Source organism: Monodelphis domestica, chromosome 6 (assembly GCF_027887165.1).
Source record: "Monodelphis domestica isolate mMonDom1 chromosome 6, mMonDom1.pri, whole genome shotgun sequence".
Taxonomy (NCBI): Eukaryota; Metazoa; Chordata; class Mammalia; order Didelphimorphia; family Didelphidae; genus Monodelphis; species Monodelphis domestica.
In genome coordinates, this window is record NC_077232.1 from 68,164,865 (window position 1) to 68,425,970 (window position 261,106).

Here is a 261,106-nt window from a genome sequence, read left to right on the forward strand (position 1 = left end):
AAGCTAATATACTTGGGAGTGAATCTTGATCAGGCTGGGATTTTATTTAGGTTCTGAAGGAGCTCAGGGAGGAGAAGAGGGTTACAAAGAAGGAAGAAGGGAAGTACATATATTAAACTATGGTACAATAGTACTGAAATCAGAAGTCCTAGTTTCAAATCCTATCTCTGACACTGCCTGGGTGGCCTTGGGAAAGTCACTTTACCTCCAGAAGCCTGAGTTTCTTTATCTGTAAGATAAGAGGCTGTCAGATTCATTCTAGCTTGAAATCCCTGAGCCTATAACCTGACCTTGCCCCTACTTGGGCTTTAAGCACAGACACTATAAGAAAATCCAATCTAAAGTCCTACTTTATGCAAAAAATCGATTCCAGTCTTCATTAACCATTCCCTCTAAGACTACCATCAACTTAATACTGTATTCCATATAAATGTACTTAGTTGTTTGTGTGTTGTCTTCCCTTTCAACCATGAGCCCCTTGAGAGCAAGGACAGGTTTTCACCTTCCTCGTATCCCCAGTGCTTAGTTCAGTTCTTGGAACATCATGGATGCCCAATAAATACCAGGTGACTAGTTGACTTGACAATCAGGTAAACAGTTTATTGGCCAGTTTAGAGGAGGGTACTTTGCCCCCAACCCCCAAATAATTGCATCCTGAGCAAAACAATTTCAGAGAGCACTGGAGAGGGTCCTACAAAGTTTAGTGGCATTATCCTCTAAATTCTTATTCTGAGCAGTGTTGGGGTAGGTAAGATAGAGGGAGGGACTGGAAGCCCTAATTTCTAATACTTCTCTGTGGAATTCTGGGAGTTATGGAGAAACCAAATTCATAGGTGAAGAGATGGCGTCAGAAATAGTAAAATGCTGAGATGATAAAGGGCTCTCCTCAGTCTCATCAAAGTCATTCTCCCCTACCCCTCCTGAGAGTTTCCTCCCACCTCTACTGGGCCTTAGCCTGGAGAGGAGGTAGGCAGGATTGAGCTGCTTCTGTTTCAGGTCTGGCTCAAGAAAGCATTAGTGTTGGATGATAGATGGGAAGACGTCCTGCAGACTGCTTGTGAAGCCTTCCAGAAAAGGACCCCATGATTTGTGGGGACCAAAATCAGAGCTGTAGATGACCAGTCATAGGTTCAGATAGAAGAATCAAAGAGTAGATGTCAGCTAGGCATGGATTTGGTGTCTCCTGGACTTCAGAAAAATGTCCTGCAACACAAAGAAAGGGAGAAAGATGAAACTGGACTCCAGGCAAAGCTTGCTTCACAACCAACCAAAGCTCATGCATATCTTTTTTTAGCAGAAAGCCTCCTTCTCTCTGCCTGTGGGCACACTAGCCAACTATGGGCTCTGGCCCACAGGACTGTAACGTTTTTCTTGTGAGATCAGGAAGGAGAGGAGAAAAGGATGGAAAACAGGCCAAGAAAACCCCTTGGGAAACCAGAGATTATAAATGACAGAAAACTTAGGGCCAGACCCACTCCCTGGGCATAGGGAGGCCCCCAGAGGCCACCAGGGTGTCAGAGCAACAACAGTGGGAGTGCATAGTCTTAACATTTTGTGAAATGGTAATGACAAACTAAATTCAATGGCAGAAAGCCAAGTTTTCCAAGCAGACTCAGCCCGGGGTCAAGTCATTGCTCATTTCCAGAAACAAGGTTTCAAGCTACTCCAAACAGTGGTGACACACCCATCTGCTTGCTGGTTCTGCCCATGGGAACCCCTTGACATGGGGTGGGGGAGCACAAGTCACACTACAGGTCTGAGATGGGTCTCCTGGAACAGGAGAAGAAATGGAGGGAGAAGAAACAAGAAAAATGATTATTTTTTGTATGACCCAAGGCAGAAAAGTACATAAGGAACACTAGTTCCGGTTCTTTGGACCAGCCTTAAAAAACTCTCAAATTTGATCCAGTTCTAGATGGCATTTAGTGGCCAGAATGGAGACAGGATGCTTGGAATAAAACCTTCTTTAGAGTAGGGATTGTTTCCTTCTTTGTGTTTACATCACCAGCGCTTGGCATATAGTAGGCACTTAATAAATACATGTTGACTGAATGATGGATTTCACTCTAAGAGCAAGGACTGATTGATCATTCCCCATGTGCCAGTCCTATCAGGATTTGATAAAAGTATGGCTATGACATTTTTAATTGGGGGAGGATTACAGGCAGCATTTTTCTCTGCAGTGCCAATGTTGACTTTACCTTGTTTTAGGGCACTATTCATATCCAACAAGAATGGCAAAGGCCAGAATTCCAGGTTTGATTCCAGCTCAGATTGGTGCCACTTGGGCTCACATGGCAGAGATAAGCATGGCGCTGACCAGGAGTTGGAAGATGGCCTTTAGATAGGACTCTCAGGTCTCTGGCACATGGAATCAACTGGCAAAGTGGTACTGTTCTCCCTGGTTACCATGGCCACGTCAGAGATGAACCAGGGCTTCTCCTCAGGCAAACATCGATCCTCATCAATGAAATGACAACAACCCCAATGGCATGTTTGGGGGATGATGCCTGGTAGTACTGAGACCGAGAATGCCTGGTGACTCAGGCAGTAGTCCAAAGAACACTCTGACGACCTGTGCAAGATGACGACAGGTCGGCAGCAGAATGACTAGCCTTGGAAAGACTGTCTATTCACCATGAGGGAATGCTGCAGGGACTACAGCTGCAGGAGGAACCCGTGTCTGTGCACAGGGGCGCTGCCTTCAAGGCTCTTTCTGAGTGGCTGGGGGCTGCTGTCTGCAGAGGAGGGAAGAGAAGAACTACATACGAAGAGCAGGAAAACACACAAAATGGTGACTCGGGTTATTTCCTTGGGGCTGGTTGGTCTCTTTGTAGGTGCAGTCTCTTCCTTCCCCAACCCCTGCCCTGGTCATCTTCCCAGAAGTCTAAAAGGACAGAGGGGCCTGAGTGCTGCTGCTCTCCCTACAGTTTACTCGGGTGCCTAGTCTCTGCTCACCAGGGACACAGAGCTCAAAGATGCATTAGGATATCATTTGGTCCAACTTGACCTTCTCTGTTCCCACCATTTTATAAGGCCAGAGTCAGGAAATGAACTTGCCTAAGGTCACATAGCTGTATTGGAACCCAGACATCAACTCCAGAGCTCTTTCCATGATAAGAGATTATTTTTGTTAGAATGTCAGCTTTGGGGCTAATAATGGATGTTGAATGGCTGGAGTATAATGTGATTATGGTGGATCTATATTGCAGTGGTGTCTCCATGTAGGGGACAGAGACAGAACATAAAATGTCAAAGGAGAGAGTGGCAGACAAATGTAATGAGGAGAAAGGGGAGGAGAGGAGAATGGGAAGAGGAATTAAGAAGCAGAAGGGGGGGAAGAAGAAATGGAGAGAAGAAGAGAGAAGGAAATGAAGAAGGGGTAAAAGGTGAGATAGGAAGGGGTAAAGGGTGAGACAGGGATGGGAGAGGAGCTGGGAGAAATAAAAATGGAGAATATAAGTAAAGAAAGGAAAGAAAGTTAGAGGGGGAAGATGGAGAAGAGGAGAGAAGAGAGAAAGGGAGAATGAGAGTCTGGAGAGAAGGAGAAAGGGGAGGGAGAGGCTTGAATGAACAAGTGAGGGATAGGAATATTCTTGTGTGCATGTGCTTGTGCCATGGCCCCTCTGACCTTTGGACAGATATGGTGGAATTGCAGACGGTCTTTTGCAAAGTTCAAGACAAATCTTTAAGCTGGAAGACTTCATGGAGACGATGGGACCTTAAGATATCCCCAAGAGGTAACAAATCTGAGGAAGCCTGAATTGAGGGGGCATATTTTTCCCCTCCTACTTGTAGGTTTATGTGAAGGCTGCCTGGATTGCATGAGGTGGCAAGACTCCAACAAGGACTTACAGCTCATCGTCGTACTCCTTCGGTGGAGACACTGCAATGACCAGATCTATCCAATCCTGTAGGGAGAGACGGGCATTACTCTGGGCATACAGTTCCTGCTGCCCTGATGATATGGACAAGATAAGGTATCTACCAAGCAACCAAGCAACAGCAGGGAACTTTCTATACAGCTTTTAATCATCATTAATCATCATTCACAACTCAACATATCAATCACCCCAAATGACCAATTTCTAAGATCCCAGGATCTGTATTTGGGGGGCCCTTTTGAAGTCATCTGATTGAACCATTTGATTTTTACAGATGTGGAAACTGAGGCCAAGAGCGATTGATTGAGTGGCTTGCTCAAAATCATAGAGGTAGGAAGAGGAAGCTAACCCAGGTCTTTGACCTCTCTCTCACTTGGGGTTCTTCTTACTGATCTTTGCTACCCCTGGCAGAGACCTGGGTGACCCCTTTGTCTCCATAGCATGTCAGAACCAGGAACTCAAAACTCATGGGCAAAATAGCCTATGATCTCAGATAGAGCATTCCTGGGTAAAAGGAGGTAGGTTCCTATTGATGAATAACTAATTGCTGCCTCTGGGAAAAGCCTGCTTAGAGAATCAGCAGGCAGGGTATTCCCTCTGTGTTTTCTCCTTGGGAGGAAGAGAGGAAATTACTCTCTGTGGAGGCTGATGGGTCTTGGATAGCATCTCCCTTGAGGAAAACATTTGAATATTTTGAGAGATGTATTTGGTGGGGGTGCTGGTGTCTACTGGTATACCAATGATGCTGTGATGCCTGGGACCCAGAGAACCTCCTTGGGCCACGGGGGTTTCACACAAAAAAGCCCGTGATGTATGTGAGTGGGTACATAGCTGAGTGGGCAATCTGCATGTGCCAAGCATTAGGGATTCAAAACCAAAGCAAAAGCCAAAACAATCCTTGCTATCGAGGAACTTGCTAGCTAGGCGGTCCAGGGGATGTGCTGGTCTTGGAGTCAGGAAGACCTGAGGTCAAAGCCAGCCTCAGATACTTTCTTTGTGATTCTGGGCAAGATATTTAATCTGTCAGTAGTCTCAGTTTTCTCATTTGTAAAATGGGGATAATAAAAGTACCTATCTTCTAGGGAGGATCAGATGGAGTAACATGTGTAAAATGCTTAGCAAACTTTAAATCACTAAGTAAATACTCGCTGTTATTACTTTTAAACTCAAATATAAGTATAGGGACTATTCTTACCGCGCCATGGTGCCAGGCGTTCTGTAGAGTTGCCTGGGCCTCTGCCAAGGTGAAGCCTGTCACAATCTTACCATTAATTGCCATGATCTCATCGCCTTTCACAATTCCACCTGGGGGGGGGGTAGACATGGGGATAAGAGATGACTTTTTAGGCAATAGGGTCTTCCCTCTTTTCCTCCCTCCCTCCCTCCCCTTGCCCACATGAGAAGGAGCCACCTGGTCCTTGCCCCTGACTACCCAGGCACAGGCGAGGGCTCTGAGCAAGGAATCTTGTTCCTACTTTCTGTGCCCTGAAAGGCTTCTATAGTGAAGTAGACACAGAAAGGAAATGAGACCAGACCACATAGGATACTTCCTAGCTGTGTGACTATGGGTAGATCACCACTGCGTGCCTCAGTTGGACAGAAGGTGGTGGAAACGTGCAAAGCTGAGAAAGAGAGAGAGAGACAGAGAGAGAGAGAGAGAGAGAGAGAGAGAGAGAGAGAGAGAGAGAGACAGACAGACAGACAGACAGACAGACAGACAGAGACAGAGAGACAGAGACAGAGAGACAGAGAGAGAGACAGAGAGACAGAGAGAGAGAGACAGAGACAGACAGAGAGACAGACAGAGACAGAGAGACAGAGACAGAGAGACAGAGAGAGACAGAGAGACAGAGAGAGAGAGAGACAGAGAGAGAGAGACAGAGACAGAGACAAAGAGACAGGGAGAGAGACAGAGAGACAGAGAGAGAGAGAGAGAGAGAGAGAGAGAGACAGAGAGAGAGAGAGAGAGAGAGAGACAGAGAGAGAGAGAGAGACAGAGAGAGACAGAGAGAGAGACAGAGAGAGAAAAGAGAGACAGAGGGAAAGGGAGGGAGAGATAAAGAGAGGGAGGAAGAGAAACAGAAAGAGAGGTAGAGAGAGTGAGCACTGGACTCTAAGTCAGGAAGACCTAGGTTCAAATTCCACTTCTGACATGCCTCAGCTATGGGACACCAAATGTGTCATTTAATCTCAATGAGCTCCAGTTTCCTGCTCATCTGGAAAATAAGGATAATAATCCCAGCAGGGTCAACCTCCTAGAGTTACATGGGGCTCTGATGAGATCATTTATGTGATGGGCTATGCAGGCTTTAAAGCACCATATAAACGGTAGATTTTTTTTTACTGGAATAACTCTTAGAACTCATTATGCTGCTTACAGTCTCCTGGGGGAGGAAGGAAAACAATAAGCACCATAACTGAGGTAGAAGCAAAAGGGAGGGAGAGGCTGCATCCTGTTATGGGGTTATGGGTAAAGATGCTCAGGGAAGGTTTCATGGAGGAGGTGATATTTGGACCATGTCTTAAAAGGTTAGGCAAGGAAAAAAAAAAGGAAAAAATGGGTAGAATTTTGACATCTGGAGATGGGGAAAGGCATTTCCATGAGGAATCATCTCCCCAGGCTACTTTATATGGTAGCTACATACAAAACTAGCCCTCAACAAACATTCCATGATAGTGGTTTCCCTCCTCACCCCCCCCCAACATAGTGACCATGATGCTTACCATGACGATCAGCAGCCCCATCTTCGTATACGGCAGACACCACGATTTTTCCAATTGGGGAGTCTACACCACCTTCGACTGCTAGATCTAATGACCCTTCCTGAAAAGAGACAGAGAAAGAGGATGGGAGCCCTGGAGAGAGCAGCAGCCCAGGAGTGCTGGGTATCTGTTGATGCAGCAGAGATCCAGAGACCCTTGAGGCTATCTGGCTCAACTCTTTTTTTTAAACCCTTACCTTTCATCTTAGAATCAATACTGTGTATTGGTTCTCTCTCTCTCTCTCTCTCTCTCTCCCTCCCACCCTCCCTCCCTCTTCTGTCTTAGTTTCAATTCTAAGTAAGAAAAATGGTAAGGTTCAGGTGGTTGGAGTTTGGTGACTTATCTAGGGTCACATAACTAGGAAGCATCTGAGGCCAGATTTGAACTCAGGATCTCTTATCTTTAGGCCTGGCTCTCTATCCACTGAGGCACATAGCTGCCTCTAAGGTCAACTCCTTAAAGGATGTCATGAAGCAAAATGGATAGAGTTCTGGGAATACCTGAATTTAAATCTAGCCTCAGATACTCAATGGCTGTAGGATCTTGAGAAGTCACTAAGCCATTGCCCGCCTCAGTTTCCTCAACTGTAAAATGGGGGTATTAATAGCACTTATCTCCCAGGGTTTTATGAAGATAAAATGAGAGATTTATAAAGCACTTAGTACTGTATTTGGCACATAGTAGGTGCTTAATAAATACTTCCCCCCCACATTCATTTTTACAGATGAGGAAACTGAAGCCCATCAAAGTTGTGGCCTGCCTAATGTTGCATATATATAGTATGCATTGGAGGCAGAATTTGAACCCAAGTCTTTTTTCTCTTTATTTTTAAAAATTTATTTATTTAATTAATTTAGGATATTTTCCCATGGTTACATGATTCATATTCTTCCCCTCCTCCCATAGCCAATGCGCAATATCACTGGGTTTTACATATGTCATTGATCCAGACCTATTTCCATATTATTACTATTTGCAATAGAGTGATTGTTTAGAGACTACATCCCCAGTCCTATCCCCATTGAACCATGTGATCAAGCAAATGTTTTTTTTTTTCTGTTGAACCCAAGTCTTGACAGTAGTCAGTCAACAAACATTTGTAAGCACCTGCTATGTGCCAGACACCTGGGGATATAAAGGCAAAAACAATTCCTGCCCTCAAGAAAGTTGCATTCTAAGGGGAGAGAGGACCTATAAGGGATGCACACTAAAAGATGAATAAAGAGAAGCAGCTGGGTTTGGCTCAGTGGGTAGAGATCCAGGAGGGCCTGGGTTCAAATCCAAACATGGACACTTCCTAGCTGTATGACCCTGACTAGTCCTCCAATTGTCCAAACCCCAATCGTCTAGTCCTTCTCACTCTTCAGGCTTAGAAATGATGCTTTAAAGAGCTAAAAAAGATACCTAGAGAACCTATGAAGGTAATCAGAAAAGGGAAGTCATTAGCAGCTGGGGAGGAGACACAGAGGGACACCAGGGAAGCCCCTGTCCAAAAGGAGGGCTCTTGAAGGAAGCCAGGGACATGAGGACTTTTGGCACTGTTCTGTGTAAGACTCGGAGACCCTCCCTCCACTGGGGCTGGAGCGTTGGGTCCAGGTGACCATGGAGGGCAGTGCCTAAAGCAGCCATGGCCCTGGGTGGGGGGAACCACACTGAAATAATCCTCCAGACTCTTCCATTGGAGGGCTGGTGGGAATGTGGACCAAATTCAGTACCATGACAGAGACCAGTTACTGCCAATTTCCTAATCATCCAAGGCTTTGTGGGGGCTTTTGGCATCACGCTGGGAGAGAATCGGGCTGAAATTCTTCTATTTTCTCTTACAGAACAATAACAGAACCAGAGGGAGTACAATTATAGACTCACAAAATCTCTCCGCTGAAAGGGATTTTAAAGATCATCCACACTAATGTCGCCCTTTTATAAAGGAGGAAACTGGGGACAGGAGAGAGGAAGGGACCTCTGGGTTCTGGCTCTACCCCTGAAGCTAACTTCATTTGTAACCTTGAACAAATCAGTTTACTATTTTTTTGGCCTTTGTTTTTTCATCTGTAAAATGACCAGATCATACTAGGAGTCTTGAAGGTCTGTTGTAGTTCCAACAGCTCACTATTACCTGGTGCAATGCTTTGCATGCAGTTGGTATCTAATTAATGTGTGTTGAATTACATGCAATTGACCCAATGACTTTTTTGTGGTCCACATAATGGTGGAGATGGGACTTGAACCTAAGACCGCTCATCTATCTACTCTGTATATATAATTTGTTACCTAGTTATATGCATGTTGCCTCCCACATTAGAATGTAACCTCCTTAAGGGCAAGACTTTTAGTACTTAGCATGATACTGGGTATATACTAAGTATTTAATAGATGCTTGTTGACTGACTATATGACTAATGGAAGTGTTAATAATGGTTTCATCTCATCATAGATTTAGATTTGAGAGGATACTTGAGGTCATCAAACACAACCATTTTTTTTCTTTTTAAACCTTTACCCTTCATCTTAGAACCACCTGGTTCTAAGGCAGAAGAGCAGTAAGGGCTAGGCAATGGGGGTTAAGTGACTTGGCCAGGGTCACACAGCTAGGAAGTGTCTGAGGCCAAATTTGAACCCAGGACTTCACATCTCCAGACCTGGTTTTCAGGTCAGTTTTCTCCTCTACCTCCAACATTTTCTTTGAACATTAACTTTGAAAAACATTAAATGATTTGTCCAAGCTCCCACAGTTAGGGACAACTTTGAGGGACTCAGCTTCTGGATCGGTCTCTTTCCACCCAATCATACTGTTCTATGAGTTTTAGGTTTTTTTTTCCTTTTCTTTTCATGGGAAAAAGTAATGGTGAAATGAGTGAATTGCTACTAAAAAGCAGTCTTATAGTTTAAGGTTCAAAGATCTCTGTAGATCCCAACTCTCTAAGGATCTTAAAATAGAAACAATTTGCATCAGAAGCGTTCCAGGAGCCCAAGGAAAGCTAAGGCTGGATTTTCACCTTGCAGATCTCATCTGGACCAAAGACAACAAAAGGGGCTTCACCATTGCATTATTAAACTATAGGATCCTAGAACCAATAGGATGGCAGAATTCATCAAATCTATCCTCTTCATGAAGCATTAATATCTCTCACCATACATATGGTATAATTCTAATGAGTGGCTAATTAGCTTCTATTTCTATTACTTAAGCCAGGAAGAACAGGGGATAGCACACTAGACCTGGAGTCAGGAAGACCCGAGTTCAAATCCAGATCTAGACACTTAATAGGTGCATAATCTTGGGTAAATCACTTAGTCTATGTTTGCCTCAGTTTCCCCAGCTGTAAGGTGGGCATGATAATAATAGAACCTACTTCAAAGGATTGTGATGAAATTAGTAAAGTACTTAGCCCAGTGCTTGGCACAAAGTAGGTGCTCTATAAATACTGGTATTCCTTTTCCTCCTCCTCCTCCTCCTTGTTATTTGCAGAGGTCCAGGATAAACTTTGGTGGTCATCTATACCCTTACCAGCAAATGAAAAAGAAACCAAAGGGAGAAGAGGGAATGGAGCTCAGTGAGGTTGCTGTCCTATTCTAAGCACTTACTAAATGTTTTCTGAAAAACAAAATAATGAGAAGACAGAGAGAATGAAGGTGATCTAACCCAGCCCAAATCTGGGAACCCCAGAAAGACTTTTAATCTGCTTCTTTATGCATTTGTACCAGAAAAGAGGGGAGGAGTTTAGAGCTTGGCCAAATCCTTCCTATCTCAACCCCAATGAAAGGAATTCATCTTATATCTTTAAATGGTTTCTACTACAATTAATAAGGATTAAACCTGCACCTTAATAATGGGAATTTTGGATGGCTCAAGGATTGGTTTGAGAGGATTCTTGGAGTGGCTTCAGCTTTTGCTGCTACTAAGCCACCATCTTGTTTCCACCTGGGGCTCAAGGATTGGAAGGAAAGACTTTTCCAAAGCATGTTATGAGACACTTAAGGAAACACACCCATGGCAGGAAAGGGAGTCATCTTTCCAAGGATGACATCATTAGACATGACCTTGCTTGGATGACAGAGTGGAGGTACTGATTTGTAGACACTGAAGAGGGCCAGTCTGAGAGGTCACTCATCTCTTCTATTTATAAGAAAAGTTTATGGGTAAGAGAAAGAGGAAGGTAGATGTTTTTCTCTGCTCCTGGGGCAGCCTTGCAACTACAAGGTGGTTGACTTCAGACATGGTAGAGAAGACTCCTACCCAAGTAGCTGTGTTACCTTTTTAATTCGTAGAAGCCGGACATCTTTCCCGATGATTTGCTCTCGGAGGAACTGGAAAGAGAGACAGTATGGGACCTTTGAACATTCATGGAATAATTAGATGGAGGAAAAGAAAATTTCAGGGAAGAAAATATAGGGTTTCTTGAATAAAGAAACACCAGCCTCTCAAAGACTCATGCATATAGGTCAACCAACTCCATCTTCCTCCAGTCAGGATCTTGGATCCTTGCTCCAGGATCATGCTACATGCATTATGAACTCCTTTGACCCCTCCCCAGACACTTACACATCTGGGATAATTCAAATGACAAATTGCACATCCACACACACACACCAAGTGGATTGTGTGAGTACTGAGTAAAGGATATGAATGCTTCAAGGTTCAGGGCTCTTTCTGGCAGGCAGGAAGTTAACACAGACCTTACCTTCACATTCCTACCTGGTCTTGCCAGGGAGCATATGTATCACTCTGGCTCCAATTCAGCAACCCTTGTGGATCACCCCAAATCTGGGCTTATTCATCTCTCTCTTCTCCCTCCCTCCCAACTCCCTAGGAAGCCAAGGGCATCTGTTTCTTACCATGGAATAGGGGTTAAAGTCTTCCTCATATTTTCTGAAATCCTGGAGATAAAGAAAGGAATTTAGGAGGGAGGATGTTATTTCTCACAGGGCATGGAATTCAGAGTAGACTGAGTTTTAAGGGCAGTGAAGCTAATTCAGTAATGGAAGGAGGATGAGGAAAGGGTGTGCATTCATGGAGGGGGAAGAAGCGAGGCAGAGCCAAGCAAAGAGCACAGAAGCCTGGACCCAAGAGGAAGGGAGAAGGCAGGTTTCATCTTCCACACAGGTAGAGCAGCACTAACTGGACCAAGAGTTGGGTGCGGAGGAGGTAGGACAGGAAAATAACATATCCTAGTGAGGAAAATGATAAAAACAGTAATGTCAAATTCATATAGAAAAGGGGGCTATTAATCCATAAATAAGGATCCCTGGCTGGCTGCAAAGTGGCTTGGTTTTAAAATTTATCATTATATCAGTTTTATTTGTATATGGATTTTATTTTATTTTAATATTTTAAAAATATTTTCTAATTCTAATTACATTAATCACAAGGTAGAAGAGAAGGACTAGACAATGGGTATTAAGTGATTTGCCCAGGATCACACAGCTAGGAAGAGTTTGAGGCCACATTCAAACCCAGGACCTCCTGTTTCCAGGTCTGGCTCTTAATCTTCTGAGCCTCCAATTACATTTTAATCTGGTTGTGATTGAATTGGAGAATGTTGTAAGTCATGTGTGATCCCAGAGCCTCATGTTGGGCAACTCTGATGTAAAGGATAACAGGAAGGCCCCCTTGCCTAAAGATACTTTACCCAAAGTCTGATTCAAAGTCTTAAAACTCACTATTTGAGACTTGTTTCTTTGGCTGGAAGGTTTTTCCATCTTGGAGAGTTCTGAGAACAGAACTCAGGTTACTATGAAAGGTTTAAGGTTTTTACCATAGGAGCAGAATGGACTATTAGCTTCTATTGCAGTCATCTCACCACCCACTAGATTATAGCTCCCTGAGGACAGATACCCTATCTTATTCATAAGGATTCCTCACCAGGCTGGGCACATTATAGCCACTCAGCAAATGTCTGTTGATTGCATAAAGAGTGAAACATCCTGGAGGCTATTAGTTATTTATTAGATTTTTTTCTGATAAATAAACCACTTCCTATAAGAGGCATTCCTAGGGACTGATCCCTCAAAGGAAACCCTCTCTGGGAAAGAGAAAAGGAAGGAAGGACCCAATCTGAAGATGGCATGGATTCAAGTGAATTCAATTGAACAAACATTTATTAAGAACAATATGTTTGGAGCAGAAGGTAGAGCATTAAGATAAGGGGCCATCTCTGCTCTCATGGAGCTTAGCCTAAGGATGGAGAGGATAAATGCAATATGTACACAGGTCAGTAAAATCTAAAGACATAAGTCTACTTTAGGAGGTTATAAATGGTATGAAATGAATGACTGAAAAAAAGATGAACTGGCCACTTGGTAGGAGAGATGGATAACTAATGAATAGCCCGTGGACATCATTATTATCTTAGTGATGCCAAGAAAACTTGAGATCCCTACTACCTCATCCCCCCCCAGACATTGGGTGGTCCACCTAAGGTGAACTTATGGGAAGACACAGATGAGAATTGTGTAAGATGGGCAGACCTGGATGGATAGCGATCTGCATTGTTGGAAGAAACTCCACATCAGAGACTACTGGAGTAAATCACAAGTAATTTGAAGCAGGCTGTAGCATTTTACCAGTGATGCTTATAGAAGAGAGTGGGAGCCATCATGAAAAGGCATGAATTGCCAGAAGAGGTGGGGTCCAGTTATGTATTGAGGAGGCAAGAGATGAATAGCGTAAATCAGGTCCTGGTACCTCTAGGTCATTAAAAGAAGCAGAGGAGGTCCATCAGCATCTTTTTAGCAGGAATTATGGAAGGACACCCATAAGACTTGTGTAGAATAAGAAACCATGGAGAGGTTGCTTTCTGCATCATGGAAGGTGTACTGGCTTCTGTTGAAAATGCAGAATGTCTAAAGCATCAAAGTATAAGTGCATTAGAAAAGAACAAGGACTATGAAGGACTGGAGGTAAGAGGAAGGCATCCAAATGGGAAGGGCCTCAAAACTAACTGGATTTAGGAGATGAGAGAGAGGGGAATGTTAAAAGTAACCTCAAAGTTTCAAATATAGGGGACAGGATGACTGGTGGTGCTATAGGTAGAATGGCATAAGAAGAAAAAACAAAGTTTGAGGGGAAAGGAGAAACTTTTGGCCAGAGAGCTTGGCACACAATAGGTGCTTAATAAATGCTTATCCTGGCAGACCTATCTTGCCCAAAGAAGCTTTCTCCAAATTCTGTCACCATGGCTTAAATCTCACTATTAAGAGATACATTCCTTTGGATTTTGAAGGTTTTCCAGCCTTGGAGAGTCATGAAAACACAAGCCACTAGGAAAAGTTAACACTTTAAGGGATGGTGTGGACTACTAGATCCTATGGTAGTTGTTTGTCCATCTACTAAACTGTAGATCCCTATGGAGAACATAGATGTGGAAGGCTGCATCGAATATTTTTTACAGTTTTTAAATGCATTGCTTAGTGTTCCTGAACACCTTTTCTTTTTTATTACAAGGGATGTTTTTTTTTGGGGGGGGGAAGGTCAGAAGGGGACAGATATAGTGAGGAATGTAGATAACATAAAAACAAAACATCTAGATGATTAAAAAATGAATGCTTATTGAGCTGAGTTGAGTGTTGAATTTTAAATACTTATCGGTCATCCAGTTGGGGATGTTTGGTAGACAATTGGCAATGCAGGTCTAGAACTTGGAGGAAGTTTAGAAAAGAACCATAGGCTTGGGAGTCAATTGCATTAACATGGCAACCCAGTAGAAAAAAGACCAATTTTGCAGTTGGAGGACCTGGATTCAAATCCTGGCCCACCCATTTACTACCTCTGTGACCTTAGGCTAGTCACAGCCTCCTTGGGCCTCAGTTTCCTTCTTTGTAGATTAAGGGAATTGGACTAAGTGACCTATGAGAACCCTCCAAAATATGGGGCTAGAATTGTGCACGCTTATATAGGGGGTAATCGTGGAAGCCCTGGGAGCAGATGAAATCACCAAAGGAGGGAATATAAATGGAGGCGGATCTTGGAGAACATATTTCTCTTTTCTCCCCACACCAAGGGCATAATAAAAGAAGCAAAGATGGATTATCTATATTTACTAAATGTGAAAATTTCTTATTGGTTCCAAGCCTCATTTGTTTCAATTTCTGCCAATCCACTGGATGTTTTCAGCAGTCCTCATTTGGCTGATTTCAGATGAGATCATGGTTGAGACTAGAGTGGTTGGGGTGGGAGAAGTACACAGATAGCCAGGAGATAAGGAGGTCACACTCTCTCGTCTCTACTCTTTGTCTAATCTGGGAGAAGGGCTTGGTTTCCTGGGGTACTGCCAGTGGATGGTAAAGTGGCCTTGTAGAAAACAGGTCTGAAACTTTTGAGGGAAAATAAATCACAAGCTCCAATGAAAATTCTCTCTCTCTCTCTCTCTCTCTCTCTCTCTCTCTCTCTCTCTCTCTCTCTCTCTCTCTCTCTCTCTCTCTCTCCTCTTCCCTCCCCTCCCCCTCACACACACACACACAAATACACAAATCCAAATCCCATTCCTCTTACATAGAAAAGGAGAGAAATTGTTTTAGCCCATTTCTTAATGGAATGAAACCTATCACTATTGAAGACTCTAGGAGGAGTTGAGGCTGAATTAATGGGAAGAAGTAAGGATCCAGAAGGAGGAGATAAACACTCCCTAGAGAACAAAAGAGCCTATGGTGGGGAATCATTGGCCACCAACAATTAGGAATGGCAACAAAATAGGCAGCAAAGTGCCCAGTTTCAAAAACAGATGAGTCCAGAGGAAGAACTGATGCATAGACATCCAGGAGAAAGCATAATTTGATTCAACGAAAGAACTGTCCTATTTATTAGGAATCAACAAAACCTTCCTAAATTGAGCTGAGTCAGTGACAATGGAGACTGATGGGTACTCCAGTTTTAGTGTGTGGATGGGTGAACACACATATACATATGTTCTAGTCTCTGAAAAGAAGTTTTTTTCAGGGGGACACAGAGAACTACTGAAAGAGCCTCCCTTCCTTCCAAAAAACTGATGCTCTTTAGTTGAAGGGTCAGACAATCTATGCCATCAAGATTTGTCTATTCATCTTCTTGGTCAGTTTGATGATGGGGCCTGGGCCAGTTCTGGATGGTTACAGAAGCAGCCCCTTCACTGTACTTCCCTCATCCCCTTCACATAGTAGTCAATCAATAATTGACTGCAGAATTTCTTTTCCTCATATTACTCATCCTTGCCCATGACCCATTTTTAAACAACCCATTTCCTTCTGCCTCACTATCGCCAAGAGGGGAAGCCATGCCCCTAAGATTGGTTTTCTGGTTTCAGGATAATGGCAATGAGTGCCTAATTCTGAGAGCTGGATCACACTGGTACAACACATACTGGGCTAGGAAGGGTAGATGATCAAGTTACAAACAATAGCAAAACCCTAACCTTCCTCCAGTCACAGCAAGGAATTATGGTAATGCCTCTTGAGAAGAAGTCATGGATGAAGGAAACAACCAAGAAGCTAACTATCTTCCAAAGAGAAATGCAATAGATAAATGTAAAACTCTCCAGTTGGGTTAGAAAAATCCCCAGCACGAGGTCACAATTCTTGTGAAAAAGATCTGGGCATTCTGGTGGAGTGCAAGCTCAACAAGACTCAACAAACCATTCCTTTCTCCCCCAGTGTAATAGTAGGATGCATTGAACTGGTAAACTATTGGTGCCAGTTCACTTACCAAGCTGGAGGGGGATGCCACATACCCAGGAGATAGCCTGACTTTGGGCAGAGCCAGGAGGGAGGCCCTGAGTAGGGCTATGACTGCAGCTTCATCCCCCAGATCCAGACAGAGTGTCCAGAACAAAGGAGGTGAAGGCCTTGCTGCTTTGCTTTGTCTGGCCTTGTCTGGGATATTGTATTCAGTTGACTGAGTATTTTAGAAAAGACATTGACAAATGGGATAGCATTCAGAGAAGGGCTTCCAAGATGGCTAAGAAATGAGAAACCATAAAAAATGAAAATCACTTGAAGGAATCGAGATTGTCTAGGCTAAAAAGATTAAGGGGGAAGATCATGATTTTCAAGGATTCAAGGACCTGTCATGTGGAAGAGAGATTAGACTTGTTAGATTTGACCCCAGAGGACAGAACTTCAGCAAGAGTGGACAGTGTAGGGAGGCAGGTCAGAGTTCAGATTAAAGAAGAATTTCTTAACCATTAGATTTCTTCCAAGATGGATTAGGTTTCCCCACCAGGTAGTGAGTTTCTCAAGTGGAGTTTGGGGAATCTAGGGGTATTATTGAAGGAATTTTTGTTCAGGTACAGGTTGGTCTATAATCTCAGGGATTCTACAAGTCTTCCTCCTGTTTGACAGAAGCCACAGGCCAACTTCCTTTTTTCCTATCTCTATATAATGCATTCCCTCCTTGCTGCCATGTTGTTTGTTGCTTTGGGTCTCCCAACAAACAAATGGGTATTGGAGTCTCTAGCCTTTGCTAAGAGGCTCCAGCACACCTTGGCTGCCAGACCATGATGATTTGAGTATCCCTATTGATGGGCATTTAGGATAGCTCAGGACCATCGCGTCCAGACAGAAACAAGATAGATAACACCAGAGAAAAGAATAGGAAAATGTATAGCTTTTTTACTTTTCTGAATGGCGACTGGTAAACGACCATCCTCTTCAGCATCTCTTGTGGCTGCCAAAGACAGAACATTTCCAAACTGGATGTTAACCACTTGGTCATCTCCCTATGTGTATGTGAGTGGCTGCCCCCTAGTGTCAGATGCCCACTCCCCAACCCTTCTGGGTCTTGTCCAGTACAGGAGTGGCCCCTCATTCTCCCAACAGTCATTGCTGAGGTCTCTGGGTCCTGGCCAAGGGCAGAACCACTTCTAACAGCAGTTTTCTTACTTTGATCATAGCCTGATTTCTCTTGTGGTTAAACTAATTTTCTCAAGGGTCTGGCTTGTGTTAATTCATGAAGTTGCCCAAAGTTATATAAGAGAAGACTATTTCACCAGATTATTTGCCAAATATGAGGCATATGCAAAAAAAAAAAAAAGCTTTCACATACTGAATGAACTTTACTCCTCTGGAAGCTGATACTACAGTTAAAACCAAAAATAAATCTAAGTGATGATATATAACCTTTCCTGACATTTGGGTAGGATTTCTTTGGGAGTTAAATAGAAAAAAGCTTTTGCTGATCTTATTAGACTGTGGGTGGGCAAGTACCCAGTCGATACATGATACACACAGGGTTGGATGATTCTAGATATATGATACACAGGGGGTGGGGTGATTCTATATGTAGATCAACCATTTATGACTGGTGGGGTATGAATATTGCAGGGACAGAAAGACATGTGGGACACCAATTCCCTGCTCGCCATTGATGGGGCAGGGAAGGAAGGTAATTTTCCGTAATTCTCTGGAGCTCCTCCCTTTTGTATGTCTTTCGTCATTCAACAAGCATTTCTAAGATTTTACTATGGGCCAGGCACTATGCTAGGCACTGGAGATACAAAGACAAAAGCCAAATACTCCCTGCCCTCAAGGAGTTTAGATTCTTCATGGGGCCCCCAGTACTAGTGAAGTTAAATTGAACAGAAGAAGTAAATTTGCTAAAAATCATTCCTCTGGACCTCCACTAAAGGTCCAAGTTGATGCACCATTGAGGGGGTGGAGATGGGTTAAGTTCCTTGATGGCTACGCCAGCAGAACATGGGATGTAGTGGATTGCACCAGGATGGAAAGACTTTGATTGTGGTCCTGGTCATGGATTATATGTCTACTCTCCAAGGACTGGTCTAGAAAAGTTCAGAGAAGCCATCACCAAAGGGTTGGCTATCTGGTGGTAAGGGAAATTTGTTGGATTTTTTTTTTTGGCTGTAGTAGCTCATAAAAACTGTCTATCTCAAGTGGATGCGTCATGACTTGTATCAGTCGGAGGGACTCATACCAACAAAATCCTGGATCCTTTAATTACTAAGATAAGAATTTCCCTGACTAAGTCAGGATTCTGACTTTAGGGATCACCAATTGCTAACGGAGAAGACTGTTCTAACTGGAAGCTTAGAGGATTGACCTTCAAACACATGAAACATGCTGTGGGTCTCATCACACCAACACATCCTCACACACAGATCTTGGACTTGATGGCTCATGGCCAGTGAACATGGTAGGTGATATTGGCATTGGGTTTTAACTTTCCCACTCTAAAAACAGAACCTTCTTTTTTCCTTGCAGGACAGTGGCCTGCATCTCAGGACCTGGATCAGAGGATGCAGCCCACACAGGGCACCAAAGGGGCTTACCAAGACCTCGGATCTGACCACTGGCCTGCCAACGAAGTTGAAGTCATAAGGAATCATGACGGGTTTGGAGATGGTGGACACACCAGGGCCTCGCGGAGGCATCGGACTCGGACAAAGTGGCTAGGAGGGGTCAATTCAAGAGAGAGTCTCATTTGATGGCCTCAGGGGCAGCCTGGCCCATTCACAGCACTGATGGCATCCTTTCTGTATCCATGCACACTCACAGCTCCTGCTTACTCTTGGAGGCTGAACTCTTGCTGCACAAGGAGAGGGACAAAGGTAGCCTCAAAGGGGCCACCTTTAGCACGTCCTAGATTAAAACTCAAATCTACTGGGAGGAACTTAGGATCAAAATGTTCTAGACTAGAACCTCTTCAGTGACTATTCTTTGTTGAGGTCCAGCCTGACTCTATTGGTGAAGAGGGTACCCTTAGGGGCTCCTCTGCTCCAATCTGGCAAAGATAACCCCTTCTCCAGAGGGCTCTTTTCCTGGGAAAGTGATTAGCTTTGTTGGCATCAGGTATCAGAATTTAAAGCCAGAAGGGGCATCAGCGAATATGTTATCGTTAGTAAGCGCATTATATTTATAATGTTACTAATTATTTATTAATAGTATATTATACTTATGTTGTTACTCATTAATAAGTATATTATACTTACAATTTTAATAAGACTATAATAATAAAGTATATTATACTTATAATTATAATAAGCCTATAATAATTATTAAGTATATTATACTTATAATCTTAATAAGTCTATAATAAATATATTATACTTAATAATATATTATACCTATAATATTAACACATTATTAATACACATATATGTATATTATGCTTGTAACATCACTTGTTAATTAGCATATTATACGTATAACACTGTTAATTACTTATTAATAAGTTTATCATACTGATTTCTTATTAATAAGCATATTATATTCATAACAGCATTGCTTACTTATTAATAATTATAGTTATAGTGCTAATTACTTCTTAATGAATATATTATGTTTATATCATTACTTGTTAATAATCTTATTATACTTATAATATTAATTAATTACTGACAATTCACCTTACATTTGCAAATAAGGGAAATGAGAGTACATAGTGTTAGAGCTGGAAGAAACCTTAGAAACCATCAAGTCCAAGCTCCTCATTTTAAGGATGAGGAAACTGAGGCACAAATAAATTAAGTGTTTTGCGCAGGGTGAGAAGCTGGTAAATATTTTGGGCAGGACTTGAACCCAGGTCTTCCTGATTCCAAGTCCAGTGCTGATATGATTTGTTCAAGATCACAGGACTCATCAATGGCAGAGCCAGTATTTGAACCCAGGTTTTCCAACTCCAAATCTAGGGCAGTAGTCACTTTATTGTATTTTCTTAGTACTTTAAAGTTTACATAGGGCTTTCCTTTACACCTTTCTTATGAGTTAGATAGCACAAGTATTATTATTCCCATTTTATAGGTGAGGAAACTGAAGCTCTGAGTCTCAGAGTATTAAAGCGGGAATCTGAATCCAGGTCTCCTGACTCTAGGTCTAGTCTACTTCCCTTTAGTAGTATTCTAGTTACTCTCCTTTGCTCAGAGGAGGACACCAAGGCTCAGAACATTGAAGTGACATTCCCAATATCACATGGGCCACGTGGGTCGAACTGGAAGACTGATCTATCAATGGGCTTTTAGCTCCCAGGGTGAGAATATAAAGAGAGGAAATGGGTCTGTTCCTGAGTAGTCCACCCTTCTCTACTCAGATAACCTTTTGAATACTTCACCAATGCAGTCACTACTTGGCTGAAGATGGGACCTAGAAGAACTGGGGAGCATGATGAGTCCTAAGACATCCCTGGACCATTTCAGGGCTTTGAATGGAGGAACCCTCTCTGGGGGGAGATGCCAGTCACGGATGGGGCGGAGGACAAAACATGAGGTCAGGCTCTGGCAAAAATGTCTGAGCTCTGGAAGGCAGAAAAAATTGGGCAGATGTCCATGTGCTGATAGCACTGAAGGGGATACCTGGCTGGGCCACCCATAGCCCATCCACTACACCCTGACCCTGAGGACATAATGACTACAGCTAGGACCCATTAGGCTTGGCAGATGGCTTTGCTCTTGGCCAAAGCGAAGATACGCAGGGAGCATAACTCCCCAATCCTTCCATGTTCTTAATCGATAGAACAATCCTCCCTCCCAAATAATTCCCAGCTACCTCAAAAACAAGTCAGGCTAGTTATCAGCCTTTCAAAAATTGGTTTCTTTGCCTCTGAATGGGAATCACCAAAGGCATGACTCAGCCTTTGGAAGGAGGGTTTCATGTTGCTCAGTAACATTTCTTTGGGGACTTGAAGCCCTGCCCAGTGAGATTCCCTGAAGACTCCCTACCACATAGTAGCAGGCTAACCTATTAAAACCACAATCTAGAGGTCATGTTGGCTGCCCAAGAACAGGAATTGTTTCATTTTTGTCTTTGTATCTCCAGTGCCCAGCATGGTGCCTTGGACACCTTACTTTTGCCTCTTTCTTTTTTTCTGGACTTGAGATTTCATCATTGTGAAGAATTCCAGGTGAGGAAATTCCCTCTACCATCACAGATGAACAAGCATCAATCAGCTTGTAACTTTACAGAGTTGCCTGGGACACTGACTTGTCCAAGGTTTCACAGTCAATATATGTTAGAGGTAGAGGCTTGAACCCATGCCCTTCTGACTCTCCAGCTCTCTATCCTCTGTGCCAAGTAGCTTGCATTGGGTTTTGCATGTGTGAGGGTCTGGGTTCTATCCCTGGCATCTCCATTTGCTCTTGGTGCTTGAGGACTTAGAATCAACAGAGTCATCCTGGCATGGTGCTTAAAAAGGCTACTTGGCTCATGGGATAGAGGACCTTGCATTTAGTACATGCTTGCCGAATGAACGAATGAATCTAGTCCAACCTTTTCATTTAACAGTGGGGGAAACTGAGGCTTGGAAAAGAGAGGGGACTTGCTCAAGGTCATACAAATTAATGGGAGAACCAGGATGGAACCCATATCTCTTGACTCCCCACTTATCATGGTAGAATGGACTCAATTTGGAGCCTTAGGACCTGGGTCAGAGTCCTGACTCTGTTTTCCTGCCCCTTTGGCAAAATGATCTCAACTCTCTGGGCCTCAGTTTCCTCATCAGTAAAATGAGGATTGGACTAGAAGACTTCTAAGGTCAAATCCAAGGTCCCTTCTGGATCTCCGTTCTTTGACTACATTCAATCTGGCTGCACACACTCCTAATGACACTGGATAAATGCATCACTTCCATTCACTCTTGCCATATAAACATTGCCATTCATGGTGGCGCCGCTGCCTCAGACAGGCAGAAGCTCTTGACAGCATTTAAGTATAAGGATAATTCTCAAGGGGGACTCTGTTTCTCCATGCCCCACTCTTATCCAATCTCCTAGCAAATTCCACCTGGCCACGGGTCCAGAGTCCAGGGTTGTGACATTGAAGCTCACATTCTTACTCACCAGGATGGGAGCTGTGCAGGGGAGGTCTAGAGCCATTTACTTGAGAGCAGTGTTGTTTTCATCAGCTCCTCATTGTCCCCCATGCAGTATTCCCACAAACCCTCATCCTTCCCTCCAGCCATCACTCTCATGCCAGATCATGCAGGGACCCAAATTCACACAGGGAAGGAAGGGTCAATAAAAACTGCCCCTAAACTGCAGCTACAGATCATCAAAAGAAGCTCCTTCCCTTAGCTGGTAAGGGCAGGTCTGATATCTGGCCACAGAGACTCCCTCAGAGAGCCATTTTATTTATTCTAGGAGGGGTTGAAAGATGATTTTTGCCTTTTCTCCTGGGATCTGGCTTGTCTACCAGTGGTTCAGGTATGAATAAAAGAATCAGATTAGCTATCTCTTCTTTCTAACAAAATGCCACCTATTCACCACCCTCAATCCTCCAGCCAAGACTGAAAAAAGAAATCTTTGGATTTGTGATAACCTGAGACTTTTGTTACTTTTTAGTCTAGTGACATCAAGCTCACTGGCCAATGGACTTGAATCAGACTGAAAAGTATTTCGGAAATGTTTAAGAAAATCTTAAAAAATACAATACAACATTGATAATGCTAATTTATGCTTTTCTAAATCATACACAGTCTATAGGGCACTCTCTCTATCTGAGATTAAATGCCATTGGTCTAGTCCCATGTTGGCAAACCTATGGCATGCATGCTGGAGGGGGCTGTTCCCCTTCCCCTCTCCATGCGTGTCTGAGGACATTTCTCTCATCACTAGCCCCTCTACCCAGCAGCCCAATGGGAGTGTTTACTCCCTCACTTGCCTGGTTAAGGCATGCGGAGTGAGGTTTGCAGTTTGGGCACTTAGTCTCTAAAAGGTTCACCATCACTGGTCTAGTCCATGCTTCCCAACCTGCAGTTCATCTTATTGTTAGGGCTCCTAACCTGGGGTCCATAGGCTTTTTAAAAACTCTTACTTTCTGTCTCAGAAGCAAATTTAAGAAGCAAAAATTAATTGGTTCCATGGCAGAAGAGTGGTAAGGACTGGGTAATTTGGGGTTACATGACTTGCCCAGGGCCAGTTTGGACCCCAGACTTCCTGTCTCCGGGCCTGGCTCTCTATCCACTAAATCACCCAGCTGCTCCCATAAACTTTTTTTGAATGCTATATTTCAATATAACTGGTTTCCTCTATAATGTTACATATTTTATCTTATGCATTTTAAAATTATTCTGAGAAAGGGTTCATAAGCTACCAGTGGAATCTAAAAGGCAAATAAGGTTAAGAATCTCTGGTCTATTAAGTTATTGCAAAGTGTCTATTATCCTAGATTTTGTTGTCATGAATTTTCTCAGATGCTAATAATATAATGTGTGGGGCTTGAGGAATCTAGCCTTAAAAGAGGGTGCTGGTATTTGAAAATGCTGAGAACCACTGAGATAATCGAATCCCTTCATTTTACAGATGCAGGTACTCTGAAGCTCCCAGAGGTAAGTGACTTGCCTGAAATCATATATGTGAAGTTTTTAAAAAAATTCTAAAGCTGAAAATTAACCAGAAGCTTTTGGGGAATATATTTCTAGCTATGGAAATACAGTACAAATACTGGAATATAGCCATCACATCCTTTAAAAGATTAAAACTTGTTTTTACATGCTTTGTTTTTGTTGGGGAATGGTTAATCATAATTACAGCCTGCTGGACTGTGACAAATAATAATTGACATTGGCCAAAAATATTTTGGTCCTAACAAATCCTAACAAATATGGTCTTGCAATTAACTGCCAAAAATTAGTGGCCCACACCAGCCTGCCCCTTCCAAGAATACTTAAAGGGAGAGGAACGAATCACAAGGATGAACTAGCCCATCACACACAGTAGTTACTATTTACACGTAACATGCACACAGCAACATACGGATACGGGAGGTGCTTTTAGAAAATAAAAGGTAGTATCTTCTTTTCTTGATCTTTCAGAGACACTCTAAAGGAGAGATGCCAAGAGACAGTCTCTCAGGCATGCCATGCTGAGTGCAGTGTGTACCTTTGGAGTTGGAGGGAAGCTTCGTTCAGGGAGGGGGGAGCTTGCGGGTCTCCCGGTATAATTCTTGAGCTCCCAGTCCTCCACAGGTTCGGTTGCGTCTCCAGAATGGAGACCATGGTTAACCAAGGCCTCTTCAAGGGCAGAAGGGAGTGATCGGGACAAGTTGAGGTCCAGAGTGGGAACTGATGGAGGGGGAGGGAGTGGGGGTGGTGGGCGCCGTACCCAAGTGGAAGAGGAAGACCCCTGGCCAGCTGGTACAATGATGGGAGGTGCTGAGACCTTGGTCGGTAGGTTAGGGGTTGGGGGATGGGGCATCACAGGCAGCGCAGAAGGTGGTGGTAGAGGGGCTGGGCGCTTGGGAGGGTAATAGAACATGTCCAAGGGGATGTCATCAAGGTCAGTGGTGTGAAGGTGCAGGCCACCGAAGCGTCGCAGGGGTGGGGCCAGGAGAGTCACGGAAGATGGGGGACTGGTGGTCATCTGGGAAACGAAAAATCATGGAGGGGATTTCTCAGTCCCAGTGTGGGCAAACAGGTAGACTACCAGGGACCTGCCCTGTCCAGAATTGATGATGATACCTGGCTCTAATAGCAGTGGTTTTGGGGACAAAAAACTCGATTCAGCATCATGGGGATCATACAGTTGACCTTGCCATGGAGGGACTTAGCTACTACAGAACAGTCTTCATTAACCCAACCCAAGCATTGCACATTCTTTTTGAGAGTAGAGGCCAGTTCCAGATTCCAGTGATTACTGAGTGATACCATATAGCTGTCATTGGTGGGAAATGACAGTAGCTGGACCTGAGCATGGCTAAATCCCGCTTAGGCTATGACCAACACCAGGATGATTTCCAAAGGCAATCAGGATGAATGGCATGTGGTTGTGTAACAACTGATGCCTACAATGCTCCTTGTCCTCATTGGTTTATTGACTCATTATCCTCATTGCCCAGGCAATAAAGACTCCCCCCCCCCTGGAAATGATGTATCCTACAGCTTACAAACCACTGCTATAGCACCAGGGAGGCAGCACCAATCTTGTAATGGAGGAGGGACTATGCATTCATGGAACCGATGTTGTTTAGGTCATATTCAATGCCTCAATGGCCCTAGAACTTCCACTGCTCCTGGGACACTTAGGCAGGGCAGCCGTTGTGCTTAAGTGGTGGCTGAAATGAAACTGCTACTTGAGAGACTAGGGTGTATATGGGGTAGGGGTGGGGAAGAGTGCATCACAAAAGAGCCATCTAGAACCTGGCTACAGAATTATCAGCAGGAGAAAGAAGCTCACTTCTAAGAAGGGAATTTAATAGAGTTGGGATACCAGAGCCAACCCACCATCAACACAAGACTTTGGAGCTTTGGGCATCTAGTGCCTAATTTAATTTGGCACTAATTTAATACTCATTTGAGTTTTCAAAAGGAACCCTTGCCTGGGACCATGAGCCACTGGACTTCCAGAAGAATGGCATGAGAATTATTTCTCATGAGAAAAGCGCTTGGCCCAACCTAAATCTATTGACTAGCATCATGGGATTTTAGAGCTAGAGGGACCCTTAGGGAATATCCAATCCAATTAAACAGCTGCCAATGTATGACAATCAGATGGGTTTTAGGAAGTCTTTTCTTCTAATTGCCTTTGCTTCATCTCAGTCTGCTGCCCATGCCTAAAATTCCTCCATTATAGCTTTAATCCTTCAGAATGAGGCAGTGGCCCCTGTAGAAAATGCCATTAGCCTCAGGAGGGAATAATAAAATGATGTCATTCATTGTCACCTTAGCTTGAACTGGTCTACTCCTTTGTGCTGCATCAGTAAGCAGAGATCGGGTGATGGCAAGGGACTATGGATAGCTGAGGGTGGGAAAGAATGGATTTGGGCACAAAGAACCAAAATTCCAACATACCGGGGCCAGAGAAAGGTAAGCTATTTGGTTGAGTGCAAGGTCAGAAAGGGCAAAAAAAGCGGTCCAGCCTGCACCTGGGACCGAGTGGATGATTACCTCTGAAAGCTCGTTCTCTGCAGAGGAGATCTGCTCTAAGCGGGTCTGGCAAAGCCTTTCCACCCAGTATTGAATCTTTTCCGACTCCTCTAGGTCTTCTCGCTCAGTTTCCGACACCTGGGCCACAGGACCACCACACAAGAGAACATAAAACACGACTCTTCCAATCATATGTAGCTTTAAGTCGAAAAGAAGTGGCTTCTCAAAAGGCCTCTGGGGGATGGAGACTACCCAGAGCTGTATTCTCTCCTGGGATCATGGGAGCACAGGTTTAGAGTTGAAAGGGCTCCTAGAGGGCATTTGGTCCAAACCATTCATTTTACAGAAGAGGACCCGAGAAATGATTTGCCCAAGAGTCAGGATTTGCATTTTCTCATGGCATATCCTCTATTTAACAGTTTGGGCATTTTGGTTCCCAGAAATATGAACAAGAGGCAGACTGGGATTATATTCAGCAGCCAGGAAAATGAGTTAAGATCATGCAACTCCATCTAGAAAAGAGTTATTTGCTATGGAATTCTACTCTGGCACGCCTTGGTGGCTGGGGGAGCAAGGGGATGTTGGATCAACTCAGATCTCTCTTCTAGTTAGAAGGGGAAGGGATAAAGTCTGGCACCTAGACTTATATTCTCAGAACAGTTTGGGAGAGCCAATCTCAGACTAACTATGAGGAGGGAGAGCCTAAGACTTAGATCCTGGGGGACAGGCGAGAAGCTCAGCACCTGAAAGCAAGTCATGTACCTCCTGGGCTAGCCGGTTGATCTTCAGTTGTTTTTCCTTTTCCAGCATCTCTTCCTTCTCCTTATAAAGCTTTTGCTCAAATTCAATTTCCTTCTTGTGCTTCCTCAGTTCCTGCAGGCTGTCGTGCTTAGATTTCTTCTTATCTTTCCCTTTCTGGGAGGGTGCAGTATGGTTTGTACAATAGCACACTGAGGCACACGGGAGGGAGATGTCCACTCCATCACTACAAACACGACAGCCAAACCCTCAAGCATAGGCTCTCCTATCCACTCAGGGCCTGGCTTTTGATCTGCTTTAGGGAAGCAAGGTCAAGGGGTACCATGTACATCCTAGCTCTAGCCACTATCTCTGCTTCTTGTCTATTTTTTTTAACTCTTACCTTCTGTCTTATAAGCAATACTGCATATTGGTTCCAAGGCAGAAGAGAGGTAAGGGCTAGGCAATGGGGGTTAAGTGACTTGCTCAGGGTCACACAGTTAGGAAGTGTCTGAGGCCATATTTGAATCCAAGACCAATCCACTGAGCCATCTAACTATCCCTTGCTCCTTGTCTTATCAAGTGACAATACTTAATGCATGGGAGTCAGTCAGAGGGGTTATGGGCCATAGAAATCAGGGACAGCGAGCTGGAAGGGACCTTGGAGATCAACCCTTCTATTTGGCAGATGAAGAAACTAAAAGATGTTGAGAGACTTGGCCAGGGTTGCACCTCTGGTAAATATCTGAGGCAATAGCATAAATCCATAAAATGCCAGGAAATTTGGGAGAGTTGGCAAAGCCTGGCTAAGAGGAACTTCTGACCTCAGTATGAGGAAGGTTGAGATGGCCAAAGGTTCATATTGACTTTGGTGCAACAGAATTGCCTTCAATTCATCTCTCCTGGTTTCAAGTGAAAAGCTTAAGGCATTTTCTACTTGAAGCATCAGTGGTTGACAATTTGGAAAAAAAAAAGCAGCAACAAGGCTAGGTTAGAGTTGAGAGCTCTTGGCTTTTTTTTACCCAGAAAGGTTGTGGCTTTTTTTGGTTTTGTTTTGTTTTTCTAGTGGGAGATCAGGGACCAGTAAAAATTCCCTATTCCTGCTCACTTAAGTCAGTAATGGTGGACACCAGCTTTTGTCTCCTGGGAGTAGGTGATGCTACTTACAGTGGGAGGAAGGGTTTGATGGGGAGGGGAAAGAGAGGGTCAATCCAGGATCATTCCACGGCACACAGATGATAGAAACGGCTCATAAGTGGTGTACAGATGGCAGCCTGGACCAAACTGAGGAAAGTGCTGGGGGGAAAATGATAGAATCCTGATTGGAAGGGACCTCAGAGGTCAGCTACTCCAACCACCTGCCTGATAACAATATCCCTGATGGGGGCTCCTGCAGTCTGTGTTTGACAAATTCTGACTCATTTTGCAAATGAGAATCTTCCTTGTACCTGCTTAGGTTCAGAGCCCAGGATATGCAATTGGTTAGAAATCCCACTCTTAGTCAGACAGAGGGATAGGCGATCTGTCCCCAAAGATGTCTGAATGAGTCTCAGTTGTTCCTCCTCACTGAAATGGGTTACAGAAATTTCTAGAGCTTCCTTATTAGCTTTTGCATGGGGCTCATAATCTGGCTCCCACTCTCATTGCCTTATAGGCTTCCTTTGTTTTGTACCCCCAAAAGGATCACCCCTCTTGATTTTCTTGACTGCCCATCCTAAAGCATTTCTGTTGCCACCGGGACCTCCAACGCTCTCTCTAAATGTTCCATTTTGGGTAGCCAGACTTGGCTGGCTCTGAATGACTTGACTATTTTCAAAAGTCAAATTCACCCAAAAAAGGAGTCCTATTTGTTACCAATAGGGACATTTAAAAGAATGTTCCACAAGCCCTGATGGCAATTCCAGAAGAGTCCAGAAATAGTTTGAATAATGTTGACATTGATGGAATATGGGCATTGCCCCCAAGGAGACTACTTTGAAGGGGCCATTACTCTCTTGGATGGTTTAATTTTGGTGTACACATCTGAAAATGCAGTGACATTAATAATTTATAGTTATACTCCATCTGTCAGGCCAAGGGGAAGGTGGTGAATTTCCACATACCTTAGGACAGGGTTTCTCACATTTGTCCATAGCTGTAGAATTATCAAGCCTTTTAGGTCTATAATCTAGAATCAGGGATGATGCTTTCAATGATCCCTTTTTTCCCCCCTAGTTATTCCTGACTTGGGAAAAATCTCATTTTAAATGTAAATTGTCTTTTTCCCCTCTTCCCCTTGTCCTTCCACAAAGAGTGGGGAAAATGATTGAAGAGAATGAGATAGTTCCATTTTGCAGATGTGGAAACTGAGGTGTGGGGAGAGGGGAGAAGGAGGGATATTCTTTGCCTTACTCAGGGTCATTCAGATACCAGAGCTTCTGATTTTGGAAGGCAGCTTTCTTGAGGCAATAAGCCCTAATTTTTACTGGTGTACAATTTCCCCTGGGATACGATTTTCAGATACCAAATTAAGTTGACTCAATTTTACTGATATTAGCAGAAATATTTCCTTAATCTGATGTCAAAAGAATTAAGAAAAAGGACAACAGAATCATAGGAGCCAGACATTTCAGTCATAACACTGGGAGATAAAATTAAAGGCCTTAACTAATGCCAGGAGAGATGATTTAAGGGGGGCCCTTTAAGACGATATTATCAAATGTTTATAGCCTAAGATGTCTCCAGTGGCATCGACTTTGGCACAGAAATTCCCTGGGTTTCCATAATCTGGCTGACTGCCGTAGCTCTGATCCCACTACAGCCTGTCATTTAGTATTTATTTCTCTTTATGTGATTCTAGTCTGGTCTCTAGCTCTATCTCTGCCTTACTGAGAAAAAAATTCAGTGTCTCACATGGCACCCTGGTCCCTGTTCTTATCAAGATACAGATCTGGTAAATATTAGGGACTTAAGGGAGTCCTATAATAATTATTATATAATAATAATATGCTATGCGATAATGATGTCAACAATAATAAACCAATGGACATTTAACTCTTTAAGCAAAGCATTTTGGCTATATTAATTCAGTTATTTCTCATGATTACTGCATGAACTGCTATTATATCCCAGTTTTACAGATGAGGAAATTGAGGCTGAGAGCAGTTAAGTGACTTGTCCAAGGTCTTATAGCTTATAAATGTTTAAAGCAGGACTGAATTCTGGCTCTAAGCCCAGGACTCTTTCTACTCTGCCACCTAGATCCTCATAAGTAATACTGATGTTGACTTAATATAATGAATACTTTTGCAATATCAGTTATTACTTGTAACATATGAACCTCTCACATGCCTCAGGGACATTCCCAGCCATCATCAGCAAACCAGTCAGAGGAAGGAGGTTCTGGAGAATGCTCAAAGTGAGCCCCCCAGAGAGTGTTGCCATTTATAGGAGAGAGAAAAGAAAGAAGTTTGGAAGCCCCAAAGTCCACAGCAAACTTCCCAGTGAGCAGCCCTGACTCTCAGTTTCTCTCCTACCTTTCTGATGGTTGGGAATTTGCCTTCATACCGATAAAACCACCCAAAAGCTAGAAACAAAGAACAAGGCAGTAAGAAAAATTTTGTCCTGGGAGGGGGGTGTCAGAATGCATCCATCATTGACTGCTGGAAATTCCTTTCCAAGGAGACAGCAAGCAGAGGGTTAGCAGATCAAACAGAAGCATGGCCTCTGACTCTTGGCCTTGAACTTACCTAAAAATATCTGATTTGCAAACCAGGCCCAATATAACCCCTTGAAGAGTCCTCAGTCATGGGCCAAGGCCCATCTCAGTTTTCTCTGGCTGGTATTAGACGTCTAAGTATTGGAAGATTATTTCTTTGACTTCCCCTAAACCAGAGTCAACCAGCAAAGACAAAGGATGATTAAAAGAAAAAACATCTCTCACCGGCGGGGCCACTGATTCCAGAGAGGGCTCTAGGTTACACTATCAGTGAAGGCATTTGAGAATAACCAGGGTCCTGAATACCATGGGGCAATGTTTCTCTATTTTTCCCACATTCATTTCCTTCCTTCCTTCCTTCCTTCCTTCCTTCCTTCCTTCCTTCCTTCCTTCCTTCCTTCCTTCCTTCCTTCCTTCCTTCCTTCCTTCCTTCCTTCCTTCCTTCCTTCCTTCCTTCCTTTCTTCCTTCCTCTTTCTTCCTTTCTCTTTCTCCCTTCCTTCCTTCCTTTCTCTTTCTCCCTTTTCTTTTTTTCTCTTCTTCCTTCCTTCCTTTCTCATTCTTTCTTCCTTTCTCTCTTTCTTTTTTTCTCTTTCTCCCTTCCTTCTTTCCTTCCTTCCTTTCTCTCTTTCTTTCTTTTCTTTCTCTCTCTCTTTCTTTCTTCCTTCCTTTCTCTCTTTCTTTTCTTTCTTTCTCTCTCTCTCTCTCTCTCTCTTTCTTTCTTTCTTTCTTTTCTCTCTCTCTCTCTTTCTTTCTTCCTTTCTCTCTTTCTTTTCTTTCTCTCTCTCTTTCTTTCTTTCTTTCTTCCTTTCTCTCTTTCTTTTCTTTCTCTCTTTCTTTCTTTCTTCCTTTCTCTCTTTCTTTTCTCTTTCTTTCTTTCTTTCTTTCTTTCTTTCTTTCTTTCTTTCTTTCTTTCTTTCTTTCTTTCTTTCTTTCTTTCTTTCTTTCTTTCTTTCTTTCTTTCTTTCTTTCTTTCTTTCTTTCTTTCTTTCTTTCTTTTTCTCTCTCTTCCCTTACCTTCTGTCCTAGAATCAATACTAAGTATTGGTTCCAAGAGTTTCCCAGAAGAGCCATAAGGTCTAGGTAATGAGGGTTTATACAGGCAGGAAGTGTTTGAGGCCAGATTTGAACCTAGGAGCCTCCTGCCTCCAGGCCTGGATCACTATCCCCTGAACTAACTGGCTGCCCTTTATATTAATTTTCAACATTTAAAGAAAGGACAATGTTTAGTTTACAAATTGGTCAAATGAGTCTGAGATGCTGCTGCCAACAAGAACTGGAACTAGGGAGGAGGGAAGGGGTCTTGGCAAAGGGTGTAAGGACACTTTCCTGAGGTGGTTTGAGGACCAACTAGTCACCATTGGCATCTCAGAGGAGGGGGATTCCAAAGGGAGGCCATCCAGACCCCTTGTTGTGGAAGGTAGGATGACAATAACCCTAACTCAGCAAAAGCTTTGAGCTTCTTCCTGGCAGAGGCCACGTCACCTCCTCTGCCTGCCTCTCCCTCCCAGGACTGGGCAGTCACTGAACTGAATGACCAGTTAGCATGTGCTGTCTGCCCTGAAGGCCCAGGGTCCAAGCTGACTGTCAAGAGGAAACAAGATGCAGTAAGCATTAGCGTCAGGCTGACGGGGAGCTAAGCGGGGACTGCCAACCTGCACTTGCTGATTCTTGGTCTCTCCATTCAGGCCATCGTCAGCATGTGGTGGAGACTCCATTCCCTTTTTGTCTACTAGGGAAACAGAGGAGGAAGGATATGAGGAAGAATAGACATGAGAGATCATTCAGGGCAGCTTAGAGGGGGGTAGAAAAGAGAACCTACTTCAAAGACCAAAGAGCAACTGGAAATAGGCTTCCAGAAGAACCTCGGGGTTAGAATTATGGCTTAGGGATCTGGAGCTGAGAATTCAGGTTTCTAGTTTTAGGTGGGGCTGTTCCTTCAGTATGGGGTCACCAAAGTTCTTTTGATCATTCACAGATTGTTTCCCCATTTGTTAAAAAAAAGATTCTAATTTTACCAGCCTTTTGAGGGTTAAAACTCCAGATGCATGAGAAATATATGAGTGCTCTGTGTCATAATTTGGAAGGTGGAGGGTAGGAGAGGGAAGCTGAATAGCATGGATATAATTAATACAGAATCACAGACCTAGAGCTAGAAGGGACTCTGTCAGAGGCAATTGGATCCAAATTCCTCATTTTATAGGTAAGGAAATGAAGGTCTGGGGAGTTTAAATGACTTGTCCAAGGTCTCCAGAAATTTTTCTTCTCCCTTTCCCTGGGGAGGCATTCTGAGTTATTTCCTACAGGTAGAGAATGGGTGACCTCAGGGGCTGAAGGAGAAGGGAGGATAGCAAGGGGAGGTCATTTGGGAATGCAAATGAGGAGGGATAAATAATGGGAGAGCAACCTTAGCAACCAAGCTATAGGTTTTTATGTATATATGTATATGTATGTATATATGTATGTATGTATGTTTATTTTTTAAAAACCCTTACCTTCTGTCTTGGAGTCAATACTGTGTATTGGCTCCAAGGCAGAAGAGTAGTAAGGGCAAGGCAATGGGGGTTAAGTGACTTGCCCAGGGTCACATAGCTAGGAAGTGTCTGAGGTCACATTTGAACTCAGGACCTCCTGTCTCTAGGTCTGACTTTCAATACACTAAGTCACCTTGCTACCCCCCCAAACTACAGGTTTTTAAATTGATGTTTAAATGAATGAATCTCTTCCATGCTGAGAGCTCTTTAAGAAGAGTATAGTTTCCTAGTTGGGTGACACCCTGGGCAAGTCATTTAACTGCCGTTGCATGGCCCTTACCAGTCTTCTACCTCGGAACCAATATACAGTATTGATTCTAAGACAGAAGGTAAGGGTTAAAAAGAAAAGCATCTAGCCACCATCCATTTCAGATGGCTTGGATAGTCACCTCTCTGGAGGCAGGAAGTGGGATTCCAGGCTCTCTTATTATGTCTCCCTTAGGGAAGGGAAAAACTTCCTGAAGGAGGAACTGGAGCCCAGCTTTCCCCAGAAATGTCCTTGTTCCTGCTGAGTCAGACAAGGAGCAATTGGACACTGGGCAAAGAAGATAGGAAAACCTCAGGGGGGTCCCTTTTCCAGCTCTATGTTATTTCCTGTTTGCCTGTAAAATGGCACATACATCCTTGACTCCTAAACTGGAGTCAGCTTATTATTATCATTCATTCAGTCATATTATGCACCTACTATGTACTAGACACCTTACTAGATGATGAGAACACAACTAGAAACAAGGAATAGTCGCCCTCTTCCCAGAGCTTAAATTCTATGCTTAAAGGATAGGACATTGAGGTTTCAAAGTTCTTACAACCCTTGCTTTCCCTAGAACACACTCTCAGTGTGTCTCTGTTTATTTCTTTCTCTGTTTGTCTGTCTCTGTCTCTTTCTCTATTTCCTTCTCCATCTCCCTCTGTCTTCCTCCATCTCTGTCTCTCTCTGCCTGTCTCTCTGTCATTCTCTCTCTCTCTGTCATTCTCTCTCTCTCTCTCTCTCTCTCTCTCTCTCTCTCTCTCTCTCTCTCTCTCTCTCTCTCTCTCTCTCTCTCTCTCCATCTCTGTTTCTATCTCTTTGACTCTCTCCATCTCTATCTCTGTCTCTGTCTGTTTCTGTCTCTTTGTCTCTGTGTCTCTGTCTCTCTGTGTCTGACTCTCTGTCTCTGTTTGTCTGCCTGGCTCTGTCTCTGTCTCAATTACAGAGCCTGGACCAAAGCCAACGATTCTGATTGAGGCTGGGAATGTTGTGGCCTTATCAGAATGCATTGGAAAGGAGTTACTGTCACTGGAGTTAAGCGGGTGATACTCTTGAAGATGGATGGCTGGCTCTGGTATCTTAGCTCCTATCAGCAATCTGCAGGAAGCAGCTGCTGTAAGTCCTGTTTTCAGCCCTAGGAAACATTTATCCGGAATAAAAAATCCCTACTTTGCTTTCTCTTCCTCTCCCCAGAAAAGCTTGATTTGGTTAAAATCAAAACAAACAAATGGCCACTGAATGGGTTTTCATTTTATTCCTGACAGAGTACGTCTGCATGGGAGGCCTGCCTGTCTCTAAGAAGAAGGCACTGAATCAACCTGGGATTACTTTCCTGGGAAGCAATTAAAATCGATTTCTCCTCTATTAAAGCTCCCGTTTCACTCGTGAAAGTAAATGAGTTGCAAATCTCAAGAACAAGTTATTATTCATGGAGAACTTAGCTTTGGCCCCCATGCCCAGCTAAGATCAAACACCCCTGAGCGTGAGGCTAAGTGAATAGTTTTTGTTGTGCCATGGGCCATCTACAGCTCAGCAGGAGGGATGGATGCCCTCCTCAGGTCTCTGTCATGCACCTGTAAGAGGGCTTGGGCTGACCCTGAGAGGCTGGGGTGTACTTCAGGGTCAGGGAAGAGCTCAATGGAGCAGACCATGGGGGTGGCAGCTGCCCCATGGCTTGCCCTGTCCAACCCTAGCCCTTGGGGCCAGGTTCACCCCAGGCCCTGAGGAGGGCACAGTTTCTGCAGAAGGCTGGGATTTTCCCATGCCAACTAAAAATAACATTCTTCACAGCTGCAGGATAAGAATCAAACCGTAGCTACCAGTCTCGGAAGATTCCGACGAAGTGGACATTAGTTAAAGCTGCCCAGATGAGCTTTCCTGTTTTCTCATTCTGAAACCTTCGAGAAGCCCTTTGGAGCTGGGAATGCCATGAAATGATTTTTCTCAATGGCTGCAGGGAGAGAAGGATACTCCAACTCTCTCCTGAGGCAGATGTGGGGGGCTCCAGGTATCCTTGGAGGTAGGGTTGAGGTCAGTTCAGAGTGGATAGGATGGAGCTAAAGCCAAGATGAAGGCTAAGGGCAGAGGGAAGACCACAAATGTGAAGGGGAAGCTGGAAGGACATTTAAGAACAAAGGTTTCCTAAGATATTAGGCACAGCCTCCATCATGAAAGAGCTGTACTGTGGATAGTCATGAACCCAAGAGAGAGAAATATATCATTTTGCAGATGAGGAAACTGACGCCCAGGGACATTCAGTGACTTGCCCAAGACAGCTCACTCAAGCTGTCTGAGTTCAGATTTGAATTCCAGTCCTCTGACTCCAGGACCAAAGCCTTTTCTAGATTGCTAGTAGGTGCAATGGATATGAGTGCTGACCCTGACATCCAGAAGACCCGAGTTCAAATTTGACTTTAGACATTTTCTAGCTGTGTGCACCCAGGCAAGGCATTCAACCTCTGTTTGCCTCAGTTTCCTCAACTGTAAAATGGAGATAACAACTTCTACCTTTTATAGTTATTCTCATACCAAGTCAAACGAGATAATGTTTTTAAAACACTTCTCACATTGCCTGGCACATAGTAGGTGTGATATAAATGTTTGCTCCTCTATTTCTTCCATAGCATCCTCAGATCTTTTCTGACATTTTCTTGCTTTCCCATCTGGATTGCCCCACCCTACTCCTTGGGTTCTGAAGTTCTTCAGTTCTACTTCTAGGTTAAGTTGCACAAAAGAAGATGCAATAACTAACCAATAAAGCCTTAAAGCCCAGTGGCACCATCTTGTGGCACCATTCATGGGGGGGCAGGGGAGAATTTGGAACCTTTGCCTACAATTATGACTTCCTATCACCTCACCTTTACTCCTCTCCATAGCTTTTACCAGTGGGCAAATGACTAGAGAAGGTTTGTGCTTTAAAATGTTTTAAAAGTAGGTTAGGCAGATGCCATCCTTGTCTAGGACACATCAGAGGCTTATGACTTCTTGTCTATCCATCCACCCACTAGTTTGCTCTAGTACGTGGGAGTTGAAGTCTGGAGAACAACTTAGAAGTATCCCTGGAAATCAGTGAGTGAAGCTAAACCATGACTGTTCCCAGGGACTCTTTTAGTCCTTCCTTGGGAACATTTGAGACAGAATGAATTCTCCTCCTCCTTTCCCACATTCTCCCCACGCTGCCTTCCCAAGCTTCCCTGGTTACTTACACTTTGGCTTGCGTGGAGGTGGTGGATGCACCTCAGCTGTGATGGTCTTGGGCATTAGCAGCTGGCCCTTGGTGCCCCATTCTTCTTCCCATTGCTTCTTAAACCTTTCTTCATCTTCGGTGATCCTAAAAGACCAACAAGACCACCCTGAGTGATGTGGACAGACTGGCAAGACTCCCATCCTCATCCCCTACCATCTGTGCATTGCTAACAGGCTTTGCTTTTTTGGGAATTGTTGGGACCCGAATTCCACCACAACTAAGTTGACTGTATTGGGGTTAGATACACCATGACTTCAAGGATTCAGTCTGACATTTATTGAACACTAGGGTCAGCTAGGTGGCACAGTGGATAGAGGAGCAGACCTGGAGTCAGGAAGACTCAATTCTGTGGGTTCAAATCTGGCCTTGGACATTTACTGGTTCTGTGACCCTGGGAAAATCACTTGAATATGTTTGCCTCAGTTTCTTCATCTATAAAATTAACTGGAAAAGGAAATGGCAAACCACTCCAGTATTTTTGCCAACCCGCCCTAAAAACCCAAGTCAGGTCACAAAGAGTCAGACAGGATGGAAATGGCAGAATAACAGCAAATGTTCCCATTAGAGGCAGTGGATAGAGGGCAATCCTGAGAGCCAGGAAGGTCTGGGTTCAAATGCTACCTCTGACATATATTCTGGGCCTCTAGACAAGTTACCCAACCTCTAAGATCTCTCCAAGGCAACCCTTTAAGACTGCAAGTTTCGCACATGAAGAAGTGCTCCACATCTCTTATAATCAGAGAGATGCAAATCAAAACAACTCTGAGGTATCACCTCACACCTAGCAGATTGGCTAACATGACAGTTATGGAAAGTAATGAATGCTGGAGGGGATGTGGCAAAGTAGGGACATTAATTCATTGCTGGTGGAGTTGTGAACTGATCCAGCCATTCTGGAGGGCAATTTGGAACTATGCCCAAAGGGCGATAAAAGAATGTCTACCCTTTGATCCAGCCATAGCACTGCTGGGTTTGTACCCCAAAGAGATAATGGACAAAAAGACTTGTACAAAAATATTCATAGCTGCGCTCTTTGTGGTGGCCAAAAATTGGAAAATGAGGGGATGCCCATCAATCGGGGAATGGCTGAACAAATTGTGGTATATGTTGGTGATGGAATACTATTGTGCTCAAAGGAATAATAAAGTGGAGGATTTCCATGTGAACTGGAACAACCTCCAAGAAGTGATGCAGAGCGAGAGGAGCAGAACCAGGAGAACATTGTACACAGAGACAGATACACTGTGGTACAATCGAACGTAATGGACTTCTCCATTAGTGGCGGTGTAATGTCCCTGCACAATCTGCAGGGATCAAGGAGAAAAAAACACTATCCAAAAGCAGAGGACAAACTGAGGGAATAGAAACACCAAGGAAAAGCAACTGCCTGACTACAATGGCTGAGGGGACATGACAGAGGAAAGACTCGGAGCGAACACTCTGATGCAAATACTAACAACATGGCAATGGGTTCAAGTCAAGAACACATATGATACCAGTGGAATCACACGTCGGCCACGGGGGGTGGGAGGGAGGAAAAGAAAATGATCTTTGTCTTTAATGAAAAATGCATGGAAATGATCAAATAAAATACTATTTAAAAAAAAATAAATAAATAAAAAAAAGACTGCAAGTTTCAAATAAATTGCTATCCCTTATTGTTAGATGGAGTTCCCTAGTTTGTTAACTCTCATAGCAATGAAATCAAAACTCTACTATCTATCTCTAACTTCTTCTGTTAGGCACTCTCAGATACTATGCGAGGCAAAGAGGAATACAAAGACAAGTACTATTACTACCAATAATAAAAGCTAACATTTCTATAGCACTTTAAGGTTTGCAAAGCACTTTACAAATATTATCCAATTTTATTCTTGCAGCAACCTTGAGAAGTAGGTACTGTTATTATTCCCATTTCATAGATGAGGTCAAATTTGAACTCAGCTTCTCTGAATCCAGAGCCAGTGATCTTTCCATTGAACCATGCTACCCTTAAAGTTTTTTTTTTTCCTGAGATTTTCTGAAACTGAGATGGATTAAGTGACTTGTCCAGGATCATACAGACATTAAGTATCTGAGGTGAAATTTGAACTTGGATCTTCTTGACTTCATGCCTAGTCCTTTATTCCCTATTCTTTTTTTTAAACAATGAATTAGTTTTTTATTACAATTCGCAGATATCTCCCTTCTTCCCTGTCCTCACCAGAGAAGGCATCCAACATTAGGCAAAAATATGTGTATATATGAAATGATGCCTTGTTTGTTACTGTTTATCAGTTCTTTCTCTGGAGGTGGAAATTCTCAAGTCATTCTTTTTTCTGATGCTGTATATAATATTCTGTTGGTTCTGCTCATTTTGCTTTTTTATAGTTTCGAAGAAGGTCTTTCATGTTTTTAGAAATTAACCTGCTTGTGTCTTATGGCATAATAGTATCCCATCGCAATCTATTGATGATTCTTACTAGCTCACATTCTACTGGGAGAGAAGTTACATTCTATACAAGAAGGCATGTCTCACAAGCACCTCGCCCTGGGATTTACTTATCTGTATCCATGTTGTATCCACTCAGGAGAAGGGAAGCTCTCTGAGGGCTGGGACTATTTCATTTTCATATTTGCAGTCCTAGCACCTACCACAGTGTCTGGCACATAGTGGGTACTTTGAATAAGTCTGTTGAGTTGGATTCCATTGGTTACCCCTATTTATGTATCACTCTAGACATTCTTTGAGTGACTTTTGTGAACAATTAAGAAGGCATGGGGTGGTGGGAAGGGCATTGGACTAAGAATTGAGAGAGACTAGGATTGTAGTTCCAGTTTTGTTTCTCATTGCATGACTTTGGGCATTTCCCCTATCTGATCCTCACTTTCCCCATTTGTAAAATGAAAGCATTATCCTAAGATATCTTTAGGTTTTATTTCAGCTCTGAATTTAGGACACATGCTAATGAGAGATCTGGGGTTTAAACACAAAGAAGTTGGGCTACTGAATGAGATATGTGGTAATGAGATACAACATCTGGGAGAATTGCAAAGTGACAACTTCACATAAGCAGTCCTTAGTAAGTGGCACATTTTTTGGGGGAAAGGGGAAGTAACTCTAACTCTTCCATCTCTAATTTAAATCAGAGGCTTAATACCCCTGGGAACTAGCACCTTTCCAAGTTAGTAAGAGTGAGTGGGAGGAAGAATCTTTTGTCCAATCAAGGTGATGATTATTAGTGCATCTGTGACTCTTAGAAAAAGTCATCTGCTTTTTGGGAATCTCTCATTCTAACCTGAAGACACTTCCTGCACCCCCCAGTGCCTAGATCAGAGGTACTATCAGACCAGGACATGATAGAGATAGTCTAAGATCCCAATGCCCTGAAAACTCAGAGGATAGCATGGACCACACTCCCAGTTCTAATTATGATTGGCAGATTGTGCACACAGTGGAACTAGGTGAATAGTAGTGCTTAAATTGAGTACTGATCCCTTTGCCCACCATGATTTCTTGTCCATAGCCAAGTGACAAGCACATAGGACAGTCAGGACAGAGGTGTCAGTGTGTCTAGCCCTAGTATTCAGTTACTTCCCACTCCCATTCTGGAAGGTTCAACTCTCAGGTATTTTCCTTCATTCTCCAGGTAGGGTCAGCAATTCTGTCTCAATTGCCCCAGAAATGACAGGAAGTAGCAGTTTTCTTGAATATCCTTTTTTTGGGCATCAGGTAAGCCTGACTGCCTCCTGACCACTGTTAGTACAATCTATATTAGATCTCTCATGATTGTTGAAAATGCAACCAACGGAATGTTGGGCTAATGTCTTGATTGGATATTTTATATAAATAGGTGGTTTCATCTTCCCTCATCAAGGATATTCTGAATCAAGCAAATTTTCTACACCTTGGCCCATTATCTAGCCAGTGGGAACTCTGTAGGCAAATCACATCCCCAAATAGCTTCTTTAGACTAACCCAAAGAGGTTCCCCCACTCGAGGATGGACAGAGCTGAAAAGGACCTGACTGGTCGTCCAGTCAAATTTCTTCATTTTTTAGATTAGGAAAATGAGGCTCAGCATGGGCAGGTGACTTGTCTAGTTAACATAGGGCAGATCTAGGATTTAAACTCATATCCCATGAATCTAATCCAATCTAATTAAGGGTCTCAGTGAATCAGCTTTAAATGTGGGGCTTTCAGAGAGCATCATTAACTCCAAAATGAAACCAGGCACCTGTAGGATGATTTATGCCTCCAAACCAGATGCTTATTCCTTAAGACACTTGGATGAGGCCATTTTCTGTCCATCATACTGGGTCACATACATACATGTGTACAAAGAGCCAAAAGAACTCACTGCTCTATCTCTTTCCGATATCGTTCATTCTCTTCTGCAGCCTTCTGAGCAATCTCTTTCTTCCTCCTGAAAATCAAACAAAGGTTGGCATTTCTAGAATGTCTTATGTTGATCTAATGACTAACATGAGAAGAGTGGAAAGCTCTCTTTGTTCAATATTTTCCTTTGGGGATCCTCTAGACCAGTGATGGCAAGCCTTTTAGAGACAGAGTGCCCAAATTACAACCCTCACACTGCATATGAGCCTACCACTTTATACCAGACAGGGGAAGGAGGAAGCACTTCCATTGGGTTATTGGGAAGAGGGACAGGTGATGTGAGAAATGTCCACAGTTGCTTGTGGAGAGGGAGAAGGGAACAACCCCCTCCAGCATGCTCTGGCATGCATGCCATAGTTTTGCCAACACATCTCTAGACGGATTCAGGCTTTAAGGTTGCTGATAGATGGTCAATATTCAAGTTAGTAAAGTAAATGAATTGTTACAGCAGAACATTGAGTGGACTTTTGTCCTATCACCTGGGACCCAAGGGGGAAGGGTTGTGGGTTGGGGACAGGAGAGTGGCTTGAGGTTCATTCAAGGAAGCTAGAATCTCCTTCTAGAACATTTTCATAAGTTGGATTTTTCTCTGCATAGCCTGGGATAGTAATGTCCCCTGGAGGCAGGGAGACTTGATGAGCACTATCTCCCATGATCATTGAGGATCCAGCAACATTAACCAAGGAAGGTATTTGGCTAATGTCTGGATATTCCTCACTGCCAGTCCCTCTAGCCATTCGAACCTAAGAGACTGATACTTCCAGGTTCAGTTTCTAACAGCTGGAAGAAGGGAGAACATTTTGTTTTTCTTCTCATATTCTCAGATTTTGCCCAGTGCTTAGCACACTATAGATGCTTAACAAATGCTTAAATGATTGACTGTTGTTTGAATAAGGCAGATCTACTCTTAAATATGCATAGGATGGTACCACAATCTGGGGGGCTTAAGTTAGTGTAGAAAAGGAATTCAGATAACTCGGGGAAAATAAATTTTAGCTAATGGTTGTAAGTGAAAGAACTGCTTGAAAAGGGAGGATAGGCTAGTTTCTAAATGGTCAAAGGGTATGAACAGGCAGTTACTTCTCAAGGGAAAAAAATCTAAGTAATCAATAGCCATATTAAAAAATGTTCCAAATCACAAATAGTTCAAGAAATGCACATTAAAAACACCTCTTAGGCCATGTCTTATACTCATCATATTGTTGACAAAAAAGGAAAACAACAGATGTTGGTGAGGATGTAGGAAAACAGACACAGAGATGCACTGCTGATGGTGCTGTGCCTTGATCTAGCCATTCTGGAAAGTGAACTATACATACCTTTTCACCTAGAAATATTATTACTAGGTTTATGTGCCAAAGAGATCAAAGAAAAAGGAAAGAGATTCATATGTACAAACATATTTTTAACATCTTTTTTGGTGGTGGCAAAGAACTAGAAACTAAAAAGGATGCTGATCAACTGGGGAATGGTTGAACAGATGAATCTGATGGGATGCAGTGGTGTTCTAAGAAAAGATGAAGCAAATGGTTTCAGAAAAAAGCAAACAAACCTGAGGACTTGTATGAAATGATTTAAAGTGAAGGAAGTAGAACCAGGAGAAAAATTTATACAATAAAAACCGCATTATAGAAATGAACAATTTTGGAAGAATATTGATCAATACGATGATATAAAGTGATTACAGAGAACTGATGATGAAGAATGCTGGGCATATCTTGACAGATGTAATGGGTTAAATATGCAGGTTGAGACATCAACCTTAGTAGGGGAATTTATTTTGTTTAAATCTGCATATTTATTACCAAGATGGGGGGCAGGGGTGGTGATGAGGGAGATAAAGAAAAGACAAGAATAGTGTAGCATAGACCCTATCCCCAGCCCTTGACCCTATTCTCACTGTCTCTCTTTCTCCTGCTGCTCCTGGAGGATTTTATTGGACTCCATTGCCAGACGTTTCTGTAGCATTAACTCTTGTCGATCCAGCTCTCGCTGCCGTATTTCTGCCTGCCGCTCTCTCTCTGTCATGAAGAGCTCTCGACCCTTTCAGTATAGGGAGAAATTTGTTTAGTTCCATAGATGATCAGCTTGCTGTGGAATGCCTTCCCAGATGTCCAGTTCCAATGAACATTCATGCTACTCTATTCTTCCCTACTTCAAAATCTTATCATTGGTCCAACCCAGGGGACAGGAAGGGACAGGAGGATAGACTTAAGCCTTCAGACCAGAGCTATCACTGGTTTTATCCCTGATCCATCATCACCTTTCTACTAAAACCTGATCCTCTAACTTCACCATTTCTCTTGTGTGTATTGTCATCCTTCCAGTTACCCAGACAGATACTGTCGTATCTGATGATGATGACTCTTCTATCCTCCTCCATTCTCTACCCTTTATCCAATCAGTTTCTAAACTCCTGCATATCTTGACTCACATCCATTCTCTTTCCTCTCCACTCCTACCAGTTACACCATGATCTCACTTTTTCTAGCTGTGACCATTTTAATAGTCTCTTAATTGGTCTCTAAGCTCTAAGCTCTTCACTTCAATCCATCTAAAAGATGGCAGAACTTTTGTTGTGTTCTGAGCAGTAAGATTTACAAGGTATCAGGTTTGATCATTTGATATAACAAACTTCTTGAAAGATGTTCATTTCTATAGCATCCTTATCATCTTACGTATAGTGCTTGATAAATGCTTGTTGATTGATTCAAATTCAACAAATATTTATTCATTGAGAGACAACACTGGGCCTCTGTCACCTCTCAACCCAGACTATATTTAGCTATGAGATGGAAGTGCAAAGGGAAAGGTGTCTTTTCCAGACTTCAGGTAAGTCTTGTAGGGAATCAGACAATGAGCAACCCTTTTATGTCAGACCAATTCCCCATTGATACACCCTGAGTGATGTGGGGCTCCAGATAGGGGCAGAGCATGAGGACTTTCAAGCCATTTATGACTTACAGCTCCAGCTACAATGGAGATGGTCAGGCTTCGACTGCTTTTTAGCACATTCACAGCCTGCAAAGACAGAAGAATGGTCAGCTAAAGACTAAGAAAGCAGCTTTCCCTGCTAAAGTCAGGGAATGGGGAAGGAAGGAGCAAGAATAGAGATCTGGAGACAACTTCAGAGACAAAGATTCCTCCAGGATATGTATCTCACCTCTTTGTGATCCATGTGGGTGAAGTCAATGCCATTTACTTCAACAATCTGATCTCCTGTCTTGGGAAGTAATGAAGCATAATCACTATGAGAATCAGTGATATATGTATATAAGAAAGAACACTGGACTTAGCATCAGAGGACCTGGATCTAAGTGAGTCAGTGTAAATCTCTGCATTCTCTTATTTATAAAATGAGGGGGTTGGGCAAGATGGTCTCTGAAGTCTTTATTAATTCTGAATCCTAGGTCGTTTTTAAACTTAATATTTTTCTCTCTATGTTATCAATTTCAAATGCTCAGGAAATGGGTTTGGAAGTGACAATAGAAGGGCTAATTCTCCCTTTTATGTCTAGACCGTCAGGAAGTTCTCTTGGGAACTTAGGGCTTCAGTTCAACATTCTTCAGTTCCTCCTTGCTTCCAGAGCTAAGTGGAATTAGCCTCCATAATACCTTTCCCAGCAGAACCAGGAGAACATTGTACAGAGAGACTGATACACTGTGGCACAATCAAATGTAATGGACTTCTCTACTAGCAGCAATGCAATGATCCAGGACAATTTGAAGGGGCTTATGCAGAGAAGGCTATCCACATCCAGAGAAAGAACTGTGGGAATGGAAGCCCAGAAGAAAAACAAATGCTTGATCACATGGGTTGGTGGGGATATGATTGGGGATGTAGACTCTAAGTGACCACCCCAATGCAAATATCAATAATAGAGAAATAGGTTTTGAACAATGACACATGTAAAACCTAGTGGAATTTCTCATTGGCTACGGGAGGGGGGTGAGAGGAGGAGAGAGAAAGAACATGAACCATGTAACCATGGAAAAATATTCTAAATTGATTAAATACAATTGGGGGGCAGCTGGGTAGCTCAGTGGATTGAGAGGCAGTCCTAGAGACGGGAGGTCCTAGGTTTAAATCTGGCCTCAGCCACTTCCTAGCTGTGTGACCTTGGGCAAGTCACTTGACCCCCATTGCCTAGCCCTTACCACTCTTCTGCCTTGGAGCCAATACACAGTATTGACTCCACGACAGAAGGTAAGGATTTAAAAAAATATATTCTAAATTGATGAAATACAATTCTTCAATTCTAAAAAAAATACCTCTCCCAAAGACTCGTGTCTGGAATTAAGCAATTAGAGACTAATTAATTTGGAATAAGATTTTCCTTCTTGTGCCATTTGCTATAGTTCATTCCTATGTTAAGTGTCAGAGTTCAACTTCAAAGATAACTGGCATCACTGGAAACATGCAAACCTGTAATTGAGAGATGTGCCACTAGGTGGTGCTGATGCCCATGCCAAGGCTATCAGGATTCTAGAACCAATTTTCAAAACTTTCCTATTAATAATGAAAATGCCCTTTGGTAGGGTAGCTGTATTTGGTCCTTGTCAAATTCAAAAGGATCCACTGGAGAAGGAAATGGCAAACCACTATAGCATCCTTACCAAGAAAACTCATGGAAAGCTATGGTCCATGGTATTGCCAAGAGTCGGACATGGCCGAATGAAAGAACCACAACAAGAAACTCAGACACTTTAGGGTGACTGAGATGTTCACATTCTTCCCTGAGGACAAGCTGTGACCTGGTGAAGGGTGAAAAGTTGGCTGTATTGGGTACGTAATGGGGGCAGAAAAGGAGAAAGGGGAGCTGCAGAACTAAGAAGAGGTTGGAGAACGATTTTGCATATTCAGTTTTATGGGGCTCAACAATACAGATGGACCTTAGTACAGAGAGCAGAGCTGAAGATGATGGGGGAGGTGAACTCACTTACCTCCAGCCCAACCTCTGCAGACAGAGAACCTGGTTTCACGTTGCTGATAAAGATGCCTGGTTTTTGGGTGGGACCACTTGAAATGCTGGTAAACAGATCAGAAGGGCAGGATGAGGGGGCTGGTTCCTTTGCTTCTTGCAGATAGTTTTCCCTTCACCTTCCCCCTTCGTCATTTGCCAGGCTTATCCCTTAATATTGCCAGGAATGACAACATCAGCTACCTCTTGCATAGTGACTTGATTGCTAGCCTGCCTACTCTGTGTATGTAGTCTCATATATATCGGTATTTCTACCATGGTATTTAGTACAATACTCTGTACAGAGTAAATTGTGCATGCCTGTGTATGTATGTGTAAGAGACAAAGAGAGAGAGATACAGAGAGAGACAGAGAGAGATAAAGGGAGAGAGGGAGGGAGGGAGAGAGAGGGAGAGAGGGAGAGAGAGAGGGAGAGAGAGAGAGAGAGAGAGAGAGAGAGAGAGAGACAGAGACAGAGACAGAGACAGAGAGACAGAGACAGAGACAGAGGGAGAGGGAGAGATAAAGGGAGGGAGGGATGGAGGGAGGGATGGAGGGAGAGAGAGGGGGAGAGAGAGGGAGAGAGAGAGAGAGAGACAGAGACAGAGACAGAGACAGAGAGACAGACAGAGAGACAGAGAGAGAGAGAGAGAGAGAGAGAGAGAGAGAGAGAGAGAGAGAGAGAGAACGAACAGTTATAGGTTGCATATTGCCACCCTCTTTTATTTAGAAAGCAGAGTTACTAGAATGTGGCCAGGCTGAATGGAAGAATGGAAGACTTATATTCTTATCTTGAACTTGAAGTTTTGAAAGCCCTGTGACCTTTGGCAAATATTCTACCTTTCTAGGCCTTAGTTTATTTATGTATAATGCAATAATATTTGTGCCACTCACATCACAGGACCAATGCAAGGAAAGCCCTGATGAGCTTGAACAGTTATATAAATGTGCCACTATTATTAATAGAAAGCTCTGTATAGATTTGGATTGCTCATCATGGTGTTTAGGCAAAAGAGTACAAGCTAATGAGAGAGGAGAATTGTGTGGGGGACAGGGTGATAAAACAGAATCTTCACCTAAAAATATAGTCCATGCGACCACTACCCACCTGCACCCCAGGCCTCGAGAACCAATCAGACTGATGAAGACTTTCTTTTCTCTGTTTTCCCGACTCCCAAGAAAGGGAAGAACACCCCTACCAGCCTATAACATTAGAAAGAAATGAGTTGTATGGCGCTGGAACTGTCCATGAATACAATGTCACAGGGGAAAGACAGTCAATTCAAGAAGCTAGGAGGGGTTCCCATAAGTTGCAGAAAATAATACGTGCTTTCCCATCCATCCATCCATCCATCTATCCATCCATCCATCCATCCGTCCATCCATCTATCTCTAAATTATCCATCCACTCCCAAGCCTATGGCTGAACCATATTGACTATTGCAAGCCTCATCATCTCTGGAGGGACATTAATTTGTTTAAGGACCAAGTAGATGTATATATCTCAGTCTGAAAAAAGGGCCACCCATAGTGGAGCTACTTTATCTGTGCTGGTATGCACAGAGAATAAATAATTCTCAGCCTCAGTTAGCTCTTGGTCCCTAGGGCTCATGACCAACAAATATAGTGTTTAGTCCAACTGGATAAAGGAGCCTTCTGGTCAAGCATGACCTATTTTAGGAGACTTCTGCCTTATTCCTATCCTAAGGTGAAGCATCATACTTCTTACCCCTGTCTCTGCCACAAACTGGTCCACAAACTGCCACTTGAGAGACTCATCAGGAGAGCTAAAGGAGAGAACAAGTATAGTGATTAGTCAGCTTCTGATGGCATGTGCCCACTGCTGGGTCAGTTTTACCCTGCTTCTAGAGATCCCATAGTACAAGGGCTATCCTTGAGGGAGTGAGGGGAGACATGATTGCACACCTATCAAGCCAATTCAGAATAGAAGTTCCTCCCATAATTTCATAGAGGACAGTGTTAAAAAACTAAAAGAACAGAGTAAATTCAAGAACTGGGGGTTGAAAGAGTGTCCCTCATCATTTCAGAGTAGGGGCTGGAAGCCCGAGGCAGATCGTATAGGGGAGGCAGGAGACAGAACAAAGGAAGGCTGGTCCTCCACTCACTTTTTCACAGGGATCATGCCAATGTCTGTAGGGAGAAAGAGATGAGTAAGGAAAACCGTCATCCTCCTAAACTCCCTCCCCGCCTCCTTGCTGCTCAGCCACTGAGATGAAGCCTCCATCCCCAATTCCATCACTGGCTGTACTCACGCCTCACTTTGATAGACACTGTCTTCTTGGTCCGGATGAGATTAATGATCTCCTCATGGGTGCAGGAAGATATAGAGTATCCATTGATCCGTACAATCTCATCACCAAGCTTGGCAGGAGAAAAAGGGAAGGCTATAGTTTTGGGGAGATATTTTAATAGGTGGCCAAAGAAAAATGATTGGTTGGGAAAGTCAGGGGATGTGCCTCAGTGGGTCTCACAGGGGCTTTTTGAGGAAGAGACACAGCTATGACATAACATCCTGATTTTGTAGAAGTGGATGCATGATGCCAAATGAACCAAATTACACTGAATAGTGCCTTTGTGCTGTAAGGAAGGCTGATAATTCAGGGACCTTTTGTCATCAATTTGACAAAGCCTGGGCCTGGAAGAGACCTTGAAACATCATCACATGATCCCAATTCACTGCATTTTGGAAGGATGATCCCCAAACCACTCCAGATGGACGCTTTAGACTTGTTTTTAAAAACTTTTTCTACCTCTCCTACTTTTCCTAAACAAGAAATTGCCTTAGTTTCTACCCATAGTTCAATATGATTTATTTATTAAGCATCTTCCATATTCCAGACATTATACCAGATTCTGGGAGCACGAAGGCAAGAATAAAACAATCCCCATTCTCAAGAGGTTTACATTCTATCAATTATAATCAATGGTTGTTCCAGTGGTTGTATTGTGTGTACAAGCAATGGCTATATCTTGGTAACATGGGTTGGGAAACTTCTACTCATTGCTCCTCAAAAATACATCAGGGATAATATATCAACAAGCATGGTTTTTTAAATTAAAAAAATTTAAATCAACTTTTCTGATATCTTTTTTTATTGAACAACACTTGTATTTCCCAATTTAACAATTAACTACCAACTTTGCCAAGCATTGGTCCTAAGCATTGATAATACACAGACAAAATGAAACCACTTCTGTTATATTTGATATGAGGAGATACATATGTGATCACTTTGCCCCCTACTGTAAGGAGATAATTATCAATTATGACTCAGGTCTAAACCAGATGTAAAGAGAGATTGGAATTCCTTCCACAAATCCCCCTGAACATACCCTCACAAGTTTAGGGAAGGGGCTTAAGGCAATGCTGACTTAACAGAATCATGGAGTTTCACAGTTAGAAGGCATAGAAAGGTTGTTGACTCCAGATTAATGAAAAGGCTTGGACACTAGGTCACTGGGAATATTTAGCCTAATAAAGAAAGATTTGGAGGAAAAATGATTAGTCTTCAAGTATGTAAAGGGAAGTCCTGTGGAAGAAAGATTGAACTTGTTCTACTTGAGATCAGAGATCAGAAATAAGGGTAATAGAAGGGAGTCACAGGGAGCTGTATTTTGGCTCAGATTAAAGGGAAACTTCTTAATAATCAATTATCTAGAACCAGAAAGGGCTCCTCTAGGAAGTAGTGAGATCCCCAGCACTGGGAATTGTCAAGTCTGGGCTACCTATTAGAAGTTTCTTCCACATTATTCCTAAAATACAGGTCCACCATCTACTTTCTTGATGTAGACCATTTTATTCCTTCTTCTTGTTCACAGGATCTTTCTAGTGGTCTTAGACTGTGATCTCCAGCTTCTCTGATCCCTGATTGAGGGTTCTGGGTTCAGAAAATGCAGTCAGAGGTTTCAAATACACCCAAGTTTCTCCATGGGTAACGAGTGGGGTAGGGATGAGGGACTACAGGTCAAATCTGATACTCTCTCCACTCAAGGTACCTACTATGCTAGAGCTTCTATATGGCCCAGATAAAGGATTATTTTACCCATTTTATAGTTGGTGAGTCATAAAGAAATTAAATTACCAGTCCTAGATCACTCAACAAATTAGAGTTGTTTTTGACAGGGATACTTGAACACTAGTGAGAGCAGTGTGGTCAGAAAGAGGGCTGACTCTGGAGCCAGAAGACCTGTGTTCAAATCCCATGAAAGCTTACTCCTATGTGACCTTGTGTAAAGCACTTAATCTTTCTAGGTCTTAGTTCTTTCACCTGGAAAATGAAAGGATTGGGTTAGATGCTTCAGTCTCCTATGGTTGATGCCTAGGTTAATAAATGGTGATGTCCTTTTTGTGGTGGCAAAAAATTGGAAAATGAGGGGGTGTCCCTGGATGGGGGAATGGCTAAACAAATTGTGGTATATGATGGTGATGGAATAATATTGTGCTATAAAGAATGATGAACTGGAGGATTTCTATAAGAACTGGAAAGACCTACATGAACTGATACGGAGTGAAATGAGCAGAACCAGGAGAACATTATACATAGTAACTGAAACATTGTGGGATGATCAAATGTAATCAACTTTGCTACTAAAAGCAATGCAATGACTCAGGATGACACTGAGGGACTTATGAGAAAGAACGTTATCCACATCTAGAGAAAGAACTGTGGGGATTGAAATGCAGAAGAAAAACAAATAATTTATCACTTGTTTATATGGATATTGGATTTGGGGTTTTGGTTTTAAAAGATGATTCTATTACAAAATTGAATAATAGGGAAATAGGTTTTGAGTGATAATACATGTATAACCCAGTGAAATTGCATGTTGGCTCCGGGAGAGAGGGGAGAAGAAGGGAAGGAGACAAAAATCATGTAACCATGGAAAAAAAGAAAAAATAATTTAAAAAATGAAAAAAATGGTGATGTCCTGAAAATACCCATGGAGAAATTATGTCATACTCTAATGAGCCTATGGGGAACAGGGAACAGAAAGGCTGGGCCCAGCAAGCTTGCCTAACTGCAGCCTCCCGGGAAGAGTTGGACTAAACTCACTATCATGGAAAGGGGGTGAGCTTGTTGCTTCTCTGCCTCCTGAGAAGCCTTTACCACAGCCCTCCTGCTGAGGATTGAGTTTACTGACTCCCCTATGCTTGACCCAGAAACATGAACACTCTGCAGACTGAAACTCATTTTTTCCAAACTCCCATTGAATCCTCTTCTCCCCTTTCCCAAAGGAAACTTATTCCACGATCCCAGGCCTGAGTGGCTCTCACGCTATCTTCCCACTTGTCCTGGCTTGGGTTTCTCGTTTCCTTTTCTCTTGTGCTCACTCTCATACACCCTGGGAAAAGCCCTCTGCTGAAATGCCACAGATATGAATATCTGAGAGAGGAGCACAAAGAGAGAGGGAACACACTAGTCTATGAAAGGCCTCGAGCTTGCCAATTAATAAGCAGACAGACATCAAGGACAGTCGAAACTCAGAGTTTCAGTCCTCTGTCCCTCTCAATGCCTTGAATGTCTGAGTAATTATCCTGGGGAGGGAGCATAGGACGGAAATCAAGGGGCCCTGGGTGATGTTACGATAGCAAGTCATTATGTCCTTTCTCGGACCATATTTCTGGTCTAGAAAATGTGCCGGGATGTAGGGAAATAATGCAGAGGCTGAAATTTCAGAAGCTGTTGGCTTTATCATGAGACAGCGATTTAGAACAAAGCGCCGTCTGTCAGCTCCTCGCCCTCACTCTGGGCTACACGGTATCTTGTGCCATCTGGCTTCTGAGACACATGAAGCCCCTGCTTTGGCAGTCTTGTAGGGGCTTTCAGATATTACTCAAAAACTCTCCTGGGAGCCAAGGGAGGAAGTCTAAGGGTCTCCTTTGTTTGCAGGCACAAGGTAGGGCTCAGTGAGGGACTGAACTCAGAGCTCTACTCATTCCTGGGAGGGCTCCATTTAGGGCAGCCACAAAGGGCTGGCCAGCCCCCCAGTAATTCTGTGGCCACTGCCTCCAGCCTTCAGCCATACCATCCAGCCTTGTGGCACTGGAGCAATAAAGCAGCAGCAGGGCTCACTCACTATTAGGGGTGGAGGGAGATTTTTCAGCCAGTCAGCATTTATTAAGCATCTACAGCATGCCAAACCCCAGGGACATAAGACAAAGGCAAAAAAGAAGACAGACTCTGCCTTAGAGAACTTATTTCTATCATGGGAGACAAAAGGGTACATATATAGGCACATACAAAATAGACAATGATAGTAATAATAGCTAGTATTTATATAGCCTTTTCAGGCTTACAAAGCACTTGGCAAATATTATCTCATTTGATTTGCACCACAACCCTGTCAGGGAGATGCTATTAATATCCTATTTTAATAATGAAGAAACTGTGCCTGAGAAAAGTTAAATGATTTTCCCAGAGCTATAAAGATATGCGTTTCCATTTTAATGGAGGAAGATGACATACTTGGGGAGTCATGGCCAATAGGGAGCGTTTTAGTAGAGTGGATGTGATCGCTATTCTGGAGGTGGAGAATAAGAACAAGAATAGAAATAGATTTCTACCCCTCGCCTTCAAGTTTTCTAATCCTACAGCACCTTTGGGAGGAAGACACACTTTGGCTAAGCTTGGACTGGCTCTGGGCATAGATTTACCTCCTAGAGAAGCTAAGTTGGATAACAATAGATTTAGACTTGGATCAACATTGATCCAAGGTGATTTGAGGAAAGAAAGAACAAGTAGTTGGGGGTGGGGTGGGGTGGGGTGGGGTAGGCATACTGGATGTGGTGCTTGAGCTGGGTCTTGAGGGAGGATAGGGATTCTGAGACACAGAGATGGGAAAGAAGTGCATTTTGGGCACGAGGAACGGCCAAGGCAAAGACAAATAGTGGGACCGAAGTGTTGTTATATGAACAATAGCCTGACTTCTATGAGCCTGGACTAACCAGTTGAAGTATTTCAGAAGTAATTAATGACACTGCCAGAAGATGGGCCAACTCTTTCCCAGAAAGGGCAAAAGACCAGCTCAAAGCCATATACAATGACCCAGTTGGAAGCTGGATTCAAACTCAAGACTTATTGACCCTTTCCATGACTTTTTAAAAAATTAACTTAAAATTGATACTAAGTATTGACTCTAAGGCAGATGAGTGGCCAGGGTGAGGCAATTGGGGTTAAATGACTTGCCCAGGGTCACACAGCTAGAAAGTGTCTGGGACCAGATTTGGACCAAGGTCCTTCTGACTCTAGGCCTGATGCTCTATCCACTGTGCTACCTAGCTGCCTCTACCTACTAGATTTTAGTAGTCTCTAAAAGCTAGATAACTAGAAGTTCTAGGTCTCACCACTTACCAGGGTCTCTCCTCACTTACCTGCAGCCCGACATTGTCTGCTTGTCCTCCTTTGATGAGGTGAGATATGAAAAGACCACAGCCAAATTCCAGGCCCCCACGCACACTAATGCCCAGACCTTCAGGATGCGTTCGGTCCAAACGCACCTCTTTGAGTTTCCTGTTACAGAAGACAAAGGGTCCAACCTGTTACTCTCGAAATGGAGGTCTTGAACATAGCCTTATCGTGATCCTCCTCATCTAGCTAATGTAGCTACTTCTTCTGTCTGTGCATCAAGAAGGCCCCTTGACTTCAAGGACTAAGTCCTTGCCTAACACTGGGCTCTAAAAGCATCCCTCCTCACCCTGCACTTCCTTGGTTCTGTCCCTACCTGGAACGTCTGGGTGTCAGCTGGTCATATTCCACTTGATGCTTCAGTGGGATCAGGGGTCGGACAGCATCAAACAAAGGCAGGCGATTGGGTTCGTTGATCACCAGCTTCAGGTCACCCACCAGCACAGAGACATCCATGGCCCTTATAGGAAATAAAATGGAAGAGCGTTTGGTGCTTGGCATCTTGCAGATACTGGGCTAAACATTGGGAAACACGAATGTGAAAAGTTAACAATCTAATATGGGAAGACAATGCTTCTTGGGAAGGAGTGGCCAGGGAAGAGTGTTTTAGTAATGTCGGTTGTGTTGTTGTTTTGGGATATAGGGACAAAGAAAAAAAATAGGATACCTAAAGTGTCCTTTTATTGAGGATGAGGAATACTGACAAGACAGATTAATGTTGTACAAAAGAGATGGGAAGGGGCCAGAAGGGATCTGCTAAGTAACTTGTTTCTGTGAGCTCACCATAATAGCGTTTTGGGGTATGGTTGGGGAGAGGGGAGGAAATTATAGAGACAGTCAGGAATCCAGGTAAATAAAAGCAGTCAGCCTGTGACCCCAAGGCAAGATCTTGCTCCCCAAGACGATCCATGCTCTCCTGATACCTTTGTCCCCTTGGTCTTCCTGATCTGTCCTCCCTACTTCCAACCCTAACACTTATCAAGGGGAAAGTCTGAATGCCTACCAGCCCTTGATTCTCTTGGGGCCATCCCAGCAGGTTTTGTGAATGTGGGAACAGTTATAGAGATGGAAACTGGGTCATGAGATAGGCTAGTCTTGCCCATTCCCCTCATTACAGAGGCCCATGGAGACTGGTTGCCAGGACCTACAGCCCTTGAAACAATAAGAGGGCTCAGCTCAGGCAACAAATAGCCCAGTGGGGAAGATAGGGGAGGTGAAGGAGAGAGGAAAAAGGGAGAGAATGGAGAAGGGGACATAGAAAGGGGAGAGAGGCTGGATAGAAGGAGGAAGGAGATGACAAGGAGGATCCTTGAGTCACTTTCATACTCACTCATGATACATCCGTAGCACATCATACAGGTAATCCTTCTCAGCATCATTTTCAATCAGGAAATCCACCTAGAATGGAAGAGCCATATCCCAGCTGAATCTTCCCATCCAGAGGGAACCCTGGGACCAGAGGGGTCACTGGAAAGCACAGTCAGCTCCTTTTCCTCCTTCTAATCTGCCAGATCATCAACATGTCCCTATCCCCCAAAGCCAAGCAAATATGGCCATGCCAATTCCCTTCATCTTCTCCAGATGAATGCTAGCTTCAACTCACCCCATAGAGAAATGGTGATATCATCCTCCCCAACTAGCAGCTAATGAGCCAACCAATATGTATTTTATTAAGTACCTACTACATGTTGGGCACTATGTTAGTTGCTGGAAATATAAAGACAAAGATGGACCAATTTCTGCCCCCAAAGAGCTTACATTCTATTGCTGGAACATCACATCTTCAGACGAGGAAACACAGGACAAATTTATTAGAGTAATATGCCAGATGTGGGGATGTCACCCTCCTGCCACTGCCTCCTACTCCAACAGGTCCCAGTGCTTTTACAAGGGAGAGTTTCAGATTATATTGTTTTCACTTTGGTGACGATAGTCATCTCCTAGGTCAGATTTGGGTGCTGCGCCATAGTTACCTCATTCTCAGGGAAGCTGCTGCCAATTCTGAAGGCAATGAGACTCCTTGATATCAGTACAGAGTAATGCTCTTCTAAGTACATCTTGGGTCTGTCTCTTCAGGCCCCTGGCCCAAAGCATGAGGTTTGGGGGAATCAAGGTCACCTTGGACATCTTCCTACCTCTGGCACAATCGCATCATGTAGATGAAGGTCCCTTATTGGCAAAGTTCTCAGGAGCCTGAAAACCAATAGCTTCCCTTTCCCTCAGATGCTCATTTTATGGTAACACACAGACACACACACTATTTATCTATGTACATATGTGCATATATGTACATGTACATGTAAAGACACATACATACACAAAATATATGTAATATTATATCCATATCTCAAGCTTATTAACTTTCAGGGTCCTTATAAAGAAACACAGCTATTCCTCATGGGAGGAGAGAACACAACCATAAGGAATAATACATATTTATATTATATTTAATATTGTAACATATTTAATACTATATTTCTCATAAGGAATATATTTAATATTATATCAACATATTCAATAATATTTTATGCATTAATAACATATTATTAAATGTATAATATTATATGTTAATAACATAATATCTCTTATTTATGTCTGTGTTGTCTTTCTTTATAAAGAATTTATATTTTATTTATATTTATTTATATTATTTATATAATTTATAAATATATTTATATTTATATTATTTATATAATTTATATTATATAATATGAATATTAATAATCTTGATATAACTATTTTCACAGACTGTTAAAGGTCAAAGTATTCTTTGATTACAGAGATGCTGTGGTGATCTTTGAAGATTCATGGAGGATAGGAATGATGCTACAGGAGAGAGGCAGATGTTCCCATGTTTCTGAAAAGGGAAGGAGTTGATTCTTTAGGCTGGGGACCAGTAAGCTGGACTTCTTATACTGGCAATACTATCAGAAGGATGCTATATGAGCACTTAGAAATAAAAGCGGTGATCACTAGGACCCAGCATACATTCAACAAAAATCAGGCTAAGGTAACTTCCCATTTTGAGAAGGTTTTATGAGGCAGCATTAGTGTGTGTAGTGGCCAGAAAAGCTGTCAGCTTTGGAGCCAAGAGGATCTGTCACAACCTGACAAATATATCTTGGCTATGTTTCCATAGCATCTCTCTTGATTCAACTCTAAAGTGTAGATTTGGATTGGTAGAGAAAGCTTATGTACCCCACCCTCCAAGCAGTTAGGTTGCACAGTGGAGAGAGCATCTGAATCCAGCCTCAGTCACTTAACTAGCTTGTGTGATCTTGGGCAAGTCACATAACCCTGTTTTCCTCAGTTTACTCATCTGTAAAAGAAACTGGGGAAGGAAATGGTAAACTACTCCAGTATCTCTGCCAAGAAAGATTCAAATGGGGTCACAAAAAGTCAAACATGACTGAAAATGACTCAACAACAACTGGGAGAGCTTGAGGCTGGTGGATTTTGACATTTCAAGCTGTGTAGGCACTAGATCCAGAATTAATATGGTGAATTCCAGGAGGGAAGGCTACTAGGCTGCCTAAGTTGGGCAAACCAGTCCGGGTCAGAAGAATGGAGCAGATCAAAGTTTTTAAAATCAAGCTTGAGAGCATTCACTGCCCTTTCAGCCTGGGTAAGATAGATTCAGATTCAATAATTAATAACAATAACAATAATATCTGCATTGCCTGTGTCATAGTCACAAAGTCACTGTGAGACATTCATTTTGCAAACTTGCAATGCTGTATAAATGTGAGATATTACTAAGATATAATTTAAAATGGATAAACAAAGTCTTATACCTGGGTAAAAACAAAAACAATTTGAGTTTACAAATACAGTTTGGGGTAGCTCTAGCTAGACAACAGTTTATGCCCCAAATGATCTCAGTGCTTTTAATGTGCTGCAAGTATAATAATAGTTAACAGTGTGACATGGCAGCCACAAAAAGCTAACATGATCTCATGCCACATTAATAGAAGTGTCCAGAAGAAAGGAGGTGAGATCTGTGATATGCCCAGCTCATCTTAGACCATATTTCCCTCTGGACAGACTCTGCCCAGAGAGTGTTTCAAGGAAGTATACCTGGGACTGGAAGTAAATGCTGGGAATGACCTCTCCGCTTGCCTCTGACTCCTAGAATATTTTCTCTTCCTTTAAGATTTCATTCAAGCACTACCTTGGTCTATAGAATGCTTTTCCTGATGCCTCCCTGCTGCTAGCATCCTCCCTCCTTAATTATTTTGTGCATGTGTGACCATGTACGTGTTCCGTACCCTCCCACCCCCCCAGATGCTACTTGGGAGTAGAGGTTGTCTCATTTTTTTTGTCTTTGTATCTCCAGCACATAGGACTGGGCTTGGCACACAGTAGATGCTTAATAAATACTTGTCTGTTGGTTGATTGCTCCACACCATTCCCTTCCCCCAGACTTCTCAATCAATGCATCTCATAATTTTGGGTAAAGGACAAATTCTCGTCTTAGTTTGGTCAAATTCACCTAGTCATTTGGAATATAAGAAACTACTTTATAATAGCATGAAGAATCCCAAGACACTAGATATACAATGGTCAACAAACAACAGCTATACAGCAAAATCAATCAATCAACCAATGAATATTTGTTAATCATTTATCATGTGCCAAGCACATTTGGGAGAGAAAGCCCTAGTAGCTGGAGATGGGAGGGAGAAGGGAGATCAGGATAGAAGTCATGTAGAAGACTGCATTCTAATAGCACCTTGGAGAAAATGAGAGCTAGGCAGTTAGGAGGAGCTGTAGGATACCAGTCGTAGAGTCTGGAAGATGAGTTTGAATTGTACCTCAGACATTTACCAACTGAATGACTATGCAATTCATTTAACCTGATCCTCAGTTTTCTCCTCTTCAGACCTTAAAGTGCTATATAAATGCTAGCTATTATTATTATTTTTAAAACCCTTACCTTGGGGCAGTTGGGTAGCTCAGGGGATTGAGAGTCTGGGTTCAATTATGACCTTAGACACTTCCTAGCTGTGTCTCTGGACAAGTCACTTAACTCCCATTGCCTAATTCTTACTGCTCATCTGCCTTAGAACTAATACACAGTATTGATTCTAAGACAGAAGGCAAGGGTTTAAATACCCCCCCCCAAATCCTTCCATTTTGTCTTAGAATCAATACCAGGTACAGGTTCAGTTCTAAGGCAGAAGACCAGAGTGGGCTAGGCAATCATTGCTATTATTGTATAACAAGGAAGAAGAAGATGATGATTATAATTTCAGAGCTGCAGAATCCATCTTGGCCCAGCTAGAAAGAATAAATGTTCCCTTGCTTCAATTATTATTAATTTCCTAGCGTGTTTTCAGGCAGAATCTGGATGGCCTCTTGTTTGGAATGTGGAAGAATACTGGAATAGAAATTCCATGACCCAGTTAGATTCTCTCTCTGGAAGAGATATAATAATGAGTAAGACAAAGTTTTAATTCCCCTATTTATTAAAAGGAGTCCAACTCTAACTCAAATAACCATCATATAAAACATCAAAATGGGAAGAAGATTGGAATGGAAAAACTCTAAGGCCAATTCCTACTTTAAGATTCCATGACTCTATGATTTTCAACCTTCTCCTTCGACCAGTTAGATTCTTTCTCGGCAAAAGATTTTAATGGTAAGACAGGATTCCTATCCCTCTAGAGCTGATGATCTGTTAAGGGGATTCATCTCCAACTCAAATAGCCATCATGCAAAAAAGAACATGAGTTCATAAGAGAAGTGCAAACTCCATGTTGGTTCAGAGAATGTACAAATTCATGAACCATTCTCTATTTTTGTGGCTTTCCCCCTCAAACCTCATATAGGTCTTTATATCTCTAGAATGCACTTATTTGATATTAGTGTGTTATAGTTAGTATATTCATGTGCTATAATTATAGTAATTGGGACTACTATAGATTGATGCCAATTATTGATGCCAACTAATCTGAATTGGGTTTCCTTTGTTGCACAGTAATCTTTTGTTTGACATGTTTGTACTTCACAGTAGCTATTTAAAATTTTTTTTCCTTCCAGTCCCTTATATTATTTCTCCCTCTTCCTCTTAGGAAAGGATTTTGTCTCCTGTTTATCAGAGAAAACAGAGAACATCTGCCATAAACTTCCTCTTCTTTTCTGTTCCACATCTCAAAACCCCACTACATCATCACCATTTTTTCTTACCAGTTATCCCCTCTACTTGGGTACTTGATTTCATTTCTTTTAAGAGTTTGTTGTCCCCTTAATCATGTGTTCTCTGGTTCTGTCTGTCTGTCTGTCTTTCTGTCTCTGTCCATGTCTCCCTGTCTGTTGCTCTGTCTCTTTCTTCCTCCCTTATTATGGGCTTCAAAAATCAACTTCTTAAGTATAAGGGAAGCAAAGTGTGGCTAGGCAAATTTATCTTGAAAATGTATGGAACTTTGATGAACTTCAGACTCAGTGTGAGTCAACACTGTGGAAGGCAGTCAAAAAAGCTAGCGCCATATTGGGCTGTATTGATAGGTTTGGTGTCTAGGATGAAGGAGGTAACAGGTTCACTGTGCTTTGTTTTCACACAACATCTAGAGTGTTATGGTTAGTTCTGGACAATGGATTTTAGGAAAGGCACTACTACACTGGAGATCCTCTGCAGGAAGGCAGCCAGAATGACAAAGGGCTTAGAGATTATGCCATACAAGGATTGGCTGAAAGAACTAAAGATGGTCAGCTTAGAGAAGAGGAGGCTGAGGAATGACAGGAAAACTGTCTTAAGTATACAAAACGCTGTCATATGGGAAAGTGATTCAAATGGTTCTGCCTAGCTCCAAAAGGATATAAATTTAGGCTTGACCTAAGCAAAAACATCCTTACTATAAGACCTATTAAAAAACTGAATTAGCTGTCAAGGGAGGTAGTGGGTTTCCCCCCATTGCAACTCTTCAAATAGGCTCGATCACACTTTTTAAAAGAGATTATTTGGGGAAGGGGAGATACTACTTCGGGTATGAATTGGATTAGATGGCCTCTGAGGTCTCTCCCAATTTTTAGAGTACAATTTATACCTTCTTTAACCACTGATTACACACAATCTGTGATAACAGTGCTATTGGCCTCCTTGCTATTCCTTGAACAAAACCTTCCATCTCTCAGCAATGGGTATTTTCACCTGCTGTCACCAATGCCTGGAATTATTTTGTTCATCATCTCCATCTCCTGTCTTCCTTCAAGTCCTAGTTCAAATCCTGTTTCTTATAGAAAGTCTTTTCTAATTTTAATTCCAATGCCTTCCCTCTTCTAATTATTTCCTACTTATCCTATACCTAGTGGAAGCTAGGTGGTACAGTAGATATGCACTGGGCCAGGAGTTAGAAAGTTGTTGTTGCTGTCCAGCCATTTCAGTTGTGTCTGACTCTTTGTGACATCATTTGGGGTTTCCTTGGCACAGATACTCTACTGGAGTGGTTGGCCATTTCCTTCTCCAGTTCATTTTACTTATGAGGAAACTGAGGCAAAACAGTCAAGTGACTTACCCAGGGTCACATAGCTTCTAAGTATCTGAGGCTGGTTTTGAACACAGAAAGATGTCCTTCCTGACTCCAGGCCCAGCAACTCTATCCACTGAGCCAGTTCAAATATGGCCTTAGACACTTTCTAACTGTGTGACCCTGGGCAAGTCACTTAGCCTCTGCTTACATAAAACTGGAGAAGGAAATGACAAACCACTCCAGCATCCTTGCCAAGAAAACCCCATGGACAGTTGGTCCACAGAATCAAGAAAGATCAGACACAACTGAACAAGTTTGTTTCTACATAGTTATTTGCTATTGTGAGCTCCTCAAGGGAAGGGATTGTCTTTTGCTTTGTTTGTATCCCCAGAGCTCAGCACTGAGTAAGCACTTAATATAATGCTTAATTATTTAGTGAGTATATCCAGTAAGATAATATTGAGAGGCAGCTAGGTGGCTTATTGGATAGATCATCACACATGGAGATGGGAGGTACTGTGTTCAAATTTGACCACAGATATTTATTTTCTAGCTGTGTGATCCTGGGCAAGTCACTTAAATCCAATTTATTCAATTCTGAATAGGTTTAATTGTAAGGAAGTTTTTACTTGGGCCAAGTCACTTAACCCCAATTGTCTAGCCCTTAGGCTCTTCTGCCTTGGAACTGATACTTAATATTAATTCTAAGACAGAAGGTAAGGATTTTTTTTAAAGCTGACATTGAATAGGGATGAATAAGGTCCTCTATTTGGGTTCAATAAATGAACTTTACAAGAAGGCAGGGAGGAGGAAGCCATGGTAAGTGACCCGCCCTTCTGGAAAAGGATCTGGTTGGGGGGGGGTTACATTTTTGTCTGTAAAAGAGGGCATTGGATTACATGTGGTCTAAAGTTGGTTCCCATTTGAGGTCCCATGATCCTCTGAGAAGTCTGAAAAGTTCTAAGGGCAAACTTAGAAGAGGAAATTGGAAAAAGCAGTCAAACCTGACCAAACCCACATGCAGAGGAGAAATCGATTCTGGAAATGGCTGTTTTAAAGACCCTCAGAGGTCAATGTTGCAGATATCAAAGAGAGAAAGACTTCAAAAAGGGTAAAAAAGATCAGTTATCTGTGATTAAAAAAAAGACAAGGGAGATTCCTGACAATTTCAGAACCATTGACCTACTTCCTCATTTCTATAAAATCTTTATGAGAACCATTCATGATAACCTTCATTTATTAGCATTTGAACATTTCGGACCGGCTTTCCTCTATGAGGAAAGTAGCATAAATATTAGTGTCCTCATTTCACACCTCCTTCTGACAGAATGAGTGATACATCTAACAAACAACAGTGACAGAATATGAACTCAGGTCTCTGACCCCAAATGCCTTGTCTGACTCTTTTTTTAAAAGACCCTTATCTTCTGTATTAGAATCAACACCGTGTATGAGTTCCAAGTAGAAAAGCAGTAAGAGCTAGGCAATTGGGGTTAATTGACTGGCTCAGTATCATACAGCTAGGAAGTATCTGAGGCCAAGTTTGAACCCAGGACCTCCCATCTCTAAGCTTGGTGCTCTCTCCACTGAGCCACCTGACTGCCTCATTGCCTGGCTATTCATGACCCCATGGACCATAACTATTCATGGGATTTTCTTGGCAAGGATACTAGAATGGTTTATCATTTCCTTCTCCAGTATATACTTTGGTCAGGCAATCAGAGGTTAAATGATTTGCCCAAGGCCACACAGCTAGGAAGTACCTGAGGCTAGGTTTAAACTCAGACTTCTGGACTTGAGGCCAGATTCTCTAAGCACTGAGCCACACACAGCTGCCTCTTAAATAACTGGTGGATGGTTCAAATTCAGCACAAAATACATTTTCTCCTCATACTGCTCCTAGGGATACTCTCCCTCCAAACTCTGAACTCATTCCTGAACCTCAGACATGTAGGATGTGTGTGTGTATGTGTGTGAGTGTGTGTGTGTGTGTGTGAGAGAGAGAGAGAGAGAGAGAGAGAGAGAGAGAGAGAGAGAGAGAGAGAGAGAGAGAGAGAGAGAGAAAGAGAGAAAGAGAGAAAGAGAGAGAGAGAGAAAGAGAAAGAGAGAGAAAAAGAGAGAGAGAAAGAGACAGAGACAGAGAGACAGAGACAGAGACAAGAGAGAGAGAGAGAGAGAGAGAGAGAGAGAGAGAGAGAGAGAGAGAGGAGAGAGAGAGAGAGAGAGAGAGAGAGAGAGAGGAGAGGGAGAGAGAGAGAGAGAGAGAGAGAGAGAGAGAGAGAGAGGAGAGAGAGAGAGAGAGAGGGGAGAGAGAGAGAGAGAGTGAGGAGAGAGAGAGAGAGAGAGAGAGAGGGAGAGAGGGAGAGAGAGAAGGGGGGTAGGGAGCTTAGGAAAGCCTCCTTGTCGAGGGCTTACCACTCCCTCAGACAGCTGGATGGTACAAAGTCCAGACCTTGCCATCCTACCAGCCCACATGTCTCTTGGGAGCATAAAGCCATAAAGATGAGTATTATGAGGAAATATAGGCAGGGAAGCACAATAGTACTTAATGAGTGACTCAAGGGCATTGGAAGGTACTGTGTGTGTAACTCAACAGGTCCCAGAGCAGCTCCCCCCCCCCCCACTTCAGAGTCTCCTTTCTTAAAGAAAAGCACAAAGGACCCCTAAACAGAGCACACACACATACACACTCATTAGACTCTTCTTAAAGAGGAGAAGCCCATGAACAAAGATATTAACAAGTTCAGCCCCTTGGACTTTGCCTTTCACAGCCCAGTGGCACAAGTGAAACTGGAGTCTGCAAACCAGACACAAGAGATCCTGGGGGTGGGGGGTGGGGTGTTTGAAAGGGAGGAGGCTGGGCTTCTTCAAAATGGGTTGCTTGAAATCCACACTCACCCAACACTCATCAGCTGAAATTTCTTCCTTTATGTCCTTTTAGAGCACCCAACTGTCCTATCTCACCCTACTCTCACTGTGAGACCTGCAAGGGGAAGCTGTATTTTTTAAGGAAGAGTTTTGCTGGCCAGTTCATCAACTGCTTCTGCTATATGACACCACTCATCCCCTATTACAGGCTCCACAATTAAGTGAGTGCCAGTTATACAGTGGAGTGGGGAAAAAAATGCTCAGCTAGAAGTCAGAGAACAGGAATTCTAGCATTCTTGGCTCTATCATCTTGTAGGAGGTTGGGTAAGATGATCTCCACTGGACCATTATAATAACCTCCTAATTGGTCTCCTTGTCTCCATTCTCTCTCATCTCCAATTCATCCTCCACATAGCTGCCAAGGTGATTTTCCATAAGCAGAAGTCTCTCTGCTCCAGAAACTCCAATGGCTCCCAATTACCTCTAGGAAAAATCCCTTCATAATTTGACTGAGCCTTTCCAGACTGATTACCTCCCTTCATACCCTCTAATGGTGACTTGTTCAAAGTCACCCCAAAAGTAAGCAATTAAGATGGCATTTGGAAACCTTGTCTTTCAATGGACTATGTCCCATGTCTAGAGTGAACTCCTTCCTCATCTCTGTGCCCCAGAATCCCTTACTTCCTTCAAAACTGAGCTCAAGAACTGCTTCCTACAAGACAGCCTTCCTGACCTTCCTAGCTGTACTCCCCACCCCCAAATTACTCTGTATTTATTTTGTGGGTATTTTGTATCTTTTTAGAATGCCAGCTTCTGGAGGACAGACAGTTTTGCTTTTTGTAAATGGGTCCAGCCCAGTTCTTGGCACCTAAACGATAGGTGCTTTCAAAATGCTTGTCCATTAATGGATCAATGATCTCCATTGTCTTTCCTAGCTTTGACATTCTATAAGAGTCTGAGCCCAGATGAGAAGCATGAATGATCATAATTCTAACCCTGTTAGGATGTGGGTGCCTCCCCAGCTGGCCTATATGCTAACCCAACAGCCCCCAGCTGCTCTCAAAGGCCCTGGGCAGACAGCACCCTGACATCCCTCAGAGTCGGAAGCATCCTAACAAACGCCCTGGTCTTGCCTCCCAATCCCCTCTCATAAAATGGCAACATCTGCCTTTGAGCTGTTCTGGCCCCCAACTCCTAGGCCTTAAACTGGGTGTCTGGGACCACAGGAGCCCTCCTTTTGAACATCATATAATTCTGAGCTACGATGTGGGTAGAAAGCCATCTGTTAGGTGGAAAGGGGAAAACTGAACTTCAGGGGAATCCACAACTTATTTCCCACCCACAGGAATCCTTCCTGCAGTGTGTGTGCAAAGGGAGAAGGAAGAAGGCTCAGTTTGGGCTCCAATTTGGAAGGGAAGGAACAGGGTGAGGGTCCCCAGTCAGGTGCCAAGTGAATATAAGTGTCTGGTGGGGGTGAGGAAGAAAGAAAAGGACAGGAGGTACGGCGCTCCAAAAGGAGGGGGGCGGGGCAGGTAGTGGCGGTAGTGGGTAACTGAGGCCAGCAGGGCTTGCTTTTGCCCCCTCCTCTCTCCCTAAGAGGGAGCTTCGCCTAGAGGCCCTTGGCGGGACAAGGTTTTCGAGTGGCCCAAGTTTATGAGAACTGCCCCGCGATCATCCACTGGGGCTATTGAGGGTATACAGTCTGAGGTCGGCCTGGTGGGAAGCGGACGTGGGCCGGAGCTACCCTAACTTGTCGGGTCCTTCCTTCCCTTCCCTCCCTCTGCCGTCCCGCGCTAGCACCATCCGCCCGGCCGCAATGGCTCTGACCTTGTGCCGGAATTCCCGAGCCACCTTCCTGTCCATGTTCCGGCCTGGTAGTGTCGGCCCCGAAGCCGGCGACTTCTTTAGGTATGGACTGGAGGCAGCAAAACCGGGACTACGCCGCGGGAGGGATAGAGACAGGACAGATAGAAAGAGCGGCGGCAGAATCGGTCTCAGCTGGGAAGCCGGTGGGGGGCGGATCCTGAGCCCAGAGAGGCTGAGCTGCAGCGAGGGGGTGGGGGAAAGACCGCAGGTAGGGGCGGGGCTCGGGGTGCGCAGGTTGGGGCGGGGCCAGGGCTCCTAGAGTGGTTGGAGGAGGGGACAGAGTTAGGGGGTGAGACAGAAGGTATGGGAGGGTTTAGGGGAAGGAGCCCTGCATTGAGAGGACTAATGCAAATAATCACATTGGACCCACACCCCCAGAAGTGAATCTGACCTCCTCAGAGGCACTCTTGTCTCACCTCAGATTTACTCTGAGTCAGTTGGGATCTGGAACGGAGAATTAGCCAGGGGTAGCCAAGAGCTGGATCTCAGGGAGGTTTACAGAGCGACTGCAGAGATCATTTGGGGGCCAGTCTGTGGCTTGGAGATGGAGGGACGACCTTCCAGGCCAGAACTTGTTTCTTTCACCTGGCTACCCTCACCACAAAAACCCTGATGGTTCAGAAGGGAAGTAGCCGGCCCAAGGAAAGGAGAGTGGCCCATCCCATCTCCCCTCACTCCATCCCCCTGGACCCATTCCATCCCATCCCACCTCAATCTGGCCCATCTCACCCACTACCACTTCAGACTGAGAAGGGAAGAGGAATCGTTAGAAGTGTACAATGCAAGCAACTTACTCATTTATGAATGACTCTTACATGGGAAAGGGAAATCATATGAAAAGGGAAGTTGGAGTGGAGAGGATGGTTGGGAATATTGTTTGTCCTTTGTTTTTGAAAAGGATCTGTGCCATCTTGTTGATGTTTTGACTTGTGCACGAATTCAATTTGAGTGAGGCAGAGTTGAGCAAAGTCTTACTCTCTCTTCCCGAATCACTGAAGTTTAGGGATGAGACAAAAGTCAGGATGACTGAAGATGGTGTGGGATGTAGTGGATGACCTTGGTGTTTTCAACGTCTGACTGAGTTCTAAGCATTCCACCATGTCTGCTTCTGCTGCCTCCATGGCCATTGAAACAAATTTGTTTTCATTCAGCAAGGGGTCTTCCGGGTTGGATTGAATTCTACCCTGCTCCCCACTGTCAGACTTGAGGTTCATTACCCACCCTTAGCTTGGTTTAGCCCTCTGCTGAAATGGCTTACCAGGGTATGGCCACTCTGAATGTGCTAGCTTCTTGGAGCCACGAGAGTTGAATGCCAGGTGGGCCACCAAAGGTGGATAAGCAGCTCTGGAAAGGGTTCAGTAATCCCTTTCACCAAAGGTGTGAGTCCTCCTTAAACACCCATACACCCAAAGGTGGGTGAATTTGCCTTGTAGGCTTTCCTGGGATCCAGACCTGGTCTTTTTGCTACTTTTCAGAGTAGTGGAAGCATGATTGATTGCTTCAAGTGGCTTTTCAACTATAATTGATTCATTCCTGCCTTACTATCTTATATTCTATGTATTCAGGGCAGTTCTTTGAATATTAGAGATATATTCCTCTGGGTAAACTTCTCATTTATTGTATTCTAACATGAAAAAAAAAACCCAGGGAGAGGCAACAGGTCAGCTTTATCATACGTTTTCTCATGGTGAATTAGTTGTGTTGGGGTTAGGGGAGAGGGAGCATACTATGAGGAGGTATGCTTTGTCTTATGGCATTCTTGAAGGAAGGGGTGGAGGGAGGTGCAAAACCTTTTTTTTTTCCCCAGTGAAGTCAATTTGAAAATAAATCCTGGGGATTTCAATTTATATTCCCTTAGTGGCAGACCTGAGATCTTTTCCTGAAGTGAGGTTTTGAAGGAGAGGTGAATGGAACAAAGGAGGGGGAACCTGGAGAAAAAAGGAGGTAGGCTGGATTCCTGCAAAGCTCGAATCCACTCTTTTAACACTCTTTAGCTGCACTTTTCTTTCATTTTGCAGCATAGGCAAGCAAGAGTGGTGTCTAGACCCAGACAGCAGACAGGGGCAGGACACAGCAGAGGATGGGGAGCCAACTTGTCTTTCTAGGTTTTAGGGGGAAAGGGAGTGGGTAGGAGCTTGGTAGGAGGCCAGAGTTGGGAACATTGCCCATGAGACTGGAAGGGTCTGAAGAAATGAGCTGGGATCAAGCGGGGTGCCAGAGTGCAAAGCTAGTCTGGAGGAGGGGTGGGCCCTGGAGAAGGGAGAAGAGAAAAGGGCCACAGTGGCTCTTTTACACTTCTAAGATGGATAGTGCGGGGGCCAAGACGTTGCTAACCTAACTGCTTGAAAGGAATTGAATTAAATAGGCCCCTCAGACCCAGCCCACAGCGAAAGGATACGTAGCCCTGCCCCTCCCCCCCGCCCCAGGGCAGGGCGGGGAAAGGCAGGTCTCACCTAAATTAGAGTAATGAGCTGGGCTGTCCTAGCGCGCCCTCCCAGGCTCCCTGAAGCAGTGAGTCGTGGGGACTGAGATTAGGACTGGACAGGACGGGCTAGGGCAGGTCAGGATAGACGAAGGCCAAAGGGAGAGACTTGGCGCTTCCCTAGGCCTTGCCTGCAGTTTGCGGGAGATGCTCCCTCTTGTCGTCTAGGGCATCCCACGTCCCGTGGCCAACCAGGACCAGCTTACTGGCCGCGGTGTCCAATGGGGGTCCTGGTCTCGCACCCCCCTACGTCTGGGGTTTGGCTGCTGGTTTTTTGCCTTTGGGTTCCTGGAGGTGAGCGGGGAGTTAGGAACGAAAGCCAGAGCTGGGACCAGGGATATAGAGGGCTAGGCCTCAAGCGAGAGGCCATTTAATTTACTACCCTCCTTCTCCTTTCAGCCACCACATCGACTACCCCTAGAAGCCGGGCGGAGTCTCCGCCTGCTGGGACTTCAGAGCGCAGGTGAGTGGGTGGGAGATTGGGACCCTCACACGCCACCCTTCTGCGGGCACTCTTGCTCTCCAAAGGCTTTTTGGGACGTTTATCTGGCCCAGGGTACCTGCCGGAATGAGAAGGAAGAGCGGGGCTAAGGGAGGAGGGATGATCTGGGCCTGGAGAGCTGCTTAGTTCCTCTAAACTAAGCTCAGCTTTCCTTAGACCCGAATTTGTTCCCTCCCCAGCCTGGAAGAGGCCAAGCTTCGTCTTGGAGATGCCACTGCCAGCCAGGAAGACCAGGTAGGGGGGTAGCAGGACACTGGTGTGGGGCTTCTGGATGGGGATGAGAGAAATTCTCTGGGGAAGAAAGAGGGTTGGTTGTTGGAGCCCCTTCTACACATACTGGACTAAGCAGTGTACTTAGTAGAAGTTGAGCGAATGGGTGATTTGGACCAAAGAAACTCTTGGCACTGCTGTGATGTGGAGGGTGCTCCAAGGAGGCAAGGTAGTCTGGAGAGGCCATAGAACTAGGGCTCCTCAGCTGGGAAGGAGCTGGATTACATGAAGCACCAAGTTCCCTTTGAGTCCTGAGATTTTGTAAATCAGGTCAATGGGTAGTGCCATCTTAGACTCAAAAGATGAGACCTTTCTGCCAACTGGCATGCAGGTTGGCCCATGAGCCAGACAACCAGAAACAGTTCCCCTGAGCCTAGCAGTGGTTTTGTGTGTGTGTGTGTGTGTGTGTGTGTGTGTGTGTGTGTGTGTGTGTGTGTGTGTGAGAGAGAGAGAGAGAGAGAGAGAGAGAGAGTAACCCACCCAATGCGTGACAGACAATAGCTTTGGGGTATTGTCTGATGAAGGGCTGGTGGGAGGGAGAGGGGAATGAAAATTCTTCCTTCCCTCCATCTTTCTTTCTTTCCTTCTTCCAGGCAGGAGCACTACCCTGAATCTGAGGCTGAGCCTCTCTGTCCCACACTACACTTCCCAGGCTGCCTGGGATCATTGCCCAAAATGCATGATAGAAAACTAGGGCAATCTGGGGTGGGGGGCGACTGGGTGGCAGGTACTGGTAGACTGTATGTGTGTGTGTGTCTACATGGGTGAAGCAGACAGTGGAGCAATTATCGGAGTGATCCAACACCTCTTCTCTGTTTGCTGAGTTTGGGGCGTGGCTTTCTTTTTTCTTTCTTTTAAGAATTTTGGTTGGGATGTAATGGTGGTCAGAGAGCCAGGTGGCAGACTTATTTTCTACCACTGCCTTCTTTTGTCTGTTTCCTCTTCAAAGTCCCTATTTCTGCTCCTAACTTATACTTTTTCCCAAGTGAGTAACTAAATCAGTCCTGTACCTAGGCAGAACCCCAATTGCTCAAAGGGGAATGAAAATACTAGATAGGAGCTTTCATTTTCTGACTGCCTAGACAGACTCAATTAAATCTGCAGAGACATCTCCAGTGTTCTGTGCCTGATTTTCTGTATAGGTTGAGAATGGGGAAACAACTATTACTATAATTCACTATTTTATTTTATTTTTTTAAACCCTCATCTTTCGTCTTAGAATCAGTACAAGACAGAAGAGTGGTTAGAGCTAGGCAATAGGGGTTAAGTGACTTGACTAGGGTCACAGAGCTGGGAAGTGTCTGAGGCCAGGTTTACTATTAAAAAAAAAATCCTAACAGCCTACAAGAAAAGAAATACTTTTAGAATATGAAGCTTTGTACCAACTGTTAGTAGAACCCAGTGTCAATTTTCCAACTGATGACTATTGGGTATTTTCTCTCTTTACTCTAAGAGCTTAGTCTGTCTTTTCACTATCCTCTGCTTCTGACAAAAGGACAGAAAAAGCATTTTAGCTTCTGCAGACAGGTGGGGAAAGGTGTATGGGAAGAAGATGAAATTTTGGACTAAGATCAGAAGATTTTAGATCTGAAGTTGGAAGGGACCTCAGAAGTTATTTAGTCCAAGCTTTTCATTTTTACAGCTGATGAAAGTACAGCCATTAAGTTCCAAAGGCAGAACTTAGGGCTTCCCAGCTTCAAAGCTAACTATCCCGTGCTACTCTGCCTCTTGATAATCTCTTTTTAAAAATCGCCTTTTCATTAACTCATTGGCTCATTCAACATGAGCCATTACATTCATCATGTAATAATCTTTATCTAAGTACCCCTGTCTACACAGTATTACCTTTCTTTGCACTTAGGAAGATTACTGGGTAAGTTTCCCTCCCACTTCTCTCCTTAGGGAGGTGTCTATGTACCTGTAATAACTGGCCATCAGACTCCTAAGAATGTGGCCTCTGACAGATTTCTCAGGTTACTGTTTTTGGAACAGTGGAATGTCATTATTGTGAGGGCTTTTGCCTGGGGAGCACAGCTGAGATTGGAGGGTGCAGGGGCTGAGACTGGGGCTTTTTCTGAAAATGAGGGCAATGATGCTTGACATTAGTACCCAAGTTGTTGGTTCTTTCTTTTTAAAGGATGCCTACCCATTGTATGTTAGAACATAGAATCATAGATGTAGAGTCAGAAAAAGTGTCAGAGGTCATTTAGGCAACCCCTTCATTTTAGAGATGAAGAAACTGAGGTCTGAGATCACATAGGTTTTAAGTGGCACAGCTTGGATTCAAACTCAGATCCTCTGACTCCAAACCCAGTCTCAAAATTTTGATTCCTCCAAAGAAGGAAATTGACAACTATGAGTTTGAAGCCTGAAACCCAAACAATTGAGGGTCAATTCAGAGATTGTTGGTCATTCCAATGGGGCTCCTACCTGAAGGAAGAGTCCCTTGCTTGGAATTTTTTGGGTGAAGGGTATGGTAATGATCTGGACCAGTGATTTCAGGGTTTAAGGAAACTCACTGAGGAAACTTCCTCTACCAACATGGAAACTGTTCTGAAATTTATAGCCATTGATAGTTGTCTGAGGGGTTAAATGATTGCCCAAAGTCATACAGCCAGTATATATCAAAAGATAGATTTGAACTCAGATCTTCCTGATTCAAGGCTGGGTATTTGCTATGCTTGATTATCTCCATTACTAGGATTTAAAGGATCTTCCTGGAAAATTTAGACAAAATCAGACAATATTGAAACAATAGGGCTTTCACTGTGGTGTGTTTAAAGGAAGGATATTCCCCTTAACTGGAAATGCTCCAAAGAAGATTGGAGAGTGTACCTGGGGCCATAAGGAAGGGGTGCCAGGTCAGCACCCACTGTCTCCAGGCCTGACCCCAGACATATGTATGCTGGAGTAGCCACTGACATTTTCCAAACTAGGGAAGTCTGCTTACCCAAGGGTCTCCAAAACAGAATGGTGAGGAGTAAGGAAGGGATGCAACCAGGGATGCCTCAAGGGGCTCTTAGGCATGGTGGTCTTTAGGCCAGAGCAAGAGGAGAAAGAACAAAATGAATGGTACTGAGAAAGACTCTTCTCAGAACCTGGTACATTTGGTTACACCAAGTTCTCACTGAAGATTCCAGTCTTCATCATTATTTCACGCTTCAGAGCAACTCAGGTGTGTGATAGCTATTGGTGGATTCATTTAGGGAGATATGATTGGTTTCCCAACTCTCAGTTACCTGGTCAGGGAGGGGATGCCAATTACCTCAGCAACTAGAAGTTCTGGGGCTTAGAAGATTCTAGATATGGGAGATCTCAAAGAAGGAGCAATGAAACATTTCAGGCAGAAGAAGAGGGCAACTCTAGAACAAAGACAGGCTTTTGAATACAGTAGTACCTCCAAATGGAGACAATGTGATGTAATGGGAAGAACACTAAATTCACAGCCATGGGAGCTGAGTTCTAGTTCTGATTCTGGCCTTTTCTGTATGTGTGACCTTGGTTAAGTCACTTCATGTTTCTGAGCTTTCATTTCATCCTTTCTAAAAGGAGGGGGCTGGAGTAGAGAACCTCTGAGAGCTTTTCTAGCTCAAGATTTATGATCCTGTGAATGAAGTTCTTATGGACTCCCAACGAATTTTCTGGGGGAGCCTGTGATTGGTCTTTACTTTTTGTATTTATTTTGTGGACTTATATTTAACTAAACTCTGGTGGAAGTGTGATGTTATTAATGTGGTTACTTCTTAATCGGACTACATCTGGAAAACTGGGTTCAGTTCTGAATATAGTATTGCATTTTAGGAATGATGTTGATAAAGTATTTAGAGGTGAGGAGTCCATTTCATATGAATACAGATTGTAGGAACTGGGGACCATATGAGATTCTGCATTAAAACATTCTGCAATTTTTTAAAAATTTCATTTCATTTTAAAAAATTTTATTTTTTATTGTCATGCAAAACACATTTCCATATTGGTCATTGTTGCAAGAGCAAAGTTACGCATAACCAAAACCAATAAAACCATAAATACACTGATGTGAAAGATGACTCCAACAGCTCTTTCTTTGGAGGTGGAGAGCATTCCCCATCATGTCTTGCAGGATTGTCCCAGATTCGCATTAATGAGACTGGCCAAGTTTTTCAAAGCTGTTCATTGTCTAATATTGCTGTTACTGTGTACAGTGTTCTCCCAGTTCTGCTATTTTTGCTCTGCAACAGGTCCTGCAGATCTTTCTAGCTTTTTCTGAAAGCATCTTGTTTATCATTTCTTATAGCACAATAGCATTCCATTACTAACGTGTACCACATGTACCACGATTTGTTCAGCCATTCCCCAATCGAAGGGCATCCCCTCATTTTCCAACTTTTTGCCACTACAAAAAGAGCTGCTATAAATATTTTTGTAAAAGTAGGTCCTTTACCCCTTTTTATTATCTCTTTGGAATATAGACCCAGTATCGGTATTACCAGATCAAAGGATATTCACAGTTTTATGGCCCTTTGGTTATAATTCCTAATTGCCTTCCAGAATGTTGGATCAGTTCACAACTCTACCAACAATGCATTAGTGAGTGTCCCAATTTTGCCATACCCCCTCCAACATGTACCACATTCCTTTACTGCCATATTGACCAATTTGATAGGTATGAAATGGTGCCTCAATGTTGTTTTAATTTGCATTTCTCTGATCAAGAGTGATTTAGAATATTTTTTCATATGATTATTGATGGCTTTGATTTCTTCATCTGAAAAATGTTTGTTCATATTCTTTGACCATTTTTCAATTGGGGAATGGCTTATATTCTGATAAATATGAGAAATTAGACCTTTATAAGAGACATTTGTTATAAAAAGTTTTTTCCCCCAGTTTGTTTCCTTTCTATTCTTGGTTACATTAGTTTTTTTTGCAGAAAAAAGCTTTTTAATTTAATATAATCAAAATTATTCATTTTACATCTCTATCTCTTGTTTGGTCATAAATTCTTCCCTTCTCCAAAGATCTGCCAAGTAAACTATTGTGTTCCCCTAATTTAGTTGTGGTATCATTAAATCTAAATCATGTATCTATTTTGACCTAATCTTGGTATAGGGTGTGAGATACTGGTTTATTCCCAGTTTCTGCCATACTGTTTTATAATTTTCCCAGTAGTTTTTGTTAAAGAGTGAGTTCTTATTCTAAAAGCTGGGATCTTTGGGGTTTATAAACACTAGATTGCCAAGGCCATTTCCCCCTGTATATTGTATATCTAATCTACTACATTGATCTACCATTCTATTTCTTAGCCAGTACCAGATTGTTATGATGATTGTTACTTTATAGTATAGTTTGAGATCTGGTACTGCTAGGTCACCTTCCTTCACATTTTGTAAATTAGTTCCTTTATATTCTTAACTTTTTATTCTTTCAGATGAATTTTGTTATTTTTTATTTTGTTTGTTATTTGTTATTTTTTGTTAAATTTTTTGCTAAAATTTGTTATTTTTTTCTAGTTCTATAAAATAATTATTTGGTACTTTGGTATGGCACTGAATAAAAAATAATTTCAATAGAATTGACATTTTCATTATATTAGCTTGGCCTACCCATGAGTAATTAATATTTTTCCAATTATTTAGCTCTGACTTTATGTGTGTGAAAAGTATTTTGTAATTGTATTCATATAATTCCTGGGTTTGTCCTGGCAAGTGATATCATATATTTTATATTGTTTAGAGTGATTTTAAATTGAATTTTGCTTTCCAACTCTTGCTGCTGGACTTTGTTGGTTATATATAGAAATGCTGATAATTTATGTGGGTTTATTTTGTATCCTGAAACTTTCCTAAAGTTATTGCTTCATCTAGTTTTTTAATTTATTCTCTAGGATTTTCCAAATATACCATCATATTGTCTGCAAAGAGTGAAAGTTTAGTTTCCTCATTGCCTACTTTAATTCCTTCAATGTCTTTTTCTTTACTTATTGCTAAAGCTAGCATTTCTAGTACAATATTAAAAAATAGTGGTGATAATGAGTAGCCTTGCTTCATCTTTGATCTTATTCGGAAGGCTATTAACTTCTTCCCTTTGAAGATATTACTTGCTGAAGATTTTAGATAGATATTACTTATCATTTTAAGGAATGACCCATTTATTCCTATGCTTTCTAGTGTTTTTAATAAGAATGGGCCTTGTATTTTGTTGAAGCCTTTTTCTGTACCTATTGAGATAATCATGCAATTTTTGTTAGTTTGGCCATTGATAGGGTCAATTATGCTTATAGTTTTCCTAATATTAAACCATCTCTGCATTCCTGGTATAAATCCCACTTGGTCATAGTGAATAATCCTTATGATATATTGCTGTAGTCTCCTTGCTAATATCTTATTTAAAAATTTTTCATCTATATATTCATTAATGAAATTGGCTTATAATTCTCTTTCTCTGTTTTTGTTCTTCCTGGCTTAAGTAGAGTACCATATTCATTTCATAAAAAGAATTTGGTAGGATTTCTGCTCTGCCTATTTCCCCAAATAGTTTATGTAGTATTGGGATTAATTGTTCTTTAAATGTTTGATAGAATTCCTTGTGAATCCATCTGGTCTTGGAGATATTTTTCTTTGAGAGTTCACTGATGATTTGTTCAATTTCTTTTTCTGAGATGGGATTAGTTAAGGATTCTATTTTCTCTTTTGCTAATATTGGCCATTTGTATTTTTGTAAATATTCATCCATTTTCAATTAGATTGTCAGCTTTATTGGCATGTAATTGGGCAAAATGCTCCTAAAGATTGCTTTAATTTCCTCTTCATTTGTGGTGACTTCAACCTTTTAATTTTTGATACTGATTATTTGGTTTTCTTCCTTTTTAAGTCAAATTAGCCAACGTTGTCTGTTTTATTCATTTATTTTTCATAAAAACAACTCCTTGTTTTATTTGTTAATTCAATGATTCTCTTACTTTCAACTTGAATATTTTTCCTTTAATTTGTAGGATTTCCAATTTGGTCTTTAAATGAGGGCTTTAAACTTGATCTTTTTGTAGTTTTTTAGTTGCATGCCCAATTTATTGATCTTCATTTTCTCTATTTTATTGATGTAAACATTTAGAAATATAAAATTTCCCCTAAGTACTGCTTTAACCGTATCTCAAATTTTCATATGTTGTTTACTCATTGTCATTCTCATTAATAAAATTGATTGCATCTATATTGTTCTTTGACTTACCCTTATTTAGCATTAGATTATGTAATCTTTAATTAATTCTTATTTATGTTTCCATTGAACTTTATTGATTATAATTTTTATTGCATTATGATCTGAAAAGAATGCATTTATTATTTCTGCTTTTCTGCATTTGGTTGTGAAGTTTTTATACCCTAACACATGGTCAATTTTTGTGTCAGAGACATGTAATACTGAAAAGAAGGTATATTTCTTTCTATTGGCATTCAGTTCTCTCCAGAGATCTATTTTTAACTTATCTAAGATTTCATTAACTTTATTTATCTCTTTTTTGCTAGTTTTTGGTTTGATTTCTCTAGATCTAAATGGGGAGGGAGGATTGAGGTTCCCTACTCAAGTAGTTTTACTATCTATTTCTTCCTGAGGTTCAATTAATTTCTCCTTTAAAAATTTAGAGGTCATGTAATTTGGAACATATGTATTTAATACTGATATGACTTCATTGTTTATAGTATCTTTTAGCATGACACAATTTCCTTCTTTATCTCTTTTAATCAGATCAATTTTTGCTTTAACTTTCTCTGAGGATCATGATTGCTACTCCTACTTTTTTTTACTTTAGATGATGCACAATAAATTTTGCTCCAGCCCCTTTCCTTTACTCTGTGTGTGTCATGCTGCCTCAAATGTGTTTCCTGTAAGCAATATAGAGTAGGATTCGGGTTTTTAATTCACTTTGATATCTGCTTCCATTTTATGGGTGATTTCATCCCATTTACATTCACAATTATTATTACCAACTCTGTATTCCTTTCCATCTTATTTTCCCTTTTTGATCCTGCTCTTTTTACTTTCATTCTGTCCTTCCTCACCAGTATTTTGCCTTTTATCACCCCCAACATCTCCCTCCTATTACCACCCCCCTTCCTTTGTCTGATTCCCCTCCTACTTATCCTTATGATAAGTTAGGATTCTGTACCCCAGTGAGTATGATTATTATTCTCTGTCTGAGCCAGTTACAATGAAAGTAAAGTTTAAGCATTGCCTATCATCACCCTCTATCCTACCCTCCACTGTAAGAGTTTTTCATGCCTCTTTAGGCAAGGTAATTTATCTCATTCCAGCTACCCCTTACCCTTTCTCTCAGTTGAATCTTTTTTTTGCCCCTTCATTTTTTTCATATCATACCATATCATCCTATTCAGCTTACTTCCCTACCCTTTGTCTATGTATACTCCTCCTAACTACTCTACTACTATTAAGAATTTTTAAGAATTACAGATATCCTCTTTGCATGTAGGAGTACTACTATTTAGCCTTATTGAGTCCCTTAAATTATCTCTTTCTTATTTGCCTTTTTACCTTTGTCTTGGGTCTTGTGTTTGGACTTCAGATTTTCTATTTAGTTCTGGTCTTTTCATCAGGAATACTTAGAAATCTTCTATTTTATTGAATGACCATTCCCCTTCACCCCCCAAAATACTCAGTTTTGTTTGATAGCTGACTCTAGGTTGTAAACCTACATCTTTTGCCTTCTGGAATATCATATTCCATGCCTTACAATCCTTCAATGTAGAGGCTGCTAAATCCTGTATAATCCTGACTGTAGCTCCATGGTATTTGAATTGTTTATTTCTGCCTACTTGAAGTATTTTCTCCTTGGATTGGAGGCTCTTGAATTTAGCTATTATATTCCTGGTAGTTGTCATTTGAGAATTTCTTTCTGGAGGTGATCTGTGGATTCTTTCAATTTCCATTTTACTCTCTTATTCAAAAATATCTGGGCAGTTTTCTTTGATAATTTCTTTTGTTATTATGTCTAGGCTTTTTTTTTTAAATCATGGCTTTAAAGTAGTCCAATAATTCTTAAATAGTGTCTCTTGGTTCTAGTTTCCAGGTCAGTTTTTTTTTAAAACCCTTACTTTCCATCTTGGAGTCAATACTGTGTATTGGCTCCAAGGCAGAAGAGCGGTAAGGGCTAGGCAATGGGGGTCAAGTTCCCAGGGTCACACAGCTAGGAAGTGGCTGAGGCCGGATTTGAACCTAGGACCTCCCGTCTCTAGGCCTGGTTCTCAATCCGCTGAGCTACCCAGAGGTCAGTTGTTTTTACAATGAGATATTTCATATTTTCTTCTGTTTTTCCCCCCATTCTTTTTATTTTGTTTTGTTGTTTGTTGATGTCTCATGGAGTCATTAGCTTCCAGTAGCCCAGTTCTAATTTTTAAGGAATGATTTTCTTCCATCAGCTTTTGAGCCTCAATGATCACTCTATTGCAAATATATGGAAATAGGTCTTGATCAGTGATCAAGTGGACTCAGTGGAATTGCTCATTGGCTATAGGAGAGGTAAGGAGGAGAGGAGGGAAAGAACATGAATCATGTAACCATGGAAAAATAATCTAAATTAACTAACTAACTAAATAAATAAAAAAGCTTTTGAGCCTCCTTTTTCATTTGGTGCATTTCTTTTATTTCTTTTCCTAATTTTTTCAATGCCTCTCTTATAATTGATTTTTGAAATCCTTTTTGAGCTCTTCCAGAATCTGAACCCAATTCATATTTTTCTTTGGGACTTTGTGGGCATTTGCTTTGCTTTCTCTGTCCCCTTCTGTGTCTGTGCCTTGTTCTTTGTCTCCATAAATTTTTTCTATGGTTAGGTGGGGTTTTTTGATGTTTGCTTATTTCCCAGTCTTATTCTTGACTTTCATTTTTATTTTAAAGGTAGGCTTTGTTCTTTAGAAGTATAGGGCACTCTCTTAAGCTTCAGTACTTCTTTGATGCTACCCTTAGCCTTATTTCTGGGTTTCTGTAAGTTTCAGTTCTTCCAAGATGGTGTGATGGCTTATTCAATGGGATCTCTGAAAGCTATCTCCCACTGCTGATTCAGTCATCCCCTGAATCTGTTGATGGCTCATATTCTAGCCTCCAGCTTGGGCATAGGTTTTGGTCTCACTCTGGACTTGATCAGGTCAGGCACACAGTACACACTAAACTGTCCTGCCCTGGGACTCTGTTTTAAGTTTTGGCAAGGGCTCTCCAAGCTCCATCAAGCCAGTACCTTGGGGACTACCCCTGCCTTGAATGGAGGTGGGGGCTCCAGATTTGGTCTACTGGCTGCCCCAAACTGGGATTTGAGTCCTTACCACAAGCCTGAGCTGGGACTCCTCACCTCAGCCTGGGCTCACACAGATCAGACTGTGCAGCACAGACTGCCCCAGGCAGGAATTCTGAACCCCTCGGCAGGTTTTCTTGGAACTTTACGGGGTGTGCATTGGGTTGGACCACTGTTGGCCCAGGCAGGGTCTCAGAGTCTGGATGTTGGTTTGGATCCAGGTTCAGAACAGTAGATGTAGGTTGGTGTCCTCCTTACTCCTTACTGTAGAAGCCTCCTGTTGGCTGTGCTCCCTTCTCACCACAGTGCCCCAAATGTTTTCTGCCTACCTTTCAAGATGTTCTCTTCATGAAAGTTGCTTTACTGTCTCCTTGTTGGTTCTTTCACTCCTGTATTTGTTTTGTGGATTATTTTAAGATTGGTTGGGGAGGATTCTTATGGTGATTTCAACCTTCCCTGTTTCTACTCCACCATCTTGGCTCTGCCTCCTCAGTTATATTGCATTCTACAAATCTTGAAGAGATACACTAATATTTTTGGGTCATTTTGTATAAGTGCACTCTATTATTATTGTTACTTAATACCCTGAAGAAAAGACTGGGGAAAACATGAGAGCTCTATTTGAGGATTATCACCTAAAAGAGGAATTAGACACTTTAGTCTCATAAGGTAAAACTAAGAGTAATGGGTGAAAGTTTTAAATTTTAAATTAAAACATTTGAAAAAATTCACAAGAGCCATTCAAAAGTTAAATGGGCAGCCTTTAGAGATAATATTTTCATTAAGAATCTGAATATGGGTTGGATAACCATTTGTTTGGTATTTTTGAAGAGAGTATGGGTTGGTTCAGGTGACCACTAAGATCTCTTCCAACTCTGAAATTCTGATTTCCTCCATTGATATAAGTTGTAGCCTTTTCACTTAATTCTGGGCATTTCCCCCTATATTTTCCCCACAAATCCTCCATAGATCATCTTCCTAGTACCTGAGAGATCTTTCTCTTATTTATTTTTAGTTTCTTTGAGGTACCTACATATCTTAAGTATCTTAGAATATGTTGATACTTCATGGTTTATTTTTTTCCATAAAAGTTTATAGGATCATTGTAAAGATGAGGAAATTGAGGTTCAGAGAAATAAAATACTCTTTCCATCACCATACAGCTAAGAAGAATCTGATACAGGTTACCCAGACTCCAGGTCTAGAATTCTCTCTATTTTTGTCATGCTACTTCTGTGGTCATTAATTCTTGCCACATAACCAGCCCACTTACTTTTCTGGTCATTAATGGCTTTAATCATGTCTTTTGTGCTTTTTGCTTAAACCTTTTGGGTAGCCCACTACAGCATATCAATTCTTTAGTTTTACATCCTCCTTTAGATTCTTTTATATTAGCCTATTTCTTCTAAAATCATGGTGATTGAGAACTTGGAAGAGAATATTGGTGCAAATTTGGCCCAACAGCTTAGGTTCTAATTTGCATCTTTTCCCTCTACTGAGCACAGAACCTTACATGGAACAAGGGTGTAATCACTAGCTTCTAGATTAGAAGTTTGCCAAATGGGGCACTGGGCTGGTAAAGACTGAATCATCCAGATTAGTTAGATACGATTAGAGTTATGCTAGTTTAACACCTGGCTCTGGAAATGAACTATACCCACAACAAATTTTAAGCTTAACTCCATTATTAACACCTTATAAAGTGTACCAATCAACACAATAATAAATCAAATTAAAATGTAAAGCATTTGAGAATTCCTAAGGTGTAAATGTTTACATTGAGCAAACCAAAGGGTTTTGGTTATAAACTTTCAAAGTTGCTATTACTATAACTGAGGAAACTTGGCAGAGGGAAGGAATAGGAAGGGATGGGTTTTAGCTGATTATTCACCTGCACATCTCTGGTGAAACCTTCTAGAAGAGCAGTAGCCTCTGTTAGAGTCTGTTTTTCCTCCAGTTTTATTCTTTCCCAATAATGTGGAAAGTACCTTTGGATGGACTATTTGGAATAGGGAACTCTGGTTAGGGTTAGGGTTAGGGTTAGCAATGTGACTGGAGTCTGTCTCGTGTGTGTGTGTGTGTGTGTGTGTGTGTGTGTGTGTGTATCCATGTGCTGGGCTTACATCCTGTATGTATGTGTCATACATACACACACATATACCCATGCCAAAGATAGAGGAAGCAAAGTCAAGTGAGTGAAGAAAAACCATGACTCCTAAGAGCCTGAAGGAAGAGGCTTTAGGTCTTTTGCAGGAGCAATAGCCAAGAGCTTGCGGAGAACCCAACACTGGAATGGCCCTGCGTAGATAAAGTGTGAAATGTGGAGTCAGGAAGTTCTGATCTTGCCTATTTGATCCCTGTTCTGATCTCTTGACTTCTCTGAATCTGTAAAATGGGAGTAATTATAGCTCCTGCATGATAAAGTGGATATAAGAACAGATGAGATCATAAAGCACTTTGTAAGCCCTAACACACTATAGAAATATCAGCTATTATCAGCAGGTGTCAATGCATATCCAATCCTTCCTTGGGAGAGCTAGATCTCAAAAACTGTTAAGGAGGAAAGAATTCAAGGAATAGTTGTTTGGAGTTAGAAGATTTTATATAGGGAAGGACTGTATGGAGGTTCTGAGGTTGGAGTGAAAAAGAAAGTGGTCCAAGGCCTTGCCACAGGGAGGAGAGAAGGCGCATGGAGGTTGCTGGGGCCATTATGGCACCCTGTTGTTGTTGTTTAGTCATTTCAGTTGTGTCTGACTCTGTGCCATTACTTTGGATTTTCTTGGCAAAGATCCTAGAGTGGTTTGCCATTTCCTTCTCCAACTCATTTTATAGATGAGGAAACTGAGGCAAACAAGGTTAAATGACTTGTCCAGAGTCACATAGCTAGTAAGTGTCTGAGGCTAGATTTGAACACAGAAAGCTAAATCTGTCAGGTCTGTCTCTCTGTCCTCTGCACCGCCCAGCTGCCCTTAACATAAGACCTTACAAATCCATTATCATTCAAAACTAGAGAAAACAAAGACTCATAAATCCCCAGAATAGATGCTGTTGTCCTCAAGGCATTTGTCTTGGATGAACTCAGTATTTTTTGAATAAAATTTAGCCATTACATTGACCTACTAATGAGATCTCCATTTGCAGAGTGAATAGACTGGATATTATTATAATGCACTTTGGGGAATTCAAATTTTAACAAGAGCTAGGTAGAGCATATCCAAAAGTAAAAATCAATATCTTTCTTTACAACATCACAGGTAGGAAGATTTAGATGTCTAAAAAGATGAAAGGGAAAACCTAGTATAAGTGGAAAGGGTGCCTGATTTGTAATCAGAAGACCTTGGTTCAAAGCCTAGTTCTGCCATTTCCTAGCTATAAAGAAATATGCAAGTTCCTTCCTCCCCATGGGCCTCAATTTCCCCATATGTAAAATCAAAGAGTTGTACTAAGTGAGCAATTTATACCCAGATTTGGAATTCCATCACTCTGTGAGCCTTTTTTTCTTAACTGAGTCTTGCCAGATGCTCTAAAGGATGAGATGAGGGAAGATTTTCTTCTCTCAATCAAGAGTTGGGCAGTGAACACAACTGTTGAGGATGAGAGGGAGGGAGAATCTAGAAAGACTATATCTGGGAAAGACACAGCATGGTGTAGTGGATAGAGTTTTAATCTTGAAGACAGAATGTTTCAAATCTCTCCTTATGGGTGTGTGACCCTCTATGAATGCTGGCTATCCATTAGAGCTTTCAGCTCTAAATATATGATTCAATGATCATAGATAGCTAGGAAATGTCTGAAGCCAAATTTGAACTCAGATCTTCCAAATTCCACATCTGATGCTCTGTCCACTATACCATATAGTTGCCTAGCATAAATATCATTAGAGTTAAGGATAACATGGTGAGCAGTGTTTTTCACCTTCATTGAAGTAAAAACAGGAGAAAATGGTCTCAAGATGAACTATGGGAAGGACAATGAGTTTAGATATTAGGACACTTGTCCTTGTAAGTTTGTTAAATTATAAAAGGAATTATGAAGGGTAGATGTAGAATCTTCAGTCCTTTGATATGGTGAACCTATTCAAATTTATTACAATAACTCCATAGTGGTGCCATTAGAGATTTGGGGGGATAGTTTCATAGTTCTGGAGCCCATGAAAAGACTACCCCTACCCTCTGAAACACACACACACATAGACCTGAGTATAGGAATGGGTCAGGAACAATCTGAGAATAAGGATGAAACTTTTCCCCCATGTAAGCCCCTCCCCCCCCAAGAATGGGATTTAAGAAATATATTTGGCCCTTGATTCTCTGCTTCAAGTAATTCTTTTCTTGTCATTCTGAAGGAGTCTGAACCCTTGGGGTCTTCAGCCATGTTTTCTCTCTGGGAAAGACGACTCCATCGTACCAAGTGTGCAACTCCCTGTAAGTTGTCTTAAGCATTGGATGGGAACTGATGGGAACATAAAATTGGAGAGCCCCATGGTCTTCCTTGTTACTTGCATGCTATTTCCAGTCTTGGAGAACTGCTAACAGCCCTCTCTTCTCCCAAATGTCTTATTCATGTATTTGGATATGCCTGGACAGGAAATTTATGTGACAGGATGTGTCTATGTGAGTTTTCCCTCATCTCAGAGTATCTTCCCATTTTTCTATGTACCCCAAAGGGTCACATGGTATCTAACACACAAAAGGTACTTAACCCTTGTTGATTGATTCATGCTTTTCTACCTCCTGCAACCAAGTCCTGATCTATTTCTTTCTCTAAATCTTGTGGTTTCTTCCCCCTTTCCACTCAAATGGCTTCTTCTTGCTCATGGCCTTCCATTCTTACCATATTCTTTTCCCCAGCCAGGGTATGTTTGGAACTTCCCTTTTGAGAATTGTTGAGAAGAAGTGGAGTATTGATTGAAATCTTTAATATGTTCATAGCCACCAGCTAACTGGCAAACATAAAATTAGAGACAGAGTTTGTCAATCAATGAGTTAAAATGACATCTGCTCAGTGTGTAGTTGGCTTTCTCCATGGTCTAGTGTAGTGATTTCCAGAGTGGGGAACATGGCATGAACTCAAGGGTTGATGGGTTGACCAACAAGGGGGGGTTGGGCAAAAATATTAGTCACACAGCACCCTCCTTTCAGAAGCCAATGATAGGCTTATCCCCATAACAAGTACCCAACTCTCACCAATTATAACCTAATAACTTTCCCATTCTTCTCATATATATATATATATATATATATATATATATATATATATATAATCTGACTAGATCTCAACATTTCTCCTTCTAAGCTGAGCATCAGCTTCCTTAAGGCAGTTACAACCTAATTCCACCCCACAATAGTCACACAGGTGCTATTAGGAAAATCTTACACTCCACAGAAAAATTATTGATAGGGGTAGGTGATCAAAATGTTTGGAGACTGCTAGTCTTCTCTAGAGTTAGAACCCCAAATCTAGAACCTCAGAAAGCTAATTGCTTTTATCTTGCAGACTTATTCTCCTGTTTTAATGGTGGAGAATGTATACACCAAACATTCTGTGACTGCAGGCGTTTTAATGCCACAGGTCCCCGCTGCCAGACAGGTATGACTGGGACTATAAAGAGATGCCTTGGAGGATAATGGGACCAACTTTGGTGGAGAAAGCATGGCTTGGAGACACTTTCCAGTTTGCTATTTTCCAGAGGGGAGGGAACAGCAGTACCCTGAGCCCTAGAATAGGTGGCCAGTGAATGGGAGGGACTTTGACTCCTTCCTGGAAGTGTGCCCAACCTATCCTTTTACTTGTGCTCAGTGTATAACACAGGCCCAGAGAGAGACAACATTTGCCGTACTTGGGGACAGCACCATGTTGAAACGTTTGATGGCCTCTATTACTATTTCTCTGGGAGAGCCAGCTACACTTTGGTGGGACAGTATGAGCCTGGTGAACAGAGCTTCTCCATCCAGGTAAGGAGGTACATGGCTTCAATCCTGTCTCACTGTCCCAGATGTGTATGCTCAGGGGAGGGGGTTGGGAAACTTGGTATCTGCTCATGTGTAGGATACAGTGCTTCAGGATATAGTTTAGATGACTTATAAAGAGACTGGTTTGTTAACTCATATTGGGAAAAGGGATTCTGGATCTTGGTAAGGTCTGGGATGTAGCTCTTCACCTTGGCCTTAGGAACCTTAAATGATTAACTTACTAATGGGACTGGGGGATGGATTTAAACCAATCAATCGCATAAGGCACTGACAGGTCCTCCCCAAGTGAGATTTAGGGATCAAATTTACCATCTAGTTCAGTTCACACCTGAGCTGGAAGAATCCCAGAATTTCATAGGTGAAAAGGTCATAGGAACATAGATCTATATGTAGAAGGGAACTCAGATGCCTTCCAGAGCAAATTCTTTATTTTACACATGAGAAAACTGAGGCCAACAGAGATAAAATGGCTTTCCCAAGGTTCTACAGGTACAGAAAGGCAGAGGCAGGAATTGAATCCAGGTTCTCTGACACAGAATCTCCATTATACTATACTTGAAAATGAGAAGGAGCCCACCATCTCTGAAGGAAACCCATTCTGCTTTTCATCGACTTTAATTGTGGGAAGGTTTTCCTGCCATCAAACCTGAATTTGCTTCTTTGTAGTTCTCACCCATCATTCCTGGCTCAGCTTTCTGGGACCAAGTACAAACAATCTGATACCTTCTTTAGCATCATCAATAGGAAGATGTTCAAATTTTCTTTGAAAACATCCAGTATGGGCAACTCAGTGAGGTTTCCTATTCCTTAAATAAAAACCCCTCACCTGTCATTTTAGAATCAACACTGTGTGTTGGTTCCAAGGCAGAAGAGCAATAAGGGTAGACAGCAAGTGTGTGTATGTGTGTGTGTGGGGATTAAGTGACTTGCCCAGGGGCACACAGTTAGGAATTGTCTGAAGACAAATTTGAACCCCAGACCTCCTGTCTTCAGGCCTAGCTTTATCCGCTGAGCCACCTAGCTGCTTCTCCTATTCCATTTTTAAACAACTGTGCTTATTAGGAAGTTGTTCCTTAACGTGCCAAAATCTCTCTCTGCATCTTCCCCAAATCACTTCTAGGTCTTCCCAAATCTAATCCTTCTTCCATATCAATCTTTTAAATTCTTAAACCCAATTATGATGTGACTCTAAATTTTCTCTTCTCCAGTTCCTTGTTCATCCTTGAACAGCATGATGTTTAGTCCCTCCTCTTCACCTTGATTGCTGTGTTTGGACGTCCTCCAGGTTATCATTGTCCTTTCCAGGGCATCTAGCACAGAACACAATAGGCTCTGACTAGAGTGGAGAAAAGCAAGATTCTCATCTCCTAAATTCTAGACATTATCTCTTTCCTACCCCAGTTTAGGATGGCATAGTTTTGATGGGTATTTTGTCCTGATGTTGTTGCCTTATAGTGAGTTTCAGTCCACAGAACCACCATATCTTCTTCACTTGAACTGTTTTCCAACTACCTCCTCCTTTATGAAGGTGATTTTTTGAGCCCAAGCAAGAACTTTGCATTTAACTCTATTTAATTTGATCAATTTTGCCCATTGTTCTAACCTAGCAATTCTCAATCCTATTGGTCTCAGGACTCTTTTACACTCTTAAAAATTATTGAGATTCCCCTCTCTTCCAAGAGTTTTTATGTTGGTTACATCTTACCATATTAGAAATTAAAATGCCATATCATTAGATGGAAATAGTTTTGACCTTAAAGATTCTCTGAAAGAACCTTAGGGACCTCAAGACTACCCAAACCACACTTTGAGAACTGATATTCTAACCAGTTGAGATATTTTTGGATTCTGATACAGTCATCTAAAATGTTATCTATCTCTCCCAATTTCTTATCTTTTGAAAATCTGACAAGTATGCCTTCAACTTCTTCATCTAAGGCTTGATAAAAATATTGAGTAGCACGAGGCCAATTCAGGACAGATCCTTTGAGGCCTCTACTGAGGATACCCTCTCAGTTGACACCAACCCATTAATGACTATTGTGTCTTAGCTTCATTCATCCAATTGGGTTCCAAATACATCTGACTTAATTACCCTCTAGTCCACATGGATTCTTCTTGTCTATAAGGAACATGAAAGATTTTATCAAATGTTTAAACCAGATGCAGCTTATTAAGTTTCACTAAAAAATGTTATTGCTGATTGGACCAGATTCTCATGTTGGTAGTTAAGCTTATTATGCCACAGTAATATCATCAGGCAAAATAAGAAAATATCTGTAAAGTCCTTTGCAAACCTTATAGCACGGCATACATGCTATTTAAGAGGCTTAGTGGTTAGAGTACTGGGTCTGAAAAACCCAAGTTCAAATCCAAGCCCTGGAACATTGGCTTTCATCTTAGAGTTGAGATTTCACTTTGTCATTTAAAAGAGTCAATTCAATTACATTTTGTAGCAATTGACAAAAATCTCTTTTCTCTCCCTCTCACTAAACCCCACTGGGGAGAAATAAAAGGAAAAATAAAAGCTTTGTAACAAATATGCATAGTCAAGAAAAATAAAATCTCCTATTGCTTGTGCCCAGTGTCTCAGTCTTGCATTCCCTTCCCTTTGTCAGTAGGTTTCACCTATTCTAGTCCAATTAATCGTCATTTGACCCTGACCACTGCTCCCCTTTTATATGTTGTCTTCTCCTCTGGAAGTGGAAGCTCCTTGAGGGAAGGAACTGTGTCTCTTGCTTTTATTTGTATCTCCATTGTTTAGATTAGGACTTGGCACCAAGTAAATATTTAATAAATGCTCTCATGAACTAATGCAGAATTAGGCAAACAGAGCCAAGAAAACAATACACACAATGATCGTGTAAATGGAAATAATCTAAATGGAAAGAGCCATCACCACAAAACAATGAAAATGAATGCTGAAAATTATAACAATGTCATAAAGAACAAGCATGGTCAATGAAGAGATGGGAGAAAATCTATTCCTTGTCTTCTTTGATGAGGTAGGAAATCCATGGATTGGGAGCATTCTGGAATAGCTTTTCATTCATTCATTCATTCATTCATTCATTCATTCATTCAAATCTTGCTTCCTTTACATTTAATTAGCTGTGATTCTTTGTGAGAATCAAGTGAGATTTCATATCTATTATAGTGGTAGTAGTAGTGGTAGTCTCTCGGTAACCGAGGATGACGATTGTCTTTGTGCGTTTTCATCTATCGATAGATGAGTATGCACAAAGACACTTGTACGTGAATGAGATTTAAGTGGAAAAGTCGATGCACAGAGACAGTCCCACTCTCTCGGCATTGGAAGCCTGGGTCCAGTGGCACGAAAAGACTTTACACCTGGAGACTTCCTGAGCTGCATTGGATGGCCTTGTTGTCCTTTGTGCTCCAACACGCCCTAAGCACTCCACAGTGCTTTGCTGCGTCGCCATCTCAGCCGTTGAACCTTCTTGTTGGTTTCTTCCATCTGTTCAGCCGAAGCAGTCTTCACATGCTGAATGAGCAAAGCCCTGGTTCACCAGGGGTCGACGACCCAATGGCTACCCTCACAAGGTTTAGCAGACCTGTCGAAGCCATTGCCTGGGGTGTGGCCGCTGCCTCATGCTAGCAGCTACTAGGAGCCACAAGTGAGGGCTGGGTGTCAGGTGAGGGTCAGAGGCTGGAGAGCTGCCCTAGGAGGGCACGACAAGCCCTCCATACCAGAGATACTACCCCTCCCTGAGCACTGAGATTTTATATATGTGCATGTGTATGTACACATGATTTTATATATATATATATATTTTATACACACAAATTTATACACAGGTATAGGAAATATACATACATGTATATATCTATATATGACACATAATGCACATATATGTTTGCTTACTTTAAAGAAATACAGAAATGTTAGCTGTTATTAGCCTGGAACTCCCTAACATTGTTGTATTAAGTTGTAGTTGAGTAAGAGATGTGTTGGTAGAGGGAGTTCCCACACTAATGTTTTCCCACCCTGATGCAATTGCAGACCCCACGTGTAATTTCCTTTAAATGAATGCAGTTCTTATTGCTGTTCTTATTATTTTAAAGCTACGGAAACGTAGGATCCCCTTTCCATTGCAGTGTGAGATCTGCCAAGCTGCATATCTGTAGGATAGTCAGAGCACTTCATAAGTTCTTTCCCTTTCACTCTTTATTTCCCTTCACGGTTCCTTATTACTCGTGCAAAACTTTTGCCATTGTCGCCCTTCCTCTTGCCAAGCAAGACATGTAGAGGCAGCTAGGCGGCATGGTGGATATAAGACTTTGAGACAGGAAGTCCTGAGTTTAGATCTTGATTCTGACACTCACTGTGTGAGTCTGAGCAAGTTCCTTCACCTTGTTATGCTTCAGTTTCCTTATCTGTAAAATGGGGATAATAAAAGCCTTTGCCTTACAGTTATGAGGATCAGTTGAGATAACATGTCGTCAAGTGCTCTACAAACATTAAGGTGTTAATATAAATGCTAGTTATTAATTATTATTTGAATTAAGCTTTTCCAAGAACTTTCTGACATTAGTTCCTAAATGTCTAAATGGAAGTTGGTGCACAACTTCTACAGTACCAATAAAGCATTAAATAGGGCAATGCTGGAGTGTTTGTCCCTGGCTCAGACATCTCACCCCTCTTGTTGCAGGTTCACAACTACCCAGAATGCAGCTCTTTCCCCTACAGCTGCCCACGGTCTGTCAGCCTCTTCTTTGCAGGAGAAGATGAGATTCGCCTGAGCAGGAATGTCACCCATGGGGGTTTGGGGTAATGAACTAATTTCATAACACCTTGTCCTACTGTCCGTGGAATATGGGGTCTTGGGCAGAAGTAACACCATGCATTCTTTTCTAAGAGAAAAGTACAATGAAAAGGAAACTTTTTGTATCTTCTTTTTAAATCCTCTGGCTCTGGGTGATCTCATATTTATCCCTCAGATCTTCAGGTTTTCTAGGGGGCGCAAGTAGGTGGACTATATAAATAATATGTGCACACAGTGCCCTATCACCAAAGTTTGTCTTTGCCTTCCACTTCCCTCTCACTTCTCTTCTCTCTCTTTCTCCCTTCCCTCTTTCTTTCTTGGTGTCTCAGGTTTCTCCTTAATTGGAGCAACTCATGTGCTAAACTTAACTGTTAAACACATTCATTCTGAGGTTTTAGACTTCATGTGTCATCCCACCCAGAGTGCCCTTTTAAAAGAACTTTAATTCATCCAAAGGAATGAATTATAAATGGTGGAATTTGGTAGTGTGGTTGACCAAAAGGGGTGATAAAAAGAATTTATTTATGTTTATTTAGATTACATAATAATATTTAATAAAGAATAATAAATATTTGTATGATAATATATAATATTTTACAGTTTTCAAAGTATATTCCTCATAATAATAGTATTATAAGTATTATTACTCCTACTTTAGCAAGGCATAAATGGAGACTTGGAGAGAGAAAATGATTTACTCATAATCTCATAGCTAGTTGACTAAACTCACACCCAGGTCTCTTGTCTCTAAACCCAGCAGTCTTTCCCCTTTTATGATTTATTATAGTTGGGGAGTCGAGGAACCTTTCCCCATATCCCTCCAATTCCTATGAGCATGTCTTCGATCTCTTATTTAGTGTCTTTGTGCCTGATCTTTTAGTCAGCAGATTCAGGTTCAAGTCTTGACTCTGAGGACTGTTTGATCTTGGGGAAACTTTACCCTTCTGACTCTTAATATCCTCATCTCCTCATCTGTAAAATGGAGCTATGCACTTTTTGCAGCCATTAAATGAGATCTGAATTTTATACTTCAGGGCTTTAAGAAAAGACTATAAACTAGAATATACTATGCAAATATTATTTACCTCGAGTACTTTTGTAATAAGGGCTAAGAACCATACCTACAGTTACTGTTGTAATGCTTTAGTTTGTAAATTATAGTTTACCAAAAAGTCTTTATAAGCTACAAAGTATTATATACATTATTATAATAGTTAATTGTATATGGTTTCTATTGAAAAGACTTTGTGAATAGTGAGTTGTATAAAGATCAAATTAATATTCAATAACTATTGTATTTTAAAAGTTTTGTTAATAATATCTAAAGTAAAAGAACAACTTAAATCCAGCCTGGTGGAGAGAGAAGAGAGTGATAGGGAGGAGCTACAGAAAACTTATACAAACGTGACCATGCAGTGTGGTGAAGAGAGGAGAGGAATTCTGGGAAATACTGAAGGATTTCTGGGGCATGAAATCCAAAGGTTCAAAATTCTAATTAATACAGTTGTCATAATCATTCTAATTGAGGTATGTTTCATGGGCTTGTAGCTGGTGTTGGGTCAGATGGAATGCTTTTTAATAAACAATGCTTCTCAGGGCATCTCAGTGAGTAGGAGGTTTGGGAGCTCTGAGTGCTCTGTGTTGCTTCCCCACTCTGCCATGACAGGGTCCAGCTGCCTCACATTACAGGGAACCTGCGACTCCAGCAGATGGCTGGCTATATCATTGTGCGGCACCAGTCTGCTTTTACACTGGCTTGGGATGGTGAGTCAGCTGTCTACATCAAGATGAGTCCCGAATACCTAGGCAAGACTCATGGATTGTGTGGGAACAACAATGCTGACCCCCAGGATGACCTGAAGACCAGTTTTGGTGAGTCTCTTTGGACAGTAGTCTCAGACCTTCTATTTCCTTCCCTTTCCCAACTGGAACATCAAGCGGGAGATCCAGGATTGGAGAGATCAAGTGGTGGGGTTGTGTGAAAGTTAATCTTTTCATTAATTGAGTCAGCACTGTGTATATATTGTGTACCCAGCCCTGTGCAGATGTTGTAAAGGACTATAGACCTGGGTACTATGCTGGATGGCTTCAGAGATCAGATATTTTGTATGAATATAATTGTTTGCATGTTCTTTTCTTCATTTGAACAGTTCATTCTGATTTTAGCATTAGGGCCTTCTTTGGCCTTCTTTGTGCATTTTCAGTGGTTAGGACAGTGCCTGGCACATGATAGATACTTTATAAGTGCTTATTGATTTTTATGATGTTCTAGAGTGGTCTAGAACAGCTAGTATGAGCTGACTGTGAAGTTTTCAATGTGAGCATTTTCACCTTGAAAATCAACAAATGCTACAAATCAGGGCTTGATTTATTGTTTTGCTGATTGTCTATACTTAAGAAAAGGACTAAGAAAATGTTAATAATGCAGGTTAAATTTAAAAGTATGTTGTGTGTTTTTTGAAGAGCTGGTTGTTAAATATTTACCACACCCCTTATGATGAAATTGATAATTTTACCATAGTAATAGTAATGGAGAACCTGAGACTTCTAGACTAGAAAGAACCTCAGAGGTTCCCTAGTCCAATTATTACCTGAAATTCTTTCTGCTTCTGTGGCTTCTTATGGTTTTGGGGTAGAGAAGCCCTTCCCAGAACCTTTCAAAACACTCTACTGGGGTGACGGCTTATGTGTATTTGATTTTATATTAGTGCTGTATAATTAGAAAAATTGGTCTCCATCTCCCAGAATTCTTTTCTTGTCCCATGAATCCTTTCCCCTTCCTTTACGTTTGTGATTGTTACATTTATATGTAAGTTTTGGTGACTCCTCCTTCTTGCTGTTCTTTCTCCATGTGCAAGGCTGGATGAGCTCTCCCTGTTTCCCCAGCTTTGAGTTTCCTTTTGCTTCAAGTAAAATGTTAATAAATCTTATTAAATATAATACTTGAAGTATTGGACATTAATTTTTAAAATCCACAGTGCCTTTATTCCTTATCTTATAGTTAGGTACTTTAGGTTCAAGTCCTGATGCCTAATGACCATGTGACCTTGGGCAAGTCTCTTTCCTTCTTTGACCATCAATTTCTTCATTTGCAAAATGAGGCTAGTAACACTTGGACAATGTACTTCCAGTTGTGACAAGGTGGCCATCCAGAGAGTGCTGCGATCATGATAATGGATCACAGAGAAGGCACTAGTAATTGAGGAGTCTGGGAAAGACCTCCTAGAAGGTGGAATTTGAACTTAGTCCTGAAGAAATCCAAGGAATCTAGGAGGTGGAAGCGAGGAAGGAGAGCACCCCAGACATGGAAGAGAGCCAGTAAAAAGACATGCACTTGGCAGATGGCATATTTGTGTGAGGAACAACAAAGAGGCCAGTGTAGTGAGATCAAAAAACACTTGGAGGGTAGTCAAGTGTAAGAAGAATGGCAAGATAGAGGAGCCAGGTTGTTAAAGGCTTTAAATGCCAGCAGAGGATTTTATATTGCTCCTGGAAATAACAGCGAGCCACTGGAGCTTATTGGGGGGTGGAGTGTTGCTTTAGGAAAGCCATAACAATGATAATAAATACCAAATGATATAGTACAGAATTCATACCTGACAGGGGAGGAGAGCATCTAGAGGATAGTGAGGGAACTGGCTCAGATGGTACCAGATGAGGGTTCATTTTTAAAAATGAATTTCTATTCATGTCTTTATATTACCTACATTTCCCTCTGATCTCAGGTAGCAAAACAAATTAAAAAAGAGACAAGAGAAAACATAATCCCCAAAACTAATTAGTATAGTAAAAAAAAACCCTGAAAATAAATATACTGTTCCCTACCCAAAGATTTTGTGCCTCCTCAAAGGAGAAGGGGAAAATGTTTTCTCCCACCTCTTCATGGGTCATGCTTGTTCTTTGCAACATTGTTAGAATTTTTCAGCATTTATTTTTTTGTTGTTTTGTGTGGTGGCAGCTCTTTCCATTTACATTGTTTCTATTTACATAATCATTGTGTATATTGTGTTCTTGTCTCTGCTTGCCTCATTCTGCATCAAATGGGAGCCTTTCCATGATTCTCTATATTCATTATACTCATTGATGTGGGCTTATCAGGGAGGATTTTTGGGAAAGATGTAGGACTTGAGCTGGCCCTTGAATTGGACTCTGACCTGGGCCTAATGAAAAGGATAGAAGATATTTCTGTTGGAAGAAGCAATGTCAATGAAAATACAAATGTTAAATGATTGTGAGGTATCTATTATAGGAAAAGAAATGATTGTCTTCAATGGAAAAAGAGTGAGGAATACTGGAGAGGAGCAGATTATGGAGGGCCTAGAATGCCAAGCAGGAACATTTGGACTTGATATTTGTAGGAAACTGTTACGGATTCTTAAGTAGGAGAATGAAATGGTGGAAGCTGTGGCTTAAAAATGAAATATTTGCACATTTTGTTTTTCGTTCCAATGCCTGGCACATAGTAAATGCTTAATAAATGTTTGTTGAATTGTATTTTTTAATTTTTAGGTTTTTTCTTTATTTTATTTTAGTAATAAGTTTTCCAAGGTTACATGATTCGTGTTGTCTCCCTCCCCTCTTCCCTCCTCCCTTGTGGAGTTGACAAGCAATTCCACTGGGCTATACATATAATATCATTCAAAACCTATTTCCATACTGCTCATTTTTATAATAGAGTAATCTTTTAAAACCCAAACCCCAAATCATATACCCAATTAAACAAGTGATAAATCATATATTTTCTTCTGCATTTTTACTCCCACAATTCTTTCTCTGGATGTGGATAGTGTTCTTTCTCTTAAGTCCCTCAGGATTGTCCTGGATCATTGCATTGCTGCTAGTAGCAGTCTATTACATAAAATTACGTTTCTAAAAAATCCCTTCCCTCCTCCATTATATAGTTATCTGTCTTTTATAACAACAACAATAAAATATTTTTTTAAGAGCGGGAAAAAAGTCACTCAACAAAATTAATCAATATGCCAATAGTCTGACAACATTCAGTATTCTACATCCTTAGACTCCTATTTCTTCAAAGGAGGGAAAATGGTACATTTTTTTATCCCTTCTTTAGTTATGCACTTGGAAATAATAATTGCCCAGGATTCACTTTTGTTTCCTTGGTTTCAGTTTACATTATTGTAGTCCTTGTGTATGCTGTTTTCCTATTTCTGCTTACCTTACTCGGTATCAGTTTATGTAAATCTTCTCATGATTCTTTGATTTTCCATATTCATAATTTCTTTCACTACTGCAATAGCTGATTATAGTCAAGAATTATAAGTTTTTTTTTTACCATTTTCCAACTGATGGATATCTATTTTGTAGGTTTTTTCCACCTCAAAAATGTTGCTAGAAATATTTTTGTTATAAATGGGAATTTGCCTTTTTCTTTGATATTGGAATTTAGGCTTAGCAGGTAGTTCTCTGAGTCAAAGGGTATGAATATATTAGGTGACTTATTAGCATAATTCCTAATTGGGGAGCTGCATTTTAAGATTAATTTCTCATTCCATGAAGGAAGGATTCAGGGAGGAGTGGAAAAAATGCTTAATCACTAGTATTTACAAAGTACTTCAGAGTTTGCAAAACACTTTACTTGTTATCTTATTTAATTCCTACACAGCTCTGAGAGCTAACTACCATTATTATCTGAATTTTACAAGTAAGGAAGTCAAGGTGGAGGTAGGTTAAGTGACTTGTGCAAGGACAAACAGCTCTTTGGGTATATCTATGGTAGGATTTGAATTCATGTTTTCCTGGCTCCAAGTCCAGCTCTCTAGCCCTTGTATCATTCAGGGAAGACTTGGTAGAAGAGACTATCCAACTAAAAGACCATTGCAAGAATCCACTTGTTCCAAAACTCCTACCTGCTCACTTTCTTTTAAGAGTAAAAAAAAAAAAGTATTATTTGACTTCTCTGCTCTCTTGCTATCTTTTGTTCTTATTACTTCATTTTCCTTTGGTGGCCATCCCTGGGATGATCTTTTCCCCAACAGGAAAACTGACAGAGGATGTGGCCGAATTTGTGAATAGCTGGCAGGAAGATCCCCCGGATGAAACTCCTGGACCAAATGTCTCATTCCCATCCCGTCCTCCATGCTTTCATCAGAGCCCAGCTGCCATGCAGGTCGGAGTCTCCCAAAAGTCCATACTTATTAATTTCTCTCTCAATGTCTAGCTTTGGTTTCCCTTCGTATAGAGAAAAAATAAAAATTTCTTAGCTAAGCCATGGACCCCATTCATGAGATCCCACTTTGGGATGAGGGAGGAGATACTTGTGGTGGTTGTGCACTTTGTGTAGAAGAAAACCATTCTCCAGTTGTTAGAAATTTCATGATGCTAAAGGGGAAGGGTGAAGGAGAAATATGTCTTCTTTCATTCTTTCTCCCTATTCCTTTTCCTCTCCTTTTCTAGCCTTCTTCTTTTTCCTACTTCTCTCTTTTTATCTCTTTCTCTTTCCTATTATTCCTCCTTTCTTTAGTCTCCAGACTATTCTCTCTGTCTCCCTCCCTCTTATTTTCTTCTTTCTATCCATCTTGAATGAACATATTCCACTGTGGTCTTGTTAAGGAATAGACCTGCACACAGACATGTGGTGGGATAACGTGGTCCCTCCAAGGCTTCTGTGTTCTCCCTTACCTCACTTGTCCATGTTTGTGCCGCTTTGTTTCGTAGGGAGTGTATGAGATGTGTGAGGCATTGACGAAGCACCCATTTGACTCCTGCCATGACTATGTCAGCCCTTTGCCCTTCATGGCCAGCTGCACTAGTGACCTTTGCCTGTGAGTGAATGGTGGTGCATCTTGCTGGATGGGAATAGAAAGGGGAGCTCCTCCTTTGGGTTTAAGGCAGAGCTATCCTCCCCCACAGGATTTGGTCTAAGTCCTATGGCAGCTTAAACCTGATTAATCCCAAGCATTTGAATTTATGTCCTTCTTATTTTGAAAATGTTCTCTTGTATTTTATCTTAGTCATCATCTTGTGGGGTTGGAATTGTGCTAGAAGGGAAACAGGGCTTAATTGCCCCATTTTTTAGATGGGGAAACAAACCTACAGAGGAAAAGTAACTTGACCAAAGTCTCACAGAGTCAGTGGTAGAGGCAGGACTAGAACCTGTGTCCTGATTTTCAGTTCAGAGCTCTTTATACTAAGCTTGACTTTGCCCCCAATTTGTTTTTACCCTTGGATATAAATAAATAAGTTAGAAGGTTAGCCAGGTAATGACTTTCATGGTTCTATATTGGTGAGGGTCTCAGGTATAGAGCTTATGGTGGAGAGATGAGCCCTGTTGATCCTGACCTTGACCCTTGATCTTTCTGATGCAGGTCAACATCTGAGGATGCCACATGGTGTCGGGCATTGACAGAATATGCCCGGGCATGTGCCCATGCTGGGCGCCCCTTGCAGGACTGGAGAGTCAAGTTTCCACTGTGTGGTATGCTGGATGAGCTAGCAAAACTCTATTGGGGTAAATTAGCATGGGGCAAAGTTATCTGTATGGTACAAACCCCCAAAGCCTAAGGACACATCCTTGCTATATGCTCTGAAGAAAGAGCCTAACATTGGGAGCCTCAAGTCAGAGAAACCTGACTTTATCAATAGCTCTTTTACCCAGGCCAACATAGTTGGTTTCATCATGACACAATGGATAGTATACCACCTTTGGAACTAAAGGTTCTGGTTTCACATTCTATTTCTAATAATACCTGTATGACCTCAAACCCTCCGTGGACTTCAGTTTCCTCAACTCTAAAATGAGGGTGCTTGTTGGGATAGCCTCTGACATTCCTTCCAGTTCTAGACCTATAACAGTAACAAGCTAATATTTGTATAGAACTTTATATATAGAAATGGTAGGTAGATACTACTATTATCCCTATTTTACCAATGAGGAAACCGAGGCAGGCAGAAGTTAAGTGACTTGCCCAGGATCACATAGCTAGAAAGTGTTTGAGATCAGATTTGGACTCTAATCCTGAGGAAAGGAGCTGGGGATGGGTGGGACTTGGGACTTTAGGATGAGGAGCTCAAGAGTTAGTATGGGCACACGTCAGATGGGTGGGGAAGAGTTGACACTGCTTCATGGCTTGTTTTCCTGTACCCCCCGCTTCCAGCTGTGACCTGCAAGGAGGAGGCCTTCACTTACAATGAATGTATTAACTGCTGTCCTGTATCTTGCCAGCCCAGAACCCCTTGCATTGACAGTGAGATTGCCTGTGTGGATGGCTGCTACTGCCCGGAGGGTAATGTGGGGGTGGCGGGAGGAAGAAGTTACCCTGGGAAAGCTAATCCCAGTGCTGCTGAGCTGAGAGGTGTCCCTAAGACCATGTTGGGAGATTCACTAAGATTTATACTTTGACTAAGATTGGAATTCTGATGGGGGAAAGAAGCCAGAAACTGAACATTTCCTCACTTAATCACAATCTTACTCATTCAGGTTTTTCACTTATTTATTCACTCACTTGCTAATTCATAAATTCACTTACTTATTCATAATACATGAATTCATTTACTAAATAATTCATTCACTTACTCATTAATTTGTTTATTCACTCACGAATCCACTTCTTTTATGCCTTACACTGAGTGTGTATGCGTGTGCGCACACACATGCACAGTTTAATAAGACAAGGTCTTTGCTTTCATGGAACCGATGTTTGGTTAGGGAACTAAGATGTAGCCACCTGAAAAGATAATTGGCAGCACAAGGCACAGCATATGCTAAATGCCTAATGAGAGGTATAGACTGCTGCACACCTTTTGATTTCAAGAGAAGAAGAGATCAAGAGAAGAAGAGTTTTGGGAAAGGTCAGGCTTCCTAGAGGGATCAATTAAGGCTGTGGAAGGGTGGGAGGGCAGTCACATTGTGGAGGAATTAAAGTGCCATTTCTGAAGAGTTTGATTCCTCATGTAGACAGTGGGGAACCATTAAACATTTTTGAACAAAGCAATGTGATCAGAACTGGATTGTTCTTGCATTCTCAGGTCTAATCTTTGAAGATGGAGGTTGCATGGAACCTGCAGAGTGTCCCTGTGAATTCCATGGGAATCTGTACCCAACAGGCTCTGTGGTGAATGATGATTGCAACACATGGTTGGTACCCATTTGTGGGAAAGGGTTAAGAGGAGCTGGGCTTCCCCCACACCCAGGTCCTTCGGAGGCAACTCAAGATAGTTCTCCAGACATGGGTGGTCGGGGGTGGTGGCTTATTTCTAATTAGATATGATTAGATAGATTATAGAAAAGATAGAATATAGTCCATGGAGGGATTTCTTATTTCCTGGTAGGTAGGCTTATGGGAGATGAACAAAACCCTTCATCCTAATATATAGAAAGTCAGAACTTCAAGGGACCCTAGAGGACATCTAGTCCAACCCTCTTGTTTTGCAGATAGGTGAACTGAGGACCAGAGAAAGAAAATACTTGCTCAAAGTCACACACTGAATTAGTTCCTGTCCTGAAGTTAGAACCCAGGTCTCCTGATTCACTTTCTACTGTATCTTCCTAGGAAAGCCTTCTTTCTTTTCCTCGTAATCATCAGCTCTCCTCTGAACCTCTTCTTCCTTTCTGGCCCTAGGGCTCTTCCCAAGGTTTCTTCCAGCCTCATTTCTGAAGCATGTGGGCCCTATGCAGACTTGGACCAAGCATCTTTTATTCTCTTCCTGGGTTGGGTTCTGAGCTGCTTGGGATCAGCTCTGCCCTTAGGCCCTCCTCTTCTCCCCAAGCCTTGGAAATGCTTTGGTTAGGGGCACTGGGCAAATAAGTGCTTAGCAAAACCAGAAAGGGTGCCAAAGAGGAAAATATACACAAAAAAGTAAACCATAAAAAGATACTAAGAGAAAAGGATTAAATGGAATGGAAGGTGTTTTGACCTCCCCCCAACTCCAGGCCTCCATTAGTTGGAAGAAGAGGACATGAATGAGAAGAGAGAGGCGGCTATGGGGGAGTTCTGGGTCTGGAAGAAGAGCATTGTGTTCTTAGGGTCATTCCTAGTCTCCTTCCCTCATATGAGATATTCTTTACTGGTGTGGTAGGGGGTTGGGAGGATGAGGGATTGGGGAGTAATGTCTCTGTCCTAGTTACACTGAAAAGATCACTGGCTATGGAGTCAGAGGATCTAGATTCAAATCCTACCTCTGACACTCACTATTGGAAGGACCTTGGGTATATATAACCTTTATGACTCTCCCTTTCATCATTTTGAAAGGACAAGGATTAGATTAACTGACCCCCAGAATCTGTAAGGTTGTGATACCACAAAGGCAAAGGCAGAGGTAGATCTAGTCTGGGGACATTAGCTAAGTTTGGGAATAGAATATAGAGTACCAATTCCTTCTTTGGTCATTGGAAGCTTGATCTGGGGGTGGGATTGTATCTGGACCTGGTATAACATGTCCTCTGAAATGTCATCTTTCTCTTTTAGCACATGCAGAGGGGGCAAATGGATGTGCAATGCTTCAGCCTGCCCAGGTATCTTGTGGCCTGGGGGACCTTGGCTTTATGATCCCAGACTAGGGGGAGGTTGAGCTCATAGGGAGAGTTTTCTAGGGTCCTTGTAGAAGAAGGGAAATCAGTAATCCAAATATTTCAGATAACGAGCTCTTCTCTCTGAATTCAGTGTTCTTACTTGAATGATACTGAGAAAAACTTCTACCCTGGAGGAGAGAGCCTCAGTCTGAATTATTTTTAAGGTGGGGGTTTCCCAAGCTTTAAGCAATATGGGGAGCCCTCCATCAGAGCAAGTCTGGATGATGTGTCCCCTCCCTTAGATGGAGGACTTGTTGAGGATAGACCTATGTCTTGCATCAATTTAAGAATTCCCCAGGATGGGCTCCCATCAGCCTCATCCTGCAAAGCTAGAGCTGCATCTCCTTTCTCACATCTTGGCTCCCAGCATGCCAGGAGCCCTAGCCTGGGGAGTATTCCCTACCTCCAGTGTAACAGGCTCCTTGCTTTTTCAGCGGAATGCTCTGTGACCGGAGACATCCATTTCACAACTTTTGATGGCCGCCGATACACGTTTCCTGCCACATGCCAGTACATCTTAGCCAAGAGCCGCTCTTCAGGCACCTTTACAGTGACAATACAGAATGCCCCATGTGGCCTGGTAAGATTTCTGCTACCATCAGCAGTACTAGTCAATGGAGGTGGCAGTTGGGAAGAGAAGATTGCATGCAAGCGAGCCACAGGTCGATCAATAGAAAGAATCCCTAGGGGAGTGATGGCACACCTGTTAGAGATGGATTGCTTGGCTGTTTTACCCCCAGGCCATGTGTTGTGCCCCTCCCCTCCCAGTGCTGGGTGTACCCTGCTCCCCCACACCCCACATAGGGGAGGGAGGGAGGGCTCCCCATCAGGTTGCTGGTTGGAGGGGTGGGTGAAGTGAGGAGTGTCCTCAGCCAGTATAGAGAGGGGGAGGGGAGTGGCCAGAGCACTTTGCTCTCCTCCAGCTCTGCTGCCTGTGAGCTGCCCACCTTGTCCCCTGTCTTTTTCCATTGGGCTGTTAGGCAGAGGGACAGGAGATGAGAAAAAATGTTGTCAGGCAAGGTGGAGATGGGGAGGGGAGCAACTCCATCAGAGTCCTTCTGCCTTTCAAGTAACGAACTCTGGAGGGGGGAAGGGCAGTCGAGTGCCTACAGAAAGCCCTCTTCATGCCATCTTTGGCACCCCTGCCATAGGTTCACCATCACTGTCTTAGGGCAAAAGATACACCCTTCCCCCACAAAAGGCTCTTCTCACAGTCTTGGAGTAGGGGAAGAAAACATTCACAAACTTGAAACAATTAGAGAATAATTCAGTGTAAGATAATATGCCTTTAATTACAGGTACTCAGTGAAGGTTGAAGTAGGAAGTGCAGTCAGGTAATCAGGGTAGGCTTAATGGAAGAGGTGAGACTTAAGCTGTGCCTTACAGAATATGTACATAAGATTTATATGTATGTACAAGAGGATTGCCAGGCATGGTAACCAGAAATAACTAAAGGAATAGAAATAGGAATCAACAAGATGTGTTCAGGGAACACTGATACAGGGAAGACCCTATTGGCTAGAGTGGAGGGTGGCAATGGGAGCTGTATCTGTTTAGGAACCCCTCTACCACATCCTTAACAAATAATCACTGAGTCTCCATTGGAAGACCTTTCTTTACTGATGAGGACCTCACGTCCTTCTGAGGCAGCTCATTTTATTTTTGGCAGTTGGCAAGATAAAGTATGGGACCTGATTGGAGTTAGGAAGATCCAAGCATGATTTCAAAGTGATGATTACTAGGTGTGTGACCCACGGAAAGTTATATAATCTCTATTTCCCTTAGTTTCCTCATCTGTAAAAAAAATGGGATAATAAGAGGACCTACCTCTCAGCATTGTTATGAGGATAAAATGATCATTGTTAAGTGCTTTACAAACTTTCATTAAAGCATCATATAAATGCTAGCTATTAAATATATATATATATATATATATATATATATATATTTACATCAAACTGAAATCTTCCCCTTTCCAGCTTTTCACTAGTGCTCTTAGTTCTTCCTTTTGGGGCTAAGAAGAACATGTTTAATCCCTCTTCCTTCCCTTATTCAAAGACATGAATCAGTGTCCCCTTCCTAAATTTTCTCTTCTTTAGGCTAAGCATTCCCTTCAATTAATGCAGCTATGGAATAACTTCAAGTCCCCTACTTATCTTGGTTCCCCTCTTCTGGATTTTTTCCTTTTATTTTTAAAATTAAAAATTAAAAAAATTTTAATTTTAAAAAATTAAAAAATTATTTCAATAGCAAATTTCCACGTTTCCCAAAATTATCTGATTCATGTTGTTTCCCTCGCCTCTTTCCTCCTTGCTTCTGGAGTTAACAAACAATTCAATCTGGGTTATTCATGTATTATCACATGAAACTTATTTCCATATCATAGTGGTACCTCTACACATGAGTTTAATTTGTTCCATGGCCATGCTTGTAATTCATTTTGCTCGTGTCCTAAATCAAATTTCCCCATTTAAATTAATGGAAATGCAATTAATCCATTCTGACCCCCCAAAATCACATGGCATTTTTGTTTTATATGCTTTTAAATATGAAAATGTCCTTTATAAATAATAAATAAATATATTTATAGATAATTCAAAAAAATGTAAAGAAATAAATGCTCATGAAATGTTATTTACCTCCAAGGTCAGGTGAAGATGCTGGCAGAGAAGGTTTTCATTTTGTGCACTATTGCTTAACATAACTTACTCTCTATACATGTAATGCTACATTTAAATGCAAAATTGACCTTATGCATTACTTATGATATGTAACTTTATTGCTAAATTTAATTGCTATTTTTTTTACTTTACTTAATTATCATCATTTTCTTCATGGTATTTTGACTGTTTTGCCAAACTTTCCTCGATTTCATTTAGAGGCCATTTCAACAAAAACCTTTCCAAGGAAATTTATTTTTTCCTCCCTTTCAGAACATTTCAATAATATGTGAAACAAGTGTCATTACACAGCTCCAACACACAACCTGTTGCAACTTTTTCTGAGTGTGTTTTTTTTTAATCACCAAACTTTATTTGGGTTGTAACTGTGCACAAGCCCACAACCTAAACCACTGTGTGACAACTCTCCATCCCCCACTTTCTTTTCAGCCCCCTGAGAGGAGACAGCACTCTCTCCCTTCTGGCCTCACTTCTTGTCTTCCTCTTTCTTCTCCTTTTTGCCATCCTTAGCAGCCTGTGATGGCCTCATTTTGGGGGTCCACACCTGGAAGATATAACCTTTAACGACTCCTTATGCTTAAAAATCATCCATATTGTTGATGTACTACAACCATATTCCTTCGCCAAGTCAGAAACGCGCATACCTCACTCATGTTTTTCAGTTATTTCTTGCTTTAATTCCATGGACATCATTCTTCTCTTCTTCTCAGCCCGGCCCTTGGCACTCATGGTTAAAAGTTAAGAAATTTGCCCAAAATACTGATAATAAAGACAAAAATAAAGAAGAAAGCAAAAGCAATTCAATACAGCCATATAAACACTGAACTAAATGAGACAGTCTTGTGTAACTTGTGAAACCTAATGTTTGGCAGGCTATCTAGTGGAGGGTGGTAGAAGCTTGTGATTCAAATATCTGCTTGTGACTTAAAGCAAAAAGTCTCGATTGTGACTGCTTGTATCTCAAACTGCTCATGACTTTAGGTGCTTGTGTATCAAGTGTAAGTGAATTATCTAATAAAACAAAAACCTCAAATCATATACCCAAATAAACAAGTGATAAATCATATGTTTTCTTCTGCATTTCTACTCCCAAATTCTTTCTCTAGATGTGGAGAGCATTCTTTCTCATAAGCCCACAGAATTGTCCTGGATTCTTGTATTGCTCTTAGTAGCAAAGTCATTTGATCATTCCACAATATTGCAGCTACTGTGTACTGTGTTCTCCTTCCTGGTTCTGCTTGTTTCACTCTGCATCAGTTCTTGTAGGTCTTTCCACTCTTTCTGAAATCATCCTGCTCATCATTCCTTATAGCACAATAGTATTCCATCACCAACATATACTACAATTTGTTCAGCCATTCACCAACTGAAGGACATCCCTTTAGTTTCTAGTTCTTTGCCACCACAGAAAACTCCATGCTACAGATTATAAATGCCTTTCCCCAAATGTGGTACCCAGGAGTGAGTTTGACATATGTGCTGACCAGGGCAGAAGAGAGTAGCGCTATTACCTCCCTCCTTCAGGATGCCAGGTCTTAGTTAATGAAGCTTAAGATGGAGAGTCATTCCATCATGTATTCCTTAGCAGCACACAGGTCCCTGGGCAGTTATTGGGCATGGAAATGATAGAGTAGATGCTGTCAGCTCGTCACTAGAAAAGAGACCTGCCTACACGCTCAGGTTACTAGGCAGGCTAAGATTAATTGGAATGTCAGCATTCTGGTCCAGAGCTGTCAGAATGAGTGGAGAACAATGGGGTTCTGAGGCTTTTTAATTGAGTATCTAAGGGAGCTGGGTGCTTGAGTCCTGTCAGAAGGGGCAGACCAGTTACAATGAGCTTGGGGCAGTACTTTAAGAGCTCCCATACAGGGAGCTTTTCATTGTTGTTGTTATTATTGATGTTTGATGATGCCTATTTGTTGCAAGGATTTTTCTTTTGGTGGGATAAGTGAGGAGAGTAAATGAATTTTTATTCATTGAAAAAATTGAATTTAAAATTAAAGTATGGGGTTGATGGTGACAGTGTATGATTGGCAGGGATGGGGAGGAGGATTCCCAAGGAGGGAGCTCAGCAGGGTAGAGGGGAATTGATGGCTTTTCCAAGATTCAGGGATTCAGATTTTGTCTGGAGGATTGAACTGTGTATACTGTGAGTACTATTTAAGTTAATGGTTCTGGGAATTCCCATGGTTGTGCTTTTCTGCCTATCCTAAGTGTCTGGTTAGAAAGTAGCCCCTTAGATGTTACTATGGGTCACTTTCCCAAACATTTCAGCAGAAACAGAGACTTCTCTCTTGAAGATACATTTGAGCCTACCTTCCAATTGGGGAATAATATGTGTATACATGCAAGTAATATAGGGCTCTACTATACCCCGTACAGGCCAATGCCCTGAGGGATGTTGGTGGATTTTAGATGTGCAGACCAAAGCAGACCAATATTCTGGGATTGATAATCACTCCTTTGGGGTGTATAAGTAGTAATATCCATTGAATGAGGTCTGGAGCCAATCACAATATGGTATAGTGCAGAGAGTACTAATTCTGTACCCAGAAGACTTAGGTTCAAGTCTCCCCTTTGATACTCAGTACCCAAGTACCTGGGTAAGTCACAAGGTTTCTCTGAGCCTTGCTTTTTTTTTTCATCCGCAAAATGAGGGGGATAGATTAGTTGGCTTCCAAGCTCCCTAATATCTAAAAAAACAATGATCCTATGATTTTGATATTGGGTATCCATCTAATGGATATTTGATCTCATTATTTTCAGAGTCCCAAAAAATCACTGGGGCCCTGAGCAAAGATCCTCTTCCTTCTTTTGAAGAGCCCCTTCTTCTACTTGCATATTTTATTCTTTTATCCTTGGGGAGATGAGACGAGGGATGGATGCCCACTAGATGTGAGAACACGGGATGATCCTGCCACTGACTTTCCCAATGGGGAGGATCCTGGAAGGGTCAGCAGTGCAAGGGAATCATTTCAGGGGCCATTTTCTCAATGTTCCAAAGAAGCCAAGAGATGTCTCTTCTGGAGATTTAGCTTCATCCCCATTGTCCAATGGGAAAATCCTCTTTCCTTGGAGGAGGTGGGAGCAGATCAGAGCCAACCATGGTGGAAAGATCTCTGGACTTGAAGTCAGGAAGATCTGGGTTCTGACAGATACTAGCTGTATGACTGGGCAAGTCTCCTAACCTCTCTGGACCTTAGTTTCCTCATCTTTAAAAGAGAAAGTTGTAGTCAATGACTCCTAATATCTCTTTTGTCTTTTAAGTTATGATCCTGATTTCCATAGGAAATATTCCTATGATTTCCCCTTAACTATTTCCCCTTCCCTACTGTAGCTGAGCAAGGAAGAAGGATCAGAAAGGCTGCTGGCCTAAGTGTGAATAGATGAAAAAATGTGGCTTCCATTGCTGTTTAGTGTTGGCCAATAGGTACTCATTAAGTGCCTACTGTGTACCAGGCACTGTGTTAAGTGCTGGGGATACAAATAAAGACAAAGACAGTCCCTGCCCTCAAAGAATTCCTAGGCTAATGGATCTTGAAAAGCATAAAGTACTTTCACTTGTGAATATGCTACTTTTCACTGCATCTTAGTTGAATGGAAAAGAGGAGAGAAATGTCTGCTTATTCTACCCATTTTATAAATGGCAATGCCGAATTCATGAGTGTACTTTGTTCGTGTTCCCACAGGAAATAGCCAACCAAAGTGGAATGGGAACCCAGGCATTCTGTCTCTTGGTCTTGTGTTCTGTTTATTGGGTTATTTTACATCTCTGCAGGCTTTTTTATTCCATATCATTTCAGCATCTCTAACTGAGCCCCTTGAGAGGCAGTGAGGGCTAGTGGAGAGAGCGCTGGTCTTAGAGTTAGGAGATCTGAACCTGACATTTCTTGGTTGTTCATTTGTAAACAAGTCACTATCTCTGAGTTTCCTTTTCTGCAGTAGAAAATGGGGATGACACTTTGTAAATCTTAAAGCAATATGGGAGAAATGTGAGCTAGTAATAGCCATTCATAAGAAAACTGTCATATATGTGATACTATGCCAGATGGGGCCAGAGATGAAAGAACTATTTGTCAGGGGAGATGCTTTGATTTGATTAAAGGGATCAGAGGCAGCAAGGCTGGTGAAATGTCATTGTGACCTTTCAGCGAGGTATTTTGAAAATGACCTCAAATGTAATAAGCAATTCTTAGGCCCGGGCTTTAGGGTGAAGGAGGGGGTTTTCTTTTATCAATAATTTACAGTGCTATCCCTCCCTGCCTTTAGCCCAAGATGCAGGATCTGAGGGTGCTCTGGAAGGCTCTGGTTCCAAAGGATACCTGAAGAAATCACTATGCAACCCCCTCCTTCACCCTAAAGCCCTAAAGTCGATAAAGAGGGCAGAACTGCACTTTTTGCTGATAGAAAATGATTCTCTAGCACTTAGTCTGTCAAAAAAGATTTATTAGTTACTCACTATGGACCAGGCATTGGACTAAACATTGGGGTACAAAGACAGGGAAAAAAGTTCCTGTCCTCAAGGAACTTATGTTCTAATGGGGAAGATGACACATAAATGAAAAGGTAAATACGAGATTCATATAGAGAAGATATAAATGTTAGAAAGCAATTGCCAAATATTGTTTCTACATGTAATTAAAAAACAGAGTACATATGAGGTACCCTTAGAGGGGAAGGCCTCCTGCTGAAAATGGCACTTGAAGGAAGACAGGGATCTAAGAGTGGAGAGAGAGCATTCCAGGCTGCAGGGAAAGCCATAAAGGCTGGAGATGGAGTGTCCTATTTGAGGAACACAAAGTAGGCCAGTATAAATGGATTGGAGAATGTGTAAAGAGTAGAAAGCATAATGATTGGAAAATTAGGAAGGGACTCATGACAAAGAGCTTTCAGTGCCAAAGAAAGGACATTATATTTGATTTTGGAGGTAAATTGGAGCTTATTTAGTAGGAGGGATTTATTGAGTGTAGTAAGACCTAGATTTTAGGAAAATTATTTTGGTAGCAGAGTGGAAAGAGGGGTTGTAGTGGGGAGACACTTGAATTTGGGAGATTGATTAGAAGACTGGCAAAAGCCCCTGTGAGAAATGGTGAGCGATGGGCATGGGCTGCATAGAATCATCTGCACTAATTTGCCCAGTGCCATATCCCCAGGGCATGGGACAGGATTCCTCTTTCTATACTCTCAGTTAGTAGAACATAGAATATGGCTGCAGCTAGCACATCTTACTCTGGAGTAAGGATGCTGCTTACCCTATGAATCAGTTCTCAGATCATCACTGTCCCCTCCAAACATGTGTGTGTGTGTGTGTGTGGTTTTTTAAAAGTCAATCTATGGCTGGCAGGGATGCTTATGTGCAGTGAAGTAGACTCTATTTCAATTCGAAATTGACACCACTGAGCACGAATTAGTGCCATGAAAGAATAAACAATTTTATAGCCAGTATGTGTCAAAGGTGGGACATAAACCCAAGTCATTCTGGCTCCAAGGTTTGTTCTCTATCTATTATGCTACACTGCCTCTCTGAGCTGACTCTTAGAGCCAAGGAACTTTGCTCTTGCTCTCTGTATCTGAATACACACACACACACATGTCCTAGAAAAGGCTCTCTTGGATACTTTGAGATTTATCTTAAGTGAATCAGATAGGACAGCTCACACCTGGGTTGATGCCAAGCCCAGGCTAGAGGTTGATTCTTAGGAAGGGGCCGGGAGAAGCAGCTCATTGAAAATCCAAACTGGGAGTCATGAGATTGGGTTTTGCTCCTACCTGAACTATTTGATAATCAGGTGACTTTGGGAAGTCTTTCTTCTCTCTTTGAGCCTCAGTTTCCTCATGGGCCCAGAGTAGATGGTTTCTAAGATCCCTTCTTTGTAATGATCTTTCCTCTATCTATCTAATTTTTGAAGGAGACTAGCCTTCTCTTATCTTTCCAGTCTTCTTATACCTGACTCCTCAACACAGACTCTTCCATACAGTGAGTCTAGTCTCCTGACTGTTCCACATACAATGTACTATATTTCTTGGCTCCAGGCATTTTCTTTATCTCCTCTACCTGGAATGTTTTCCACCCCTGCTGCAATTTTTGACCTCTCTAGCTTCCTTTAAGTCCCAATATAAAATTGCACCTTCTGAAATTATAAGTAAATTAGGTGAACACAGAATAGTATACTTGTCTGATCTTTGGGAAAGCAAAGATTTTAAGACTAAGCAAGAGTTAGAAAAAATCACAAAATGTAAAATAAATAATTTTGATTACATTAAATTAAAAAGTTTTTATACAAACAAAACCAATGCAACCAAAATTAGAAGGGAAGCAACAAATTGGGAAACAATCTTCATAACAAAAACCTCTGACAAAGGTCTAATTACTCAAATTTATAAAGAGCTAAATCAATTGTACAAAAAATCAAGCCATTCTCCAATTGACAAAAGGACAAGGGACATGAATAGGCAATTTTCAGATAAAGAAATCAAAACTATTAATAAGCACATTAAAAAGTGTTCTAAATCTCTTATAATCAGAGAGATGCGAATCAAAACAACTCTGAGGTATCACCTCACACTTAGCAGATTGGCTAACATGACAGCAAAGCAAAGTAATGAATGTTGGAAGGGATGTGGCAAACTTGGGACATTCATGCATTGCTGGTGGAGTTGTGAATTAATCCAAGCATTCTGGAGGGCAATTTGGAACTATGCTCAAAGGGCACTAAAAGACTGTCTGCCTTTTACCCCAAAGAGATAATAAGGAAAAAGACCTGTACAAGAATATTCATAGCCGTGCTCTTTGTGGTGGCAAAAAATTGGAAAATGAGAGGATGCCCTTCGATTGGGGAATGGCTGAACAAATTGTGGTATATGTTGGTGATGGAATACTGTTGTGCTCAAAGAAATAATGAACTGGAGGAATTCCATGGGAATTGGAATGACCTCTAGGAAGTGATGCAGAGTGAAAGGAGCAGAACCAGGAGAATATTGTACACAGAAACTGATACACTGTGGTCCAATCAAAGGTAATGGACTTCTCCATTAGTAGCAATGCAGTGATCCTGAACAACTTGGAGGGATCTATGAGAAAGAACACTATCCACATTCAGAGGAAAACTGTGGGAGTAGAAACCCAGAAGAAAAACAACTGCTTGAAGACATGGGTGGAGGGGATGCAATTGGGGATGTAGACTCTAAATGATCATTCTAGTGCAAACATCAACAACATGGAAATAGGTTCTGATTAAGGACACATGTTAAATCCCATGAAATTGCATGTCAGTCACAGGAAGAGGTGGGGGGAAGGGAGGGAGGGAAAGAATATGATTCTTGTAACCAAGGAATAATGTTCTAAATTGACTAAATAAAATTAAAAAAAATAAAAATAAATTTGGGAAGAACATTAAAAAATTCCACTTTCTATAGGAAGCCTTTCCCAGCTTTTCCTAATTCTAGTGTCTTTTCTCTGCAAATCAACTCATATTTATCTGGTACTTGGCTTGCTTTGTATATATTTGTTTACATGCCATTTCCTCCATTAGCTTGTGAGCTCATCGAAGGCAGAGACAATCTTTTTTTTTTGCTTCTTTTTGTGTCTCCAGCACTTAGCACAGTGTCTGGCATATAGGAGATGTTTAATAAATGCTTTCTGATTCATTGTCACATGAGTTCATCTGTGTAGAGAAATCTGCCTTGAGAAATTTCCCTCCACTGATGCAGATTGCCATGTGCTCCACAACTTAAAATTTTAGGGTGGCCTGGAGTATTGAGAAATCATGACTTGTCTTGGGTCATATAGCCAGTGGTTGTCTGAGGTAGAATTTGAACTCAGATCTGCTTGAGTTTAAGGCCAGATAATGATGTATCCATCATTATCATTACTGCCCTTCCTTGATACCTTAAAACTTCACCATCCTATTTCTGGCTAGTGGGGTATGAGATCCTCCTTTAGCTGATGCCTCCTGGGACCTTGTGAAGAAATGACTCAATGGTAGAATTTGTGTGTTCATGACTTCATATGTCATATGTATGATGATATGAGGTAGAAGGACCATTAAGGGAATACCCAATCCCTGCCTTGTGTGCACTGAAGGGGAAGGCACGATGAGAATGGATGTGAATGAGAGGATAGAAAAGAGGGGCTCCCATCTGCAACACCTTGAGGTGGGGAAGGTAGAAGGAGAAAACCTAGGTGGGAGTGAGATCCATTGAGCGAATGCATTCCCTTTCTTCCTGTCATCATCCTTCCTTGTCCTTGCTTCCAGAACCAGGATGGAGCCTGCATCCAGTCAGTGACTGTAATTCTGAACCAGACACCTCGGAGACAGGTGACCTTGACTCAGGCAGGAGATGTCCTCATGTCTGGTCAGTACAAGGTCACCCTGCCTTACACAGATGGTAAGATGGGGAAGGGCAGGTGCTAAGTGCTGGGCACCTTAGATTTTTTAGGCTCCATCAGAGCCTTTAGTCAACATCGTTACAGCCTTCAGACCTGGGAGTTAGAACCATGCCAGTGAGAACATAATATGTCCCAGGATGTGGTGTGTTTTTTGCTCTGTTCCATGGAATTGTATTAGGAAGGGACCTTGTAGCCCCTCTAGCCCAACCTATCCCTGACCAAGAATATCTTCTATTACATCTTAGATGATTGCTGGTCATTTAACTTCTCCGTAATGACCTCCAGGAAGACAGGGACTCTCCAGATAACAATCCTGTTACCTATTGCTATTTTGATTCCCCAAACACTTTTAGGGTGGGGCTAGCCCCATGAGAGTAGAAGTGAGGACTGAATTTGGAATAGGAGCATTTGGATTCATATCTCAGCTCTGTCCCTCACTGACTGTGTGACTGTGGAAATGCCCCTCACTCCTCTGAGCTTTCATTTCCTGCTTTATAAAATGAGGACAATAATATGTGTACTAGGCAAATAAAAGCATGCATTTAAAGTACTTTGCAGCTGTATACTGAAATATGTAGGTACTGACAATATCAGTAGAAGTGTTATTAGGGGGTTGTTTTCTGTCGTTGCTATAAGGTTAATTGATCCCCTAATAGCTTGGCAGTGCTTATATTCCCCAGGATGAGAAATTGGGGCACAGAACAATTCTAATAGCAGATTCTTTGGTAAGATGATCCCCACTATCAGCGTTAAAATGGAGCGATGCTTACCACCTTTGTAATGGAGTTATTGGCATACCCTAAAATTGGTACTGGAATGGGTTGATCTCTATCTTCCACAGACCTAGCATTTGGGACTTAGCATTTGGAATGAGTCTTGAGGGTGCTAGCTATGCACCCTGAAGCCTTCTTTCCACCACTGTCTACCTCTGCTTCTCCCAGATGCCTTTGAGATCCGGAAGCTGTCATCTGTGTTTCTGCGTGTGCGGACTTCTGTTGGGGTGCGGGTGCTGTATGACCGGGAGGGGCTACGTCTCTATCTCCAGGTGGATCAGCGATGGAAGGATGACACCGTGGGGCTCTGTGGGACCTTCAATGGGAACATGCAGGATGACTTCTTGTAGGCAGTGATCCCGTCTGGTTGGGGAAGGGAGTGGGGAGGGGGAAGACAGTAGATACAATTTATGGGGAAGGGACAGGGCATTCAGAGCTGCCCAGTGCTTGCCCAAGAGGCTATGATTTAAGACTCTCCCTATCCCCAAATATTTCCTTCTGGCCCAACATGGTGTGTGAGATGCCTCCATTAGAACTTCATTCTTTTGCAATTATACAGGCAAAAGCTTTTCAGTCTCTGAATATTCTGTTCTGTTACCTTTAAATATTTAAATATTTTTAAGTTTGATAGTTTAATAATCAGCAATCACTGTCTCCTCAGTGGGATTGGTTGACAGGCAACTGAGAATCAGGTTCTAGGAATGAACTGAAGGTAGAGAGTATCTTGGGGGGTGGGGTGGGGTGATATAGTATTTGTAACTGAAAGGATGTCCAGAAGCTAGACGTTAAAAGATTTGGCTGGGACTGTATTTCCCTGCCCTGCTCTTGGTCATTTGGGAGCTCAAGATCCAGTTTTCTGCTCCTCTTTCTCCTCTTTACTCCTCCCCTCCTCCTCTCCAGTGCTCCCCTCTCTGGGACAGAAAGGGAAATTTTTAACAGTGATCTTTCTTCTTCATTAGAAAGTCAGAGCTTATTATGTTCTAGTTCAAATGTGGTGACTCATTATTGATAGAGAAAAGAGTTTATTATAAAAATTATTATAGATATTTTCTGTTTGGGAAAGAAAAGGAATAGAAGTTTCCTCAACCAGCCCATGTAAGTCAGGAGAAAATGAGGGCTTTTAGCTATAATGAGATGTGGGTTTGGCCACAGGATTTCCTAGTTAGGGGGGATCTTCCATGTAGATGGTGAACTCCTGGTTCTGCTTTTCTCATTCTTCATCCATTAATCTACCTGTACATGAATAACTGGGTGTTACAGTGGGCTTGGAATCAGGAATATTTGTCTTCATGAGTTCAAATCTGGCCTCACTAGCTAGGCAACCCTGGGCAAATCACTTAACTGTGTTTGCCTCAGTCTTCTCATCTGTAAAATGAGCCCTCTCCTTCTGGATGCCCTTGCTTTTAATTCAATTTGTGATCATATTAACCTAAGACCAAAGTTTGTTGGGTTCTTCTCCTCCCCATTGAGAATCAGGAGAATTATGAGTAGGAGGAGTTGTGAACTCAAGCTTTTTCATGTAGAATGCTTGTGTATGACTAGGCAAGTGTGAAACGTGTGCTTTGGCTCTCCACAGGTCCCCTGTAGGTGTTCCAGAGAGCACTCCACAGCTCTTTGGCAATTCCTGGAAAACACTATCAACCTGTTCCCCAGGCATCTTCAGTGCCCCTCTGGACCCCTGTGATGTACACCTGCAGGCTGGTGAGTGGGGTCCTTTGGGGCTCAGACTGGGCTGAGGTTCAGCTGGAGCAGCAGGTTTGGGATTGGGACAAGGGTGTAGAGATCAGCTGAGGGAAATTATAGCTTGAAGGAGGTAGGGGAAGACAGAATCCTGGCAAAGATAAGGGTGAGGAGTAGAGGGAAAGAGAGAAGCTTAAGGTGGAGGGCAGAAGATAAAGATAAAAGTTAGGCAGAGGACCAGACACAACCATCCCATGAACAGTGAGGGACAGCTCAGGGATTAGGGAGAAAAAATGACTTGACCTATGGTCATTGGCAGCTTGGAATTGAGTGTAATGGATATGGGCAAGTGATGGACATGGTTCAAATCCTTCTCCTCTCTGACTTTCCTCTTAGTCCTTTGCAAAATGAAGGAGTAAGAGGTAGAAGCATCATGGCCTCTGAAGTTCCTCCAGGGTCTAACGTGCTTTGGCTCTTAGATGATGTCAGACTCCAGAATCTCTCTCCATTGTGTCCCCCCTAGCATCATATGCAGCAGAGGCATGCAGTGTCCTCGCCAAGGATCTTTTTGCCCCCTGTGCCCTTTATCTGAGTCCGGTCCCCTACTATGAGCAGTGTAGAAGGGATGCCTGCAGGTGTGGACACATGTGCATGTGCTCCACGCTGGCCCATTACACTCACCTGTGTCGACGCCATGGAGTTACCATTGACTTTCGTACCCAACTCCCAGACTGTGGTGAGTAAGCATGTTTATGACCTGACTTTGTGTCCACAGGCGTGGGGCTGGGAATGTGTTTGTATTCGTGACCAGTCATCCCAGGGCTCCTAGGGAAGGATACCCCTTCCCCCCAAATCCTGGCAACCATCTCAATCATTATCTCAATGAAATCATTATAAAATGATTACTGAAGGAAGCTTTGAAGGGAAAAAGATGTTCCACACTGGCAACCTGAGCAGGGGATGAAGAATGAAGCCTGTCAAATAATCCACATGGAAATGATTGATACTCATTCCATCCCAGATCCCACAACTCCTCTTTCTTGTTTTGATGTTAGTGTTACTTCCTAAGAAAGGGAAAGAGAAGCCCATGTACTTGACTACTCTTACCCCCTTCCACAATATCTCTGTATGTTCCTGGGTTGGACAACTAATCTTCATCTGCCTCAGTTTCCTCATCTGTAAAATAGAGATGATAATGGGTTGTTGTGAAGATAAAGTAAGAAAAAAGATGTTAGACACTTTCTAAAAGTAGTATATAAATATTTATCATTACAACAGCAGCTACTCCTACTGCTACAACAACATCTACAACAACAACAACAACTACAACTACAACATGGGGTTAAGGTGGGAAAGAAAGATGAGTTTCCAGTGACCCAAGTTGGACCTCTGAGCCCATTTTCTTTCTTCTTAAAGTTTTGTTAGTGCATTTTATTTTTTGCTGTTGATGTTTTGAATGCTATAATATTTTACAATATATCCTATCTTTCATAGGAAACTCCCTCATAATACAGAAAAAATATCACTTGTAAGCATATGTGATATTAAATACCCGTATTCTCTTCCTGTCCCCACACCCCTACCACTTTGAACATGTACATTATCCCAGAAAAGGAGCCAGATGTGTTTTGTTATCTGTCTTCTAGATCTGATATTGGGTTTCGCTTTTTTTTTCCCTGAGTTGAGCTGCACTTTAGTGCCGTCATTTACATTATTGTAATTATTTCTAGCATTTTCTTGGTTCTGCTTTCATAACGCTTCATCTATTCATATTAGTCCTCTTGTGTTTCTCTAAATTTTTTCATTCATTCATTTCATTCATTGTTTTTTATTTTTTTAAACCCTTTTCTTCTGTCTTGGAATCAATACTGTGGATTGGTTCCAAGGCAGAAGAGTGGTAAGGGCTAGGCAATGGGGGTCAAGTGACTTGCCCAGGGTCACACAGCTGGGAATTGTCTGAGGCCAGATTTGAACCTAGGATCTCTTGTCTCTAGGCCTGGCTCTCAATCCACTGAGCTACCCAGCTTCCCCCCATTGTTTCTTAATATGAAGGTAATAGATATATGCATAAATACATACAATACCATTTTTTCTGCCATTCCCCAATAGATATCTCAGCTCATTTCCCCACAAAAATATTGTTACTCATGGTGGTCCCTCTTTAATTAACCTCAGGGTTCTGTGCAGCAGGGCATTGTGGGTCGTAAAGGCTTTTAAAAAACCCCTTATCTTCTGTCTTAGCATTAATATCAATTCCAAGGCAGAGGAGTAGTAAGGGCTAGGCAATTAGGGTCAAGTGATTTTTCTAAAGTCGCACATCTAGGAAGTGCCTAAGGCAAAATCTGAACCCAGGACCTCCTGATTCCAGTCCTGGTTTTTTATCTACTGAGTCACATAGCTGCCCTCATATAGGTTTTTATGGGCTAGTTTGCAGATCTACCTCCACCTTCCTCCCTATTTATATATTTTTTTTAATTATGGGAAAAGTGCTTTCAAAATTCTTTCATTTTCTTCCATACAAACTTTTGTAATGTGGGTAAAATTGTTGGTGCTAGAACAAACCAGAACCACCAATGAGAGTTCTCCAGCAAGGGACCCCACCCACATGGGCAGAGACTCCACAAAAGAACAAAAGGGCAAGAATTATATAGATTTCAATTAGGTAGGAGGTAAATTGGGCTCGGGGACACCTCTTGATTGGACAAAGTGTGTTGTTGGGGCTTTGGGGTTAAGACTAGGGGTGTGTAGCAGGAAAGATGGTGGTTGGGTTAGTCATTTCTCCTAATATTGCTTTGATAGATAGGACTGTTCTGGATACTTGCTGCTTCAGTAGAATAGAAGGTCTTGGCCAAGGATCAGACTGTGGTCTCAGAACACATTCAATTCAATTAGATTCAGCACTCTACTACGTATTAAGCACTTTGCTTGGTGCTAGAAATGGAAAGACAAAATGAGCTAGTTCTTGCCCTCAAGGAGCTGACATTTGACTGAGGAATACAGAGGCAGAGATAAGATAAGATAGAGGAATTGCAGACAAAATGTAGCTGCTTTAGTTTTCTCAGTTACCTAGAATTGAGGAGGCAAGACCAGTTGTCCTAGATATCTGCTTGAGTCACTGTCCCTCCAGTTGATCCTTGTTAGCAGTGGGCCAAGCAATCACAGAACTGGGGACTAGTAGGTGTGGGACCAGTTTGGAGAGATGATGTGTTCCTCATGAAGTTCACCTTGGCTTTAGACAAGATGAGTGTGAGGGGATGGGGATGGTAAGTTCCTTGGGAGCCTGTGTTTGGACTAGGATGGGAGAACTTCCAGATGTGTTCTTTGGTCATTCAGTCATGTCTGACTCTTCATGACCCCATTTGGGGTTTTGTTGGCAAAGATACTGGATTCGTTTGCCATGTCCTTCTCCAACTTATTTAGCAGATGAGGAAACTGAAACAAACAGGGTTAAATGACTTGTCCAGGCTCACAGAGCTAGAAAGTGTTGGAGGCTATATTTGAAATCAAGTCCTCCTGATTCCAGGCTTGACCCTCTATCCACTGAGCACCTAGCTCCTTACCAAAATTATTTTGTATTTATTTTGTTCATTCCATGGTATAGTGTATAGAAAGCTGGCCTCAGAGTTAGTGAGACCTGGTTTCAAGTCCCACCTCTTACACATCATGGTTTGAGGACTCTGGACAGCTCACTAAATCTCTATACTTTTGGAAATTCCAATACTCTGTTTCAGAGAAGTGGCATTGGTAAAGAGAATTCCTTCATCTGGGAATTCCCTATACTTCAGAAATCACGGATTGACTGTCCCTCCTTAGCCTGGATATCAGGTATATTTTTATCACAGGTCTAGACTGAATATTTTTTATTTACTTGTCTGTGTACATAATGTTTTTCCCCAGTAGAATGTAAGCTCCTTGTGAGCAGGAATTATTTCATTTTGTCTTTCAATTTCTAGCAAATAAATTGCCAAATTGAATCGAATTGAATGTGTTCTGAGACCCCAGCCTGATGCTAGGGATCTTTCAGATAGGAGTGGAAAGGATATAGATGTGTGTGTGTGTGTGTGTGTGTGTGTGTGTGTGTGTTATGAGCTGAACTGATGCATGGAACAAAGAGAATTTGAAACCACCTGAATGTGGGAAGACTATACTGGACTATGGGAACTCAATGACCTAAAAAAGCAGAGGACTGAGGATCTCATTGCCTCAGCTCAAAGGGGAACCATGTATGCCATCTGGGATGTGGGCACTTTGGGACTACCCTTTCTGATCTGTAACTTGACTGCCTCTCTTCACCCTAGCTCTGTCCTGTGAGGCCACTAAGGAATATAGTCCCTGTGTGGCAACCTGTGGGCAGACCTGCCAAGCCTTGGCAATGTCAGAAAGCTGTAGTGATGAAGAGGACCACTGTGTAGAAGGCTGTGCCTGCCCCGTTGATACCTACCTGGACAGCAAGGCAGAGAGATGTGTCCCCAGGTAGGAAGACCCTCAAACTCCAGCAGAGCCACTTACTCCTGAACAAACCTGAGATCTATTTGGCCCTCACATTTGGCCATTTGTTTCTTAGAAGGAAGTCTTTCCTGGATCCTTTCTTTCCCATTTTCAGGCTATGAGTAAAGACCCTCATCACTAAGAGGGGAGGGGAAGGAGTTAGGTTGACTTCATCTCTGGATATCTTTCCATGATAATCATAGTAATATCTAGCATTTATGTTGAACCTTAAGGTTTACATAACATTTTACCTCTATTATTTCTGATGCTCACAGACAATTATGTAAGGTCTGATGTTATTCTCCTTGTTTTACAGAAGAGGAAACTGAGATTGAGTTTAAATGACTGGCTCAAGGTTACACATTTAGCAAACGAGGCAGGAATAGAACCCAGGACTTCTTGACTCTGGTCCTGACATCCTGTGGATTGTACCACCTAGATGTCTATGTATAACTTCAGCAGATGTCTGCTGTCACCACTGTCTCTATTATTTTCATACTACATAGGGTTTCAAATGCCTATTATATTGAGTTTGCCTCTACTGAAAATGCTGCTTCTAAGGTCATCATTGACCTATTAATAGCCAAATTCGATGGCCCATTCTTAACCATCTTCTTTGACTTATTGGTCTCATTTGGCATGATTCTTCACCCCTTTGGATTCAATTGAAAAGAGTTTTAATAAATGCCCAAATGAAATCAATCAACAGTTAATTAAGAAATGCTTATCAAACTTGTGCCAGACCCTGTGTGAGGCTTCAAAGAATGAAGCAATCTCTTCTTTTAAGGAAGTACTGTATCTTCTTCTTTACTTGTCTGTGTACATAATGTTTTTCCCCAGTGGTTATAGTTTATGGTATGTAGGTAAAGGCTTAACAACCAGCTCTCTAAAAATGCATGGCGTATTTTTAAGTTTAATCTGCCTTATTGAAAGTTTTACCATCACTTTGGAACTTTAGTTGGAACTTTAGACAAGATAATAAATCAAACCCTGATTTGTACCATTTGCCAATTTCTTAGGTGCAAATATTTGCACTAAAAATTTCATAACAGGCTCTTGGGAGCCAGAATGAGCTGGCTCCAGCATGCTTGCCTGTGATCCACTAAAATCTTCAGATCTTTCTCCTATGGATTAGTGTCTATCTATGTTTCTCTATGCCTTAACTTCTTCTTTTTTTTTAAACCTTACCTTCTGTCTTAGAATCAATATTGATTCTAAGGCAAAAGAGTGGTAAGAGCTGGCCAATTGGATTAAGTAGTTTTCCTAGTCACACAGCTAGGAAGTATCTGAAACAATATTTGAACCCAAATCCTTTTGGCTCCAGGCCACTGTGCTACCTAGCTGCCCCTCTTTCTTTAACTTCTTCAGTTGTATATTTAAAAAGAAATGAAAGGGCCCTTGTCTTCAAGTAGCAAAGGCTCTACTGGAAGGACAATATACACACAGATAAGTAAGCACAAGTGACTTGTGGAGGAATAGAACGACAAATGGATTGGGGAAAACTTCACAGAGAAGATGATCTCTGAGGAAATGCATTCTGGGCATAGGAGACAGCTTGTGCAAGGAGGTATGGGAGACTGAATACAAAGTTTGGGGAAGAGCTGGTGGTTCAATTTGGCTGATACACAGCATGTATGTAGGAAAAGAGCAGTAAAATAATAATATAAGTAATATAATAATATTGGAAAGGAAAGTTGGAGTCAGATTGCAGAGGACCTTAAAAAGACAGCTGAGGAGTTTGTATTATATACCAGAGGCAATAGGGAATCTTTGTGATGACTCATTAGCTGAGTAGTTACATGGTCAGTACTTTGATTTAGCAAGATGATTTCAAGTTATATGATAAGAGGGGCCCCCAAGACCATGAACTAGCTAAAGAGACTAAGTGGGAGAATCAAAAGACAGTAGAATCACAAAAGTTAAGGAAGGAAGGTTTATCCCCATTAAACGTAATCGTTCATGAACATTCAACAGGCTGAATTTTGCATTGTCCCTGCCTGTAAAGATCTTTTGGGATCCTTTTCTTATTTCTCTTCTTCATCATCACAGGAGCAAGTGCCCCTGCTATTTCCAAGGAGTTGATTATCCCCCTGGAGAAAACAACATTCCATCTCTGGGCCATTGGTAAGTTTGCTGAGGGGCTATGTTAGCAAATATGAGTATGCACCTGGTCCTCATTGGCATCCTCCTATTGACAAGTCAGGTTGTCCATATACTTCCCATTTGGGGCCACCTGGGCTCAGTTGTAAAAATTAGTTCCTTTAAGATGTTTACAGGGACCCTCGGGAGCCTTAAGAAAATCAAAATGCTTGGTATTTCCAGAGCTATGGCCATACTATGCATTTTTTATACTATCTTCTATGAGTATGTTTGTGGTTCAGCTTTCCTGTGTGCCTTGTCACAAGCTGGCTGGACTGTCATTCATTTTTCAATTAGTTGTGGGCTACTAACTGATTTAAACTATCAATGACCACCCAGATGTTCACTGAGAACTTGGCCAACCAATGGGTGGAAAGGAAGAATGAGCTCTACCTCCTACATTTTATAAGAATTTCCTAGAACAAAATCTCCACCCATGCTTCTTTGAAGAGAACTATTTTCCTTCCCATAACAGTTTGACTGAGAGACAATTTGGGTAGTAGGTAGAAACCTCAACTGAAAGTTCAGAAGAATTCGGTACAAGTCCCACTTCTAAGCCACACTGGCTGGGTGACTTCAAGGCTTTGAACATCTCGGTGCTTCAAGTAACTCTCTAAGAATACACATGAATATACATGATATACAAGAATATACTGATTAACCACAAGGAATGAAGCCACAAGGAATGGATGATGGGAATTGGGAGGGTGGGAATTTCTTCACTAGGAATTCCTTCCAGAATGAGGTCACGGGTCCAGCTTCTGTTATCCCCTTTCTCCCCAGCAAAAACCAACCAAACAAAAATACTTACAAGCATCTTGATTAGCAAGAACTCAGTCAACTAAAACCTTCTTGCTCTTGGGGCTCATACTCTCTTGAACCTAAGGTCTCATTCTCTCTTATTCTTTTACACTCTTACATGTACTCACACACTCTCCTATTTCAGTGGAGGATGAGTTCAAAGACAATAAGACAAAGTCAAGGTCACATCTATCCAATTTACTGCCCTTTTTTCTACCTCTCCCCATGGTCCTGAAAGAAGACAATGGAAATGCAAAATAGCTGCCCCCAAACTCTATGGGATCCTCAATGATTAAACAGTAATGAAACTCAAAGGCAGGAAAGTGGACCCAGACATTTCAGGAAAACTTGCAGCCATAAGCTCCTAGAGCCCAAAGAATTTCCTTTGTAATCTCTAATAGTTATTAATAATAATAAATTCTCTAATTTCCCTCCCCTCTTTCTTCCTGCATTGTGCTGATTAGGATTTGTCAGTATGTCCCAACATTCAGTTTGTGGACCATGTTTACTCTGCTTGGCCTATAGGAAGCCTAGCCTGGTTCCTGAAAGGGCCAACTGTCCTGATGCATGTGTGTGTGTGTGTGTGTGCATGCACACATGTGTGTGATAACAGGAGAATCAGAAGGGAAAGGTCTTTCTCATTGCCTAACTCCTACACGGTATCTCTTTCTTTGAAGTCACTGCATAGATGGAGTCATGAGCTGTGACAGCAGGGCACCAGGTAAGATTGGGGGACTGGGGAGAAGGGGGTCAGCCTGGATCATAGTCTAAAAACTAGAAGGCACTTCCAAGGTCATCCAGTCCATTAGAACAGATGATCCCTCATTTTGAGACTTAGAGAATTGAAAGGACTCGCCCATTGTCAGACATGTAGTTAGGGGCAGAACTTAGTACTTTGTACTGGGAGCCTCATCTGCAGGGCAGACGTTGTCCTCCTCCCCATCTTGTGAAGCAAATTTAAGGTGTGTTTGTGTTATCTTTTATTGTCTAGCGTCTCCCATCACCTAGTATCCCCCTTGTCTTTCAGTGTCTGCCTGCCCTCTGGGTCAGGTCTTTGTGAACTGTACTGATCCCCATGCTGACCTAGCACTGAACAGAGAGAGGACATGTGAGCACCAGCTGTTGAACCTGACTGTGCCTGCCCATGGACCATGTGTCTCAGGCTGTACTTGCCCCCAAGGGTATGTAGCCAGCCCTTCAGTCTCCGTTCTAGCTGGGGCAAGTAGGAAAAGCTTCAGCTAGGATGGTGCATTTGAACTGAGTCTTGGAGGAAATTAGGGATTCTGAAAGTCACACCAGTCACTCAACCAATCAGCAAACAATGATTAAATGCCTACTTTTGGCCAAACATTTTGCTAGGCAAGGGGGATACAAAGACAGTGAAGACAACCCTGTCCCCAAGGAGCTTCACAGTCTAGGTAGGGAATGTAACATTCCTATCTGTCTGCCTATAAAAAATAAGAGCATGAGAAGGGAATGTATTTCAGGCACAGGAGAAATGCAAAGATAGGGAGGCAGGAGATGGAATATTATGTAAAGGGAATGGATCATTTGAATGAAATAAAGAGTGCTCAAAGGGAAGTAATATGAACTAAGACTTGAAAGATGGTGGAGGGCTCTGAATGCCAGGCTCAAGATTCTGTAACATATCGTCGAAGCAATAGGGAGCTATTAACGATTGTTGAGCAGAAGAATCAATCACATGGTCAGATCTGTTTTTTAGGTATGCAGATTTGTCAGGAAGGAGTGTGGTTCAAATGCCTCCAGAGACAATTCACACAAAGATGGTATTGGTCGATATCTGATTGATATTAGGCTTAATCTTCTTGGGTTCATTTATATTTTTAATAGGAGTTGCTGATTAACCACAAGGAATGAAGCTGTGCTGATGGAATCTCAGGCTCTTGTGGGGGTGGAGATTTTGGGATGGATGGGGTTTTCTGATGGCCATGGAGCCCCATTGCTTGTCCAGGCTGGAAGTGATTTTGGAGGGCATGGAATCTAAACTTACTCGAATATAATTCTCATTCCAGAAGAAGAGAGCATTCTGCCTTTACTTATATACCTCTTTAGTTTTTGTTTTTAATTTAATATTTTATTTTTATTTTCATGCCAAACATACTTATATACCTTTTTAGATGGAGAATTCATTAATGGGGCAGCTAGGTGGTACAATAGATAGAGCACTGGACCTGGAGTTAGGATGACCCAAGTTCAAATCTGGCCTCAGACTTAATAGCTGTGTGAACCTGGGGAAGTCACTTAATCCAGTTCACCTCAATCTCCTCACCTGTAAAATGAGCTGGAGAAGGAAGTGGCAAAACACTTTAGTATCTCTGATAAGAAAACCCCAAATGGGATCACAAAGAGTTGGAAATGACTGAGACACAAGAGGGAGAACTCACCAACTCAACAACTGCCCACTTGAGTTTGAAACAGCTCTAATTATTAGGAAGTTTTCCCCTTTTTTCAAGCAAGCTGAAATTGCCTTCCTATAATTTGTCTCCTCAAGGAGAGCAAGTTTAATTCTTATATAGAGAATAGTGATGAGGTCTTCTCTCTATTTGCTTTCTGATTCTTTCCTTTTTCTCCCCCAAGTCAAGCTCTTCAGTTTTAGTCAGGATTCCAGATAACTTCTGGACTTCCCTCCCCTTTTCTGTGTTTAGAGCTAAGGAACCAGCTGCCCTGTGTGCATGGACAAGGGTAGATAGTATATATTATATCTATTCATCATTACCACCAACATCATAGACAGCATTTGTACAGATCTTAAAGGTTTGCAAAGCATGTAACATATAGTAGCTCATTTGATTCTTACCTCCCTTATGACTTCACAAACCAAAACCTCATGAGCAACTAGGTGGCCCAGTGGATCACTTGGCCTGGAGTCAGGAAGACTTGAGTTCAAATCCAGCATTAGATGCTTACTGGTTCTGTGACTCTGGGCAAGTCACTTAACCCTTTTTGCTTCCATTTCCTCATCTTTAAAAGGAGCAGGAGAAGAAAATGGCAAACCACTCTAGTATCCCAAGAAAACCCAAATGGGGTCATGAAGAATCAGATGGAGATGACTCAAATAAAAAAAAATATGATGCCAATTTTACAGATGAGGAAACTGAGGCTGAGAAGGGTAAGGGACTTATGCAGGGTCATATTGCTACCAGATGTCTGAATCAGGATTGGAACTCAGTTCTTCCTGTCTCCAAGTCTGGCACTCTATCCAATGAATCAATCAGCTAGTTACCTAGTGTTTTCTATTTGTCATGCTCTGGGGCATCCTATGTGTCTGCTCACTGTATCCTGAGATCTCCACAGAACCTTGGGTTGTTCTTCTGGTACTCACATAAAGAAGAAATGCTATGACCTGTCCCTGGGATGAGATGTCTGATGAGAGATTTTATTATTTACTAAAATTCAGTCTGTCTAACTTGGCAAGTCCCAGCCCTGATTTACAGTCTTTAAACTGTGTCCTTTAGCCTATTCTAATGTCATCTGTCACCATGATGAGTGTTATGGCCTGGCTCAGGCAGTGGAACAGAAATAAAAGAAGAAACTCTTCAGGCTTGAGGCCAGAAGCCTGGGCATTTGCTTCCTAGCAGTTCATCTGGAACAATATGGATGGATGAATGAATGGAAAGGCCTTTATGGAACCTTTACTATGGGCCAAGCACAGTGCTAAGTCATAAGGAGACAAATTAAAAAGCAAATAAGACCTTGCTTTCAAGAAGGTTATATTCTTTTCTTAAAAATAAAATCCCTCATCGTCTATCTTAGAATCAATCTTATTAAGTGTTGGTTCCAAGGCAGAAGAGAAATAAGAGCTAGGAAATGGGGATTAAGTGACTTGTTCAGGGTCACACAGTTAAGAAGTGTCTGAGGCCAGATTTGAACCCAGATCCTCCTGACTCCAGGTCTGGATTTTTATACACTGTCACCTAGCTGCCCCTGAGGAGTCTTGTATTCTAAAAGGAGGAAATAGAAGAGTGACTGGGAAGAGGTGTTTTGGTTTGTGAAGTCAAAGGGGAGGTTAATGGAACAATTAGGGAGTTGGTTGACATGCTCTTGGTAGTAACAATGGTGGCATTCCAGAAAGCACTTGTTTATTCTCTGATATTTCTTAAACCTCCTTTGGTGACACAGATAACCCCCTACCCACCAGATCAGCAGCAGCTTGTACAAATGAGACCTGGGGCTTCAGGCTCAGAACCACTAACTTTCCCTTGGCTTGAACTGCCCTGGCACCATTTTCTGAGAGCACTGGAGATCTGGCAGGTTGTCCTTGGGTATAATCATGCCCTAGTGAGTAAATAATACAGTCTCTCTTGCTTACTTAAGGGAGGTCCTGGACGAATGGAAAGTGACCAGATTAGGTGGCTTCTTGAAGGAAGATATCAAGTTTGTGAAAGAGGCAGCATAGTGGAGGAATGGAAAGAAGGGGCTAGAGTCAGAAGAGTTTGGAAATATAGTAGAGGGTCTCAGGCAATCATACGCCCTCCTTGGGCCTCAGTTTATTTATTTGTAAGATGAGAAGAGTAATACTTGCTCTGCTTATCCTTCAGAAAGTTCCTAAAACAAATATCCCTTTCACATTATGATTTCCCCCATTGCAGTTTTGTTATATCATGAATCAACATAAGAAGTTAAATGGAATTTTAGGGGAGTTTTGTGGAAGCAGTAGATGATACACAAAGGCCATCTGATGACATAGAAAAAGTTTAGAAACTCAGAAATGCATACGTAAAATATATATAATATTGTATAATAGCAGCAATTTTATCTTTTAATATTACACACATACAATTTCTTTTTAAAAGTTAAACACTTAAAAGTTAAATTTTATGAAAAGAATGCAAAAGCCAGCAGATGATGCAGAAAAGCTCAAAAGGTAGAGCTATCTTAACATTAACCCACATGTAGCCTACGACCAAATACTTAACCCAAATTCTACAAGAAAGTACTATAAACACCCCATAAAAGAAAAAAGGAAAAATTTAGACTTCTCCAATATGATGGGAGGGTCAGAGATTTTTAGGCAGATTTTCCAGATCTTGGGGGTGCCTCAACCCCTAATTCCTGTGATGTGGAAGGGATACCTGAACTTTGAAAACCCAGTTATAATATAGGATTATGTATCCTTTGTATTCTTCAACCCCTAGAAGAGCCCAGCTTGAAGTGAATTACATTGCTGGGCAGAGAGGATAGTGGGTGCTGGGGGAGAGGGCAAAGATACTAAGGGTGTGCCTGGACCGGGAATACCCCTTGGGTATCAGCCAGAAACTGGGCTTGTTGCTGAGGTTTCATATGGGGAGTGGGGCTTAGGGGGAGTTGGGAGAAGTGTGTTGGTGGGGTACAGCCTATTTAGTCAGTCACCTATGTCTGTGGAGAGGCTCCTGGGAACCGGAAGTTCCAGATGCTGGAGATCCTGGGACCTGGCTAGGGCTATAGCCAGAGACCTGCAGTCTCTGCACCAAATGCACCAAGAATTATGTGGGGGTGGGGAGTTATGGACCCAAATTAAATGAGAACTCTTTGCAGTGGGAGTTGGGTTGCCCTACTTCACCTCTTTGGAGATGTGGATGTGTGATCTCCAGTGTGTGTCCACAGGCTGGTGAAACATGGGGATGAGTGCTTTGTGCCAGATGAGTGCCCATGCTCCTGGAAGGGGAAGGAATATTTCCCTGGAGACATGGTCAATTCTTCCTGCCATACCTGGTAAGCTGACCGCAGAAACTCTTCTGATAGCCCATCCCTCGGGGTACTTGCTGGGGGACCTGGGACTCTTTGGGCTGCTTGGCATATCTTTTCTTCTCATTGGCCTTTCATATGGATGGACATGTATATGTGCATATCTCTGCACATGTGTGTGTGTGTGTGTGTGTGTGTGTGTATGTGTGTGTGAGACAGAGACAGAGAGGGAGGGAAGGAGAGAGACAGAGAGACAGAGAGAAAGACAGAGACAGAGACTGTGTGAACAACTTGGATCCTATAACATGAGTCCTGAAGGATCAGACTTGAGTGACCCTTCTGGAGGTGAATGAGCAACCTTGAGAAGGCAAATAGTTGGTGGATTAGTCACTTGGGTTCACATTAGTTGACTTTCTCCACATTCACTCCTGGGATTAAAAAAAATAACACTTTTACCTTCCATCTCAGAATCAAGACAGTGTATTGGCTCCAAGACAGAAGAGTGGTAAGGGCTTGGCAATTGGGGTTAGGTGATTTGCCCAGAGTCACACAGCTAGAAAATGTCTGAGGACAGATTTGAACCCAGGACATCCTAATTCTCAATCCACTGAGCCACCTAGTTGCCCCCCACTACTGGGATTTTAAAAAGGTCTTTGAAAATTGCTTAGGTCATAACTTTGGCATCCTTAAGAAACTTGAGAAATCTTCCTGTGAAAGGTTCAAATTCTCTTTTTGCTGCATAGTATTTAAGTGGCCTTGGGCAGGTCCCCTAGACTTTCTTTCTGTCTTTCTTTGTTTTGGTTTCATCATCTATAAAGTGGAAAGGATGAACTACTTGATCTTTAAGGTTACTTTCCTCTAAATCTATGAACAAAACCTTTAAATGCCTATTGGGTCTAGTCTACTTGGTGTATGTCCTGGATTTGTCATCAACTCCTTTGTCTTGAAGATATAGAAATGGTGACGTCTTTTCCTCTGCAATTGCCTTGGACCCCAAAGAGAGGGGGCTGTTGGCATTGCCTTCCTTGGGCCTCTTCTAGAAGGGGTACCTCAAACTCTAGGGCTTTTTAGGATTCCTCAAAGTTTCTGACCTATTTCTGGATGCTCACCCTCACTGTCTAATCCCTACACAAATCCCCTCCATGCTCACTCTCATCAGCTCTTTGCCCCAGTTCTGACTGCCTCCCTCTACCTCTCTTCAGGTCCCCAGCTTCCAATTCCTTCATCTATCCTGACCCTGGTGGATGCTCAGCCACTCCATCTCTACTTGGAGGGCAGGTAAAACAAACTCATGTTCTGCTGCTGCCCTTGAATCACACCCCACCTTGGGGTTCTCGAGAGATGGTTGTTGGCTGTGCCTGAAGGCAGGGGCAACATCAGGAGACCTGATACTCTCATACTGCCTCCTTCCCCACCTGCCTCCCTCAGATGTGAGGGACTGAGTTAATTCCTTTTTTCTTGTCAGAGGTTAGGCCAAAGGCACAAGGCCCACATAGAGGGGCTGGGAGAGCCTATTACTTTTGTGAGGAGTCTGGGCTTGCTTGGGTCAGGCTAGTACAACTTCAACCTGCTTGAGATTCAATTAATTTATTAAATACTTTCTATGTAAAATGAATGTCTAGTGGTTGTGGCAGGAGATGAGCACAAAACAATTAGCGTAGTAATGCCAGTTAAGAAAAATGTCTCCTAGGTATCCCCCCTTGCCTCCCCTCCTCTCCCTGCAGAAGACCCCTCCTCATGTGACCGTGTTTCAGAAAAAATCATGTTAAGCAAAGAATTGTCCTGTGTGCCTGGTGTGTCTGTGACCTGTAGAGCAGCCCTTTCTTCTCCTTCCATTAATCAACTCGCTTTGCATAATTAATCTGCCTCTGTTGAACTAATAAATTTCTTTTTCAAGTGGCCAATTTCTGTCTTATTTTGGAGAGAGAGATGAGGGGAGGGAGGCATGGAAGGAGGGAGGGAGAAAGGAAGAGGGGAGAGAGAGAGAGAGAGAGAGAGAGAGAGAGAGAGAGAGAGAGAGAGAGAGAGAGAGAGAGAGAGAGACAGAGAGAGAGAGAGAGAGAGAGAGAGAGAGAGGAGGGAGTAAGGAAGGGGAGAGAGATAGATATGAGGGGAAGGAGGCAGGGAGGGAGGGAGAGAGGGGAGGGAGGGAGGGATAGAGAGAGGGAGAAAAAGAGAGAGGAGAGAGAGAGAGAGAGAGAGAGAGAGAGAGAGAGAGAGAGAGAGAGAGAATGATAGGGTCATATATATAAGAGGAGACAGGAAAGATGAATAGCAAAGATGGGCATGATTATTAGTCTAACAGAAGCATCAGGATGATGTAGATATAGCTGAACTGTGTGGCCAATGAGCTTACTTTCTATTCTAGTGTGTGTCAACATGGCTCCTTTCAATGTACTTTCCACCCCTGCCCTGCCACCTGTACCGCTTATGGTGATCGACACTATCGGACATTTGATGGGCTCCCATTTGACTTTGTGGGGACCTGTAAAGTACATCTGGTGAAGGTAAGTGCATATGGAGCCTCCATCCTGCATGGGTCTTCTGTGACTCTCTTGGGATGTCTGAGGGCAGAGTGGAGGAGTCTGGTATTGACCATCTCTGCCTGAGCCCAGTCCTAAGCATGGAGTATAGTGCTCAAAAGAGTGGGCATGAGTTTCACGAGCTTTATGTGTAGGCAGAATGGGTGACTACTTGTGTGATGATCTAAGGTGGACCCTCTGAACCAAAGTGTCAGCATTCCTGCTTATTCTTTTGCCATTATAGCTTAATTCCTTTTTGCATCTTCCAGTGAGCCCTATCAAAACACAGGGATACTTAGGAGGACTCACACAGATATTCTGGAGAGAGATCTGACCTTAATTCAGGGCTCCATAATAACTTCATCAGCTAGCACTTTGGCACGGGTGAACAGACCCAGAAGACTCTATGACAACATGACAGTGTCAGGGAGGGAGGGAGGGCCCTTTCCAGGAGGGAGGGAAGATGTAGCAATCTCCATCTACCTGAAGAAGTAGAAGCCCCAAACTGGCTTAGTTGGGACTAGCCTGGACCCTCAATGAGCCCTCTGTGCTTCTGTTGGAATTGTGTTTTTTTCTCATTTCTCTTAGAGTACATCAAATTTTAGTTTTTCTGTCATTATGGAAAACATCAACTGCTATAACAGTGGAATCACCTGCAGGAAATTTATTTCCATCAACGTTGGGAACTCTCTCCTCGTGTTTGATGATGACACAGGCTTTCCTGTAAGGTTACACCTTGGTGATGCTATGATGGAGGGATGGGGGAACAGATAGACCAGGTGTCCTCTGGAGGGTTCTCAGGTCTTTACCTCATGCAATGAACTGAAATTTAGAAGCAGGTCAAACTAGAGTCAGGAGCATGGAAGTCAAGGTCAAAATGGCAGGTCAGCTCAGCAGCACAAGAGTCAGCAGACCCGTGTGTTGGGATTACAGTGTGACACAATAGATTAGGGATGAGGAGACCTGAATTCTGGCCCTGACTCTGTCATTCATTGTTCTGCAATTTTAATTGAATCACTTCCTCTCTAGTTTCATATTACATCTTTTAGAGGAGAAAGTTGGGCTCAGGGAAGGTTTCCTTCATGTGCCATTTGAAAGGCAGCATGATGTAGTGAATAAGACCCTGGGCTTAGAGTCAGGAATACCTGAGTTCAAAACCTGCCTCAGATCTTTATTAGTTACATGACTTTGAGCAAGTCAGTTTACCTCAGTTTCTTAATCTGTGAAATGAGAAGTTCAGAGGTGGTGGCCAATATAACCTGTTTCCTCTCCAAATATATGCTCCCATAATCTTTGACCTTCTGGGAATCGGTCAGGTTACAATATAGAGAGCAGAGCCCTAGAAGTGAAGGGATGACAAGAGTAGAGTCAATGGAAAGGAAGGCTAGATGATAAGTGCAAGGACCTGTGCCTGCCATGAACCTCTTTGCCCAATCAGTTGGGACCTCACCCCAAGGCTCCAAAAGACAGCCATTTAATGAAAACTTAACTGTGCTTTCCATTTACCTTCCTGGTCCCCTGATCACATTTGTTTTATGGCTTGGGAAATGGAATCCCCTGGGTAACCTGGGACCTCATTGGTCTTACAGTTGTTTAGAGCTTGGTGAGAAGGTTTTTTTTTTTGGGGACGATAGACAATGGCACCTACCAGAAGCATGTTAAAGACTGCTTTGGATTCTGTAGCCCTGTTTGATTTTGGCTGTGGTCAGGCTTGGGGTAAGGGTAGGAGGGTAGAGAAAACTAGGTCTTCAGCTCTACATGACCCCTCTCTCTGTCACAGTAGAGGCCATTAGCTTTCCTTATTTCTTATCTAATTGATCTTGTCCAGTGCTAATGGCACAGGAAGGGAGTGAAATCTAGTCTAAAGATCATGGAGAGGACTGACCAGGACATTCAAATCAGGAGGCCAGGGGTCTGACTAAGGATAAGTGCTGACAAATGGACGTGAGATCTGTGTAACTGAGCAGAGGACCAGGATCCTGACAGAAGAGGGGAAGTTCTGCTAAGGAGGAAGAGGTATAGCCAGAGGTCAGGGACTTGTCTAAGGGATGCCAGAGGCTTGATGGGGGCTCCTGAAGTACCTTTGTAGGGTTGGGGTGCTAAGAAATGGTTCATAGTCTTAGTATTATCAGTTGAGAACAAACGCACAACTGAAAAGTTTTAGAATGAAGTTGTCTGGCAGAGGGGAGAGCCAAAAAAGTAGCCACCTGATGCTCTTGATCCTGAGATCATGGAAACTGAGATTAGTATCCATGGTCCAGGTGAACCTCTGGGTTCCTTGTGTCAACCTTCAGAGATCCCACTTCTGACACCAAATTGTTGGTTGATATTAAATCCAGATGTGAAAAAAAAGTTTTGGAAGAAATTTACTAAGTCATCAGGAAGAGAGGGTGCCATAAAAGAGGTGGCTGGCTCCCCCAAATCTCTTTGAGTTATACATTATATAGAGTTCAAACAAAGGAACCAGGAAACACCATCTGACTGGTCAGCATGGAGGTAATTTTCAGATAAGGCACATAGGTTGCATAAGATGTATAATGAGAGGAAATTCCTTATATTCTTTGCAGCAATCTCCATCTCCCCTAGCAGGTTTCTAGGATCAGCATAACTGGACATCCTTTGTTAAGCATTAAACATATGGTGTCTAAGCAACAAATCATAGGGATGGGATAAACAGTGCAATAAAGTTAAACCACAGTACTGATTGGTTATTCCAAACAGAGTCCTGTGAGCTTCCTAGATGAAAATCAGGAGATACACATGTGGCAAGTGGGATTTTTCACACTGGTGCATTTTCCTCATGAACACATCACTCTCCTCTGGGATCAACGGACCACGGTGCACGTGCAGATGGGACCTCAGTGGCAGGTATACAAGACGGTGGAGTTGCTGAACCATGACCATGGGTCTCTGGGTCAACAGTAGAGCAATAGAACTTGATTCAACTAAATTCAAAGAGCATTTATTTATTGGAAGGCAATCTTCCAGGCACTAAAAATATGAAGACAAACATAAAAAGATCTCTGCCCTTAATTCTCTGATTCACTCAGAAGTTCCCTCCTTTAGCTGATCAGCTGGGCATAGGAACTTGATAAAAATGCTTTTCTTCTTTTCCCTTTCCCTTATCCTCATATACTTCTCTCCCACCCTCATTCCAACGTCCTGAATTTCTTTCTCTTTCTTAGATTCTACCCCTTCTTCATCTCCCCTTCCTTATAGAAGAGTAGTGCCAGAAGGGATCTTAGAAATCATTTTGACTCTTAACTGGGAGTGAAGAGATTTTGTTCCAACATCAGTCCTGCTACTAACTCTTTGGAGACTTAAGTAAATATGGGTATCTCTTTTATTTTGTGAGGGTTAGGGGTGTGGCATCTCCATGATTTGGGAAATATACTTAAAATTCTTTTTGTCCTCCCTTTATAGCAGTCTAAAAATCTTCTTTTTCTTTTATGGGTCTTTACGATACCTCATTGTAAAATTTGGGTTAAATTTGTGGTGAAGAAATAACTAATTTGACACTTATAGGTTCAAGGGTGGTATTATAGGGCCAATAATCTGGTTTGGGAAAGGAATACCAGCCCAGGGCAGGCAGAGCCAGACCCTGAGCTAATAAACACAGACACAGTATAATCACAGGACACTGCGGGAAACTAAGGGAAAGGTGAAAAGGGGCTTGAGATATCTAATCTAAAGAACATAAATAAACCCCCCCAAAACAAGCTGATAACCTCAGAAAGATGGTATCACTACTGTCAGTTATTTCCTTACCTAAAGGTCCCATATAATACAATATACTTCTCTAACCCCAATTTCCCCCTTGGATGGTGATAGAGGTAGGAAGTTAAGCAAGAACAGGGTTCAAGGGGATGGTCTCACTGACAGATGACTTTTGGTGTCTTCAGCAGCTCTGTAGGAATATCTCAGCATCAACAGGTTCCACAGGAACAGGTTGGATCACAAGGAAAGCCACAGGAGATAGAATATCTAGTTCTCTAGGTCAACCCTAGAAGACTAGACAGAAACTCAACGTCCTGCCTGCTTAAGTGTCTCTCTGAGAAGAAGCAACAGCCCTGTCACTTCTCCAGAGTTCTGGAACCTTGTTGCTTCTGTCTTGAAGGATCTCTTGCTCCTTCCTTTCTTTATAACAGTTGTCATAACCTCTACAGTTTCTAAACTTTTTCTATGTTGTCTACTGACCTTTGCATTTCATTTGGAACTTCTACCAAACTCCCCTCAAATTTCCATTTAATTTCTATGCCAACTGATGATATATCAAAACTATAGTGGCACAAGTCATGAGGAGGAAAGGATACCTGTAATTTCCTTTCTTGAGACCTCAGTTTCCTCAACCATAAAATGGAATTGAATCAGATAATCTCTGAAGTCCTTTCCAGCTCTAACATTGTAAAATTGTAGATCCCTGGAACCCTTTTCTCTTTTCCTACCTTCTCCTCTTCCTACACACTCTTCCTCCCATTCTTCATTCCAGTCACCCTGTGTTTGCCATAGGTTGCTGGTGGATTTGGGGGTTATTGCATAACATAAGCTCAATTCCTTTTACTGAGTTACCAAATATTTGAAGATGTTTCAGAGCTCCTAAGTAGAGAGGCACAGGCTTATGCTTGGTCCTTGAATCTATTAAGGATCCCTGGATCAGTTAGTGGTGAGTGATCTCTGCTTTTTCTTCAGGGGATGCTGACTGGACTCTGTGGGAACTTTGACTTGAAAACAGTCAATGAGATGAGGACGCCAGAGAACTTGGAGTTAACAAATCCACAGGAGTTTGGCAGCAGTTGGGCTGCAATGGAGGTAAATCCCCTCTGAGTTCGCTTTTGCTCCATTGAGAACCTGTGACAAAAAATGACAGTTTTCACCCCAGGGCCACATACAGGTTCCCCAAACTAGTTCAAGGCTATCATCCATTCAAACCACTGCTCATGAGCCAAAGAGAGTTAGTAAGTGACCACAGGGGAAAGTCATGTGCTATTACAGTAATATTTCAAAAGGACTTTTACTTACACTAAAATGCAAGGTATGCAACAAGAAACATGAATCAGTCATCCAATACCCTCATCACTCATTTCCCAAGCTAAGTCTTCACAAGCAACCATCTCTCTCAGACTTCACAAACCACTTTGTTTTATTAGAATAGCTATATGGGGATAGTGGATAGAATGAAGCACTTGGACTTAGACCTGAGTTCAAATTCTGCCTCAGGTACTTACTGTGTGGCTCTGGACAACCCATTTCATCTCTCTGTTTCTGTTTCCTCATCTGTAAAATGGGGATAATATTAGCACTTACCATACAAGACTATTGTGAAGATTATATATATTTGCAAATGAGATGACAAAAATACTATATAATTAATGTGCCTTTCTAATACACTTATTGTATGGGGTGTCCTAAAATCTTAGTGCATCTTTTAAACTTAAACATTTTAGTTTAAAAGATGCACTAAGACTTTTGGGACCTCTTGTATCATGATGTTTGTTCCTTCTCCTAGACTGAATTCCATGAGGGGAAGGTTCTATAACTTTCTTAACTTTATGCCTTCTCCATTCCTCAGTACATGGTAGATGCTTAATAAGTGTTTGTTGAAGATGAAGATCCCTGGACTGGAAACCAGGAGACCAGGTTTTAGTCCTTACTGTTACTTCTTTACAAACTTACTGTGACCTTGGCTAAGCTCTTGATGAACCTCACTTTCTTCCTCTGTAAAATGAGGGAACTGAACTAGCTGCTATCTAAGATCACTTTTAGAACTTAGAATCTATATAATGAAATAGTCCTAGTTAACTTGGATTTGCTTTGAAATCTAGTAAGAGGCAGTGTGGTGTAATGGGTAGAGAAATATCCTCAGAGTTAGGAATATCTGTGTTTCAAGTCCTGATTTATGCTAGCAGTATGACCCTAGGCAAGTCATTCAGTCCCTTAGTGCCCCTAGACAAACTCCAAGATTCTAAGTTACAGTGAATTTTTTTTTGTTCTACTTGTATTGGGAGAGGAAACTTTTCATCTGAGATTTCTCTCTGGGTGACATCATAGGTCCAATCCATATCCCTACATTTGAAAGTTAACTAAGAACTCTCACCTGGAAATGCCCTCCCTGATGACTGCCCTGATTCAAGGCATAAGTTGAGTATCTACAATTTGCACACTCCACATCCCTCTCATCATTAGTTTTGAAGAAATAATAATGAGGAACTAATTATTGGCCAGAATGATCTTTGAGACTTTCCATTTGGTCTCTATACCATTGGAACATCGTGATCAAATCTAAGACTGGATATAACCTGTGCCATTAGCACCCTGTCAGTATCGTAAGGTATTGTGCTTTACCCAGCAGCAGCTGATGTCTTGTGCTGAGATCAGTGGTTTCTATTACCCTTTCCCCTGAAGTCCCTTATTGGTTGGAGGGTGGGAATCACTGCTCTTGCTTTTTTATTTTCAGTGCTCAGACAGCTCTGATCCTCGCGACCCATGTAGCTTGAACCCACTGAGGGAGCCATTTGCTAAGAAGGAGTGTAGCATTCTGCTGAGTGAAGTGTTTGAAAACTGCCACCCTGTGGTGAGTAAGGCTAGTGTCCAAGGTACCATTCTTAGCTCCCTGCTTGACCCTAGAGAAGGCTCTACTCTCTCTCCAGTATCCTGCATGCTATAACATAAATCCGTCGTTTCCTTCCCATTTCACATGATTGGTTATCCTGTTCAGTGAATACTCTTTACAGCCTTGAGGTCAATATTAGGCCATTCCTTAGCCTTCTATGAGCACCCTGTTGGATTCCCCTGTCTCCTGGTGTCAGTCTCTGACACCCTGGAAACAATAGGGTATTTATCAGGGAAGAGAGATGAATTTACTGGATTAATTTTTCTCGGAGGATGCTATGATTAAAATTCTCTGGAGACTGTAAATTAATTTATAATTATTAATCAGTAAAAGTTAAAGTAATGGAGAACTCATTGGCTGCCAAATCCTGGACAGCTCCTCTTTTGACTCTCAGAGCAACCTTGATCCTTTCTTTTGGTGGTCCTTAAACCTGTCCCCTTATGCTCAGTCTGCCCTACGCATTTGATTGCCTCAAGATGGTGGCAGGGCTCTCCCACTTATCCATCATCCCCTTCCTGCTGTCCATGGTAGCTGTTCCAAAGGATCAAACTTGATGGTTTCTACTTTGGTCCTTTTTGTGTCCCTCAGGTGGATGTCACCTGGTTTTATTCCAATTGCTTGACAGACACATGTGGCTGTAGTCGAGGGGGAGACTGCGAATGCCTGTGTACAAGCTTATCTGCCTATGCCCACCAGTGCTGCCAGCATGGAGTTGCCATTGATTGGCGCTCTCCCCGCCTTTGCCGTGAGTATCTGTGCTGGGCAAGTCCCGGACAGCAGAACTCTGCTTTCTGTGTTTTTGAGCCTTCTGTGTAGAGTGACTCCAAAGGCAACAAGAATCCTGAATCCTAGTGATGCCAGAAACTTATCCATGCCAAGGATGGGGAGAGGGGTGTGTTTGGTGATTATAGAAACCATAAACTAAACTGAGAAGATCTATGGAGATTAGCTAGTGTTCCTGACAGTATATAGATGGGAAAAATGAGATCTATAGAGAGTGTAACTTACCCAAGCTCATATGGCCATGTGCATACAGGTAGATGCAGCATTACAACCCAGGACTTTGAGAATGCCACCAAAAGGCATTATCTAACCTTCACAAATGGGTTGCTAATGATTGACTTTCAGGAATATCTGGAGACATATTTAGGATCTGGGAAGACCCTTCAAAGTTCTCCTCTTTGGTCAGGGCTGCATTGCCACCAGTGATGTCTTCTGCATTCCATTTTGCTAAGCCTCATGACCATTGGTCTGTCAAGAGTGGGCCACCCCATGTGGGCTCTACTAGAACTGGTGATTGCTCCCTTGAATGGCTGTGGTGCCCCATTGTAGCCACTAGAGGGTACCCAGAACTCAAGTATTCTCTTTTAGGCTCTGGACTTTGAGTAAGGCTGAGTAGGAGACTCTTGTGCTGAATGAGCCTCAAGAATCATAGATTTTTAGATTTTCTTACTTCAGTTAAGAAACCCCTCTTTCTACAGCATTTCTGACCATCACCGTTGGAGTCTGTCAAATGATGGGAAGTTCACCCCCTAACTAGGGCAGCCACAGAACCACCCAGTTGCCCCTATGTCACTTTTGCATAGCTGTGATGTATTTATACCGAACTAAAAATCTGGCCACTCTCTCTGACTCTTGGCAACTTAATCAATAAACATTCATTAAATACCTGCTGTATGCTAAGTGCTAAGCTAAGAAATTGAGTCATAAAGAGATAAAATAGTGCCTGTTCTCCAGGAGCTTATATTCTAATGGAGAAGACAACTTGTACATAAATTGATTCTTTCCTATTTAAAGAACAGGTAGTGGGTAGCTAAATGGCTCAGTGGATAGAGCACCCAGGACTAGAGTTGGGAGGACCTGGGTTCAAATCTGGACTTAGACACTTCCTAGTCTGATCCTGGGCAAGTCACTTAATCCCACTTGTTTAACCCTTACTGTTCTTCTGTGTTCGAGTTGTTACTAAGAAAGTAAGAGTTTTTTAAAAAGAAAAAAAAACATGTATAGCAATTCTAATCTCTCTTCAACATTACAATCCTTCAAACATAAAATTTGAATGATGGTTACCATCTTCTTTCTTTGCTCCTCATCCCCATGGCCAGCCTTCCTTCCCCTTGCCAAGCATCCCCATTTTCTTGCAGAGTTAAAAGAGGTAGATTGTCAGACTTTATTTCATGACACCTGGGGTACAGACAGAAGGGGAACCAGGATTTAGGGGAGTGCTCCCTTTGCCTAGTTTGAGACTCTATCCTATAACCCATTCCCTTGGAACAGTTTCTGGAGACACGTCTTTCTCTTTTTTCTTTTTCAGCTTACGACTGTGACTATTTTAACAAAGGTAAGATGGATGGAGTTTGAAGAATGGAGAGAATAGCTGGTGACTTGAGTGGACAGCTCTCTCAGACTGTCCTCTTAAAATAAAATTGGGGTACTCAAGGGTGGCAGTAGAACCTTTGAGGATTTGGGAGCTCCAGTCCTGTTTCATACCCTTATCAATCTCCTGGTCCAGGTAGGAGTGACTGGGTGAGGGCATGTCTGGGTCTTTAATTCTATTAGGACATGTGCTCATGCTAAATGCCCAAGGCTCCCTAGGACCGCTGCCAGCCTCTCTGGATCCATTCTGCATGATATCCTGCTCCATACTGGCCTGTACCAACCTGATGAGCTCCTCTAGCCTCTTTCCAGATTAGGGAGAGGAGGGCAGACTTATCTATGCTTTGCTCCCCATACCCATGTCCTGTTTCCCCACTCCTGATGGTGGAAGCTCGCCCAGAAGCAGCATCGATCAAAAACAATAACAACAAAGTTGGATTTGTGAAAAACACCCTAAAATGCTTCAGCACATTGGGCCTGGGGTGTGTGGCTTCATGCCATGAGCATTCCTCAGGGACAATCTTTTATGAATGGGAATCTAGACCTATGGGGATGCCTGGAGGAAGCCTGGACCACAGCTTATACTGACTGCCACTTTTTGGATATTAAATGGATTCACACTAAATTAAACGTGTAGATGCCTGTCAGTGCAGGTGTTTGAATGTGTATGGACTTGAGGATGTCTATAGATTTATATTGTTATGGTCGAGTATCTATAAACCATCATAGATATGTATATATGTTCAAACACATGTATGTGTGTGAGTGAGAAAATACCACCTTTGGCTGAAGAGCCAACAAAAGTTAATACCCTACATGATGACTAGCAAATTCATTAATCAGGGGCTTCTGTAGCTGGCAGCTCTGATCATTTGCTCCTTTGAATCAGAGCCAGCATCAAAACCTCAGCCACAGTTGTGCGTGGTCCTTCCCTACATTTTCTGTAGTGCTTTCTTCTTTGATCTCTAGCCAACCTTCCCAGGATTCTCATTGTTTTCTCTAAAAATATTCTACTAACCTGATAGGAGATGGAAGGTGAGGAGATCATTTATTTAATTAATGGATCAACTAATTTAAAGTATTATTTAATACATTAAATATAATAATTAGTTAATATAGTTAACTTAGGGCCCATAAATTAAATATATATATATATATATATAGATGATTTTGTTTCATTAGAATTTCCTAAGTAATACTGTGTGCTTTATTTTATATATTGTAAAATATTTTTCTGAGAAGGGGTCTAAAGATTCACCCAGTTGCCAAAGGGACCCCTGATATAAAGAAAGTGGAGTCCCTGTTTTAATTCTTTTTTAAAAAATGTATTTATTTAATTAATTAATTTAGAATATTTTTCCATGATTACAAGATTCATGTTCTTTCTCTCCCTTCCTCACCCCACTCCCATAGTCAATGTGCAATTCCACTGGGTTTTACTTGTGTCACTGATCAAGACCTATGTCCATATTATTGATATTTGCACTAGGGTGATTGTTTAGAGTCTACATCTCCAATCCTATCCCCATGGACCCATGTGATCACCTGCTTTAATTCTTAATAATGAACAGAAGGCTTTTTTGACCTTGCAAAGCCTTAAAACCTCTACTCCCTTACCTGGAGGATCATTCTTTATAAATAAATAATATTTTGGGGGGGGCAGCTGGGTGCCTCAGTGGATGGAGAGCCAGGCTTAGAGAGGGGACGTCCTGGGTTCAAATCTGGCCTCAGACACTTTCTAACTGGGTGACTCCATTGCCTAGCCCTTGCTGCTCTTTTGCCTTGGAACCAATACACAGTATTGATCCTAAGGCGAAAGGTAAGACCTTAAAACAAGTATGGCCAGAGCAGAAGCAGAAGAGAGGAGGAAGAATACAAGGTGATGAGTGGGTGGGTGACCCAACCATCTCTCTTCAGCTTTAGGCAAGGGACCCTATCAACTGGTCAGCTATGTGGCTGGTGGCTCCAGAGTGACGGTGAGGCAGGCGAATGGCGCTGTAGTCCTGGCACTCCATGAGAACGTGGGCTCCGAAGACACCATCAACTTCTTGCTCACCCCTTCAGTGTACAAGCCGAAGGCTCGGGGTAAGATTCCTCTCTCCTAGGAGGTTGGGGGGGGGTGATGGAGAAAGGATTGATCTGCCAAAAATATTCTATTCAGGTTTTGTGTTTCTACAACACAATCATTTCTAGGCAGGGAAACTCCCCACTTCCCTCTGGACTGAACACTTTCTCTTGATGAGAGTATCATAGCTAGTCAACAGACCTGTCAAGGGTCTGAAATTTCTTCCAAAGCTCTGTACTATGAGTCCAGAGTTCTGGGTTCTAGTCCCATCTTTGCCACTAATTGGGTGGATGACTTTGGGTCTCAGTTTCCTCTTCTATAAAATGGACTAAGAATATGAAAAGCTTCCTGGCAACTCTGAATTTGTAGCCACATCCCCATCCATAATTGGTTCCTATTTGAACCCCTAAACCTCCCATCAGATGGGAGTCATCCGATCAGGTGCTGGTTCTTAATTGAGAAGTTGATACGAGGGCTCTGGACCACATCTAGTCCTGGTTCTGTTGCTAACAAATGCTTTGCAAATATTATCTTATTTAATTCTCACAACAATCAAACGTAGTAGGTGCTATTATTATCCCCAGTTTACAGATGAAAAGATGAGTCAGAAGGTAGTTAAGTTGCTCAGTGGGTAGAGCACCAGACCTGGAGTCAGGAGGTCCTGGGTTCAAATCTGGCCTCAGACACTTCCCAGCTGTGTGACCCTGGACAAGTCCCTTACCCCCCATTGCCTAGCCCTTACCACTCTTCTATCTTGGAACCAATACACAGTACTGATTCTAAGATGGAAGGTAAAGGTTAAAAAGAAAACTGAGATAATAGTTAAGTGATTGTTCAGGGCCACACAGCTAGTAAGTCTCTAAGACTGGATTTGAATTTAGGTCTTCTTGACTTCAGGTCTAAACTCTAACTGCAACATCATCATTTCAATATTTTTATGCCTCAGTCAATTAATTAACAAGCAATTACTAATTAGATTATAATTAATTTTAAAAGTAAGTTAACCAGTAGAAATGCACATTGGCTATGGGAGGGGGCTGGGAGGAGGGGAGGGAAAGAACAGGAATCTTGTAACCATGGAAAATTTTTCTTAATTAATCAATAAAATTAAATTAAAAAAAATTAAAAAGCAAGTTAATTCCAATTTCCTTGCTGCTCTTCTTAGTACTAATACTAAGACAGGAGGTAAGGTTTTTTAAAAAAAGAATCCTCAAAGTGGAATGGGAGGTAATGAATCCCCTGTCACTTGAAGTCTTCAAGCAAAGACTACATGATCATTTGTCAGGGATTGCTGCTGACATGTGGCTGAGGCTAGGAGTCTTCTCAATGTTCTTCCCATTCTGCACGATCGTAGGACTGTAGATTATCTGAGGTCAGGGAAGCTAGAGAAAGCAGAGAAGCTGAAATCCAATGGAGTCACAAGCTGTTTCATCCATTAATTTGATGTCCTCCTCCATGTTCTATGTAGAGCTCATTTTCGTTTTCACTTTCCTGTCTCCTCTCCCTTGGATGGAGGGAACGCGTGAAAAGTGAACATGAAATAAGAGACAAAGAGGAAAAGATGCAAAGGTCAAGTCACTGATTCTTGGATAATAGAGTTAATTGACCAGACTTCCATGGCTCTGCAGTCAATCCCCTGTTGCCCCTGACCCAGATAGTGTCCAATCAGCTCAGTATCCCGCTTGCCCCACACCTGACCTGAAGCCCTAAGGGCTGTGGTTCTTTGTAGACTCTGACTTGGTGTCTTTCGAGTCTGCCGACAGACCCAATTACTTCCTCCATGTGTCTGCCAATGGGTCTCTGTCCCTGGCCAAGTGGGAGCAGAGTGAAGGGTTCCAGAAGCGAGCCACATTCGTCATCCATCGCAGCACCTGGCTCCCTGGCTACGATGCCCTGGAGTCCTTCGGAGAGCCTGGCTCCTTCGTCAGGCTCTCCGGCCCGGCGCCCCTCCTGCAGAGGTACCAGCACACAGAGGAGTTCCGGCTTGCCACTCTGCTGAAGCTCGTAGGTAAGAGTCATTCCACTCAAGTCCACAAATATTGATGAAGAGTTTATGAAACGTGTCCTGTGGGTCAGGCACTGTGAGTAGTGCTAGAGGTATGAATACAAACACAATAGTCCCTGCTCTCAAAGAACTGAAGACAACATGTAGAGGGGCGCTAGAAAGTGGGGATGGGGAAGACCCTTGATGGGTCTTGAGGAAGAGACAAAGGGGAAGTAGCCTAGAGATTTGGACACCAGCAAGCTGGGAAAAAAGCTGACCCATCAGGATTGGGAGACTCTGAGATAAAGTCTAATGTTCTAATGGGAACCATGAGGATGATGGCAGAAGAGTGAGCGCCATGTTGGAGGGAGAGTTGGGAAAGGTAATGATGGCCCTGTGGGTCCTTGCAAGAAGAAGCAGAAGTTCCTCTTTCAGTAAGAGGAGGAAGAAGGCCATGGAAGATTTCAGTAGGAGTTAGCATCTGGGTTAGTCCATGAAAGAAGGGAGAGATGGGAGCAACTGGACATATGGAAGATCCCTTCACGTGGGGAGGGGGGACTGCTAGAGAAGGGATTGGAGGTGGGAGAAGGCAGGACAAGAATGAGAAAAGAGAAAAGAGTTCAGTTTGATTGAAGGGAAGGACTGATGAATGAAATATATTGGAGATATATGGTTGGCTTTAAATGCCTGGATTTGGATTTTTTTTTTAGTAAATAGGGGACTCCTTAAGACTTTGGAGACTAAGGAGTGACAATTATCAGTAGGCTTTAGGAAGATCATTTGGGTAGAAATATGGAAAAAGGAAGAGAGTAGAGACAGGAAGACTGCTAAGTACTGAAAGAGTCCAAGCAAAGAAATGGATGAAAGGGGATAGCTAGGAGGCTCAATGGATTGAGAGCCAGGCTCAGAGATGGAAGGTCCTGGGTTCAAATCTGGTGTCAGACATTTCCTAACTGCATGACCCTGGGCAAGTCACTTAACCACCATTGCCTAGCCCTGACAGCTCTTCTGCCTTGTGACCAATATAAAGTATTGATTCTAAGATGGAAGGTAAGTGTTAAAAACAAAAAAAGGGATGGGAGCCTGAGGTATGATAAAGAGTTTGTCTATGGCAGCAGAAATCTCCCACCCTGTTGAGTGGGGGCAGGTGAGTTGACTATTGGCCTTAATGCTTGCTGATTGGGATCTTGTTGTTTGGTTAGGTAGGAAATTGAGGGGCTCAGCTTGATCTCGGGGCTGCCTTTGCATAGGAAGGCATGGCATGTGGATACAACTACACTATCTAAAAATAAACAGCTTCTGGGGGAGGTGAAGGGAAAGTGATACGAGGCCATACCAGGTTGGGTTTCTTGCTGACGGGTGCACATGCCAGACCTGTTAGCTCAGAAAGTTCTACTTAGGAACTCTATCCCTGAGGAGCCAAGGCAAAAGAGAATCTGGGAGAATAAGGTGTCCCACCCATTCCCCGTCCCTATCTCTAAGCTATTCCCTTTCTTTCCCTCTTCCTCATGGGTTTATTTTTCTTAGCACCTTCACCATCACCATCTAAAAGGAAGATTTCCTGATCAATTCTTTTGTCCACACCCCTACTTCCTGCTGCCTTCATAAAGACCTTTAGTGAAAGAGACATAGTTCCATTCATTAGCTATGTATTATTTATCACTATGCTAGGCATGAATGGAAATCAAAAGTTTAAATAGATCCTTACTCTCATGGAGTCTAGTTTGCCAATATCCATATAACAGTAATACAGGACATTTTCTCATAAATACTTTGTTGTTCAGCCATTTTTCAGTTGTATCTGACTCTTCTTAACCCAGTTAGGGTTTTCTTGGCAAAGATACTAGACTAGGTTTGCTACTTCCTCCTCTAGCTCATTTTATTTTTTTTTATTTTTAATTTTTAAATTCCTTAAGTTAATTAATTAATTTAGAATATTTCCCCATGGTTTCATGATTCATGTTCTTTCCCTCCCCTCCTCCCGTTCCCTCTCCCCCCCCCCATAGCTGACACACAATTCCACTGGATTTTACATGTGTTGTTGATCAAGAACTATTTCCATATTATTAATATTTGCTCTAGGGTGATCATTTAGTCTATATCCCCAATCATATCCCCATTGACCCATGTGATCAAACAGTTGTTTTTCTTCTGTGCTTTCTAGCTCATTTTATAATGAGGAAATTAAAGCTGATCGGGTTAATTGATTTGCTCAGGGTCACCCAGCTGGTAAATGTCTGAAATCAGATTTGAACTCAGGTCTTCCCGACTCCAGGTCGGGAGCTCTGTCCACCCTCCTGCCCCTGATAAGTGCTTTAGAAAGATACAGAAGTACCCAAAGAGGTCATGACTAGACTTCATCCTGATTATTGGCTTTATTCTGGGCACTACATTTTAGAAAGGACATCGAAAGGAGGGCATCCAAGAGGGGAAAGAACTTTGCGATTGTGACATATGGTTGACCAGTTGAAGAGTCAGGATCAGTCCCCTGAAAGAGCAGAATGAAGCATCATTGAAGAAAAGAAGACTTAATGGGGGAATGTGATAACTTTTTTTATATATGTGAAGTTTTTCTCCATGGAATGCTCATCTTCCCAAGGATTCAATGCTTCTGTTTTCTGTAGACATTGTCTGTTCCCTGGAGGGGGCTGGAGAAATCCTACTTGATTTTCCCATTTTTTCTAGCCCAGTTGAGTGCCTTTTATTCTTTTGTTAGCAGGCATTACCAGGAGTAATATCATAGGATTTAGAGTGAGCAGGAGTCTCAGAAATAATTTGTTGCAACCCCCTCATTTTATTTTATTTTTTTTAAATCTTTTACTTTCCATCTTAGAATCAAAACCAAGTATTGGTAACAATGCAGAAGAGTGGTAAGGGCTAGGCAATGGAGGTTAAGTGATTTGCCCAGGGTCACACAGCTAGGAAGGTTCTGAGGACAGATTTAAACCCAGGACCTGAGCCTGACTCTCAATCCACTGAGCTACTCAGCTGCCCTCTTCCTGCCATCTTTATAACTGAACATATCTGAGATTAGAGAGGCTATTGTTCTGTGTATTGAATTTCTTGGTGGTGTGAGTGAGACTTTAATGAAGGTCCAGTACAGAAAGGGGCCTGAGTCCTAAGGAGTGACCAAGGAATATAGCCTACCTTATCTTGATATCCTCTGTGAATCTTTCTGCTGCCCTTTATGAGGGGTCAAGCAGCCCATAGATAAGCACTAAGCATCTACTATGATCTAGTAATATGCTGTGCCCAGATTTTTAGATTGGGCTCCCCAACCAGTCTGGGCTGTTGAAGACAGGATTTAAGTCTCTCTTCCCCAATGGCACCTTTCCCAAGGCCCTGTATATGGTGGGCATGTGATACAGGGTCACGAACATGATTCGTTTTCTCAGATACCAGGTCACTAGGCACTGCCTACCCCACCTGTGAGTGGCGCTATGATGCCTGTGCCAGCCCATGCTTCCGAACATGCCGGGATCCCCAAGGAGCCAAATGCTGGGAGGTCCCCAGGTAAGGCTCTTTCCCCAGGGCACAGGAATGAGCCACACTGGGGAGGGAGCATGGATGTCTCTGTAGGCTCACACGTACCTGAATGTGCACCTGTGTATGTCCATTTAAAGTGTTGTACATGCAAAAAACATGCATAGATGGATTGGGTTGCAAAGAAAAATAAATCGGGCTTGAGTTGGGGAATAAGCCATCACCGAATGCAGCATCTCTGTTGTTTCTGCAGGGTTGAAGGCTGTGTCCCTGTTTGTCCCATCCCCATGGTCCTTGACGAAGTCACCCAGAAGTGTGTCTACTTGGAGGATTGTACGTGGCCAGGTTTCTTGACCCTCTCATGTGCTTTATAGACTTCTATGTGCACTTTATGATGAGTGATGGGCACAAGGAGCTATGAGCTCCCAAGACCAAAGCCTGATCCCCTAGGAGCAGACGTGGAGAGTTTGGGGATCTTCTTTTACTCTCTAAGATGAGTCTGGAAAGTCCTCAGAAAAGGTCAGAAAGGCAGGCCCATGATCATATAGCATGCTGAAAGCTGCAAAATCAAGCTGAAGAGAAGATGATATTTCAGAGGTGATGAGGTTGCCACTCAGCCTGAAATGGTACCATGCCCTCAGACTACAGAGGGAAGAATAGGCATAGCCCGTACACATGGGGAATTCCTGGCCTGAAGAGACCACTTTGGCCATGGCCTGTAAGAGTCTCTAGTCCTAGGGAAGAGAGACCAGACTGACCAGTTATAGAAACATATCCAACCAAATTCGAATTCTTGAGGGCATGGTGGCTCCCAGGTTGTGCTGACCAGATGATGGATCCCTGGATCTCCACCTGAGCTTCTTTTCTCGTATGTGTTTTAGGCACTGAGTCTGCATCTGCTCTTCCCAGCATGAGGACCCAGGCTCCTGACCAAGACCTGATCTCCCCAGAGGAATCTCGAACCCCTATCATATCTCCAGCCATGGCGGGGCCCAGGGCACCTACCAGCCCACCAGCTCTGAACATGACTACTTTATCCATGGCCCACCCATCACCCCTGGACACAGTTGTTACCCCCATTACAACCTCAAGCTTACAGGCAACCACCAAGGAAGAAGAAGAACCAAGACTTGGGTCTACATTGGGAGGTACCAGACAGCCTCCCCCAAAGAGGCCCACAATTGTAGACTTATCTACAGTAGTTCCAGCTGAAGTATGGCAGCCCTCTGGCTCTACTGGCTCCCTCCCAACTCCAGAAGCTCCCTCTTCTTCCATTCCCCCACCCAGGTTGCCAGTGCCTACTGTTGGGACAGCCACCATGAAAACTGCTCAAGCATCCGTGACCTTCACAGGGCACCCAAATACTACGATGTTCATGTTGTCTCCCACAATTCCCAGTTTCCATCTAATGACCAAAGCTGTGAGCATTTCTACATCAAGCCCCTCACTGATAAGGACAACACTGCTGCAAGCAGGTTCAAGGCCTTCCCCCAGTCTGGTGGTCTCTGAGAGCCTCCCTTCCACAACTATAACAACTGAGGTTCCGCCAGTGGGGCTCCCACCCTCTGCAGGGTTCCAGGAACCATTGCTGATAACCCTGACAACAGGGGAAGGGAACAGGACAGAGCTCCCTAGAGTCCCCTTGGCTGAGGGTACAACAAGTTCCAGCAGTTCTCCTCCATCTATAGGCAAGACCTCTGCAGGCCAGGTTGATATCAGCACCTTTGTGACCACAAAAACAGAAGTGGCACAAGCCACAGGGCAAGTGGAGACTAGCCACGCCACAGCTACAACCCTTTCCACTTCCCCAGTCAGGAGCCGGTTTTCCACCACCCACATCATCCATCCGCCTTTGGGTGCAGCTCTCTCGGTGACTGAAGCCACCAGTCCCATGACCCTGACTCCCTCTCCCCTGGCTACATCAAGGACACCTGCTACACACTCACCAGCATCTGTGCCTTCTCTGGTTTCTAAATCAACTCTGTCATCCCTGCTGTCAGATACCAGCATGCCTGTGGTCCAGGCAGGGACACCACTGAGCACCCAGGAAATTAGCCATCTTTCATCAGTTTCATCCCACCCTCCTTCATGGACCTTGGTCTCCAGTCGCCCTGCCCCCAAAGGATCTGGGGTTTTCACCCTGTCCCCAGGGAAGGACACACAGTTGTCCGTGTCTGTAGCTACTTCCCTGTCCCCTGTGACTTTCCACCCTACCCTTCCTCCAACCTCAGTGGGCTTGGCGCAAGTTCACACAACCAGGCAAGATGTCCCTCTGACTATGGTCACAGCCCCAGCTTTACTGGGGCTCACCACCTCTCCCCTGCAGTCAGAAGCCACAGCCTTGTCTTCAGCCCATGAGGCATTTGTGCAAGGGGCATCAGGGCCACCGGGCAAGAGCACCACTGAAAAGGGAGCCATCCTGTCCAAGCAAGTGCCCCTCCCTACCACTGTAGACAGCACCTCCTCTCGGGCTGTCACTGAGCTGTCCACAGCACCTCTTTACCCAGTGACTCCAAAGACGAAGGCAAAAGGTGCTGGGGCCACAGCCATGCCACGTTTGTCCACATCCTTTCCCTTTGGCCCTCTAGCTACCAACATGACGCGGATATCTTCTTCAGCACAAACCACTGTGACCTCATACTTCCCATCTTCTATGGCCCAGACTAGTGCCTCTGGGATGACCCTAGGGCTCCAGCTTCCAGAAGAGTCTGCCGAGGAGGACACGACAGGACAGCCTGGGCGGTCAGCTCCAGTTGGAGGCGTCTCCGTGTTACCTACCTCAGTCTTGATGTCAATGAGAGAATCTTCTACATTCCCAGCATGTGTGGTGAGTAATTCATCACGCTTTTTTGGCTGCCTGTAGAGTGACCTCTCCAAACCCTCTTATCTCTGTCAAGCTTTTCTCTTGAACACTGGACCCTGCCTTCAAGGGATCCTTCTAGCCAGTGTCCAGGACCCCCCACATACTGGTCGCTCATGAGAGGAAAACTTGCCTTGATTTGCCTTATTTCTTTGGGGGTCACTGCCTGAATCTGTCAGGCTGACTGGCATGAAGGAACTAAAGCTGACACTCTTCACTTCTGCCCAGACTCTGTGGCCTGGGCTTTCACCATCATGTCTGGCACGTAGGGCATTTTCCTAGGCACAGTGCCACTCAGACATAGACACATTTTGCCCCCATTTAACCCTGTTCCACTCTCTCCTGAGCTCCTAGATCAGGGCATTATGTGTGAAACCACATGAGTGTGCCTGTGTGCCCATGTGGGTAAACTTTTCCATGATCTCTCAAGAGCCTGTTCTTACTGGCACCTGCCAACCTAGGACCCAACTCCCTGTCCCCCTCCCCATTTTTCTTGCTTTTTCATTTGTATACTCAGCATTTAACACAATGTTTGGTATACAAAACACTTAATAAATGCTTTTTCATCCATCTATTTATTTTAGTTTTTTTTTCCAGAGTGTGAATGGAACACAATGCACCCAGCAATAAATCATATATCATGTGTGCCTGCCTCCATCACCTCAGTCCCAAAGCCTGATGAAGGGTTGGTGTTTGTGGGGCTGGGGCAAGGTGGGAGCTATCTGCATTTGTATCTCCTCTCTGCTATCCCAATCCTCCACATACTTGGGTAGAGATTGTCCCTACTCTAGCAAGAGAGTGACTGCATTCATCTCTCTTCCTGCTTATCCTAGCCCGTCATAGAAAGTGAGTGTGTCAGACATATCTGTGTAGAGGGAGAACTGATCCGAGTTAACCAGACCCAGCAGTGCCCGTACAGTGCTTCACCCCCTCCTTGTGGGGTTCTGGGTCTTTCTGTGCGTGCCAACGGAGACCAATGCTGCACCCGCTGGGAATGTGCCTGTGAGTAGCCACTGTGACCTGATGCCAAGGCTCTACCCACTTGACTATGGGTAGGGAATGAGGGGAGCAAGGGGGACTTGGGTAGCAGAGATACTTCCCCATCTTGGGTGATCCCATGTCCATGGGGATCCCTGTCCAGAGTATGGCAAACCTTACTTCCATGAGCACAAGTAAGGTGACCTGTGTCCCTGAATCTGCCCATCATGCTCTTCTGCACCAAAGTAGAAGATTCTAAGATCATAGAACTACAGTTAGAAGGGACTTCAGAGGTCATTTAGTCAAACCAGTTCATTTCACAGATTAAGAAACCAAGGACCAGGGAAGGGAAGTGGCTTACCCCAAGTCATATATTTAGTGTCAGGGGCAAGATTTAAACTTACATTCTCTGATCTAGGGTCAACCCTCTTTCTACTTGAGCTCCCTTAAAAAACAACTAATGACTTTCTCTGATTGTGACATGTAGAGAAACACAATCAGATGAACAAATTAAAAAAACAAAAACAAAAGAGAGATAAGGAAATGAAATGAGAGGGAAAAGAATGAAAGAAGAGAGGAGAGGAAAAGAGAAGAGAGGAGAGAAGAGCAGAGAAGAAGAGAGGAGAGGAATAAAAACCAATTAGTGTCTTCAGTGTGGAGTCTTAGTGGTAGGAGCTGGTTGCATCATGCCTCATCCAGATGTGAAAAAGCTGTACCCCGGTGAGATCCCTTTGTCCAGGAGCGAATTGACTCCTTCTCTGAAAGAAACTTGGGATAAAGGTTTCAAAGCTGTCAGGCTTTGGGCATGTGAGGGTTTCTTTTAGTGTTTCAACCTTTCCCCGGCTTCTCTAGGAAGGGAACACTGACTTTCTTTCCTTGGGCAAGCCAGCACTATCTCTTGAACCAGTATCTCTTCTCTGTCTGCATGTTAGGTCGATGTTCCATATTTCCTGACTTGAGCTTGGTGACCTTTGATGGGAGCTACGTGGCCCTTTTTAAAGAAGCCTCCTACATTGTCAGTCAGCGCCCAGAGGAGATGGTCACTGTTCTTGTCCTTGACTGCAAAAGTGCAAACCTGGTAATTGCTCCATGCCCCTCTGCCATCATGGTTCCCAGGGAATTTTGGCTGAATTTGTGGAGGGGGAAGATAAAGAAGTAGAGAGAGTGGGGAAAGCACCCAACTGGAAAATATATTCTCAGCTCATCTGTCAGATCAATTTCTCTTGAGACACTTGGCCAGTCATTCCATTCTCTGAGCTTCAGAGAATCTATCTACAAAATGATAGTCTTCTTTTCTTCTTAATCTGCCTTTCTTCCAAACCCTACTCTTTCTTTGGAGGGTGACACCACTGTCGCAATCACCCAGACTTGGAATTTTACAGCTGTCTTCCCCCTTCCCTTCCTGTCCAATTGGTTGTCATTCTTGTCATTTCTACCTCTGTATCTCCCCCATCTATCCATCCCCTTCTGTATACTCTCACAGCTTCCCCCTCCCCAAGTTTGGGTCCTCATCACCTCTCTCTTGGACTACTGCAGCAACCTCCTAATGGATCTCCTTGTCTCCTCCCCTCTTCAATCCATCCTTTACAGAGTTGCCAAAATCATATTTCCAGAGTTTGCCTGATCTCACCACTCCCATACATGGGACACTTTAGGGATTTCCTGTCACTTCCAGGATAAAAAACAGACAACTCCATCTGACATTCATTTAAGCCCTCCATCATCTAGTTACTTTCTACCTTTCCTGATTTATATTTCACATGATTCTCCTTTTCAAATTTTATGTTGAAGCCAAATTGGTTGGAGAACTAGGTTCGAGAGGCAGAGGTATTGCTTCTGAGCAACTCTGGGGGTAGCAAGTGTGTGTCATGGGTTGAACTGGTAGACTCTTGAGTAGGAAGGCAGTAGAGTATGATAGCAAAATGCTAATATGAGATACGGGAGACATAAGTTCTAGGCTCAGCTTTCCATTTAACTATGTGGTCTTGAGCAAGTCATTTCTCCTTGTTAGGTTATAGTTTTTTTGACCATGAAATGAAGGTATTTGACAGCTTACAGCTCTGACAGACCTTCATTCTATAAAATATTTGTTGGAAGAATGAATGAATATTCAAATGTGGCTTCCCCATTACTCTGAACAAAGCACTGGGGATACCCAGATAAAAAGTATTCTCTACCCTCAGGGAGCTTGCCTTCTGGTATTTGAAGGAGATATATAACATATACATGGGTAAATATAATACAAAGTGTTGGAGGATGGGTTAGAGGGAGTATAGGCTATTTTAAGAAAATTTGAGAATACAGAAAACACTGTATTTTTGGGACCATCAAGGAAGTCTTTGTAGAGGAGCTGAACTGAACTTTGAAGCAAGAGAAAGATTCTAAAAGATGGCAGTAAGGAAAGAGTGTATTCCAAGCCTAGAAGATTGCTTTGGGACATGCATAGAGGTGAAAATAGCATATTAGATGCTACAAATTTAGCTGATTTTGACTGACACAGGTAGATCGTGCCCAGATTATAGAGGACCTGGAATGTCAGAGAAAGGCCTATAGATAGGTTTTATTCTAGAGGTAATAGGGAGCCACTGAGTATTTTTAAGTAAGGGAGTCACAGTCAAGCTTCTGACATAAGGAGATTCTTTTATCAACTGTGTAGAGAATGGATTGAAAATGGAAGAAACTGAAAGAAGTAAGACTAATTAGGGAGCCAGAACTGTTGACTATTAAGTTCTCTTTTATCTCTAAATCTGTGGTTCAGTGATCCCTTTTGCAGAGGTCCCTAGAAGAGAGAAGATAGAGCTACTCCACATCTAGCCCTGGTTCCAAGCCTGAGTTGGGCTCCTGACCACGGTACAACCATAGACCATCAGTCAGAAGAGTCCAGATAGATCAGTTAGTCAATTGCCTTAGTTTATAGAAGAGGAAATTGGGGACTAGGAAAAGGACTTACCCAAGCCCACAATGCCATGACAGAAACTCAGATCACAGGATTCTAGACCAACATATTTTCCCTTATGCCTCTTTGTATATGACACACCAGTTCCCACAGAAATGTCATTGAGACAGTGCTTTGGTCTCTGTATGGAAATTATGTATATTTTGTATTATCTGTGACTACTTTTAACCTTACTGTGGCTACCCCATAATTCTGTTGGGCCCCAAAGCTGAGGTACCCATGGAATTCTAAGCCTTTTCCATAATGTACAGGACAAAGTAGAACTTGGAAGATAAATCTGTTACATAAAGAAGAGCACAAAGGATTCTGTGGACAAACAAATATTTTGGGACTAGCAGATTATTGGTCCTTTGTAAAACTTAAAGCATTATATAATTGTTAGCTATTATTGTTGTTTCTATCTGTGTCTCATCTTTATTAATGTGGATAACTGAGGAGCAGCTGTGTACGTTTTTTCCCCTGTCTGTTCTACTCTAAACTACTCTGTCCCCAAATGATCTGAGAAAGCTTTCTGGAGGAGGGCTGAGGGCAGAAGGAGTCATCTGAGTCCTTACAAGAAGAAGGGCCCTATGGATTGTGGTAGTGGGAGAGACTGAGGGATGAACCCCAGGTTCAAATCCTGGGTCAAATCACTTATAACCTGCAATATCAGGGCCATATTACTTAGTCTTTTAAAGCCTCAGTTTCCGAATCGGTAAAAGAGGGATAATGTACAATATCTAGCACAATAATCAATGTTTGTTAACTATATATTCACTGGCTCTTACCCATCTTATATGATAATTGTAAGGCTCAAATAAGTTAGGTTTTATAAAGTGTCATATGACAAATGATGATGAATGCATATTTATGTCACACTTTGTAGTTTACAAAGTGTTTTTTTTTACTTACAACAACTCTAAGAGGTTGTATAAGTAGTATACTGTTATAAACAGGAGGAGATAGAGGTTAAGCAACTTTCTTCAGGATCCAATCACTATTAGGGTTGAAGGAAACTAGGTGGCACCATTTTGGATAGAGTGCTGGTCTAAAAGTTGGGAAGATTCATCTTCCCAAGTTCAAATCTGACCTGACACTTAACTAGCTATGTGATCCTAGGCAAGTCACTTAAGCTCATTTGCCTTAATTTCTTCATTTGTTAAATGAGCTGGAGAAAGAAATGGCAAACCGTTCCAGAATCTTTGCCAAGAAAATCCCAAATAGACATCAGAAAGAAAAACGACTGAACAACAAATTAGGGCTAGTGTTTAAACCAGATTTTTCTTGTATGCATCGGTAGATATTAATAATATTGTTTTTCTGTAGGGTCACTTGAACTGGCCTCCTTTCTGCCCAGTGATGCTGAATGTGACCAATCTAGCCCACCAAATGACGATTGATCGACTCAATAGGACGGTATGAACTTTCAGAATATTTCTGTTCTCAGAGCAATCCTGTCTTAGAATTATCAGGGCCATCCCCCAGGGCCAAATGATCCTCACTACTGACATTTTTTTCATTGCTTTAACAGGGACCAAGTGTAGATGGATCATTTACAAACTTCATATTGATCCATTGATCAGATTGTAGAATGGATTATTAAAGAGATGGTTTGTGAACATTTAGAAATGGAAGCAATAATCACTAAGAGCTGCTATGACTTCATCAAGAATAATTCATGCCATATTAGCCTTGTTTCCTTTGTTGATAATTTCAAATATTTGAAAGAAGGGAATGGCAGAGGATGAGATGGATAGATGAGATACTCTGTCTAATGTTTTCCAGAAATCTAGAGGACACAAGGTCATGTTGGTTACCTGGAAGCTAATGCTACTAGAATATCTGTGGAATTTAATGTTGCAATTTTGAGTGATAAAACTACTTTTTTATAAAGTAGTTAGAATTATGGTTTCATCCATTTTTTTCCTTTAAAATTTACTCTTTTGCCTTCAGTTTATCCTATATAATTGAAATGAAAGAAACAACTCTGGTTTTCAGGGGCTCAGTTTGCAGCCTGGATTAGATTCAGGTTTTAATGGTAGCTGATATTTTTATAGTGCCTTAAGGTTTGCAAAGCCCTTTACATGTTATTTCATTTAATTCTCACAGCAACAATCCTGTGAACTCAGTACTCTTATTATCCTCACCATTTTACAGATGAATAAACCGAGGCTAAGGTTAAATGATTTGCTTACATCACACAGATTGTGAGTGCTAGAGGCGGACTCTTAACTCAGATCTTCCTGACTCCAGGCTCAGCACTCTACATGCTGAGCTACAAGCTGCCTACCAAATCAAGGAGAGCTATTCTGATGACTCATACTTAATTTCTTGAAATGGAAGTGGACCTAAGAGGTTATTCTATCCAATCTTATGTTCTGTGCAGGCATTCCAGGAGTAAAGCAGCTACTGGAGAATTTTCTTCTCCATTTTCCCTAGACTTGATTCCTCTGTCCCCACCTAACCCCCTATCCTTAGGAAGCTTTCCAAGGAGGCACCCATAATGAGATAAATATACTTGAATGCAACAAAGATATGTGATTTTGTTAAAACAGGGAGCTTTGAGCATGGGTTCTCTCTCCACCAAAGTAGATTGCCTATCTATGAATTATTGATTAGTCCTAGGGAGTTGCCTGGGATACTAAGAAGTTGTCTTTCTATCCCATGATACTTTTATAATTTTGAACTTTATTACAAAAGAAATTCACTTCCATGCCAACACTGGGGCTAGGAATCTCCTGGGATCAACTTGTTCGATCTCCTCTCTCTCCATAGCCCAGAGTCTTCTGTCTTCTATTTTCCCAAACCTCCAAAGGAGAATATTTGGACTCTTGGATCTCCTGGGCTTTTCTGAAGGAGCTTCCATTTTAGGAAAGAATGTTATAAAGAAAATTCAAGTGTACCCATCTCTGAAGATGAATTAATTTCTTGATGGTGAGTTGTTTTGTTCCCTCTTTTCCATCTCTTATAGGTAACTCTCAACTCGAGACCCATCTGGCCACCAATAAGCCAACATGGTTTTAAGATTGAGGACACAGGGAACATGTATGTGATCCGTACCCCCTCACAAATCCAAATCCAGTGGTTCCACAGCTCAGGGCTTATGATTGTGGAGTCCAGAAAAACTGAAGAATCTGTTGGTGGGGGTCTATGTGGTAAGTCCTGGACCTTTGCAAGAGGGTATGGGAATACAGCTGCTCTGGTACTCATTGGTGCTTGGGAAGGGATGTAAAGGTAGGGGCTCACAGAAGCGGGAATGGAGTGCTATCTCTCTGATCCTTAGATTGATATAGGGAAAAGCAGATCATGGTAATCAAAAACCCAGGGCTCAATCCATCAGGAGGGTTACTGGCACAGCAGAAGTCAAAGAAAACAGCTAGGACTGAAAGGCAACATCCAGAGGCAGAGAGTGGTCAGCCACCCAGCAGGAAGCAGAATCCCAGATTAGATGTCCGAGAGTCTGAGGGAATCCAAGATCAGGGATTTATTTCCCAAATCCGATTTGAACCATATTAATTAGAGGGGTTTTCTTATCTTAGTATAACCTCTTTTTTATTTTAAAGCTCTATTTTTGCCATTTTTAATACCATAGACAATACCCCTCAATTCCCATAGAACCATGCTTGTTTAAAAAACAAAACCCTGAAACAAAATTAACCAACTCAGTGGCCACATTTGACAAGTGACCACAATCCCTGTGATTGAAATTTTGATTGTTCTGGCTTTCTTCAGGTCCCCTCTAACATCTCACCATCTGCAAGAAGTCTTTTCCGATTGCCCTTAACACTAGTGCCTTCCCTCAAAGATTCTCTATATTTATCTTACTTGCCCATAACTGCTTGCATGTTATTTCCCTCCTTAGACTGTGAATTCTTTGAGGGAGAGACTGTTCCTCCCTCTTTCTTTGGGTTCCCCATACTTAGCCTCATGCCTCCACATAGAAGATGCTTAATAAATGTTTTTTGGTGTGACATTTGGCATCTGTAAACCCTTATCCCACCCCCTACCCCAGTGTACCAAGAGGAGGAAGATGTATTTCATCATGTATTTTCTGGAACTAATAATTATCATTGCCTTTAATCAGAGTTCAGTTGCCTTTTAATATATTTCTCAGCAATGTTAATGTGTGCATAAAGATATGTGTACATATATATATATATATATATATAACTTTCATCCATGCTTTTACCCCCCTCTCTCATTCTCTCTCTCTCTCTCTCTCTCTCTCTCTCTCTCTCTCTCTCTCTCTCTCTCTCTCTCTCTCTCTCTCTCTCTCTCTCTCTGTCTCTGTCTCTCTCTCTCTCTCTGTCTCTCTCTCTCTCTCTCTGTCTCTGTCTCTGTCTCTCTCTCTCTCTCTATCTCTCTCTGTCTCTCTCTCTCGATTTTGGTTCTGTTGTCTTCACTTTGTATCAGTTCGTACAAGTCTTTTCACCCTTCTCTAAATCTCCTCTCTGACTTACTTCTCAGGTAGCATTAAAATTCTGTGTACTCAAAAAATAATTTATTTCAGCTGTTTCCAGCTCTTTAAAAAACAGTTAAGCACAACTTCTTCCCTAGCATCACTGCCAATCCCTTTAATTGGGGAGTTGGTTCTCCATGGAAGGAAGCCATTCAGGAAAAGCCTAGACATGGAAATGTAGTACATAGAATATAAAAGATAGAGTATCTGTGTGGAGTGGAATTTGTGGGGGCTCTTACCCCCAGAAATCACTCTAATGAGCAAACAGGAGAGTTGATAAGATGCCAGCAGAGAAAAGTGGCTTTATTCAGAGAAAACAGCAGATAGTGGGGGTAGTAGGGGACAGAGAGGGGAAGGGAAATAAAAGGGATTCTACCCATATAAGTGGCTTGCTCAGGGCAAAAATGTCCTCTATTCTTCTAGGTACAATCACAGATTTTTATAATAATCCTGACACAAGATCCTCTTCCTCCCCTCTGTCCAATCCCACAGAAAGAGGTGCTGTGATGTTTACAGTCTTGAGTGTGTGATTTTCAACATTATGTACCCCCATGATCAAGAAAAACCTGTGACTATCATGGGATTCCCATCCTGGGACAATAAAGATACTTTTGAAACTTCCTGTTCTTTCTTATCTTACTCCTCTTCCTAGAGTTGACAAGTTTCCCAGCCTTCAGACAAACTCTTCTCAAGGCTTCTCAAGGAGGGGAGGGTTTAGTCTAAGAAATGTTAGATATTAGGTGGTTTTAGTCTAAGGAATAGTAATACTAAGGAGTCTTGAAAATTGGGGTTACAAGCCAAAAACTACTCTGAGATTATATACTGAATCTCATCCCACATACATCTTTTCTCAGATATGGAGACTTCTTAAGTCACAGATGGAGTTCAGGTAGTAGGTATGTCTCTTAGTGGACCTTGTCTGGCTTGTGAGTGGGAAAGTTTCTCCTGCAGAAGAAATACCTTTTGCCTTGACCCTCAACATTGGAATGTGGGTCTCTGACTCTCCAGGAATAGGTTTAGAGTGTGGCAATCAGCCTACCTAGAGAAGCCTATAATTTTCCCAATTTACAATGGCCCTCAGAATTAGTAGTTTGAGGTGTTATTCAAGGTTAGTCTTTCTAGAAGGGACCAGAACACATCTGTGGGAACGCTTCAGGCCTGGGGTCAGTGAGCATGGAAAATCTGTACCTTGGAGTAGAAGAGGGGCTGGCAAAGGAAACTAGAATTTAGAGTTGGAACATCCATGTTTTCATCTGTGATGCTTACCACCCCCTCCTTGGCTGATAAATGCTCTCCAAGGTGCTACTTGTCAGATCATTCCACTCTGCCTGTAGGTATCTGTGATGGTGATGTGGCCAACGATCTCACCCTACCTGATGGCACTGTGGTGGAGGAAAATGAAGACCCTACTCCCTTTCTGGATAGTTGGCAGTTGCCCAGCACCCTGACATCGGTGGGCCAATTCCGCTTCCGTGAGGACACGTGTGCCACTGCGGATTGCTCTCCTTGTATTCGCATGGTCTCCAACCGCACATTTAGTAGCTGCCATGCCTTTGTATGTTCTTCCTACCTTGGAGGATAAGAATGGGAGGATCAAAAGGGAAGGGTCCATCAGAATGGGATGGGACAGGAAATGATCAGGGATCTAAGAGGGCTTGAGCCTTTCTCCCTCAATCCATTGCCCAACCTTAGCACTGTGCCCAGGTGACCCCTGGGTGTCCCATTATGCCCCCATAACCTATATGGTTCCAGTTGGGAGATACCATAAGACAGAGTAGTTCTGGCTATCTATCCAGTTGCAGAACACATGCTGAGAGTTATATATAGTTCTCTATAGCAGAGTTGTGGAGTCAGATTCCGGAGTTGAACTGGGTCTAGGGCAGGGCCAAGATAGACTATTAGTTAATGGTCTCTCTGACTCCCTGTGAAGTTCAATAGAGATTGATCCTGGTAAAGAGGTGGGGGTGGGGGTGGGGGCTGGTGTCAGAGAAATGTGCAAATGAGTCTCCATGATGCTTCTCTCACTCTCTAAATCAAGTGTTCTTAATCTGGAGTCTCTGACCTTGTCTAAAAAAATTTATAACTATTTCAATATAATTGGTTTCCTTTGTAAGTCCAAGTCCTTTATTTTATGCATTGAAAGCTAATACTCCCTGTTCTAAATATTCTTTACCTTAGTGTTTTTGGAAATGGTGGCCCTAATCTATTATTGTCACCTGCCCTAGTCTGACCCCTAGGGTGTTGCAATTTCCCAGTCCCTTGTCTTCAGTGTGGCTAGAATTCCTTCTTCCCTTCAGCTCATCAGACAGAGGTTGATTTTTTTAAAGAAAGAATTTAGGGATTAGGATTGGATCTGTGGTTTTTTACTGGTAGGTGGAACTCTATGGTGAGCAAATACTTTCTAATAATGTAAATTGGTATTTTCTACGCAACCTGCAGTCTTAAAGAATTGCCAGCCCCTCCTGCATTTCTTTGCCCATGGGGCATACTTCACACATGACTTTGTACATTACTGTGGGTAGCATCAGTCAAGTCAACAAGTATTTGTTGAACACCTACTATGTGCCAAGCACTGTGCTAAGCATTGGGGATTCAAAGCAAGGCAAAAGCAGTTTCTGCCCTAAAGGAGCTCCCAGTTTAATGGGCAAACAACATGCAGACAACTATGAGTGATCAAGATAAATACAGAATAAATTGGAGAGTATCTCAAAGGGAAGACAATCACATCGAGGGGAACAAGGAAAGACTTGTCAAAGGAGGATTTTAGTTGAAATTTGAAGGAAGTCAAGGAAACTAGGTGGTAGAGATAACAAGGGAGCGAATTTCAGGCATAGGAGATAGTCGGTGAAAATATATAGAATCAAGAAATAGGGGATAAGGTGGCTTAGTGGACTGAGAGCCAGGTTTAGAGATGAGAGGTTGTGGGTTCAAATCTGACCTCAGATGATTCCTAGCTATGTGACCCTGGGCAAGCCATTTACCCATTCCTCCCCCACCACCATTGTCTGCTCTTCTTCCTTGGAACCAATTATACAGTATTGATTCTATGATGGAATAAGGGATAAAAAAGTCATAAGGTAGAGGGATATTATGTATAGGAAATATCAAGGAAGCCAGTGTCACTGATCATAGTGAAATGGAGGGAAGTAAGGAATAAGATGGTTGGAAATATAGGAAGGGATCAGGTTATGGAAGGCTCCAAAGGTAAAACAGAGAGAGGACTTCATATTAGTTCATGGAGGAAATAGGGAGGTTCTGAAATTTATCTAATAAAAGGGGGATAAAGAAGGGATTGCCATGGTCCAAACCAATTCAGAAAAGTAATTTTGATAGCTGAGTGGAAGTTGGACTAGATCAGGGAAAGAATGGAGACAAGGAGACCAATTAGCAAGCTATTGCAATCCAAATATGCAGTGATGAGGGTCTTCACTAAGGTGGTGAAAGTCAGAGGAGATGTTATGAAGGTAGAACTGACAGGATTTAGCAACCAGTTGAGTGTAGGGGTTGAGAGAGAGTGAGGAATTAAGGATGACACCAAGCTGTGAACCTGGTTGACCAGGAGAATGGTTACACCATTGATAATAATAGAGAAGTAAAGAAGAAAGATAGGTTGGGGAATATCCAGTTTTATATATCCAAGAGATATTTGGAGGGGCAAGACTGGAGATCAGGAGAGAAGTTAGGGCTCTGTAACCCACCAGGGTTATGACAATGCCATACTCTAAATAGGGACAGTAAACTGTCTGGAAATTTTGCTGTGATAGTTTGGCTGAGGTGGTGAGAGAAAAAGAGAAGGAAAGAAGCACTTTTATAGCTCCTACTATGTGTCAGACACTGGGCTAAGTGTTTTTTAATAGATATTATCTGATCTGATCCTTACAACAACCCTGGGAGATAGACACTATCATCAATTTTTCCAATTTTGTGGTTGAAGAAACTGAGGCACAGAATTTAAGTGACTTGCCCAGGTAACACAGCTATTAAAAATCCAAGACTGGCTTTGAAGTCAGGTTTTCCTGACTCCAGGATGGAGTGAGAATTTTGTGGATGTGTTGTTGGAGAACTAATTTCCACCAAAAATAAGGGAGAAGTCATCATACAAAGTCACCCAGACCCAGGTACAGGGCTTAGGGGCTGGTTAATAGAATGGAATGGAAACTCCTTGAGAACAGAGACTGCTTTTACTTGTCACACAGTGACTCCTACATGTGTGTATACAGAAAGTTCTTAGTAAAATTTTGTTAAATTGGATCATATTTGTCTAGGAAGGAAACCAATGTCACTGAAACAATAATCCCTAATGGATTCAGGGACAAAGTATGGAGAGCAGTTTGGGATCTGTCTCTGCCAATGGTCCAGGTCTTAACACTTGAGTAGGAATGTGGACTCTGATATCCAAGGCCTAGATACAGATTAGAGGGCAGGCTATCCTTCCTTTCACAGGAGAGGATAAGTCAGGGAGGGCTTCCTGAAGGAAGTGAGAGTGTGATTTTGAAGAGGTAAGAAATGGAGAAGAAACAGAGCTCTGGCTCTTGACATGGGAGCTGTTCTCTTCAGAACCTAGGGAACAAGACACAGTCAGTGACAAGAGGTATCAACAGAAGGTGGCCCCACTGGGGAGGAGTGGTGATGCTCTCATTCACATCTTTGGTGGAGTGGGAAGATGGCATTAATTGGTTGGTCTGTTCCAGGTAACCCCAGAATCATTCTGTGAGCTATGGATCAGAGACACCAAATATGTCCAGCAGCCCTGTGTGGCACTGACTGTCTATGTGGCTATGTGTCACAAATTCAATGTGTGCATTGAGTGGCGGCGCTCTGACTACTGCCGTGAGTTGGGGGTGGGGTGGGGAAGGGAAAGACTTCTTAGACACCATCCATCCACCAACCAAGCCATCCTTTTTCTTCTGTCTCTTGTCTCTTCCCCCCCCCCCCCCCATCTACTTTTCTCTAATGGGACCTACTCTCATCAACCAAAATTTACTCTTAATCCACACTTCCATTTTGTGTAGAATTTTTGAATGTCACCCTTCATTAGAATATAAGATCCTTGAGCACTGGAATAATGTTTTGCCTTTCTTTGCACCCCTAGTGCTTAGCACAGTGTCTAGCATATAACATACGCTTAATGAATACTTGCCGAATTGATTACCTGACTTCCATCCAGCCTTTTTATGTCCTGGAGATTCTACATATCAAGCATGTGTGGCAGTCTGTGACATTCCCAAGACGTGCCAGGATGGGTGGCGGGAACCCCCTGACCCAGAGTTCTGTTCAGTGCTTGGAGAAGGCTGTGTGTGCCCTGAGGGCACTGTCTTGCACAGACTCCATTCTCCACTCTGCATCCCTGAGGAGAAATGTGGTAAGTGTCAACTACCAGGTCCCAGAGCCCAGCATACAAGTTTGAGGGAGTCAAGGATCAGAGGTCCTTGAGATGGGGGGCACATAGGTAGATATAGATATATATATATAGACATAGATATAGAAATAGAGATATAGACATAGAGATAGATATAGAGATAGAGATGTATATAGATGTAGATGTAGTTATAGATATAGATGTAGATATAGATATATAGATAGAGATATATCCCTGACTTTTAGCTGCCTGGGAAAGAACAAATCTAGGGCCCAAATCTACTTATCCTGTGCCAGGTTGCAGGTTCTGACCAGCAGAATGCAAGCCCCTTGAGGAGAGGGATTATTGGACTTTCATCTTTGTATCTTCAGCACCTAATACTATGAGACTGACCCATAGTAGGCAATGCATGTTTGTTGATTAATTGATTGGTTCTGGACTCAAAGTCAGGGAAAGAGGCTTTGGTCAAGAGGAGCAAGGGAAGGAGGCAGATGTGAGGGATTGGGGATGTCCTGTAATCCTTGGATTAGAAAGAGATATGTGGGGAAGAGTCAGTGCATTTCTTATCAAGACTCTTGTTCTCTAGAACACAGAGTCTAGAGTTCTTGGGCACCACTACCTCCCAAACAGACTATTCTCTCACCAGGTCCTTCTGACTCTCGAGGCAGAGGATCTGGTTACAACTCCATCTCTGATGCTCACTACCTGTGTGGCCTTGCACAAGTCACTTCTTTATCTCCTTGGATATGTAGGCTAGACTAGTTGCCTCCTGAGATCCTTTCCATCTCCAGATTCTATGAACTATATGACCCTAGTGAGAACAGGCAGAGTCTTACTCAGCAGAAGTGGAAGAATGAGTGTCCAGGGAGAACCCAGTGGGTCTAGGTCAGTGTTCTCCTAGCCTCCCTAACCTGCCTGCCCTCACAGCATGTACAGACAGTGTGGGTGTGCCCCGAGCCGTGGGTGAGATCTGGAACAGCTCACTCAGTGGCTGCTGCCAGGACCAGTGTGTGGCTTACAACACCATCATCCCTGTGGATCTTGGCTGCCCTGAAACCCTGTCTGGTGGGTGCCAACGCTTTGGGGAAGTGGCCCTCATGATACCTACTGAAGACCCCTGCTGCCTGAGCACAATCTGTGGTAAGTCTAAGTCAGACCATCCACTCACTGTTTCTGAATTTCCTCTTGTACATAATGGAGAGAAATATGATATTTCTTAGTTTATTGTGTGGATCACCAGTGTTTCAGAGCTAGAAGAAAACTGAGAGATTCTATAGTTATTTATTAGTTGATGCAGTGGGAAGAGCACCAGATCTGGAGACTGGAATACTCATTTTCATGAATTCAAATCCAATCTCAGACATTTTCTAGATATGTGTCCTTGGGCAAGTCACTTAACCCTGTTTGCTTTAGCTCCTCATATTTAAAAAGGCACTGGAGAAGGAAATGTTAAACCACTCCAGTATCTTTGCCAAGAAAACCCCAGATAAGGTCACAAAGAGTTGGACATGACTGGAATAACTCAACAACAACAACAAAACAATCGCTTATTGATTAATATTTATCTTAATAATTCATTTATTCTAATATAATTTTAAATAATATTGATATATTATCTAATTCACCCATTTTATAGACTTGCCCCAAATCACCTGGCTTGTTAATGGCAGACCTGGGATGAGTATCAAAGTCTCTTGGTTCAATTCCATTGTGTCTTTACCACATTAGATAACAGTTTAGATTCTTTAGAAGCATCCCCAATGAGGCAGTGTTGGATAGTGGAAGGAATGCTGGATCAAGTCAGAAAAAGAGAAGGCTTGATCCTTGACTTGAGTGTTTTCAAGGCTGAGGAGGTATTAGCCTTCCTCTGCTTGCACTCCTAGCGTAGAGCTGGGGTAGATGCCTGGGAGTTGCTGAGAGGTAGGTTTGGGCTTGATGTAGGGAAAAACCTCCCAGTGATCAGAATGGTAACTAAGCTGCTTCAGAGATTCGAGCCAAGGCTGGATGACCCCTTGCTGGGTGTGATATAGAGGGGATTATTGTTCAGGTCTGGGTTGAACAAAGTGGTTTCTGAAAGGAATAGATGGTTCCTGAAAAAGCGGGGAGTCTCTTGCTCTAAGAGCTGGATCCTCACTTTAACTTTCTGTGTGACCTTGGGCAACATGGGAAATCAAGGGTTTTTTGTTGAGAAGTTGGTACACACACTGTCACTTTTGTCACTTGGCTCACCTTAATTGTGTGACTTTGTTAGTGAAAAGGTTCAAACCGGGGTTGCAATATATATCAAGAAATGACTGTGATGTGAAAAAATATCAATAAGATTTTAAAAAGGAAGGAATTGGAATAGATCGTCTCCATGATCTTTTCCAATTCTTCTACTTTTAAAAAAACCTAGAAGATTCTAGATTCCTCTAGTTTTAAAAAAGATATTAATTCGAATGATTCATTTTTGATGTTATGATTTATGATTATTCTGTTATCTAATAGATATCAACAATTTTACATAGAGAGAATATCATAGAGAATATTTTTCCAGGTAGAGGACTCCCCCCCAAAAAAACTATTAGACTATAAGGTCCTTGAGGACACACACTGCCATTCTTCATAAATAGTTACATCAGGTGCCCAATACCCAGAACAGTAGCTTCTTCACAGTAGGAGCCTAAATGATGGAATGGATATGCATGCAAATGGGGAGGCAGGTAAAGGCTGGGTTAGGGGTGAAAATGAAGTCCTTAGTTCTTCTGGAACCCCCATTGGGCTTGGGGTTCAGAGGGTGCCCTGTTGACTCCAACCAGGATCAAAGTGGGTAGTCCAGGAAACAAGAATGGTCAGAGATCAGATGCCTTTCCTGAATACCAAGGCTCTCCGAAGTCCCTCTCCATGGCCAAAGAGGGTTGCTCAGACCGGAGGTGGGACATCCTCAGGCCCCACCAGTGACTCTGCTCTGTTTTCTCACATGGTCAGTGTGTAACCAGACACTGTGTGAGGGGATGACTCCCACTTGCCCTCCCGGGGATAGGCTGCTCATGCACTACCAGGAGGAATCCTGCTGCCCCAGCTATACCTGTGGTAAGTGAACATCCAGATGGTGAGGGGAGCCACTTGGAGCTGTCCTCTTCCCTCTGAGCTAGGCTCATGGTGGGTCCAGAGGGGGAAAAGAGACCCACATGAGTGAGGTTGCATATTGTTTCCTGTGGGGCTGGGCATGGGTTTGGACCAGAGGTAACAGCAAGACTGAGAACTGCTTGGTTTTCCTCAGAATGTGACCCAGAGCAGTGTGAGGCTCAGCCCGATCCTCAGTGTCGCCAGGACCAGATGCTGATTGCCGGCCGGCTTGGAGACACTTGCTGCATCTCCTACTTCTGTGGTATAGTGGCTGTGGCATCTCTGTTAATGAGGCGCGCCCCCTCTTCCTTAGCCCCAGAGAAAGTCAAACCCCTTCTTACTGCATCATCACTTCAAGATCAATGACCACTTGAGTAAGGCAGAAGGAGTGGTTTATCTCAGCATCTCCAGTGTCTGAGATGCCCACATTACCTAACCCATCACTAGATCCCTCCCTACCTGGGCCCACTCTGGTCTCTTAAGAGAAGCACCAAAGAAGAGTTTTCTCTAGATCCAGGGACTGGTGGTAGAGGGAGATGGGTCTGGCCTTCTGCCCAGCCTTACAGACTGGTGTCAGTTCTTGTTATAGGGGAAGAATTAGGAAAGGCTGAGGATGATGGCATGGATAAAAGGCAGTGGCACGCAGTGGAAAGAGCCCTTGTCTGGGAAACAGGAAACATACATTCTGAATTCAAATCCAGCCTTTATATGCTGGCTTGTATGACTTTGGGCAAGCCATTTAACCTCCATTTGCCTTGGGTTCCCCATCTGTAAAATGGATAATAGATAGCACGTATCTCCCAGGGTTGTTGTGAGGATCAAATGAGATATTACTTGTAAAGTCTTTGGCATCTTGCCTGGCACATAGTAAATACTACCTAAATTCTAGTTATTATTGTCTTTTTCATCCTCCTCTTCATTATTCCTGCCTCTCCTACCTGTTCACTCTGTGACCTTAGACAAGGACAAACTGGAGACCTTGAAAATGCCATCTCTGATTTAGGGGGCCTCTGTCTAGCCACATTGGCCTCCAGAGCCTCTCTGTCCCAATTCATGCTGTCTCTCCCGCTCTCTTCTTGTCTATACAGGCTGTGACACTTGTCCGGACCCCATCCCCACGTGTCAGGAAGGAGAGGTGCTCACAGTGGACAGCGACACTGCAGAGCTCTGTTGCCCACTCTATCTGTGTGGTGAGTGTTGTTGAGGGAGCTGTCCACAGCTATAGGGCATGGACCTCAAGGTAACCTTCCCAACTGCTGGAGCCCTGGGTCCCTGCTCAAAAGCTCTGTCTTAGGACCAATGGAAAAAGTGCCCTCCTTTTAAGGAAACCCAGGAAGGTAAAATTTGGGCCCCATGAAACCCCTACAAATCAAACAAAGTCTGGTGTTACCCTGCTTAATCAGAGGGGGAATAGGTTATCACTGATGGAAATTTTAGGACATTTTTTAAGGAATCCAGTTTCTTAAAAACTCCTACCTTTTGTTTTAGAATTTGTACTAAATATCATTTCCGAGGCAGAAGAGTGGTAAAGGCTAAGCAACTGAGATTAAGTGACTCATCCAGGGTCACACAGCTAGGAAGTGTCTCAGACCAGGTTTGAACCCAGGTCTTCCTGAGTCCAGCCTGGCTCCCTCTCCACAGAGCTACCTAGCTGGTTCAGTATTCTAGTTTTAATATTTCAAGGTTCCACGGGGTCTCAAGGTGCCTATATAGCCTCTCTTGAGGGCATTATAGAGGTCTGGTTGAAGGAACTTGTTTCAAGATCTTCTAGGGTGGTTCCAGTTTCCATTGAGAACTTGGACTCCCCAACACCATGCTGAGATATAACCCTGAAGGGATAAGACCCTGCCTTAGCAGAACTCCAGTGCTTAGCCCAGTGACTGGCACACAGTAGACATTCAATTGACTGACTATCTAATTGCCTGAGACTTGGGTTCAAATCCTAATTGTGCTTCATGCTAGCTTGTGTATCATTTCAGAGTGACTGAAATTGTTTATTCTTGCAACAGGGTTATCCTTTCTAAAAAAGTTTTGATTGGTTTTGTTTTTATAATAAAAACATTTATAGATTTCTCTACTTTGAGAAATCTCTTGTAAGAAACTTTAACAACTAAGTAAAACTAACAATATAGTGAGTGACCTCATCTGAATGTGTGTCTATGGCTACCCCATCTCTACTTTTAATAAATTGCCTATTTAATGAACAGAAACCCATTTCTCTCCTTCCCACCTCTACCTCGTTGAAAAAAAGAAAATTCCTTGTAACAAATATGCTTAGTTAAGCAAAACAAATTCTCTCATTGGGCATATACGAAAACCTAGGCTTTCATTCTGTACCAAGTCCATCACCTCTGTCAGGTGGCGATTAATATGTTTCATCATCAGTCCTCTGCAATCATGGATAGCTACTATAACAATTGTTGTTCTTAGAGATTCTGTTTTTAAAAAGAAAGAAGAGTCAGGGATGCTTTTCTTTTCTTTTTTTTAATTTTTATTTGGTCATTTCCAAACATTATTCATTGGAAACAAAGATAATTTTCTTTTCTTCCCTCCCCACCCTCCCACCACCTCTCCCATAGCCCATGCGTGATTCCACTGGGTATCACATGTGTTCTTGATTCAAACCCATTTCCATATTGTTGGTATTTGCATTAGAGTGTTCATTTAGAGTCTCTCCTCAGTCATATCCCTTCAACCCCTGTAGTCAAGCAGTTGCTTTTCCTCGGTGTTTTTACTCCCACAGTTTGTCCTCTGCTTGTGGATAGTGATTTTCTCCTAGATCCCTGCAGATTGTTCAGGGACACTGCATTGCCACTAATGGAGAAGTCCATTACCTTCGATTGTACCACAATGTATCAGTCTCTGTGTACAATGTTTTCCTGGTTCTGCTCCTTTTGCTCTGCATCACTTCCTGGAGGTTGTTCCAGTCTCCATGGAATTCCTCCACTTTATTATTCCTTTGAGCACAATAGTATTCCATCACCAACATATACCACAATTTGCTTAGCCATTCCCCAATTGAAGGGCATCCCCTCATTTTCCAATTTTTGGCCACCACAAAAAGTGCAGCTATGAATATTCTTGTACAAGTCTTTTTCCTTATTGTCTCTTTGGGGTACAAACCCAGCAGTGCTATAGCTGGATCAGAGGGCAGACAGTCTCTTATCACCCTTTGGGCATAGTTCCAAATTGCCCTCCAGAATGGTTGGATCAATTCACAACTCCACCAGCAATGAATTAGTGTCCCTACTTTGCCACATCCCCTCCAGCATTCATTACTTTCCTTTGCTGTCATATTAGCCAATCTGCTAGGTGTGAGGTGATACCTCAGGGTTGTTTTGATTTGCATCTCTCTGATTATAAAAGATGTAGAACACTTTTTCATGTGCTTATTAATAGTTTTGATTTCTTTGGCTGTGAACTGCCTGTTCATGTCCCTTCCCCATTTATCAATTGGAGAATGGCTTGATTTTTTGTACAATTGATGTAGCTCTTTGTAAATTTGAGTAATTAAACCTTTGTCAGAGTTTTTGTTATGAAGATTGTTTCCCAATTTGTTGCTTCCCTTCAAATTTTAGTTACATTGGTTTTGCTTGTACAAAAACTTTTTAATTTGATGTATTCCAGATTATTTATTTTGCGTTTTGTGACTCTTTCTAAGTCTTGCTTGGTTTTAAAGCCTCTCCCTTCCCAAAGGTCTGACATGTATACTATTCTGTGTTTGCCTGATTTTCTTATAGTTTCCTTCTTTATGTTCAAGTCATTCACCCATTTTGAATTTATCTTGGTGTAGGGTGTGAGGTGTTGATCTAAACCTAATCTTTCCCACACTGTCCTCCAATTTTCCCAGCAGTTTTTATGAAATAGTGGATTTTTGTCCCAAAAGCTGGGATCTTTGGGTTTGCCATATACTGTCTTGCTGAGGTCACTTACCCCGAGTCTATTTCACTGATCTTCCTTTCTGTCTCTTAGCCAGTACCAAATTGTTTTGATGACCGCTGCTTTATAATATAGTGTGAGATCTGGGACTGCAAGGCCCCCTTCCTTTGTATTTTTTTTTTCATTATTTCCCTGGATATCCTTGATCCTTTGTTCTTCCAAATGAACTTTGTTATGGTTTTTTCTAGATCAGTAAAAAAATTTTTTTGGAAGTTCCATAGGTATGGCACTAAATAGATAGATGAGTTTGGGTAGGATGGTCATTTTTATTATATTGGCTCATCCTACCCATGAGCAGTTAATGTTTTTCCAATTGTTCAAGTCTAGTTTTAGTTGTGTGGAGAGTGTTTTGTAGTTGTGTTCATAAAGTTCCTGTGTTTGTCTCGGCAGATAGATTCCTAAGTATTTTATATTGTCTAGGGTGATTTTAAATGGTATTTCGCTTTCTAATTCTTGCTGCTGAAGTGGGTTAGTGATATATAGAAATGCTGATGACTTATGCAGGTTTATTTTCTATCCTGCAACGTTGCTAAAGTTGTTGATTATTTTGAGTAACTTTTTGGTTGATTCTCTAGGATTCCTTAAGTAAACCATCATATCGTCTGCAAAGAGTGATAGCTTGGTATCCTCATTGCTAATTTTAATGCCTTCAATTTCTTTTTCTTTTCTAATTGCTACTGCTAGTGTTTCTAGTACAATGTTAAATAATAGAGGTGATAATGGGCATCCTTGTTTTACTCCTGATCTTATTGGAAAGGCTTTTAGTTTATCCCCATTGTAGATGATGTTTGCTGATAGTTTTAGATATATACTGTTTATTATTTTTAAGAAAGGCCCTTCTATTCCTATACTTTCTAGTGTTTTCAATAGGAATGGGTGTTGTATTTTATCAAAGGCTTTTTCTGCATCTATTGAGATACTTATGTGATTTTTGTCAGTTTGCTTGTTAATATGGTCAATAATGTGGATGGTTTTCCTAATATTGAACCATCCTTGCATTCCTGGTATGAATCCTGCCTGGTCATAGTGGATGACCCTTGTGATGACTTGCTGGAGCCTTTTTGCTAGTATCCTATTTAAGATTTTTGTGTCTATATTCATTAGGGAGATTGGTCTATAGTTTTCTTTCTCTGTTTTTGACCTGCCTGGCTTTGGGGTCAGTACCATGTTTGTGTCATAGAATGAATTTGGTAGAACTCCTTCTTGGCCTATTCTGTCAAATAGTTTGTTTAATATTGGATTAGTTGTTCTTTGAATGTTTGATAGAATTCATTTGTGAATCCATCTGGACCTGGGGATTTTTTCTTAGAGAGTTCTTTGATGGCTTGTTCAATTTCTTTTTCTGAAATGGGGTTGTTAAGGTAATTTATTTCTTCCTCTTTTAGTCTAGGCAATTTATATTTTTGTAAATATTCATCCACATCACCTAGATTGCCATATTTGTTGCCATATAATTGGGCATAGTAGTTTTTAATGATTGCCTTAATTTCCTTTTCATTAGAGGTGAGGTTTCCTTTTTCATCTTGGATACTGTCAATTTGGTTTATTTCTTTCCTTTTTTTAATTAGACTGACTAGTACTTTGTCTATTTTATTTGTTTTTTCAAAGTACCAGCTTCTAGTTTTATTTATTAAATCAATAGTTCTTTGACTTTCAATTTTATTAATTTCTCCTTTGAGTTTTAGGATCTCTAATTTAGTCTTCATCTGAGGATTGTTAATTTGTTCACTTTCTAATTTTTTAATTTGCATGCCCAATTCATTGACCTCTGCCCTTCTTAATTTGTTAATACATGAACTCAAGGATATAAATTTCCCCCTGAGTACTGCTTTGGCTGCATCCCATAGGTTTTTGAAAGGATGTCTCATCATTGTCATTTTCTTCAATGAAGTTATTAATTGTTTCTATGATTTGTTCTTTAACTAACTGGTTTTGGAGAATCGTATTGTTTAATTTCCAATTGATTTTTGATTTACCTCTCCATGTTCCCTTACTAATTATTATTTTCATTGCATTGTGATCTGAGGAAGTTGCATTTATTATTTCTGCTCTTTTGCACTTGTTTGCAATGTTTTTATGCCCTAATACATGGTCAATTTTTGTGAATGTACCATGTGCTGCTGAAAAAAAGGTATATTCCTTTTTTGTCCCTATTTATTTTTCTCCACATGTCTACTAACTCTAATTTTTCTAAGATTTCATTCACTTCTCTTACCTCTTTCTTATTTATTTTTTGGTTTGATTTATCTAGTTCAGATAGAGGAAGGTTCAGGTCTCCCACTAGTATAGTTTTTCTATCTATTTTGTCCTTGAGTTCCTCTAGTTTCTCCTTTAGAAATTTGGATGCTATGCCATTTGGTGCATACATGTTGAGAACAGATATTTCCTCACTGTCTATACTGCCTTTTATCAGGATGTAATTACCTTCTCTATCTCTTTTAACTAGATTTATTTTTACGTTGGCTTTGTCAGATATCATGATTGTGACTCCTGCCTTCTTTTTGTCAGTTGATGCCCAATAGATTTGGCTTCACCCTCTTACTTTCACCCTATGTGTATCTATCTTTCTCATATGTGTTTCTTGTAGACAGCATATGGTAGGGTTTTGGACTCTAATCCACTCTGCTATTCACTTGCGTTTTATGGGTGAGTTCATTCCATTCACATTCAGAGTTATGATTACTAGCTGTGTATTTCCCAGCATTTTGATTTCTGCTCCTTTACCTGCCTTTTCTTCTTTCACTATTTCCTTCTACCCCAATGTTTGCTTTTAAACAGTCCCCCTTGTTCCCACCCTTATTTTACTTCCCTTTCTACCTCCCTCCCTATTTATACCCCCTTATTTTCCCTGTAGTCTTTCTAAAATTAACCCCCTGCTCCCTCCCTCTCTTGTACTGCTTCCCTCCCCATCAGACCATTTGTTACCCTTCTACTCCCCTTTAGGGTGCAAATCTATTCTCTGCCCCCAATGGATTGGATTGTTTTTCCCTCTTTGAGTCACTTTCAAAGTATGTAAAAGTTGAGTATTTCCTGTATCTGACCTCTTTACCCTTCCAGTGTATTGATGTTCTCCTGCCCCCAACATGAGCTTCTTTATGACATATAAATTTATCCCCATTTGTTTCTTTTCCCATTTCTTTTAATATTAACCTATTTTTAAGCTCTAGTTATATATATATATATATATATATGCATACTCATGCATATGTATGTTTGCATGCATATATCTATATACCTATTTATGTCTTGTCCTTTCATCCTATACAGTTTGTCACTGTTCCCTCTGAGTGTAGTTCTTTTTGCTGCCCAGGTAATAACAACAGTTTTTAAGAGTTACCAATGACCCCTTTTCTTATAGGGATACATATCATTTTAACTTATTGAGTCTCTTAAAAATTTTTTTTGTTTTTCTTTTTTCCCCTCCTTTTTTAATTACCTTTTGATGATTCTCTTGAGTTCTGTGCTTGGACATCAAATTTTCTGTTCAGGTCTGGTCTTTTCTTTATGAATTCTTGAAATGCTTCTATTTTGTTGAATGACCATACTTTCCCCTGTAAGAATATAGTCAGTTTTGCTGGGTAGTTGATTCTTGGTTGTAGACCTAGTTCCCTTGCTTTCCAGAATATTGTATTCCATGCCTTTCTTTTTTTCAGTGTGGATGCAGCCAGATCCTGAGTTATCCTCACTGTGGTTCCTTGGAATCTGAATGACTTCTTCTTGGGAGCTTGTAATATCTTTTCTTTGGTAGGGATGCTTTTCTTAGGAGTGTGGGGGTCCAGAGTTTAGCCTTATGTCACTGGACTGACATGCTATTTTGTCAGGGGGCATGGAGTGGAGTTGAATTGGGGAAGGGTAACTTAAACTTAGTGAAATTGGTACTAATATACAAAAGAATTTAATTGCAAACTAGAGTAAGCAAGGGCATAATGGAAAAAGTTTAAGTCTTAGAATTAGAAGGCTTGGCAAAATTGGGACACTAATGTATTGCTGGTGGAGTTGTGAATTGATCCAACCATTCTGGAAGGTAATTTGGAATTATATCCAAAGGGCTATAAAAGACTGCCTATGGGGGCAGCTGGGTAGCTCAGTGGATTGAGAGCTAGCCATAGAGATGGGAGATCCTAGGTTCAAATCTGGCCTCAGACACTTCCCAGCTGTGTGACCCTGGGCAAGTCACTTGACCCCCATTGCCTAGCCCTTACCACTCTTCTGCCTTGGAGCCAATATACAGTATTGACTCCAAGACGGAAGGTAAGGTTTAAAAAAAAAGACTGCCTGCCCTTTTGATCTAGCTATACCACTACTGGGTTTGTACTCCAAAGAGATAAAAAATATACACAAATATTTATATCTGTGCTTTTTGTGGTAGCAAAAAAATTGGAAGATGAGGGGGTGTCCCTCAATTGGGGAATGGCTGAACACATTGTGGTATATGGTGGTGATGGAATACTATTGTGCTATAGGAATGATGATCTGGATGGAGGCTTTCTATGTGAATTGGAAAGACCACTATGAACTGATGCAGAGTGAAATGAGCAGAACCAGGAGAACATTCTAGACAGAAAGTGAAACATTATGGAACAATCAAATGTAATAGACTTTACTACTAATAGCAATGCAATAATCAAGAATAATCCTGAAGAACTTATGAAAAAGAATGTTATCCATATCTAGAGAAAAGACTATGGGAGTAGAAATGCAGAAGAAAAATATCTATCACCTGGTTATATGGGTATAGGATTTGGGGTTGTGGTTTTTAAAAGATTACTCTATTACAAATATGAATAATATGGAAATAGGTTTTGAGAATGAGACATGTATAAATCAATAGAATTGCTTGTCAGCTCTGGGAGGGGGAGGAAAGAGGAGAGAGAGAACTTGAATCATGTAACCATGAGAAAATATTCTATAAATAAATAAATAAAATAATGTGAATAAAAAAGAATTAGAAGATCTGGGTTTTCACTCCAGCCCCCTCATATTAGGTATGACATGCAGGGCAAGAAGACATCTAATGTCTGAGAGCCTCAGTTTCCTCATCTATGAAATGGGAATGATAATTTTTGCACTACACACCTCATAGGAGAATGCCCTGTAAACTTTAAAGTTCTATAAGAATTCAAGCTGCTATCAGTGGCTGATTTGATTTACATTAATTTGGTTTTAAAATGGCAACCATTAAGGCCACTTCTCTTGCTTTTTTCCCTTTAATAACAGAAAATAAGTGTTTAAATTTCTAGTTTCCAAGAAACTGAATTATCATGAGATAAGGTCACCCTTGGAAAAACTTTCAAACAATATAAGCTCGTAGGATATGATCCAAAGAAGTCTAGCTATACTTGTCTACTAGTTGAGCCAGCAAATCCACATACCCAGAAGGCAGGCATAAAGCAAGGCAAAGCCAAGCCTGGGCCATTCCTCCCCTCTCATCCATCTCTTGTATTCGCTCCCTTTCTCCTTCCCTCCCTCTTGTCATTTCTCTCAGATCCTTCCAAATGGTTTAAAAGCAAGTTTGTTCTTTTAGGGAAGCCAAGGGTGCAATCCTCAAAGCCCTCCTTTACAGATTATATTAAATTTGATCAGTCATCCCTGCTGAGATGATCTCAAAGCCCAAAGCCAGGAAAATAAACTTAAGGAATTTTTATTGGGAAGTCACATGTATTAATATTAACATTGTATAAGAGCAGACCCTAGGGTCCTTAGTAACAGGCTGCAGAGAACGCTGGACGTGGAGACAGGGAGATGAGTTCAGATGCTACTTCAAACTTATACTAGCTATGAGATCTTGGGCAAGACTCTTAGCCTCAGGTTTTTTTTTTTTTTGGTAAGATGGGGGAGTTGGATTTGAGAGCTTCTAAGGTCCCTTCCAGCTAGGATTCTATGGTAGGTCTACACAAAGCTCATTCTAGAGGTTTCAGGAGTTACAAGGATGGACCTCCATTTAGATGGGTGGTCCCATGTCAGGATCTTCTCCAAGGTTTCATGCTCAGACAATGGGTAGTTACTATCATTGTCTGTTTTCTAACCTGTTCTCTTTTTCTGCCAGAATGCCAGCTCTTCCGCTGTCCCCAATTACAGTGTGGCTTAGGTATGTCCCTGGTGGAAGTGTGGAGCCCTGATCGATGTTGCCCATATCGGTCATGCGGTAAGTGAGCCTCGGGCAACAGCTCATACTCTTGCTGGGTCCTCTCCATCTCAAGGAGGCTGTGAGCTTGTGGACTGCCACCATGGTGGTTGTTATTGATACTTGACTCCTTCCAAAGGCTTCCTCATGAAGGAATGTGGCACACCCATTAAATTCCCATCACTCGCAGTTCTAAGAGCCCTGAATCTCTTTCTTTCCTAGAAAGAAAAAGTGAGAAACACTCCACTGTGCACCTAGACTTTTGCTAGTGTAAAATTGATGATTATTTTTTTTAATCAAAAGACAGTCTTTTATTAGGCCATCTGGATTAATCTTAGCCCCCTGTCCTTTGAAGGTAGAGCTTGTGCTTTGTCTAAGATACATACAGTATCCCACACATATGAGGATTAGATACAGAATTTTTTTTTTGTTAAAGAGCTTAGAGCCACAAAAATAGACCTTTATTAGGGTATGGCTTTTTTTTAAATCACATTTTAGCAGAGTTTGAACAAAGTCTTTCTTTTAAAAAATGTATTAATGGTTTCTATTTTTACATCATGGGCATTTCTACTTTTAATCAGCCTTCCCTTCCAGTAAAAAAACCCCAAACAAAAATTAAACAACTGACACAGCAATCTCATCCATCATGCTTCACACCCATCGTCACTAGATTGGATACAAGATTTAGAAAGGACTTTACTGGTCATTTAGTCTAACTTTTGTTTTACAGATAAGACAAGTAAGGCCCAGAGAGGCTGCTCAAGGTCACACAGCTTATTTCTGTGACAGAATCAGAATCTGAACCCAGGTCATCTGATTCTAAAGATAACCTACTGTTCCATGTTGCCCTATGCCTTTCTTTTTATTATTATTATTTTAATATAAAACCCCTTACCTTCTATCTTGGAATCAATACTGTGTATTGGTTTCAAGGCAGAAGAGTGGTAAGGGCTAGGCAATGGGGATTAAGTGACTTGCCCAGGGTCATACAGCTAGGAAATGTCTGAGGTCAGATTTGAACCTAGGACCTACTCTCTCTAGGCCTGGCTCTCAATCCACTGAGTTACCCAGCTGCCCCCCCTATGCCTTTCTTGATAAAAGGAGGGCAGTACATTTTTTTAAACTCTCCTCTGGGTTTGAGCTTGGTCATTTAGTTATATAGAGCCTGAACAAGGGTTTTAAACAGAGATAAAGATAGAAAGTGATTTTTATCCAATTTACCTTTGAATAGTGGTTCCAGAGGTAATTCAGAGATTATGGCATCTCATTGCTTCTTCCCTACCCTCAATCCCTTTCCTTTGATTGAAAAAGCTTTTAGTGTTCATTTTTTCCTGGGTTCCATAACACTCCCTACTTCGCCTCCTTTGGGGTCAGTCCAAAGGCTATTCACATGGGGAAATAGAATGAAGGCCCAATATCTTACCATTCCTCCATTTTCTGGAAGTCTATTTGCATTCCAGAAGCCTGGAGTTAGGAGTCAGGGCTCTGGGATTATAGTCTTGGCAACCAATGGGTAGAAACTTGGGTTGATGTCTCAAGCTAAATTTCGTTCTGGCCATTCCTATTTTTCAGAATGTGACTGTGACACCATCCCTGTACCTAAGTGCCACCTGGTGAGTGCCTCGTGCCTCTCTTTCCTTTGTTCAATATCTTGAATCTTCCTCTATCCCTTCCCTTCCCTATTCTCTACTGACCCTTGTCTTTCATTGAGAGGAAAGACCTTGATGGGAGGAGACCCTTTCAGGATCTGAGAGCCAAGCTTTGTCACTCACTTATTCCATTGCTTTGAACAAGCCAGACAAAAATCACAGGATATGAAAACTAGAGATGCCCACCTATTTGTACAAATGTGGAAAGAAGGGAAGAGGATTTTCTAGGGTTGGTAGAAGAGTCATGATAAAGACTGAGGTGATGCCCTTTCCCCTCTTCCCCAAACTGCTTGTCTTCATCTTTCTGGACTTCTCTTTCTACATCTTTAAGATGGGAACAATACATTTGGTTTGAGGACCTTGTAGGGATAGATTCTCAATTGTGCTATGGGTGAGTTTGTCAGTTTTTTGGCTATGCTAAGAAATTAGGAAGAAATACACTGAATATCCCAGATTCCCCCAGGACTGCCAGGCCATCTTTCAGAGTGTGTTAGAGAAGGAACATGAGCCAAGGCAGAGATCCCCAGATTTTCTCCTGCATCTGCCTTTGGCCCTTGGAAGAAAGACTGGGTAGCCATAGGAGACTGACTGAGCTCTATGTGCATCCAGTGGGAACTACAGCAGCTTGATACAGAGTTCATGCAGAGTGCTGAGAACGTGTGCGATTGTGTCAAGTACATTTGTGGTGAGTGAACAAGGGAAACAATAGGGTGTTATCCAGACCCAAAGGCTCTGGTCTTCATCCACAGTGAGGGAAGGGATCTCTCCCTATTTGAATGACAAACTAATGAACCCCAGGGATGGGGTGGTTGGGTGGGAAGTTGGTGGGGAGGACCTATCCTCCTGAATTATGGCTATGATCAGTGTATGTCCCTCTATGACCAGTGAAGGCTCCTGTTTGCCTGAGCCAGGAACGTGGGGTCCTGCAGCCTGGCCAGAAGGTGGTGGAGCTCTCAGCTGATGGTGTCTGCAATACCTCCCACTGCACTGATGTCCTTGATCCCCATACCAACTTCTACCAGATCAACACAACATCTGTCCTCTGTGATGTGCAGTGTGAGGCTGTAAGACTCCACACACAATGTGGCTTGGGGGAACCTGGTGGAAACCTTCCTTTATCTTCTGGGATAACCAACTTCAAGGGTTCACAACCTCCTGAAAGAGGAGAGGAATGAATGGATGAATAGGAACCTATCCTGATCGAGGATTCTAAGTAGGAGATTCATCAAGTCCTATGGGGAAAATTGAATGTTTCAGAGGAATGGAGAGAAGATGGAAAGTGGCTAAGAAAGGAGAGTTGGATTATAGTAAACCATGAGTAACCCAAAGGACTGTTCTCAAAGGCAATATTCAAAGTATCTGAAGGACGATGGCCAGTTGTTCCCCACCTCTATGGGGATGTGTGCATGCCTATGAATGTGTACTCATATGAATGTGTATGTATGTGTGTAGTGTGTGAAAGAGAGACAGAGGCAGAGAAGGAAGGGGGGAAAGAGATGGGGAGAGAGAGAAAGAGAGAGAGAGAGAGAGAAAGAGAGAGAGAGAGAGAGAGAGAGAGAGAGAGAGAGAGAGAGAGAGAGAGAGAGAGCAGAGCAGAATGCATGAGGTAGAAATACAGCAAGAAGATTTTTTTCCTTGTTGAATTTTACTTTATGCAAGAAGATTTTTAAGTTGGGTACCAAGACCTGGACCAGACTCTCTTGTAGATCATTATGATTAGGAGAGACACCTTTATCATTCTCTGGTGTTAGACATGGTCTTGCCTGGATACCACAAAAGGATGGAGTAGGTCAGTGATGGCAACCTTTTTAGAGACCACATACTATGCCCCTCCCCCAGAGACTGCATGCCATGCCCCCCCCACACACACAAGGGGAGGAGAAAGTGCTCCCATTGGGCTGCTGGGCAGAGGGATGGGGGAATGTGAAAAAATGTCTTCAGGCACAGTGGAAAGGGGGAGGGGAGCAACTCTGCTGAGTCTCTCTGCCTTTCTAGTAACAAGCTCTGGGGGTGAGGGGGTGGGGGAAGACAGCCACATACCCAGAGAGAGCATTCTGTGTGCCATAGGTTTGCCATCACTTGACTAGGTGATTTCCTGAATTCCCATGTCGCTCAACAAATCTCTTATTCTGTTCCTGGATCCTTTCTGAATCTTATGGTGACTTAGGGCTGAGGGATCATTGGGAAAACATTCAGGGTGAGGGGACAGCTGGCAGGGAGAGGCTAAGGTGTGTCAGGTTGGGACTGACTTGGCTGAATTTGCAGAACCAGGAGTACCAGCCTCCCCAGGACTTGGCCACCTGCTGTGGTTCCTGCAAAAATGTGTCCTGCCTCTTTATGCTTCCCAATGGCACTGAGGTCATATTTCTGGTGAGTCTTTTCTTCCCCAACCCCGCCCCCCAGCTCTCCCTCCCACCCAATAACTCCATGGAAATCGTCTTGGTTCCTTTTCTCCACCCCTGGGCCCAAATTGATCCCAGGACCCTCTTTTATGTAGAGGAGAAAAGTGAGGTGGATAAGCAGCAGTGCCCAGAGGACTGAGCATATTTTGGGCAGAGCTAGGGAGCAGCTGTGTGAAGCCATATAACAAAGATGCTATTTTTGATTTAGGGATTGCCCCCTCCAACCCTGCTACATTCACTTAATGCCTTCACCTTTTCACAGTGCTTCACACACATTTAAATGTGAGCTCCTTGAAGGCAGGGAATATTTCCCTTATGTCTCTGTATCCCCTGTATTGGTCAAGCAATAAACATTCATTAAGTGCCTATCGTATGCCAGTCATTGTGCTAAGTTCTGGGGTTATGAAGAAAAGCAGAAACAGAATCCCTTCTCTCAAGGAGCTCATACATAATGGAAGAGGCAGCATACAAATACCTATGCAATTCAATATTATATATCTATATCTATATCTAAAAAGTTAGTACTAGTGAAAAGAGCAGCTCGGTGACACCTCCCTTAATTAAAATTCAATCTCAGATACTAGCTGTGTGACCCTGGGAAAGTCACTTAACCCTTTTGGCCTCAGTTTCCTCATCTGTAAAATGAGCTGGAGAAGGAAATGGTTAACCATTCCAGTATCTTTACCAGAAAATCCCAAAATGGGGTCATGAAAAGTCAGATACAACTGAAACAGCCCAACAACATCAGCAAAAATGCTAGGTTGGAAGGGAGAACACTAGGAAAGGACTCCTACAGAAGGTGAGATTTGAGCTGAGTCTTACAAGAAGCCAGGGAAGACAAGAGATGGAGGCTGGGAGGGGGAATGGTCAAGCCATGATCCAGTGCCTGGTATATAGTTGGCACACAATGAATGCGTGATGATTGATTCTTACAATGACCTTTTGAAAGCAGAGTAGGGATTATTATATTCACTTTATAGAAGACATTGAAACTCAGAGATGGTGAGTGACTTTCCTAAGGTCACACACCAAGTTCCAGGTTTCCAAGTATCAAGGTACCAGTTTCCTTCTCTGTAAATTGAGAGAGTCAGATGAGATGACTTATGAGGTCCTTTCCCCCTTTCCCACTTCTAAAATTTTGTGTTTATAGAATTAGTGACAGAATCTAGACTAGGACCCAAGATCTCTGATATCCATGTATTTTTTAAACCACCATAAATGGAGTACAAACACAGACAAGTAATCTGGAGGCTAAGCATCTTCCCTTGTCTTATCTCTAAGGCAGAGAAACTAGTCTAGTCCCCAGCAGCAGGGTAGGTGTATCTCATATAAGGCCTCCCTAACTCCTCAGAGGATGGTTACTTGGCATAGATCCTCTGGGTCAGCTATCCTTTATACATCTTCCTTCCAGCCTGGAGCATCTTGGATCTCTGACTGTGCTCGTCATGAATGCAGCAATACAGCTCTCGGCGCAGTCCTGGTTGTGTCTCCCATCACCTGCCCACCCCTCAATGAGACTGAATGTGGGAAGGTAAGGGCTATGGGAATGGGATGTCCAGATGAGCCACTGGCCTGGGGCAGTATATCTTAGAGTTTCTTAGCCCTTCAAATTTCAGTTTCCTTCTAGGCCAGAGCATACCCTGAAGCATGAAGGGACGGGGGGGGGGGTGTAATATTTAAATTGTGTTTGACAAATATAAGAATTTAAAAAGTTGTTGTGGTCGCCATTTATAATAATTAACTCTTAAGTCAAAAGGCTGTTAGTAGCTTTAGTAGCTTTATTATAGCAAGGTAGAGACGATAAAGGGGGAATGTAGGAAGGAGGTAGAAAATATTGCCTAGTTAAATTCCCTAAGTCTGGATCTGAGTGCCTCACTGAAGAGGGGGTCCCACCGAAGACAGGAGAAGAGCTGAAAGGCCAATGTCTCTGGCCAGGGTCTCCTCAACCTAATCAAGTCACTGAAGCCAAACTCCTCAAGCCACCAAAGCAGAATCACCATGCAAGAGCCACCAAGGCAGCAGAATGAATCAGAATCCCCTTGACTATCTTTTATAAGCAATTTTCTCCATGTCACCTCCTATCTCTCTGGTTTCTAGTTCTTTCACTGTGGGCTGGTCTATCATATATCAGGAACTAATCATAGTCTCCCAATTTGCCTAGCATTGCTGGGGCTTGTGTGGTGGTGGCAGGCAGTGCTTGTGGTCTTTTAGGACTAGCTAAATGTTAATGACTAAGTAACTGTGAAAGGTGGGGAACTCCAAGTTCTTGATTGATGAAGCTAAAATAAACAAAAAGTGTAAATTCTCTTTCACAGGGAAGATCTCTCTTCTTTCCAATCTGACCATGTATCAACCCCCTAATCCATCCATCTAGCCATCCATTCATCTAGTCTTCCATCCATTCATCCATCCATCCATCCATCCATCCATCCATCCATCCATCCATCCATCCATTTATCTATCCAGATGCCTCCTAATGCACTGCAAATACAGATATAATCTATTTCTGATGTTCAAAGATTAGAAACAAACACCCAAAGTTTAGCTTGGGCAATGGGAGTGACACATAATGGCTTTGGAGTCAGGAAGATCATACCTACTTACACAAGCATATTCATTCTCAGGATGAAATTATAGCAATATACCTCAAAGACTCCTAGCCCCAGACATCTCTTTTCTCTTCTTCACCTCTGCCTCCATCATAGGACCTCAAAGGGAAAAGAAAAAAATACCTTTCATATTTTCAGAATTAGAACACAGATCTCCTGACTCCCATTCAAGGCCTTTTTGAGCACGTTGTTCCTTCCCTAGAGTTAGTACAGATGGCCATGAATTCAGGGCTATGGAATCTTCCCTGAATCTGGGAGTCAACAATTAGTGTAGAAGAACAGGGACCTTAAATGGCCAGAAAAGAGGCCTAGGAATAGGGAGGAAGGGAGAAACTTGGATGGGGGCAGGGATTCACCAGGGAAAGGTCATATGATCACTCACAGGACCTATGTTTTCCCCCACAATCATATCCATACCCAACTGTCCCAAGCCCCATATCGATTCATGCTAGGTATCCAGGAAAATATAGCATGACTTTCCTGGAAGGTTGTAGGATGCATATTCTTTGGTCATCTCTGGCTGCAAAATCCAGGAGGAGGGGAGGGACCCCATCCTTGGGTAGCTCAAAGTATCCTAAGGTGAATGGTGGGACCAGAAAGGGGAACGACCTATTTGGCCTGAATTATCTGGATAACTCTGCATCCTTTTAAACTTTGCTCTGGCCTCAAACCCTGAGCCCACAGATACTTTCCCAAATAATGTTTAGTTAAGCTTTTGGTGGAAGGGCATATCTGTGGGTAGTTTTAACAGGGACATCAGAGAATACCACAGCTTATCTTATGCCTCTGTCTCACTATCTTCCTCTTCGTTTAGGTGGGGGGCTCTGTGGTACCTTCTGTGGAGGGATGCTGCAAGACATGTGAGTATCCCAGCTTATGCCACGACTCCAAAGGTCCCCCAGGACTGAGTAACACAGTGCTGGGGGAAGTTTCCTGGGTCCCTGGCAGGATCCTACTATTCCTGCCTGGAGGGTCTTGTGTGAGACCCCAGGACAATAGTGGCTTCTCAGGTGTGACTGGGATAATGTTTTATGTGTCACATCATTATTTGTAGAGGTGACATTTGTCCTCCTGGGCACTTGTTAGAGCCAGGCTTGTGCTTCTCATTAGAGAATCAAGCAGGCAAGCAAGCAAGCATCCATTACATGCCTCCTGTGGGCCAGGCACTGACCTGGGCACTGGGGATACAAAGACAATAGATGAAACAATCCCAAATATCAATGCGCTATTATTCTAACAAAGGAGATGAGTATATCTATAAGAATAAAAGCAAAGTAGTTGGGGAGGAAGGAGAGGGGCACCACAGAATATTTGGAAAGACTTTATGCAGAAGATGGGGTCTGAGCTACATTTAAAGGGAAAAAGAAATTCTATGAGAAGGAGATAAGGAAGGTGGCCATCCCAGGCATGGGGGTGGGAGGATGGGGTTGGATCACCAGTGTAAAGGTCCAGAGACTGGAAATAGAGTATGAGTGAGAGGCAGAAAGGCCAATTGGGCTGGATCCCAGAGCATACATGGGGGACTAATGTCCAGTGAAGCTGAAATAGGTCAGTCTTGGTCCCTAGGAGCTCAAGAACCTATTGTGTCAGCTGGAGGAGTCTTTGAACTCTTTCCATGGCCATATGATACAAAGGAAGGGAAAGAATACTCACTCTGGAGTTAAGATGAGGGTTCAAATTCCATTTCTGCTACTGTGTAATCTCGGGCAAATCACTCAATCTCCCTAACCCTTGGTTTCTTCATCCACAAAATGGAGGGGGTTAGAGTTGGACTAGATGGCCTCTGAGGTCTTGCTCCAACTCTATGATTCTGTACCTCACAGGCTGGTATTTCCTTCTCTTCCCAGAAGAGCTGCTTTCCCCGAGAGTGACCCAGACCACACTAGGGCTCTGTCCCATCCCTCCTTGCCCCAGGACAGGAGGATCAAAGATCCACCCTGGGCTTTCTCCAGCTACACTCTGGTTACTGGTTGCCTAACCACATGGAACATCCCTAAACTGCTTTATGTTGTAGATCCGGGGTCTTACCTTGAGGTCCATTGGCCTCCTATGGAGGACTTCCAGGGCCCATGAATTTGGAAGGGAAACCATTACATCTTTATTTCAATTTTATGCATTTAGAAAAGTGATTCTGAGAAGTGGCCCATAGCTTTCATCAGACTGCCTGAGGAGTGCATGACTAGAAAAAGTTAATAATTTCTGCTCCAGATGGCTCCTCAGAGGCCATTTCTGGGAGTGGGCTGCTTGGGCAGCTCAAATTGGGAGATTAAGATGGTGGCCTGAGCGTGTGATCTGCTATAATTTCCTCTGATGCCAAGGCCCCTCTCCCTGTTTCCATCCTATCACCTGCTCTCCTCCCTCCACTCTCCCTCCTTGAACCCATTCTCCAATCCCCAGATCACCCTCTTTTCCATTTATGATCCATTTTTCTCACACCCTGAGCATGACTGAAGCCTTGTCCCACTCTCTCCAGATTTCCCAGGGCTTTTTTTTTTCTGCTCCCAGTTAGGCCCATTTCTTCTCCAAGGGTTAGTGTCTGTTGTCCCCAAGTCAGTGGGAATGAAGACAAAGCAGCCTTCTTGTGGTGATTCTGAACATGGTCCCTTTGATCCCTGGGCCCTCCGTTCCCTAGAGAAAGGACAGGAAGGAGGGTTAGGGAAGGGGAGGCAGTTGTGGCTCTCTGTTCCTGCTCCTAAGAGCATCTGGGTAGCCCCTGGTCTTCAAATGGGGCCATTGGGCCCCAAAGCATGCACATGTGCACCCCAGTAGCACTCGCTTCCTCCTATCCACCCAGAGCCTAAAAACTGCTTCTTGCTGAACAGCCCCACATGGAACTGCATTCTCTAGGCCCAGGACCACTCAAAGATAAGGACTGTTAGGACATCCACTCCCTTTCATCTGGACTGCCCTAGAAAGATTAAGACAAAAGGATTAATTAGATTTAATTCAGTTCAACAAAACTTTATTTTCATTGGAGGAAACAGAGTTTGAGTGAATGGGTTGAGAGTGGCAGAGCAAGCCCTAATTTCCTGACTTCAAATCCAGTGTTCTTTGCCTTTGTTCTAGCTGTGGGATGTCCCATTGCTGGACCTCCACTCTGCTGCCCCGTTCCCATCTCCTGTCCTTCCTTTATAGACTAAAGCACAGCACTGAGGGTTTCAGGACTCACCACCAAGCCCCAGATACACTACCTGCTAGTTCTCCTTCAGAGGGGGATGCCATGGAGTTGGCCCTGGAAGCTGTGAGGGGCAGGGGCCAGTCATGCATGGGTTGAGGGTCCCAGTGCACAACAGCTAAGTGTCTAAGAAACTCCACCTTCCCTTTCCTTACCCTTCTCCTGCCCCAGGATGGGGCAAGAAATCTGGGTGGTTTGGTCAAGTTTATTTGGCTTTTCTTGCCTTTCCCCAGGTAAGGAGGATGGGAGGTCCTGTAAGAAGGTGACTGTCCGAATGACCATCCGGAAGAGCGACTGCCGAAGCAACACGCCCGTGCGTTGTAGGGGCCCTGGGGAAAGAGGGAGAGACCCTGGGGTCAGGAGCAGGCTGGGTCTGAGCATCTCACTTGGCTTGATTGGGGAGAGAGAGGCCAGGATGGGAGGAGGAGAGTCTGGGGATGGGCTGGGGTGAGTTATCTATCCTGGGGGAGAGCTGGCAGCTTCCCCAGCCTCCCAGCCCTACTCTCGGCCACAGGTGAACATTGTGAGCTGTGATGGGAAGTGCCCCTCTGCAAGCATCTACAACTACAACATCAACACGTATGCTCGTTTCTGTAAGTGCTGCCGGGAGATGGGCTTGCAACGGCGCTCGGTGCAGCTCTTTTGTACAGGAAATACCTCCTGGGTGCCTTACACCATCCAGGAGCCCACAGACTGTGCCTGCCAGTGGTTCTGAGACCTTTCTTCTGAGGAAGAGCTGGCGAGTGGCCCTTCTCCTCCCTCTTCTTCCAACTTCCTTGATCCTTTGAGAGTCAGAGGGAGGTTTTCCTGACTCCTGCCCCTTCCTTGCACCCTTGTAGGGTGAGGGCTGGGGGGAATTTTAACCCCATGCCTCCCAGATTCATAGGAACCCCTGGCCATGGAGAACTTGGCAGCAAATGTGCTCTAGGGGTCAGGAAAGCCCATCTCAGACTGGGAGCAGAGTTATCGCAGAAAGGTCTTTCCTTCCCTGCCTCCTGCCAGAGATATCGTCTTGTACAGTTCGACTACAGATTGGGGCAGAGGCAAGGGGATGGATCCCACTCTTGGAGCACCAGAAGACCCCCAGCTCACTCTTGTTAGAGCTAGACATAATAAAGAAGCTGGGAAATTGGCCACCTCTGGCACTTTGCCCTTTTGACCAAACATGGATGACAGGATTCCTTTGGGGCATGAAGGCTTTAGTTTATCCGTTAACATCTTAGTTATGAGAACAAAGTAGGGTTAGCCGTATCAAATGGTCCAGGGAGGTTGAAAAGTGGTAGGAGAGGAAGCTTCTGTCCTTGGAGGGGTCCTTCAAGGACAGGATACCTGCTGGCTGAGTTGATTAAATGGTCCAGAACTCCTTTCATCTTGAGGAAATCCTGCCTGATTCTCAGTGATGGGCATTTTGTCTAGGGAAGATTTCAAGACTAGGCATGTATAAGTTATTTACCAGGTAGAGCCCTCCCTGATGCATCATAGCCTGGTAGAAGCTGGTGGCCTTCTTCATGGTTTCATGGGGGTAGTTTAATGAGAGAAAGAAGTGATTTATCCTTCAGGGACTCCAAATTAGACTAGAATTATCTAACTCAAAAGCAGCTCATCACCCTCAGAGGCAATTTTTCTCCTTCATGATGCCTCAGAATGCTCCCAGGGGGTTTTACTAACAAGCCACCCTTGATCTTGGCCTTCAAACAACCTTCCAGCCTCATAATTTCTGATGTGAGACTCCAGAAATGTTTTGAAGAGAAATCCAGCACCGAGGGATCTCCTAATCTCCTCCATTTGTAGAATTTCTAGCTCTGCAAGGCCTTAGAGCATGTTTTCCCCAAAGAGACTTCAAGATAAAATATTGGAAGATGATGACACTTCTAGCTTACTTGTTACATGAGCATTTGGCCCAGAGTCCATTGCTGAGTCTAGGGATGCCTTTCCTAGAGTTAGCCTGGCAAGCTTGATGCTAGGCTAGAGGGGCTTGGGCTTTCCTTCCTCCTCTTGTGCCTACCCTATGCCTCCAGTCCCTTGTCCAACCTGGGGAGGGCTAAGCTGCTGGCAAATCCATATGAAGAGGACCTTCATATTGAGGCCTTGCCTTACCCTTTCAAGTTTCCCTGGAGGTATTTCCTAGAGCCCTGGAGATGCCTACTATTGAGGAAGGGGCTACTCCAGGTTAAAAGGAAGAGAGGCATTTTTCGCTACTTGCAAATGATGAAATCCATGTCATTCTTCCATGTCCAATAAATGCCAAGAAGAAAGCTGAGAAGCATATCAGTGGGTGTCAAATTGTCTTTGGGAATGACTTGCTTTGGAGAATGCAGGAGAACTCAGTCATGGCACCATTTTGGAGGATGGGGCCAACTTAGTGTGGGGCAATGGTATATGCTCTGATTGAAGAGAAGGGAGAAAGGAATCCTTGCTCCCACCAATTTACTGAAAGGCACAGCAGGACATGGTGATGGATGGAGTGCTGCACTTAGAAACAGGAAGACCTGAAAGATTCAATCTCTCCTCAGGGAATTATTAGTTGTGTGACCCTGGTCAAGTCAACCTCCCTGAGCCACATTTTTCTCATCTCTAAAATGCAGATGATAATATCACCTGTCTTGTGGACTTGCTGTGAGTCTCCAATGAAATCACAATAGTAAAGCACTTGGCTAGCCTTGAAGAACTCTATGAATGAGAGCTATTCCTTTTACTGCCTAGATATACTTCCCTTGTGTAAGAATTGAATTAATATTTCTACCCAGATACATATTTTATGAAAGTTTATTAGAAAGGGTAGACTTTCATAGCTTTAAATCTCATCATTCCTCTAAGTAACCTGACCACAAGTTGCCTAGCCTGCCAGGCCCTTCCTCTTTTCCCCTTACCTGCTTGCTCTGTTTCCACATTCGTTCAAGCCCCCAACCCAACTAAAGTCAAAAGCTCCACACTTTTATTGATGTACAGCACGTACACGTACACAGTAACTGTGTTATGTGAGGAATGTTGATGGACAGGTCAGGCTACTCAGGAGGGGGAGGGAATGAACTTCCTTGACACACCTGCCTTCAAGAACATCAAGATTTAGGCCAGTCCATTACTTGGAAAACTGACCAGCACTACTAAGGCCATGAGCGCTGGGCTATTGACTGAAGCTTTGTGGTTAAGAGTGCTGGTACAGGAATCAGGAAGACCAGAATTCAAAGTCAGCCTCTTATACTGACTAGCTGCATGACCCTGGGCAAGTTACTTAACACCTGCCTGCCTCAGTTTCCTCAATTGTAAAAATGGAATAATAACATTATCTACCTCCCAGGGTTGTTGTGAGGATCAAATGAGACTACATGTATATAAAAGCCTTACATTCTGACTTAGTATCAATTCTAAAACAGAAAAGTGGCAAGGATTAGGCAATTGAGATTAAGGGACTTGCCCAGGGTCCACACAACTAGTATGTGTCTTAAGGCAAGATTTGAACCCATATCCTCCTCTCTCCTAGTCTGGCTGGCACTCTATCCATTGTGCTACCTAGCTACCCCTACTAGTGAGATATTTGTAAAGTCCTTTCCATAGTTCTTGGCACATAGGTATTTAATGAAGGCTTGTTTCTTTCCTTCCTTCCATCAAATGCAACATCCTCACTTTATAGATAAGGAACCAGGCCCAGAGAAGGTTAGAGATTTGCTCAAAGGCACATAGAGCATAAGCGGCAGAATCAGGATTCAAACCTGGCAGTGGGTAAGCTGTGGTGCCTGGGTTGGTTGACAGCCTTTGACAGTGGTGCATGGAGAAGCTAATGTGGAAATAGGGGGTAGTTCTGGCTACTGACTCATGGTAGACAGTTGAGGAAAGTTAAACAAGATGATCTCCAAGATCCTTTCTAGCTCCAGCTCTACTAGGCAATGGCTCAGAAAACTGGTTTGGGATAAGGAAGAGTGTGGAAGGAAAAAGCATACACCACAGTGCACGTGGGTGGTCCAGTATCTAAATATGGGCCAGAAGCTTATCTTTCCCATTCCACCTTTGGGGCATTTACTGTTGGTGGCTATTATCTCTGGACTCAAGATGAGGGTCTAGTTGGTTCCTGGGGGGGCCCAGGACCCAACCCTAAGGAACTGGTCTCTTCTGGAAAGAAAATGGACCTTGGGTCATTGAAGTGGCAATTCTTCACCCTTAGGTGGATGCTGAGGAGCTATTAGAGCCTCCAGCTTGACAATCACCAATAAAGACCTGGGTTTTCCTAGAAAGGGGTATAAACTTGGGGTTGCTAGAAAGGAAACCCTTTTCCAATCAGATCTGCATGGTCTGAATAACTCATGGGCAAGATCCATATTTTTGCTCCTCCTAGTTCCATATTGCTTTTCTGGCCCTGAGGTCATGTACTTCGTTTTCTGCTGGTACCATCTAAGGTACTAAGATAACTAACTGCTATCCCTCAAGAAGAGAGGGTCCTGGAACTCTCCAACACTTGGCATTGTCTAGGAAATCTCTTTTTCTTTACTGGGGAGACTATGGTTGGTTTTTCAACCACGTGGTGGGCCATGATTCTGCTCTAGGCCCCCTCTCTCCAAGGCTGCTAGTCTTAGATCCCAGGATGAGGAAGGGCAAGTGGAAGCTGGGACTTTCAAACTCTTGCTCTCTTTTACATACACATGTGTGGTGTTAATCCCTGGTAGCCTAAACCAGTCAAAACATTCCCAAATACAGAGGCTGAGCTACTCATCCTCAGTCAAGTATGAATGGGTGGACCAAATACTTAAGACAACCTCAGTAATAAAAATAACTGGCATTTATATAGCATGTTATGGTTTGCAAATCACTTTACAAATCATTGTCTCTCATTTTATTGTTAGCCTCATTTTATAGTTAAAGAAATTGAGGCAGATGATATGGATGATGTGGATTTTGTCCAAGGGCACACAGCTACTAAATAGTGGAGGTCTTCTTGATTCCAGGTCCACTGCTCTAATAATAATTATAGTTAATAATGTATATAGCATTTACTATGCTCCAGGCACTGTGCTAAATGCTTTTACAATTTCATTTGATCTTCACAACAACCCTAGGAAGTAGGTGTAATTATTTCCCTCATTTTGTATGTGAGAAAACAGAGGCAAACAGTAGTCAAGTGATTTGCCCAGGGTCACAGAGCTAGTAAGTATCTGAGGCAAGATTTGAATTCAGGACTTTCTGGCTCCAAATGCAACACTCTTGATCATAAAGTGTCTTTAGGGGACTGCCCTATATAAACAATGCTCTTTTACCTAGCAAGTAGCATGGTAGTAACAGATTAGAAGTGAATGTGACCTGGATCCCAAACCCAGTTCTGCTAAGTGATGCCTGTGCCACCTGAACAATCTTCTCTCTGAACCTCAGTTTTCTCATCTGCAAAACAAAGAAGTTAGCTTAAAAGATCTCAAAGGTCTCTTCCAGCCTCAGAGGGTTCAATGTTCATTGAATGAATGAGTAGGGGAGTTGGGGAGCTCTTAAGAGTGGGATGAGAGGTTCTGTAAGGGACAATGGTGAGTAGAAGAGGCCACCATAGACAGAATGATGATAGACCCTTCCCTCAGGCTCTCCCCTTGCTACCAGGTCCTCTAATCTGTCTACTAGCCTAATCCCTAATGTCTAAACTGAAAGGGACTATAGTGGTTATTTGGCTCAATCTTATTACATTGGAGAAAACCTGATAGCCTAAACAAGACTACCTTGGTTAAAATGAGGATATTTGTGGTCTGATTCTACCCATAATTTGCTGAGTGATACTTTCATGTGCTATGTTACATATCTCAGCCTCAGTTTCCTCATCTGGGGAATGGGAGGTGGGGGAGGGGGAAGGTCGGACAATCAGCCTGTCGGGGTCCCTGAACCCCGAGAAGATGGGAATCTATGACTGGTCAGGGGACGTGCTTCTCCAAGGTAACCACAAATGATAAATGGATCTAGGCTGAGGACCCAGGCTTCCCCTCTCCTGGCACTGGAATTCCCTTCTGGAAAAGGGTGAAACCTCCCGTGACATGTTTTACAAACACGAGGGACCTTTAGCTTGCAGAACAATCTCATTCTCCTCAGTCCCGGTTCAGGTTCCCACTCTGATTTTCTGGGCTTAATCCTCTTCCTGTGGAAATCAGTAACGACATTGTGATAGAATGATTCACGTTCAAGGTCAAACCAGAGCAAATCGGAGGCGACATGCTGACTTTCCTTCCCCCAACCCGTTACTCCCCCTCTTGAAAGAGGATCCCCTGAAAAATGTGTAAAAGCCAAGGAAGGGTGTTAACTCTTGCCTGCCCTCAGCTTTGTTCTACTGGCCAGTGGTGGGGAGGGGCGGGAATGAGGAGAGGGAGAGAATGAGCTTCCCCCAGCTATGAGGGTAATTAGGGAGGTGGAGATACCCCGCCACCCCGTCACCGACACTCCCCACAATCCCCACTGGCTGCAGTCAGCCCATTCTAGGCAACCTTTGCAGGGTGAGTCGTCATAACAACAGCTAGTATTTCCCTAGGCACTTTAAGGTTGGCCACGTGGGATTCACACAACAATCCTAGCTTCCGTCTTACTGAGGAGGAAACTGAGGCTGAGAACGGGTTAATCACACACTAGGACGTGTCTGAGGTGGGATTATACACTCAGGTTGTATTCGTTCTATCTACGGGACCACCTAGGTGGCCTCCATTATTTTTGGTCATTCAGGAAGGCTTTAGTGCCGGGGGAACACCTGAGGACTTAGCAGCTGCTGCATTAATGGGATTGGTTGATAAACAGCTTCCATAAAGGGGAAACAAAGGACAGCTCTGGATGCGGAGGAGGGCCGAGCTGGGACGCTGATACTTGGAAGCGGTGATGGGGTGAGGGAGAATCCCTCAGCTTCGCCATCTTTCTGCCCGGAATGAAGGTGGACTGACCGGAATCCGATGGGAGCCACACAGGGTTAATACCACCTTAGGGCACGTCTCCCCCCACACCTGCTGAGTCCTGCCTTCCACGGCTCTGGACAGGGAGGGGTTACTGGTTGTTGATAGGGCAGGCAGTCTTCCCCCAGCCCCAGCCCCACTAGCCTGTGGCAGTTAATCCCCACCAAGAGGAAAGCATGCCTGCCACGGCACAGCTGTCTCAGGAACCCGATGGGGTTGAGGGAAGAATGGGGCCCAAAGGAATGGGATTCTCCATCCCTTCCCCCTCCTCAGCTTACAAGTAGAGCGATCCGGGCAGGATGGGGAGGGAAGTGGTCAGGGACCTTAAATGTGCCAAAATTCAGGTCTCCTGGGAGTGGGAGAAAGTACCCTGCATTGAAGCATCAGCAGGTTGGATTTCTGAGCCTTGGTTCCATTCCTCAATAACTATAAGACTTGGGGAAAGCCATTTGCCTTCTCTGGGTCTCAGTTTCTTCACCTGTAAAATGGCAAGGTTGGACTAGACAGACTTCTGAGGTCCCTTCCAACCCCACAAGTTATGTGGTTGCCTACCACACTGATAATGGTCCTCTCCTCCAACCAGAATTCCCTTTTTCTCATCCTGCATGAATAATCATCCCTGACCTGGCTGCCAACCTGACCTGCCAACTCCTACTCCTCTACCCTCTTCCTCCTTTCCTCTACTTCTATATATCTATTGTTCATCCATTCAGTTGTGTCTGAATCTTCATTATCCTATTTTGGATTTTCTTGGCAGAGATAATGGAGCAGTTTGCCATTTCCTTCTTCAGCTCATTTTACAGATGAGGAAACTGAGGCAAACAGGGTAAAATGACTTGCCCTAGTAAGTGTCTGAGGCCAGATTTGAACTCAGGAAGATGAGTCTTCCTGATTCTAGGCCTGGTGCTCTATCCACTGTGTCACCAGTCTTTCTGCCCACCTCTGCTATCAACGTGAAGCTATCATTTTGCATGGATGTCTTGCCTCCTCATGAGTGTCTTGCCTCCCCAGACTTTAAGCTCCCAAAGGAGGCACACTGACTTGGAATTATGAATATAAACCTGGAAGGGATCTCAGCAGCCTATTAGAAGTGAGGAAACTGAGGCTTAGTGAGATTTAATGACTTATCCAAAATCACAGAGATAGTAAACTCCCTGAGAAGTAGGATTCGAATTTGGGTCCTCTGACTTCTGGTATTTTCTACCTATGGAATAATGCTAAAGCGCACAAGCTAGGGGATGAGGAAATCCATCACTGGAATGTTCTCCAAGCCTCTAGGAGAATTTAGGGACCTCATTGAGGAGCCCTAGAAAGGATCCCTCCTTTGTGCAGCATCCACATCTCCAAACCTCAATGAAGTCTGAGAAAGGGTTAACAATGAAGCAGCTGAAGGGAGAAGGCAAGCTGGCGGGTGGGCCCTCTCCTCCTTCTTCTTTCTGCAGCCCCCTCAGCTGATGTGTATCGGTTACGGCCAGCTGTCCCTCCCCATGTCGGCCAGTGCCCATCCTGCCAGGCCAATGAGGCGGGAAAGGCTACCTGGCCCTCTGCCCGCCTGCCTGGCACCGAGGTGGCCAGGCCTTCAAGCCCATCACCCCGTCGCAGCTGTCCAAAGGTGGCCAGGGAGAATGGTGTCGACAGTTACTGGAAGCTCTTGTCCTGTGACCTGAAAGGGTCCAGCAAAGGCTGTTAGATCTCTTCCTGACCCACATTGCATGGTGCCTGGCATCCTTTAATGCCTCCAACATACTCATCCCAACTAGACCAAGAACTCCCGAAGAATATTCAAAGCTGTCTCTGGTGTTCCCAGCACAAGCTGGGTGGCTACTAGGGATTCCTTTGACTTGGTGTGAAGAAAAAAAGGCTGGACCTTTACTCAAGGGAAGTCTGGATTGGAATTGCTCCTCTGGGGCTTCCATTTCCTCATCCTCTAAAGGGACGTAATAACAATATCTGTAGGAGAACTGTGACTTAGAGACGGTTGTTGTGTAAAGACTTTGCCACCTTGGCAGTGTAATATAAATGGAATATAATGTAGGGATATTAGTGTAATATAAATGGAAGTTTTTATAATAGGCAACCGTAGCATTTCTATGGTACTTAAGATATACAAAATGCACACAATAAATAATGGTCATCCTCAATTTTTTATAAGAGGAAACTGAGGCTGAGAAACAAACAGCTAGTCAGTGACAGAGACAGAACTTATAAATGGTAGGTCTTCTGACTCCCAAACCAGCATAAATGTTTGTTGAATGAATGAACCCATGGCAGCTATTTTCTTCAAGCACAATGACGATTTGGTACAAAATGGAGATGAGCTGTTCACGTCTGAGGAGGAGCGAAGAGGAAATTATCTTTAATTAAAACAGGAAAGATTATGCTCAGATGCAAAGAAGAACTTTGCTGCTGTGAGAGGCTCAAACATGGGAGTGAGTGACAAGGGGAACGTCTGTCACTCTTCAGCATGTTAAAGAAAAAAGCAGAACTGATTTGGGGGCAGCTGGGTGGCTCAGTGGATTGAGAGCCAGACTCAGAGATGGGAAGTCCTTGGTTTAAATTTGGCCTCAGACACTTCCTAGCTGTGTGACCCTGGGCAAGTCACTTGATCCCCATTGCCTAGCCCTTACTGCTCTTCTGCCTTGGAACCAATACACAGTATTGATTCTAAGACAGAAGGTAAGAGTTTTGAAAAAAGAAAGCAGAACTGATTTGCCCTTGATTGTTTTTAGTTCTTGAACCACAAATCCAGGCCCTGAAAAGCTGCATCAAAATGTTTGATGGCCCATTATCCAGAATTTTGCTCTTTTGATCAGTTAAGAATGGAACTACATAAATTTAAGCAGTAGTGGTGTGTCTGACTTCAAACTGTGTGGCTACAGCCGAAAGCACCCAGTGCCCCCAGAAGGAGAGAGGAGAGGGGGTGGCTTTGTTCATCACCCCAGCATCAGGAGGGCACCTGCTCAGGCTCCTCAGGGAAGGCACTGAAAGAATCGTCACACTGTTCCTACTCATTGCTGGTGATGGGTGTCGTGTCTGTGCTCCCTTCAGCTCTCTAAGGTGACCCTGTACTAAGGCCAGCTTTGGACTGAGCTGGTGGGGAGATTGTCTGGCTGGACCCCAGGGACATTCAGAGAGGAGACAAGCCCTGTTCAAGTCCTAGCTCTGGGGTCCAGCCTTTGTGATGCTTCATGTCCTTCACCCACAGCATTCCAGACAGCCCAGTCCTTCATCCCATCTCTGGGTCTTAGATATACAAACTAGGTTGAGATCTCAGTCATTTTGACCACCCTGACCCATTTGGGGTGAAGAGATCTAGTGTGTTTTTTTTTTTCAGGTAAGGATGCACACCAGAGGAATTCTGGACTGAGCTCAGTCTGGTTCTTCAGAGTCAATTGTTACAATTTCTCTCCTTTTAAAAAATTTTAAACCTGACCTTCTGTCTTAAAAAAATTATTTTAAAACTTCACCTTCAGTCTTAGAATCAATCCTGTGTACTGGTTCCAAGGTAGAAAAGTGGTAAGGACTAGGTTATTGACATTAAATGACTTGCCCAGGGTCACACAGCTAGGAAGTATCTGAGGTCAGATTTGAACACAGGACCTTCTGTTTCTACTCCTGACTCTGCTGAGCTATCTAGCTTCCCTTTAATTGTTAAAATTTCAAAGTAATCATTTACAACCTGGAAATCAGCAAATGACATATTGGGATTTGATTGATTGTTTGCTTCACTTGTCTAGATGTAAGAAAGTGATGGAGTTAATAGTGCAAAATAAATTTAAGTATGTGTTGTGTGTCCACTTCTCCCTGCTGGACACCTAGTTGTTAAATATTTACCAGTGCACCAATGCGTCAGCCTGTGTTTTTCAATACGGTTTTCGGCATTCAGGACAGGCAACCCCTTTTCCCATTGGCTTTCTGTTTTGCTACCTGCTCACTCAAATAAAAGCAGACAACCCCAAAAGATTATCCTGCTTCTCCCCTTAGTCAATTCTTTCATCCTTTTCTAGATGGCCCTGAAAAATGTCCAGTACAAACAATTCTACCCCCATGCTTTACTAACACATCGCCACTCTCTCGTGGGAGCCTTTGGTACTGCAGGCTTCATAGTCACCTTTTCTTTTTTTTTTTAATATATTTTATTTGATCATTTCCAAGCATTATTCGTTAAAGACATAGATCATTTTCTTTTCCTCCCCCCACCCCCCATAGCCGACGCGTAAGTCCACTGGGCATTAGATGTTTTCTTGATTTGAACCCATTGCTTTGTTGATAGTATTTGCATTGGAGTGTTCATTTAGAGTCTCTCCTCTGTCATGTCCCCTCAACCGCTGTAGTCAGGCAGTTGCTTTTCCTCGGTGTTTCCACTCCCATAGTTTATCCTTTGCTTATGAATGGTGTTTTTTTCTCCTGGATCCCTGCAAGTTGTTCAGGGCATAGTCACCTTTTCTAAAAGTAACTGCTGAGCAAACTATGAGCCTTCCTCTTCCTTCCTCCCCGCTACCACCAGCACCCCTTCCCAGGCTTCCCAGAAGGCACTGGGGTAAAAGATGGGGTGGAACAGTCACTCCTACCCCTCCCAATAAGTGGGACTCTGGGGATACTGAGAGCTAGGCTTTAAGATGGCACCTGGAGAAGTTCCCAGTCTTCCTTGGTGACTGTTCTTACTCCTCATTCACTTGTTTAGTCTTTCTGATCAAAACTCTTTTAGAAGAGAGAGTTGAAGCTACCATTTCTTTATTTATATACTCCCCTCCATTTTTAGAGGAGGAAACTGAAGTCCTGAAAAACTGTGCATTACCCAGGGATCCCATAACTAGATTTTGAATTCAGGTCTTTCACTTAAATCACTACCCCCTCTTTTACAAGAAACTCAATTCATTTATTCATTAGATAGAGATTCTTCCTAGCTGTGTGATCCTGGGCAAGTCACTTAACCTTGTTTACCTAACCCTTGATACTCTTCTATTTTTGATTTGCCACTAAGACAGAAAATAAAGGTAAAAAACAACTTGAATTTGTCCTTATTGTCTCCTCCATTAGAATTAGAATGTAATGTGGATAGAAATTATTTTATTTATTACATCTATATTGCCAGTGTTTAGACTAGTGTCTGGAAAACAGTAGGTACTTAATAAATGTTTAATGATCAGTCAATACAAATATGAATTATATCACTCAAAATTGTCTGGACCTGAGCCAAAGGTTGCCCATGGACAGAGCCCTTTCCTAAGAGCAGCCAATTGAGCCGATGTGAACTCTTGGACTTGGTCATCATAACAGCAGCTTTGGAACCAAAGTCTCTGGGTTAAAATCTCAGGTCTGCCATTTATTAGCTGTGTGACCTTTGATAATTGCTTAGCCTCTTGGAGTCTTGATAAAATGAAGGGGTCAGACTAGATGGTCTTTGAGGTCTCTTCCAGCAGGGTATCCCTTGCAGGATAGGCTCTTCTGTAGGGTTTTCAGGAAGTATAAAACAGTGTTTTCTCCCAGGAGCCCATAAAAATGTAGGCACCTTAAGGGCATAGACTATTCTTTTTGTCTTTATATCCCATGTATAAAACATACACACACACACACACACACACACACATATATATATATACATATATATATATATATATTTAACCAGCTCTCATCCTGGTAAGGAAGCCTCCTTATTGAACCTTAAGATGGTTCAATGCCTTCTCTTCTATTTAATAAGTTTAGAGAGAGCCACTTAGGACACTTCCAGGTTAAGTGGCTTACTCAGTCAGGGTCACATTGTATTTGCCAGAGAAAGAACTTGAACTCAAGTCTTCCTAGTTCCTAGGTCAACTCTCAATCCACTATACCACAAGGTCTTCCACTTGGTACTTCATCAATGATTCTTGGACTTAATTTAATTTAATGAAATTGAATTGAATTTAAAACTTCTTCAGCCAAAACTACCTCATTTGTCAGTTCGGTATCTATTGAGCCCTTAGTATGCGAGGATCCTCTTTTGGAGACAATATATCAGTTCCTTGCATTTGTACAGTGCTTGACAGTCCATTGACTGTCATTGATATGATTGACAATATCATTGTCATTGACAAGATATCATTGACAATAATGCACATTTATATAGTGCTTTAGAGTTATAAAAATGCTTTCATATCCATTATCCCACTGGAATCTCACAACAACCCTTGAGGGAGATAGGGCAAGAGTTATTCCCATTTTACAGATGCAGAAACTGAGGTTTGGAGAGATGGGGTGACTTGCTTGCCTTCACCCAGCTAGAAAGGGATGGTGGTAGATCCAAACCTTAGACCCTTTGAACCTTGGTATGGTACACTTTCCATTCTATAAGGTTTCCTCTTGAAAAAGGGTGCTGGAATAGATCAGAATGTGTTAACTTCAACTCTACTGTGTCAAGGTAAAGTATCTAACTTCTTTCTGTAACTATTCAGTTGTGGGGATGGGCAGCCAATGAGAGAGAGTGGGAGTCAAAATGGAAAGGACAGAATTCAGGGAGAAGGAGAAAGGGCTGTCACATTTACAGTTGTAGGTTTTTCAGAGGAACCTTGGGTAATAAAAGATTCATGAACGTTTAAAATAAAAACCTGCAAAAATTTATTTTTATATTTTAAACAATTTCTTATTTTTTGAAAATAAAAACATTGTGAAGTTGCAATGAGACACAGTGAAGTAGAAATGTTCAACTAAATTATTAAGATATCAGCACCAGGGCAACTATGTGACTCAGTGGATAGAGAGCCATCAAGCCTGGAGATGGGAGGTCCTGTGTTTAAATCTGACTTTAGAGCACATTTCCTAGCTGTGTGACCCTGAACAAGTTACTTAACCCCAGTTTCCTAGCTCTCACTGCTCTTCTGCCTTGAAACCAATACTTGGAATCAATTCCAAGACAAGAAGTAAGAGTTAAAAACAATAAAAAAGATACCATCACAATACAGTAGGAAAAGTGCTGACTTGGAAATAGAAGACCTGACTTAAAATCTCACCTTTCACCCTTATTGCCAATATACTTTTGGGCAGGTCACTTGATTTTTCTGGCCTTAGTTTTGTCATTGAAAAATGATGGCATTGGATTCATTGGTATTTTTTAACTCTACATCTATGATTCTCTAAACCTAAGTTGTTTAACCTTTCTGTAACTCATTTCTGCCATCTATAAAATAAATGGCCTCTGAGGTCTCTTCTATTTCTGCATCTATTACCCCAAGACTGGTTTCTATAGCACCTTTGGCATGGGTAGCCCATCCTTTGTGGAGAGATGGGCAAGTGTATGTTCCCCAGAAGGCCGTGTCACCTATAGGATTTCTAGATATTGGGATTCTACAATTAAGACAGCCTCTTGAGTTCCTTGTGGGAAAAGCGAGGTGGGGATGTTGTGGAAATGGAAGCAAGAAGATTTTGCAATTGATGAAATATAGATAGTGGGGAAGAGGGAAGAGTCAAGGGTAATCTGAGGGTTGTGAATTGCCCTTTGCAGAAGTAGGATAGGCCAAAAGAGGGCCAGGTTGGAAATGATGAGATTGGGATGACTCTGGAGTACTCAGTTTGAAATGTTCAATAGGTAATTGATGATCTGGGAATGGAATTTCCAAGAGATTAGGGCTGAATACACAGAACCAGGAGAAACCTTCATAGAAATGAATCCATTGGGGACAGCTGGGTAGCTCAGTGAATTGAGAGCCAGACCTAGAGATGAGAGGTCCTGGGTTCAAATCCGGCCTCAGACACTTCCTAGCTGTGTGACCCAGGGCAAGTCACTTAACTCCTATTGCCTAGCTCTTGCCATTCTTCTGCCTTGGAACTAATACACAGTATTGATTCCAAGGGGGAAGGTAAAGGTTTAAAAAAAGAAATTGATCCATTGATGCTAATGAGAACAAGAAAGAAGACATAGAAAGAGAAGAGGACTCATCTTAGATCCAGCAAGGGAAACTGAGAAGGTACCACTGGAAAACTAGGAGAAGAACTAAGAGATTTCAGTGTTACAGAACCCAGAGGACAGAGTATCCAGGAGAAGAGAGTTGTCAACCAAGTCCAATATGGCAGATAGGCAAAGGGACCTGGGGGCCTGGGATTGGATCTGGATTTTACAGTTAAGCAAAGCAAAGGGCAGAAAGTCTCAAATTGTTCTTGACATTATACCTCCCTTAGTGAAGCCCAAGATTGCATAAGCCTTTTTTTTCCTTGCACTCCCTGTCCTTTTGCTATGATTCACTCATGATGAACTGTTGTTTAGCCATGCCTCTACCATTGTGCATTTATGTCATTTAAAACTCTGTCTGTCTGTCTGTCTTTTACATTTATCCCTATTAGATTGCATTATATTACATTCGGTCCAATACTCTCACCTACCTAATTCCTTTCCTATCTTAATTTCTTCATCCAGAGCATTTGCTCTACCTCCCGGCTTAGTGTCATATGCAAATTTTGTAAACATTCTTTCATCCAATTCATTGATAAAAATGATTGAACATCCTAGGAACAAGGAAAGTGTGCAAATAGAAATTTGATACACTTGAACTACATTTACCCAGCATCCTTTTAAGTTACATCCTCACTTTGCATCCTGACATTTGGGAGATAAATTTTGCTGAAACCCTCGCTGTGGGGCTTTGGAGGGTTTTGCTTTGGTAAAGCACTGCAGATGTGAGTCTTTGGGCTCTGTGCTCTGCTCACTCAGCTGAAGGGACCCCTTTCTCTCACTTTGTTGTTATTAAATCCTATAAATTTCAATACTTGGAGTATTTATTTATTTATTAAAAATTTTAGTCAATTTAGAATATTATTCCTTGGTTGCAAGAATCATATTTTTTCTCTCCCTCCCCTCCCCCCACCCTTCCTGTAGCCGATGTGCAATTCCACTGGGTATTACACGTGTCCTTGATCAGAATCTATTTCCATGTTGTTAATGTTTGCATTAGGATGTTCATTTAGAGTCTACATCCCCAATCATATCCCCTCAACCCATGTAATCAAGCAGTTGTTTTTCTTCTGTGTTTCTACTCCCACAGTTCTTCCTCTGAATGTGGATAGTGTTCTTTCTCATACATCCCTCAGAATTGTCCTGGATCATTGCATTGCTGCTAGTAGAGAAGTCCATTACATTTGATTGTACCACAGTGTATCAGTCTCTGTACAATGTTCTCCTGGTTCTTCTCCTTTCACTCTGTATCAATTCCTGGAGGTTGTTCCAGTTCCCATGGAATTCTTCCACTTTATTATCCCTTTCAGGACAATAGTATTCCATCACCAACATATACCACAATTTGTTCAGCCATTCCCCAATTGAAGGGCATCCCCTCATTTTCCAATTTTTTTTTTGCCACCACAAACAGCGCAGATATGAATATTCTTATACAAGTCTTTTTCCTTATTATCTCTTTAGGGTATAAGCCCAGCAGTGCTCTGGCAGGATCAAAGGGCTATTCATTCATTTTTACTCTCACAAAAGACAGCTAGCTGGGGCATCCTATGAGGGCCACCCTCCTGAGTAAAATCTATATATTAAGAACGACTCTATGGATTTGATCATACAACCAGTTGTGGATCTACTTAATTATATCATCACTTGGACCATCTCCTTTCCTCAAGGATATCTGTTAGAGGTTTGCTGAAACCTAGACCCTCTAACCATGTTTGTTGCCTTCCCTTTAATTAATTTAATCAGAGTAAAAGTCAGGATGGAGTAGCCAGGACCTTGACTCTAAATTTAGAAGGAACTGATGAATTTTTTCAGCAAGCAGAAGCAGTTGGTCAACAATCACTGACGCTTGGTATAAATGAGTATAGGGGAAGATATACTCCCTTCTTCTGATAATCTTGACTTACAAGCCCACTTCTTAATGATTTTTCCTTTTCTAGATGTTCACTAATCATCCCCTTTAATAATTCATTTTAGGGTTTTGCCAATACTCAAAGCTCACGAGCCTATAATTCCAACATTCTAGTCTCTTCCCTTAAAACATTTAGGAAAATTGCTCTTTTCCAGTTCTGAGGCATGTCTGCCTTTCTCTATGATCAAGATCATTGACAATAATTCAGCAATCCTATCTGTTGATTCTTCCAATAGATGATGGGTAAAGCGAACCTTGTTGGCCAATACGTTTATACAAAATAGTTCACTGATGGTCAATGATGATTGACCTCAAGATTGTCTGTGGTCAAAAGTTTGAAGAGCCAGCTTGATTAGTGGCTGCCATTGAGTAGATCCAAGTAGACTCCACTGATTCCAGAATGGTCAGGGATGAGACAATGCATTGACCTCTATGGTCTATAAGAATGTCCTGGGAAAATCTTTGATTGTCAGTAACAGACTCCACCACTTGATGCCCATCAGGGTGGTCAGTGATGGCAAGCTGAGTTGATGCTAACAGAGTAGCTGATGGTTAGCAAAGGGATCTCAGGGCAGTTGGCAATGCTGAGACCCAGGGGTGTCAGTGATGGTCATTGTTAAGACTATTCCTATGGGATCTGAGAAGGGGAGGAAGAAGAGGGTTACCATTTCTCACCCATCCCATCTCATCTCTTCAGAAACCAAACCATTAATTAGTGCTGCCCCTTCCCTGCCAGCCACCCCCAGCAAGCACATGGGCGTCTGGGGCCATGCTCCAATTTCAAAGCTGCCTCCAGCACCAGCTGCAGCTTTCGGGCTGAGCCCTGGAGGAAAGAAGCAATACTTATCCTTTTCCTTTTAGGAGGGGTTCTGGGGGGACATGGGGACTGGAGGGGTGGATAAAATGCGGGGCCTTTTGAAATGAAAGCTGGGCTCGTCCAGCAGAGATTAATGCAGGAAAAAATGCTGTTTGTTTGATAAGGCCCAGATGGTGGGGGAGATTTGTTGAGTCTTCTGACAGCTCCTGATGGCCAGCAGCTTGCCCTGCTACCTCCTCTTCATTCTGCCCTTGCTTGGGATCTCCAAACACAGAGGAGTGCTGCCCACAACTGGCATGCTGGGAGCAAGCATCCTAGCCTCAGTGATGACACCGCTCACCCTCCCTAATGCAGAAACAGGAATCTTTGCAGTGTCTTAGAGATGCCCAAACTAGTATGGAGTGAACAGGATTTTGCTCCAAGGTACATTTGGAGGCTATTCTCCCTTTCCACAAGGGAGGGCAGCTATGCTTCCTCACTATAGCAACTGATGGTCTGTGTCTCCCCTTGAGGTTAGTGCACAACCATCTGCATGTCCTACCTCTGGATTGGACTGCCCACTCTACTGGTTTATTAGTGCCCATGTTTTTTATTTTATTTTAATCCTTTCCTTCCAATTTGGAATTAACACCATTTATTAGTTTCAAGGCAGAAGAGGTGTAAGGGCTAGGCAATGGGGGTTAAGTGACTTGCCCAGGGTCACACAGCTAGGAAGTGTCTGAGGCCAGATTTGAACCCAGGACCTCCCATCTCTGGGCCTGACTCTCTATACATTGAGCCACCCAGCTGCCCCCACCCACATCCTTTAAACTACCCTCCTCTGCCAACTGCTTTTGCCTTAGGGGAAATGATTTCTAGTAACAGCTTTGTTCCTGGTAAATGCAATCTTTCCTCTGGGGATGGACAAAGTGGAGGGCAACTTTCCTGAGGAAATAGGAAATAGGATTGAATATTGATTCACTTTTGGGGTTTGCAAGATGTGGTAGGAGTCTTTTGATTTCCACAGAAGGGAAGAAAAATTGACTATGAGAAGAAGGGCAGGAGAAAATCACAACTCCCTTGAGCAGAAAGGAAAGGGGTTCACTTATTTGGTGGATTTTAATGCATAATGATGATAACAAACATTTATAGGGCACATTAAAGTTTGTATTCATTTTCTACATATTATCTCATTTGAGCCACACAACAACCCTGCAAGGTAGATGCATTACCCTCATTTTAAAGAAAAAGAAACTGAGGCAGATTAAGCTAGTCAGGGTTTGAGGCTGATTTTGAACCCAGACCTTCTTGACTCCCACTCCAGAACTTCACCCACTTCACTACTTAGCTGCACAGTTTACTTTCAGGCAGGCCCTTCTTAGTTGGAAAAGGAGCCAGCTTCCTAAGCTTAGGGCTTTGGGGTCTGACAAGGATAAGGAACTTGACGTAGGAACCTTTGACTAAATGGAACAGATCATGAAGCTGATGGTCACCCAGCCTGGGCTAGAGTTTTCTTCTGATCACTCATGTCCTTTTTCTTGCTGTTTTTGTATGTTCTCTCCCCTGTGACAGAGATGCATAAAACCCCAAGGGAAGGTTGATAGAGGGAGAGGAAAGATGGTGGAGCCAAAGACAATGCCAGGGCCAGGGGAGAGAGAGGTTAGGGGGAGGAAGAAAGGAAGGGATTGAGGAAGAAATGGAGGGAGAGAGAGAAAAAATGAATAATCAGATTTTTGAATACAAAGACCATAGTGTTGGATAGTTTAGACCATAGGCCAAGGTACAGAGAATCATGATTGGATATTATAGATTAAAAGGGGCCTCAGAGGCCATCTAGGCCAAGACTCTCATTTTACAGATTAGGATACTGAGTTTCAGTAAGGTTAAGTGACTTGCCCCAGGTCACATAGGTAGTACATGAGAGAGGTGCTATAGTATAATTTAAATTCACTTGAGGGCAGGGGCTATTTCTTTTTTAACTCTCTTGTTACCTTTGGGTCCCTAACATCTATCGCAGTTTCAGGTACATAGCATATGCTAAATAATGCTTAAAGAATTTTATGAAACCTAGAGAGAAATGACTTGTCCAAGGTCACAGAGCTAGGGTTTGAACCCAGGTATCCAAATTTGGTGTTTTTTCAAATCAATTGTGCTGCTTTAATCTTCATCTTCTAAGGTAGGGGAGACAGAGATAAGAAAATGTGTCCCTTCCCTAAGGGACATAAATGGTTTGGCAAGAAGTGAGGGAGAAACTGAGGAGAAAGAGAAAGAAAGGGAGCTTTGAGATCCCCCTCCTCCCCCCCCCCCCCCCCCCGAGAGAGAGGAAGCACTATCCCAGGCAAAACCAAGTTCAATCTCTTTATTATTGGACTTGAGACTTTCCCCTAAAGAGCCAAGAGTTGATAAGGTCAGAGGACAGCATCCTTCCTCATCTGGAAAGGTGAGAAGTGACCAGTTATCTCCACCATTCTTCTCTTCCATTTCCTTCATGTCTCTCTTCCACCTCTAACTTACTCCTTTTCCATTTTTATCCTCTCCATCTCCCTCTTCCTTCTTTATCTTTCTTCACTTTCCTCCACCTTCCATGTATTCCTATCACTTCTTCCCTTTCCATTTCACTTTCCCAGCTTTATAATCCCCCTTAATCTTTTAAACTTCCATTGTCCTTTTATCTCTCTTCTCTGACTCTTCCTTCAATTGTCCAACTTTCCTCCATCTCCATCTTCTCCTTTTTCCTATATCTTGTCCCTTAATTCTCCATGCCCCTCCCCTACATCACCTCCTTCACTGTCCCTTTTTTCCCTTTACACCTTTCTTCCTCTATCACTCTTCTCCATCACACTCTCTCTTCTTACCCTTTCCCATACAACAGAGGTTGGGAGTATAGCAAAGAGTAGGAGGCAGCAACAACCCCAAAAGGAGAGCTTGGGCTGGTAGTTTATGGTCAAATGAATGCTAGGTGTCTTGACATATCCAGCTATAACCACAGCCAACCATTGCCTTTATCATGAAAATTATGTAGAACAAATGACTCATATGTTGCCTTGGAATTTTTTTAGATTTCATGGGATTTTTGAAGAACCCCCAATCTCTGAATATAGAATATCCCTCCTCGACTGGCTCATTGTGGCATAGGGGTGACCCTGTATTCTTTAAAGTTGTTTCATTTGTGTATGTACTTAGCTGAAAAGGAGTTTGGCTTAGGATTAGTCATACAAGAACAAGTTCCTAGATGACATAGACTGTGTTTCCCTAGCATGCTAGGTACATTAATTGCTCTAGAACTTGCCTCCCAAACTGAATTCCAGATGTGGAGGTCAATTAGAAAAAAGAATCAGCCCATTATCACCTATATGATATAATATTGTACTAGAAACACTGGCTGTAGCAATTAGAGAAGAAAAAGAAATTAAAGGTATTAAAATAGGTAATGAGGAGACCAAGCTATCACTCTTTGCAGATGATATGATGGTCTACTTAAAGAATCCTAGAGAATCAACCAAAAAGCTAGTGGAAATAATCAACAACTTTAGCAAAGTTGCAGGATACAAAATGAACCCACATAAATCATCAGCATTTCTATATATTTCCAACAACTCAGCAGCAAGAGTTAGAAAGAGAAATTCCATTTAAAATCACCCTAGACAATATAAAATACTTAGGAATTTATCTGCCAAGACAAACACAGGAACTATTTGAATACAAGTACAAAACACTATTCACACAATTAAAACTAGATCTAAATAATTGTAAAAAACATTAATTGCTCATGGGTAGGATGAACTAACATAATAAAAATGACAATATTACATAAACTAATTTACTTATTTGTGCCATGTCATTAAGCTACCAAGAAACTTTTTTTTTACTGAATTAGAAAAAAAAAACTATAACAAAGTTCATTTTGAAGAACAAAAGATCAAGAATATCAAGGGAAATGTTTTTTAAAAATGTGAAGGAAGGTGGCCTAGCAGTACCAGACATCAAACTATACTATAAAGCAGTGGTCATCAAAACAAAATGGTATTGGCTGAGAGACAGAAGGATCAGTGGAATAGACTTGGGGTAAGTGATCTCAGAAAGACAGCCTATGATAATCCCAAAGTTCCCAACTTTGGGGACAAAAATCCACTATTTGACAAAAACTACTGGGAGAATTAGAAAACAGGATGGGAGAGATTGCATTTAGATCAACATCTCACACCTTATACCAAGATAAACTCAGAATGGGTTAATGACTTGAATATAAAGAAGGAAACTATAAGTAAATTAGGTGAACACAGAATAGTATACATGTCAGACCTTTGGGAAAGGAAAGATTTTAAGACCAAGCAAGAGTTAGAAAAAATTACAAAATGTAAAATAAATAATTTTGATTACATTAAAGTTTTTGTACAAATAAAACCAATGCAACCAAAATTAGAAGGAAAGCAACAAATTGGGGAAAATCTTAATAACAAAAAAACTCTGACAAAGGTCTAATTACTCAAATTTATAGAGCTAAATCAATTGTACAAAAAAAAATCAAGCCATTCCCCAATTGATAAATGGGCAAGGGACATGAATAGGCAATTTTCAGATAAAGAAATCAAAACTATCAATAAACACATGCAAAATGTTCTACAACTCTTATAATCAGAGAAATGCAAATCAAAACAACTCTGAAGTACTACCTCACACCTAGCAGATTGGCTAACATGACAGCAAAGGAAAGTAATAAAAGTTGGAAGGGGTGTGACAAAACTGGGACATTAATGCATTGCTGGTGGATTTGTGAAATGATCCAACCATTCTGGAAGGCAATTTGAAACTATGCCCAAAGGGCCCTAAAAGACTGCCTACCCCTTGATCTAGCCATATCACTGCTGGGTTTGTACCCCAAAGAGATAATAAGGAAAAAGACATGTACAAGAATATTCATAGCTGCGCTCTTTGTGGTGGCCAAAAATTGGAAAATGAGGGGATGCCCTTCAATTGAGGAATGGCTGAACAAATTGTGGTATATGTTGGTGATGGAATACTATTGTGCTGAAAGGAATTATGAACTGGAGGGATTCCATGTGAACTGGAAGGACCTCCAGAAATGGATGAAGCGTGAAAGGTGCAGAACCAGGAGAACATTGTACACAGAGACTGATACACTGTGGCACAATCAAATGTAATGGACTTCTCTACTAACAGCAATGCAATGATACAGGACAATTCTGAGGGACTTATGAGAAAGAACACTATCCATATTCAAAGGAAGATCTGTAGGAATAGAAACATAGAAGAAAAAGAACTGCTTGATCACATGGGTTGATGGGGATATGATTGGGGTTATAAACCCTAAATAATCTCCCTAGTGCAAATATTAATAACATGGAAATAGGTCTTGACCAATGACACATGTAAAACCCAGTGGAATTATGTGTCAGCTATGGGAGGGGGTTGGATGATTTTTGTAATCCTGGAAAAATACTCTCAATTAATCAATTAAATAAAATTTTAAAAAAGAAGAAAAAAGAATTAAAGAATCTCAGAGGACCTGGGGCTGGAGGCCCAACTTCTAGGGTCAATCCTTTTCATGTTCTTTGCCCTTTCCTTATGGGTAATTGGAGCTGTTGATTGCACTAGTGAGGTGAATCTTGGGATGTAGTAAGAGGGTGGAAATACAAAGGGATGAAACAGGTTTATGCTCAGCCTCACCTTTTATAACAGAAAGCATTTACTGCTCTCCTTGGGGTATACACGATCTAACTGAGGTTGGGAGTAACTGGGTCTATTACCATAACAAGATGGGAAATTTTGTTGACTTACATGATCATAGATTTAGGGCTGGAAGGAACCTTAGATCCATCTAATTCCCCCCATTTTACAAAGGAGAATACTGAAGCCCATAGTGGTCAAGTTACTTTCCCAGCCAGATAAAAACCTATTTCCATATTGATGTTTGCACTAGGATGTTCATTTAGAATCTACATCCCCAACCATATTCCTTCAACTCATGTATTCAAGCAGTTGTTTTTCTTCGGTGTTTTTGCTCCCACAGTGTTTCCTCTGAATGTGGATAGTGGTTTTTCTCATAGATTCCTCCAAGTTGTTCAGGATGTCACTGCATGGGTATTAATGGAGAAGTCCCTTACATTTGATTGTGCCACAATGTATCAGTCTCTGTGTATAATATTCTCCTGGTTCTGCTCCTCTCATTCTGCATCAATTCCTGGAGGTTGTTCCAGTTCCCATGGAATCCCTCCACTTTATTATTCCTTTGAGCACAATAGTTCCCTGTGAAAAGGAGAGATGAGACAAGATGCTATGAAACACTTGAAAAATAGTTCACATTCACCCAAGATAGAAAGATGGAGAGAAGTGATTCAGGATTCATGGAGGAGGTGGCATGGGAATAGAGCACCATCGAAGGACATCAACCAGTGGAAAGAGGGGAGTTTGGAGTTCATTCTAGGCAGGAAGATATAAACAGATGTAGGAGAGGACAAGGTGAGAATGGAAAGAGGAAGATAGGGTAATGCATTGGGGATAGAATTTATAAGGGGAGTTGTATGAGATGAGGCAGTTGAAGGAAAGCCTGTGTGAGCCTGTGAGAGTTTACAAACACATCTATAGTCAATAGGGACTTGTTGAATGTTTTTTAATCCAAGAATGATATGATGGGAGCCATGCTTTAAGAAGACAACTGGTACCATGTAGAGAAAGACCTGGAGAGAACAAAATGATCAGTAGAAACCAGCAGTTTTCAGGGGGAAAAAAATAGAATAATCACATAAAAGTTTGCTCCAAACCACCAAAACTAGGAGAAGTGCAAATTGAACTAATTCAAAGGTTTAATCTCTCTACCTAGGAGGTGGTAAAATTGGAAACTGTCAACTTGGGAAGAACTAGAGGCACACATATTACCCCAAAGATGAAGCTGTGAAGTCATCCAATCATTCTGGAAGATATTTGAAAGAAAAATCATGGACCTTTCAACTCAATGGGCTCATTCCATTACAAGCCACATATTCCAAAGAGGTCAAAGACAGAAAATCCCCCCCCCCCAATATTTATAATTGCCTTTTTATGGTAGCAAAAAACTGGAAATAAAGTGAGAACTCCATTGATTAGGCAATGTCTGAACCAATTTTAGTACATTCATGCATAATGGAGTATTATTGTGCCATAAGAAATAATAAATATGAAGAAATTAGAGAAATATAGGAAGATAAGTATGAATTGAAACAAAGAGTAAGGAAATAAGCAAGCAAGTATGTATTAAGCACTTACCATGTGCCAAGCACTGTGCTAAATGAGGAAGGAAGCCAAATTCTAAGTAGATGGTAATTGAAGGCCACATGGTACCACAGAGAGTCCACCAGGGGCCGCAGCAACTCAGGTCTTTGAGGGCCATTGATGGCCCTGAGTAATAATTGGGAGCCTTCCTCTCATGGATTAGCCATGAGGTCAGTTGTTTCCATGACTCACTTCAGGAAAATTAGGAGGCGCATCACCCAGGCCACTTCACATAAAGCATTGAAATCAATTTTCCAGATGGTTAGATCACTCTACTCCTCTTCCTGCTCCCTCTCTCTCTTTGTTGTTTCTTGTAGAATATGGCTGAAGTCATCCATCCACTGGAGAGATTGCCCAGGTAGAAGCAATCTCCATGCCAGAGGCCATGGCCTCCTAATAAAATCACTGGAGTGAGTGTAAAGAGAACTGAATTCATGTCCTGGCTCTGACACTGGTTCTGATGTGTTACCTGGACAAGACCTTCCCCTCTGAGCCTCAGTTTCCTTCCCTGTAAAATATTGGGATTGAGAGGTTAGCTTCACTGTCTGGCCCTTGTCAGACTAACTCTGGAATACTGAATTCAGTTCTAGGCACCACAGTTAATGACAGCTAGAGATGAGATGGAAAGAATGCTCTACCAGGTTTAGGAATGACCTCTGAAGTCTGAAATTCTGTGATGGTTCAATCATATGGCATCTACTATTGAAAAACACTCAGTGAGAGATCCTGGCCAGAAGACAGCAAGACACACTCACAGGAGTAATTACTTCCACTAAGTGATGGTGCCCTAAACATAATAGTTCTTAAACTGGAATTCATTAAATTTAAAAAATTGTTTAACAATCATATTTCAGTGTAATTGGTTTCTTTTCAAATAATCATAGTTAACACTGGTATTTTTGAAGGCTTATAAAAAACTGTACACATTATCTTATTTGATTATTAGAACAACCCTGGGAGGGAGGAAGAAAAAGTCTATTATCCTCGTTTTACAGAGAAGGAAACTGAGGCTCATTATTCTGAGAAAGGGTCTATCAGTTTTGTCAGACTGCCAAAGGGGTCCATAGATTTTATCAGATTGCCCAAGAGGTTCATGATATAAAAAGTTAAGAACTCTTGTCCTAATAAGAGACACTCCTGCTAAAATATAGACACTCCAATGGAGAGATCTTTCAGTAGCAAGTAGAGAAAGAGAGTGAACAAATGTTTGAGGGTCTAAAGGCTATGAGAGAGTGGGATTGGAGAGTTCGGAGCTGGTCTTGTTTCTTTGAACACCAAGGGCCCAAAAGGGCATAGGCCTAAGCCTTCCAATATCTATCCTCCAATCACCCTCAACTTCTTGGTCCCTTACCCTAGTTCTAGGCTGACCAAAGTGAGAGGGTAAAAGGAAGGAGGCTCATTGAATCAGAATAGGCATAATATCAGTGATTTGGTCATGTCCAAATCTTTGTTATTTTGTGGACCATGCTGTCCGTGGGATTTTTCTTGGCAAAGATACTGGAGTGGTTTGCCATTTCCTTCTCCAGTTCATTTTACAGATGAGAAAACTGAGGAAAACAGGGTTAAGTGACTTGCCCAAGATCACACAGCTAATAAGTATCTTGAAGAGTTTTCCTGATTCTAAGCCCAGTGCTCTATCCACTATGCCATTTTAGCTACCCCCAAATGGGGAGAAGGAAAATTTTAAAAAGAAAACAAACCCCCCCTTTTCTGAGAATGCTTTGGTTCTTCCTGGAAAAAACTGAGGGTAAATGTGTTTTTATGAATTTAGCTGAGGTTCTCCTTTCCTCAAATGTGATAATTAGTGAACAAAGTATTATTTTAAAAAGGGTTGGACCAACTGACCTTTCAGGTCCCTTGTAGCTCTGACTACCCTTAAATTTGAGCCTTTGAATCCAAAACTTTCTCTTAAACCATCAAAGGGACTTTAGATTTGGAAATGATGCTTTCAAGAAAAAAAATTGCCTCTATTTATTTCTTGGCAAATCTCTCCCTCTCTTCCCCCTCCCCAAAGTTCTTGATCTAAAACTTCAAAATAAATGAAAATTTTATGCCTCTAGGCTAGATTTGGAGTTCTCCCCACTCAGTGTCAAGTCTCTCCCCAACTAGGACAATAGGAGTCTATGAACCAGCCCCCAGTCACTTTCTGAGGCTCTTGGACACTCAGCCTGCCAGGGGAATTTCTGAGCTTGGCCCGGGAGCCATGATTCCTGGCTGGGGGCTCCCACTGCCCAAGATCACATTGCCCAGAGATTACAAGGCTGGCTGTAGAATAGACAGTGGGATCGAGTGACAGATCCATCCAACCTGGGCTGGCTTATGGTGCCCCAGCCCCAGTCAAGGGGGCTGTAAACCAGAGCTAATGTACTCCAGCTGGAAGCTAGGACAAGATTGATGAAGGACAGAGAGAGAATTGGGGCTGGTGGGGAGTGGGGGTGGGATGGGATAGAGGCAGGTTGTGAGCTGGGGATTTAGGGTAGACTAGAGGGAAGAAATAAAGGGCATAAGTTTAGAGTCAGGGAATGGTTTCAGCATCACCTCTTCCTGCTGACCTCTCTCAACTCCATTCCTCCTGAGCTCTGGAGAGATAGGGAATAAGTCTTGACAAATGTAAAGGACATATTTAAGTTACCTACTGTCCCAAGTATATTAGCAGCACTGACCTAGAAATGGCAAGGGATCAATATAATGAACCTCTGACAGCAAACTGTAAGCCCTTTGAAAGGTCCTAGAAAACAACTGACAAGTTAATTACCAGTCATTCTTCTCTATTATTAAAGCTCATCCCCCAAGGCTCTCTCACTACTGGATGACACCTTTAGACTTCCGAGTTACTTTATGTAATTTTAACAATATGATGATATACAAAATGCAAAAGAAATAGATTTCCTTTCAGATTTTCAATGAATTCCTCATTCACATTGGAGTTGGAAGAGATATTAGAAGATCCAAAGTTAGAGATGAAAGAGACCGGTCAGTCAACAGGCATTTATTAAGTCCCTTCTATGTCCAGGCACTGTGCTAAGTTCTGGGGATGCAAAAAAAGTCAAAAGTTGGCAGTTCCTGCTTTCAAGGGGCTCAGACTAATGGGGAGAGAACATGCAAACAGCTATGTACAAATAAGAAATAGATTGGGTAAACTGGAGAGAATCAAGAGAGAAGAGGTAGTAGCATCATATAATACAACCTCTTTATTTTATATAAGTCCCTGAGAGAGGAAGTGACTGACCCAATGTCACAAAGTTTATGGAAGAAATGTGATCCAAACTCCTACTTCAAGTTTCTAGACTGTTCTACATTACCTATACCTCTTAATGCCCCCCCCCTTTTTTTCAGAATTACAGCAATAACTCTGAGGCCAGATGAGCATGACATCTTCTCCTGCCATCTGGGCTGAAGAGAATTTTTTCTGTAAAAAGTCTAGAATCTATCATGGGCTCTATGAAGAGATGATTGTAGGTATGGCCATAAGAGACAGAATGTGGGATATCAGTGGGCATGAGCATGAGGTGATGGATAGAATGATGTAAGATGTGTAGTCAAATCCCTTGGACGCCTGATTGACTTTTTTCTGGTTTAGTCAAAAATCTTCTTTGGTACTGTTCTCCTCTGCATCACTGGGACCAAGGGACCAACCAGGAGCTCCTGCTTACTTTTGCTTTTTATTAAAGGGCTAGAAAACTGATTGCAGAGTAACCAGGTGGTACAGTGGATAGAGTGCTGTGCCTGGAGTCAAGAAGACTCATCTTCCTGAGCTCAACTCTGCCCTCATGCACTTACTAGCTGTGTGACCCTAGGCAAGTCACTTAACCCTGTTTTCCTCAGTTTCCTCATCTGTAACATGAACTGGAGAAGGAAATGGCAAATCAGTCTTTTCTTTGCCAAGAAAACCTCCAATGGGGTTATGACTGAAATGACTAAGCAATAAACCCTATCCCACTCCAATGTGTAGCCTTACAGGGCTTGTACATAGTATATGCCCAATGAATGTTTATTGAATTGAGTCTGTCAGTTAAAGATTTGGTGTTGTGTAATACTAAGAAATTATTTTTTTCAGGTTAAAGGCAATCATGTCTTGAGAACTCCAAGTTTGATCTAAGTTTTCACCTGAAGTTTGAGGAAAGAAAGAGAAAGAAAGAAAGGAAGAAAGGAAGAAAGGAAGGAAGAAAGAAAGAAAGGAAGAAAGGAAGAAAGGAAGGAAGAAAGAAAGAAAGAAAGAAAGAAAGAAAGAAAGAAAGAAAGAAAGAAAGAAAGAAAGAAAGAAAGAAAGAAAGAAAGAAAGAAAGAAAGAAAGAAAGAAAGAAAGAAAGAAAGAAAGAAAGAAAGAAAGGAAGGAAGGAAGGAAGGAAGAAAGGAAGGAAGAAAGGAAGGAAGGAAGGAAGGAAGGAAGGAAGGAAGGAAGGAAGGAAGGAAGGAAGGAAGAAAGGAAGGAAGGAAGGAAGGAAGGAAGGAAGGAAGGAAGGAAGGAAGGAAGGAAGGAAGAAAGAAAGAAAGAAAGAAAGAAAGGAAGGAAGGAAGGAAGGGAGGGAGGGAGGGAGGAAGGAAGGAAGGAAGGAAGAAAGAAAGAAAGAAAGAAAGAAAGAAAGAAAGGAAGGAAGGAAGGAAGGGAGGAAGGAAGGAAGGAAGGAAGGAAGGAAGGAAGGAAGGAAGGAAGGAAGGAAGGAAGAAAGGAAGGAAGAAAGAAAGAAAGAAAGAATGGAAGGAAGGAAGGAAGGAAGGAAGGAAGGAAGGAAGGAAGGAAGGAAGGAAGGAAGGAAGGAAGGAAGGAAGGAAAGAAGGAAGGAAGGAAGGAAGGAAGGAAGGAAGGAAGTACTTGTTATGTGCCCAGTGGTGTGCTAAGTGCTAGGGAGACAATTATAACAATTAAGACAATCCTTGCTCTCAAATTCTTATGGGAGAAGACAACATAAAAGGTGAGAGGCATTTTGAAAGGAGGACAGAATTGAACAACAAGGAAAAGACAAAATGACAAAAAATGGAAATTGTCAATATTGAAGGAAAAAAAGAAATGATCAGGGTTGGAAAGGCTGCAGAAAGACATTCACTAATTAATGATATAGTGAATTGGTCTTGTGATTCCAGAAAGTAAATTTGGACTTACTCTTTAAAAAAAAAAAAGGCTAAAATACCCATACTCTTTGACCCAGAGATCTCATTGTGAGGTATATCTTAGGACAGTGATGGCTAACCTTTTAGAAACTTATTGCCCAAGCTGCACCCTCACATGGCATTTGAGCCACCCTCTTTCCCCAGACGGGGGAGGGAGGAAGCACTCCCACTGGGCTATTGGGCAGAGGGGTGGGTGATGAGAGATATGTCCTAAGGTGGGGTGGAGAGGAGGAAGGGATCAGCCTCCTCCAGCACATGTGCCATAGGTTCACCAACATGGTCTTAGGGGAATCAAAGGAAGGGGGGAAAAATCCATGTATGCCAACATATTCATAACACCACATTTTGTGGTAGCAAAGGATTAGAAACAAAATAGATAGTTATCAATTGGGGGATGACTGACAAAGTTGAGGAACATGCATGCAGTTAGTAAAGAGGCAGCTAGGTGGTACAGTGGTTAGAGGGATATAAGGCATAAGGAAGAACTGTGTTCCAAATCTAGCCTCAGATGCTTGTATGATTCTAGTTGTATGACCCTAGATAAGTAATTGAATATTTTTCATTATGTTTCTTTCCTTAGCTATAAAATAGGGTTAATAATAGCACCTACCTTGCAGGGTTGTTGGGAGGACGAAATGAGATAGTATTTGTTAACAGTACCTAGCACAATGCCTAGCACATAGCAGGAGTTAAATATATGTTTGTTTCCTTCCTTTCTAAGTTGTAAGAAATGAACTGAAGAATTCAGAGAAGCATAGAAAGAACTATATAAACTGATGCAATGTAAACAAAACCAGGCAAATAATCTGCGTAATGACTACAAAATGTAAGCAGAAACCCCCACAAAAATGAAACTGAACTCTGCTATGTTATATTAAACAAGTCTGCACCCCCCCAAAAGAAATGGTAAAATGCACCTCCTTCCTTTCTTTGAAGAGGTGGGGTTCTATGGGTGTGGAACATTGCGAATATGTTAGATTTGGTTGCTATGTTCTTTAGCTTTGATGAATTGCTTTGTTCCTTTTTTATACTTATTACAAAAGATAGCTAGCTGAGTGGAGTGTGGGAAGCATTCAGAAATGAAGATGATATGAAAACAAAATAAATTACTGAAATCTTTAAAAAAAGATTATAGATAATTGATCTTTATCTGGTCTTCCTAGGGCACTGAAGCTGACATGAGAGTACTTAATACATCTCTCTAGGGTTTAGGTTTATCCTGTAACTGAAGATGCCCTACCAGACTTAAATAAGTAGATATTCTTGAAAGCCTCTTGGAAAAAATCATCCCAATTGTGTACAACCATGGCACCCAGGACACAAGGATGAACAGGAAACTCTATTTGTTCTCTTCCGGCCATCGGTGTCCAAACTCAGAGTGGAGGAGTGTTCCTGGCCTCCCCCCCACTGGCTCCGGCAGCCTGCCCAGCAGCTGTTCTCTCCGATCAGCACAGACGAGCTAATCCCTGTTCTAGAGCCCCCATGGGTAGTAAATTAAGGAGGATGCGTAAGGACAGAGGGCCCCAGCGTCAGCCGAGCGGCATCCGAGGCATGCCCCCACCCCCAACCCCTGTATGAGTCATGGGGCACAGAACTTAGGCGTGGGCAGAGGATCCCAAGCTTGGGGGTGGGGAAAGGGAGTGAGAGAGGATGGATGAATAGTGGAAAGAACCCCAGGTTTAGAAAGGGTCATGGGGGAATGGGTGGTAAGGAGGGATCAAGATTTATAGGCAAAAGGCACCCAGGGCATGGCCATGGGGGAAACAGTGTAGTATGACAGTCAAGTTTGAGGAATAAAGACAAAACCCAGGCAATTTTTGAGGGTAGTTTAGAATCAGAGATTGCGAATTCAAAGGAAATTCAGAAGTTATCTAGTTCAACCCACCTATGAAAAAAGAATCTCATGTATTACCACCAACTTTTATTTAAAGACCTTCCATTAAGGGGAATTCATTCTTAGACAACTTTAATGGTTAAGACATTTTTCTTTACCAGGAGCCAAAATCTGCTCGTCTCCACCTTTCAAACATTCCCCTTAATTCTGACTTCTGAGGGTCACTTTAAAATTTCTTCCATAACAATGATACATATAAAACTCAGTGGAATTGCTCTTCGGCTCTGGGAGTGGGGAGGCAGGAGGGGAGGGAAAGAACATGAATCATGTAAACATGGAAAAATATTCTAAGTTAATCAATAAAAATTAAAAAAATTTTTCTTCCATATAACAAATATCCCTTCAAATACTTTAAGTCAGTACTCATATCCTCCCTAAATCTTCTCTTCTTTAGAGTAATCATTCCCTGTTGCTTCAACCAGTCTTCATCTGGCATGGTCTAAAGACCTTATCATCCTGGTCATTTTTCTCTGGATGTTCCCTAGTTAATGCCTCTTTTAATATGTGATGGTAACTATTATGAGTCATTCTTCTTGTCTCCATCTGCATTTTCCCTTTGCCTCTCCAGGTGAGAAAGCTGGTATTTCTGGTATCACCAGAATTGGATGCCATTTTCCAGAGAGGGTGTGACCTTGGTGGGATAATCATCTTCCTTTATTGGGATGCTACACTTCTCTCTTAATGCAGACTAAGATCATAGTCACCTTTTTAGTAGCCACATCACACTGTTGACTCACAGTGAGCTTGCAGTCTGCAATTATCTATCTCCTAGATAATTTTTACATGAATTGTCATCTAGACACATTTTCCCAGTCTAAACTTGTGCAGTTGATTTTTTGAGCCCAAGTGTATTGATTGGATGTATATACATCCCTTTAAAATCTGATCTGACTAGATTCAGTCCATTATTCTAAGCTGTTGAGATTTTTAAAAATTCTGATTCTCTTTTCTAGTAATAGTTCTCTCTTCCTCTCCTCAATTTCATGTGATCCCAAAGTCTAATAAACATGTCAACCATGTTTTTATCCCAGTCATTATGGTAAGTAACAACAAATTAGTTGGGCATTTTGCTAGAGATTTTCTTCCAAATTAACATCTTGCCATGTAATGAACTAGTTCTGAATTCATTAAAATGTATTATCATCCAATTTATATCTCTCTTATATTGCTCACAAAGATATTGTGACTTGGTCAGATTCCATACTGAAATTCAGGCAAAATCTGTCATAGTTGAAAGGCATCTTAGTTAGACCAATTTATACCTGAATAACACTCCTCTACAATCCCTTCTTTCTTCAACAAATGAGTGTGCAGCCTTTGCCTAAATATGATTCAGAAGGCTATGCTTGGTGGTACACATCTGGAATCTCTGCTATGAGATAGGTTGAGGCTGGTGGATTGCTTAAGATCAGGAATTCTAAGCTATAGTCTAAGCCTATTGGGTGCCCACACCATCCAGCACAAATATGGTAAAATGCCAAGAGTAAGGGTCCAAGCTGCCCAAGTGGTATTGAACCAGTCCAGGTGGGAAAAGAGGAGCTGATCAAAACTTCTGTGCTGATCAATAGTGATCAGCTGATGAATGACCACTATACTTCCAGTCTGGGCAAGATGGGGTACAAACAAGAAAACAAACAAAAATGAATAAATAAATAAATGAATAAAGATGATGTAGTGATATGGAACTCTCATGACAAGCCCATTCCCCTTTGGGATAGTTCTAATTGTAAGGACAATTTTTTTTCTTACAATGAGGCTAAATATGCCTCTCTGCTAGATCCACTTATTGCTATTGGTTCTACCCTTTGGGACTAAGAAGATCAAATTAGATCTTTCTTCACAGGATCTCAGAATTCAGGCTATCCCTGAAGCTATCTAGTTCAACCCATCCTGACTATGAATTCCCCTTTCAATATCTTACAGGGGCCATCTACCTTTTGCTTGAAGACCTCCAAGGAGGGAAATCCATTGCCTTCCGAGATAGCTATTCTCACTTCTATGCAGTTTTCATTATGAGAAAGTTTTTCCTTGTCTCCAGCCTAAATCTACCGTCCTTGTGGCTTTTTCTCTTTCTGTCTGATTGTGCACTAGGACCAAATTGAATCAATATAACCCTATTCCAAATGGTAGTCCCAAGATTTCTCTTTTCTGGACTAAATATCTTCGATTACTCCAGCTGATCCTTGCATTGCCTTGTCAAATGGATAAAGTAACGTTCTTTCTTTTTAAAAGCCCTTACCTTCTGTCTTAGAAACAATATTGTGTATTGGTTCTAAGGCAGAAGAGTGGTAAGGACTAGGCAATGGGGGTTAAGTGACTTGCCCAGGATCACACAGCTAGGAAGGAAGTATCTGAGGCCAGATTTGAACCCAGGACCTCCCATCTCTAGGCCTGACTCTCAATCCACTGAGTCACCTAACTGACCCCCTAAAGTAACTTTCTTAAAGATAGCAGCTAGAGTACTTTTTGTAGTGGCAAAGAATTGGAAACTAAAGGAATATCCCTCAACTGGGGAATGGCTGAACAAATTGTGAAAGGAATGATGAACAGGATGATTTCTATAAGAACTGGAAAGACCTCCATGAATTGATTCAGAGTGAAATGAGCAGAACCAGGAGAACATTGTACACAGCAACTGAAACACTGGGATGATCAAATGTAATTGACTTTGCTATTGTGAGATTTAAAATGGTTGAGGTCTTAAATTGTAGTGATTAAAATAGTGGAAGATATAAATTGTGATAGATATAAGAGAGGGTGAGTAAATTTGACCGCAGAAATATGTTTCACTACAGTGTCTTGGGTTTAAAATCAAATATAAGGTGGTCGCCAGGGAAATATTCCCAATTATTCAAATACCCAAGTCAATTGGGTTTTATAGAGATTTTAATTAACAATACAATGAGTAATCAAAGAGAGAGAGAGAGAGAGAGAGAGAGAGAGAGAGTAAGAAAGGAATAAGTATGAAGGGCCTCAAGCCAATATGGCCTAGACCTGAGTCTTAAAAGAGAAATCAGTCAGTTTTTTAACACTCACCACAAGGTCTGACTAAACAAGGATACTAGTGACACCAGGCCAGCGTTCTCCCTCAAAGAGTCTTCCAGCCAGAGATTGTTTCAATGGGCCTCTCTCAAGAGCCTTCAGAGCTCCTACCCAGAGGGACAGAGCCCCTCAGAGGAGCTCCTCAAGGAGCTCTCCTTCAGGATGAGATTTCCTCCAAGAGCACTTCTCCTCAAAGAGATCTATCTCCAAGGAAAGAGCCCTCAAGCATCAGTCCTCAAGGAAATGAGTCTCTCAGAATGAGATCCTCCAGAATGCGAATCAGAAATTGAGCTCCCTGAATGAGATCCAAGCTCTTATTTTTAAGGGCAAAAATTTCCTCTGTCACCTCCCCTAAGTCCTTACATCTACCAATCACTGTAGATGTTTCTAAAGGACCGCCCATTTTGTATTCACAGCTGAGTAGTTTTAATCTCTTTAGTAAGTCAGAAAAAAATGCTGCTGTGTCGACAAATTTCATTAAGAAAAAACCTCTGAATAAGTTATCACCCTTTTAGGTTTAAGTAGTTTACAAGTTGCCCCACCTTTATAGGTACTTAGTATCCCATTGTATCAATTCTAAAACAGTCATGACTCAAAGAACTTCTGGTCCCTTCCATAAGCATGGATCAAAGTACTTTCATTGTTTAGCAAGTCATTTTCTGTCCTAAAGCAGTCTTAAGTAGGGTGGAGCAGGGACACTCCCATAGCTAGGAGCCCCCACACTCAAGTAGAGTTCTCACCATCTGCTAGGGAATTTTTTTAAGTAGAAGATTCCCCAATGGGGGAAACCCCTAACATTCATAAGTCTGAGAAATTTTTAGGTTTACACTATTAACAACAATACAATGATCCAGGACAAGGCTGAGGGACTTAAGAGAAAGAATACTATCCACATCTGGAAAAAGAACTGTGGGAGTAGAAATCCAGATGAAAACATGATTTATCCCTTGTTTATATGGGTATATGATTTGAGATTTTTGTTTTAAAAGATTACTCCGTTACAAAAATAAATAATAGGGAAATTGAATTTGAGTGATAACATATGTATAATCCAGTGGAATTTCTTGTCAGCTTTGGGGAGGGAGTAGAGGGGAGGGAGACAACAAGAATCATGTAACCATGTTAAAAAAAATTTTAAAAAGAAAAAAAAAGAGGGCAGCTAGGTGGCTCAGTGTATACAGTGCTAGACTTATGATCAGAAAGACTCATCTTCCCGAGTTCACATCCAGCCTCAGACACTTACTAGCTGTGTGATCCTGGGCAAGTCACTTAACCTTATTTTCCTCCCTTCCTCATCTGTAACATGAGCTGGAGAAGAAAATGTCAAACTCTTCCAGTACCTTTGTCAAGAAAATCCCAACAAGTTTGTTAAAAATGAAAATATTAATCTGTTATGACCTGTTTTTGACAAGCTCATGCTAACTTAAAGTGACCATTTCCCTTTTCTTTTTTTCTGTAGCTCCAAGAATTATTTTTTTATTTTTAAAATTGTTATAGCTATCTTCTGTTTTTATGTTACCTTCATTTCTGAATACATCTCTTCTCTCCTCCCCTACCAAGTAAGTCATCTTCTGTGATACCATTTCTCTTCCTAAATGTTCCCAACTTTCATTTCAACATTTCATATTTATTAAGTATTGTGCAAAAGGCATATGCATAAACACACAAACACAAAACAGTCCCTCCTTTCAAGGAGCATATATTTTATTAGATATCCATTCTAATTTTTTTCTCAGGAATTGAAACTCAGCAGCCTTTGGTTTGAAAAATTCACCCTCTTCCCTTTTTTGAAAACCAGAACATTTGCCCATTTCTAATCTGGTGGCACTCCTGCCTCCCATTCTTCATAGTCTTTCAAAGATCACTGACAGTGATTCAGTGATCACATCAGCAAATTCTTTTAGTATTCTGGCTGTAGGTCATCAGCCTTTGGCAATTTAAGTTTGTCAAGGGCAGCTAAGTGTTCTCTTACCAAATCACTTATCTTGGGTTTCAGTTGTCTGTTAACCAGTTTTGTTCCTTTCCCCAGTCTGAAAAATAAAATTCCTTGGTAGTAAAAACAGAAAGAGAATAGAAGTTGAATAGCTCTGCTTCTTTCTCTTTTCTTTGCCCACCTTGAATAAGGGTCCTATCCTTCCTTTGATTTTACTCTTCCCTATAATATAACCAAAAAAAGTTTTCATTTTATTTTGTAGGAAGAAGGGGCTAGGACAAGGTTGGGGTCTAGAACTTAGAATGCAGAGTGAAAGAGGAAAGATAGAGAGGACAGCAGGAGCCTAGGTACCCTAAACAAAAGGAGAGGGGGAGAGATTTTGGAAGAAGGGACTTAGATCATCAGGACCAAAGTAATAAACCAGGTTGCCTTCTCTTTGCTTGCTTCTATGAGCCTTTCTCATGAAGGCAAACATTTTTCAGAATATCCTGGCCTGGATGGGAACCAGAAGGGCATGGAGAGTGGGATACTAGGTACTAGCTGGGTTCTGACTTCCTGCTCCCTGTCTGAGACACTGAGACATTGTACCCTTCCTCTCCACAGGGCAGGTAAGTGGATAGCGCCAGGCCTGAAGTCATAAAGAGTCAACTTCCTGAGTTCAACTCCAGTCTGACACATGCTAGCAATGTGATCCAAGGCATGTCACCTAACCCTATTGGCCTCAGTTCCTCATCTGTAAAACAAGTTGGAGAAGGAAATGACAAAGTATTCTAGTGCCTTTGCCTAGAAAACCCCATCTGAGATCATAAAGAGTTGGACATGACCAAAATGACTTTGATACCTCCATGTGGAAAATGTAGAGTTGGCCAACTCACCACACTGGGAGGAGTGCTAGTTCAGAGCGAGGGAATGCTCATGGCCAAGGCAAGGAGAAGTTCTACCACTTCCCGTGGTCCCCCCCGTGCAATCCCTGGTAAGCTCAAAGATCCAGTCTGCCCTTTGATCATAATCCATCAATGACTTCTCATCACTCATTAGAATAAGTCAAGATGTCTTAGGTTCACATCCATGGCCCCCCATAACCTACACACCAACACAGTTCCAATAAGTAATTCTCCTTTTGTTATCTTCTTTATGGAGCTCCAATAATGATCCGATCAATTCAGGGTCCTTCTATTCCTAAGAACAAATTACTCTGTGGGACTTGTTCATGCTTTTTCCTTCCACTCTGGTCCTTCCTTTGAGTCCAGAATCTAGATACATATATGTGTTAGTATGTGTGCAGACATACATATTATTACACATGAATGATACATGTATCTGTCTGAGTATAGCTATACAAGCATGTATTAGAGCATCCACAGATATGAGGACTTATACATATATAGAGAAGGTGTATTGATGCAGTTGTATTTGAGTGTGTGTCTGCCAGAGTAGGTATGTGAGTGTGTGTGTGTGCACACATGCATGGGTATATGCATGGGGATGAAGAGGAAGGAGTAATGGATGTTTCCTGTCTGCGCTGTCAGTTGGGCAGCCAGAAATGGAGGGAAGGAAATGGGGGCTGAGGCTGCTGGGAAGCTCTCACCAGTCCAAGGTGGGATGATTCTGGGCAGGCAGGAGTTTGGGCATCCTATCCTGAATAGGATGTAGAAGTCAGGAAGTTGGTCAGTGGGTCAGTCAGTCAGTCACCCAAGCAAGAGCCCAACAGGTGGGCGGGCCAGCCTGGGGGTGACCCATATGGCTGCCATCTGCCTAGACTGTCCATCAGTGTTCCCGCTGGCAGGGATGGTGGCTGGGTTATCCTGGTGAACCCTGACCCCCTCAGGGACATTCTCATCACTGAACAGGGCTGGGCGGTTCCAGCACCACTGGGACTCTCCCCTGACCCCCTCATCAGCTTGCAGTGGCTCAGGTATTTGTGGTCCTGTCCTGCTTCACCCCCAGCTCTTAGTTAAGAGGGAGGCCTCTGAAGAGCAGCTCGGAGTCTAGGGAGAGATTCTAGAGGTCCTGAGCCGTGCTTTGGGTCCCTTCTGCCATGATGTGGTGCAGAGGAAGGGTTATGGAGGCTGGAAATCGGGAGAGAAAAGCCTCGGGGGAGTTTGAGGCAACTTCCAATCCCATGGAGGACATCTCTGTACTCCAAGATGCTGCCCGAGTCCAAGCCCTGGGTGGCTTATGGGACAGCAGTGGAGGACTTCCAGGTGACGCTCCTGAACTAAAACATCTAATGCCTGGAATTTGACCATTAGAGAGTCATTCCTCGGGATCGAGCCTCATCCTTTTCCTTACAGCCATTTACGAAGGCAAACACTAAGGAGGGGGAGCGCATTGAGTTCTTAGCAGGAAGTGGGGAAAGGGACAGGATTTTGCTGGGGGCCGGTTTAGAGGCTCTCAGGACCTGGTGCTCCAGAGCGGCCGCTCCAGAAGGAAGCCAGAGACCGGAGCCCGTCAGACAGCAGGTCTGCCCTGGAGATCTTTACAAGAAATGCTGCGGAATCCTGCCCCAGCGGGGAGGCCCAGGAGGCCGCGCTGGGCTGTGTGGGACCGGGGAGGAAGGGAGCATCCAGCGCGCGTGGCTCTGAGCCCCCTCAGGCCCAGCCGCGGCCCCAGCTCCTCAGCTGTGGTGTCGCTCAGGGCTCCCCACTAAGCCCCGGGGTGGAGCTGGAGATTAATTTCGGCCGCACCTGGCAGGCAGGCAGCAGCCCCAAGGCAGGGCTAATGCTCTGTGACCACAGCAGCCCGGCGGCCGACAACTGGCCCCCGGGTCAGACAATGAGCTTCTTTGGCTCGTTAGCCAGCCGCTCACGTGTCATCCCAGCCCCCCCACGTGCCGGGGGGTGGGCGGGTGGGGGGAGGACTCCGTGTGTGTGCGCTGGGGCCGACCCTGTGTGCGCGGAGGAGCACGTTTGTGGCTATGTGTGATGGGGTCTCTATGCATGTCTGATTTTGTACCCGGGAGGGGAATGAGTTCAGCGGAGGGTCTGAAGGGGTGGACAGGAAACGGGGATGCGGTCCGGGGTGCCAAGCCCTAGAGGGCAGGATTTCCCACAGCCCCAAGGTCCCGAATGTGGATGGGGACCCCCGGCCCCCAGGCTCTATAATAGGCCAGTTTGAATTCTAAAGTCCCTAGAGCAGAGGCAGGAGGAGGCCATTCTCCCCATGGACCCCCATGGACCCCTTTTGGAGCCACCCTCAGCTCTTAGCTAAAAGGGAGGCCTCCCAAGTGCAGCTCAGAGCGTAGAGAGACATTCTAGAGGACCTGAGCCCACTTCTAGCCAGAGCTGTGCTTTGGGTCCCTACTTCCATGTCTAGTTCCTGAAAAATACGCCCCCAGAAGGAATGGCCTTTGTCCCCATTCTGGGCCCAGGACTTCCTGGGCCAGTTCCTGGTCCTACTGTACAGGGAACGATGGGGTAAAGAGGCTGGGAAGAAATGTCAACTCAAAAGGTCAGATGGACCTAAGCTGCTGGGAGCTGGGACTTCATCTCATGTGCCTACACTGGGACCCGTGTAGACACGCCTTTCCCTTTTAATTTGTGATTCAGTAAACTTAAAAAAAAATGTTTTTTTGACATTTAATATTTCAATTGAATTGACCATAATTTAATTTGTAATCCTGTTATTTTATGAATTTAAAAATATTCATCTTAGTTCATAGGCTTCATCAGACTATTTATTGCTGAGGGGTCCAGGACACCAAAAGGGCAAAGAATCTGTGTTCCACAGTCATCTGGGGTGGGGGACAGACTAAGGAAGAGCCTAGATACCCTCCTAGAGTTGGATCAGGGCTCACTCTTCCCTGCCCTCCTAAGGCATTTTCTTGTGGGTCCCTCAACTTTGTCATCTTCCCTTCTGCCACCACGGTGCCTGCTGGGTTCCATGGGCTTCATCATCTCTAGCCCAGGTCAGCTGTCCATTGACTTCTGGCCCCCCAGGAAATTACATTTGATCAAGGAGGACTCTCTATGTACCCAGATTCCTGGCCCTGTTCTCCCCTCATTCTCCCAGCCCCTACCCCACTGGTCTCTGGGTCCCCACCCTCCCCCATTGCTCTCCATGAGGCCCCCACAGCAGGTGCAAGAGGCAGACGCCAAGGCCTGAGCAACTGCAGGCGAAATCTGAGATGGGGATGGTCACCATGCATTCTCTCTATCCTTCTCCCTTCCCCCCCCAAAAAAGCCTCAAGCCAACATTGGACACGGTTACTGGTCTGAGGGAAGGGGGCCACCCTATAAGGACTGATGGGAGTGAGGAATAAATAAGAAAGAGTCCAGCTTGTTTTCCATGTACTTTTCCCCTATCTCTCACCAAACCCTGTCCTTGATAGGTTCCTCTGTCTGCCCCCCAGTCAAAGTGTCTCTCCCCTGATGGGGGAGGGTAGAAGGTAGGCAATTGCTTTCTGGGAAAGGATATATACTATTGGGAAATATGAGTATGTATGTTTGGGTGCTTGCCTGTGTACTTGATGGGGTAGGGATAGGACTGGGGGTGATTCTGACCAAAGAAGGAGCTAGGAGACCCTTCTGAATTTCTTTGGTCCCTGACCAATGATTCCTCTACTTCTGGTCCTGGAAAAGATGCTGGAGATCAGTTAATCCACTTCCTCATTTTACAGGTGGGGAGACTGAGGCTCAGAGTGATTTGCTCATAGATATTTGAACTTGGGTTCTTTGCCTGCCAGCTGAATAATAGCTCTCAAGTCTATGGTGTTTTAAGGTTTACAAAGTGCTTTCCTTCCATAACAATAATATCTAGCATTTATAGAGCACCCACTATGTGCCAGGCATTGTGCTAAGTGCTTTACAAATATTATCACATTGGACCCAAGCAGTAACCCCAGGAGGTAAGCTGTTATTATTAGCCCTGTTTTGCATTTGTGGAAACTGAGACAGAAGTTAAGTGATGTGCCCTGTCAGCCAACTAACTGATAAGTATCTGAGGCTGGAATGGAACTCAGAACTTCCTGACTCTAGTTCCAGTGCTCTAATCCAATGAGCTACCTCACTCTCTTTGAGGGAGATGGCACAAGAACATTGATAATGTAGCGAATATGCAGAAGAGGGGTCTGGGAGGGTCAAGAGACTTAAGTCCATGCCTCTGAGGATTACTTAAAGGAACCAGGAATATTTAGTCTAGAGAAGACCACTCAGAGTTGACATGATAACTGTCTTCAAGAGTTTGAAGGAATTTCATGCAAAAGAAGGATTCAATTTGTTCTTTTGGACCCCAAAGGCAGAAGAGAGGTATAAGTGGAAGGTACACCTCATGTCAGGAAAAACTTACTACTAATTAGTACTGTCCAAAAGGGGAATGGAATGCCTCAAGAGGTGGTGAATTCTCTTTCCTTGGTGGTTTTCAGCAAAGGTTAGATGATGCCTAGTCAGAGTCAGCATGGAGTCAGCATGCCCAAGATGGACTAGATCGGGTTCTTTCCAAAATCCAAATTCTAAGGTTCAGGATATCCTGGATTGCCCTGCCTAGGTAATGTTGGCATTTCAACAGACCCTTCCAGAACAAGTTTATTTCAGAATCTAAAATACTTTTTAGTATTTTAGTATTTAGTATTTAGAAAAAAATATTTCCTCTGCTTCTGTGCCAGCCCAGCCTTCCTACCCACAACAGCTGGTCCTTCCCAGGAGAAAAGTCCAGTCAACCCCTGGGGCTGTGGGCATCCCTTTAGAGTAGAGGCTTTGATGTTGGGCTGGGGGCTTAGCTGAAGGCAGAATGCTTGGGCAAGACAATCTACCAGCAGTCTGATTTGCTCTACTCCCTGGATGTAGATGGACCCGGGGTATCTTGACAAATAATAATAAAAATAATTCATTTATATTTCACATAAGTAACACATTTCTCACAATAATTCAGGTGGGTACAGTTAGTATTTCCATTTTACAGATGAAGAAACTGATGAACAGAGTGTTTGCCTTTTTATATATTCCCAGTGCTTTACCATAGTGCCTCACCCATAGTGGATGCTAAATGCTTGGTAACTAACTAACTTTATTGACTTATCCAGTGTTACACTCTTAGGACATGTCCAAGGTAGAGTTTGAATCCAGATTTCCTGATATCAAGTCCAATACCCAGTCCACCATGGCACTTCTTCCTTTGTGGAACAGAGTAAGACCTAGAGTAGAATTTTCACCTGCTCCTGGCTAAGAAGGCCAAATGCAGATGGATCTGGGGAGAAAAGTATCTCCCAGGAAAGTCCTGGGAGTTAGGGTAAGGCACCTGGTATTTCACCTTTAGGTCCAACAGGAAAACAATATATTTTTTCTTATTTTCCATTGCCCAATTTTGAGTAGGAACAGGGAGGGAAGAAGATCCCAGGGCTTCTGAGTAGACTGAGTTTAATAAGGACACCCTCTTTGCCAAGGGCTCAGGTTTGAGGGCACAGAGCCTAGGAGATGTCTGGCTCCCTAGGAAGTCTGTGGAGCTTAGACTCTAGGATTTGCCTCACCTCAAAGCCTGGATATAGGGACTCCTCTAGTAGGGCTTGTGGGGGAGTGATGGGTTGGGCAACAACCTCTCTATCACCTGATAGAGTTCTGAGTTCTAAACTCAGATAAGAATTTGAGTTCTAAAACAGAAGCCTCTGTGTCACTTCCCAATCTGATGAATCAAGGGCCCTATAGGCTCTCTTTCAAGGCCTGGTTTTACCCAGTCAGCTCCAGACCATGCTTTTTTCCATCTAGTTATTCACCAAGACCCCAGGGTCCAGTCACAAATAAATGAATGAATTTTAAAAATGAAAAAAAAATCAATTGTCAAATATAACAGCCTTTTCTCAATTCTTGCCCTTCTTGACCTCTATGTAGCCTTTGGCATTGTCAGTCCCCTTCTCTTTAATATTCCTATTTTCTAGGTTTTTTGAGACACGATTCTATGAGTTGTTCTCTTACTCTCTCACTATTCCTTTTAAGTTTCTTTTACTGGATCTTTATCTAGCTCATTTCCACTAACTGGCTATGCCCCCCAAGGCTCTGTCCTGGGCCTGCTTCCATTTTTCAGTTATGTACCTTCTCTCCTCTTCTATATCATCACTTGCTGATCTCATCAGCTCCCAAGTATTCAGTTATTATTACCTTCTTTCTTCCAATCTCCAACACCCTTCCCCCACCAACTGCACTGAGAGCTGCCATAAGAATCCTGTTGACTTGGATTCTAGGGTGAAGGCTACAACCAAGAGAGAACACCTTGATAATAGGGTAGGAAGCCCAGCTGTCTTCAGCCTCCAAACTTTCACCTCATCTTCAGCTTCTGCTGTCAGTTGGGGAAGATCTGATCTCAGGGCTTGTTAATACTCTATCAACCTAATCTAGTCAATCAACAGAGCAGAGAAGAAGCCCCTTCAGGACAGAATAGCCCAAACCAACATATCCAGCAAATAATCAGAGGAGCAAGATTACAGCCAATGAGAGGGGGAAAGAAGGAAAAAAATATGAGTAAACAACAGAAAAAGAAAAAAGAAATTATAATCAATAGCTTCTATCCAGGTAATGAACAAAGAGTAAATGGAACAGAGGAAGACCAAGGAACACCAAGCTAAAGTGCAGAAACTCCTTTAAATTGGATTCAGGCTTTGGAAGAACTCAAAACAGAATTCAAAAAACAATTAAGAGAGGCTGAAGATAATTGGGAAAAGAACTTAAAAAGCAAAATAAGTCATCTGGAAACAGAGGCACATGGACTAAAACAAGAAAATAGTGTCTTGAAGGCCAGAATTGGCCAGCTTGAAAATTAGTCAAAAACGTGAAAGATTTCTGGGAGCCATCAGCCCATGACGCCTTGACAGAGTCACACATGGTAGCTGAGGAGACCACAGAGTGGTCCTTGGCGAGATGTGATTTCCCACCCAGTCCCCCTTTTACATGACCTCTTTCATCAATGCCCCTTACTATGAATTGGCATGATTATTATTCCCCCAAGTCTCAAAAGAAATAATGCAAGACTGACTTCCGGGTAAACATGGCTGCAATCTAGATGCGACTCGCTTCCCCTCCCCAGCACCGAATGAAATAGACTACCTCAAAAGAGCATAAAAATCACCTTTGGATGAATGGAGGGACTCTCCAGTACCCCATAGAAACAAAGGTACGTGGGGTTTGAACATTCCCACACTATAAGGAGGAGGAAAAGCTCGCACAAAAACGTGAACTGAGCTGCCCCTCCCCCCCACCAAACCAGAGTAAGCTATCAGAGCACTCACTGGGACAGTGAGTGAGTGAGGAGCTTCTCTGTCTGGGGGGGGGGGCACACCAGGGTCCTTGGGATCTAAAAATTGCAAGGAAACAACCTCTCAGGGTGGTTTCACAGGAGAATCCTGTGCTGAGCACAGGAGGATGCGGAGCTGAACTCGGGGCAGTTGCGCTGAACATCTGGGCGGAGCTAAACACCTGGGCAGGCTGCGCTGATTGCCCTGGTAGTTGGGCTGAGCAAAGGGACCCTCACACTAAGAAACATCAGAGGCTGGGAAGAACTAGTCTGAGGCAACCTAAATTCATAGAAAACCCGCCCATATCACCCAGACCCCAGACCAAAAAAAGAAAGTGTTATAAAACCACTAAAGGGATGGCTCACATGTCCCAAAATCAAGCCTCCAAGAAGAAAGGGGGGGTGGGAAGTGACTATTAAAAACTTTTATGGAGGGAGTACCCAAGGAAAAGAAGAGAATGAGGATTAAATCCAAACAAAATCAGAACACGCCTCCCAAAATGGAAACTATCCACAAGCTCTGGAAGATCTCAAACTGGAGCTTTCCCAAAAGATGGAAACCTTTTGGGAAAAAAATGGGAGAAAGAGATCAGCAGTCTGATAGACAAGACTTCACAACTGGAGAAGGAGCTGGAACCATCTAATAGAAGGGCAGACAAAGCTGAAAAGCAAAACCAGTCCCTAATGAATAGAATTAAGCAGCTGGAAGACAGCGAGATTACAAAACAGCAAGTATCAATAAAGCAAAGCCAAAAATTAATGAATTAGAAGAAGTCATGAAATATCTCACTGAAAAGGTCACAGACTGGGAAAACAGAGGAAGAAGAGACAACCTCAGAATTATTGGTCTCCCCAAAAAACCAGAGATAAACAAAAACCTCGATGCTATTCTACAGGAGAGTATAGAAGAAAATTGCCCACATGTTCTGGAGCAAGGGAGGGGGCAAAATAGAAAGGGTTCATAGAACACCCTCTATACTAAATCCCCAAAAGATAACCTCCAGGAATATAATTGCCAAATTCAAGAGCTTCCAAGAAAAGGAGAAAATCCTACAAGAAGCCAAGAAGAGGAGCTTCAGATATAAGGGGGCTCCCATAAGGATCACACAGGACTTAGCAGCTAACACACTAAAAGACCACAAAGCATGGAACATGATATTTAGAAAGACAAGAGAGCTGGGTCTCCAACCAAGAATCAACTACCCAGCAAAACTGACTATATACTTCCAGGGGAAAGTATGGGCATTCAACAAAATAGAAGATTTCCAAGCATTTGCTAAGAAAAGACCAGAACTTAGTGGAAAATTTGAATTCCAATCACAGAAAGCAAGAGAAACATGAAAAGGTAAATATGAAAGAAAGGGATAAGGAGATAAATCTTATCTTTTTCTTTAAGTCAAACTCTCTTCTATAAGGACAACATTTATATCAAATTATATATATTAATATGTGGGGAAATGTATTGTGTAACTCTCAAAAATTGTATGCATCATAAGAGTAGTTAGAAGAATCATACATAGGGAAAGATTGGGGCATCAAGAAGATTTGGTGAAAGGGGGGCAAAGAAAGAAAAAGGGGGGAAGTGTCGCTAATACTAACATTTACATCAAGAAATGGGGGGGGGGGACTAAATAGAATAATCTTTCCCATACAAAGATACACATGGGAAGGGGAGGGGAAGAACTCTCATATGAGAAGGAGAGGAAGAGAGTGTGAAGTAGAATTACTTAAACCTTACTCTCAGTGAAATCAAACCTGAGAGGGAAGAACATCTAGATCCAGTGGGATCTTGAATTCTATCTTATCCAACAGGGTAAGAAAGAAAGGAAAATCAAGGAGGGGGAGAGGGGAGGGAAAGAGAGGGAGGAGGGGAAGGTAACATAAAAAGGGAGGGGCTAGAAAGGGAAGCATATCAAGGGAGGGGACTAGGAGGACTGACCTAAAGTAAATCACTGGTTCAAAAGGAGATAGCTAAAGAAGAAAGGTCAGAACTAGGGGAAGATATCAAAATGCCAGCAAATCCACAAGTGACAATCATAACTTTGAGTGTGAATGGGATGAACTCACCCATAAAACGTAGACAAATAGCAGATTGGATTAGAACCCCAAACCCTACCATTTGTTGGCTTCAAGAAACACATATGAGGCACGTTGATACTCACAAGGTTAGAATTAAAGGATAGAGTAAGACCTTTTGGGCCTCAACTGATAGAAAGAAGGCAGGAGTTGCAATCATGATATCTGACAAAGCCAAAGCAAAAATAGACCTGATCAAAAGGGATAGGGAAGGCAAATATATTCTGTTAAAAGGGAGTATAGACAATGAGGAAATATCACTAATCAACATGTATGCACCAAATGGCATAGCATCCAAAATTTTAATGAAGATACTAGGAGAATTGAAGGAGGAAATAGACAGTAAAACCATATTAGTGGGAGACTTGAACCAACCACTATCAAATTTAGATAAATCAAACCAAAAAATATATAAGAAAGAGATAAAAGAGGTGAATGAAATCTTAGAAAAATTAGAGTTAATAGACATATGGAGAAAAATAAATAGGGACAAAAAGGAATACACCTTCTTCTCAGCACCACATGGCACATTCACAAAAATAGATCATACATTAGGTAACAGAAACATGGCACTCAAATGCAGAAAAGCAGAAATAATAAATGCAACCTTTTCAGATCATAAAGCAATAAAAAATATTGATCAGAAAGGGTACATGGAGAGCCAAATCAAAAATTAATTGGAAATTAAATAATATGATACTCCAAAATCGGTTAGTTAGAGAAGAAATCATAGAAACAATTAATAATTTCATTGAGGAAAATGACAATGGTGAGACATCCTTTCAAACCTTATGGGATGCAGCCAAAGCAGTACTTAGAGGAAAATTCATATCCATGAGTGCATATATTAACAAATTAGGGAGGGCAGAGATCAATGAATTGGAAATGCAAATCAAAAAACTTGAGAATGAACAAATTAAAACCCCCCAGAAGAAAACCAAACTAGAGATCCTAAAAATTAAGGGAGAAATTAATAAAATTGAAAGTGATAGAACTATTGAGCTAATAAACACAACTAGAAGCTGGTACTTTGAAAAAACAGACAAAATAGACAAAGTACTGGTCAATCTAATTTAAAAGGGAAAGAAGAAAGGCAAATCAATAGCATCAAGGATGAAAAGGGTGACCTCACCTCCAAGGAAGAGGAAATTAAGGCAATCATTAAAAACTACTTTGCCCAACTATATGGCAATAAATATACCAACCTAGGTGATATGGATGAATATCTACAAAAATATAAATTGCCTAGACTAACAGAAGAAGAAATAGATTTCTTAAATAATCCCATATCAGAAACAGAAATCCAACAGGCCATCAAAGAACTTCCTAAGAAAAAATCCCCAGGGCCTGATGGATTCACCAGTGAATTCTATCAAACATTCAAAGAACAACTAACCCCAATACTATACAAACTATTTGACATAATAAGCAAAGAGGGAGTTCTATGAAATTCCTTTTATGACACAAACATGGTACTAATTCCAAAGCCAGGCAGGCCAAAAACAGAGAAAGAAAAATATAGACCAATCTCCCTAATGAATATAGATGCAAAAATCTTAAATAGGATACTAGCAAAAAGATTCCAGCAAGTGATCAGAAGGGTCATCCACCACAATCAAGTAGGATTTATACCAGGGATGCAGGGCTGGTTCAATATTAGGAAACCCAGCCACATAATTGACTGCATCAACAAGCAAACCAACAAAAATAACATGATTATTTCAATAGATACAGAAAGAGCCTTTGATAAAATACAATACCCATTCTTATTAAAAACACTAGAAAGCATAGGAATAGAAGGGTCGTTCCTAAAAACAATAAACAGTATATATCTAAAACCATCAACTAATATTATCTGCAATTGGGATAAACTAGATGCATTCCCAATAAAATCAAGAGTGAAACAAGGATGCCCATTATCACCTCTATTATTTGACATTGTACTAGAAACACTAGCAGTAGCAATTAGAGAAGAAAAAGAAATTGAAGGCATTAAAATTGGCTAGGAGGAGACCAAGTTATCACTCTTTGCAGATGACATGATGGTCTACTTAAAGAATCCTAGAGATTCAACCAAAAAGCTAATTGAAATAATCAACAACTTTAGCAAAATTGCAGAATACAAAATAAACCCACATAAGTCATTAGCATTTCTATATATTTCCAACACAGCTCAGCAGCAAGAACTAGAAAGAGAAATCCCATTCAAAATTACCTTAGACAAAATAAAATACTTAGGAATCTATCTCCTGAGACAAACACAGGTACTTTATGAACACAACTACAAAACACTCTCCACACAACTAAAACTAGACTTGAACAATGGGAAAAACATTATCTGCTCATGGGTAGGATGAGCCAATATAATAAAAATGACCATCCTACCCAAACTCATCTATCTATTTAGTGCCATACCCATGGAACTTCCAAATTTTTTTTTACTGATCTAGAAAAAACCATAACAAAGTTCATTTGGAAGAACAAAGGATCAAGGATATCCAGGGAAATCATGAAAAAAAATACAAAGGAAGGGGGCCTTGTAGTCCCAGATCTCAGACTATATTATCAAGCAGTGGTCATCAAAACAATTTGGTACTGGCTAAGAGACAGAAAGGAGGATCAGTGGAATAGACTCGGGGTAAGTGACCTCAGCAAGACAGTATATGGCAAACCCAAAGATCCCAGCTTTTGGGACAAAAATCCACTATTTCATAAAAACTGCTGGGAAAATTGGAGGACAGTGTGGGAAAGATTAGGTTTAGACCAACACCTCACACCCTACACCAAGATAAATTCAAAATGGGTGAATGACTTGAACATAAAGAAGGAAACTATAAGAAAATTAGGCGAACACAGAATAGTATACATGTCAGACCTTTGGGAAGGGAAAGACTTCAAAACCAAGCAAGACTTAGAAAGAGTCACAAAATGCAAAATAAATAATCTGGAATACATCAAATTAAAAAGTTTTTGTACAAGCAAAACCAATGTAACTAAAATCAGAAGGGAAGCAACAAATTGGGAAACAACCTTCATAAAAACCTCTGACAAAGGTTTAATTACTCAAATTTACAAAGAGCTACATCAATTGTACAAAAAAATCAAGCCATTCTCCAATTGATAAATGGGCAAGGGACATGAACAGGCAGTTCTCAGCCAAAGAAATCAAAACTATTAATAAGCACATGAAAAAGTGTTCTACATCTTTTATAATCAGAGAGATGCAAATGAAAACAACCCTGAGGTATCACCTCACACCTAGCAGATTGGCTAACATGACAGCAAAGGAAAATAATGAATGCTGGAGGGGATGTGGCAAAGTAGGGACACTAATTCATTGCTGGTGGAGTTGTGAATTGATCCAACCATTCTGGAGGGCAATTTGGAACTATGCCCAAAGGGTGATAAAAGACTGTCTGCCCTTTGATCCAGTTATAGCACTGCTGGGTTTGTACCCCAAAGAGACAATAAGTAAAAAGACTTGTACAAGAATATTCATAGCTGCACTCTTTGTGGTGGCCAAAAATTGGAAAATGAGGGGATGCCCATCAATTGGGGAATGGCTGAGCAAATTGTGGTATATGTTGGTGATGGAATACTGTTGTGCTAAAAGGAATAATAAAGTAGAGGAATTCCATGGAGACTGGAACGACCTCCAGGAAGTGATGCAGAGTGAAAGGAGCAGAACCAGGAAAATATTATACACAGAGACTGATACACTGTGGCACAATCAAAGGTAATGGACTTCTCCATTAATGTCAATGCAATGTTCCTGAACAATCTGTAGGGATCTAAAAAACACTATCCACAAGCAGGGGATAAACTATGGGAGTAAAAACACTGAGGAAAAGCAACTGCTTGACTACAGGGGGGAAGGGGATATGACTGAGGAGAGACTCTAATTTAACACTCTAATGCAAATACCAACAACATGGAAATGGGTTCGAACCAAGAACACAAGTGATACCCAGTGGAATCGTGCGTCCACTATGGGAGAGGTGGTGGGAAGGGGGTAGGGGGGGAGGAAAAGAAAATGATCTTTGTTTCCAATGAATAATGTTTGGAAATGACCAAATAAAATAATGTTTAAAGTGAAAAAAAAAAAGAAATAATGCAAGAGCAAAACACCTGTACCCTAATTCTCCAAAACATCACTAGAAGATCAGAACCTTAACCCCAACCCCCAAACGACTACCATGGTTTAACTTTTATTTAGGTACATAATTCCCAGCAAAATCATAGCTACAGGTCAAGCCAAAAACGTTCCCACTCACAGAAGCCTATTCTCATGAAGCCAGCACACAAATCAATCATAAAGGCCCATACAATACGTACAGGTACACTACAAGTACATCAAGCTTCAATATGCCTCAGTGACTCAATTACACAAACCAGTAACTCCAGAACTCCCTAGTAAAAACCCTGAGAAATGACCAGTCTAAATTTGAATTGTGATATGATTGTAGAATTGTCTTTTAAGAACTGTTGATTAATTATTCCATTTTATTAAAAGCAATAAGTAATTTTTCTTGATTGTTCATAAGCTCAGAAATTCTCACAGGGTAATGAGAAAATTAAGAGACCTGTGAAGAAATAATTTATCTTGTGTGCAACCTTTATTCTGTCTTTAATCACAATACAAAAATATAGAATGAAGATGATTTTTATAGATAAGTTGAATTACATGGCTTATGCAGATACAGATTCTGAAAGGGAAGGATAATATCAAGAAACATGTTGAGAACTGGAGGAGGAGATATAGATACAAAATTTCATTTCTGTTCTATAAATTCAGACACATGACAAGTACCATTCATGCCGTACCAGTGAAACCAAGATTTGTTGGAGTTCCATGGGGTAAAATACTACGCATATCCTTATGTGAATGAAGACTAGTCTTGGGGTAACATAGTAAATATATTATTCCTGCAAATGAAGAACAATCAATTCAACAACAAGAATACTCCTAACTTTGTAGCATAAAGTTCCAACTTCATAACTAGGATAGACACAAACATCTAGAAGGCTAGGGAAGCATGGATTCACATTGGTTGAATCTGTCATGACAAGACTTTAACAGCAAGTTGTAGTTGAGATCTGAAAGAAGAAGGTTATCCATATCTCTCAACCTTCATCCTAAAACAGTCTATACCGGGGGAAGGAAGAGAGAGAGGGTATGCCATGAAGATATTATCTCATAATTTCAGATATCTCACATGTCATCAGTGATGATATATATACAGATGATATATGAAAAAAGTCCTAGTCATGAGCAGCAACATAAGTAGCCCAAGAAGAAGTCAATGAAAGCTTTGTGAATGAAAGCCTACTGAAAGAACATAAGAATACTTGCCACCAGACTACTGAAGAGAGAGCCCTGCACATGTTGCAATAATGATAAAGGAATAGCACCTCTGCAGTAAAATAGTACAGCTTTTGAAGAAATGCAGTCAGTTACAGCCAAAAGGCAAACATTAGCAACCATAGAAAAAAAAGCCTCAATGTAAACTATAAAAATAGTCTGCCTGAAACAGTAACAAAATGAAAAGAACTATCTCCAAGAACTACATACAGTAACCATCCAAGAAACAATAGCAATAATCATATGATAAACCACCTTGATGAAGAAAAAAAATTGAAATCATCATTCTTACCAAAGTCTTGAAAACCTATGCATAATGTTCACACCCATCCATATAAAACCACCTGTACACCTTACCTGCAAGCACAAAAATGTACAAATGCAAAAGCTTAACCCATGCATGAAGAAAAAACATGTAATCTTACTTGCACACACATAAAATTGATAAATTCTGCATTCATGAAGAGTCCATCTTACTTCTATGCAAAAGTAACTTTTCACTCTTACTTGCACACATATGTAAAAAACTCACTTGCACACAATTGTTCGTGGTTTGTTCGTGTGTTCCCAGTTCATGATTATTGCAGTGGATCCTGATTTGAAGAACACAAGTATTCAATCAAGTGACATAAGACGGAAGAGTGAAGTGTTGACCAGAGAGGAAGAAAGAGTTCCTAGAAGCAACATGAATGGACATGGAAGAATTTTGGAACTTTGAGATCTTGGAACTTTTGACCAATGGGTAAGTATATAACGTGCATAGTTACATGACAAAAAGACACACTGACAAAACTTTCTGTGGAAAATTTAAACAGATAGAGATATTTCTTTTCTGCATGAGTTTGCACAGAAATTTAGAATGATGTACATATGTAAATTTGTATGGATCCCATATACACATGTAAGTACTAAATTAACTAACAAGCTAACTTTTTTTGAGTAATTTATTAATAATATAACTACTAACAATAGTGATAGCCTAGTGAATTTGTCCAAGGTTTAGGAAATAGAGACATAGAAGTTCTGAAGTATAGAAGTTAGATTGTATTATGATTGTAGGTTAGCATTTGTTAGTGTTAGGAAATTAATCTTAGTGATTATATACACATTAGGATAAGACATTTGCATGTTCAATATGTTATTGACATTGTTGAGATGATTTGAATGTTGTTACTTGATTTGTTGTGATGTGAAACGATGTTCATGTAAATCCCTTACCTAAATCATTTTCCTATCCTACTCTTAGCTTAGCATTTAGGTAGTTAGAATACCTAAGATGAGTTAGGATTTTGTTATTTTTTGGGGGTAAGGGTATATTTATAACAGAGCAGAGTTAAGATAGATTAAATTATTATTAAGGTAAGTATCATTGAAAAATGCAAGTTGAGTTTTTTTCTAATAAAAGGGGGGATTGTGATAGAGACTTGAAGAGAAAGAGGTTTTGCAGGACAAGCCAAGATGCAAGAAACAAGGCTGGGGACATGTCTGTCAATCAAGAAGAAGGTTCCAAATGGAATATTCCCAGTAGAAGAGGTAGTTGATGCTGGCTGAAGGACCCTTGGGGGACTGGCTTGGCTTTTTGGCTCTGACCAAAGGAGGAACGGATTCTGTCTCTGTCTCTGGGAGTTGGAGCTGGCCAGGAGAAACTGAGAAACCTCTGTTTTTTTCTCTCTATTTGAGATTTGACTGACCAAGAGTTGGAGGAAAGCCAGGCTGAAGGAGAGAAGCCCTGATATTGATAGTTTCTGTCCCAGGCTGAAGTAGCCTTGAGGGAGGCTTCTGAAATTAGGCTGAGAGACCTTGGTGGCTTTGTGAAGAAGAAAGATTTTAAACAGTTGTCCTCCATCCATCTCTCTAACTGTCCCTCTGTCACAGTTGTGACTGGACTACTTTCCAAAACCCTCACATTTTTCTTCATTATAGATTAAGGAAACCCTCATCCCTCTTACCTCAATTTCCTATCCTGTTTCCCAATAAACCCCCTGACTTGAAAAAGGAAGAGAGTGTCTTTATAGTCCACTCAGGAGGAAGGGAGAAAGCCAAAAGGCTTCCAGAAGTGGGTGGTTAAGGGAGGGAGTGAGGGAGGAAGAGGGTAGGAGAAAATTGATCCATCAGCCATCAATAGAGATGAGTAGGCAGAACCCCAGAGCATTCCCCTGTGGCAGTATCTATCTGCACCAGTATCCCTCTATCTCTCTAGCAGCCATCTCTCTCAGCATCTCTCTGTATCTCTCAATATCTCTGAAGAAAGTATTTCTATCTCCATAACTAGTAGCAGTTCTCCAGTCACAGTCAAGCCAGAGTACATTCCAGTTAGTTAGTTCAACAACAAATAGTAACACAGATTACCCTTATTAATACACAGAGTAATGAGAAAATTAAGCCACCTGTGACGAAATCATTTATCTTGTGTGCAACCTTTATTCTGTCTTTAATCACAATACAAAAATATAGAATGTTAATCAAGTGATTTGTTAAAAAGTTAATGTATCACTTTTCCAATTATCTCTCTTTGAACATGTGCATTAGGTAATGTAATCTGCATGCCAAGAAAATGGTATAAAAATAAAAATCAAGCCTGAGAATGGCGGAGCAGCTGTCAGATGCAAAGCAGTCCCATGGCCATAATGATTAAGCTGTCTTTTGTTTGTTATTTATTTTGACTGATCATTTGCCACCAGTAGGGAACCCTGGAGTTACGAGTGAGGCTGGACCCTAACTGTGACAAAAGATGACCTATAAAGAAAAACAGATCAGAAGGAGAAGGATGACCAAAAAGCCAGGGATGAAATTCAATCTTTAAAAATTAGGATCCAACAACTAGAAGCAAATGACTTCACAAGGCAGCAAGAGTCTATAAAACAAAATCAAAAGAATGAAAAAAATGAGGAAAGTATGAAACACCTCATTGATAAAACTACAGACATGGAAAATAGATCCAGAAGAGATAATTTAAGAATTATCGGACTACCAGAAAATCATGACAAAAGAAAAAGCCTGGACATCATTCTACAGGAAATTATCCAAGAAAACCATCCTGACATTCTTGAACAAGAGGGAAATGTGGAGATTGAAAGAATCCACAGATCACCTCCTGCATTTAGTCCCTAATTGACAACACCCAGGAATGTTATAGCCACATTCAAGAACTACCAGACCAAGGAAAAAATACTATAAACTGCTAAGAAGAAACCATTCAGATATCATAGAATTACAGTTAGGATAACACAGGAACTGGCTGCATCAACATTGAAGGACCAGAAGGCATGGAATATGATATTCAGGAAAGCAAGGGAACTGGGTCTACAACCATGAATCAATGACCCAGCAAAATTAACTATATTTTTGCAGGGGAAAGTATGATCATTTAATAAAATAGAAGACTTCCAAGCATTCACAAAGAAAAGGCCTGACTTAAACAGAAAATTTGATGCCCTAACACAGAACTCAACAGAATTACCAAAAGAGAATTAATAAAGGCAAAACAAACAAACAAACAGAAACCTTTTTTAAAGGACAAAATAAGTTCAAATGATTTGTATTCCTATAAGAAGGGATGATATTGGTAACTCTTAAAAATTGTTATTATTAGGATAGCTAGAAGAAGTATACTTAGAGGGAATAGTGACAAACTGTATAGGATGAAATGTACATATATGTAATATATGTATATGTATACATATATATATATATACACACAAGGGGTGAGAAAGTAAGATAATACTAAGAGAAATGAGAAAAGAAATAAAAATGGGGTAATTTTATGTTTCATAAAGAAGCACATTGTGAGGGAGGAGACCAATACAATGGAAGTGTGAAAGAGGCTGGAGACATTCTCCAATAAAATTTTAATCATTACAGTGGGAAGGTTCAGAAAGGTTCAAATGGAAGGAAAACCTCCAACTTCAAATTCAATCATCATCATCATCAACAACATCATCAACATAAACATCATCAACAACATCATCATCATCAACAACATCATAATCATCAAAGTCATCACCAACAAGATCTTCAACATCAACATATAACATCTTTTTCTGGCCCAGGAAAGGTTTTTTTCCGGGTGGCTTAACTATGCAGAGTACTGAATGAGAGCCAAAAGACCTAAACTCTAGGCTTCAGTGCCTCTATGTGTCCTTTGGGGGTAAAAAGAAAGCCTTCTTTTTTCTGGAAAAAAAAAGAATGCAAGACTCCAAAATTTAGCTTAAAAATAAAGGGAGAAATTTATTTTAAAAAATTATGATCTTTCTAATGATTCTTTCTCACTTCTACTTTTTGAGGCCTAATTATACTTCTAGTTACCTATTGGGCTTTGCAATCTGTATGTATGTCCTGTAAATACCTTAAATGCAACAGGTCCAAAACCAAACTCACTTTTCCCCACCCCCACATACCCCAAATCCTTCCCTCTTCCTAGTTTTCCTATTACTGTTGAAGGTAATGCCATTTTCCTAGGCCCCCAGGCTCACAACCCAAGTGTCACCCTCAACTACTCATTCTCTCTTATTCCCATATTCAATCTGTTGTTGCCAGATCCTAATAAATCAACCTCATAAATGCCCCCTTTTCTCCACTGACTGGCACAGGCCTTTATTACTTCACTTATGTAGTACAAAAGCCTTCTGCTTAGTCTCCCAGTTTCAAATCTTTCACCACTCCAGTTCTTCTTACATTCAGCTGTCATTTACCACCTCTGTCCACCCCTCATTCAATAAACTCCAATGGTTCTCTATCACCTCCAGGATCAAATAGAATCCTTTGTTTAGGATCCAAAGTCCTTTAGGACTTTCCCCCTCCTGCCTTACCCATCTTCTTATACCTTACTCTTTCTCCTGTCCCCCATCTCCTCTCATGTACTCTGAGATCCAGTGATAATGGCCTCCTTTCTATTCATAGAATAAGACATTTCATCCCTTGATTCTGAATATTTTTAAAAACCTCTTACCTTCTGTCTTGTTATCACTTCTAAGTCAGAAGACTGGTAAGGGGGAGGCAAGAAAGATTAAGTGACTTGCTCAGGGTCACATTGCTAGGAAGTATCTGAGAACAGATTTGAACCCAGGTCCTTCTGACTGTAGGTCTGGCACTTTATCCACTATGTGACCTAGCTGTCCAGTTCTGGGTATTATCATTGGCTGTTCCTCCTACCTGGAATGCTCTGCCTCCTCATCTTTGCCTTTTGGCCTTTCACTGACTTCCTTCCAGTTCCAACTGAAATCCCACCTTCTACAGGAAGCCTTTCCTATCCACTTTAATTGTAGTGCTGTCCTCCTGTTGAATCTCTCCAATTCATTCTGTATTTATCTTGTTTGTACATAGTTGTTTGCACATTGTCCTCTCCATTAGACTTTGAGCTCTTTACTTATTTTTTTTATTATTTTATTTAGAATATTTCCCCATGGTTACATGATTCATGCTGTCTCCTTCCCCTCTTCTCTCCTCCCTCCCAGAGCTGACAAGCAATGGCATTGGGCTATACATGTATTATTGTTCAAAACCTATTTCCATATTATTCATATTTGCAAATTGAATGATCTTTTAAAGCCCAACCCACAGTCATATATCCATCAAACCACGTGATCAATCATATGTTTTTCTTTGTTTCTACTCCCACAGTTCTTTCTCTGGATGCTAATAGCACTCTTTTTCCTTTGAGCTCTTTAAGGGAAGGGACTGTATTTTTGTTTATTTTTGTATTGTTTTTGGTCCCTTTTTGGATTCACTAGTATTTAGTGCAGTATCCCATACATAGTAGTAACTCAATAAATACTTCTGACTGACAGATTCCTCCACCTGTCCACCCAGACTTTAGCATCTAGTCTTGCTGTTAAGTCACTGCTTTCCTCTATTCCTTGCCTCCTCCCAACCTCTTTCTCAGGGATCAATTTTCAAATCAATATTACTATTACTTATGGAAAAGTCTTATGTGTCTATTTACAATCCCTGTGATGTCCCTAGACCAAAGCCTTTTCCCTGATTATGGACCTGTGACATGTGCTGGGATTGTTTGGATTTTGTCTTTTTTCTCCAGTGCCTAGTAGTAGTAATGCATAGTAGGCACTTAATAAATTCTTGCTGATTAATTGGTTCAGATGCTATGTTTCCAGAGCTCCCAGAAACTTCTTCAGGACTGTCCAAGTGAGGAGGCTCTGTCTTGGAGTGGTACTACACAGAAACTCAGGTTCCTCACTCTAAAGATTCTTCAGGAAGTGCTCAGGCCCAGACTCCTGCATCACTATAGGCAACTTATTATAATCACCCAGATGATGATCTCTCCTTTTGAGAAAACACAGCAAAGATATCTGTGAATGGATTGTTGGCTCATGGAGAGGGGATGAGGTATGGTTGTGAGTGTCCTCTTACCTCTTCCTGCTCTTCAGTCAACCTTGAGTTGAACCATCTGTTCATCCTCATTCCCCTTACCCACTGCCTTCCTTTACTCCTTTACTATGGCCTCATGGTCTTCCGTGCTTGACTCTCCAAATGCATGTGATTGGGAAAAGATAACCAGAAACTACTCTTGGGACATACTGTTGCTCAGGGAGAGAAATGCCTGGGATTGTGACATGGAGCATCTTGGTCTGCCTTTGTACACTGAGTCACAGAACCCCAAGGTCAGGGAAAATTGAGAGATCATTTAGGCCAGTCAGTACAAGAATTCCATCTGTAACATCCTAGACAGATGGTGTATCAGCTTCTGCTGAAACACTTCCAGGGATGGGAAGTTCTTTATAAAATAATCTATTACTACTTACTATTTAAAACCTAGTTCAAGACTCAAGAATAATCCTTTCCTGGCTTTTCCAGTCCATACTGATATGCCCTTTCTTTGAATTTTGACAGCTCTCATAAAGTTGACTAAATGTCAGAACTGGTAGGGCTTAGGGATCACCTACTCCAGTTTCCTTATGTAACAGATGGGGAAACATGCTTAGAGAGAAAAAGGATCTCAGTGGCAGAAAGGACTTCTCATGCTGTGTTGTGTTGCTCACCAGTTACTTCATGGTGGCCCTTTCCAGCATAACTATGCTTCTTGAGGTCAAGGCTTAGACTTAGTCTTCCTCTGCGATCCTTGAGGGTAAGAACAAGGATTTTTCTCTTTTGTTTCCCAGTCAAGGACTGGGAATTTCATCTGGATTTCTCCACTGTTCTTGGAATTAAATCCAAAGTCTTTACTTTTCAAATCATCAAATTCTTGACTTTTCAAAACTCCACAGTCTGAATCTAGACTTCTTTGATAGCTTTATGTCTTGTGAGTATGACTATGAACAAGTCACTGAACCCTCATAAGCCTCACTTTCCTCATTTGCAAAATGGGGGATCCTGAATCCTGATCCTGAATCAGGAAATCACTTTGAAAACTTATGGTCATTCAGTTGCTCAGTTTTATCTTACTCTTCATAACCTGATGGATCAATACTGTCCATGGGGTTTTCTTTGCAAAGATAATAGTTTACCATTTCCTCCTCCAGTGGGCTGAGGCAAATGGGGTTCGAGTTGCCCAGTTACACAACTAGTAAGTGTTTGAGGTTCACTCAGGTCTTCCTGGCTCCAGGTCCAATGCTCTATCCATTGAGTCACTTAGCTACATTGGAAACTGATGGGATTATACAAATACCAGTTGTTACTAATGATACCACTGTTCTACTCTACCAAAGATACAGTTGATGTTCTCCAGTCAGACAAGGATGTTCTTGTTTTCAATCACCAAATATTTTTTCCTAAATCACAAGCCTCATCATTTTGCCCCACTACTCAATAAACTCCAGTGGCTCCCTAACAGGATCAAAACCAAAATTCTCTCTTTGGTATTCAGAGTCTTTCATATCCTAGCCCCCTCCTATCTTGCCAGTCTTACATCTTACTCCCTGCCATGTACACTTTATTCCAGCGACACTGGCCTCCTTGCTGTTCCTTTAACAAGACACTCTGGCTCTTGGCTTTGGGCATTTTCTCTGACTGTCCCTCATACCTGCAATGCCCTCCCTTCTAATCTTCACCTCCTGATTTCCCTGGACTTATTCAAGTCCCAACTAAAATCCCTTCTTTACCAAGAAGTTTTTCCCAATTGCTCAATTCTAGTGCCTTCTCTTTATTAACCACTTCCCTTTCCCCCCCTATTTATAGATCGTTTGCACATACAAATTACAAACCACATTTCCCCATCAGATTTTGAGCTCCTTGAGGGAAGGAAGTATCTTTTGCCTCTACTTGAACCTTTAGCACCATGCTGGGAATGTGGTAAGTGCTTATTGTCTGACTGACTGGTTCCCTGAACCAGCTCCTTGCTTGCCCACCTCCCTAACTTTTTCTCATCTTCCCCATCCACCCCCTCCTCCATGAATGGGGTAGTCTCAAAAACCAGCTTTTCCATCCATTCCTATGCCTAGACATGGTCTTCCCTTCATTTCCACTGTCCTGCTCACCTGCCCATTGTCTTTGCTGAGCTTCACTCTGAATCAGTAAAAGAAGTAAAAATGAGGAATTCAGAGGCACATGAAAAGGTGTGTATGAGTTGATGGAGAATGAAATGAGTAGAACCAGGAAAACAATATACCAGTACAACATAAATGAAAGGAACACTAAAGGAAACCAAACTATGAGTGTCTGGACGCAATAGAATGGAAAGATCCTTGACTTAAGTTTCACCTCTGATAAGCAACATCTGTCTAACTTGGGGCAAGTCAAATGAGAGGGTTGGCTTCAGCAGCCTCTGAGGTTCCTTCTAGATCTATATCTATGAGGTTCCAAGAGATAAAAAAGTAGTGCTAACTTCATTATTTCATCTCACATTGAAGTTCTGCAAGCCCCTGGTTCATCCTCCTTACTAGATTATTCATTTAAAGTATGAGGACAAGCTGCTTCTTAATCATTCCTTTCTCCCTTATAATGCAGTACAGCACAAGTCTGCAAATAGCGTTTTGAAAGAGAGACCGAGAGAGAGAGAGACAGACAAACAGACAGAGACAGAGAGATAGGGGAGGGAGAGAGAGAAAGATAGAGGGGGGGAGGGAGGGAGAAGTGGGGGAGAGAGAGGGGGAAGAGGGAGAGACAGACAGACAGAGACAGAGAGAAATAGGGGTGGGAGAGAGAGATGGGGGGAGAGGGAGAGAGAGGGGGAGAAGGAGAGAGAGGGAGAGAGGGGGAAGAGTAAGAGGGAGAAAGAGAGGGGGAAGAGGGAAAGGGAAAGAGAGAGAGGGGGACGGAGGGGGGGAGAGAGAGAGACAGACAGACAGACAGACAGACAGACAGACAGAGAGACAGAGAGAGACAGAGAGAGAGAGAGACAGAGAGACAGAGAGAGACAGACAGAGAGAGGGAGAGAGAGAGAGAGAGAGAGAGAGAGAGAGAGAGAGAGAGAGAGAGAGAAGGGGGGAGGGAAGGAGAGAGAGAGAGAGAATTAAAATAGGATCTGGCTTGGATTCTTGAGTCAGAAATTTCCAGGATACTGTTCATGTAAGAAGTAGAACCTTAGGTGGAGGACCCTGCATAAGACCCAGCCATTACAGCAGAGATCTTCTTTGCTATTAGGTTACCCAGGCTATAAATAGAGCTGTTTTCTCAAATCTTTTTATCTTCCAGGCACCAAGTACAATCTCATCTTGAGTCTAGGACTCAGACCAGGATCTGTAACCTTCAGTAATGTTGGCAACTAGAAAAGTTGTCATTCACCTTGAGGGTAATATCCAGATAGAAAGGTGCTTACCTGTTCTTTGTGGAGTCCTATGCCCTTGGAGGAAGGCCAGACTTCAAGATTTCTCTAGACTCCATGGGAGCTTGGATAACCTGAAATGGAAGTGAAGTAAAAGATGAGTGGAGGCCTTGTTTCCAGATTACCCTTCCTTGTTCATTTGCCCCTTAGAACCAGGGGTATACTAGCATCAGTTTTAATCTGCTCTCCAGAGGCAGTTAAATTATTGGCTCTAAATCAAGACTTAGCTTAATGTTTTGTTGATTATCTAGACTTTAGAAAGTATTAATAATGAAAATTAAATTTAAAAGTGTGTTGTGCACACTCCCACTCCACCCCATCTCTTGCCAACCCTGTTGTTAAACATTTTCCAGCACATCCCTTTTTGCTTATGAATCTTGTTTGAGTTCTGTAGGAATGCGGTAGAAGGCTCAGGGAATAAAGTTATTACCAGACTGGAGGTCTGGTGTAGTGGTATAGATAGTGACCCATCACCTAGCATTTATGAAGCACTTTAAGGTTTGCAAAGTTGTTGTTGAGTTGCTTTATTCCTGTCTCACTCTTTATGACCCCATTTGGAGTTTTCTTGGCAAATATACGGGAATGGGTTTGCCATTTCCTTCTCCAGTTTATTTTACAGATGAAGAAACTGAGGCAAACAGGGTTAAGTGACTTTCTTAGAGTCATGAAGCTAGTAGGTGTCTGAGGCCAAATTTGAACTCATGAAGATAAGTCTTCCTGACTCCAGGCCTGGCACTCTGTCTACTTTACCTTTTAGCTGCCCTAAGGTTTGCAAAGTGTTTTATATTTATTATCTCAATTGAGCTTCATAACATCCCTGCCTAAAATTTAACCAATCCTAGGGGAAATGGGAATGTTAGAAAGATCCACATCTCATCTACTTCCTTTTCTTCCCTGGGAGAGGCTCCTAATGCCCTCTAATTACCCCCAGAGACCTGATGCTCTGAACTTGGCTCCTTATCTTGGTCTATTCTCCCTCATGAAATATCTCTACTCCTCCTTTCCCTTTCCGCCTTGGGAACTTTCTTGCCTTTTCTTCTCAAAAAGCTAGTTTTCAGGCTTAGTCTCATACCTCCTGGACTCTGCTCTCTGTCAACTATAGAATTATATCAAAGCTAGAAGGGTTGTGAAAGAACATCTAGTTTAGGAGTTCTTAACCTTTTTGGTGTCATGGGCCCCTTTCTTTGGCAATCAGATGAAACCTATGAACCCTCATGGGTTTCCTTTAAAGAAATACCTCATAGGGATTCTATTCTCAGAATAAATCTTATGGCTTAGATACATAATACAAAGAAATTCTAACTTCCAGTTAGACGTTTTTGTTAATAAAGATGCAATTCTTTTCCCCATCCAAGTTTACTAACACACTGAAATCTACCCATAGATTCCATATGAGGAAATCCTGGACCAATTCAATCATGTTATAGATGAGGAAAAAAGATACAAAAAGAGAAACTGAGTTTTCCACAGCCAAGTTAGTGAGTCTTGGAGCCAAGGCTTCAGTGGCCTTTCCATATCGGTGCTCAGGGCAGTGTCTGGCATATAGTAGATCCTTAATAAATGCTTGGTGATTAATTGATTGGGTTGTATTGCCTAGTATTTGAATAGAACCTTTCTAGAAGCAGACCTTTTGGGCCTTCCTTAATCCAATTTCATTTTAGAACTAAGGAGACCTGTTCAATAGCATGGAGTACCTCACACACAGTTTATTGGGATATGCTCCTGTGAATTGGGTTGGCAGACTGAAGTACATGCAAAAAAAGGTGATCAGGCTGGTCTGGGGACTAGAAACCATCAAAAAGGAAGATAACTTGAAAGACTTGGATATATTTAGCATGGAGGAGAAAAAGAATTATCTTACGGAGGAGGAATTATACTTGGTCTACTTGGAGTTATGTTTGGTCTGCTTGTTCCCCAAGGGCAGAACTACAATAAGTAGAAGTTGCAGAGAGGTAAATTTAACTCAATGTAAGAAAAAGTTTCCAAACAAAGAGAACAATCTCGATGTCGAACATGCTCTCTCAGTGAGTAGGAAGTTTTCTATCCTCAGAGATTTTCAAACAGAAGCTGGTTGGTCATGTTTGAGACTGGTTGTAGAGGAGATTTGTGGTTTGATCAAGGTTGGACAAGCTGACCTCTGAGATCACAGAATTATAGATCTAGTCCAGGCTTTTCATTTCATAGATAAGGAAACTGATGCCTAGTGAGGTTAATGACCTGCCTCCAAAGTCATACAAGGTAATGAATGACTAGATCTGATATTCAAACTCCAGTTCTCTGACTCCAAATCTTGTGATCTTCCACTGTGGTTGGCTTCCTTCAGGTCTTGGATGCTGTCTTTTAGGTTGGCCTTTTGTCCAATGGCTGTCCTGGAGCTTCTTCAAAATGCCTCTTCCAGATCTAATCTATGATTCTGTAAGTCAAGTACTGTACATGAGGTTTACTGCATGGACTTTTAAAAATATAAGCCTGTTTCTTGCTGTTCTGGGCTTCTACTCATGCCCCACTCCCTTGTCCTAATTCGATTTTTCAAGAACTACCCAAAGATCATGGATGCTTCCCTGTTCCCATTGTCCTATGATCTACCCTACTCCCTATTACTAGACCTCTTTATGGCAGCTTCTTTTTTAAAAAAAACCCTTACCTTCCATCTTAGAATCAATGCAGTGTATTGGTTCTAAGGCAGAAGAGTAGTAAAGACTAGGCAACGGGGATCAAGTGACTTGCCCAGGGTCACACAGCTAGGAAGTGTCTGAGGGTAGATTTGAACCCAGGACCGCCCATCTATAGGCCTGTCTCTCAATCTACTGAGCCACTCAGTGCCCCCTTATGGCAGCTTCTTGATGAGGCTCCATTCCTGAGACACTTAGAGAAAGAACTTAGTATCTGGAGAGGGTCAGGGATTGTCCATGGTCTCCATTAGAAGTCAATGACTTCTGCAAGACCACAAATAGTGAGTGTTCCCAACTGTTACCAGGTGCCTGGCGTCCTCATGATGAGGGCAGAGTGACCCCTCCCTGGACTGGGTATGAATGAGCCTATTCATGTCCTGTGCTTGGAGTGTCTCGCCACCCCCTCCCTGCTGCCCCAAACCCTAAGCTGAGCCCTGAATTCTTATCCCTGTCTTGCCAGCCCTGCTGCTGGTGGGAGCATTTATGGGCCTTCCTATAAACTTCTGAGCTGGTAACTTTATCCCGCTTCTTTCGGCCAAGTATCCGCCTCTAGCAGCTGGTTGCAAAGCTGGTTAATCTCCCAGAGTGCTCGGCTTAAAACCCATGACTCACAGAGGACAGGCTGAGCAGGGGGAGAGGGGTGGGTAGGCTTCCTTCAAAACGTGGCGCCCCAAGACCAGCAATCAATCAGCTGTTCTTGGCACATCTCAGGTTTCCCAGAACATACTCCCAACCTGGTGTTTTAGCGCCTATCCTTCCCCCAGGGGAGTTCTAGCTATCCCCAACCCCAATCTGGAGTCAGGCAATGAGGGAGCTAAGACCTGAGCAATGAACAATGGCGCCAGTTTTGCTTTTGGTCAAGCCCTCAGCCAGATTCAGGCTGTTGATGATGATGTCTAAAAGATACAGATTGGTGCCAATGGCCCACTTGTGAAACAGGGAGGAAAAAGGCAGGAAGGAAGGAAGGAAGGAAGGAAGGAAGGAAGGAAGGAAGGAAGGAAGGAAGGAAGGAAGGAAGGAAGGAAGGAAGGAAGGAAGGAAGGAAGGAAGGAAAGAAGGAAGGAAGGAAGGAAGGAAGGAAGGAAGGAAGGAAGGAAGGAAGGAAGGAAGGAAGGAAGGAAGGAAGGAAGGAAGGAAGGAAGGAAGGAAGGAAAGAAGGAAGGAAGGAAGGAAGCTTATATTAAACACTTATTGTGTGCAGGCATTTGCAAATATTATCTCAATTAATCCTCACGACAACCCTAGGAGGGAGATGTTATTATTATCCCCATGCTACAGTTGAGGAAATTAAGGCAGACTGAATTTAAGTAATTTGTCCAGGGTTGCATAGCTAATAAGTATCTGAAGTTAGATTTGAACACATCTTCTTGACTTCAAGCCCAATGCCACCTAGAGAAGTCATGGCATCCCAGTAGACACTGGATGGCTTACTGTACAATATTCCCAGCTTCTGTACAATCTTGGCCAAGCCTGGCTTCCATTCCCCTGGTTTTCACTTTCCTTAGCCATATGGTCTTGGAGCAAGTCAGTTACTTTCTGCGAGCCTCAGTTTCCTCACCTATAAAATGGAGATAATTATACTTACAGAATTGCCTAGGAGAAACCATTTTTGAAACTTTGAACTCAAATGTGAGCTATTATAAATCTAACAACCATCAAGCATTTATTAAGTCTAGATTATGTTCTAGGAACCTTTCAAAAACATAAATGACACCCATCCCCTATTCCCTGTTCTCAAGGAGTTCATATTCTTTTTTAAATATATAAAAGCAATTGCTTTGTTATTTTTCAATTAACAAGCATTAATTTTCTTCTATCTATCTATCTATCTATCTATCTATCTATCTATCTATCTATCTATCTATCTATCATCTCTATCTCTCTATATATGAAAGCAAAACACATTTCCACATTGTCTCATTGTGCATCTTGAGTCCCTTTCCTCTCTGTCAGGAGGCAGTGACACAATCTCATCAGTTATCTGGAATCACAGTTGGTCTCTGAATTGGTTAGAGTTAATTAAGTCTTTTAAAGTCGTTTTTCTTTACCATGTTGTTGTCATCGTATAAACTGTTCTTTTGCTTCTGCTCACTTCACTTGGTATCATTTCTTATAGACCTTTCCAAGTTTCCCTGAAGCTGTATCTTCATTTCTGATGTTACAATAGCATTCCATTATATTTATATACAATTATTTGTTTAGCTTTTTCTCCAACTTGGGGGGACCCACTGAGTTTCTAATTCTCTGTCACCACAAAAAGATGTGCTATGAATATTTCTGCACATATGCACAATACCTTTTTCTTCTTTCTTTGATCTCTTTGCCTATATGCCTAGTCAAGATACTGCTGGAGAGAGGAACATGAAACGTTTAGTAACATTTTTGGACATAGTTACAAATTTCTCTCCAGAATGGCTAGACAATTTCCCATCAAGGGACTCATATCCTAAGAGAGAACTAGAAGATGGGTTTTGAGATGAATCTTGAAAGAAACCACGGAACTCAAGAGATGGGGATGAAAGGAGGGAGACCATTCCAGGCACAGGTAATAGTCATTACTATTAACTTCAAAATGAAGAGATTGATTCAGGAGATCTTGTATATGCCCTTCCAGCTCTGATGTTTATGACATTTTGTAATGCCGGTGCATCCTATTCTCATCATATGCCTGCTGGGAGTCCAGGAAAGCCTTTGAATTGAGCAGGATAGTGGGAGTGACCACCCATCCTTCACTCTGAGAATTCTAACCTACAGGGCCCTGGTGGCCTACTGGCAGACTGTATCACTTAGAATCATAGAATTCAGAGTTGGAAGAGATTTCAGAAGTCATCTATTCCAACCCATAACTGAGCTGAAACATTTACAACATCCTCAAGAAGGCCAGCAAAATTCCCGGAGTAGGAAGTTCACTAGCAACCAAAGCAATGGTGAAAGGCAAATATAGTAAAAGAATGAGGGGATGTTTATAATTTTTTTCTTTCCAAATAAGAGACTAGAATTAAAACCCCAAGGAGTCAATGCCAAAGTGGAGGCATTTCTAGGGAAGATATCCCAGGCAAGACTCACAAAGGTTAGTTCTCAATGTTTCCAAATTGAGGGAAGTCTGAAAATGTGATGACAGATTACAGAGCCAGCAGAATAATAAGGAGAAATATCCTAGACAAGTACAAATCAAGCAAAGGTAACTTGATAATGAAATAAGAGACCATGGATATTAGAAATGTGGTAAAAGTATCAATGGTAGGGCCAATCTTTTTTCCACAATAAACGGAGACCATCAACATGATGAACTTAAGAGTTTCTGGTCCTATTGAGAACTAATGTAAAATAATAGAATCAATGTCATGACATTTACTAAGTATAGCTTTGGTTATAATTCAGACCTTATAGTAAATTATAAAATTTACTGGAGAGAAACCTTAAGAATGTAATAAATATTCTAACAAGCCCTTCCTGTGAAGACAAACCTTACTTGACATTAGAGACTTCCTTCCAAAGTGAAGAATTATTAACGTAATGGTTTTAGGAAGGCTTATTCTGCTTAAAATCAACCTTCATACCCTTGAGAACCTAAATGGTTCTTTGCCTTGACATGGGAGCATAGCCATTTATATATAGGTGTGAATGGCAAGGCAATAAAGACTCTAAATAATCCAAAGGAGCAATTGAAAAAACAAATGATAAGGATCAACTTCTAAAGAGTAAAAAATCCTGAATGTTGTCCTCTGATAACCCACTTGTAGGAAGAAAGAGAGACAGGGTGAGCTTCCACTAATTTTTCCAGTGAAGTTTTAAATATTTCAGGTCTTTTCAGTTAATGACAGCACTAGCAAATGACTGTTTTCTGTTATCGGAGTCAGAAATAGATTATTTTGGCCCCAGCAGCTCACAAATGTCTATTAAGATATAGAGGGGTTATCATCTTTGTTGATGGGCACACTAATTAATTGTTAGGTCCTTGAAGTGTTAAGGGGAAGATTCAGAGAAGTAAGAGAAAAGAACTATTCCCAATTTTCCTTGTAGAAATGTGGAATCTCAATTTGAACTGATCATAAAGGGCATCTGGAAAAACTTCCTAATGTAGCCATCTTTCAACCAAAGCAACCCTGATCCTTCCCTGACTTTGCTTACAGTGTGGGTAACATGGAATAGTGGAAAATCTGAGATCTGGAGTCAGAGGACCTGAGTTCAAATCTAAGCTCTCTCTCTATCTGTGTAACCTTGGGCAAGTTGGTTAGCATCTCTAGGACAAAGTTTCCTGAACTATGAAGTCAGAGGATGGGATTAGATGACAAAGATCCTTTACAACTCTAAATCAATGGTCTTTTTACATGGGTTTTAATACTTTATTATAGGTTTAACCTTGGGGCAGTAAGTCCTTCATCTATAAAATGGGGAGGCTGTACTAAATGATACGTATGGTCTTCCCTTTCAATTAATATCTCATGAGATAAAATGTTCCATCTTTTTTAAACATGTGAATTGTATTGATATTATGGTTCTGTATCACCTGAATTTCCCTATGTGTCTCTTTCCCCTCCCTCTCTCTCCTTCCCAGAGAGATACAGTTATCCCTTCCATATCACAAGGGTTAGAGGTGCAGTTCCCTGGTGATCTGAGAAATCAGCATAAAATATTTTGGCCCTTCCTTTGTACCAGAGAAGTCAGAATTTTTTCTTTTTCTTTTATGGGATATTTATATTACCTTATTGTAGATTTTAGGTTAGGTATACATGTTTGTGTTGCTAAACTTCCATGTCATCTGTGAACTTCAAATATTGTCTGTGACTTCGGCAAAGCTCCCCCCAATGACATATTGAAACTATGATGAGAAAAGCCATGATGTGGAAGGGATAACTGTATTTTTTAAATATAACAACTATTTTTTAAAAGGGGGGATAAAACCAGTTCAGCAAAATTAACCAACTTATCAAAAAAAAGTCCAACGTTATATATAGCATATCTATAGTACCCCAAATGGAGTGAGTTGCCTTCTTATATGTCTTCTTTGGGATCAAGTTTGAAATATTCATATTAAGATAGTTCAATTAGTATAAACTTTTCTTTGAAGTTGAGCTAAAATTTGCCTCCTTTGGGACTTTCAAACATTTCTCCTGTTTGGGGCCCATTGATTTTAGATACCTAAAGGACATCCATTAGAAATGCTCATTAGGCCATTGATAATATGAGAATGAAGCCAAGGAGAGAGACCCTTAGAGCTGTATACATAGACCTGGGAGTCAATTATATTTAAATGATTGAATTTATAGGGAAAATTGGTATAAAGAGAAAGGAGAATAGGTTCTACAAAAGAATTTTGAGGTATACCCATTAAGAATGGATGGATGGATGGATGGATGGATGGATGGATGGATGGATGAATATCTGAGTTTTATGAAGGCTCTTCTGGGATAGGTTACTTTTGGATGAGATGGAGAGACATGGATTAGAAGATAGTGTTGTGCAATGGAAAGAATGCTTAACTTGAACCTGAATTTCAGTTCTGCCTCTACTACTTATTTCCTGGTTGACTTCAGGCATTCCACTAAACCTTAATGGGTCTTAGTTTCCTTATTTGTAAACTATGAGAATTGTGTTAGATAGCCTCTAAGATCCCTTCTAGATTCGCAGCGATTATACTTCTTGAGTGTAGAAAGACAGATCTGGAACTGGCTAAATATTCTTACTCAAATAATCATGGTAATGGATCACTGTCAGCTTGGAGAAGTGCCACTATTGGAGTGCCTTAGGGATCTATCCCTGGCCCTGCTCTTTCCAGTATTTTTATCAGCGATATTATATTTCTCCTAATTCATTGATTAAGCTATTATTAACTACATAGCTAGTATCTGAAGGGTCTGGTAAGGGACACATAGAAGAATAAGATGTGCATATATATTTGGCTTCCCTCTGCTTACAATGTAGAAGGGGAGAAAAGGCGGGGATGGAAATATCTAAAATATCAGAAAGAATGTGATAACATACACATTGTTTTAGAAGTAGAACAGAGAAAGGATCATCTTTCTTTCGGAGGTGGGGAATATAAGGAGAAATCAGGGAAGGCTTTATGGAAGATTATGTGGATAACATTAATTTTGTCACTCATGATATTTAAAAAATTATCTATCTTTTCTATTTCAAAATTTTGAACAATGACTTAAAGTAGCAACAGATAAGCTTTCACAAGGCTCTTTCCAAGTGCCAAATGGTGATACAGATACCAGATGCTACAGAGTCTAAAGCAGGGGTTCCTAAACTTTATTGTGCCATGGACCCCAGTGTTTATTTGGAAGAACCCACTGGTCTCATCTCAGAATTATGTTTTTAAATGCATCAAATAAAATACAAAGAATTACAAAGGAAACTAATTACAGTGAAACACCATTGCTAAAATACTTATATAAAATATTAAAAATCAAATAAATGAATGGTTAAATGAATAATTGAATGAGTGGAGATAGATAGATAGATAGATAGATAGATAGATAGATAGATAGATAGATAGATAGATAGAGTGAAACCAAGTTCACAGGACCTTGGTTCAGAACCCCTGGCTAGAGGAAGAAGAGCTCAACCATGCTGGAGTGGTCAGGGAAAGCTTCATGAAGAAGGTAGGACTTGTGCTGGAGCTTGAAGGATGGTTTGGGTAAGCCAAGAGGATGAGTGCAAACGAAGGTGAGAGAAACTTCATGAACAAAAATGTTGGGACAATAGTGCAAAAGACATTTTTAAGAGATGGTGAAGAGGCTAGCCTGGCTGCCACCAAGGAGATATTAGGCTGGAAAGGAAAGCTGGCTTTAGATTGGGGAAAGTCTTTGAGACTGGGCTAAGAAATTTGGTTTTTATATTTTAGGCAATCAGGAACTATAGCAGATTGGAAGACCATTGAGGACAGAGTTAGCCACTGATCATCCTAAATATTTATTAAGTTTTATTGTTTTGAATTGGATCAAATTGAATTGAAACTACGTTATCATGTAGGGGAAGGAATACTGGACATGGTCAGGGAGTATGGGTTCAAATCCTACCTCTGAAACTTGTCTATCTTTATGATATTGGAAAGTTACATAGCTTTTCAGGGATCTTAGTGTCCTCATCTTTAAAATTAAGAGCTCGATGGCTTCTAAGCTTCCAGTTCCAAATCTATGATCCTATGAATTGAGAGTAAAGAGGATATTTATAGTCAAAAGACCTGGGTCCAAATCTCAAGCTTGGTATGGGGAGGCAGTGGCATATAACATAAGGAGCCCCAATTTGAGAATCAATGGATCTGGATTCAGGTCTATCTTTTACTACCAGTAATGACCCAACTCTGCATCTACTACTCTGCCTGGTTTCAACTCCATAGAAAAAGATGGCCTCTGGGGCCCCTTCCCCCATTCCATTTCTGCTTTCTTTTGTGTATTGTCTCCTCTCATTAGGCTGTGAGTTTCTTGGGGCCATGGATTGTCTTTTTAGTAATTCTAATCCCAGATTTTAGCATAGTACCTAGTATATAGTAGATGCTTAATAAATGTTTATTGGATTGGATTGGATTGGATTTGTCATTTGCCAAATCACTTTACTTTTTTGTGCCTCTCTATTTCCTTGCCTGAAAAATTAGGGGATGGCTAGATAATATCCTTTCCAGGCTGTAGTTCCTATATATTGAAGGAGTTTGAATAGAAGAGAAATATGATCAATCTGCACAGAAGCAAGAGGAGCCCAACATTGCCGAAGGATATTTGAGAGAACAGAGGTGATGGGGCATATTAAAAGACTATGGAAGGGTAGCTAGGTGACTCAGTGGATAGAACACCAGGCTTGGAGGGCGTGGCCTGGGTCCTAGGTTCAATCTAGCCTCAGATACTTCCTAGCTGTGTGACCCTGGGCAAGTCACAACCCAATTGTCTAACCCTTACCTCTCTTCTGCCTTAGAACTGATACTAAGCATCAATTAGTTTAAATTCCAATTCTAATTCCAATTCCAATTAATTTTAAGACAGAGGGTAAGGTTTTTTTTTTCCAAGGCTATTGAAGCAGTCATGGGTGATAGCTTTAGAGCTGAAAAGGATATTAGAAGTCATTCAGCTCAACCTCCTTGTTTTACAGATGAGGAAACAGAAGCCAGAGAACTTAAATAACCTTGCCCAAGGCACACAGCTAACTCTGAGATAGGATTTGAACTCAGGTCTTCCTCATTCCAAGCTCAGCGTTTTATCCATTGTAGCACAATGCTTCTTGAAAGAAAGTCTAGAAGGAAATGTTGAGTAGTCACTTGGAGATGTAGTACTCTATGTACCTCAGGTTTGGTTATAGAGATAATAAGATCATAGTTTAGGTCTGGAAGGGACCTCAAAGATAATTGGCCCAACATTCTTCTTTTGTGGATAATAAAATTGAAATTCTAAACTGTAAATTGACTTGTTTGAGGTACACAAGTAGAAAGTGATGAAAGGAAGATATGAGTAGCCGTATGACCTGGAGGAAGGCACTTCCTTTGAAAAAAACAACATGTGATGAATAGAGCATTGCACTAGAGCAGAATTTGGGAGACCTGGGTTTAAATCTTGCCCTAGACACTATGAGATCCTGGACAAATAATTTAATTTCTCTGAGTCTTCATTTTCTCAAATGTAAAATGAGAGAATTGGAATTGGAATGAACTCTAATCCAATGGCCTCTTAGGTCCTTCCAATTCTCACCCTGTGATTCTATGATTCTTTTGGAGCCCAGTTTTCCTTCCTGGAAAAAGAGGGGCTAGAATAAATGTCTTCCAAGATCCCAGAGCCTCCTAGTGGGAAAAAGGTCTTTCTAGGCAGAGCTCTCTTTCCCAGGCAGGCGCAGTGGTGAGGATTTCACAGCAGGCAGATTTCACCAGCCATTAGTGCAAAATGGTTTTGGTGCCTGGCTACATAAGCCCAAAGACCAAATCAATTACTGTGCATGATAGCTGGGCTTCAGGAAAGCAGAAAGTTCAGGAGCTGCTGGGCAGCAGAGTCCATTTCCCATTACATAGGCCCAAAGCCATCCTTGGAAAAAAGGTTGTTTTCCGAACTACTCAGCATTCTCTCTTGGCGCCACTGCTGTGGGATGGTCAGGGGTGGGGCGTCTGTTTGGCCAGGGGAAGCTTTCACCTGCCTGGAAAAAACCCCTAAGTCTGCCAGCCACATAGGGAAGCCTTCTGGAAGTTGGGGAGACAGATCTGTGCTACCAGAGTTGGGGTAACCCAGGGCTTCTGTATGCCCTAACAATGACACATTTGTATAGCATCTGAAGGACTGCAAAGCACTTCCTTCAAAGCAGCCCTACAAGATAGGTGGTGTTCATGTTATTATCTTCACTGGACAATCTGAGTTGGGTAAATTGAGGCTTAGAAAGATTAAGTGACTTCCCATGGTCCCACACCTAGTGTCTAAGGTGACTTAGGAGACAGGGTGCCTTGTTTTTAAACAGTACACAAGAAAAGTGTGAAAATAGTGCCTCTGCACCCTGGCCATAATTTTACTGTTACAGCAGCCCCTTTGCCAAGGATGATGTAGATGGGATTCTTGCACTGGGGTCACAATTTAGCTAGGTTGGCCCCTGGCATCATCTTGGGCTTGGGGATTATTGAATTAGTCATATCTTTATTGCCCCCCAGGATCCACAGTCTGCCTTGGCTAATACTTCCCAGTATTTAGCTCCCCTGGGGCTTTTCTCTCTGACTCTATCTCTCTGTGTCTCTGGCTCTGGCTCTGCATGTGTGTCTCTCTGTCTCTGTGTCTCTCTGTCTTCTCTTTGTCTCTTTCTCTAACTGTCTGTTTCTCTCTCTCATTCTACCTCCTTGTTGTTCTGACCTAGTTAGTCAACTTTTAATGTTCCTTAGTATTCCCCTTCTCCTGAACCAATCCAGCAGAAGAGATGGGGTGTAATTGAGAAAGAATATGCATGGCATCTTCTCTTTTGGACACTTGGATCTCAGGGATAGCTGAACACGCCTTCAGGACCCAATCACTCACTCTCCCCTCCTAGGGAGGAACCTAAAGTCCCCCTCCTTGGGGAGTGTCAGATGCCTAACCATGAGGAAGTAAAAATACCCTAGTGTAACTTTACTCCCTATGACCCTACTCAGGTATCCCAGCTCCCAGCAGCCCTGCATTCTACCCCCATGTTCTCTCTAAAAATAACCTCTCCCCATGTGTATCTGGCAGTGAGTGGGCAAGGGAGTGGGGAATGGAAGTAGTATCTATGCTGATCATCCTGGAAAAATTTAAGTACCCAGCTTGGAAATTCCCACCCTCTCCTAGAAGAATTCAGTGCCTGCTTTCTTGGGTTGGACCTCTTGAGAGGTCACTATATCAGGCTACAGGGTCACTAAATACTCTT

General features: G+C 42.1%; 2 protein-coding genes across 3 annotated transcripts; one reads left to right on the forward strand and one right to left on the reverse strand.

The window, feature by feature from the left end:
* Positions 1 to 579: 579 nt before the first annotated feature.
* Positions 580 to 66,030, reverse strand: USH1C (USH1 protein network component harmonin). Of its 2 annotated transcripts, XM_016423407.2 has the most exons (26): positions 65,817 to 66,030; positions 54,983 to 55,050; positions 53,969 to 54,112; positions 53,619 to 53,757; positions 48,499 to 48,607; positions 48,352 to 48,376; positions 47,955 to 48,012; positions 47,334 to 47,428; positions 46,209 to 46,293; positions 44,429 to 44,488; positions 44,230 to 44,286; positions 43,166 to 43,308; positions 41,228 to 41,293; positions 36,848 to 36,972; positions 30,681 to 30,730; positions 27,190 to 27,342; positions 26,449 to 26,565; positions 24,446 to 24,925; positions 18,905 to 19,024; positions 17,233 to 17,283; positions 11,484 to 11,525; positions 10,902 to 10,955; positions 6,609 to 6,708; positions 5,080 to 5,189; positions 3,856 to 3,911; positions 2,271 to 2,761 (listed from the first exon to the last, which is right to left on the reverse strand). In XM_016423407.2, exons 1-26 carry the CDS (start codon positions 65,850 to 65,852, stop codon positions 2,659 to 2,661), a joined length of 2,646 nt encoding a protein of 881 aa, XP_016278893.1. In that variant the 5' UTR covers positions 65,853 to 66,030; the 3' UTR covers positions 2,271 to 2,658. The 2 variants fall into 2 exon arrangements, with proteins under 2 accessions (XP_056658180.1, XP_016278893.1); XM_056802202.1 differs by lacking the exons at positions 2,271 to 2,761; positions 17,233 to 17,283; positions 18,905 to 19,024; ... (2 more) ...; positions 27,190 to 27,342; positions 30,681 to 30,730 and adding exons at positions 580 to 1,203; positions 32,516 to 32,592.
* OTOG (otogelin) lies at positions 65,900 to 188,765 on the forward strand. The gene is made up of 54 exons (XM_056803791.1): positions 65,900 to 65,998; positions 68,506 to 68,631; positions 68,737 to 68,800; positions 85,185 to 85,339; positions 90,031 to 90,149; positions 91,811 to 92,016; positions 96,144 to 96,274; positions 96,823 to 96,929; positions 97,473 to 97,582; positions 98,262 to 98,390; positions 99,133 to 99,241; positions 100,572 to 100,618; positions 101,110 to 101,255; positions 111,612 to 111,744; positions 112,687 to 112,864; positions 114,095 to 114,219; positions 114,722 to 114,934; positions 118,497 to 118,671; positions 120,736 to 120,810; positions 122,304 to 122,347; positions 122,654 to 122,807; positions 127,231 to 127,338; positions 129,680 to 129,818; positions 130,422 to 130,556; positions 132,555 to 132,701; positions 134,523 to 134,642; positions 136,288 to 136,404; positions 137,032 to 137,188; positions 138,755 to 138,781; positions 140,734 to 140,901; positions 142,611 to 142,889; positions 146,261 to 146,378; positions 146,602 to 146,681; positions 147,230 to 149,175; positions 150,042 to 150,210; positions 151,119 to 151,264; positions 154,448 to 154,537; positions 156,093 to 156,276; positions 158,915 to 159,135; positions 162,272 to 162,410; positions 162,748 to 162,942; positions 163,867 to 164,079; positions 165,907 to 166,011; positions 166,202 to 166,309; positions 167,136 to 167,237; positions 176,033 to 176,131; positions 177,683 to 177,723; positions 178,369 to 178,444; positions 178,645 to 178,823; positions 180,025 to 180,129; positions 181,573 to 181,692; positions 183,585 to 183,630; positions 186,179 to 186,258; positions 186,460 to 188,765. The coding sequence occupies exons 1-54, from the start codon at positions 65,900 to 65,902 to the stop codon at positions 186,658 to 186,660; spliced, it is 8,805 nt and encodes a 2,934-aa protein (XP_056659769.1). The 3' UTR covers positions 186,661 to 188,765.
* Positions 188,766 to 261,106: the final 72,341 nt, after the last annotated feature.

Excerpts from the sequence above, each read along its gene's own strand:
- USH1C (XM_016423407.2), bottom strand. The coding sequence starts at position 65,852 with ATGGACAGGAAGGTGGCTCGGGAATTCCGGCACAAG. Across the intron at positions 26,566-27,189 it reads TCAACCGGCTAGCCCAGGAG|GTGTCGGAAACTGAGCGAGA; the intron begins GTACATGACTTG and ends CCTGTGGCCCAG. Across the intron at positions 11,526-17,232 it reads ACCAGTCGCCATTCAGAAAA|GATTTCAGAAAATATGAGGA; the intron begins GTAAAAAAGCTA and ends CTTTATCTCCAG.
- OTOG (XM_056803791.1), top strand. The coding sequence starts at position 65,900 with ATGGACTGGAGGCAGCAAAACCGGGACTACGCCGCGGGAGGGATAGAG. Across the intron at positions 136,405-137,031 it reads TTGAAAACTGCCACCCTGTG|GTGGATGTCACCTGGTTTTA; the intron begins GTGAGTAAGGCT and ends TGTGTCCCTCAG. Across the intron at positions 146,379-146,601 it reads AAATGCTGGGAGGTCCCCAG|GGTTGAAGGCTGTGTCCCTG; the intron begins GTAAGGCTCTTT and ends TTGTTTCTGCAG.